General features: G+C 37.5%; 20 protein-coding genes and 1 long non-coding RNA gene across 30 annotated transcripts; 12 read left to right on the top strand and 9 right to left on the bottom strand.

Moving 5' to 3' along the window:
• The first annotated feature begins 75,516 nt into the window (after positions 1-75,516).
• On the top strand, positions 75,517-79,313 carry LOC124638480. The gene is made up of 6 exons (XM_047175451.1): positions 75,517-75,778; positions 75,962-76,283; positions 76,676-76,835; positions 76,908-76,990; positions 77,163-77,248; positions 77,980-79,313. The coding sequence occupies exons 1-6, from the start codon at positions 75,731-75,733 to the stop codon at positions 78,895-78,897; spliced, it is 1,617 nt and encodes a 538-aa protein (XP_047031407.1). The 5' UTR covers positions 75,517-75,730; the 3' UTR covers positions 78,898-79,313.
• Positions 79,314-79,453: 140 nt separating this feature from the next.
• On the top strand, positions 79,454-98,179 carry LOC124637935. The gene is made up of 7 exons (XM_047174674.1): positions 79,454-79,730; positions 80,002-80,356; positions 80,685-80,841; positions 81,078-81,160; positions 81,385-81,470; positions 81,738-82,652; positions 98,039-98,179. Exons 1-6 carry the CDS (start codon positions 79,683-79,685, stop codon positions 82,644-82,646), a joined length of 1,638 nt encoding a protein of 545 aa, XP_047030630.1. The 5' UTR covers positions 79,454-79,682; the 3' UTR covers positions 82,647-82,652; positions 98,039-98,179.
• Positions 90,257-96,339, bottom strand: LOC124637933. The gene is made up of 2 exons (XM_047174670.1): positions 95,561-96,339; positions 90,257-94,856 (listed from the first exon to the last, which is right to left on the bottom strand). Exon 2 carries the CDS (start codon positions 93,977-93,979, stop codon positions 90,479-90,481), a length of 3,501 nt encoding a protein of 1,166 aa, XP_047030626.1. The 5' UTR covers positions 93,980-94,856; positions 95,561-96,339; the 3' UTR covers positions 90,257-90,478.
• Positions 98,180-98,294: 115 nt separating the features above from the next.
• LOC124637934 (CBL-interacting protein kinase 25-like) lies at positions 98,295-107,445 on the top strand. 3 transcript variants are annotated; one of them, XM_047174673.1, is made up of 11 exons: positions 98,295-98,914; positions 99,388-99,516; positions 99,656-99,828; positions 99,970-100,028; positions 100,330-100,459; positions 100,878-101,026; positions 105,135-105,286; positions 105,480-106,225; positions 106,316-106,402; positions 106,634-106,694; positions 106,829-107,445. In XM_047174673.1, the coding sequence occupies exons 1-11, from the start codon at positions 98,780-98,782 to the stop codon at positions 106,928-106,930; spliced, it is 1,923 nt and encodes a 640-aa protein (XP_047030629.1). In that variant the 5' UTR covers positions 98,295-98,779; the 3' UTR covers positions 106,931-107,445. The 3 variants fall into 3 exon arrangements, with proteins under 3 accessions (XP_047030629.1, XP_047030628.1, XP_047030627.1); XM_047174672.1 differs by having other exon boundaries at positions 106,301-106,402; XM_047174671.1 differs by having other exon boundaries at positions 106,298-106,402.
• Positions 101,796-111,081, bottom strand: LOC124637936 (nucleoporin SEH1). The gene is made up of 9 exons (XM_047174675.1): positions 110,850-111,081; positions 110,327-110,483; positions 109,722-109,875; positions 109,522-109,629; positions 109,148-109,264; positions 108,722-108,880; positions 108,245-108,411; positions 107,622-107,776; positions 101,796-101,940 (listed from the first exon to the last, which is right to left on the bottom strand). The coding sequence occupies exons 1-8, from the start codon at positions 110,982-110,984 to the stop codon at positions 107,634-107,636; spliced, it is 1,140 nt and encodes a 379-aa protein (XP_047030631.1). The 5' UTR covers positions 110,985-111,081; the 3' UTR covers positions 101,796-101,940; positions 107,622-107,633.
• A 1,177-nt stretch (positions 111,082-112,258) lies between these two features.
• On the bottom strand, positions 112,259-119,107 carry LOC124638309. The gene is made up of 2 exons (XM_047175243.1): positions 118,831-119,107; positions 112,259-114,474 (listed from the first exon to the last, which is right to left on the bottom strand). The coding sequence occupies exons 1-2, from the start codon at positions 118,963-118,965 to the stop codon at positions 113,002-113,004; spliced, it is 1,608 nt and encodes a 535-aa protein (XP_047031199.1). The 5' UTR covers positions 118,966-119,107; the 3' UTR covers positions 112,259-113,001.
• A 185-nt stretch (positions 119,108-119,292) lies between these two features.
• LOC124638203 (dolichyl-diphosphooligosaccharide--protein glycosyltransferase subunit 4) lies at positions 119,293-120,791 on the top strand. Its single transcript, XM_047175101.1, has 3 exons — positions 119,293-119,434; positions 119,746-119,870; positions 120,705-120,791. Exon 2 carries the CDS (start codon positions 119,761-119,763, stop codon positions 119,863-119,865), a length of 105 nt encoding a protein of 34 aa, XP_047031057.1. The 5' UTR covers positions 119,293-119,434; positions 119,746-119,760; the 3' UTR covers positions 119,866-119,870; positions 120,705-120,791.
• A 2,285-nt stretch (positions 120,792-123,076) lies between these two features.
• LOC124638302 (lipase 3-like) lies at positions 123,077-125,613 on the bottom strand. Its single transcript, XM_047175237.1, has one exon. The coding sequence runs from the start codon at positions 125,611-125,613 to the stop codon at positions 124,204-124,206; it is 1,410 nt and encodes a 469-aa protein (XP_047031193.1). The 3' UTR covers positions 123,077-124,203.
• A 7,049-nt stretch (positions 125,614-132,662) lies between these two features.
• Positions 132,663-134,922, top strand: LOC124638577 (lipase 3-like). Its single transcript, XM_047175595.1, has one exon. It carries the CDS (start codon positions 132,972-132,974, stop codon positions 134,847-134,849), a length of 1,878 nt encoding a protein of 625 aa, XP_047031551.1. The 5' UTR covers positions 132,663-132,971; the 3' UTR covers positions 134,850-134,922.
• Positions 134,923-135,750: 828 nt separating this feature from the next.
• On the top strand, positions 135,751-152,148 carry LOC124637977 (BEL1-like homeodomain protein 9). Of its 3 annotated transcripts, none has more exons than XR_006985313.1 (8): positions 135,751-136,089; positions 143,693-143,964; positions 145,028-145,207; positions 145,789-145,994; positions 146,922-147,084; positions 147,887-147,955; positions 148,071-148,255; positions 148,625-152,148. XR_006985313.1 is itself a non-coding variant. In XM_047174732.1 (7 exons), exons 1-6 carry the CDS (start codon positions 135,942-135,944, stop codon positions 148,013-148,015), a joined length of 1,098 nt encoding a protein of 365 aa, XP_047030688.1. In that variant the 5' UTR covers positions 135,752-135,941; the 3' UTR covers positions 148,016-148,025; positions 148,625-152,148. The 3 variants fall into 3 exon arrangements, 1 of the variants encoding a protein (XP_047030688.1); XR_006985314.1 differs by having other exon boundaries at positions 135,752-136,089; positions 145,789-145,949; XM_047174732.1 differs by lacking the exon at positions 148,071-148,255 and having other exon boundaries at positions 135,752-136,089; positions 147,887-148,025.
• On the bottom strand, positions 151,586-158,548 carry LOC124637974 (formin-like protein 5). 2 transcript variants are annotated; one of them, XM_047174727.1, is made up of 6 exons: positions 158,293-158,548; positions 157,594-157,732; positions 157,184-157,335; positions 156,547-157,050; positions 154,921-155,053; positions 151,586-152,917 (listed from the first exon to the last, which is right to left on the bottom strand). In XM_047174727.1, exons 1-6 carry the CDS (start codon positions 158,338-158,340, stop codon positions 152,724-152,726), a joined length of 1,170 nt encoding a protein of 389 aa, XP_047030683.1. In that variant the 5' UTR covers positions 158,341-158,548; the 3' UTR covers positions 151,586-152,723. The 2 variants fall into 2 exon arrangements, with proteins under 2 accessions (XP_047030683.1, XP_047030682.1); XM_047174726.1 differs by lacking the exons at positions 151,586-152,917; positions 154,921-155,053 and adding an exon at positions 155,266-155,864 and having other exon boundaries at positions 156,094-157,050.
• On the top strand, positions 157,865-184,273 carry LOC124637976 (RNA 3'-terminal phosphate cyclase). Of its 2 annotated transcripts, none has more exons than XM_047174731.1 (9): positions 157,865-158,021; positions 159,878-159,995; positions 166,928-167,057; positions 170,830-171,015; positions 171,671-171,809; positions 172,165-172,283; positions 178,289-178,436; positions 179,985-180,095; positions 183,252-184,273. In XM_047174731.1, exons 3-9 carry the CDS (start codon positions 166,948-166,950, stop codon positions 183,363-183,365), a joined length of 927 nt encoding a protein of 308 aa, XP_047030687.1. In that variant the 5' UTR covers positions 157,865-158,021; positions 159,878-159,995; positions 166,928-166,947; the 3' UTR covers positions 183,366-184,273. The 2 variants fall into 2 exon arrangements, with proteins under 2 accessions (XP_047030687.1, XP_047030686.1); XM_047174730.1 differs by lacking the exon at positions 157,865-158,021 and adding an exon at positions 159,575-159,803.
• Positions 184,274-184,322: 49 nt separating this feature from the next.
• Positions 184,323-192,321, bottom strand: LOC124637975 (minor histocompatibility antigen H13). The gene is made up of 7 exons (XM_047174729.1): positions 192,130-192,321; positions 189,590-189,771; positions 189,029-189,203; positions 188,308-188,491; positions 187,761-187,911; positions 187,067-187,225; positions 184,323-186,473 (listed from the first exon to the last, which is right to left on the bottom strand). The coding sequence occupies exons 1-7, from the start codon at positions 192,319-192,321 to the stop codon at positions 186,404-186,406; spliced, it is 1,113 nt and encodes a 370-aa protein (XP_047030685.1). The 3' UTR covers positions 184,323-186,403.
• On the top strand, positions 191,839-192,399 carry LOC124637978. Its single transcript, XR_006985315.1, has 2 exons — positions 191,839-191,995; positions 192,297-192,399. It is a non-coding gene; the product is annotated as an uncharacterized LOC124637978 (long non-coding RNA).
• Positions 192,400-192,663: 264 nt separating this feature from the next.
• LOC124638296 (WD repeat-containing protein CG11141) lies at positions 192,664-207,325 on the top strand. 2 transcript variants are annotated; one of them, XR_006985350.1, is made up of 10 exons: positions 192,664-193,046; positions 195,530-195,693; positions 197,560-197,683; positions 198,897-199,060; positions 199,628-199,763; positions 200,093-200,289; positions 200,670-200,773; positions 205,098-205,608; positions 205,864-206,448; positions 206,482-207,325. XR_006985350.1 is itself a non-coding variant. In XM_047175230.1 (9 exons), exons 1-9 carry the CDS (start codon positions 192,822-192,824, stop codon positions 206,240-206,242), a joined length of 2,004 nt encoding a protein of 667 aa, XP_047031186.1. In that variant the 5' UTR covers positions 192,664-192,821; the 3' UTR covers positions 206,243-207,325. The 2 variants fall into 2 exon arrangements, 1 of the variants encoding a protein (XP_047031186.1); XM_047175230.1 differs by having other exon boundaries at positions 205,864-207,325.
• Positions 207,326-212,138: 4,813 nt separating this feature from the next.
• LOC124638077 lies at positions 212,139-223,986 on the bottom strand. Its single transcript, XM_047174905.1, has 10 exons — positions 223,807-223,986; positions 223,441-223,723; positions 220,794-221,013; positions 218,824-218,987; positions 218,374-218,450; positions 218,018-218,136; positions 217,536-217,665; positions 217,055-217,167; positions 216,199-216,345; positions 212,139-215,795 (listed from the first exon to the last, which is right to left on the bottom strand). Exons 1-10 carry the CDS (start codon positions 223,867-223,869, stop codon positions 215,297-215,299), a joined length of 1,815 nt encoding a protein of 604 aa, XP_047030861.1. The 5' UTR covers positions 223,870-223,986; the 3' UTR covers positions 212,139-215,296.
• A 306-nt stretch (positions 223,987-224,292) lies between these two features.
• LOC124637973 (ER membrane protein complex subunit 7) lies at positions 224,293-225,200 on the top strand. The gene has a single exon (XM_047174725.1). The coding sequence runs from the start codon at positions 224,428-224,430 to the stop codon at positions 225,103-225,105; it is 678 nt and encodes a 225-aa protein (XP_047030681.1). The 5' UTR covers positions 224,293-224,427; the 3' UTR covers positions 225,106-225,200.
• A 263-nt stretch (positions 225,201-225,463) lies between these two features.
• LOC124637971 (CD109 antigen) lies at positions 225,464-252,740 on the bottom strand. Of its 2 annotated transcripts, XM_047174724.1 has the most exons (34): positions 252,716-252,740; positions 252,530-252,616; positions 251,557-252,023; positions 251,114-251,294; positions 250,553-250,724; positions 250,079-250,191; positions 246,978-247,118; positions 246,444-246,669; positions 245,098-245,327; positions 244,510-244,674; positions 243,952-244,176; positions 243,308-243,485; positions 242,426-242,601; positions 241,964-242,074; positions 241,272-241,412; positions 239,215-239,364; positions 238,650-238,789; positions 238,031-238,194; positions 237,376-237,527; positions 236,637-236,714; positions 236,161-236,337; positions 235,655-235,837; positions 235,028-235,264; positions 234,694-234,878; positions 234,106-234,208; positions 233,020-233,196; positions 232,593-232,694; positions 232,078-232,264; positions 231,526-231,752; positions 230,784-230,945; positions 229,941-230,134; positions 228,981-229,155; positions 228,345-228,450; positions 225,464-228,027 (listed from the first exon to the last, which is right to left on the bottom strand). In XM_047174724.1, the coding sequence occupies exons 3-34, from the start codon at positions 251,997-251,999 to the stop codon at positions 227,822-227,824; spliced, it is 5,607 nt and encodes a 1,868-aa protein (XP_047030680.1). In that variant the 5' UTR covers positions 252,000-252,023; positions 252,530-252,616; positions 252,716-252,740; the 3' UTR covers positions 225,464-227,821. The 2 variants fall into 2 exon arrangements, with proteins under 2 accessions (XP_047030680.1, XP_047030679.1); XM_047174723.1 differs by lacking the exon at positions 252,716-252,740 and having other exon boundaries at positions 252,530-252,709.
• Positions 252,741-255,531: 2,791 nt separating this feature from the next.
• LOC124637983 (CCHC-type zinc finger nucleic acid binding protein) lies at positions 255,532-263,205 on the bottom strand. Of its 2 annotated transcripts, none has more exons than XM_047174740.1 (3): positions 263,045-263,205; positions 257,776-257,957; positions 255,532-256,451 (listed from the first exon to the last, which is right to left on the bottom strand). In XM_047174740.1, the coding sequence occupies exons 2-3, from the start codon at positions 257,952-257,954 to the stop codon at positions 256,199-256,201; spliced, it is 432 nt and encodes a 143-aa protein (XP_047030696.1). In that variant the 5' UTR covers positions 257,955-257,957; positions 263,045-263,205; the 3' UTR covers positions 255,532-256,198. The 2 variants fall into 2 exon arrangements, with proteins under 2 accessions (XP_047030696.1, XP_047030697.1); XM_047174741.1 differs by lacking the exon at positions 263,045-263,205 and adding an exon at positions 262,783-262,951.
• A 417-nt stretch (positions 263,206-263,622) lies between these two features.
• LOC124637982 (peptidylprolyl isomerase domain and WD repeat-containing protein 1) lies at positions 263,623-271,820 on the top strand. The gene is made up of 11 exons (XM_047174739.1): positions 263,623-263,895; positions 263,985-264,145; positions 264,447-264,585; positions 264,956-265,043; positions 265,984-266,311; positions 266,697-266,815; positions 267,501-267,693; positions 268,121-268,355; positions 269,055-269,243; positions 270,535-270,686; positions 271,569-271,820. Exons 1-11 carry the CDS (start codon positions 263,778-263,780, stop codon positions 271,710-271,712), a joined length of 1,866 nt encoding a protein of 621 aa, XP_047030695.1. The 5' UTR covers positions 263,623-263,777; the 3' UTR covers positions 271,713-271,820.
• An 8,066-nt stretch (positions 271,821-279,886) lies between these two features.
• LOC124638169 (transcription factor JunD) lies at positions 279,887-282,384 on the top strand. The gene has a single exon (XM_047175057.1). It carries the CDS (start codon positions 280,005-280,007, stop codon positions 280,737-280,739), a length of 735 nt encoding a protein of 244 aa, XP_047031013.1. The 5' UTR covers positions 279,887-280,004; the 3' UTR covers positions 280,740-282,384.
• Positions 282,385-288,358: the final 5,974 nt, after the last annotated feature.

Raw genomic sequence — 288,358 nt, 5'->3', positions numbered from 1 at the left:
AATTGCAGTCACAGAAACTCAATAGCGTAAGTTAAAAAGTACGACCGTGCCAGAATAGCCATCTTAAAATAATTACCACTTCAACAAAAGCACACTGACCAGCCAACAAAAAGAAAACATCTCCGTCGACAGTTCACAAAGCCACACTCGAATCCATACACCAAAAAAAACTATCACACACACACACATTTACACACCCACACACACATGCCCAAAAAAAAAAAAACATACAAACTCGAAGCAAGTACACACTCCAAGGGGACTTCAAATAAAAACTCGCTCACAAGTAGTCGGGGAGCTTCAAATAAAACTCAGGCAAGTAGTCCGGGAGTCGCATGCAACAGTTAGCGTAGTTGTACGAGGCCTGAAGTGGCCTGGCCCGAGGCAAGAGGCTCGAGGCCTCAAAGGCCCCACACTCGAGGGCCTAGCCTCGTAAAAAGACATCTCGGACTGGCGTTTTGTACCAGTAATTGCTGTTTAATGTGGCTCCGTATTTTTTTGACTTGTTAGTAGAGTACGTACGTCAATAGCCCGAATAAACGTATTTAGGAAAACGTGTTTATAAGATAAAATAAAATGTTTGTGCTCGAGGAAAATTGGAGATAAGAGCTTTGGTGTATTCATTAAAAGTTGGATGGAAAAGTTTTTACAAGAAACGCTATATTTATTTAGATGTTTTACATAAATTCAGTGTCTTTTAATAGGCTCACTATGATACTATAAACTGAAGATTTGATAAACGTCTTATTTAGTTCAACCTATAGCTTATATCCAACTCGTTAAGCTACTTTAAAAAGCACCCGAAAATCTACAAAGCTACTGACAAACACGCTCATTTCTCCAATACCCAAAAACATTATTACTCACGTTTTCTGGTAACTGCAAGGGAATTCGGTACATAACGAGTGCGACTAAATTATTCGAAGCTACATCACTACAGAAAATATTGCAGCAAAACAGCGCATCCTGTTCATAAGTTAACAAAAACGCTCGAAACACGACCTTAATCGAATTTTGTGTACACGAGAATTAAAGCGAGCTGTTCACGGTGCGTTTCGCTGCTGGCATTATGGTAAAAGTTTGTATTTATATGTATCGTGGTGGAGTGTGCTGTTAGAATGCGAGAACGAAATCGCAATGAAAAATGATCTCAGTACTGAATTCTTTATTAGCATTCCATATTTTATACAGGTATGCCGTGTTGAAAATTAAGACTTTTGAATGACAGACATACAGACATATACAGTAACATTTACCATGATAATAAATATACAGTAATTATTTATTATCATGGTAAATGATATAGCGTCGGTAGTCAGGTCAACATCTTTACTGTTTGCTGATGACCTTAAGCTGTCAGCAGTGATTAAAGGTACTGCGGATCGTGACATGCTGCAGCGCGACTTGAATAGTGTCACTGAATGGAGTCACTGTTGGATATTTCGGTAATTAAACGAAGTTACATTGAAATATAAACGGATATTTTATTTTTATAAATATACACAAGCGTACAATAAAAGATCATAGTGAAAAAAAAGGGACGAGTGACAGCTACCACAGATAAACTAGATACAGATAACAGATAACATTAGGTTGCGTTTACACATCTTCAACACTGGCCCTTAAACGCAAGCTGTTCAACTCTAACCTTTACATAACACAAAAATAAACAAGAAAATATGCATAACATTCCTAACGAATTTAACAGTCAACATAAATAAACACACAAACATTTAGGTTACACTATAAACACTAAACCATTCATGTAATAAAATTAAGTTACACAGTTAACAATAAATTCGTGAATTTACAATGCAAATTTTTATTAAGTGGCTTTGTCAATACATCGGCTAACATATTATTTGTTGACATATACTTAACTTCTACAATACCATCATTAACAATTTCTTTTATAAAATGGTGACGTATGTCAATATGTTTTGTCCTAGAATGAAACATAAAATTCTTACAAAGTTTTATTGCAGATTGATTATCATTAAGAACAGTTATTTTAGCCATGACACCAAGCATCTCAAATAAAAACTTTCTAATGAACAGAGCTTCTTTACATGTGTCAGACAAAGCCATGTATTCTGCTTCAGTGCTTGATAAAGCAACAGTACCCTGCTTTTTACTTTCCCAAGAGATGATGGACTTACCCAATAGAAAGACATAGCCTGTATATGATCTACGGTCGATGTTATTAGACGCCCAGTCTGCATCCGCATAAGCTGTAATATCCATCCCACCTTTAGAGAAAACAAGAGATAAATTAATTGTACCTTTTAAGTATCTTAAGACTCTCTTCGCAGCTTTCCAGTGAACCTCTCCAAAACAATTATTAAATTGGCTGAGGTAGCTTACCGCATGGCTGATGTCCGGTCTAGTACAGACTGCTATGTACATAAGCGAACCAACCAGTTCCCTGTAGTTGTAAGTATCATCCTTCTGCGTCTCCTGGGGTAACTTCAGGCCGGTCTCCATTGGAGTACCTGCAGGCTTGCAATCCTCCATTCGAAATCTCTTCAACAATTTTTGAATATAGTTAGACTGATCAAGAGAGAATCCACTATCTTTTCTTGACAGTTTCATACCTAAAATATGTTGAGCTGGCCCTAAATCTGTAATTTCGAATTCTTGTCTCAAACTTTCTTTAATTTTATCTTTCCCTTGAAAGTTTGGAGAAGTAAATATAATCAGATCGTCGACATAGAGTGCAATGAAAATCATTGATTGGTTTTCTGACTTATGGTAAACACATGGTTCTGAAGTAAGACGAATAAAGTTCAACTTATCACACAAAACCTTATTAATTTTATCATTCCAAGATTTTGAAGCTTGTTTAAGTCCATAAATAGCTTTGTTGAGCTTGTATACCATGTCTTCACACCCCTTAACTTCAAAACCCTGTGGTTGTTCCATGAAAACGGTTTCTTTTAGATCACCATTCAAAAATGCAGTTTTAACATCCATATGTTCAATGGTCATGTTATACTCGGCAGCTAAAGCAATGAGTAATCTAAGTGAGGAGTACCTCACTACAGGTGAAAACGTTTCCTGGTAATCAACACCATATTTTTGAGTGAAACCTCTAGCAACTAAACGAGCTTTATGTCTCAACAACTCACCATTTACTCCATACTTTTTCTTGAAGATCCACTTACACTTCACGGGCTTCTGCTCCTGCTGTCGTTTCACCAGAGTCCAGCATTTATTTTTAATAAATGATTCATACTCAACACTCATAGCCTTACGCCAGCACTCTGACTCTGGACCATTAAGAGCTTCCGCTGCAGTCCGAGGCTCGTCAGGATCACTGCAGGCCATAAAAGCTACAAAATTGCTTTGCAAAGGAGATTCTGGAGCATCGTCATAGGAGTAGTCTTCAGAATACTCTGCCTCAGCTAAAGAATCATCTCCTGGAAGGTAAGTTGAATCCAAGGGATCATCTATATCATTATCACTCTCAGAACTATCTATTGTGATTATACTTAAACGCTGTTGATCATTCTGTGATAATACAGTGTCATCAGAATTATCAGCGGTCACAGCAGATGATTCTGATGGTGGAACCCCATTCTGATCTGAACTTAGATCAAGAAACAATAGTTGATCACTACTATCATTATGTGACCTATCTGACACATAAAACTGATCTTCTAAGAAAATTACATCACGAGAATGAATTAAGTTCCCAGGATTATTTGGGTCTATGAGTCTATACCCCTTAGATTCCTCACTATACCCCACAAATATGTATGGTTTACTCTTAGAATCAAGTTTCTTTCTATTTTTAATCATAACATAAGCAATACAACCAAAGATCCTTAAATTGCTAAGATTTACCTTTTGCTCGCTCCATTTTTCTTCCGGCGTAGTGCCAGGAACTGCTTTTGTTGGACTTCGGTTCTTTAAATAGACAGCCGTGTTAGCAGCTTCAGCCCAGTATTTATATCCCAGTCCAGCATCGCGCAGCATGCACCTTACCTTCTCCATGATTGTTCTATTGGAGCGTTCAGCAACACCATTTTGCTGCGGGCAATTAGGCACAGTCTTCTGATGCTTGACACCATGTGCCTTCAAGTAATCCTGAAATTCAGTACTCATGTATTCTCCACCTCTATCACTTCTTAGTATTTTTAACTTCTTTCCAGTCTCATTTTCTACAAGAGCTTTAAATTGTTTAAAATACTTAAAAGTTTCATCTTTAGACTTCAAGAAATAAATGAAATGTTTTCTTGTGTAATCATCTATACAACTCAAGAAATACTTGGCACCACTAAATGATGGAGTCTGTATAGGACCACACAGGTCTGTATGCACTAAACCTAACACCTCAGTAGCTCTAGTATAGGACTTCTTTGGGAACGGCAATCTAGCTTGCTTCCCTTCAATGCAGGGTACACACTGTTTATAATCAGAAACATTATAATTAATACCAGTGGCCATACCTGATTTCAGAAGATGCATACTCCTCGAATTCAGATGTCCTAGACGCCGGTGCCATACCTCCTGGGATGTGCAGTCCGCTACTGCCGCAAGTGACAAGGACTGTTGCTCCATACAGCTATTGTCTGACACAGTGTCGAGTTGATAGACACCATTTACTTGTGTACCAGTGGCTAAAACTTCATCATCATCATAAATTGTACAAGAATGACTATCAAAAGTAACAATATAGCCCTTATTGGTCATAGCACTCACTGATAAGAGATTTGTACTTAAATTAGGTACATAATAGGCATCGCTTATAGTCTTAGTACACCCCTTAAGATTAACTTTCACTTGTCCTACACCTGCAGTCGACAACTTATCCCCATTTGCTATGCTTACGTCCACAGTTGTATTTGGATTAACATCTAACAAAAGCTTATCGTTGTTGCACATATGATTTGTGGCTCCCGAGTCGATATACCAAACATCACTATGAACTTTCACTGAAAGCGCAGCGATCAAAGACTTCTCGTTCGATTTAGCCTTTGACTTGTTTTTGTCTTGACTCTGAGTTTCCTCCTTTTCAGTCGCAGCTTGTTTATCAGGACAATCTCTTGAAAAATGACCCAACCGCTTACACTTGAAACATTTCGGCTGCTTCCGACTGACTAATGCTGTCGCGCTATCCTGCTTGCCTTTCCGTCTACGAGTTTCCTCTAGCAGCTTGCCTGACGTGTGCTCCGTAGTCAACTCAGTACCAGCATTTTCAATCGCCATAATCAACGGGTCAAAGTCTTCAGTAAGACCGCTCAGCATTATCACAGCAACAAATTCGTCGTCCAGGGGGTACTCCATTTCACTCAACTGATGTGAAAATTCCTTAATTTTATTTAGGTAGTTTTCCATTGAGCTGCAATCACTCAACTTAGTGTTGAATAAACTTCTCAGCAGGCCAAGTCTCCTGGACAGTCCACGACCTTCGTACGCCTTCTTCAGATTATTCCATGCTTCGTATGCACTTTTCGCTGATCGAATGTTAGGAATAACATCGGAGTGCACTGAAAGTGCAATTCGTGCCAGCGCCTTTTCTTCCTTCTTTTTGTCGGCACTTTCGGCTTCGGATTTCAATTCTTTTTCGACGAATTCCCAAAGTTCTTCATGTACTAGCAACATCCGCATAGTAAACTTCCACGTAGAATAATTTTCCAACCCTTTGAGTTTTTCTATGGTATTCACGTTTGTGGGCGCCATTGCAAAGTACGATAGTTGCAGAACAAAAGCCGGCCGGTTTTCTTCGAAGTCAGCAAATACAGCAATCCAACCGAAATATCAGCGTATATCAACAACATTAACCACGCTCTGCTACCATGTTGGATATTTCGGTAATTAAACGAAGTTACATTGAAATATAAACGGATATTTTATTTTTATAAATATACACAAGCGTACAATAAAAGATCATAGTGAAAAAAAAGGGACGAGTGACAGCTACCACAGATAAACTAGATACAGATAACATTAGGTTGCGTTTACACATCTTCAACAGTCACAGCAATAAGCTGCACTTCAATGTCTCAAAGTGCGCGGTACTTTCGTTCACCCGCGCACGAAACCAACAACACCACCAGTACACCATGAACGGGGAGCTGCTGCAGCGTGTCACGGAGGTGAAGGACCTAGGCATCCACTTCACCAGCGACTTACAGTTTCGCAAACACGTAGTGAATATTTGTAAGAAGGCGTACAGGAATCTGGGATTTATGCTGCGTCAGGCAAATGACTTCACGAACATCAGTGCATTAAGGGCTTTGTACGAGGCTCTTGTGAAGAGTCATCTGGAATACAATGCGGCCATCTGGAGTCCAAGTGAAATAAAGTATAAAAAAATGATTGAGCGTATACATAACAAATATATACGTTTTATGTATATGAAAATGTATAAGATATATCCGGGATATCCATTACTGTACCCCACCTTATTCTGCCTCGGTATGGTAGGTTACTACAGATTGGAAGTCAGACGTGAAGTGGCGACTTACCTGTTAAGAGTTCTGATAGGTGACATAAAAAATTCGGGTCTTCTAACAGAGGTAGGTTTTTGTGTACCGGACGAGTACGTGGGGCGGTGGCTGCTGGTGGTGCCGCGCGCGCGCACTAACTTGCTGCAGCGCGCACCGCTCACTCGCGCGCTGCGCACTCTCAACACGGTGGCTGAGCACATCGACATATTTAACTGTACACTGAGCGAGTTCACAAGGGCCACTTACTGTGTAGTATGTAAGGATTAGTAGTTATTTTGTACTGTGTAGTTAAGATATAGTTAAGGAAATAATAATTGTAAGTAGGTACTATGTCGCATTAGATTAAGTCTGTAAAGGCATAGTAACTTTGAGATGAATAAATAAATAAATAAAAGTAGTGGTTATACTACTTACATGTATAAAAGGTACTGGATATGTATGGAGTATGAATGGTACTCTTCCAGACCTCGGGACTACAGAGTCCCGGATTTTTGGGAGGCGAACGTGGGGCCGAAGCCAACACGCTGAAGCCCTTTTGAGACAACTTTAATGAAATGGTGACACAAAACCGACGATTATCCCTGTATACACTATAGAAATGTACCCAAGGACAATCCCCGGTCATGTGCTTAACTATTGCTAACTATGGATGAAAACTACTTGGGCTATTGTGATGGGATGCTAATGGACTAGGAATGGGGAAACTACGGGAACTATGGCACCTGCCGATGACAATGTATTAAATACATGTTAAAATGGCAGGTGGAGACTCGCCAACTCACTTACTGGGCCCCCGGGAATCAGTCGCTAAATCGCAACAAGGGGGCAATAGGTACATGAGCGGCTGAAGGGTGAGGATACCTCGGCGGACTTTAAACGCAGATCACGCGCTCCCTGTGGGTCCAGCATCACCGGCCCACTCGCCACTTACCACGAGGCACCTACCCTCCGAGCGGGCTGCTAACCCTACTCTAGCGACTCCACTCTGACCGGCCGGTGAAGGCAAGCCAAGAGGCGGGAGACCTATCCCCCGTCATGCTTCACTCCGGCAGGCCGGAGATGGGGGACAGTATACTCTCCCTGGAGCACTCGGATATATAGCCCCGCGGGGTCGCTACTCCCCGTCATCCGCCTCAGATGCCCTGCGGGGCTGAATGGTACTTATTATTTATTGGTTTTAAACCATAAAATAATTAAGAGTTTTCTTTGTGAACTCCAATCAAATTCAGAAAGGTTATAACAATTAAAGAATAGTAGGAATTAACAATTAAAGAAGGAAATATGAGTTAAAAATAAATTCGACGACCTCTAAGTATCTATATCGACCTATATCTCTCTGCGACGACCTCTATGGCGCAATGGTCAACAAGCCGGACTGCCGAATCTGAGGTCCCGGATTCGGTTCCCGGTTCGGTCGACATTTGTGTGATGAGCATGCTTGTTGGTCGTGGTCTGGGTGTTACAATATGTATTTATAAATATGTATATGTGTAGCTATATGTAGTTTATCAGTTGTGTTAGCACCCATAACACAAGTTAATTAATAACTTACCATGGGGCTAACTAATCGTGTGTGAAAAGGTGTCCCGGCATTATTTATTTATTATTTATTTATTTATTCTTAAATTCATCTTCAAAAGCGTAGTGAACAGTGCGCCTTAAACGCATACGTATACAGGGTGATTAATCGAGCAGACGGCGTATCTACGGGGTGTTTCGTTGTATCCTCACAATGATGGATCACGGCGCAGTCCGCTTGTTTATAATACGTACTTGTTTGTCACTAAGTTAGCGGTGACAGAATGGTCAGTTTTACTTTGTGGGAATTAAATATTAGGAAAATTGAGTTTTTGAATTAGGGAGAAGTGAATGTATTGGATGAAAAATTTTGTGTATGGAATGAGGGTTTTCTAAAAAAGTTTTAGTCTAAGGAAATCTAAAAATTTTGATTAAATATAACGTGCTTGGAATGAGGTTAATACAACCTCCGTTTTTCCTGCGTGTTCAATATTCACAGCGATTATAATGTTACAAACAGACACTCCAATATTATTTATTTGTATACAACCATAAATTGTTTAGTCCCCTACTCTATCACAACAGTATTTTTCACAAAAAAAAAATACACCATCACTAAATCTATGACAAAACCTATTTCTATTAAACGTTACACAAATCTGCACACAAAAAAAAAACATGAAAAAATATATTAAAATCCTATCGTCTGTCGTGTAGCATGCACATAAAATAGAACCTGGTATCTAACATTCAATATTTTTAAAACTCGCGTATGATAGATTGCGCTTTGTGCAACTTACCACGTTATTGGAGATAATAAAAAAACTGGAGCGTGCTGTGATAAATTATTTACATGGATTACTAGATTTATGGTGAACATATAAAATGTTTTAGTGACAACGGTTTTTGACAACAAATTCAAGTGAGAGAGAGTAATACTCGATTTAATGGTTTTATGGAAACAAACAGAATTAGATTAAACATTCACTTGGTTATCGTATTATTAATCTGACCACTAAACTATTGTGTTTTTATCAGCTACGCCAAAAGTCAGACTTATAAACTACTGGTAAATAAATATTAGGTCGGGATTTTTGTACCTGGCGTTTGTTTGAGTCACATCCGAGCCCACGTGCGAAACCAAACTGCCGGTATATGCCCGTGTCACACCATCGATGGAAACGTCTACGAGGACATCATCATCATCATAATTTAGTCAAGTTACCAAAGGCCAAAATCACAAAAAATAATACCTACCATATTCTGAATTACAACAATCCGAACAATTTAAAAACTTTTCACGGCTCCAACAAAACGTATCTTAAATCTCACCTTGCTGGAACTTTAAATCCTTTCCTACTTCAAGAAGACAGGGAATTAAAAAGTAAAATATACCTGGGAAGTGCTATAAATCATAGGCTTAACGTTTTAATTAAAATGATAAATATTGGCCGGCAAGTTCTCGACACGGAAGGAATCTTTGCAAGGCTTCCGTTTGAGGTACGAGACTATATTTTACTAGTGATGTAGTAAGCTTTAAGATTTTTTGTTGCCTGCCAGGTGGTATGCTGGAAAATGTGTTTTGAATACTTAGAACTAATGGGACGTTTTAGAATGATGGTGAAGTAGTTAATTTGTCTGCTTCATAAGCCGGAGTCGCGCATTCAATTCCCGTATACATACATTTGTTTGCATGAAGGTAAAGGTTTTTTTTTAAGTCTTTTGTTGTGAATGTTTCTTTTTACAGGTATCTGTTGGACACTTTTATCTATTAGAAGGAATTATTTGACACATCCAAATGAATCGTAGAAAACATTTTGTAATCCATTATATTCGAATGTGTGTTAGGTAAGTATTTGCTTGATGAAGAACTTAGTAAGATTGGACATAAACTTTCATTATAATGATATTCTTTAAGCAGAGTATTTCGCGACTATAACTCAAGATACGGTAACCACCGTCTCCCGACTGCACGAGAGAGGCGCTTAAGCCATGGTTTCTTAATCACCATTGATATACGGTGCCCATTCACGTATGGCCGTTAATTTGTCAACCTTTACTTAAGGGACTAATGGTTAATTATGTGAGATATACCATAATTTATGGGGTGCCCTTAATAGAGCGGAATTGGTGTGGTTGTGATGGCTCTAAGGTTTGATAACACCCTGTATTACACTATGTGTACTCGTATGATGTATAGTCATGGTAGATAGTGTTTAGTTTCAAAACTGTATATTTAAGGCTTCATAGGCGTAAACGCTTTTCATAGTAAAAATACCCAATCTACGAAAAAGCTGTATCGACAGGTATATCAATTTATTAATTGACAACAATAAAATTGTATGTTCATATAAAGAGAATTGACTAAATTGATAATTCTACGAAATAGCTGTTTCGATAGTTATATCAATTTATTAATGGAGAACCTTTGTATATGTATATAAAGACTACATAATATTAATTCAATAAATAACAATAAAAACATTCATTAATATTAACGAATTTATACGATTAGATTACATAAAAACACATTATATCAAAAACAAAAAAATATACTTTATCCTAACAAAAATCACATTTCCTACTAATATATTAAACGTAACATATTTATAAGTGAGCTAAAGCATTACCAAACAATGTATTATCATAAGGGTGTGCCCACACTGGCCACATCGGCGGCTATAAATCACAAAATGATTTAAGCCGTGTTCACAACAGGCCTATTTTTATTTACCACCGTATGGCTGTGCCTATTTACATATTTGGCCAGTATTTTGGATGTTAGTATTTTGACTTTTTGACATAACCATGTATCAGAAATGACTAAATTTTTTCCAATATCTGTTACTAACTTGCGCATATGGTTTCACCCGTGTCATATGGGAACTACCCCGCGCATCTGCATAAAACGTAACCTATAGCCTGCTTCGGTAAATGGGCTACCTAACACTGAAATATTTTTCACACGCTTATATTAGCTTCTCTTGTAACTAACTTTCCGGTCTTCAATTATATTGAAATTTTGCACACGCTCTGGTTTCTGATGACAATACATGACTAGCGTGTTTTTTAGTTTTTTTTTAACTTTTTTTTCAAATTGGATCAAGTACTTCCTGAGATTAGCGCGGTCCCGAAAGCTTTCCGAAATCAATAGATTTTGGTGAAATTCTCTTTCTAAGTCTTTTTCATAGTATCCTGTTTCGCATCCACTGACCATAACTTTCATTAAGAACTGCATAAAACCTTCATGAAGGCAATCCCACAAAAGAAAGTTCGTCACCAATATCTATGCAATCCGCAGTAACCGTCAGAGACCACGCCCCTTTCAGATCTCTTTATGCAAACATCTAGTTGTGAGACCATAGCGCACTCTATGTAGATCCGGCGCTGAGGTTGGTAAACTTCAATGTAGTTAAGTTATTTTGTGTGAAAAATATAATTATATTGTAACTTAAAATTATGTATGGTAATTCGAATAAGAAGACGTTTTAATTTATTGTGTAAATTACATCTTGTTATCGAGTGCGCTGCAAGTTTAATTACTTAACAAGCCGTGCTGTCGGAGTTTTCTCAAATCCGCCTGACGGCCTCTGACGTGGAAGTGTAAATGACATGAAATATGTATTTATCTATACGAAAGTATTGCATTGAGCAATTCTGAAAGTCTGACTTATTTTTATTTCTATTAAAAAATACCAGTAACACCTTATTACATTGGTACTTATTGTAACTGTTAAAATTACCTTACCTTCCGAGAAAATCAGATAAAATATACATTTTCCTATATAAAATTGTTTAAAACTATTTCATGCTAAAAGTTTTTCGGTAACCGGCGGTCGCTTCAATGACAATTCTGACACGCCGACGGTTTTTCAATATTCACAGACATTTCTGTACTGATTTATTATAGTCTGTGACATCAATATTAATATGAATGAATAACCTATACATATATGTAGTGTGGTGAATACGCTTTTGACTTTGGATAAACTTAACAATTGTAGTTTCATAACATCACACTGTTATGAATGTGAAGGACGTATATACATGTCGCTCTTTCTCGCATAAAACTACTGAGTGTAATTGATGAAACATTTTAATAACAAAGCTTGCATATCAGAGTATCATCATTATAGGTATTTGCTATCCGGATTCGTGTAGTTACCTCGGCGGGCAAGCGAAATTCTCCGTTCTGTTGAAATTATAATTTATAACCACAATTTACAGAAAATAACTTTCAATTCAGTAAACATCGTAAAGTATAAATATTTGTTTGTAAAATAACAGCTCTTTTTCGACTGCATATTAAACAATTCTTACACTTAACACTGCAAAATCGCTTATACACTTCCCAATAAATCAATACACTCGAACAACTTAACCCTCAAACTGCCCAAAGAACATTTAGCCCAATGATCACCGAGCGATTAACCCTTAACCGCTATCCCCCGGGCAAGAGGAAAATTTTAATCAAAGAAAACTTTAAATTAGGAAAATTTCGGGCAAATAGCCGACAGCGGCTGCCAAGTTTGTGTATGAAAACAAATATAAATAGTTGAGTTTTATACGGGTTGTGTTATGGCAGGAACAAACATGGCCGATATGTTTATAACGTCATATTATTAATAGTACGTAAGTACTAAGTATATATTGTGTTATGGTGTATGTTATCATTTGGATAGGAAAGCCATTTTCACCACATGTATCCACCACCTGCAACATCATAGGAGTTTAAAAGGAAAATAGGTATCCACCTAATAAAATGGATAAAAAGTTTTCAAACATATACAACCGGTTAAGCAATTATAGTACGATCAATAAATTGACAAACTAAATCTAAGCATGTGTGCTGGAAGTAGTGTCCTCAGGACGCATTTCAAACTGTAGGAAACGGCTAATTTTACACTAAAACACACACTTCAGTTCGCATAAAACATAATGACACCATACTGGCAATTGACTAATCAAACAATATTCAATAACACAAACAATGTTCCCAGTATTTACACATACTATTTACTATGAATTCAAGTTATTAACAGTGGCACGTCGGGATTTTAAAATTTATGATATGCGTACTGGCATTTCGCGATAATATGCGTAAATATTGCTTGGTACGCCTGCGGTTGATACGTTTAACCTACTTCGGTAATGCTATAAAATAGGTTAACCAAAGTACTGTTTTTTATAAAATACTACCTAACTTTCACCACTGAATTACAAGAAAAAGACATCACACTGATTTCTGACACACGAATATTAGACATTTAAATAAGACTTCTTTTACGGATTTTATCGCGGTTATATTAATATATTTAATCCTGACGTTGTTTCGGTTCCGTTTACAGCATCCATGGTCACGGGTAGACTAAGGTGTTGGTTGTCTTGATATTATAGTTACAAACAGCTTTTTTTTTTTTTTTTTTAGTGACGTAAAATCATCAAATGACCCCTCCCGCTGTGGATTAGCAGCGGTGAGGGAGTGTCAGACTCTTACTGACTAAAATCGTCGTGTTCCGTCATAGACCTTTTATGTACCAGGGCCGCGGTATCTCTTTCGAACAACCCGCAGCCCCGGCAGGCCTTGGCCCTGCTGGGCCCCGCTGGGGTTGCTGACATCTCTTTGAGGAGCGCGTGGAACAACGCGCGCCGTCGACACGGGTCTGTCGTCTAGAAAGACAGAGGGACGATGAGCCACCCGAACTCACCGCCCACAGACCCACGCCTACGGTGGCCGGGAGTCATCTCGCGACACCCGGCGCCCATGGTGTCTACCTGGTCCAGCGCGGCGGCCGGGATGAGAGGTGCGAACTCTCTGGCGTTCCGCCTCCTCCTTCTCGAGCATGACCGCTTCGCAGAAGGAGGCGACGGCATCCCATTCCCTCTCGCCCCGGACCATGGCCTGAACCAGGGCCGGACGCGAGAGGTCGCCACCGCCCAAAGCCTCGACGAGGACCCGGCGGTGCCCTTCCCATGCGGGGCACACCTGGACTGTGTGGTCCACCGTGTCCTCGGGGCTGTCCGCACAATGGTGACACCCGGGAGTTACAAACAGCTACCCTGCATTTTGTTGATTATTGACAATCCGATTCACGAACGAGCTCACTGAAGCTTCGGTCTTACAGTCTTTGGCTGAAAAGGATCCGAAACGTCGTAAATAATATTAATATAACCACGACAAAACCCGTTTATATTACAAATGACAGTATTTCAAATTAAGAACGATTTCTGGCATTCATTTCAGAAATAAGTTCCAATAAGTGCCATTCAAACTTAGAACACCCACCTCAATCTCCCTGTTCCACGAACAAAAATCTAAACTCACACACACACGTGAAAGCTTGCAACCAGGGTGCGTCGGTGTTGCCACTATTTATAGGTCAATTACCGTTCTGTAATTAAGGCTATACTTCAACAAGATCACAGCTTTTGCCAAGATTGCTTAAATAAATTTTAACTTGAGATTTCCAGCTAAGTAAGGGAGACATTACGTTATCGCATCGCGGTCGGTAAACAGAACTGTTATAATAACGTAATTAAAACGTTAAATTGTTTTATTTTACGTTGGATTTGTGTTTTAGATTAGGAGAGGAAGAATGCATTTTAAGAATGACATGGTAAACTTAATTTAAAAAATTAACAGGATGATTTTGTTTTTTAAGAGTTGTTTTAAGTTGGTTTAGTAAGTGTAATTATCCTTCATAACTGTAATTATATAACTTATATAAAAACTAATAATCATGATAAACATTTTCACGCTTACATAAACCGTCAATACTCAATCCAGTAAATACTTTTTACAAACCAACAGAACTTCTGATAAGCTTTAGTAAATAAAAAATAAAACATAATCACAGCGCTCCGATTAAAAATAAATGGAAGATATTAAACTTTTAACGTGCAAAATCTATAAAAGCAACGCTGAGCTATATCGAATTTTAAAAAGGTTATTAAACATTCCCTTTGAATTTATTTCCTTTGAGCTTTGCATATTAAAAAAAAAATGTATGACGTATTTCCTTTTGCAGCGCGCTTTCGAAATTCATTTTTTATCTGTGGTGCTTACAGAAGTTGACTATTATCGGCTTGCTAGCCTTTTAAGTGTATCAGATTAAAAACTTTGATGTTTATTTCATTCAGTTTATTTTATTTTGGCTCTTTATTTATTGATAGGATTTGTTTATGTTGGTAAACAGGCTTACTGTTGGTAAATAAATAGGTATTCATTGTGTCTTGATAGTCGAAAACAGTTCTGAGAACAATCATAAGAGACAAAGCCTAGGAAAGTTTTACACGTGTCTTGTCTATACTTAATAACAAAGTGATCTCTAGGTTATCTCAGTAAAAACATCCTGTCATTATTATATTTCAGTGTAACAAACATCCTCTTTATATAACATAATTATATTTGAACTAAGATAATATTATGGAACAACATAACATCGAATTGTATTACCATGCGTAGACTTTTTTATGAGAAAATAGATGGAAGTGGTTCAGAGACAAATTAAACACATTAAAAATAAAACTTATCCCAAATGATACTCGCTTAATTTGTAGTCAGATGGTGATCACTAATTGGAAAAAATATACTAGTTCAATGGTCTAAAATTGGTCAATAAATTGTTTTGTAATTTGTAGAGGTAAAGTATAGAAAACGCCTTTCCAATTTGAAAAAAATGCCTTTCCTTCATTTTCCAAATGCCTTTCCTTTCCAATACCTAGCAACAATAGTAAATATTAATAAATACAATATTTCAAATAAACAAAATACACACAAAGCAATATTTTTCAGGAACATCGCTGTAAGACGTTAGAGCGGTCGCAACAAATGATAATTGACGGGCTTGCGATTTATAGCCGCGCGGCTAACCGACCACGCTGCACCGCCGATTTATAGCCAGTTGTAGCCAGTTGGCTACTCAACACTATAATGGAATATACACTTTTTGCAGTCCTTTAGTGGTTTGTGCGTATCGAAAACTCCGATATGGGATTTTATAATTTTCATAGTGTTTTGCAAGTCGTGCATACATTCTTATCTAACAGTATCACAGTATAAAGTTCTTATCAATCGGAATACTTAAATAAATCCAAAAAATGCCATAGAATTCAGATCCAATCCAATAATATTTAATTGTCTTTAATCTATAATATATAAAATAATATTTCGTTGCTCTGCTTTAATTGATTTTTAAAGCAATTAAAGCATAATTGATTTTAATGTCTAATTAATTTGAGAGTTATTATTATCTTGTATGTCTCTACCAGACCTCGGGACTATAGAGTCCCGGATTTTTGGGAGGCGAACGTGGGGCCGAAGCCAACACGCTGAAGCCCTTTTGAGACAACTTTAATGAAATGGTGACACAAAACCGACGATTATCCCTGTATACACTATAGAAATGTACCCAAGGACAATCCCCGGTTCTGTGCTAAACTATTGCTAACTATGGATGAAAACTACTTGGGCTATTGTGATGGGATGCTAGTGGACTAGGAATGGGGAAACTACGGGAACTATGGCACCTGCCGATAACAATGTAATAAATACACGTAAAAATGGCAGGTGGAGACTCGCCAACTCACTTACTGGGCCCCCGGGAATCAGTCGCTAAATCGCAACAAGGGGGCAACAGGTACATGAGCGGCTGAAGGGTGAGGATACCTCGGCGGACTTTAAACGCAGATCACGCGCTCCCTGTGGGTCCAGCATCACCGGCCCACTCGCCACTTACCACGAGGCACCTACCCTCCGAGTGGGCTGTTAACCCTGCTCTAGCGACTCCACTCTGACCGGCCGATGAAGGCAAGCCAAGAGGCGGGAGACCTATCCCCCATCATGCTTCACTCCGGCAGGCCGGAGATGGGGGACAGTATACTCTCCCTGGAGCACTCGGATATATAGCCCCGCGGGGTCGCTACTCCCCGTCATCCGCCTCAGATGCCCTGCGGGGCTTATTATTATTATTATTTATTTATTTTTTTTAAATTATTTAATACTAATATGATTATAATGTATAATGTTTAAATTCATAATTTGATATGATTATTGCGCGCCGTATGCCACGGCAAGACATGCTGTACACAATATTTTACTGAACATCTTGTCTCCTACCATGTTTTATGCAAATAAAGGATTTGATTTGATTTGATTTGATTTGATCCCCTCTTAGTGCTAAGTTCTCGTCAATAACTCAATACGAATAAAATAACCCCAAAAACTGAGTATTTTAGTAGTCCTCAATTTCCTAGCTTTCCATACTCTTCGTAGCAATAATAATCAATTTAAATTAAACATAGGTCCACAACTGACAAAGAAATTCATAAACATGCATAAACAACCTTTTTAGGAAGCTGGCTAAAAATACTCATAATGAAACAGTCCTAATTGCGAGTCCAAACTAGCATTTCTGCTTACCCAACTCTTTTTGTCTTTATGTAAACACGCGGTTGGGTTCCGCAGGTAATTAATTAACACCCTGTTTACGCCCCTCGGCTATTTTACACTTTAGGGTTCCTTACACCTGAGGTTTTTATCATTCGTGTGAGTAAACCACTGGTGTGATGACTATCTTTTAAGGAAATCTCCTAGAAAAGGATGTAAATTGTAAGTAAAAGCAAACGTGAGAAAAACATGGATTGAAGGTTTATAAAACTAAACAGTATACAAATCTAGCCACTGTTTCACATACTTCTCGCACCCGAATAAAAAGTATCCTATGTTTTAAGTGGGACCCCAATCTTCGTATGCTTTGCACCTTCAAACATTCACATTCATATATGACCTAATAGGATATTTCATTCCCAAAAAAATAATTATGTACGGAACTCCAATTTCTTATAACCCCAGTACCATTGTTGCTTAGTTCTATTCAAAAACTATATTGTTTTGGTGAGCACTAATGCGCAGTCTAGCAAGTAGTTATTTAGGCTTACAATGGGTAATGTTAGCCTGAACTTAGCCAATAAGTCTACGATAGCCGTTCGAGTGTGTTTAGTTGCCAAATTATCTTGTATGGAAAGTTTGCTTCTAAGGCAAGTGGGTACGGTTTGTTTGTTAATTTCGTATTAATTAGGCTGTTTGGTATGCATAATAATTTGTTCTTAAAGCAAACTTTTAAAGTGTATTGTAGTTAGTACTTATAAAAAGTTTCGTTTAGTCTGTTTATTTTTTTTTGTAATGGCAGTGTTTTTTTATATTTTAAATTTCAGCACATTAACGACATACTATAGTGCAAGAACGACAATATTTCATAGAAACAGTGCCAATCGCTTTACTTCTAAATCTATAGAAAACAAACAATACAATAAGAGAACTTCTGTTTGAAAAAAATATGCAAGTTAGAAACAAGAATTTATAAGTAAGAGTACCATGTCAATCGACGCCAACATTCCAGGAAAAATGATGATTATATCCCATAAAGATAACGTATGATAGGTTTTTTCATAATCCCCATAACGTGGAGTAAATGATGGATAGACAACGCTGTCCGTCGATAAATAACGTCCATCGACAAATCGCCATAGCGCGACGCGCTGCCGTTCGGCCAATATTTTTAATCGCTGTTTTTTTAACACTCGTTAATAGAGTGACATACGGTGCTGTGGAGTGATGAACTTTGTATTTAAATTAGGTAGAGGGATTTGTAGATTTTAAAGACGTAGACTCTTCTGTTTCTAAGTTATTATTTAATTTATAGTCCTTGATTGATGCCATGATTAAATTGCATAGATAATACTAACAAAGAAAGACAGGTAATCAACATCTTTATGTATTATTTGTCTTTCATTTGTATTGGTGAAGGGCGGGCGGTTTGGGGTCTGTCTTTTGTTTTGACGTTCGAAAAGTGCTGATTTTCAGCCTACTTTGAATAAATGACTTTTGATTTTGATTTTGATTCGAATGTGGCATTTAATATGATTTCATATGACAGCTTTAGCAATCTATTGAATCAACTACTTCAGGAATTATATATTTTCATACATAGAATTAAATTATAAAAAATTGAAAGAACCATAAATGATAGTAAAGGTCTGCTTTAACTGCTTATTTTTCAAATGCTAAAAATATTTCTAAAAGCTCGCCAACCTCCCTACCAGTATACCACCAACAAACATAAGTGACATCCTATCACGAGACGATTAATAGAAATAGTATCAGGCGTTAAGTACGACACGCGAAACCGCCATCAGCTGGGCGTCCGGCGCGACCGTGTGTTCATTACTTAGCCTCGCGATTATAATACACGCGACCTCATGTATACGTACTTTAGTTTTTGTAAAATTAGGTACTTACCTACGATTTTTTGCAATGGCTGATTTAGGAGGAATTGGCAAAACTGCTACAGAATTTTTATTTGATAATGGTTTCGTCAAGTTTAATGGAGATTCTGAGGAAGAAATAAACTTAGGTATTGATATAAAATACTTAACACTTACATATACAACATGTAACTTAATTAACGCACATCCTGAAATTAGTTTGTTCAGAATCGTTTACTGAATCGATTTTTATCATTTGTAATATAGGTCATTTTTCCCAAAAATAATTAAAACTACGGAAATTATTGTCATATTAACCCTGTACAGGCAAAACAAATTCAAATAGACCGTAACTCAAAGTAATAAGACTTCGTGTATTGTCGGCTTTTTCCGTAGTTTCGTTATGTTGTGTCGAGTCGAGCGGGGCGCGGCGCGATATTTGCGTGCGTAGTAGTATGACCAAAAAGATCTCCAAGAATTGGTATAACTAATTTAGTAAATAACAATGCATCATCATCATCATCTCAACCATAGCCACGTCCACTGCTGAACATAGGCCTCCCCCTTAGATCTCCACAGATACTGTTGGAGGCGACCTGCATCCAGCGTCTTCCGGCGACCTTTATAAGGTCGTCTGTCCACCTTGTTGGTGGACGTCCTACGCTGCGCTTGCTAGTCCGTGGTCTCCACTCCAGCACTTTTCGGCCCCATCGGCCATCTGCTCTGCGAGCAATATGGCCTGCCCATTGCCACTTCAACTTGCTAATCCTGTGGGCTATATCGGTGACTTTGTTTCGTCTACGGATCTCCTCGTTTCGGATTCGATCACGTAGAGAAACACCGAGCATAGCCCTCTCCATAGCTCGTTGAGCGACTTTGAGCTTTGAGATGACCTCATCTCAAAGCTCAAAGTCGATAGTGAGAGACCACGTTTCGGTGCCGTAAGTCATCACTGGTAACACACACTGGTTGTAGACTTTCGTCTTGAGGCACTGAGGTATGTCGGACGAAAAGATATTGCGTAGATTCCCGAACGCTGCCCAGCCGAGTTGGATTCGGCGGTTGACCTCTTTCTCGAAGTTGGACCGGCCTAATTGGACTACTTGTCCTAGGTAGATATATAAGTCAACAACTTCGAGTACCGAGCTTCCAACAGAGACTGGGGTGGGCTCAACATGGACATTTGACATAATTTTCGTCTTGTCCATGTTCATTTTCAGGCCCACCCGTTGTGAAACTCGGTCGAGGCCATCGAGCATTATACTGAGTTCCTCCATCGACTTTGCCATGACTACGATGTCGTCGGCAAACCAAAGGTGAGTAATGTATTCGCCGTTGATGTTGATGCAAAGTCCTTGCCATTCCAGGAGCTTGAAGGCGTCTTCCATTGCGGCGGTAAACAGTTTCGGGGAGATAACGTCCCCCTGTCTTACGTCGTGCTATGCTCCTGTACTCGGACCGACATGGTGGCGTTTTTATACAAACACTTCAACACCTCGATGTACCGATAGTCAATATGGCATCGTTGGAGTGACTCAAGTACCGCCCATGTTTCCACCGAATCGAAGGCTTTCTCATAGTCCACAAACGCTAAGCATAATGGCAAGTTATACTCCTACTATAATAACAATGCATATACATGTTAAATTAAAAATTCAGTGTATGTATTATGATTATAACATAATATTCTAATTGGGGTGTTTGAGGGTGTGCGTTATTGTATATAAACAAATGGGAATAACTCTTTGAACTGATGACTTCAAATCTAAAAGTCTCGGTAGTACCTACGGGGTATAGAATTCAAAGATGGATTTCCATCTAACGGTTGAATGTAAGCATGTGGGTAGAATCTGGATACTTCCTACAAGACCCAGGAAAAGCGCAAGCTAACAGGACAGTCATGTAAACAACCTTCGCACTAAGTTTATGCAAGACATACATAAACATGTTCACCAACCTGATAACATAAACCAGCTCTTTAAAAACGAAACTCGTACACAACACTTTAATCCCGCTAATGCATCACACTAAATATTTAACCAATAAATCTGTCCAGTCCCGTGAAGGCACAGCACTACGCTACAGATGTCATAAAGAATGCATTAACATCGCGGGATTGCACAGCATTACTCTTTCCCCGGACGAAGGAACTTAAACAAGAGGAAAAAAGCCGGGCAAGTGCGAATCGGACTCGCGCACGAAGGGTTCCGTACTATTATTTATGAAATGAGCAAAAAAATCATGTTTGTTGTATGGGAGCCCCCCAAAATACTTATTTAATTCTAGTTTTAGTATTTGTTGTTATAGCGACAAAAAAAAATAGACCATCTGTGAAAATTTCAGCTCTCTAACTATCACGGTTCATGAGATGCAGCCTGGTGACAGAGGGACGGACGGACAGAGGAGCGAAAACAATAGGGTCCCGTTTTACCCTATGGGTGCGGAACCCTAAAAACAAAATACATTAATGCCCTCCCTATAGAGTAAAAAGAAACAAATGACAGAAAATTTTCGTAACATTTTTCTTTGGTATTGTTGTGAAAGAGAGTATTTTGCCCGCGGGTTTGGCTGTTTTTCTTACATTTACCAAGTAATTATTATGCGTTTATGTTGTGAGGTTTTCCTAAACTTTTTTTGTATGAGGAAATTGTGTTGTGCATGTACAGTTCTAAGAAATCTTATGAAACAATTGTGATTAGAAATATAATATTTATATGGGGATGATGTTGACATTGTAGCATACTTGCCTTTCCCTTAGTAAATTAAAAAGTTATAAATTCAAACATACCTTATTTTAAATTAGATACGTAAAAAACATACCCTTTTGTTAACATTTGAATAAAAAAACCTAACCTTTTTAATTCAAACAACTACTCATACAAACTATTTTTTCCCATTAACCAAACAGCCATCAAAGATGAGCATCAGACCTATTGACCAACGTACAATCGAACGAAAAAGTCCTTTAAATAAAAACGTTCTATTCACATTTTATCTTCCATTCAAAATGATTTTCGTTCAATACGTAATTTTCAGTTCAATCAGACGCGAACCTCCGTCGATTTACCTCTGAATAGGCTAAACAGACATTAAGTTTGAATTCAGGGAACATTAATACTTTTCAGTAATGATTTAGCTTTATTAAGACGGGATTACACTACACAAAACACAATTTGTGTGCAATTAATGTCAATTCACACGACTTGAAAGCGCGGGCTTTGGTAGATTTGGGGCTATGAAAACAGCGGGAATGATGAGTCCAGGTTAGAAAGTTGTGTTGGGTGGTTTGAAAATAAATACTTACCCCATTATTACCACCTGTTACAGTAGCGAGCGCTATAGACTTTTTTGAAAGAAAAGATGTCTATCACTAATCGCTATGGTAATTGTAATATCTTAATGTTAATATCTAAGCCCCAATCAAATACGTTAGGTAATAGATTTTCTAGAAAAAATGTGTCAATTATAAATACATAAGTGTTCTATTATGATTACAAATTAAGATACTTAACGGGAATAAACGAAAACGATAATCACTAAGCACTTTCAAATATTTGTTAGATTTCCATTTCATTTATGGTGGGATGATTTTATTTACTGCGTATCTTTTTCTCTGCAATTTTTAAATACTCTTTCTATAACCTTCAATTTTAGAAAGTGACCTGTTTTTAGAAACTTAGAATTACAGATATTTGTTTTAAATTTTTAACTATTTTTTATAACAACATCCTTACTTCAAGAACAAAAACCGTCATAAAAACCGAAAAACTATTTCTCCATTCTTTTTTCTGCACACAAGCTACATTCCCCGCTGACTTCCTGGCCACACACGACGGCGACGCGTCGCGCCCTCGCGCCGTGTGACAAGGCGCCAATTTGGCCGGATTAAAACTTCTGTTCACTTTGAACTGAAAAGAACTTTATTGAAAATATAAAATACGTGTTTTGTTATTTTATAAAGGCGTCAGGTTTTATTTTTAAAGATTAATTTGGTAGTGTCTTGTTCTTGCAATATAATAGGCACTGGTAAATCTGTTACTTGATTTTTTGACTGCTTGCCTTATATAGTGATGTAAATCACTACTGATATGTTGTTATTAGGATAGAATAGAATAGAATTTATTTCCTTTTTAAAGGAGGCTGTCTAAAAATTATCTCTGTAATTGTTTACGACGAAAAGTTTTATCAAACCGGGAGAACTCCTTCCCGTACCCGGAAAAAACATAGCGTATATGACTTGGGACCAGACTAGGTTTCTTTATAAAAGGGATAGATTAGATTAGATTTTGAAAGAATTTTCAAATCAGTTCAGTAACTTAGTTAAGTATAAATTACAAAGATGAAGTAAATAAGAATAAAATACATAACATCCCTTCTACTCTATTTAAATGTATAAACTCTCAGCAATACATGACACACGAACTTTACAAACAAACAAGCATCCCAGTCAGTGACTAAGTTAATCTTTTAGTACAAAAACATAACATATTATTGTGGAGAAAAAGTTAAAAACCTTCGGTTGCAGTGAATCAATCTCTGAGCGAGACGGGGGTCATGCTATACGGACGAAAGAAACCGGTGTTTGTTACAAATAATATTAATGGATAGAGGAAGAGCTACAGTAAGGAATATAAAGATATAGTAATGGAATAAAATCTGGTTTATTCGTACACTAGGTATTGCCCGCGGTTGCACCTGCGTGCCGAGGTAATTATTTCCCAAACCTGGTTGAAAAAATAGGCGAGGCTAGAGAACTTCTACCATTATCATTATCGTATGTACCAAAAAATTAAATCGGTTCAGTAGTTTCGGCGTGAAAGCGCATCCGACAGATGGAGACATTTTTGTATTTAATATAATAAGAAAATACAAGTATTTTTTATAAAACTTTGTCATATTTTAGTTCAAACCCAAACTTCATGCAGATTATGAATCATAACTTCATCAGCAGATTTTCATTAAAGAATAAATAAAATTATATCACACAAAACCGCAACAAAAACAACATTAACTTCCATTCCGCATAAAACCTCCACTGAAAACTAAAACCAGCAATCAACTGATTAATTGATAACCAAAAGCAGTTCACTAAATAACTTCTCCTTCACAAAAACTTTAAAGCGAGCTCGTGAATCAATCTGCACAGTCTCAGGTGGCGACATCTATGCCGTGTTTGAGAAGTCAGAAGGTAAAAACTCGTAAATAGGGTAAAAAGTAGTGAATAGAGTCGTAACGTATGGGGCCACGGCACGCCAGCTTTCCTATTTGTCAACTGTGATTTATTTGTGTTCTTTTATGTTTTAGTTTTACTATAAAATGTTTTGCTTCAAAGTATTTTAACTTTAACTTGCTTGTGTGACTGGATTTCTTTGTGGTTATACAGCAATGATGGTGGTTTTGGACAACTAAGCAGTTGCTACGGCGTAGGCTGTGACTGCTACGCCTGCTACGGCGTAGTAGGGTTGCTACGAAGTTATTCTCTTGATCAAGTTCATTGCTAGACCTATATTTTATGACGGTTAAAATTAAATATTTTCTTTTGTTATTGGATAACATTTGGTTCCGATAAGTAGATATATAAGTAGGTAATTTAAAATAATAAGGAAATATTTGTAATTTTATTTATTAAGCTAATTTCAACCTTAAATGTCCCACAAATACCTTCGAGATTTCGCCACTGGTACCATATCTACAAAAACACTATTACCCTATTTAACCAACACAAATAATCGAATTCCAACGACCCCATGAAATATATCAGCACTTTACCCCTAACCCAAAACCCCAGAAACAGGTGAATAACAACCTATCAATTCGTAACTGAATCGATAAACGGACTCGAAACACGAATATCGATAATATTTACTCGGTTTCGCGTTACAAGTAACGACTAATATTCCACTTGGCATCGCTCTTATAACTCCAAGCGATCTTACAAAGGTACTACGTCCCTATGCTGTACGAATATGAACTTTATTCTGTTGTACATAAGGTTGGTGGTGTACGCAAAGTTAATTTTGTACGTGAATTGGTCCGCCAGGGAAATTATTAAAATGGATATGAAGACCATAGTTGGCAGCAATTTTAGCAGATAAAGGATATTTGTTTTGTTCAATTGCAGGCCGACGGGTTGCAGGTATCTTTGAAGTTATCTTTATTTAGAGCTCGTTGTGTTGAAGGTTAACCGTCTTACCACAAAAACTTTTTAACGTCAGTTTAAGACTTGTCTAAAAAAATGTCAAATTATGACGTTGACATAAGGTTCATTTTGGAGACACATTTTTTTTAGACAAGTGTAAAACAGTGGTTAAAGTTTTTGTAGTAAGGCCATAAAACTTTTAGTTATGTAAGTAGGAAAAGCTTTTGTGTTTTAGTTAGAATTGTTAGTGAATTCAGTGTTAATTTTTTTCAAACACTCTGTCTAACTGAAGGCCTTTGATTTAATAGGCAATATAACGTGATAATAGATGTTGAAATAACTATGAATATTTTGAAAAAGTACTTATATCTGCACACAATCGGCACGTTAAATGATCAAAGTCATAAAAACAAATAACAATAAAGTTCACATTATTATTTTTAATTCTAAAACTGTACCACTAAAAACTTCAGCTAACTCCACCAATACCAATTCTATTCCATTGGCTATCTTAACAATTCCCCCAATAACTATACACCATTACCATAACCCTTAAACCCATCAAAAATGAAAGAACACCATCATCAAAGTCGGCATGCAAAATAGTGCACACACCGAAACGATTATCGAGTCCATTCGAGTACTCGATTCTGAAATATGCGGACTCGATGTCTGGCTGGTCTCGATTATGACGGGGTTATTGACCTCGGGCGTGATGACACATGGAATTATGTAAAATGGTGTAAAGCTGGGAGAGATAAAACGTGCTTGGTGATTAGGTGATTTTTTAAAAGTCGATTATTATTTATTTACAAAAATACACCGAGTGTATATTAGTATTAGTTAGTGTAGTTTCAATCAATGATTTGCCTTTCTTCCTTCATCTTTCTCTACACAGAAATTAATCGATAATAATAAATCATTTATTTGCGAGAAATATGGTGTTACATTAGATCTTAATATGTGTAAGTTTGTGTACTGAAACATATTTCACCCTTATTAAGGGTATGCAAAATACAAATACTTAAAACTATGCGAAAGCTAATATTTAATACTAAAGGATATTTAAAACTAAAACAATATATTTAAAATAAGTTAAATTAAAATAGCAATTCTTAAATTACGATAACAAAAGAAGAATATGAACAGTACGGCGTTTAGTGGGCACCAAATCGACATTTACTTTTACTTTTGTTGAGGAACTCTTTAACGCTATAAAAACTCTCTTGAATTAGATAACTACATATGTTCTTCAAAAATATAATTTGATAAAGATAAGATCTGTTTATTTGGTTCTTTTCATATGTATTTACCTTGTCATTGTAAAGGAAAAATGTATCAACAAAATAATCACAGGTCAGAAAAAGAGTTTTTTAAATAATGCACAAAAATGTACTCACGAAAACTGCTGTCAGAAGTGTTATATAACATGACGTTACTTTAATATAATAAAAACTTTGTTAGTGTAGAAGACTTAACAAATGTCGACAGCAATGCTTAAACTCTTTTCCACTTTTGCTACACAAACAAGACTCGTTTCTGCATTATATTCATGAAAATAAAACTACCAAATCACGTTCTTTGTTTTATGTTTTTACAATTAATGGCGCATTTCATTTGCATCGCCATATTGTCTTCTAGAAACACGACAGCAATATCAATAAAAAGCTCAAAGTCACTTTTCACAAAATGTAATAAAAATATGAAAATTAACAACAATACATCAAGGAATGAATATTCCGTCGCTTATTATTGAACAACAAACAAAAGTACGTAACTTTACAGCAAGTACCAGTTGTTAGTAAGTACTAAAAGAAAATAAAAGCAGTCTTCATTTATAGTAGGTAACTTCTTTCAAACGCCGGACAGAAGTACGGCGAACTCCTGGACTCGAGAAACGTAGATGAGAATATATTAACCGTAAAGTAATAATGCAGTAAGCATTTAAACCTACCACCATTCGATTGAATTAGATAAAATCATTCCAAAAATCAATGTAAAATGCTCTCTCAAAACGTAAATACTAAAAAAACTTTTCATATTATTATTAGTTACTTTGGTATGACCAAAGTAACTGCTGGTGATATAACTGCTAGTTACATTGCAGGAATTAATAAACACAATACTTTTCTCTTATGCTAACCGATACGGTTGACGGTACGATTAGGTTGTTTTAACCAATAGACAGACGTGTGTTGCTGGAGAATTTGTTGCGCCACTTCTTCTTCCCAGCATAAACACATAGGAAGTGGTGAAGGGTGGGCGTTTTGGGGGGTTGTGAATTTTGACAATTTTTTATCTATATGAAACCTTTTAAAATTTCAAAGGGACCATTTAAATCATTTAAAAAAGTCCTTTATTCTTTCCACAAAGTTTGTTCCTATCCAGCGTTTATATAATCTAGCTGTTGAACTCAAATGGCAAAGAAACACGGTCGGAAGAGGCGACAGGCAATTCATACGAGCGTCTGCGATGGCGACACAACAAGTCGCGTAGTGATGTGACAAACTCGATTGTTTTAATGGCTATTTTATTTTTTAAGTAGCTGTTTATCGTTGTATTTTGGGTGGAAAGCTATGTGCAGCCACGTATAAAGTACGTAGTTTAAACGCCTGATCTTCTGAAGGATCTTTAAATTGACAAGGTCGTACTAAAGTTAGGCAGATAGCTAACTAATTAGTTTAATAAAGCTATCTATTACGATCGAGTTAGCTATCTAAGTACTTGAATTATTTCAAGAATGTAGTACATAAGGCATGTCACTGATTTCATTCCTTAAAGACAAAATATTTCTGCCAATTTGGGACCAGACATCCTATTTTTTTTTTTCAAAATACTCGTTCTACCTATATTCAAAGACTATTAATTTATCCAATAAAGTAAAATAACATAATCCATTTTTTTTCCAAAATCAGGCTGCATTTTTACACCTAAAAGAGTAGATTAATGCCAATTAGTCGTCGACATCGACACTGTCACATCACTAGCCCGTAAGTTTGACGAGTTTCGCCCACCGACGCCGACACCAAACTATTGTCCCGCAAGACTATTTTACTTTTTGTCCTCTAAGAAATGAATTGAAATAAATGAAATGAAACGTACGTAAACATAATGTGTCTGATTTCTTAAAAAAACGGTAACTTTGGCGAAGTAAGAACATTTAGTAGTGTTTCTTTTGTTTTTTTGGAGAAACACGAATATAAATGTTCCTTATTAAAATATTATTTTTAAAGTATTAGGAAGCGTAACAATGAATGCAGAATGCATTTTTAAATATAGGTAGGTATAGCCTCAGAATATCCAACTGTGATCGCGGTCTCTTCTGTATTTCATAGATATCAAATATTGTATATGCGTAGGTATGCAGAAGCGTATTATAAAAAGTTAGTTTTTTTGGTTAGAATGGTCAAAAATCTCTTTCAACTGCCAAAAAAAGTCTCATAATCGCATTAAACCCAGCCTCTATCTTGTTTAATCTGCAGAATTAATATCTGTTTACTAATTACGTCTATCAGCCCCCTCCCCTCTCTTCAGGCAGCACACAGGACGCTATGAGCTTCTCATGCATATTCATAAGGCTGGGTACACACGAAGTAAGGAAAGATGAGTGGAGATACCATAATGAAGGTAGGTCAGGCGCTTTCTTTTAGTTCAAATACGTACGATGGCCTCATGGCCACGTTTTGGTCACGTTTTGGTCATCCAAAACGTGAGTTACGAGTGAATTAACAAGGCGTTCGGGTTCTTTAAGACATATGTCAATGATTTTATGGTATTAAAAAAGATGAACGGGTCCAAAGAAGGCGTGTAAGGGTGAAAACAGCAACTTTCCTCGTCCTCCGCATTTTGGCGCTCTACTTTCGTAGGAGGTTTTCCGTTTGTTGTATTAAGTAAATTTATTATCTGTGGTTTATAAGACTTAATACTGTTTTTGATTGTCTGTGGTTCTCTTGTCCTTGCCCCGTGTGAAAAATGGTGTGCTCCAAATGTGCTCTTTTGATATTAATAAACTAAAAATACAATATTAAATCTTTCAATTCGATCCATCTACCTCAACATGGTAGCAGAGCGTGGTTAAAAAGAAAACTAAAGTGTGAGAGAAGAATAAAGTTCAATGACGATAAAAAATACGACTAAGACTTTGAGGTTATGGTGACAGAAAGCATTGAAAAAGGTGAAGAAGAAATTGTTGTGAAAATACGTAAATCTACAAAAATACATCGTCATTGTCGGCAAAATGGCTAAACAAGCAAAGGTGGAAGATATTATGATACCCATTTTTGATGGTGCAAACTATTCAAGTTGGAAATTAAGATTGTTAACATTGTTGGAATACAAAGAATGCCACGAGGCCGCCATTGTTAAGACGGAAAATCCCGACGCCGCAGGGAAAAAGAAGGATCTCAAAGCAAGAACTATAATAATGAGCACAATCTCAGATAAACAATTAGAGTATATTACTGAATGCAAAACGGCATATGAAATGGTACAAAAGTTTGACAAAATGTATTTAACGCAGTCAACAGCAATGCAAATAATATGTAGAGGAAAAATTGAAGAGATAAAATTAAACAATTACAACACAGTTGAAGAATTTTTTGTTGATTTTGAGAAAACAATAAACGAGTTCAAAAATGCCGGAGGAAAATTAGATGAATCTGAAAAGTTAAGATACCTACTAAGAGCGCTTCCACCAAGCTACAGTTACATTGGAGATTTTCTTGACGTGATTCCAGAACAACAAAGAACAGTTGATTATGTATGTTCTAAAATAAAAGAGAAAAATATGGCTGCTAGTGACTCGGAGAAGAAAAACAATGTGAGTACATTCGCTACCAAATCTGTAACTCAGTGCTTTATCTGTGGAAAAACTGGTCATTTCAAGAAAGACTGCTGGCATGGCCAGAAATATAATAAAGGACATCCGACATTTCGAGGTCATCAAAGAAGTTACAACAGAGGAGGAGCATACAGGGGTCATAGCCGAGGAAGAGGTCAATACAATTTTAGAGGTCATAGCCGTGGTGCAGGTCAAAATCATCTTGGTGGTCAAGGTCAGTCCAGTGGTGAATCAACAAACAACTGCTCATCGGAGTCGTGGATGGCTACAATATGTGATCCGGAAAGTCAGGTATGGGGGTGTATTGAAACAGATGAATGTAATAACAATAACAGTGAAATTAATTGGCTTTTAGATAGTGGGTGTACTGACCATATAATAAATAATGATACATATTTTTATAATTCAGTCGATTTGAAAAGTCCTGTCAATGTAAAACTGCCAGATGGTAAAATGTTAAAAGCTACCAAAGTCGGTACTGTTAAAATTTATTTTAAGAACTATTACAACCAAAAGAATGTAGATTTGAAAAATGTTTATTATGTTGAAGGTATTAAACAAAATTTGTTAAGTCTTTCAAAGATAACTAAAAGTTGCACAATAGTAGCTAAAAATAATTATGCAAAGATTTATAATGGTGTAAGAGAATTAATTGCAGTGGCTAATAAAATAAACAACTTGTATTGCTTAAAAAGTTTTGTCTGTAAAAATGAGATATATACACATTCAGTTAAATTGACTCAAAAAGAGAAATGGCATAGAGCACTCGGTCATGTAAACTTTCAGTATTTAAATAAATTGATAAATAATAAATTAGTACACGGTTTGCCTGATAGGATTGAAGGGATAGACATGAAATGTTCCAATTGTATTCAAAGTAAAATGAGTAATGTCCCTTTTGAAAATAATAGAACAAAAACTACTGAAATCTTAGAATTAATTCATACTGATTTGAACGGTCCACATAACACATCTGGATATGGTGGAGAAAAGTATTTCCTCACATTTATTGATGACTATAGTAAATGCACAAGGATATTTTGTATTAAAAGTAAGTCTGAAGTTGCTAGTTGTTTGATAGAATTTGTAAATTTAGTAGAAAATAAATTTGACAAAAAAGTTAAGAAAATTCAATGCGATAATGGTAAAGAATATTTAAATAAGGAAATTTATAACTTTATTAGGCAGAAGGGTATAGAGTTGTTACCATGTCCACCCTATGTCCATGAATTAAATGGGGTAGCGGAAAGATATAATAGATCTGCTATGGATATAGCTAGGTGTTTAATGAGAGAAGCTAAAATTCACAGAAGATATTGGCCTGAAGCAATAAAGACAGCAGCATATTTAAAAAATCGAACTATTGCAAATACAGTAGAAAATAAAACTCCATATGAGATCTTTTTTAGAATAAAACCAAATGTTGAGCACCTAAAAATTTATGGAAGTAGAGTTTTTGTCAGGGTTCCTGAAGCTTTAAGAAAAACTAAATGGGATGATAAAGCACAAGTAGGAGTTTTAGTGGGTTATAATGAAAATAGTTATCGAGTTCTATTAAATAATAGAATAATTAATGCTAGACATGTTCAGGTAGTTGAAGAAAATACAGAACTGATTTGCTTAGAAAAATTAGATGATGAGAAAGATAAATGTTTAGAAACTCAGAAAACTTCAGACGATACAGCTAAAACTGATGAGGATAGCGATGAAAATTTTGTAGATGTAGACGAGACTTATTCTAATGACGATAGTTCAAATGATAATAAGGAAAAGGATAAAGTAGAATCACATAAAAGAATTAGAAATCCAGTTTTAAGATATGGTAATCCAGTTTCACATTTTATATATGTTAACTACATTGATGTAAGTGTTCCAGACACTTTTGAGGAGGCGATGACCTCAAATGAGTCCAAACAATGGCAAATGGCAATGAACTCTGAAATTAATAGTTTAAATAAAAATAATACTTGGCAACTTGTTGAAAGACCAAAAGATAGAAAGGTTATAGATATTAAGTGGGTTTTTAGAAGGAAAAGCAATAATGTTTATAAAGCTAGATTAGTTGTGAAGGGATTCCAACAAAATGAATGCATTGATAATGCCTATTCACCAGTAGGAAAAATGCAAACTTTGAAAATTCTATTGTCATACAGTTGTAAAAATAATTTATTTGTTGAACAGATGGATGTAGAGACAGCCTTTTTAAATGCAAATGTAAAGTCAGAAGTGTATGTTAATCAACCTGAAGGTTATGAAACTGGTGACAGTAGAGTTTACAAACTTCAAAAGGCACTCTACGGTCTCAAAGAGAGTCCTAGAGTATGGTATGATTGTTTTGATAAATTTATTAGTACACTAAATTTTGTTAGAAGTAACTATGATTACTGTCTTTATGTTAACAGAGCAAGCAAAGATCCAATATACATTTTAATATTTGTCGATGATTTTTTAATTTGTGGTAAAGACAGAGATAAAATAAAAGAAGTAAAAACCAATCTGATGAAAAGATTTGCAATGAAAGACTTAGGGAAAATTAAAACCTATATTGGGATTGATATTGATTATAGCAATGATAAAAGTACTATGACTCTAAACCAAACAAAATATATTGAATCTTTGGCTGCAAAGTATGGTCTGAATAATACTAAGTTATATGATACTCCAATGGAAACAAATTTAAAACTAGAACAAGCTAAAGAAGTAGATGAAAGTATTAAGTACAGAAATATAATAGGTGAATTATTGTATATTAGTACAGGCACAAGGCCAGATGTTGCATACAGTGTAAATTATCTAAGCCGATATCAAAGTTGTTATAACCAAACACATTATAAATATGCGATGAGAATATTAAAGTATTTGTATAAAACTAAAAGTCTAAAGTTAACATACTCTGATAATGTAAACACTGACATCTTAGATTGTATGGTAGATTCTGATTATGCAGGAGATAATGTGGATAGAAAATCTACAACTGGTTTTGTTATTAGATTATATGGAAACTTAATTTTTTGGAAAACTCGTAAACAAAATACAGTAACTAAATGTTCTACTTTTGCAGAGTATACTGCTATGTCAGAGGCAGTGTCAGAAGTGCTTTTTATTAGAAATATGCTAAGTGAATCATTTGATGTAAAGCTAGGTCCAACAAAATTGTATGTAGATAATTCAGGTGCAATTGCAATTGCTAAATATGGTAACTTTACAAAAAACTCAAAGCACATTGAAGTGCAGTATCATTACATAAATGAGAATTATGAAAACAAAATAATTGATATTGTAAAAATTGATTCTAAATTTAATTTGGCAGATATGTTAACTAAAAGTTTGAATAAGACAGCTTTCTTAAGAAATAGATTGGAGTTGAGATTAATTTAGTTGTTGTATGTTAAGATTTAGTTTTGTTAAGATTCTAGTTTTGTTAAATGATATAAGATAATAAATTTAAGGAGGCGTGTTGTATTAAGTAAATTTATTATCTGTGGTTTATAAGACTTAATACTGTTTTTGATTGTCTGTGGTTCTCTTGTCCTTGCCCCGTGTGAAAAATGGTGTGCTCCAAATGTGCTCTTTTGATATTAATAAACTAAAAATACAATATTAAATCTTTCAATTCGATCCATCTACCTCAACAATGGCACCTCCGCTAGTGATTTTGTTCTCCATGCTGGGTACACATTTGCGACCGGCCAGACCTTGCACGAGTCCATAGGACCCCGTGCTATGATGTAGCTTTAATTTCCAATTATGTACATCCTTGTATTGAACTATGAAATGCGACTCTGTGTGTTAGTGTGTCATCATTTTATGTCTTAAGAAAATATTTGTTCTAAGATCTTAAACATTTTGCGGCGATAATACTTAAAATATTTTTTCTCAATTATTTATTCTGATTATTTAGATGTCGTGGTGGCCTAGTGGGTAAAAGGACCAATCTCTCAAGTATGAGGGCGCGGGTTCGATCCCAGGTCAGACAAGTACCAATGCAACTTTTCTAAGTTTGTATGTACTTTCTAAGTATATCTTAGACACCATTGACTGTGTTTCGGATGGCACGTTAAACTGTAGGTCCCGGCTGTCATTGAACATCCTTGGCAGTCGTTACGGGTAGTCAGAAGCCAGTAAGTCTGACACCAGTCTAACCAAGGGGTATCGGGTTGCCCGGGTAACTGGGTTGAGGTCAGATAGGCAGTCGCTTCTTGTAAAGCACTGGTACTCAGCTGAATCCGGTTAGACTGGAAGCCGACCCCAACATGATTGGGAAAAGGCTCGGAGGATGATGATTTGTTCTGATTATTTCATTTGTGACATTACAATAGCATTTGTATGGTCCCTTCTTGTGTTCCTTGTTCAAGACTACTAGAGCCAAATAGTCTATAACGGCTATCTTGGCATAATAATAGGTCATAATAAAGACATTTTCCATTAGGCTCTAGAATAAAATCGCAAAAACTTCAGTGCATGTACTAAATATAATATTACTTATATAATCACTCATGCTTGAGAATCGAGTAAGACAACATCCCAGCCACCTGCTATCTGGTCCTACAATTATCACTACTTCAATATAAAGTATTTGTTATCGTTTACACAAGAAATAACAATTACACACGCGTGGATACCTACGTGGAAAACCAAAGGTTCGTATTAAAATGCCTATAATTACGAAAGCTATTGAGCCGGGCGCGGGAAATTGATAATGACGGCGTATTTAATATGAAAAAACGGGCGTAGGGAATAATTAAAAGATAATCTACAAACGACTGATGCGAGAAAAACGGCCGATCGAATGGGGACTGAAATGTTATAATTTCAGCATCCAGATGAGTATTGTAAAGAGGTCTGTATGCTGTCCGATTGGGAACAAAATTATTTACTGTTTTGCGTAATAGCTCGGGTTTTTTCGTTCAGGATCCCACCTAGCATCCTTATTTGAATATTTTGTGTTCTATAATGGTATTATTCTGTTGCGAAAACATATTTTTAGTTCTTTTATAATTAAATAAAATATTCTGCCTATCGTTTACTTTTCTTATTTAAAACCGCTAAACCTAAGACACCAAGAAATAAACAAAAAATATGAAACCTAGAGTAGGGAATATGGGTAAACGGTATCACCTTAAACGAAATACAATAAGTAGATTACCAGGACTCATTAAACAAAGTCCAAAAAAAAAATCGCTTTCACTCAAACACAAGAAATTCTCAATACTATAGCGCTTAAGATAAATAAAATCAGTATTTAACACATAAACGTGCATAAAACTCATGTAGAAGGTGCTTAACACCGGCCCAAAGCGCCCGGAGGCTCTCATTAAAATTTCAGCTCCTATATGTACAACATTTTGTGGTGAACGCGAATAACTTGCTTTATTAAAGGAATAATCACGTCTAATATTATGTTTCTATGTTTTTTTCTGTGGTTTGGATAGATAGGTGTGATAAGTGTCATTTGAACATCTTTTGCAGTCGTTACGGGTAGTCAGAAGCCAGTAAGGCTGACAAACAGACTTACCTCTCTTATTTCAGTAAATAAATAAATAACCCATTTCAATTAGGAGGAAATCAATTATTTTTATTATTATTTTTAGCCCATAATGTGCCATTGGGCAAAGGCCTCCCCATCTCGCTTCCACACTTCCCGATCTTTCGACCGGGTCCACCAGTCTCGAGAAGAAATCTGTAGGTAACTTTTATCCGAGTGCGCGAAGTATGTAGTTCCCACCAGACAGGTAAAAATGCCAGCAGAAATAAGTATAGAAAAAAAACGTATTCCTCTCTCTGAATTAAGTTACCAATTCAATAAAGTCCACAATCTAGGTGCTATAAAACTACAGTGTGGCCAAAAAACACGCAGCCCCACGGTATGAGTTATAGCTATCATATCCATACACGTAAGAGACAGCCGTTCACGTGGCTCCGGCTTTTTATCGCGAATCACTTAGTGGGGTGCGAAAAATGTGATCGGCACTAGTGGTGGGCTCAGTTTTAGGCCTAGGCCCAAGTCCACCGACAATGTACCTAAACGTCAGTTTTTTTAAACAATTGTCTGGTATGAACTTTTACGTTAAATTTTGAAAATGAACAGTTGTTATAGAAAAACGGGCGATTATATTTTCCTTAGCCATAGTAAAAGCCTAAGCTTTTGTCGATTATAGTTCGGCCATTCAGAGAATGCGTTCCTGACACGTCGCGATTGAACTGACGACGTAACTTTGCAATGGCGTTGCAGTTACGATAAAAATATTTTTGCTGGTTGTTTACCGTTTTAACAATTGAGGAGCATTAAAACAACATTATTATATCAATAATCAATGAATGTTATTACGTCGTCAGTTCAATCGCGACGTGTCAGGAACGCATTCTCTGAATGGCCGAACTATAGTATAGTCAAGTTTTGGACGTTTTAAAGGTGCTTTATTTTTTTATTTCTGTATCTTAATATGCAGTTTATTTCATTACATTTATATACAAACTTACTATTCTACTTCTAATACGATATTTACAAACTAAATAATTACGTACAATCAAGAATAAAAAAGGGAATAGAAAATAACAAAACAAAACCAAAAACCATCTGAGGGTTAGGCGTCGAAGTACTCCTCAGAATCGCTGTCCCCCGGAAACGTGCCCAGAAGACTGGCTGCATTTATTTCATTAGGTACTTAACATTAAATAAGTTTTGCTACCATTTCTTAATCAGTATAGTTTATAATCTTTTCGAGTTGCTTCATTACACAATAAAAAACTGCGATACTTCTTTCATATTTGTACTAGATTTCATATAAGCAAAATTCAAATAAATCATCTTGGAATATGATTTTTATAATTCTATATATATTTTTATAAATAAACCAAATTATCGACAACACCACAGCCCAACACTACCCCATAACGCTGTGCGTATATTTAGGGCTGCGACACTTTTTATAATGTTATCATGATGTTATAGCTGGGTCCACATAACTTATGAATGGCTATCACCATGCTTCACTGGTTTCGGCTGAAAGAAAAACCCGAACATGACTATATCAGTAATCTTGAGTCTTGTTTTTACATATGTGCCAAGTTTTTTTGGACTTACTGGAAATGCCTTATAAATTATAACTCGTCATTTTGTTCTCTATGTGGTACATATATTTTGTAAGTGAAACTGGGATGTTTTGTAAAAAAATATTTTATCAAATTGATCAATTTTGTTATTGTGTAACTATTTCGTTACATACAATATGGTGCCATTATCTATCCCATTGATGACTGAATCAGTCTCTTTTATTTTTTATAGAACTACGTATTCCTGTAAAATCATCTTCAATTTTAGGAAACTACTTCAAACAAGTTCTATTTATTACCCAAGATGTTTTGGGATCGTAAAGCCAGTTTCGATATTACGAGACGTGTAAAGTTATGAAACGTATGTTTAAAATAACAAACAATTTAACTGAAGCAAGAACATATAAAATAAGAATTAATATTTTAGTATATTAAAATTATTATCTGCGGTCTTTTGTCTGTTATTTCATCTTACAAAGTCACAATACAGAGCGTTCTCGTAAAAATAACAACAATAAAGGAAAAACGAGAGAATACCTCAAATAAATCCAATACACAATAATTCAATTCACAAATCAAGGAAAAAGCGCAATATTCCTTAAACGCGCCGTAGCATTCAATCTTTCTATGGAATAGGTGATGGGGCTCACGAGTAGAAGACACTTTCTTATGTTTCAATTATGTTCTAGGTTTGACTTTCTCGACTTTATGTCGGTTTTAAAAGGTATCTCGTTCCTTATAACCCGCGGATAAAAAGACACCTAAGTCTGCCTTAATCTTTTTATTTTTTTAGTTTTTTACACATTCTCTAATGATTACTTAAGTCACCCTTAGTGGCGGAATGTCATACAAATTCTTCACTAAGGAATGGCTTAAGTAACCATTAAATGTCTCTGAGTGGGGAGGATAATATACTACTATGTTAAAATATGTATGTATGTTACAGAAAAGGATATTATAGATGATCAACGTTCTCTCAAATAACTACTCGACCCACGATTAAATAAATACTATTTTAATACTCCTGCTACGCCGTAGCAAATGCTACGTTCGTAGTTTCAGAGTACGATAAGGTCAGATCCTTTTACAGTTAGATCCTTTTACAGTTTCCAAAAAAACGAGACGAAAATAATACTTTAAAAAAATAATTCTCAGTATCCCCCATTTCCAAACCGCGTCTCACCATGGGGAGTAAACGAAAAAACCACAATGGGCCCTTTATCGTTACCAAACCACATGTTTTTATGGCATCCCGGGCCGTTATAAAGTCTACACAAAAGGAGAAAGTTATTTATTTCTTGGAGCACTTTACCAGTTTCCAAGTAGACGGTTGATTCGGAAGAATATCGTCTTATTATGTTCGTAGAACGGGTTGTTGGCATAACTTACGGTGGGGAAATTGGGAAACTGATATTAGGTTATATTTTGCTTTTATTAAGCGAATTCGGGGGTGAGTTATGAGTTTTAAAATTTCGATTATTTTTTTATTTATTTATGCAGCTTTTTTGTCCCTTGTATGTTTTTTCCGTGCAATTTGTTTTATCAATATTTCGACGACACCAACCGTTCTGCGAATATCATAATGCGCAAAACTTTAAAATAATAAAAATAAGACAATTCGTTAATGGTACCCAATAATTTACTAAAAAAAAAACAACAAAATGGCATTGTATTTTTAAATATCATATCTTTCTTTCTCTACCATTTTTAATCCCGAACCCCGGCACCACTATTCTACCTTCCAAGATTTTCTCATCTAACCCCCGTAATATTCTAAAATCTAACCAAGCGAGAATCCCCAAAGTTTCCCCAAAACAGTTTGCGCTAAGGCCGACTCTGGCGCAGTTATTATGAATAGTTTATATCTCGGCATCGCGTTGGCAGACAAGAGCTCACGACTCCCTGAAGAAACAAACAGGTCTTTTCACACGTATACCTGAAAAACTGAAGGATTTTTGGGTATGGAAAATTCTTGGTGCTATCCTGGATTATTCTAAGGGGATCTGGGTCTTAGCAGGTAGATATGATAACTCAAATACGTCTTCCAATTCGATTAAAACAAATAATTCTATGATTTTGATGCTTCGATAACCTAATGTGGCTAATATAAGAACTTCGGGACTGAAAAATAATGAGTTCTATGTACCTACTGGGTCTTGAACGTTATGATTTAAATTTTACAAACTCGATCATGCTAAAAACCTACATTTAATTCCTGTACTTTCCACAATACCAAAGAGTTTCATAATTACTTTCACAGCAATGACAGTTAGCAAGTAATTCCAACAATCTCAGTTACATATGGCCGTGCACTGTCAAAGTTCAGTGTAATGTGTAAACCGTCAAAGCTTAATGAGTACTGCCGTCAGCGAAAAGTTACAAACACCAATATTTGGTTACCGTTTCGTGCATGTTAACAAAGGTGGCATATTATATTAACCGAAACTGAACTTGAGGAAATTTATTACAAAAGCTGCAAACCCATCTTTACTGGGAAACTGGCGACACAAACCCACCCACCCAAACATTTCACATCCATCGCTGGTATAAAAAAAACTCTAAACTTTTCACCTTAACAAAAGCAGCAATGGTTAGTCTACAAGGTGAAGAAGTAGGGTGACAATGATTTTGCGCCGTATTTCGGAATACGCGCTAAGTATGAAGGGGTGCTAACTTTGGACAGCCCGTCGGCTGCAACGTCCCAAGAAGGCACGCGAATGCAAGTTACAACTATGACACATAGTTGCGATATTAGACGTCCCAGGTCTTATTACCTTTGTGTCTTCTGTTCAAAAGGACTTAAGCGTGAACTATATAGATTGGCTAAATTACATTTTGTTATTATTGGTGTGAACGTTTCTGCGTATTATGGAGTGAATTTACAGGTACGGACGTAATTAGTATTGGGAATAATAACTTAATGTTAGCGTAGACTCTTATATGATATTGAAGTTTTCATAAGACGAACACGAATACTGTAGCGTTACTTATAGCTGCCGTGAAATTAAAGTCGTAAAATTTTAAGCCTTAACTAAGTCAGAAACTTCAATATAAAGTAAGGAGTTATAACTGGATTACATTGAACTCCACGTCATGCTAAATAAACTAACGAAGTTAAAGCAAGTAATAAATCATGAACAAACGAAATATACTTCACAAAGCGAGCAAATTCATGAGAAAAATCTATCGAAAAACAACGTTAAGAAAAATATATTCGCCAACATATAACAAAAAGGCTGAAATCAAGTGGAAACCGCTTTACCGTGACCATTAACGTTACAGATTATTTATTGGCCCTAGTTAGGTCACCTTTTTTGGCCACATTGGGGAAATTGCGATAACCTTGCGCGACCATTATTCTGAGAAGAAAAAGTCCTGGTAATAACCCTCGGTAAGTACTGAAATATATGTAGGTTTGGTCGGGTAATTGTGATAGCTCAGTCTTTTATGAAAATAGTATCAGATATTTGGTAAAGTGACTTTGTGTATCGTTATATTGTCTATATTTTTGCAGTGATAATCTTATTCCATTATTATTGTTAAGGCAAATCGTTAAAATTGAGGTACGTAAGTTTCACAACACATTCCAAGATCAACAATGTTTGAAATTCACCATATTTAAATTTCAATCATTTCACCAAAAACATATTTCCTCGCTACATCAAAAATAAAATCCTCTAGCAAAACACCGTAAACACAAAGTCGTAACTCGAAAAAAATAATATCTTACTCAAAAGTAATGAGTTCGTATAAACGTTTAAAAGCTATGAAAGTTAATCGCACATTGCGCAAACAGATTCTCTGTATGAAACTCGCAAAATTATCGTCGACTCTAATTAACATTTAAAATGTACACCATTTTAAAATTCATGTTTTGAAAAAGCGTAGACTTGTAAAAAAATAAGTTAGTTTCCACAGCCGTGTGGAATACAAGAAAAATCTTGCTTTGTTGCCACACTCAGACGGTCTACTGTTTACTAATTAATGTTGCCCGCATGTTCAGAGGTAGGGTTGCCATATTGCTTGATGAAATGCGTTTTGTTTGTGTGCATAATTGTTGTAGCCGAAAATTTTGTGTTCATCGATATTTTAAATATGTGAAGTAAACCATCTTCCCTATGTTACATTTTCTTATTATTTCGGCCAGATGTTAAGAGCTGAAGAATTACTATATTCTCAAATCAAGTATAATAGAGAAAAATAAAATAAGTTGCTTTCACGGCCCCGTAAATAACTGGTGCCAATTTTTTATAACAACTACTTTAATTTCAATTGCTCAAACTTACGCAAATGTAAGTTAAATTGACAATACCACAAGAATCACTGACTTTTCAATTTTTTAAATTTTTGTCCAAATTATTAAAAAAAAACTGTCCCACCAAAAATGATGGTGAGCATAGAATTCCCCGCACGCCGTCTGTAGTTAGCTCAGTTTATTTGTAATTACTTGATGCGTTTCGGATTGGAATAAAATCTGTCTCCGCGCCATGTCCCCTCTAATTGTCGATGTGATGTGGTTAAGGGTTTAAATAGTGGTGTGTTTTCGCTGGTTTTTACTAGATAGCTATTTAAGGTAGTATAAAATTGAAGTGATAGTAAATGTATGCATTTACCTTTCTCTTTACCCATTTTGATTGGTTCAGATACTTTATTGACAAAGCTTAACACACAAGTCAACATTCGTATCAAAACATTAGATTCCATATTTTTTCCGCGATGACTTCCATTGTATATATGTAGTTACGTATATGCATATGATAGCTGTTTCCCATGGATTTGTCTACGTTCAGAACTTTTTCCAACACCAGGATAAAAAGCCTAGCCAATCTCCGGTTACTAGGTGTCATCTATCTCTGTGTCAAACAATCAGGCTGTATTTGGGTGAAAACATAAACACACAAGCTTACTTTCGCAGTAAGGATAGTTATAATAAGTAGGACATACATTATATTGTTAACTTAAAGATCTATAAGTAACCCAAATTCACTATTCCCGAGTGTACAAGGAACAGAACACTTTGTTCTCCTAGTGTTCGGCTATTCGACGCACGATCGTCGATAATTTCACAAGTGAATTCTCTGAAGGCTCGCCTTTCACTTGCGGTCAGTGTAAACTGTACTCTTTTGTGTCACTGAAATATGTATGTTCGTGTTATAAAATTATGTGTATGTGCACTGTAGGCACACTGTACCTAAATAATAGGTAGTAAAGAGTTTCTCTATAGTCTAGTCGATTTCTAAAGACCCCTTTAGATTTCTGAAGACATCTTAGAGAAAGAAAATACTTGAGAAGAGCCCGGGCATCTTCGTATATCTAAATATTTATTAACATGTTTAAAAAACTGCACAAAGGCCTGCCCTAACTTACCCCAATTAGTGCCCAGATTGTATTAAACAGGTTTGGGTCAATTTTGACTAGCTCGTTAATTACAATAATCATAACAATTCATAACAAACAATAGCACTCGAGATCAATACCATTTTGGGCGACCGAAAACTGTACTCAAATTCAAAATTGACGACATCGCTATGGTACTTAACCAGTTGATCAAAAACCAACATGCTTTATAAACACTCATGTTTCTCTGTATGATGCTGTGTTTCCCCGGGGAGTAGTCGAAGCAACACAGATAGACCGGCGATCAGCTAAAAGGCGATATATCCAGCAAATAGTCAAATTAACCCGAACTAGTGCCAACTCACTCAGTCTGTACTAAGCCTTTGTTAAGGGCTAGCTCTTTATTTGAGTGCACTTAATGCAAAGATGTGTTGAATATAAAAGTCTAAAATATTTTAATTAAGTAGAAAAGATGGGTAGAAAAGTTACCTTCTTCTCCTTTGAAAATGATATCGCTACATCGAACTCTAAAAGACCGAAACCCAAATAGTACTGCGAATACTTAACCACTCAAATTGTAAAAGCACCGAAATAAGCAACTAATATGACAAAAACTATTCTAAAACCGCTTCAAATCGGTTCAGCCAAACGAGAAATGATCGCGAGAGACGAACATACATACATACATACATACATACATACATACATACATACACCTCAAACGATCAAACAGTACTACTTAGTCGTATAATGTAAGATGAACATTAAACTCTGTCATTAAATTATACGCAGCCGACCAAGTTAATTAAAAAAGTCCACACAAATTTAATTTTCAGGCAACATATCCCTTAAGTAAGCCTGAAAGTAATAACAGTAACAATATCAGTGGTAGTGAAAACCGCGTCTCGCTCAGCACTCGCTCTAATACTTATTGCTTAAATACAATGTCTTCATGTTCGCCGCTGCGCCCAATTGCAACGCGCACGAGTATTTAAAATGCTTCTTCTTTACTTTCTTGCTTGTTTGTTTATGTGTAAATCTGTGAATGCTTTACTTGAACTGGATGTAATATTTTTTGTAATTTTGTAACTATTTACTTACTAAGTACTATTTTTACAGTGTAATAACTGAAATAGACAAGTTCATTTAATAAATTATTATGTTTACGTACCAAAATCCTATTTATTAACTGCAAGAAACTAACTTGACTTAATAAGAAAATACAGAGATTTCGAAAATAATCTCGCTTAAAATGTAAAAGATAAACTGAAAGCTTTATCTCAAACTGCAACTGAACCAACCACCAGGAAAGGAAAAAGGGGCAAGATGGAATTACATTTCATTTATTGCTAAAAGTTACATTAAGTGGCTATTGAAAATGAAAACCTTATAAAAGGAACGTAACACCACGTTCCTTTTATAAGGTTTTCTTGTCTACACTTATAATTCTAGGAACGCCTCTTATCCTCAGAAAACAATAATAAGTTTATTGTTAGAGTGTATGAAATACCTATAGTCCTCTCCACCACGGGTGTCATACCGATTCATGATGACCTTCATCATAGCCTCAAATTAATTGATCTGAAAGACTCCACCTACATTCTTCTTCAGAAAGCCGCAATTCTCAACACCTGTCGTATCGTCAGAAAGTTCATGCAGTTGGATGAACAAGGCATAACACCTACACACACACAGTAAATACACACTACATTTACTTGGCACCCGCCCGTAAATGTAGTCAAAACTAGCCAAAAGGCTAAGAAGCAGAAAAGTTTATTGTTATTTAATTTTATTTACAACACCTAAGGAACCTATTATGTAAATAGTACACCATTGTGTTAAAATGTTCTTACGTCTATCGAATGAGATCTTCATTCCCATTAATGTCAATATTCCGTCCTCTACATAAGTACATAATGAAGACAATAGGTAGGTATATACATGACGCCTTGGTTCGTTAAATTATTACGGTTCAATCGGTGGTATTGATCCGACCGCGACCAATGTGAAGCCTTCACTTGATAACCTCCAGGGGACTGTAGTATTGTTTTTTATCCCCCTTTTATGCAGGTAAATATGGTACACATTTTGTTGATTAATTTATGCTGAAAATCGTATACAGGATATGTTTCTCGAATTTACTGGTGCACAGAGTGATTTCAAGAGTAAAAGTACCCGCACCTTACAGACTAAATAAAGAAATCGTGAATTTAATCAAAGTTTTTAGTCGGTCTGATACCGGCCAAATACCTGCATGTCGATTCTATAAAATATCACAACTCACTTCGACATCACTCTCACTTCGACTTCGATCTAAAGGTAGAATTCCGTGGACGCGACAATAGTCAACCTTTGAAAATGTATGGCACCGTTGTCGAGGCCCGTGACAGTCGCGCGCGGCCGACGAATTTCGTAAGCTGCTCGCGGCATTGTCAAAAATTTAATTCTGGTTTTACTAAAATTCTATAGATGTTATTAAGCGCTAGACCATGTTGAGAAGCGTACGGCCGCGAGCGGCTCACGAAATTCGTCGTCCGCGCGCGACTGTCGCAGCCCTCGGCAGCGGTGCCATACATTTTCATAGGTTGACTTTTGTCGCGCGCGGCTGCGACAATCGCGACCCACGGAATTCTACCTTAAAGTTTCGTGATTGACATTGTCAAACTACACTAGCGCTTCACTATCGAGCGTGTTGACAAGTTGAACTAAATCAAAGTCGAGATTTTGACAGATTTGTCAAAATCTGTCTATCTATAGGGGAGGTAGGGGAGAGATGGGCAGTTGGGAGACATGATCAAATCAGAATAAAAGGGGGGTCCTTTTATTCTGATTTCTGATCATAGTTTTGTTTTTTTTTAATTGGGTAGTTTACGTTATCGACTGGTAACGGTGTTCATCCATAGACTATCTGTCATTTCTGTGAGTTGTCAAGAACAAACACTCGTAAAAGTACTTAAATATTTTGTTGCGGTTTCGGATCGTTATAAAGAGAAAACTAATGAAAGGTATGTGTATTTTCTATTATTAATTATTGATTGTCAAAATCTCCAGTTACAATTATAGTAAGTCGATGCAATCCACACCTATTATACCTTTAGAAGAGAGTACTACAGCAATAGTTAATGGGCCCCACGTTTTTATTTTAGTCTAATATGACCGGGACCACCTACGTAGGTTGACAGGTAAGTAACTATTTTTTATTTTCTAGTTTTCAGTGCACATAAGATAAAACCGTTTAACTTAAAAGTTTTTTTACCGATTTTTTTTTCATAAACTAAGTCAAAAGTGTCCAATGCTCTCTATGGTAGGGAGGCTTTTCTTCGTCAGTGAAAATTTGTGAGGTTATAAATCTGCGCGAAAAATCCTTTATAGAATCTTGTTTCAGGTACCGTTGCCAACTTGATCTAGAGACTATTATATTTAAAATAGTGTTTAAATAAAGTTCTAAGTGTTTTAAAGTGATTAAGTGCCTACATTTAACGATGGCTAGAATGTTTTTGCTTAAATCTTTATTAGAAGAAGCTCATGCTTTAGATAATTTAGAAAAGCGTCAACAATCTGCTAGAATTCGTAGTTTACCTTTATTAACTCGCGATGATGACTATGTGAGCATATATAGATTGTCAAAGGAGCTAATTGACCAACTGGAGTCTGATTTACTGCCCCTGATAAAGCCCACAAAACGTCGAGGCAAAGGACTTACAACTCGTGTAAAAGTAAGTATTGACACAGTTTATAGTTGAAAAATTGTAATCAAGCACACAATAATAAGAAAAACACTTACCGTGTTACCACAAAAACTTTTTAACGTCAGTTTAAGCCTTGTCTAAAAAAATGTCAAATTATGACGTTGACATATGGTTCATTTTGCAGCCAAAATTTTTTTAGACAAGAGTAAAACAGGGTTTTAAGTTTTTGTAGTAAGGCCATTAGTTCTTAATAAGGAGTATTCCCTTTATGTGGTTTCCCCGCCAGCTGATATGTTTTCAAAAGCCTCTGTACTTCAGTTATAATATTGGTATTCTCTTAAGCATGAAAATAACCAAATTGGTCTCAATTTTGTTTTCACTAAATCCAGATATAGTAGGTATTACATTTTTTATTGATTTATTGTTTCACAGATACTATGTACTTTATCATTCTTGGCTAGTGGCAGTTACCAGAAGGTTATTAAAGAGGGCATCAGAACTTATTTATCGCAACCGTCTGCATCTCGTTGCATAAATGAAGTAGTGGAAGCTCTGAACAATCCGGCCGTAGTAAAAAAATATATAAGGTTTCCTCAAAATCAGCAAGAAAGGCAAATTTTAAAAGAAAGGTTAGTACCTAGATATAATATAATTTTAATATTATTATAATTAAACTGACCCTTTTATTTTTACAGTTGATCATGTTAGTGATTATTGTAAATTACAGGTTCTACAAAAGGTTTGGGTTTCCAGCCACCATAGGCTGTATTGATGGCACTCTGGTGGCGAATTCCATAAAATTATGAATTAAAAAATATCTTACGTTGTCATCATTAGTATTGTATATAGGTTGTGCTTCGGGTGATGGAGACGGCGTATCATTTTCCTGAAACAGGAAGGTAAATTTAATATAAAATTCACTCAACACTAAAAAGGGTCTAATCCACAAAAAATTGGGTGCTGTAAAAACGACAGCAAACCTTGCAGAGTGTTTCTAGTATTACTTACCAATTGCATTTCTGAATTTCTTACCGGAAACGGCTGAATGCCTAAATGTGCATCTCCTGTGGAAAAGCTTTCACCACCACACAAAGCAACAATCCTTTCCTCAACCTCAGTTAGCATCATTTCGTCCTCCACCCCACCACCAGTCCTACGCCTAGCAGCAGAGCGTGCTGCAACTTTTTTTTAATGGCGCTTTTTTTGTCAGTCCAATACTACAATCAAACATTTATTTAAAATTAAAAAGAAAATTAGTTGTCTCCATTTCCACAATATTCTTGGTCAAAAATTGAAAAAGATTACATAAAATCAAAATAAAATATTTATGAATTCAAGGAACACACTTGAAACCAAGACTATCGGCTATCGCATAAGTGGTTTGCTTTAAGGAATGTGAAGTGGTTCTAACATACTGCTGCAAAAAAAAATACTGCTAACCTTGGTCCACTGTTTGTGGGTTTTGATGGTGCCACCTATACTGTTTAAGCGCACGGCTAATTCCTCCCACTGGCTTCGACTTCGCTCTCTGGCATTTTGCGTTCTCACGAAACCCTTCGCCAGGCCAGGGTTTTGCTCCATAAACTCAACCAGAGTTTCAACCTGAGCCGACGAAGGGTGAGACGACCTGTCATTTGGACTGAAATTATTGTTGGATTAATAAAATAAACACTTCTTTAATTAATATTATTTTTAACTTTATAACAAGAAATATAAAATTACTTCATGATTTTATCACAATTACGGCGAAAACCGGCGAAAACAAACAAGCTTAAACACAATATGAAGACAGAAGATACCCGATATATTACTTTCCTCTATGACAGAAGAGAAGAAAATATTGTCCACAGATTAATAATGGTATTGGCGCTGTCAGTATTTTTTTTCGTAGGGTAAGCATAGATTATATTCACAGCACGAATTTAGAGATTTCTGTTTATTTTATACTTAAAAGCTGCCTCAAATTCCTTACAATAACAAATTATAACTAAAACATCATATTTAGCTAAAATTCTGTGTCAAAACTGATAAAATTAAAAACTGATTAATCTCGGTTGACATTTTGTCGAGTGGGGAAGTCACTAGCACAGCATTGGTCGATGTCGAGCTCACTTCACTTCGCAAGTGATTAGGTGATGTTTACAGAATGCAAAATCAAGGTCGTTCTGAATCGAATGCGAAGTGAGAGTGAATAGCGAAGTGAAATGCGAGTTGTTGTTCGAATTTTATAGAATCGACGTGCAGGCAGGCCTTGGCCCTGTTGCGCCCCGCTGGGGTTGCTGACAGTATTCTACTTGTGTAGCCCTTTCATTTGATACCCATATTGAGGGGGCTGTGCCATTTTGTGCCGGCGGCCATATTGGATTTAATTAAAGGTGTATACAAAATTTCAGACCAATCGGTTGACAGGAAGAGGGTGAAATTTGAATTACTAAATTTGATCCAAGAATAAATAATAAAACAAACGGGGTGAGCTAAATAAAACCGTTTAAATATCTCGTAATGTTGAAACTGATTGTAATTTTTAGGAAAGCTCTTTCATTATATCTAGCCGAATATAAGAAATGGCAATAAAAGTTGATAATGATCTGTAAAATCTGATTTTTTATGCAATAAATTGTGAAAAAGTGCCCATCCCTCCCCTACCTCCCCTAAAGTATGAAATGACATTACGAATCGAAGTGAAATGCGAGTTGTTGATCGAGTTTTATAGAATCCCAGTACTGATCTTTGTTTCGTGCATACTACCATTCATTTTTCTACTGATATATAAGCCCGAGCAAGTTGTCGGCCGACTAAAAGTTTGCAAGTTTGCAAACAAAGTCGAAAAGGGCAACTAGTTTTATGTTTATGTTAATTCACAAATGACGAAATGGACATTACTAGTGAATTATAATTTGAGACACGCGTGGACCATATATGGCAGGATCGCCACGAGATGTGGCAACGGGAGAAATAAAGACACGTCCGTTTGTAGATCGATCTGATTTATAATTGCTCACATTAATCACTTACACCAAATACATACTACTAATGCAAATATGCTTCATACACACTTCAGTGTACTCTAAGGTCAACATTAAAATATCCAAACTCGCAAACTTTCACATTTATAATTGTTACAGCAGACTACACCGGCCCAGTCTAGTTTGATATTATATCGAGATTCGCAAATTCATCTATTTACGTAACGTTAGCAAAATAAACAATATCGGTGTATATTTGTTTACGAGTGTTTTGCTGACGGTTTCAAAGTCAGCCATTTTAGGTTTTGTTTAAATAAATAGCAATTCTGTTTGTGTATAAATTTATTTGTGTGACATTTTAGGTTTATTTTGTTAATTTCGCGTGTTTCAAATGGTTTGGAAGGCATTAAATTGTAATTGCTTTTATTAAATAGTTTTAGCTTTACACATACGTTGTTACAAATACTCTAGCTGTTCCCCGCATTTCACTTTCTGCAGCCGTACGTCTCAGCCTCTATGACTACTAGACTCTCATACTCTCAGTCTGTTTACCTTTCATATTATTCGATCCAGTTGTTTTGGCGAGTAAGCCAGACAAGAAGAGTGGCAGAGTTTACGAATATAGTAAAAATATAACAGGTAAATATTTTGCATAACTTCCATAGAAATTACCCTTATAAAACGAAATTACCTTCAAAATTACATTAAAATTCAAGTTTGAAGTGGTTTATAAGCTGTTATGTATATTTTCAATAAAGTCCGCTATGGGTCCTGAAAGTGCGCAAAAACGCTGATTTGATTGCAATGTCGTGCACCGCCGTGCTCCCTGAAGGGACGGATGTGGGTCACCTAAATACAACAGCCCTAGCGTAGGGTAAATGCATCTGTTGGTGTCTTTACTTAAAATAAGGACTTTTTAATTCCTATTTATACAACTACCTTTTTTTTTTTTTTTGTTGTCGCTGGGTAAAAAATGCTATTACGCATGCCCTTCCCGTCGGGGGACGGGAGAGGGGTATGTGGGACTCCCCGGTAACGACGTTCCCGGTATACCCACTAAAAAGGCCCAGCGGCACTCCGACCTCGCCTGAGAGGAGGGGGTCTGGGAATCTATGGCATCCAGTCCCCCACCGGCGATTGCCCGCCTTACGGCAGGCCCCTCATTTCTCCCCCTAGTGGGGAGGGGTCCCTATGATGGCCGGAGCACAAGGGGCGATCCTTGTAATACAGGCGGTGGCACCCCCGCGCCTGTCGCCCGCTGATCACCCCCCGGGGCGGATGGGGACGGACGTTGTGTTCGCCGTCTTCCACCCCTTCTTCGTCTGCGGAGCGGTGCTGCGAGAGGGTCGTTCTCCCGCAAGCGCTCTGCCGCCTCCTTCTGTGACATGACGTCCTCACAGAAGGAGGCTACCGCGTCCCATGCCTCCTCACTTCCCAGCATGGCACCAATCACACTGGGGAGCGAGAGGTCATCCCCGACCACTGCCACCAGGGTGCGGCGGGGTTCAGCCCACGATGGGCACACCTCCAGTGTGTGCTCTGCCGTATCCACCTCGGCTTCACAATGGTGGCACTTTGGGGTCTCCTCCCTCCCAATTCGGTGCAGGTATGCTCCAAAGCAGCCATGCCCGGACAGCACCTGCGCCAGATGCATCGAGAGGCAGCCATGCCGCCGATCGAGCCATCCATCCAGGAAAGGCCCGATGGCATCCAGCGTCCGGCGGCCGAACGTTGACGAGGCAAGGTCCTCGGCCCAGTGTCGAGTGATTGCTTCCCTCGCCTCCTCACGCACTTCTTCCCGTTCGATCGGGTCCGGGTGCCGGTCTAGCGCCCTTTGCGCCGCCGTCCAGTCGTACACTCTGGCGAGCACCCAAGCTTCGAGTTCCCAAGGAGGGGCACCCGCCAGAACGCACGCCGCCGCGAAGCTCACTGTGCGGTATGCCCTCGCCACCCGCTGTGCAATGGCCCTTTGTGGCCTTCGGATGGCAGCGGCGTTCCTCCGACCACACAGTGAGTCTGCCCAGATTGGGGCCCCGTACAGGGCCATACTCTTGAGTATGCCGGCGTATAGACGCCGGCAATGGTCGCCGGGCCTCCCGATGTTCGGGAGGAGCCATGAGAGGGCGCCCGCGGTCCTCATCAAGCGCGTCGACAAGCCACTGAAGTGTGCGTTGAAACGCCACTTGCTATCGAGGACTATGCCCAGATATTTCATCTGGGGCTGTACCCCAATGCGGACACCCTCCACATGTATATGAGCATCGGGCGGTTGGTGCTGCCGAGGCCCATGGAAGAACACGGCTTCGGTCTTTTGCAGCGCCACCGTCAGCCCTAGGCGGGAGATTCTGTCCACCACTAGTGAACCGCCCGCCGAGGCCAAGCTGGCCGCCTCTCCAAAATTTCTCCCCCGGGCAATCAGAAGGGTGTCGTCTGCATAGCAAATGACAGATGTGCCACGGGGGAGGTTGCCCCGCAAAAGCCAGTCGAAACCAATGTTCCACAGGAGCGGCCCTAGAACAGAACCCTGTGGGACACCGGACTCGACGCCGTAACTTCGGAGCTGGCCCGTCTTGTCCACAAGGAGGACTGTGCGGTCCCTCAGGTAGTCCGTCAAAAGTCCCCGCAAATACGGAGGCACCCCGTGGAAGCGGAGGATTTATTTATACAACTACCTACTACTACTACAATTCAATAAATTACAAATTAAATCTACATAATTACAAAAAAATGTTTATTTTAATATTTTTAGGTTTTAGGGAATAATTTGTCAGTTAGGCTCAATTACATCCAAGGTTTTGAATGTTTTTATTATTTACTGAGAGGCACATAGGCTAATTTAAGATTGAATTTCATAGAACAAAACAATAACGGAAGAGTGACATTCTAACAGAGGTTTTTATTTCATGTAGAACTATTACTTCTTCTTTCTACTAACTGTTACTATTGGTTCTTGCGAAACGTGAAAATCAAGTTACACGGTTCTAAGGAGTGGGTCTTATAGAGAAGAACCGGCAAAAAACTCCATATACACTAATTTGAGAACAAAAACATAGTTATTATTACCAGACAAAGAAAAATCGTGTTCCTCTAAAATTAAATTGTGAATATCTGCTAGTAGACCAGTATTAAATCCATGCATTTCTCGTGATTAATCACGTAGGTTATTCTGAAACCGCAAAGGATGCTCTGACTACCAGGCATTATTTTAAACTTAATAAGTTCACACATTTAACAGATATAGTCAGAAGGTCCATTAGCAAATCTTGAATCTGGACCTCGTATAACAGACGCACTGTCGTTCTATCATAAGGTTAAGCAACACTTGGCGAGGTCGGTAAGTGAATGGGGGGCCATCTTCGAGAGATCTTCATGACGAGTTCCTCCGTGTTTCGGAAGGAATATTAAATTGATGGTAAGATTGGTTGTCATTTAAACATCTTTGGGAGACGTCACGGGCAGTCAGAAGCCAGAAAGTTTGACAGCCAGTCTTACCAAGGCAGCATTTTTTTATGTTGTCTCAGTGTGATTATTATATTTTTTTGCGGATTCTTCAGAGCTGTACTTCTGCAAAATTTTCCAAATAATTCTATTTCGGTTCAATGTCGCTGGATGCATTTGAATCAGTCCGAGTTTCATTTTGTTACCATTTATACGTCTCCTGCGTTTGCTAATATACTATCACGCTAGTTCCCTGCGGGGTGAGCAGATTAGCTGCCTTAATCAGCAGATTGCATACAATGAATAATTAGCACTTTAGAATAGTAATTAAGTTTGCATTTTGTTTCTGGATTTATCAATAGAGTTATTAGAGTGGTGCTTTGTTTTCTAAATTAAAGACCATTTGGTACTGTCGACTTAATCCAATGCTTGTTTTTGTCAAATGTTATCTTCATTTAGTTGGTATTCAATCTTTCTTTTCAAGTATTTTACTATGTTTAATTTGGAAGCTATATTCATTCAAACTACACAAATAAAAATAGAAGATTTTGCAATATATTCTATGCCATCATTTGATCCTGTCACCCTACCCCATATAGCGATGTGCGTCGTAACTACTGCAGGGGTTCAAAACTGCGCAATTGCAGGCACCACGTGGACCCAAGTTCATTCACCCCACTTAATCATGCTCCCACAACCTTATACCCTTGTAATAAGGACTATAATCACCCACATTTTTATTACCAACTTATCATGCAACCCTTTCAAACGATTTTGAACTTTATTACGTTGTGACAAGGATTATTTTGAACGTATTTAAAATGTTGCAGTTAAGTAGGCCACGTTTTGTTTTGGTTGTGAATTACTACGCAATAGATGACGTCAGTCATTATTTGTTGAGAGCTTCTGAAGTGGGATTTGAATAGGAATATTATTATTTACGTTGGCACAACTAAGTATTTGGAATGAGTGAGTTACGTGAATTACTGTTAATAGGGTCGCACGTAAGTAATGAAGATCTTATTACTTTGAAACAGGAAGGGAATGCTAAATTGAATGAATTACTACAAGTTACTCGTACTTTGCCTGTCAGAAACATGGTTACCAATCTTTAGAGATTTATCGCAACTTTACAAGAAAGAAAATATCTTACTTTACTTACTCCGAAGCTCCCCCTATTCTCCCTAAAAATCTTTTCATATAACTGCAAACATCTTTCATATATCCTTATCACATCTGCCCACCCTTTGAATTAAAAAAGCGTGAACGAGACTAAAAAAAGCGTCCAAAATGTATCGTCAAAACCTATACAAACACTTTGCTTCAAGGGATCCTTTGTTAAGGTGAGGTCCTGTGAACTAAGATTAATTTTGATGCGATTTAGATACGAAAAGAGGTAAAGCTGATCTCATATTTCATTTACCTCTACTAAATCTGCTGATACCTTTTTCATGAGCATTACCTGACTGATTGAGCAGTTTATTTCTGCTTTGCTGCCACTCGCCACGGTGTTGTGTGATAACTGCCTATGTGTTAATACGCTGACTTTTTAAAATTAAGATATTTTGTATGGGCTCCTTTTCAATCTATAAAAAAATACTGTTCCAAAATACTATTAGTGACTAATATACCCATCTGTGTAGTTACAAGGCATCGACTATCAGGTTTCAGAGACCTATAAATTACATATAGTCATTTGTCAATGACATTCGTAACGATACCTTCACCATGCTTGTTTTCTAAGCTGTTTTAAATCTTAGGAAAATAACAATATTTTTTTCCCATTTTAAATATCGTACATGTTAACTCAAAAGCCTACAAAAAAGTCGCAAATTTTCAAACTGTCTGCTTAGTGAAACCAAACTTTAAGTGTAGCGATGAAATCTCCAGTATTTGCCGTGGCTGCCACGAGCATGTTTGTCGACAACGATTGAAACGCCTTTGATACGAAGCGTCAATGTTTGTCTGTTTGTCTGTGTATTTCTTATTTTCGGGGCATCTTCGCAAATATGAGGCTGCAAGTGCTGCCCGCTATGAAATACGAATCTGGATGTCTTATTTTTCTTTTTATATTTATTTATTTTTCATATCTACTCGCTTGTTTCAGAATTTCAATATTGCTGTGTATGTAAAAATTAACAGTTATTACCAGAGCAAAAGGTATGTTGTGCCCAGAGAAATATTTAAAATATCCGGTGACCAAAGACTGTGATTTTTTATTACATGACCTTTTACACCCTTGTTTAAAATTAAAAAAGAACCTTCTTTCTCGTTTCAAATATAAGTTTTAAGTTTCTTTTGTATATAAATACCTAATATAGATTTAGTTTACTCTAAAATAATGTACAGTTTGTGTAAATAAACAAAGTAAGGATCTATATAACTATATGAACGCTTAGTTTCCTATTCAATAGTTAGTAGTAATAACCTTACACATTAGGTTTAGGCGTCACATAAGGTTTATCACACAGTCCTATCGCATTCATAAACTGCGCTATCTTTGATAACTGTGTACGTAGCTATGGTAACAGATGCGCTCAGGGTTGCCACGCCAAAATAATTTAATTCATTTACATTTACACATCATTATGTTTAAGGTACACACAGGGGCCAGGGGTAACCTTAATCAGACACCATTCTCTAAAAATGCAACTTATATTATAATGAACTTAACATCGTGTTATTGAAGAGAAAATGAAGATTTTTATTATATTACCAGCAGCCTTTTTATCTTTTCATTGCTTTGCACCAGCCTCGACTCACACGGAGAAGGATTGAGCGTTAATTACCACGCTTGCCCAAGGGAATTTCAGATTCACCTTTAAATCAATCATGGAATCCAAGATATATTTGGTAAGTGTACATACAAACTTAGAAAAGTTACATTGGTACTTGCCTGGAATCGAACCCACACCCATTCTTGACTTATCAACCTAAACGAATCATAAGCACGTAGAATATCATTTTTATTGTTAGCAATATTGAAATTTATTCACGTAGCAACCCTGAGCGGTGCGTTCCGTACAGTGCAATGTATAAATCTGTCAGACGCGACAATCCGGCGGTATTCCCACCGAGCGTTCATTTACGAGTCCTGGTTATATATGTACGTACTCTTAAACGCACACGTATGTTGAAATTGCACAAAGAAACCTATACTTCTGTTTGTTTTAACCGACTGCCCAAAAAGAAGAAGGTTGTCATTCCAACCGCGTGTCATTTTTGTGTATGACCAATTAAGCTTCAGTTTCACCATAGTCTTATGGGAATTACTCGGTTCATCTAGATAGAAAGTAATACTGAAAGACTTTTTCAAATCGGTCCAGCAGTTTCTGAGATTAGCGCGTTCAATCAAACTTTCCAGCTTTTGCAATATTAGTATAGGTTAGTACAAATGTAGTGGTTTTCGCAAGAAACTAAAACTACATTTTGAATGTAATATTCAATTTTTTATACAGTTGTTCTTTCAGGACGGTAAACCCGCTGGTAGACGATAATTTGAAACAGAACCGTAATCTCGCGAAAATTCTGACAGACGAACAAATCGCAATTATAATATTCATCGTCACCAATAATCAGTATACCACCAAACACTCACTTCCCTTGAGAGAACAAGCTTCGTAAAGAATACGGTATTATCATAACAAACTGGCAACATATTGTAATTTTTCGCCCTGGCATCCCTACGCGGTGCCGTGCAATGAATAAATCTGTCAGACGCGACAATCCTCCGTTGGTAGCGCACGTTCATTTGTGTGTTTATATCTTTGTCCGGCTATAAATCTGAGCTTAATTGCGTCAATGGTATAGTTCGATAGTAAGCTAAATTGTATTTCGTTACTATTTTTGAGGGTGTGAACTAATGTGTAGGTTAGTCAATGGTTATCATCAGTTGGATTTGGAATAACTCTTGGTACCACGCTATGGCTGAGCTGAGCAGGAAATCAGAAGGTTGTGCTTACATAGGTTGACTTACAACTAAATTAAATTGATAAAGTGATTGTTTCGATCGGCTTTTAATTTAAGCTATACAAAAGCATAAATATGTGAATGACCGTATATACATAAACTATTTTCGCGCTACCTTACTATCAGGTTTCATAATCGAAATCCATACAGCCGTTTTGCATGAAACAGTAACAAACATACAGACGTACAAATAAATTCAATAATAAACTTGTTCAAGACTGCCCGAGGCCGGAACAATATGTATATTTTTTGTAGCGTGTACCTTATTTCTACATGAAATGCGAGAGATACAAGTAATAAGGGCACACATACATCTTTATCCCTAATTAATATCGTACACTTCGTCGAATATATCTCTGGCAGCTTAAAGGAGATGTCACATACAATGCGTAGCTACCTGTGCGAGCGATGCTATGTAAACTTGTATGGCGTACCGGGTTTATAGTAAATCGGAGATGGAGATCACCATAAAAATGATTTAGGAAATTAAAAAATCTTAACTAACAATATAAATGAGAGCGTTTGTAGTAGCTCAACTTGAGTACATCGGCAATGCGACACTCAATCTCGATATACCCGGTCAAAGTCGCAGAGGCAGGCCAAAACTGCGGTGGTTGAGTGTCGTAAAGAAAGACGTGGAAATCTGCGAACTCAAAGAGGAAGATGTCCAGGATAGAGCGAAGTGGAAGAAGAAGATATGGAAAGCGGACCCCGTCACAAGACGGGATAAACGCTAAGAAGAAGAAGAAGTTTGTAGTAGCTCAACTGACTTCCTGATATGCATACAGATACAAAAAAATAGAGACAGATACAGGACTTGATACCCGCTTTCTAACGATGCATTTCACCCAACTAACCCTTGCTGCACTTTAAAAAAATTATAGGACCTATGATTTTTTTTAAAAGAGAGAGAAATGAAATAATGCTTTTGTTCTAGCTACATTTTTATGTTTATCTCTATATTTTTAAGTTCTGTATATCTGCTATCAATATTCTATCTCTCTGCGGATTTACCTACTAAAGATAGAATTTAGATATCAGCCCCATACAAATTATTTCTCTTTCTCTAGAGCTGGATTCTCTAGTAAACAAAAACATAGTAAGATAGAATATTGGGAACGGACGAAAAGCGATATATCGCACGCACAGTAGTGTAGCCTTAACAAACGACGCAACAATAAAATTTGTGGAATTTCAGAGGGGATCAGAAGAATTTTTCGCCTGGAAAATTATGTCAATTTCAGAAGGGATGCTCTTTGTTATCCACGTATAGCTCTCATACTTTGTCTCTTTTTAACGATGGAATCAGGGTTCGTTTGAAATTCGACGGCGTTGACTTTTATGAAAGTTTTTTCGTCCATGCTTGGGCTCAAAGGGTACCAACTATCATGGCTTGCGTCACTTCAATGTATGCGTAACTTGAGTTGTTTGCACTACAATGCGATTGCATTAGACTAGTTGATTCCCGCGGTGTCACTCGAGACTTGAGGCCTTATTCTCGCGTACCCGGATAAAAAGTATCCCATAACAGTCTCCGGGGTTTTCAGTATTGTTATGTAACTGAAAACCCCAAATATATGTAAGACAAGAAGCCAAGCTCAATCCCAACGGGCCCATGCGTTCGTCAGTATGTCACGTTTTTATGGAATCTTGCTTGTAACAATAAAAATGTGACTTGTACACGGAGTAACGTAAGATGAGTGGAGAGGCGCCAAAACGATCAGTTACGAGTGAATTAACGAGGCGTTTGGCTGCCTTGAGACATCTGTTAACGATTTTTGTTGTGACTAAAAATGGTCAGCGTCCAAGGGCGAAGACAGTCACGTTCCTTGTCCTCCGCAGACTCACATTTGGCGCGGTATTTTCTTAGGAGATTTTCCGGTGTGGCACCTCCACTAGTTATTTTGTTCTCTATGGCCTTGTAGGAATAATGGGAGGAAAATAAAAGGTGTACATACATAAAACGTTCAGCATGATTTGCTCGGAGATCGAACCAGTTATTGGCTCTGGCAGCTGAGAGGGATCGGTTCTGATGTCAAGTAATGTATTCTTGTGCGTATGATTTTTGATTTAAACAAATATGCCTTTGTTTTTATGTTAAGTAAAGGCAGGTACTGGAGATGTAGTCATTTAGGGCGGTAATCTTCTTTGCATTTGCTTTGTTGAAGACTGTCACCAAAAAATGTATGCTGAAATCACCAAAAAAAAACGCGACTTTTATCGTCACATAAAAAAAAAATTGATAGAAATTAACTTTTTATGATGCCAAAATATAACAATGTCTTGTCGATGTGGCAAAAAAAAATAATCTTAATTTCCATCTAAACGCAGACATCCTACTAATATTATAAACGCGAAAGTTTGTATGTATGGATGTATGGATGTTTGTTACTCTTTCACGCAAAAACTACTGAATGGATTTTAATGAAACTTTACAATAATATAGCTTATACATCAGAATAACACATAGGCTACAATTTGTAAACATATTGTTCGAAATACTAAACCTGCGCAGACGAAGTCGCGGGCACCAGCTAGTTTAAAATAATTCATTCGTTCAAAATCATACATTCAAAATCGGACCTTTATCCTAATGCACAATATACAGGCTGTTTCTTTTAACACATCTCGTCATTGACAACCCGTGAGTAATGACAACTGGCGTGAACATAAGTGACGTTCGGCTGCAAACGTTTTTATTTCCAAGAAAAAAACATTTCCTTATGGGGATTTAGCAAAAAGGCAAAAGATATATTGTGTTATGACAGTGGGAAAAATAAATGTTACTTGGAGTCAAAAATCAATTGCTGTTTTGATGTATGTTTTTTTATTAAACTTAATGTGGAGCCAGCGAAATTGTTCTCGTTTAAGAGAAAATACCGAGAGCAGCGCCACTTATCGAGTTTATTTTTTTTTTCTAACGGTCTTGGAGTCTATTATAAAAATAAACATGGAAATATATCGTATGAAACAAATCGCTACAACAGTTTTTAAGATATCACACTCCATTATTAAGCTTATTATTTTTTGTACATATTTGCTAGTAATCGCCCAATATTAATAAAAATACCATAATAAATAAACAACTTTCCCACCACATATTAATACAATAAATATCCTATCCAAAACCGTATCTAATAACAAAAACTCCGTAATATTTCACAAAGAAAAAGAAAACCTCATCGTGACCAAACAGAATTCACGAAAAACATATCATTAACTGCTTGGCTACATTAAGCAATAACGCGAAGTTTTTTATCCGTATAATTTGCGTGCGTTCGTTAAACAAACCGACCACACAAAGGTATATATCTAATTTCTCGGTCATTTAACGCTGACAACTTGGGAGGACGTTAGTAAACTCGCTCTTGTGTAGCCTTCGAGTTTATTAGTGTCATAAAATATTTTATGGAGCCCCCTGTAGCGCCGCAGTGGAGGCCAGACAGTAAGGCAAATCGGTGATGATATTGCTGAAAATAAAATAAATATGACTAAAATTCCTGTACAAGGGATAAAATTAACTGAAAAAGCAGATATTTAGTTTATGTATTTGTAAGGCTAGAAATGGTCTGCAGTAGGTCTATAAAAAAATGTTATATTTCGAAAATGATGAAATTCTCCCAGTTTTTTCAACATTTTACAAGTTCCATGTTATTGTTGAAGGATAAACTGAAAATTAAGAAGTAGGTATGAATGAAGTTTAAAAAAGGCTTAGCATAGCTTTAGGTATATGTATCTGGTATATCCTTATCACTGCGTATCATACACCTTATCACTGCAATATCGCCTGAGTACTGAAGAAGTTACTTTGCTTAGCAAGATAACAAAAGAAAACTTTAACATTCTTTCAATTATAACTTAATCGGTTCAGTTGGTTAAACCAAAAACGCACCAAACCAATTCACTTTCCCATTACAATATTAGCAACAATTAACAGTATACATTATACCTCGTGTGTTTCCCCTTATATTTACCCTCTCATGGCCACGCGTCGAAGCCTCCCAGCCAATAAACAAGAATGCCTTAAAGCTCAACTCAAGTTAAATTTGACTTGCTTACTTACGATAGTTTACATTTAACGTAGATATAAGTTAAAGCTGGAAGAGACAGCGAAAAATCAAAACTAACGCGAGACACAATTGATTATCTATTGTTTTATAGTTGCAATTTTTTAAGAGATACGGCTTCCAAAACAAATACTACATAAAAAGAGTACATTCTATGTAGTTTTACAGGGAAGAAAAAAAATATTTAACAGGCAGCTACACCAGTTTAAAATACAGGAGGTTTTTATGATAGGCACAGGTTTGACCACTATTTCACCTGATGTTAAGCGACAATATGGTAATACGAAAAAAAAGACTGGAAGTTTTCCTTGCTTGCTTAAGGAAATGGGTCAACAATGGTGGAAATAAAGTTCAAAAAATATTAATAGCTGTCCCTTCTAGATAAGTTAAAACTACATTGACTTACCGACCCCTGACCGTCAAAGTGAGCTGAGTGAAAATATTCACACATACGTAGACACGCACACTAACGCATAAGGATGATTTGACAACATACAGCATTTTGCATCAAATTAATCCTTACTGCACTTATGTTTCTTTTTATTGAGGTGGACAGACATACAGGTAAATTATGAAATTATTAAGTTTCTGCTACGCCGTAATACGGCAACGCATGCTCGTAGCAGTCGTAGCGGCGTAGGGCTCGCGAACAATTTCATTCTTTTGCTGACAAGCTGACTTTTCGGCATATTAAGTCGTAGAATTAACCAATTTTTGGAACCAATTCGACAAAGTTTTTCCTCTATAAGTTTTACAAATAAACTAAGATAAATTAACAAATCAATCGATTGACGGTGTTAAAGTCTATTTACCAAAAGGTTGATCACCAAAGCAGTAAGCATCATAATGATGGGAACTTTGATCATTCGTTTGGCCAGGCCAATCGTAAACTAACAATAGTGGAATAGCCACATATAAAACGTTGGGCCCTAGTCGATAGAGAGCTAATGTACCGTGCACTCACTGCTACCGCAAATAATAAAATAGGACCGTACTGTCGAGCACAGAAGTGATTCGCAATTTTTTTTGACAAATTTTTGTTTGAGTTTTTTTTTTTGTTGTATAAATTAGTCTATCCTAATACATATTGAGGAAACTTTAGATTATTTGTTTGTTGGTACCCTAAAGGCTTCGAAACTACTGAAGCGATTTGAAAAAATATTTCACTGATGAAAAGCTAGAGCTACACTCTTTCCAAGTAACATAGACTGTATTTATCTCTTTATGGGTAGCAGTTACCACGGGAACTAAGCGGTTGAACCAACGAGAAAACAGCTAGTAAAATTGTCTATCAATACAAAGTGCAGCTTTACATTTATTTTTTCAAATCAATTTTCTTACCATACGAAGCAGAAACACTTTTCTGCGCAACGATACATAATTTTCCGCTCCGCAAATGTCAATAAAGAACCTTAAACGGTTAATTTCCTGCCAAATGTGACTTTGTATTAAGAAAAATATAAGTAAGAAGTACATATAATATATAACAAAAAAAAACTTTTACAATAAATCGAGTCCATATCATCATTGATAGTAAAAAAAGTTTTTTAATCAATCTTTGGCGGAGTTTGACGAAAAAATGTTTACGCGAATTAGTTGCGAAGTAATTTAAAAGATTAGGGTTTGTTGGCCGTCTCGTTTTATGTCAGTATCTGTAAAAACCTGTATTATTGACGAACATTTGTTTTTACAACGTTATGCTTAGAAACTTCGGAGGAAACAGGTATGAAGCAATGTAGTAAACAGCTTTGTTGGTTACGGCTATTCCTAATTCGATCTATCTGTGGATTTGCTTACTAAAGATAGAATTTCGGGAATAGCCGTTAGTGACACTCGATTTTTGGGTTGGTATATACTTTATAGTCTATATGGTTTTCTGTTCTTATTATGTAACAAAGTGGTTGCAATAGAATCTTCCCTAATGTTTCCTGGCAATTGAAAACATTTGGGAAAAAAACCCAACACATTATCTTCTCACTGTTACTGTTACAGCCTTTTTGTCGTCCCACTGCTGGGCACAGACCTCCTCTCACACAGAGAAGGATTGAGCATTAATCACCACGCTTGCTCAATGCGGGTTGGTGATTTCAGACTTTATAGTCCAGGTTTCCTCAAGATGTTTTCCTTCACCTTTTTATCAGCCATTGGTGTCCATGATATACTTAGAAAGTACACATTATCTTAGCTGAAAATAATAATTGTGTGTTCATTATTACGATTACATTTTTAATACTACACCAACATTAACGTCGTTACCGTATTTTACTAAGACTCCCACAAAATACATGTACTGATAGCAAATTAATTGAAACACTGTTCGGAGTAGGTGCAGATTATTTCCTGAAAGGAATAAAAAGTGTCGCCTCCACTCCTTGCTGAAATTTACTGCCGACCGTACAGATTGCTCAATTCCTTACGAATATAAAGATTGCGTACACTTGGTTTGAATGCGATAAAAAGGTATTTTATATTTTAGGGGGAATATAAGGGCAATTTTAAAATATCGCCTTAGATTCTGAAATAGTGAAGGTATTATTGGCCAAGAATCATTCCTTGCCCGATTTCTACTGCACTTTTTCTGTACTGGTAAGTGGTTTACCAAGCTATAACTTAAACGTACTAATGAGCCAAGGCGTACTTCGTTATAAGAATGTGGCAAAGTTATTGTTCATTAAATGATGTCAAAATTATTTTTATAACACCCTAATTCCAAAATGGACGTCCCCAAAACAAAATAGCATTGTATAGCTTCGCTTGCAACTATCAATGTGACAGATACCTTACACATTGACTTCCTCAATGCGGCATGGAAAGTTTATGTCAAATGATTGGATTTTCCGTCCCTTAATCAGACACGTAAGGCTTTTGTACCCTAAAATATGTTCCATGGCCATTTGTCATTGGTACAAGAACCGGGTGTTAGGACCGAAAAACCGAACCAAACGACTTATTTTGGGACCAATGTCCTTATAGCAAGTGAATATTGGTCGTTTTTAGGGGAAAATATATGGGATAGTGTTCTCAGGTCTGAATGGCAATGAGAATGTTCCTGAAAAACGTAATTAAGTAAAAAAAGTATGTATTACCTTTTTTTACATGTTGACTAGGTGTTATACTCGATCTTATGGACATGATTGAGTATTATACTGCGGATTGTAAAAATACGTTAAAGTGTGAGCTTAATGTGAATCAATTGCATTACATATCTTTCTGGGTAAATGGGTGTAAGAAATCGGATAGACATTCATCATCATCATATCAACGAATTGCAGCCCACTGCTGAACGTAAGCAACCGCCAACGAACACCAACCACCCTAGTATATACTATCCCGGATAGCCATTCGTTCTGCAGAAAATACTAGCTTCTTCAGATTATGAAGACAAGAAGCCAACACCAAAAGCCAACGGTCCAGGGCTGCGTTAACTCTTTCGAACAATCCCAAAGCCCGTACTCTCGGAGATTATGAGTGTCTAAGAATATACAAGACCTACCCACATCATACTGATAATCCAAACTATTTATCATACATTACCACTTTTAACTGGCAACCACGAAACTCCGATACACAAATAATAACAGTCTCAATCTGACAGCTACATTATACCGGCACAAATGTTATATCCTTGCGATGGCTGAGTGAAACCGTTCGGTACGCCTACCGTCTCAATTTCGCTACCTCCCTTGCCTTTGCGACTGCTTTCAGTAAAGTAGTGGCCACTGAGTAAGCGGTAGCGGGTAGCTTATTTACAAAGCAAGAGAAAAAACGTAGAGAATATAGAAATATTTATAAAATCTGTAGACCCGTGGGTTGAATGATTTAGGAAGAAGACATAAGAATTTTAATTAGATCTACCAAGCTATCTGTTGAGATCAGTGCTGATTTTAGAAAAAAACGGGAGTTAATAATCAAACGATGTGTTTCAAATCTACAATACTCCTCAAATTACATAATGTTGATCTACTGACTCTTTAAATGTTGTACTAACATTTGACTTGATTATAACATTCTTTTGGATTTATAAAATAAAACCCTTTTTATTTATTTATTTATTACAAGGTTTACCAACAGCTTCTGTGTAGATAAAGCTTAGAGTACAATTTTTGTTATTACTAGGACTTACACAGTCGCCAATTCTAGGTTAACCAACATACGCTAAATAATGATAGAAAATTATACAAAACAAAAAACACTTCTTATTAAAATTAAAATTAAAGTAAAACTAAACTTGTTGCAATACATAACACATAAACTTATGAGAACAATAAAAACTGTCTTAGAAATACTTACAACTTATAAAACTATATTTTGTGAGAACATCATGAGATCAAAACTTAGGGTAACTAAAAATGTAAAAAATATAAATTAAAATAAAAATTCAAATACAAATAGAGCAATAGAATAACATAAAAACATAACATTTTACGTAACATTTTGTCGATGTTGCAATTTTTGGGATTCCAGTAATTGGGCCTTAAAGGTATTAATCGAGACATTGTAAATGTCAAGATCTGGAGCTGATTTAATCACTGAGTTCATCTCTCTGCTGAGTCTGACCAGTGGCGAGTTTACTCCTATATTGGTTCTAGTTGCTGGAGTATGAAACAGGTTGGTTATGGGATGTCTAGGGATATTATATGGTACTTTTAGTCCCACACTTTCCACAAGTTTCATGCAGTCTAATTTATTATTTAATAATTTAAAGAAAAACAAGAGATCTTGCATCAGACGACGGTCACGTAGGGAATTCATTTTATAGCACTGGATACGTTGTTCATATGGACACCGAGGAGATATTTCACCAGATGTATAAGCGAGGTGCTTTGTGAAAGCCCTTTGAATGCTTTCAACTCTTTGCGACTGTACAGCATAGAACGGGTTCCATACCACGCTGGCAAATTCCAGGTTGCTACGAACTAAAGCGTTATATAGGACTATCTTTGTTCTAACCAGTTTAAACCCTCTCGAACTCCTCTTAAGGAATCCAAGTAATCGTGCTGATTTTGTGACAATGCCATCTATATGGCTTCTAAAATTCATGTTGTTGTCCATAATAACGCCCAGATCGCGTACCTCAGTAACGGAGTTCAATACTGCACCTTTGATGTTGTACGATATCAAATTGGACTGCTTCTTCCTGGAAAATCGTATGTGGCTACATTTTTGGACATTAAGCTGCATGTGGTTTAACCTGCACCAGTCCTCTATTCTGTCTAAATCCTTCTGAATCAAGAAAGTATCCTCATGTGAAGAAATAGTTTTATATATCTTAAGATCATCTGCAAACATTAAGTACTTACAGTGGAGGATTTGATGTGTAATATCATTAATGAACAGTGAGAACAGAACTGGTGCAAGATGAGAGCCCTGAGGAACTCCTGAGTCTGCATAGTATGGGTAAGACTCATAGCCATTGACGACTAAAATTTGCGTTCTACGAGCCAAATAGGATGAAAACCAGTTTAGCAGTGAACCATGTATGCCATTATACTCTAGTTTCAATAATAGCAGAGAATGATCAACTTTATCAAATGCACTGCTGAAATCAGTGTACACAGCATCTACTTCCAACCTTTTGTCAAGAGCTAATGTCACATCCGATACAAACTCGACGAGATTCGTTTCTACGCTACGACCAGCTTTAAAACCATGTTGATTGGGTGAGATAATTTTATCTATATGGCGAGTGACAATAGGACAGACAAGGGCTTCAAAGATCTTCGAAAAACATGATAAAATTGAGATAGGACGATAATTTTTAACATTGGCTGGATCTCCTTTTTTAAAAACCGGGACTATTTTTGCTCTTTTCCAAACATCCGGGAAGGTACCGTCAGCAAGAGAAGAATTGTAAATAAGCTGCAATGGTAGAGCAAGTTCTCGACAACAAAATTTAACAAATAAGGGCGGTATGGAATCAGGACCAGGTCCTTTCGAGGTATCTATACATTTGAGTTTACTCAAAACTTGGTTCTCTGTAAATTTAATAGTACTTATAATTGAGTCAATCCCTGAAAATTCATTTGAATATTTATTTACCGTAGTATTGGCTGGTGCACGACTAAAAACAGATACAAATTGATCTGCAAAAAGGTTAGCTATTTCTGGACCACCACTAACTACTCTATCATTCAAAAACATGTCAGCAGGTATGCTGGATTCACCACGACGTTTATCTTTTATAAACCTCCAAAACGTTTTAGGATTCTTTGGAATATCATTCTCAATATTACTTTTGTACTCATTGTAGCACTTATTCATTAATGTATGGCAGCGACTACGAAGTAATTCAAAGGTGAGTCTGTCCCGAGGATTCTTATATTTGCGGTATTTTTGTCTAAATTTCTCCTTTTCAGACAGCGTCCTAATAAGTGCATTGGAAAACCAAGCTGGATATTTTGCTTTTTTCTTCGAATATTTGGGTACAAAATTGTCGATAATAGTTTGAAGCACACTATAGAAAGCTTCAACCTTTTCATTAACATTAATACAGTTATGAAAGGTGCAGTTCCAATCAACATTTTTAAGTTGATTTTTGATCTGCTCATAGTCGGCTTTAAAAAAGTTATAACCAGAACGATAGTTAGTTTTAAGTTGTTTTATATCCGAGAAAGGAATGGATATAAGCAAGTTAGGGTGATGCGAGTCCAATTTACTTAGCAGGTCAGTAGGCTTGGTGACAGTTAGATTAGGTATGTTACTTAACACTAAATCTAAGATCCTACGTTCAGCATTTTCAGTGGAATTAAATTGATGCAGTTGGTTTAGTGACAAAAAGTCAATTAGAGGATAGCCCAGTGAGTTTTCATAATTTGATGGGGAGAGATATACCTCCTCATTATTCCTGTTCCAATTGATGAAACCCAAGTTGAAATCACCAAGAATCAACTTGGGTTTCATCAATTGGAACCCTTTTTTCTAACACGATTTTTTAACATCTAGTAGTACGCGGAAGATTCCCGTTTCAAATCGCTGTCGCTTATGCACGTATCCGCAGCCTAAAGTCTGAGAACGAACAGCGGATATGAGGTAGGAGCGGATATTGCACAGACACTCACAGGTACATTCGGTAACAGTGTAAACTACCCGCATTTGGTTATAAATGTTGTTTGCCGAACGTACACCGCTCGAAGTAAACACTTATATTACAAAAGGTTTTTTCACTCGATTGTACTTGCTTACATATTCTCTGCGTCTAGAATATTCTTGTTCTTAATAAACTTGTTATTAATAAAAGATTCTTAGAATTCTGTTGACGGGTAAACAAGAAAGTAGATTATATTCCTGGTCTGTCCAAATATTGGCTTACAACTAGCATTTAAATAAAACCACACGCGCAGTTAAATCGTTACCTACAAACGTACCAACTATTAAATAAAACACTATTCGCGTTACCTATCAACGCTGTATTCTAACGAGAGAAAAAACCGGCACCTTTACTTTTACAACACCTACTAAAACTTTTTTATGGCTGGCAACACTCGTAAAAGGTATAAATAAAATATAGCTGCTGGCAACACTGACAGCGGGTGAGCGCGGGAAACGTAATAATTTCCACGTTTTGGCGACTCGAGTTGTGGGCTCTTTTCGATTATAATTTATAGCCCCGAATGAGGGCTGGGTTCCGTATCAGGGACACTTTCCCGTGTTTAATGCCATAAATACTATCGTAAAATTGTTTGCTTGCTCCGAACTGTAATCTGATCACGTCCGCTCGCCAATAAAAGCGAAATGTACGAATTTTTACACAAATAATTATATTTTATTTTACGCTGGGCGATTACTGATGAGCTTTATCTAAGACTGTGATTGTTAGTGGAACACTTTTCGCAACTTTTTACTAATTTAGCATTAATATAAAATAATAAAACAGTCGAATTTATTATTAAAACAAGCACTTGAAAAAAAATTCCTGCAGCTGGACAAAGAGTAACAAGCAGCCTTCCTGGATAATGAGCCATCTAACACTGAAATCAGTTTTCGAAACGGACTAGAAGTTCTTGAGATAAGCGCGTGCTTTATAATGTAAAATCATAGATAAAGAATGAAATGATCAGTCTTACCGCACAAACATAACACTTCTAGTGTTTGTTTGCACCCACCACGGAGGTACGATATGTTCACCGTATTAGGAATAATTTAGAAACATCGGGGTGCGTTTTAAAAAGCGGAGTAAGTGAGCTTCGCCATAATAATCAAAAGAACCCTTCTCGCTAAAAGCTCCGGGTAGTTTGGGCCCTCTTTCCATTGGCGTTCCTCATAAGCGATGGGCCGAGTCAATTTTTCCAAGTAAAATAAAGGTACGCCATGTTTCGGTTTTGCCACTCGAACTAAATTAACTGGTTCGTGCAAAATCGTACTGTATAAGTGAATCAAAAAGCTTCGTAAGTTTGGTGTTTTGCCAAAGTGCATTAAAGTTGCAAAAGAACTGTATTTTTTTTAATAAAATGTCATATCAAAATTGTTTATCTATTGTTAGGTTCTTGCTCGAATTTAGTAGGTATAGATACATCCCATGGCATCATTGGAACAAAAAAGTACATACTAACAGCGAGGGATTCTTCACAGATTTCTTTTCAACTTTAAATCGAGCGTTAATTAGTTGGCCTGAGGACTTTGTGCCTTTTTTGCTCGGGCCCAGTGGCTCACGTAATCAATTAAAGTTCTTTTTAATCTCGACTCAACGGTCGCCGCGGCTGGCTGAATGCAGCCATTTTGACTTATACCGTCTTACCACAAAAACTTTTAAACGTCAGTTTATGCCTTGTCTAAAAAAATGTCAAATTATGACGTTGACATATGGTTCATTTTGCTGCCACAATTTTATTAGACAAGTGTAAAACAGGGTTTAAAGTTTTTGTAGTAAGGCCCTTAAAGTTTTCGTTGGGAAACGTATTTTTTCGTAAACTTGTTGTTTATGTTTGCTTGTTTATGATTGACGAATTTAAGATTTTTAAACTAATTTTCATTGGTTTTAGAGTAGGTAAAGGTAAGACAGCATATTTTTCAAATAAGTTAAAGGTTTATTCACCAGCATTTATGGTTTTTGTAACCGCAATCGCTCAGCTTTATAGTAGAGAATATTTGTCTCTCCCAACACCTATCAGTTCGCTGGCAGTCTCCCCGACCCTTCCCGTTTTTCTTTAGCCGACATTTTTAATTGTAGCAAAAAAACGGCCATTAATTACAATTTTATTACAGCCGGCCGCGACTTTACGATTACATTAAATTTGGTTAAGCCGTAAATGATGATTTTTCTGAAGCCTCGTTAAAACATTTTGCTTTATACTAAGTAGGTATATACGAGAGGTTTCAGAATTTTGGGATGATAAAATTTTTGATTTTCGTATAAGAAATTAAATTCCAGATTTACACAAACATAACCTACTTCTTTATTACCGGCACATTGTTCAATATTAGCGAATCCGTTTGGTTGAATTTGACACCTCAATAAACTAAAAAGGTACTCTTTGTAAAATGCTCTAAATCTTACTTAGAAATAGGCATCACCATCTACAGAGAGAGTTTTATCACTAGCTGTACCCCAGAGTTTCACCCGCAGTCTAGGGTAACTACCTCTCACCTTCAAAACCTAATCCGACCTAACCTAACCTACCTATATCCAAGAAGAAGTTAGTTATTCATAAGAAAGAATGTATCTCTGCTTATGATTTTTTTTATAATATCAAAGTAATCAATCATATGCTAACCTACAATATTTTTGGGAAGTGTTGAAAACAGTCCACATCATAGCAGACGAACGGACATACAACGCATTTTATCTATACTAATATTATAAAGCTGAAAAGTTTGTTTGTTTGAACGCGCTAATCTCAGGAACTACTGGTCCGATTTGAAAAATGTTTTCAGTGTTAGATAGCCCATTTATCGAGGAAGGCTTTAGGCTACTTTTTATCGGGCTTTCGGGTTCGTGCAAAGGTTTCCGGGATGCGGGTGAAACCGCTGGCAGAAGCTAGTTTATTATACATAGTTAAAGCTACTATTAGGATTAGGTACGGCAGAATTCCCTTCAAGAGGGAGATATAGTTTGTTGTCAAGTTAAAAACTTAAGAGTTTTTGTAAAATTACTTAATTACTTTTGCGTTCATAGAATTCTTCATGGCAAAAGAACCGCACAGATTGTGATAAAATTAAAAAAAAAGTGTAAAAACAGCGCGGCCGGTGTTCAGTGACGACAAGAAGTTTGAAGACAGAAATATACTACCTACTCTTCGTTAAGTTTATTCTAAACTGCATGGCTTAGATAAAGGAGAAGGAGGAGGATTTCTCCTTAAGTATAAGTTATACTAAAGATACCTACTTTATTTAACGGCCACACCCAATACTCTATCGAAGTATACAGATAATTTGACAATATTTGTATGGGGCTTGTGAAATGATATCTCTATTAAGCCAACCAACAGATAGATCGCATATTGGGCCGTAAATCGCTATCGCTTGTAACTAAGTACTGGTAGTTTGTACGTAGTCTGCGGCAACAGTTTCTGTGGTTTTTGTTCTGAGCAAATATGATTAGGTTCACTTACCGGATTACGCTAATCTAGCCCCGCTGAGCGTTTACGGAATATTTGATCACGTCCCCTTAACGGGGTAAGCAGAATAAAGTGGTGACATAACGCCAAAAATTGAAATGGAACGGTAGATTTTTTTGGAAAACGGTTATTATGTAGCTTAAATAATTTATTTATACTTACGCTATGGTTAACTTTGGATTTTCTTTCTCAAGTTTTTTTCTCTCTGGTCTATGTTTGGTAAAAAATAATTGACACATTAGAGGCAGTGTTATAAAAACGATGAAGTTCTGAATGAGAACCATCAGTGGTTCCAAGATCGAATTCTGCGGCAAATATTCATTTTTTCAATTTTGGAAGTCTATCTGGCTCCATTTTACGTTCCTATTAAAAAGAAACTTTACACCGGCGCAAGGCAGCCAGCTATTCGTTCGCAGTTTAAAAACTTCAAAATTGGGTGCTTTCTGGAGTCCGCGACGGCATCGCACAGTCGTCGCTAATTTCCCATGAGGCATCTCACGGCGAACCGCAAACTGCCGCGATAAACAACCCAGAGGCTACAAGAATTAATAGGCCCTACTCTATATCTTTTTTTCACTCACCAACTTGCTTACTTTTAGGGCTTAGTGCGGAATAAGGGATCCTCAAAACGCCTGAAAAGGAACTTACCTGTCGGCACCATACGACAGACAAACAGATTTGATACACTCTATTCTCACCATTTGACAGACAAACTTTGATACAATTTTGAGAATTTGGTTAGGTTTGGCAATAATTACCTTTTCATGGTAATTTTTTGCGCCGATTTTTCATTCAACAAATACTTTTATCGGTTATACAAATAGCGGTTTTACAAATCTTCTAAAGTATCTACAAACAAAAGCTGTCAAAACATTAAACATTCTTATATGGTGACTGAAAAATTTGCCCTTAATCAAATACCTATTGACCTAATAGGTACACATCTGGTAGTACACGAATAGCTACTTCATTCGTTAAAAACAATTACGTTCGTATCACACGGGTGCATTCGTTTGGACGACCAAAACCTTTTAATTTCTTTAATTCTTTTAGGCGTTGAAAAAACTCCCGGGTACATGAAATAAAAGAAAAAAGATAATAAACAAGTCTGTAGGTTTAATTAAAATGTAAGAAAGCGTGAACCATGTAATTATGTCCTACCTACCTACGTCGAAAGAAATGTAAACTTACAAAAATTCTGCAACGTTTTAGCAACGACCTCTTCATGTCACAGTAAACAGTTATTTAGGAAAAGAAAAAGAAGACTGTTTTACTATTTTATTGTAAGTACAAATAAGTGTTTTTAGTGTTTTACTATGTATGTATTGCGCCATTCAATTGATTACAAAGAACTAAAACTAAGTAATTAACTAAATATTCGTTTCATCATTCATAATTTTTATAAGGTAATGTTAGTATGTAGTTAATGTATAACTACATAAGGTACCTATTTTACTTTTCCACATTCCTATATAAGCTATTATTTTATGAGAACTGTTTATTTCCGAGTTGTACTTTGTACTCTGTCACAGTTTAAATATGCAAATGTAGAGCTGTGCTTCGCAATATTCTAATAGAAACAACATCAGACACTTACTACAATTAACTATTAAGTAATCAGTACTATGGCCTTTAGATGTCTATATCGGTGATAATGACAAAAAAGTCGGTTGAAAAACGTATTACTTTGGTAGGTACCTCATACCTGGATAAAAACTTTAAGCCTTCAAACACAGAAGCTATGTATGTGTTTATAAGTACGTGTGTACATAGAATGTGTACTGTGTAGCACAACAGTGGACGCAGAGATGGTTCTAATTCCATTGGGTCCTACAAATTTGTTCCGGTCTGGTGCAAATAGGTCGAGCCGCCCGTCGCTCTTACAATATGTATTGTATCCTATCTATTTGTACCTACGTACCTACGCAACCATGCCTTTTTACATACATATTACATGAGTAAATTAATACGCTGTCTGTTTTTTTTCTTAAGAGAAAACTTGGAAATACCCTGGTACTCAGTTGCATCCGGTTAGACTAGAAGGTGATGATGTTTTTATTAGACTGCATACACACATCCGCACATAGTAATGATATGTATATGTTTAGGGACCAGAAATCTCTAGCTCTATCATCACCATCATTCCAATATCTAGTGGGCCTAAGTCGTGATCTAAGTACAGTAGCTGTCTACGACGAATATGCAGTAATATAGTGCAATATGTCATTATGGTAACGAACTGTGGGGTAGCAAACGGACACTGCACTCTGATAACCTATAGGTAGGTCCGATGTTTTAATGTGCCAATGGGGCTCGAATCTCCACCCTCTAATACAGCCACAGCGAAAGAAAACAAAAAGGAAATTACAGCATTTGAATTGGCGCCAAAACGTGAATTTTAAGAAAGTACTTAACTGAGTGCTTAGTGCGAGTTTTCGTGAATTTTTTTACGGACTCACATGAGAGCGCGTATACTAAGATTTGTATGGAACAAAAACAGAGTGCTTAGTGCGAGTTTTCGTGAATTTTTTTACGGACTCACATGAGAGCGCGTATACTAAGATTTGTATGGAACAAAAACAGCTCCACCTAGTGTCAAAAATTGGAACCTGTTTTTGTTCCATACAAACAGTGTTGCCAACAGTTGTAGAAGCTTACCACCAGAGTCAACTTTTAAAACCACCAGAAAACCACTAACAAAAATTTATCCCACACTTAAAATCACCAAATTCACCACTAAAAAAATATTGTTTATATTTTATTGTAACCTAAAACAATTTAATCATCCAAAGATGTAACTCGGCAACGATAGAAAATTAAAACAGACAAAGCATTACATCTGTTTAGCAATTCATCCGACCCGATCCGAATCCTTCACAAATTATAATCGGCGTAGTAGTTTCACAAATTGTTTAGTTACGCATTTGACCAATGAATGAGTACTTAATATAATTATATAGTAGTCGTTCACCTTTTTGTTTTGTAGATGCTTTTTTGACATTCCGTGAGACTTCAAATCTCCATAGTAACTCCTTAAAGTTGTACCACAAAACTTACATTTCGCTACTTGACCCGCAGTACTTTCAACATTTCGCCACTAAATAGGGGACTTAAACCACCAGTATTAGTGGAAAATCCACTAAGTTGGCAACACTGCATACAAATCTTAGTATACGCGCTCTCATGTGAGTCCGTAAAAAAATTCACGAAAACTCGCACTAAGCACTCAGCTCCACCTAGTGTCAAAAATTGGAACCTGTTTTTGTTCCATACAAACAGTGTTGCCAACAGTTGTAGAAGCTTACCACCAGAGTCAACTTTTAAAACCACCAGAAAACCACTAACAAAAATTTATCCCACACTTAAAATCACCAAATTCACCACTAAAAAAATATTGTTTATATTTTATTGTAACCTAAAACAATTTAATCATCCAAAGATGTAACTCGGCAACGATAGAAAATTAAAACAGACAAAGCATTACATCTGTTTAGCAATTCATCCGACCCGATCCGAATCCTTCACAAATTATAATCGGCGTAGTAGTTTCACAAATTGTTTAGTTACGCATTTGACCAATGAATGAGTACTTAATATAATTATATAGTAGTCGTTCACCTTTTTGTTTTGTAGATGCTTTTTTGACATTCCGTGAGACTTCAAATCTCCATAGTAACTCCTTAAAGTTGTACCACAAAACTTACATTTCGCTACTTGACCCGCAGTACTTTCAACATTTCGCCACTAAATAGGGGACTTAAACCACCAGTATTAGTGGAAAATCCACTAAGTTGGCAACACTGCATACAAATCTTAGTATACGCGCTCTCATGTGAGTCCGTAAAAAAATTCACGAAAACTCGCACTAAGCACTCAGACCATTCCAGCAGATTATCTCAAATCTGTCACTGTCAAAAATGTCAATGCCATCAGTTTCGCAGGTGTGCGTACTGTTTTCAAAATTTATTTCGAATTTTCGATTTATTTTTTTGTCAGAGTGAGACAATTCCGAATTCTATAGTTCGGCCATTCAGAGAATGCGTTCCTGACACGTCGCGATTGAACTGACGACGTAACTTTGCAATGGCGTTGCAGTTACGATAAAAATATTTTTGCTGGTTGTTTACCGTTTTAACAATTGAGGAGCATTAAAACAACATTATTATATCAATAATCAATGAATGTTATAATTCAGTCAGTTCAATCGCGACGTGTCAGGAACGCATTCTCTGAATGGCCGAACTATAATACATATATTTCACTAATTATAACAAAAGAAAAACGCAAACAACTAGTTGAATTTGTTTCCTTTGATAATTGTGTACTGAATAATTATTTCACATTATTTGTTACAAGTTCTCTTTGCATAATTAAAAGTATTAGTGGGTAATGGTGTATAAAACTGTACAAAAATAATCGTAGCGGGAGGCTAAAATAAAATATGGAACTAAAGTTTAATGAAATTCCCGTGGACACTACGCTCGCAAAGGTAATATGCAAATTATAAATCTCGTTTAAACATAAAATCCGTTCAAGTACCTGTCACAAGTTAACTACCTACCTACCTCTCATAGGTAACACTGGTATGAAACTAATAAAGAACTACCTACTATTTAATAAATTAACTTAAATTAATGAACTACTCAAAACCCATACTTACCTCTAATTTCAGGAATTTATTGAGAAAAATGAGCAGCTGTTAGAATTGTATAATGATTATGATGGCACAGTAAAAAAAAACCCTGTTCTTATATTCAATGGTACACAGTTTCAAAAGCATCAAAGTGTACTATCTTTTTCTCATTTTTTGGATTCCGATCAGATATCAAAAATGTTTCATGATTTATCATCACTCTTGAAACTAAATGCTAAATTATTTGCACAACTTGAATATCACACTAGAAAAATACCTAAAAAAGATACCTGTGCACAGCTAAAATTACTGATACAAAGTCTCCAGTGTGCACCTTTTACTGAGAGCTTTTATGCATCTGGTAAGTAACTATAATGGTAAGTTAACTCTAAAAAAGTTATTCTATTATAAATTAGTTCTAAATAGTAACTCGGCTTCAAGAGGCATAAATTATAATACCATTTGAGTAGGCACTTAACTAAAAGTAAAAAATAAAAATACTTTATTTATTTATCCATTTAATTCAGGCATTGAGGCCCATATCAAAATATTACATATATGTATAACAAAAATGCTTAAAAATTTATATGTGTGTGAAAACATATTAAACAAATAAACTACTGCTTAAAATAATGATTCAATTGATTACATAACTGTAATTATTTAAGTGAGTTAATTTAAAGTGAGTTTTTAAATACAAAGCCTAATCAAGTTTGTTGAGTACGTGGACTAAAACAAAATTTGAATTCCCAGATACTGCCAAGATATTCATGAGCTTTGAAAACCCCCTACTTTCCTTTAGAGATGTAGTAGACAAATTAGACGCTGTTACACGCTCGGTGAAAATTGTGAATCTATGTAAAGAAACGGCTTTTATTTCATACCTCTTTGTCAAACTATGCCATGAAGTTGGGTAAGTTACAATTGCTTGATTAAAAACTTGTCAAAAGGTTCCACCAATTACAAACAAAATTATTCTTGACAGGTTGGACTATATAGAAATAGAATTTCAGCAAGGAAGTAATTTCCCCTCTTATTCTTATGTGAAAGAAAGCCATGGAATAAAAGGTAGGTAAATTATTTTTAATGAAATTCTATTAGGATTAATTTTCATAAATTATCTTACTTTCACCACTGATTAACTCTATAGCCACTGTTATACATATAACCAAGTTGTCATAGGATGTGTTTGATAAAATTGGAACTACCTACCTGTATATCTTTTATTTTCTGATTACAGGGTATAATTCTGGGACATTGGCTGTTATAACTGAGGGTTCTGACATAGATTCTGCTATTGATTCAGTCCTGTCTGTCTCCAAACAGGTATGATTGAACACCTCTATGTACTTCTTTGTCACCTTAATTTACCCTTTTTTTTTGTTGCTGGGATAAAAATGCTATTATGCCCGTCGGGGGACGGCAGAGGGATATGTTGGACTCCCTCGTACAAGAGTTCGGGAGTTCCCCCTATATGCATATTCCCTGTCTTATTCCTTATGTACTTCACACCAGTGGCGGTGTATCTAGATTTAGCATCCGGGCGAATTTCTACTGAGCACCCTCAGAATTAGACGGAATACCGAAAGACACTTTTTGTATTTTAAATTGGCATCACGGAAAGACCGCGTATTCATTTTCGAATCTTAGTAAGAGTTCGCTAGTTGTTTGTGGCGAATTTTCGAGAGTTGCCCTCGATTTCTCAGATCTGATGACAGTGGGATCATTTCAACACTTCTGCGCAGTAACTTTCGTGTGCCCTGTGCAATCTTGTGCCCTTATCAAATGGGATTTTCAGTCTTGGCCGCCCTGGGCACCATGTAGCCGCTCTTTTCGCAACACTCGTCATACAAGAATTTTATTGATTGGCAACGTCGCGAACCTGCCTCATTCGATTTCATTAATAAAATTGTGAAGTCATAAATCGAACATAAGTAATATAAATGCGAGCGAAGCGAGCTCGATTTTGGTTAAATCGAGGACTAGACAGAGAAATCGGTGAACGTACAATGAGCAGTTTAATCGATATTTAATTTCTTAATCTGGAAACATTGCAGGTTCCTTGGCGTCTACGAAAGATCCTGGTTCAAGAAAGTATCTACATACATTTTAAAGACGCTCTCCGCTGGAAATGCAATTTGCACAAAAGTGGAAGCGAGCTTCCCCAATCCAGTGTATTGTGCTCTGAAAGCCTGAGCTACGGCGGCAGGATGTTCCTGATAGACCCCGTGGTGCCGACAGAGGAGCAGCCGGGAGTGGTGCCTGTGGAGGCGTACAGGACCGCGAAGGAGATGATATCCCTCGTGCAGCAGGACCGCACGCGCTACTTGTCGCTCTGGGCAAACGGCGTCGCGGAGGTCAACGAGGTCACTCACGCCACCCGCGCCCCCGTGCTCTGGGTCAACTCCATAGCTGACTTCAGAGGACCCCCGCAAGTGTCCGAAGCTGTATTCGCTTGCACTTATGATGAAGAAATTCTAATAAAGAAATGCAACAAAGTGGCTAAATTGTGCGATGAAGCACAAGTGTGGCTAAAAATGGATATTGAAAGCCGTCGTGACATTCTAAACAATGCTTTAGACAAATACGCATCTGCTGATCCCACCAACAAAATATTTAAAGAAATAAAAAAATCTCTTGAAGACTGTAAAGTAAATTCTTTTGTCGATGTTGGTAAAGATTATGTTTGCATGGGAATCTCGCAACCTAGAGGTATTTTAGGGATAGAAACTTCAGAATCATTTTTTGATAGCATTAATTTTATGTCCCTGTTGCAAGGGAACGCATTTATTTTATACTCTGGAGCACATTATCATGATCAGCCAAAATTAGATATACTTCAACAGGCGGGAGTACCAGTACTCAATATTGGAAAGAGACACTCTGGAAACTTCGTAGTAACTGCTATAAGATTTTATCCCAATACTCGAACTAGAGTCGTTTGGACCAACTCTGGAACAATTTTTGCTAATTAAACGCCGTTTTATAGTACAAACCTTATTCTAAATATGTACTTGTAAGGGCGTAATTTGCTGATATAAAAATGTGATAAGATTTGAACGTGCTAATCTCAAGAAGGTTGTATCGTAAACGCATAATCGTTTATGTGTGAATGATTGAATGTTTTTTCGTATATTTGTCTGCTTTGGTGTTACGCGACTGAAGCGATAATCCGCGATGCATGTTCCGTTAGAAATGAATCTTCCTTAAAGCCAGAGGCTACTCTTGCACAATAGTCCCTACGGAACGGTGGGAAAACTGCTGGCGATAGTTAGTATAAAACTAAATTAATGTACCTGTTACTGCGACTGATTTGTTAAGCCGTAAAATAAGTTTCCATTCCTTTAAATGTTAAAATATTAAGTATTTTCCATATAAAAGTTTTTTTGCACCACATTTCTTTTATTTGTACCCTTCATACACAAAGAAAAATACATCAAATTGCTTTATATGCGTTTTTCACACATGTAACACTTTTTCAAGTGTCAAATCAAACAGTAATGTCATAATGATATCAATTATCACGTAATATGTCAAATTCAACAAGTCAAAACAAAATCCAATCAGGGTTTTGTTTGGTTTGAAATTATTATTCAATATTTTATCGTTACAACAATAGAGTATAGAATTGAAAGCGAAACGTCGACGTTTGACTTTAGTGTTGATAACGACCGATAAACCCTGTATCGCGTGTTATCATCACAGTTACGCCCAGTTCACACCAAGTTTTCGTACTCACCGGCTGAAATAAAAACTTATAATGGAAATTAAATTTTCTGAAATCCCTGAAGACACAAAACTTGCACAGGTTAGTATCTGTATTTCGTTATCAGTGACATTGTGACAAAAGCGTTACGAGCACAATAAACAGAAGGGTCCAAAACTTTTGTATTAAAACTCTTTTCGGCCAGTTGTAACTATTGAGCGAGATAAAGACAATAGTTTATCTTATTATTGGTACTGTCTAACCAAATAATTACTTAACTGTTTTTTGCTTCCCGAAAAGGAGGAGATTCCTAACTATTTCATATAAACACATAATTAGTTTTAGTAAATTGCATATTTATTTTTTCCTATAGGAATATTTACAGAAGAATGAAGAATGGACAGAACTATTAAATAATTTCAATGAGACTGTAAAAAAATATAGTCCATATATCTATGATGGAAAAGCTTTTGACAAAAATTCTAGCAGCTACAGATTTGATGGCAAGCAGTATGATAAAGTAGGAAGCAAAGATGAAACCCCATATAAAAGTGATGAAAATGCTCTGAGAAATTTGGCATCTAGCCTAAAACAAAATGCTTCTTTAATTGCACAACTTGAATATAAAGTTAGAAACAAACCGATAGCAGACACAAATGAGCAATTGAACCTTCTTGTCCAAAACCTCAAGAGTCGGTCACCAGCTGTGATATATAACAAAGATTTAAGTATGCACTTGAGTTTTTTTATTCATATGTATTAAGTAAGATAGAGCATGTAATGATGATGAATGATTAAGCAAGAAGAATGAATGTTTGTATCAATATTATTTTTTCTAAGCACATCTCATCAGCCTCGCCTTTCCCAACTATGTTGGGGTTGACTTCTAGTCTAACCAGATGCAGTTAAGTATCAATGTTTTTCATGGAGTGACTGCCTATCTGGTAATTCTGGTATCCACAACCCAGTTACCCACAATAACTTTTTCTCAGCACCAATATATTTATTTTGTGATAATTTCTTAATTATTCAAAATTATAACAACTTGCTTTTTAGGTAGCCACGTGAGATTTTTGTCCAATGACCCATTGCTTGTATTTGGATGCGTAGTGGATATGATATGCCACTCAGGATACTCAAACACGCTCATTAGCGAGTGTAAGGAAACTGCACCGCTATGCCAACTTTTTGTAAAACTATGCTATGAAGCTGGGTAAGTACCATTTTGTAAATTGAGACATAAAGATATAAAGAATTAATATGCATTAATATATCGATTAAAATTAGTTTTTGTTAGTTTAAAAAAATCTTGAGAGAAAAAGCTTAGGTAATACTGGCTGGTATCCTAAAACATCCTTCTGCATGACAATAACAGATTGGATTTCTTAACATCCAAGTATCCTTTAAAAACCAGTTTTCTAATAGGCCACCTCTCACTATTCTCTTCAGGTTCAAGGACATTATAGTGGTATTTGGAGGTCATCTATTCAGTGAAGTTCCTGAATATTGGTCAAGAAAAAGAGAAATCAGAGGTATATTTGTCAGACAAGTAGTTTAAAAAGTTTTTACTTCTAATGTTGTCAATCAAATTAGGTACATAACTGGGATTTGTTTGGAAAACTTTAAATTTGGAATTTTTTTAAATACCTACTTAGAACAAAAGACATTGTATTCATCAGCACCATTATATAAGTAGCAGCACATTTTCGTTTAGTTCTTGAGATCACTATAGACATAAAGGTTTCCATGTCAACAGGTCTGGACTCTGGTACTTTAGCTGTTGTGGCTGAAGATGCAGACGTGGACTCCGCTGTTGATAAATTTTTGGCAACTTCTAAGGAGGTATGTATTAAACTACGTCATGCTGCAATGTCTTATTGTTAGACCTGCAAATCTAGTCATGTTCCTGAAGTATCAGATTATAACCGGTTACCCTAAATATGTACGGTTGTTATCCTTTTTTTATCTGGGGGGAAATTCTCATGGACATAGAGGCGGAGGGGGAGTTGTCCACTCTCAATGGGCAATGTTTAGCTGACGTGCGAAAAATTTTTACGCAAAATGTTCATACAAAAAATCTAATATATAAAATCTGTGTTTACATTTCAGGCCCCATGGCGGCTCCGAAAGATCCTGGTGCAGGAATCTGTTTACAAGAATTTTAAAGACGCTCTCCGCTGGAAATGCAATTTGCACAAAAGTGGAAGCGAGCCTCCCCAATCCAGTGTATTGTGCTCTGAAAGCCTGAGCTACGGCGGCAGGATGTTCCTGATAGACCCCGTGGTGCCGACAGAGGAGCAGCCGGGAGTGGTGCCTGTGGAGGCGTACAGGACCGCGAAGGAGATGATATCCCTCGTGCAGCAGGACCGCACGCGCTACTTGTCGCTCTGGGCAAACGGCGTCGCGGAGGTCAACGAGGTCACTCACGCCACCCGCGCCCCCGTGCTCTGGGTCAACTCCATAGCTGACTTCAGAGGACCTCCGCAAGTCTCCGAAGCCGTTTATTCGCACATTTTTGACCAAGAGCTATCAGTAAAAAAAGATGCTCAAATCGCTAAACTTATCAATCTTTCACAGTCGTGGTCGAAATTGGACTTAAACAGTCGTCGCGACGTTTTGAATGGAGTCTTGGACATAGTGATCGAGAAATATGATCCGACTAGTTTTACAAAAGATGTAAAGTACGCCCTGACTGACTGCACGATGAAATCTTTCTTTGATGTGGGACAAGATTATGTGTGTATGGGTATATCGCAGGCTGTGGGTATTTTGGGAGTATATTTTGAAGGTAATGCTATCACCTTGGAAAACATGAAGTCACTTCTGAGAGGTAATGCCTTGATCCTTTATGATAGAAGAGCGAATAACGTATCTTTGGAGGAATTTGAAAACGCAGGCGTACCTTACATTTATGTTGGAAAACATGAAGAAGGAGATTTTAAAGTAATAAGATCTAGTTTATCTGACACAAGGACTCGTGTGGTTTGGTCCAACATGGGAACGATTTTTGCAAACTAAATAAGTTTGTATTAGTAGTGTTAAATTGGGCTATCTGGATCACAGGAGATCCAGATAGCCCAATTTAAACTTCTCGAGAAGTGATTTTGAGTTTTTGAGAACTGATTGTTGTTCTTTCAATAACTTGATCTATTCAAACCGTTTTCCTTAGCAACATCTACAGAACTGATTTCGTTTTCTCTAGAACTGAATCATTCAAACATTTTTGTCTCGATCATTCAAATACTTACTAAAAATATCCTCTGAATTATCTATTTGAGAACTGTTTCTAAGTTTTTAATTAGCTGTTTTATACTAGATTTTTAATTATACTCTTTTACTGTTCTTTTTCTATTATATTTATGATAGTGTAGTAATTCTCTTAGCAGTTCCAACAATACTGAGAGTCCAGTTATTCAGAAACACCCAATTTACATCATCATTCATTTTATTCAAAATAATGATCTAGTGACTCCTATGTTTATCTATCTATCCTCAACCAATTTAAAATATTATAGTTCGGCCATTCAGAGAATGCGTTCCTGACACGTCGCGATTGAACTGACGACGTAACTACATTCATTGATTATTGATATAATAATGTTGTTTTAATGCTCCTCAATTGTTAAAACGGTAAACAACCAGCAAAAATATTTTTATCGTAACTGCAACGCCATTGCAAAGTTACGTCGTCAGTTCAATCGCGACGTGTCAGGAACGCATTCTCTGAATGGCCGAACTATATACTTTTGTTTCTTTCAAAAATAGACGTTTTAATTTGTCAACATAATCTGTTCCTTTCACAGCGTTCAAATAATAACATTGAGGAAATTGTATAGCATGTTGCATCCAAGGATCATTGTAAATCTCCCAATCTTCTATAACACCTCCACATGAGAAACATGCTACTTTATCATTTACACCATTTCCACAATAAAATAATCCGGCCTCAGCCATTTCCATCACCAACCTTCTCCCTGAATTAGCCGTTGCCCAATAATGTCTAAACGAAATTTCACGCATTTTATACACATTATACATTTCATAACGAGGGTTACATTTATTTTGAGACATGTTCTGTTCACTCACTGTATAGTTCTTGATACAGGTAATTATAAAGGTGAAATGATATCATACTGTATCTGTACCAGCAATTTATAATGATTAACATTTGATGGGATTGGTAGGGATAGAGGATTTGAAAATTAAACAAGAAAAATATTTATTTCAAAAATTTATTATCTATACACCATTTATATAAAACTATTACATTTTTTAAAGCACATATTTTGTCATGATAAATACAACTATACACATCATGAGAATGTTCATATTTATTATACAAGCTTAATTAATTAGGACAACCTTCATCTTCTAAATTATTTATATTATTATTATTATTCAAAATATTTTTTAACCACAACACTTTTTCTAAACCTTTGGTGTAAACACTTTTATCTCTTAAAATATCTACAATCAAATTCTGATGATTTGAGTAGGGCACAAATCCGTCTCTCCAGTATATCCTTCTATTACGTTCAATCCAACTGACTTGTCGTTTTTCTGGTATCGTCAGATCGTAAAATGGAAATGGTGGCTTAATTAAGAACATATGAATTTTTTTATTCAATAATACAGCAAATTCTTTAATGATAAATTCATTTGTTTCTGTTTTAAAACCTTGAACATCTACAATGGCTGTCATGATAATCTGCGCACTATGTTACTTAAAGGTTTATATTCCACAAGTCGATCGTTAATAATTAAACAGTATCCAGTTGTATTATCTGGTATTGGCGCGGAACATTCAATCTCTAACCGTACATCTACGGGGCCTGTTTTCAAACTATCGTTTTGTCTTGAACAGTCTATAATAAAGAGAGGGGCCTTCTCCTTGAAATCAAACAAATTAAGCAAGGGGTCTGCAGGACAATTGTAATACGACTGACGAAATTTCACGTACATTTCATATAATATATTGTATTTGTTCTCAGAAAAATTTAAGCTTAGAGGCTCGTAAGGATAATACTGCGAATTCAAAAATAATGTTACGTTACTAACCCCACAGTGATCAAACAGAGAACTGTCTTTCGTTTTATTATTTTTTCTGTTGGTTTGCAAGCAAAAAATTACATATCGAGGTTTTTCTAATTGCGATGCAGTCTTAACTGACCAAGAATGTTTTGTAGTTTTAGGGAGCAAAGGATACTCATATAAATCCCAATTTCGAAACGCTATTTGAATAGGTTTATCTCTCTCCAAGTGTTTTAGTAGTGTCAGTCGTTCACGGTCTGACACTTTTATATGTGGTACACGCCATTGCAATCTTTGTATGTCTATTTGAAAATGTGCAATATCATCAGTTGCTAAGATACTGTTTAAGTTAGAGTTACTTCTATTCAAAATAAGTTCATGTTTACAATTTATCACAATTTTATTGTAATCCTCCGCAAAGCCTAAAATCTTATTAAGAGGTACAATAGCACTAAAATGACCATCACTTTTGAATCCATCTAGGTTCCAACCCCATAAAGCAGCAACTTTATTTTCTCCATCATTCATTGAAACATATGACTTTATTGTCGACGTTATTCCAGAATTTTTAATGCGATCTATTTCAATGCCATTTATTTCGTATCTGATATCTTGAAACAAAAACATAATAGGGTTGTTACTGAACGTAATATTTTTCTTAATCGGTTTTCCATCTTTGTCGAAGAACTTTGCTTGACCCTCGACGTAAAGTGAACTGGCTGATGGTAACACGTATATGTCTTGTTGGTGTACGGGAATTCTGATTTCATCGTTTTCTCTAAAGCTATTAGTGTAGGGATTGTATGTGTGGACTTCATAGCTTTCAATTGAACTATCGAAGTGAGGTAATTCAGTAATTTGTAATATATTCATACTTTAAAACCTAGAGCTTTAAGAAAAGCTTTATTTGCTTCACTCAATTTTTTCACTTTTTTCTTACGTCTATGCTCCTTAATGGTCCTGGATGGAATAAGACGTTTGATTTCCACAGGAGTGTTTTTATAATATACTATCATTTTGTTTTTCTTAAATGAAGGCGTAATTGAATATGTTCTTCACCGAAGTTAATACAGTTACCGAGTTGATCAACAATCTTAACAGATATAGATGAAATTAGATTTTTGTTCACTGGAAAGTAAATAACGTTTTGTGGTATTTCTATCAACCGCCGACCTGCAGCAGTATCAGATACAAATTCGTGAATAAAATGTGCTGGTAAGCCATTGCAGTATGAACCGTTTACAAGATCACATTCGATTCTAATTACATTTAGACTGTTGTTGTTGACTGTCACTTCTGGTCTTGAATTTAATACTGAAAAGTATAGCAAACCGCACTCGTATTGGTCAGATAAATGCAGTGGTGGTTGAAAGTAAGAAATCAATTCAGATGTATTTCCAGAGATGGTAACTGTTGTAGTCATACTTGCATACTGAACGCATTTTGAAGATCCTGTTTATTTTATTTCTTGATTAAACCAGAATTTTCGTAAAAAATTTAAGCAGAGATGTCCACAATTGAAGGGGTGATCACGCTGTATATTATCATAATTATATTGAACTTTAGAACCTACATATTTTATGAATTCTTTTGGAGGCTTAAGATTTCCGTAACTATCAAAATACTCAATGTAATCATTATATTTTGCATAGGCTACCCAATGAGAACCAGGATTTTTAGAACAGTCTAAATTAATAACTCCACATTCTTTTTTAAAAGGATATTGAGGGAGTTCATCTCTCATAAATACACCTCTAAAATAAGGAATACTGTCAGCATACTTTAAAATATCAAAGTTAGTTAAGGCTCGTTTGGGTAGCCGATATCTTAGTTTTTTTGTTTCGATACAAAAATTCCGAGCCCATCTTTATGCGGTTTAAGGTGTAATCCTTTCCCAATACATAGAGCTTCCATTTTTTCATTATGTCTTTTCGATTCAATCAACATCTTTTTAGCCATCTTGAATTCATTAATAGTTTTAGCAATACCAGCTGCACCGCCTGCTAAAGCTCCTGCCGCTGATAATCCCGCAAAAATAGGAATTAAAGGTAATACACCACCAGTTTTTGGAATAGGAATCACACGAGGAAGTTTAACAGATGAATTATCAGCTAATTCTCTGGCAGCAGCAATAGCTAATTCTATAGCAATCTTCTTGGTCTTTGGTTTTAATTTTTTCATGTGTTTTTTAGTTTTAGTGATAACATTTTTCAGTTTACTTTTTAATCCTTTTCCATGTGTAGCTTTTAAAGAAGACTTTTTATTGCTTGTTTTTAGGCCAGAACCAGTTTTAATTTTGCTGGACATTGCCTTGCTTACCAAGCGTGCTGCAATTTTTTCGCCTACACTCGCATCAGAAGCAACCACTCGCTCTTTTGCCATTTTTAATAGAATTAAATCAGCCTTGTGCCGATCCTTTAAATTTAATGAATTTTGATAGGCAATGTCGTGATTTTTGCAATATTCGTCTAATTTGTTAATACCGCTATCTCCACGTGTAAGTCTTTTAGTTAATTTCGTACCTGGACCACAATAATTGTAACCAGGTAAATGTAATTCAAATGGTAAATTGTTTATAAGCCAGTTGAGAAGACTACTCTCCCCAAAACACATTACAAGACTGATGAATCTAAATTGTGCATATTAATAAATACTTAAAAGATTCATCCATGATTTTGGTATTAGGTCAATGCTATAGTAATATATTTGATTTATGAATCCAACTATTTTCAGCTGAAGATAAACCTAACCATTTTACTAAAACTCTATTATCTTTTCTTCTAAGAACTTTCTCAACTAGATACACATTGGGATGTTTTGTTTTTTGAAGTTCTTGTGTATAAAATGCGCCTAAAATAGGCTGACCTCTGAGAGTATCTTCAATTAAGTAAGTTATGGGAGTTGTTTTTTGTATTTTACGAATTTTAAATATTTCTGTTGACCAATTGGGAGTATAACCTTTTTCAAATGTTCCTTTGTATTTACTGATACGCACATAATCACCTACTTTGTACTTGCTTTTTAAATTATCAATTTTTAACAACTTTAAATACCTTTCTAATATCATTTTTTTATTAATATTGTCTACATTAGCAGGGATTTCATTAATAGTACGATGGTGAGTGTGATTGTATTTGTAAAGAACATCATTTAGGGTATTATTTATCCAATTGTAATTGCCTTTTAAACTAAATTCTTTATAAACTTTAGATTTGAATGTCCTGATAAATCGTTCAACTATTGAAGCCTTTTTTGTTGAGAAGGTTGAATAATGGTTAATATTATATGATTTCATAAGCTTCTGAAATTTGTTATTATAAAATTCTGCTCCATTATCCGTTTGCAGATTTTTAGGAACACGCCCTTTATCCAACAAAGTTTTGAAAGAGTTACACACATCTTCTTTGGTTTTACTTCTCATAGGAAAGGCCCAAGCATATTTGGAAAATGTATCAATAACGGCAAGAATATATCTGTAATTTTTATTTTCTTTTGAAATTGATTGCATATCAATTAAGTCTGCTTGCCACAAGTCATCTATATCTTTCATGATAACATGTCTTCGTGGATAGTTGACCCTCGCATTTTTATGAATTTCGTTTACCACGTCAGCTTTGCTCATGTTTGCAGTTCAGTATACTTGTCTTGAAATCAGCTATCGTACTGAATAAAACGCTTATTATTATGACTATTTATTCTTTAATTATATCAGCTTCTTTTAATTCTTCGATTATTGATAAAATTTCATTATCATGGTTTGTATTACCGGCATCTCGGGAAGCAATTAATAGTTTCAATCTGTCAACCAGTTCGTTAGGATCATCCCAATATACCAAGTCAGTGTTATTTCTGTATTTCTTTAGCGTTGGTAAGCTTCCTCCAAATTTTGTGACAATATTATTATTTAACGACTCAGAAAACAATGGTTTAATTATGTCTCGATATTTTATACCTTTATCGCCTCTAATTTGTCCATTAGGATTGAAATCTCTCTTATGTGCATTTGTATAATGCAACATATCTTTGTAGACCAATTTATCTTTGCTCGATATCAGTTTCAAATCAGGTTTTCTTCGAAGTAAAAGTTCTTTTAAACCAGCGGTTAAACTGTAGGTTTTATCACCAACTTTAATTAAAATAACATTATCATCATTCACACTATCTATTTTAGAAAATGAAACTATTGAATTGCCCATTAATAATTTTTTGTTTTCACTTCTTATTCCAAATGGTATATTTACCCCTTCATAAATATCATGGATATCATGACCCTCTAATGATATTTCTAAATCTTCCAGTGATTCCGTTTGGGGAGACTTTTTAACGAACTGCACAGAATTCAGTTCTGGAGTGTAGCATTCTTCAAACTTTGTAGATGAGCTAGTATTAATATCACTCAATTCCACATCTTCAAAATTAGAGTGTGTATTTTCTAAATTTTGTATTTTTTCTATTGTTTTATTCGAATCAACTAGGGTTTTGAGGGGATCTGTGACAGGTTTTAACATTTTATCAAGTGCTAAGTTTATAGAGTGTTCCTGGTTTTTCATTTGTTTTATTTTATTCTTTATGGAGTCTACAGATTTCATTAATTCTATTTTAATATTTTTCTCCATATTGTAACTATAATAGGTAACAACTGTGTTCGGCTAAAGAACAAATTATACTGAGTTTGATTGTACATGTTAATTACTTATATGGACATATAAAAAAGTCAGTCAAATTTAAAAAACATATCAAAATTCTGTCTGTATCTTCCATTATTTAATGACGATTCTTTATTAATAAGTAGAAAATTATAAGGTTTACTCCAAACAGTTTGACAAATATTTTTGAACTCTTTCCATTGTAAATCAGAACTAACATGCTCTTCATAAATATGTTTTAAATTTACATCATCTTGTTTGAATATAATAAGAAAATTAACGTTGTCACGTAACAATTGCTTTGGAATTTTAGAATAGGTTTGAGACAAATAGAAACAATCTATTTGTTTATGTCTACCCATACAGAAATAATTGCGGATATTTATTTGATTTTCACAAGCAACATCATCGAAAATAAATACAGAATTTGTTAAAGCTTCACTCGGAGAAATAACATCTTTATCATCATTGAATTCGTAGAAATTAACCTGTGGTACTCTTTTCAACACTTCAGTCAAGAAACGGTATTTAGGTTGAAAAGAAGTTTTCGAGTAAAGATACAGATTTCTGAATTTGAGCCCATTTTCATGCAGCAGTAAACTAATCATAACATTCGTTTTACCACAGTTCGACGGACCACATATTATACAGCGAATGGTATTCGGCAATAAAGTGCTATGCCTGATGTAGTAGGCAGATTCACTTAATCTTATATTATTAATATTTAGGGATATGGGTTGCTTGATCAACTTCATCTCGCCGATTAAATCAAATACTGTTTAGCATTCACATATATACATAATATGATTTAAAAATATAAATAAAATCAAGTATGCCACCTGTGCAAGAATGATGTTATTCTAATCACAGATTAATATATTCTTTTTTTAATTTTATTTTTTTAAGGAAACATAAATAAAAACAGGTTTATAGGTTAAAAGTCATTTATTTAAGTATAATAAAACATGTTGTATATCAAATGTACACTTATATCTATGATTAAACTATAACTATATTTATGTAATCCATTTACAATATAGTAAACAAAATATAAGGTTGTTTATTAATAATAAGTATATTTTTTTTCATTCTTAGTTATTAAAGTACATTTAAATGTAGATTAATTACATTAAAATGTAGTGCAGTTATACATATTATAACATAATCATAAATCTATTTGATAGATTGGTAGTGCCCCCAAGGTAAAGTATATATTTGGTTTGGTAAAATTTGTCTTTTATCATCATTTCTATTTAATGCTACTTTATTAATTTCTTGTGTATACAGAACATGTTTCATCGATTTTATAATCATCATTTTATGTTTATATGTCTTGTCATTCAATAAGGCTGTCTTGTAGTTAGTTGATGATAATTTTCTTGTCACATGTTTCGTAATGCCTTTTGCTTTCTTTATATGTGTTTTAACACTACTTATACAATATAATTTAGCTCTAAGACCAACAAATTCAGAAATTACATCACCTCCTAATTCGTCTTTAAATAAACCAGGAACCTTTGCATTCCTTTTAAAAATTCCATAAGGGTTATCTTCAGAAAAATTGCTAGTATCAAATTGTGAAATATTTTGAGTAATATCAGCATAAAAATCATTAGTATGTATATAATAAAGTAGACTATCGGTATCTGTGTAGCAAAGCATTGTTTGATTTTTATACTTATTTTTAATAAAATCATAGTGAAACTGATATAAATGTTGTTTCGCATATTCTAAAACAGTAAAACCAATATATATTGGCCTATCTAAGGTTACTTTTTCTTGATTCAATTGAATGACTACAAAATTTTCATTTAATATATAGATGCTTTTTAAATTTGGTTTAGAAATTAACTTTTCAGCACCTACATTTTTATTCGTTAAATTTTTCGTGTCTGCCCATTGGGATATTAACCTCACGTCTTTTTGTTTTCGTCTATTTTCAATTGTTTTACCAAAAATAGCATTATTAAGTAATTTAAAAAAGTCTTTTTCGAATGCTGAATTACATGTTTGACGTAACTGAGTATTCAAATCAATGTATTTTTTCAGAAAACAGTCTTGTCGAAAAGCTAATATACGATGGATCTTTTTTAAAATCAATCCATGTTTTAGGCATTGTTTTAAGTTTGTATAGTGAATAACATATTTGGTTTTATCATATAAATTTGCTACTAGTTTATAAGTTTTTCCGCCTGGAGGTATTATTTTTTCGGGTGCAAAAGGTAAATCACTGTGAGAATCGTGCAAGTGCTGTGGATAACATAAATCTACTTCTAAAATATAACCATAATCTGCATCATCTGCAACGTTGAACAGATCAAATTTTGATATTTCATTTTCGTTTAATAAATAAAAGTTTGATATCGGCATCTTTTTGGTCATGGCATGCCCGTACAAATTATTAGCATCGAGATATATCAAAAAAGAAGAAGGTTCAGTTACGTCATAATCTGGTAGGTATTTGTTATTAGATTTAGCATATCGAAGTGAACATTGAGCCAAACCGCCACGTATTCCATTTTCTAATAATTCATATATTTCCAAATCAGAAATCAAATCTAATTGAACTCCTGTGTATAAAAGCATAGCATCCCAACTTAAACCAGGTGAAGATACATAATGAGCTGGGTCTAATTTGTAATATTTCAAGCACATTTGTCTAAATTTTTCAAATATATCACAAAGTAATAATACATCACTCTTTAAATATAAGTCATTATATCTACCAAGAGAATCAATCTTAAAAGCATCCCAAATTTTTTGTGCACGTTGGTATTCAGCATCTGTTATATGCTCCGATGTTAAACTATTAAAAAATGTATATTTAGGTGGAAGCTCCTTCACATCATATTTAGCCCACGAATCAATGTACTCGTAAGGAAAGACACACTTTTCTCTCAGTAAAACGAATTGATCATAATCTCTGAATTCGCTGGCAAGATGTATATTTTCTTCTTTTGTTAAAGATTTTGATAATGTATCTAAACTACAACTTAAAAATTGAAATGAATCTATAAATTTTATTTGTATGTGGCGAGACAATTTTTCATAATAAATGTTTTTCGTTATCGACATATATTTTTCTTTCGATTTAGGTATTACCTTGATGTCACCCTCATAGTTAGTTAATTCTTTTATAAAAATATGACTATCATATCCCGATAAATTGTGAAACACTACTGGAATGAATGGACATACTTTGTAAGTTAAATTACAATGAGTATGCGCTGCGCCGCGATACTCACCAGTAATATGATCGTGATCAAGAACTTTATCTCCCAATAAAGGCTGTTCGCAGATATGACATATATTGGCCATATCATAGTTGTTTCTTTGGTTTTCAGATAATGAAGACAAGGACTTTTTAATTGATAATATCCTACAGATTCGTTTCACATCTCTAATTAAGTTTTTTATAAATATTTCAATACAGTCTGGACCCCTATGCCAAACATATTTATTCAAGCTGGAATCATGAGAACAGCAAACATAATAGCCAAAAGATGACGGTTGATGCAATTTTATGTTAGTTGTATTATTATCACTTGATTTCGTATCACAATCTAACAATATGCTTTCAAAATCTGCGTATACTATAAAATTAATTTTTAATTTTCTTTCATAGTGCTTAAACTTTAATTTACTATTTTCACCTGGTAATATTGCTAAAATTTTAGAACATTTATGCGAATTATATCGAGTCTTACTTGCAAAAAACTGTAAACATGAATCACAAAACTCTAGTTTTCCATTATGTTTAGTGATTTGACGTCTTACTAATCGTGGGAGATCTTTAATAAGACAGTAATGACCCTTTTCTTCTTTTTCTATGTATAATAAATTTATATGATTAACTTTCTTTAAACTACTCAAATATAGAGGCCCAGTAACATTACATTTTTTATCCAGACCATAAACATTGATACTTAAATCAGGATTTTGTTTCTCTAAAAGTTTCAAATCATTAATAGTGGGCGGAAATGCGATCCCTTCAATATTGAGAACTTCTGAAAAATGAGGATAGGATGCAGTTCTACAGACGTTACTTCTAGCAGGATACAGCGAAGCTACAATGCTCCATAACAAACAGTATTTATCATTGTTTTTAATGTTTATGCAACTTTTAGTATTTTTTATAACTGAAGGTAATTCTAAATAACTACCTCCTCTCATAGGTGAATATTTATTTATATTAATTTCTAAATGATTTACTTTAAAAAATGACCAACCGGACTCGCAGTGTTCAAATGCAATCATTTTTTCTACCAAAATATTTATTATTTTAATAATTATACAGTTTATATCTGTACTACTGCATACAATTTCAAATTTGGTATTAAATGACTTAAGCTGTTGTTCATCTGACTTGGGTAAAATGAAATAAGCAAATAGCTCAAAATTTACTTTGATACACTTATGTTTTGCTAACGACAGTTCAATAATTCTATTTATATCATTCTTATAATAGCACAGGAACGCCTCTGGTGTGAGGTGCTCGTCTTCCTGTACTGGACTTAGTCTGTATGTAACTATTCTATTCTTAAATGCAGTGGCAATTATTTTAATACTTTCAAATTCAGTACTCAATAGACAGTTCGACTTATGTAAATTAGATCTGGTATGATTCTTGAATTTTTGTTTTAATATTCTTAAATTGCATTTCTCACATAACATAAAATTAATTTTATCGGGTTCATCCTCATGACGTAGGGTAACTGTGAACAATTAAAAGTTAGAGGTATAAGAATATTTTATTATTTATATTATTAACAAGAAGGATAATATATTATTATGTATGATTATAGGTAGATGTTTATACAATAATATTTATCTAAATGTAATGGGTTCAAAAGAAACCTTAAACTATATCTCTTATATCTAACGAATACATAGTTTTATTTTATAAATCATAAAACTGGTTATATAGTATAATAGTTATATAATGTGCGTAGTTTTAAGCATAGTTACACTACACAGCTATTTATTGAATTAATTATAAGAATTAATAATCATAGAGGGGCAGTTTTTAAATTCTTTACGAATGGCACTCAAATAAGCAGATAAGTGACGCCAACTTTCGGTATCAATATCTGATCTATTCTTTACGGTAACAATCGCATGACGCCACCTATTCATAGGCGACACATTTTCTATTTCATCACATTTGTATATTTTTAACTCAATGAAATGTGTCCCCGGTTTTAATGCATTAGCTTGGCGCGAATATCCATTCGTAACGCGTCTCATTACATAAGAAGTTAAAGGGGGTACTTTTTTACCAATTTCGTTATCAAGAGATGTAGAGTGATCATCTTCACTATCAGAGCCAAAGAGAGCCGCCGCGGTGCTCCTGTTCTCGGTCTTAGCCCGCTTAGTGTCCCGGTCGGAGCGAGCGCTGGCGCCGCCGCCGGCGCCGGTGCGTACGCCACTGCTCGACGGCTCTGAGCGATGAGATCTCTTCTTCGTGCTCTTTTTTTCGAGCGGTTTCTTTTCCGGCTCTTCAGCGGATGACGCCTCGTCCGTTGGGTAAATGTCATCTACAAGTTTCGACCTGTAAAGAAAAAATACATGATAATGTATTCGACAACTGTATATAGATGTAATAAATACCTTTATGATAGTAGAACCTATTCAAATATAGATTTTATCTAAAACATTTTTTTAATTTTAAGTTGATAGAAGTTATCGATCTATGTTTAACATTACAAAAACTACGACAATTGATTTATAAAATAAAATTATAAATATTATTAATAATGTATAATTATTATATTATTATAATTTTCAGTTATTATATCTACTCATTGTTATATTTTTTAATTAAGATATTTAAACTATAATTCTTAAACTGAAATACCAAAAGATGTTATTGGGAATGTAGTCGATAGTTCGAAGGCTAGTAATAAATCTATTCATATGATAAGACATATCACATTTAAATTAATAGTAGTGAGAAACGTATTACAAAAATATTCAGACCAGACAAATATCAACTAGTCTGTGTGGGAATCGAACCCACAAACACTCGGTTTAGATGGTTGAAGAACATGTTATATTGCGTTCAATATTGATGCGCCCAGGTCTTAACCAATAAACCAAACGTGTCGTCAAATATGTAATTAAATAGGGGACCACATCATGCACTTTGTTTTTAGCGTGTATGATACACCCGAATATATATTATATATCATAAACGCTTCAAGCAAAGTGAACATTAGACTTTTAACAAATAAATGAGATTAAAATAATACTTACATAATGAACTGATGACTTTATCGAATAGGTAGTTGTTTCAAAAACTGATACTTCTTGATGAGTATATGTACTGGCACAAACACGTACGTAACTTGAAGTGTTTACTAGCAGCTCTAAGCAGAAAGTATTGAACCATAGAATTTGACATTCCTATTAATAGGCACCAATACTTCATTAGTGTGAACGCATTAGTATTTCATCCCTATACGTGTGTGTAAAAAAATGATGATCAGAAGGAAAATTATGTCAAGTTTGACTACTTATGTGAATGAGGATTCCGTTCACATTAATTCCTTATGATTTATATTAATCAATGTTCGAATAACTTGAGATTAATCATTGCTCAACGAAGATGATATCTCTCCGACGGAATCCTAAAAATATTGCTAAGGTAGCAATAATACACAATGAATATACGACTAGTTTCACGCGGTTTTGCTTTGCATTTAATTTATGAAAAAAGTCGTTCATTACAATACATTACTATGGGTGTACATTCGAACGGCACATATTAATTTATTAGTAGATAAATTTGTAAACACAGACAGGCTCAGATTGCATCCGACGCCTCTCTGACGCTAATAAGTATATACAAAGTCTAAAAAAGGAGAGAGTCTATTCTCGAATCCTAAGTCAATACACGCACAACGACACATCAAGCTACACTTTCCAGTATAAATTGAACCATTATTAGACGGGAAGCATATACAATGCGAGACCATCCTTTATTGGAAATGAGTAGCTTGATGTCTCGGTGTACCTACTGTACAAAGGTGAGTAACAAAGACAAAAAATGTTCCAAAATGAAGCCTAAAACTACAAAGTATTATTATTCATTAAGTAAGTGTTATTCTTTAATAATATTTGATACGTGTAAGTTGTGTGTTACAGAAATTGTTAAATTATGATTTCGGTAAGTATTTAGCAATCAAACATTTATTGTATTTTTCACTAGCTTCCGCCAGCGGCTTCACTCGCGTGGTGTGTTGATAAAAAGTAGCCTATGTGTTAATCCAGGGTATCACCTATCTACATACCAAATTTCAATCAAATCGGTCCAGTCGTTTTTGCGTGATTGACAAACTTTCACATTTATAATATAAGTAGGATATAAGTAGGATATAAGTAGGATATAAGTAGGAAGTAGGATTTGTGTATAAATCATATTTAATAGTTCATGTGATTGGATAACTATATATTTACTTATTAGTTCGGATCAGACATAATTTCATACATTACATAATATAAACTCACGCCTATTTCGCCGAAGGGGTCAGCAGAGGTGTATAAAAATACACCTACATTTCACGAAATGTTTTAAGTCCCGTGTAATATGAAATTTTATCTACATACTTATAAATATTGAGTACACTTTTTTCGAATGTATATAAGTCCCTTCGTACTGTGATAGCTATATTTGTTTCACAATATTTATTATGAAATTACGAACACTGTTTTTTTCTCTCTCGATTCAATTTTGTAGCTGTGTGCGATGCATATCTCATTGTTAAAATATTAATTTTCAGGATTCAGAAGAACCATTATTCAACTTTGTTCCCATGGAAGCAGTACATTCAGATAGAAACAAGGGAAATCAATTGCACCTAAAAAGACCAAATCGTGAAGATAACGGTGTGACTTCGTATACATTTATAAAAAAGCCTGCCCTGGGATTCAAGATTGTACGCATTGAAATATATGATGCCAAAGATTTCATGGACCGAGAAGACACCCTCTGCAAATGTAAAGCGGAGTTGTGTGCACAATATGTCGTAAAACATGTATTATTCGACGATATTTACAAATCCGCAAATGAATTAATTCAAAAGATTCAAAATAATTTAGAGAATTAAAGAAATAAATGTTCAGATATAAATTTTGGTTTTATTTGTTAAAAGATTCACTACAATATCTTGATATGTAAGAATGTATTATTATTATTATATTACCCATAAATAAATAAATATATTTCAATTCTCGATATGATCCGTTCTTATCATACCGATATGATACATTCTTATCATACATACTTTATAGAGTTGCTGCGTGCAAGCTGAGCGAGAGCAACTGATTCAGTAAGTATACCGTATGTTAAAATTAGTATCAATCAGAAACAGACATCAGTTTTCGAGAAGTAAACTTTTTTCTAGTATTGTTAAGTTATTAAAAAAATGGTAAATTATTTGTCATTGGGTATTACGGAAGATTTATGAACATGTCCATTCCGTAGTTCTCAAACAAATGATTAAGAGGATATTTTTAGTAAGTATTTGAATGATCGAGACAAAAATGTTTGAATGATTCAGTTCTAGAGAAAACGAAATCAGTTCTGTAGATGTTGCTAAGGAAAACGGTTTGAATAGATCAAGTTATTGAAAGAACAACAATCAGTTCTCAAAAACTCAAAATCACTTCTCGAGAAGTTTAAATTGGGCTATCTGGATCTCCTGTGATCCAGATAGCCCAATTTAACACTACTTGTATTTATGATATAAATGTTAAAGAATGAATGGAAAGAACAATAGGTATGTAATTATATAAATAATATATTTTTTATATTAAAGAGAGAGATTATTCCTGTATAAGTTCAAATAAATATTTTATCTTTTTTTTATACAATAACTTGATTTTATTTCTGAAGAATATGAATGTGGTTTACCGGTTTTCCATGGTTTCATGTTCCGTTTTCCAAAGGAATGGCTTACCCACCCAGATTTAAAGTAGTCTGTAACTGTCTCCGGCACAGAACAGAAAACTACAGGTCTCCGGAGTCTTGTCCATTATAATCAAAGAACGTAGTAGGCACCTACTTTTTAGTTTAAAAAAAAATCAGTAGCCGGGAACAAATATTTTACCCGACTAGCCCATATTTTGAGTGCAGCGCGCGGTAGTCAGTCGGCCCGTTTGATCACTTTGATTGACAATAAACGCGGAGCTAATTAAGAAACCTATTTTGTGTCGCTGTTCAACGTGCAGGGGCACTGGCGGTTACATTTAGCCGTTAAAAATAGTCCAATCAAATGTCACTCCCGTCAATAAACAGTTCCAATTTCGAAGACCAAACAAAAGATGGTACCCAAGCATTTATTATGACGTTTACAAGTAAATACGATAATAATCGTGTCAGAAAACGTGTGATTTGTATTGTTAGTATAAATACGTTTTTTTCGCGTTTGAAATAATATAATTATGAATCGAAATTAGTGAGTATCGTTTAGTATGAAGACTGCCAATATGACCAGGAATAAGGGACAAGTATATAGTGTTGGAAATTATCTGATGACTGGCAAAGTCCTGGGAAAAGGACACTTTGCTAGAGTTGAAGAGGCGACACATAGGATTATAGGAAAAAAGGTGAGTAGACTGTTTTGCCAAATTGTCCCATCAGACCGACATATGTCGGTCTAGCTGGCATACGTTGATTGTGGCTCACTAATGTGGATAGTAACCCTGAGTGAAAGATTAGATGTCCTTGACTTGGTTCACTAATGAGCTGTCGCGTCATATCTCCACTCGGCTCGTTGGCATAGCCTTTAGCTTGTCACCGGGAGAATTCGAACTAGACTGCTAACTTCAGTGCCCGGTTTTAGAACGCTAAACTGTTAAACCTCTCAAGTATACTAGAATCAAAGGTGATCTACTGTTGGTTCAGAAGTAATAGTTACCACAAAACCTTGCGCTACTGTTAAGCAATGGAGGCATTTGGGCACTTTTTACTCCTAAGAAAATTAGGAAAACATGCGTGTCGTGGGTATCCTATCCCGCGAATTATAGAGAAAAATACGTTTATATTTCCAATCTACATCGTGTGTGTATATTTTTTAAAGGTGGCCATAAAGATCATAGACTTGACGTGTATAAAAGAGGAGTATGCTCGTCGGAACCTACACCGTGAGCCGAGGGTCATGGCCAAGCTACGGCACCCGTGCATCGCGGCACTTTACGAAACTATGATGGTAAGGAAATGACAAATACCAGGAAGTACCTACTGCCAAAAATGCAACGCCACCAAAATTAATATTTTTTTAAACAAAATATAGGTACTTACCCACTTATTTCAAAGTTAATCAAATGAATTATGACGCATTACATTAGCATGGGCCGCGTTTATACGTGGTAATGGAGGCGGCAGGAGGTGGGGACCTGTGTGCTCACGTGCTGGGGGCCCGGGGAGCCGCACGGGGCCTACCCGAGCCTCGCGCGCGGGCCCTGGCTGCGCAGCTCGTCTCCGCCGTCAAGCACATGCATGCACGTGGCGTTGTGCACCGGTAAAATGTTTCACAGCTTTATTTTTATGCACATGCTTGAAGTGGTTTCTTTAACACGCTTATGATGATATCCTAACGGCTCATTAATCTTCAGTTGCTTTTGTTCTCAATGGCATGGTACAGAATCCTTTTGGCTTTCAGGGATTTGAAAATGGAAAACATCATGCTGGACAGTACTAAGCAATTCATTAAAATTGTTGGTAAGGATGCTTTGTGCTCTTGAATTTTTCGCTAAACTAGTAAGATATTGAGGCCCATTTTAACCGTCAGTTTATTACGGTCTTTAACACTCTTATGTTGGCTTAAATTGTAACTATGTAAGAAAATATTGGTATCTTAATTTGACCTACTTCGCGGTCTTCGATTAGGATGAAATTTTGCACATGCTCTGAGTTCTGATGACAATACATGACTAGCGTGTTTTTTAAACTACATTTTTTTAAAGTATAGGTACAGTGGTTTAAAGAAGAGCTTGTGCCTAAAACTGTCCCTGTTCAACAGACTTCGGCCTATCAAATATGTGGAGCGGCGGTGCGGCGCTGCGGACGCCGTGCGGCTCGCTCGAGTACGCGGCGCCCGAGCTCTTCGTGGACGGCCGCCGATATGGACCCGAAGTTGACCTATGGAGCATGTATACCTTCTTGCAGTCCTCAAAGTCAAATCATTTCTTTCATTTAGGCCTTTACAAGCACTTACGAACGTCAAAAATTTTAAATAGGTTTGATTCTAGTTGCCCATTCCAAAAGTAGCTTCCTCGCCACGAGCACGAGTATATTACACCCGGGCCCAACACGAGGGTCGGAGTTCATGCGATTACCTACTTCTTAAGATTATTTATCTTTTTTTATTTAATCAGTATTCATATTTAGGCCTATTTTTGCCGACAACATAGACGTCCGTTTTTCGTTAAACAAAATATTGGAAAGAAAAAATTCATGGCGAAGTTATATTGTTTTAAGAAAACTGACGTATGTTGTTGGTGAATGTGGGCCTTGGTTTCCGTTGGTCCTGTTGTGTAAGGATGGTGGTTACAGTTTTTTTGTTTGCAGAGGAGTGATCGTGTACGGCATGGTGACGGGCGGGCTGCCGTTCACGGGCGCGGAGGGCGGCGAGGGCAAGTCGCGGCCGCAGCTGCGCGCCGCCATCACGCGCGGCTTCACGCGCAAGCAGCGCGCCGCGCTCGCCTGCGTCACGCCCGGTCAGTACAGACACGCCAGACTTGGGTCCGTTCACACCGACCGGCTCGGAGACCCGGAGAACCGGATTCGGCTCCGATCGGCTGCGTGAGCGTTAAATAGCATAGTATAGGGCATACCGGACTGCGAAAAAGTACGCGGTCGGAGCCGGTCAGCTCCTTTTAATATTTCACACCAAGCGCCATCGAGCAGTCTTAATGACAAAAGCAGTGCACATGCAAAATAAACCTTACTACAAATACTTAGTACTTGATTTTCAACATGTCAAGAATTTACTCTCCTCTCCGAGCCGGTCTGTGTGAACGGACCCTTATGGTGCATCTACATGGTGCAAATAGTTGGATCAAGTTAACATTCGCAAGTGACAAGAGCACGCGGGTGGGTATTTTGCTTTGGTCTATGCGCGAGACGTTGGACTGGCACGTTTTAAAAATGCATGTGCCTCAATATGCGTATGCTACTGGCACCGTGTAGATGCACCCATAATGGCGGCCCGCGTCTAATTTTAAAAGCAATACCTTTCGTGTACACCTGCCGGTAATACCAAACCTGATTTTTAAGTGGCAAATTGCGTTATGTTCCGACACTGCAGTTTGCCACGAACTATAACTATTAAAACAATGCCAGTTTAGATGAATGAAACTGCGAAATAAAATATAATGTAGAAATAATGATTTATTTTTTACAATGTTAGGATAATTCGCCAGCACATCACTTGCATTTTAGGCTCGATAATTGTTTTTAAATAATAAAAAATATGAACGCAATACGTTGGATATTTGAGCGTATATTTCGTTAACAAAAATTACAAAACAGCAGGGTTCAACCCTTTTTGGTATTAATTCACCGACAGTCTATGAGTATGCACAAAATGTTCGCGTAACAGTTTCACAGTCCATTACGCCGCATCTTATGTCTGAAACAAGAAAATATTGGTCTTCATTTATTTTACAAACGGAATCATTTACTTACAGACAATTTCTTCATCAAAAGTAAAAGCCAAATTAAAGACCAAAGTAATGTCAAAGTAAAAGTAACGGTCAAATTCGCTTTATCCATTAGTTTTGCTGTTACTTTAGCCTTGAAAAACGAATTTGACCGTTACTTTTACTTTATGACATTACTTTGGCTTTTACTTTTGATGAAGAAACTGGCTGTTACTCATTACGTTTAGCATTTCATTCTAGTCATATTTAGATATTTAAATAAATTAAAATAAAACTACTCTTACTTTTAACCGTCAAATCCGTAGCGGACCCCAATCGGGGTCTGAACATCAATGTCACCGTAAGCTCGGTTTAGACCCCAATTGGGGTCTGCGAATCAGTCATACACTTTCCTAATTATTTACGCTCATATTTATTTTCTTTCCAATCAAACCACATTTGTGAGTACTAAATAAAATAACTAAATAAATTTAAATTATTTTTACGCATTCAAACCTTTCATATTTAGCATCCCGTTAGAAATATACCTTTTTAAAATCCAATCGTAATTACCGGGAATTCTGATCGAACTCGCCATGTTTGTTTACATTAGTTGTTTTTTTAAATTTGAAGACGCATAGACAAGATGGCGACGGTGATAGAAGTTTTGCATCGAATGATCCGATTCGTTAAAATAAAGAATCGATTTAATAATTTTATTAGTTTTTATTAGATTTAGTACTTACCATAATCTGAAAATAAATTAGGAAAAGTAAAATTACTTAATTTATTTTGAAAAAAATGCTAGAAAATCAGTGGTAGAAAATACGTTGTAGCCGGAATTTAAAAAATCTTCGGTTTTTAGGGTTTCTGAAGACGGCAAATGAAGACTTATTTATTTCTTCGGGTGTTTTATGTGCAGGATTCCTATAGACCTGCCAAACTTAATGGCGATTCGTTACTTCCAACTTTTTAACTGAGCGGCAAAGCTATTTGACGAGAGCCGTAGTTAGGTGTAGTTATCGCAAAATTTTATGACGATTTCATTGTTTGAAAGGGCAAATAGTTCGCTGATCATCGAAAGCTGGTCCAAGATGGAAAGATGGCCACCGCCGACTTATTTTTAACCGACTTCCCAAAAAGCGGAGGTTCTCAATTCGACCGTTTTTTTTGTATGTTTGTTACGCGATTACTCAGCCATTTATTTATCGATTTTAATTATTCTTTTTTGTTTGATAGCGTATACTTCCGAGGTGGTCCCGTTATCATCAGGTCAGGATCTGATGATGGAACCTTGAGAAATCGAGGGCGACTTTCGAAAGTTGCAGAAATACATAGGTTGAAATCTTATCAATCAGGTGTTTGCCTGGTAGCACTATTCAACAGTGAAGGTTTTGAGCTGAACTGATGATGGAGACCAGTGAAGTTCGAGGGAACTCGACAACTGAATATTTAAACTTTCTCAAGTTTGTGCTTATATTATTCGTATTTACGAGGCCTCTGCAACAGTGAAGGAGATGGAGACGAGAGAAGTTCGGTTGTCGAGATCCCTCGACCTTCTCTGGTCTCCATCATCAGGTCAGCTCCAAACCTTTACTGTTTCATAGTGTTATCAGACATACATCTGAGTGTCAAGTTATAACCTTATCTATGCTTACAATTTTCGAGAGTTGCCCTCGATTTCTCAAGGTTTCCATCATCAGATCCTGGACCTAATAACAAATATGGGGAATATACCCTTTCGACCAAAAACAAACATCCAAATTGAGAACCACCTCCTTTTTGGGATTCGGTTAAAAATATTTGGTGACTTTAAAATCAATCAATTATTATTATTGTTTCTCATAATCAAATAAGTACATTACTTTGGTAGTTACAAATTGCATTATATTTCAGAACACCAGGCTTACCCTCATCATCATCATCATCATCATCAGCCTATCGCAGTCCACTGCTGGACATAGGCCTCTCCAAGTGCACGCCACTGAGATCGATTGAAGTAGGCTAAATACCTCTATGAGCAGGCTTACCCTCCGCCGAAACAAAAATCTTAGAATTGTTCAGAAATAATATAAGAATAAATTAAAATTCCGTAATAGGTAATAAAAATTCAATTAAAGTTAAAAATTATTACGAATGACGCAACACCAAAATAAATAATACATATAAAAATTTAATGCTAAAAACTTTCACAAAACTTAAATATCTTTTTTCTTAACAACAAAAACAAATTGAACCTATAATTTAAAATTAATAAATAAAATTGAAATAAGTTGCTATTTAAAAAAATATATAAAATTGGTATTCGTTTATTTATAATAAATATCCGATTTAGGTATCGAATGCACACCGATGATTGAAAAAAAAAATAAAACTCTATTCCAAACTCTACTTGTCTGTGACTTTGATCTTGTAAATATTGTTCATTTTTATTGTGTATTTTATGTGCTGATTTTTTAGTTATTGAACATAAATAAGTGCACGAAATGTATTGCAATGGATTGAAAATGTTATAAATATGACGTTTGTGTTGTGTTTGAGAAAGTGATGCGATTATTTATTGGTAAGTTTTCACCAAATTTGAAATGCCTAACTTTTCGATAGACTTAAAAACACCGTAATTATTATATTTTTCTGAATTAACTGACCCCATTTGACCTTTGCACGTTGTTGTCAAATAAGTGAGCTCTAAAGTTATAGGTAAAATACTTCTAATCAGGCATTACGGACTTAGAATTCATGTGTTGAAAGTTAGTACAAATTTTTGACTTCCATGTCGCGATTCAAAATATCCCGCCGAATCAACGGTATAGTCATATGTCAAAATCTTGTCGCGCAGAGGGGTTAAAATATTATTTATATAACCGGTAAAAGAAGTTTTGTTTAAATATCTAATATTCTAATATCGAGGTGGACAGACGACCTTATAAAGGTCGCCGGAAGACGCTGGATGCAGGTCGTCTCCAACAGGTATCTGTGGAGATCAAAGGGGGAGGCCTATGTTCAGCAGTGGACGTCCTATGGCTGAGATGATGATGATGATGATAATGATATAATATTCGCGTAAATGTTAGAAATCAATATGTTATTCTAGTCATATATTAATTTCACCTAACTAACCCCTCTGACCACTGACTAATCTTTTTGAACTAAAAACCAATAATTCGAGCAACAAATCTGTCAGAATGCAAGGCGTTTATCCAGCATCTGTTGGAGCCGAACGTGGAGCTTCGAATGAAGATCGAGGAGGCGTCTCGGCACCGCTGGGTGCGGAGACCCGGCATGAGGATGAAGACGCACCCCTACGGCACCGTGGAGACTGCCGCCAACAGAGAGGTACGCTATACTATATAGTAAGATCATTTACGGGCCGCGCACCTTTCTTACTACTTAGGTACTTCCCTTTTGCTTAACCCGGCACTGGCAAACACGACAAGTTGCAAATTGAAGGGCCTTTTAGAATCTTTCTATATTCTAACCACAACCTTACATAGGTGCCGAGTGTTCTAAAACAAACGTTTGTTCGCAGATATACAGACAAATAGCGGAACTATGTTCATTGCCTGTGATGGACGTGGTGGCCGAAATAAAAGCGGAGCCGTTCGGCCCCGTGGCGGGCATGTACAACATCAAGACGCACTTGCAGCAGGCGCAGGCGGTGGCCGGCACCGACCTGCTGTGGAGCTCCGGCGCCGTGGACCCCAGCCCCCCCTCGCCGCCCCCCTACCGCGCGCAGTACGAGACCCCCGCGCCCCCGCACCCGCACCCCGCGCCGCCCCCGCCCGCCCACGACTCGCACAGCTCGCACAGCACGCGCAGCTCGCTGGCCGCGCCGCCCGCCAAGCTGCAGGTGCAGAAGATCCGCATCCCCAGCACCCCGCCGCCGCGCCCGCTCGACCACAAGTACATCGCCCACGCCGACGCACCCAAACTGACACCCAAACAGACCCTCCCCGCGAAGAAGGCGCAGCTACAGAGCCAAAGCCCGCGGTCGATGAGCCGCCCGGTATGCAGTATGTACGGTATGAAGAAACCCGTGTACAAGGTGTACGACAACGGCGACTGCGGCCTCGACCCGCGCCTGCCCAGCATCGACGAACATTCCAGCGCCGACGTCACTGACGCCAAGAAGATCACCAGGACCAAGAATATTAGGATGCCGTGCGTCAGGAAGGTGAGCTTGGAGGACGAGCGCATCAGACTCAACAGTTGCCCCAACAGGGTCGGCGATAAACGCGCCGAGTTCTATAGGAAGGCAGGGGATGGTCTGCCGAGGTAAGAAAGAAAGACTTAGAGATTTTATTGTATTTGTAATTTGTCTTGTCCAGATGTTAGTATTATTGATAGAAGTGCATTTGGCAACAGTTGGCGAGCGAGCGGCTCGCTGGCGACGCCGCCCGCCAGAATATTACTGCAGAGCAATGCGACAACCATAAAACGAGCCTCGTTAGGGTGAGTCATAAGTTCTATAATTATTATTGAGAATTTGTACCTAACACCTGTGAAAATTGCGGGGTAGCTCGAGGCATTTATAGTCAAAATTCGAAAGAAAAGTTCGAGCATCATTCGGCATAATTCGCGCAAAAGTTTTTGCTGTCACGGAACATTGCCCAAGTGGCTGCGCGGGGAGGAATATTATGCGCGGACTTGTGTATATCTATGAATTTTCTATGTTCTTTGCAGTAACATCGTAAGTCCGCACTCGTCTTCAAACAGTCATTGCAAGAGCGAGAGGGCAATGCCGGTACGTGATAATCAACTTTTTTACACGTATTTGAAATAAGTTGCCAGTGAAACTAAAACAATATCCAAGTAAACAACACAGTTGTATCAAAAATGTCTTTAGAGCCAAAAGTAACGAGTAATATATGGTTACAGAAGCGGCCACTACTCCCTCTGCCGCAGGTGGGCTGGTACTCGACGCGCGTGGCCAAGGAGCCGCACCTGCAGCGCCTGCGCCGCACCGCGCCAATGAAGTGACCTACCAACTGACCACCGCCGGACACGCGCCCGTCACTTACCTGCCACATGTGACCACCATCAAAAAAATTCAAATTTTCTCGTTAAAAAGATCACGTCACTAAGTATCCCAAATTGTGATTACATGTAAATATTGTCCAAATGAATGTCACATGTGAGTGAGAAGTGATCGTCGCGGCGTCCAGCGGCGGCTACTTGTAAGCTTGTTGCCATACCATCGCCCGTTGGCAGCCGCCACACACTGCGATTGTCGCGCAACTAAAACCATGCGATTAGTCGCAAGTGTGCGCCGGAACATAAATTTCGCGTGCCACCCACTATTGTAATGTTAAGCGAATGAAGCAGTTCTACTATTGTACACGATCGACTTCCAAGCAATCGTTTTTGGACTAGTATTTTTTGTTACGTTTATAATGATGAGTTTTACATTTTAAAAACTAAATAATAGAGTGTTATGTTATGCTTGTATGCATGTATTTTATTGAAAGATTAATATAAGATGTGCATTACGTTTATTTAGTTTTTTTTTTTTATTTACAACATTATTAAGGCCCGAGTCACACCAGAATGGCAAACTGAAAACCTTGCGATACTGGTCTTTTAAGTATGTAGTTAAAGTTTATCGCTGCTTCGCTATCGGCCGCTGCTTTCGGTGACTCGGGCCTAATAAATGATATGTGTAGTGGTGTACCGTGGCGTGGTGTCAGTGGAAGGGCATGTGCGAGGGGTTGGCCATGGCGGCCATGCGGATGTAGGTGGTGTGCGGGCGGCACAGCGGCGGCGAGTCGCCCGGCAGCGGCTCGTTCTTGAACACCGCCACGCACTTCCACTGGTTCAGGTATTGCACTGCAAACAGACAAGTTTGTTAAGCTCAAACTCCGTATTTACAGAAAAATTAAATTAGCTTGCAGAACTTAAATTACATATTAGGGTTACGTCAGAATAGCTGTCACTCCTCACCGATCTCCTTGAAATACATATACATAGAGAGTTGCTACCTGATTGCTACCAGCTACCATAGTTGCTCCCAATTGCTACCTTCGGGGTTTTGAAGATATTCTGCATCTAAAGGTATCAGGATGGCTGTCACTTTTCCCAGTGAGAAGAGGCGGCGCAAAAGTATTGAGTTTTTTTTCACTCAGAGTTGCTACCTAATTGCTACCCTCCAGAATTAAATTTTGGACCACATTGATTTCGTAGATAAAAAGATTAAAAAATGAGATTTTACGCCCAGCAAGAATAAATTAGCAATTTTTCTGCTACAAAAATTGGTCACCAATTATATATTAATATAAGTTAGCGTTCAGTACTTACTCTTCCACAGGCGTACAGCGCAGTCGTCCCCGGAGGAGGCCAGCAGGGTGCCGGTGAGGTTCCAGCACACTCGCCACACGCACGAGTAGTGCTCCTCGAAGGCCGCCACCACCTCGCACTTGAACCTCACTTGGGCACTGCCGTTGTTGCCGGTACCCGCCGACTCACTGTTATATGCACATATAGAGATTTTATGTCAAGAAAGTGGGCGTAAATGTGTCACCGGTTAAACTCAGCTGCAAACAATTACAGTGGAAATCATCATCTGAATAGACGTTTCCCAACTGTGCCGAGTATTTTACATGCAGCAACTGCTTATCTGACCTCCTCAACCCAGTTATCTGGACAACCCGCGTACCCCTGGGTAAGACTGGTTGTCAAAGTTTCTGGCTTCTGATTACTTCGATCGATCGCGCGGCTTAACCCAGTTAGAGTGGAACCGACCCGTCGTAAGGGAAAGATAAGATGGCAACTTACGCGATAGGCTCAATCTTGATGATGCGGACATCTTTAGTGGCGACAGCCAGCAAATGGAAGGATCTGCCGAGGTTGGGCGCGAATGCGATGTCGTTCACTGGCTCCTGGACCGACGACAAACAGTCTGTGCGCGTCCAACGACGAGACGATTCGCTGTACCTGGAGTATTGTATTAATGGCAACATTGAGCAGGGACCTTAGATGTGGCAACACTGGTGGAACCTTTTTTCGGTTCAGCAGGAAAATAGGAATATTCGGCGGGATGTTTATATTGATTCTGCTAAAATTATAAAATTCAGAAAATCTGATCTGAGTTTAGATTACCATCATAGAACAAAAAATTTTTAGAGGCCAATGCAAACTTTTGACATGTTAAAAAAACTTTAGGAAAGAGCAGATAGGAAATTTATTTAAAAAACAACTCACTCATATATAAAAACTTTTCCATTGCAAGCAGTAGTCTTGTCTCCTTGTACGCTGGCTGCTGCGTTGGTGGTGTTGGGCTCATCGCTGCCTACTGCCAGCATTGGAGGGTGCACCACTCTGAAGTTACAAATTAATGTTTCATACATTAGTAAACAGATATTTGCAGTTTTTCTAAAGTGTAGAAATTCAGTCTGTAGTCAACATAGGCAAATGTTCTAGTAGGAACAATGTCTTGAAATAAGACCAGATTGATAAGGTTCTTCTAACCTACAGACAGACATGTGTAGCTGGGGAGTTTGTTCCACCACTTCTTCTTCCCAGCAAATAACATATAGGATGTGGTGTTTTACCTATAATTTGTGTTATTTATTTACCTGGATAAAGATGGGTTCCAAGAGAGGCAACTGATAGATACTTTAGTTGGAATCTCATGCTGCAATGTCCACTGTGCTAGATTCATTACATCAGGAGCTTCATATATCCTGGAAAAGACAATCAATCACATAATTAGTTAAAGAAAATAGTTGACTTTTATTTTAAAATGATATTTTGAAGCTGATGAAGGTCACTGTACCTTATAATGCCATCAGCAGAGCATGTGACTAGTAGTAGCCCTAAATGTTTTGGTCCAAACTTTACATCGGTTACTGAGGTCCGTGAGTCTACCAGGTTGGACCTCTTCAGCCAAGTTCTAAGGCCCTTCTCTGATCCAGATGCTGCTGTGTCACCTAAAAATATGAAGACCTTAATATTATTATTTAAACAAAATATGTAAACAACTATATATTGACGCCTTAGAGTGAAAACCTTGTTAGTGCAAGAGATAAATTTTCAGGATAAGGATTAGTATTCGATATTTTTTACGATTATCTTCCAAGAAATGGAATAAAAAAATATTGAGAAAAAAATGCATTTCCAAGGTTTTCATTCTAAGACAACGTTATGCTGATTCATTCTTATATGGTAATTACTGAAAATAATGATTATTGTTATTTGCCTTATATAAACCATGCCACAGAAATATTTGACTTCAGGATTGTTGATGGCCAACCAAAAAACAAATACTTATAATGAAGAAGAGTAATAGAGGATGAGGAACATAGCATCCAGTTTAACAGCAGCAATTTCAGCTTATCACACAAGACTTAATTAATTTGTCTATCTGAATAGAGTACTCACCAACTTCCTCCCATATAGCGGCAGTTCTATCAAAGGAACAAGTGGCAATGACCTGACCAAACTCAGGGTGTGCCCATGTGACCTTCCACACTGACCCATGGTGAGCCTTCCAGCTTGCTGTCAGTCGCCAGCCACCTTGCCCGTCTGAATCCCACACCTTGAAAACAACATTGATAATCCAATAAACAAAAGTTACTCATGACTTTTTAACATTAAATACTTAAAAACATTAAATTAAACAGTTTTTATTTCTTAAAATTTTATTAAAAGTTGCAAATAGGCTGTGGGTGGCTTTATAAACCAGAATAAATACTGCAGCGAAGATTATTGTTATGTGTAAAGCGTATGTTTACAATCTGTTTAGACGCAAGTTGATAATCGTTATTTAGAAGAAAATAATCATGTCAAACATTTTAAAAGTATTCACAGAATATCACATTTATTAATGGAGGATTTATTTTCGTCGTTTCGTCCAATACAATAGGTTACCGCCGTTTTGTTTGCTAACAATAACTCGTCGTACCTTCACATACTGGTCGCTTGAACAAGTAGCCATTCTTTCGCCGTAGAAGTCGTATGCGACATCGTGAATCAAGTCCTTGTGATCAGCGAATATCGTTTGTGATTCGAACAAATTTGTTGCAGTTAATTCACCCATTTTGCAGTACAAAACTTAAAATAAAATTCAAAACTACACTTGCTAACCTACACACAGATTCGCATGACTTTATTAACTGTCAAAATTGCGTTTAATTTATTGGGTGTTGTTGACGGACGGTGTTCACTGTACTTGTTTATTTATTTTCCTTAGCACTTGTAGATCAAGTAAAGAATAAATCACTAAAATCTATAGCGGCTATTTTATTTTAATGCATAAAAAACTGGAAAATTGAATTTTCGAATAAAAACCACTTCAGTGTTAAACCGCTTGAAGTTGAAGTCAGTGTTAAAAACTATAAATAAAGGAAAGAAAAAAGGGGCAAATTAAAGCAAACGAATATTTTACTAATTGATAGACATAAATACTTATTTAAAAGAGTGGAGAGTACGCGAAAGTAGCAGCTACATTTATCTTACGCGTAGACCAGGCACCGGCCATAGGGCCCATAGACTTAGTCTTCCCTGGAAAAAGGGCACATCCATGCGATAAAGGAGTGCATCGGGGAGTACATAAGGAAGTATATAAGGGCTAACATAGTAGTTGTACCTACATAAGGAGACGATAGAAGTAAATTAGAGTTGTGGGTATTCCTATACTCTATCCACCACTGCTAGGCTGGCCACGGCTGCAGCTGATTGTAATAGATACCTATACATACCATTTACCGATTAAGCATATCTCAATTTAGTCACGGGTTTTCAATCTTTACGGATCTAGATTGCGGTAATTCGTGATCATTTAATTATGACACGCTTTAGACGAGTTAGCGTGATTTACATCGATTCCATCAGTCAATCTTACAAAATTATATTTCTCACGCTCACCTTTATGGACGCTAACTGCCTAGAGAAATTATTTTGTTCAACTGTTTTCTACTTGACTAGTTTAAATCGATATGAAGATCAGCGGGCCTAGGAAGAGTATAAAAGAAATAGAATTTAATCGGGGATCAATTAATCACACTAACATTATAAAGCCAAAAGTTTGTGTTTGTATGTTTGTTACTCCTTTACGCGCAAACGGCTGAACGGATTTTGATGAAACTACATGAGAATATCTTACAGGCAACCTTTTTCCGAGTGCAGGAAGTAGTTGCCTCAAGTTGGTTCAGTTGGAGCAAGATCAGAGACAGGCTGAACCGATTTCGACAATATTTATATAGTAGGCAGTTAAAGGGTAACAAGAAGAGAAGCTGAAAGTATATGTACTTCTTTGGGTACAGGTATCAGATATAGAAAATTATTGTAATTCTCTCTGAATAAAAGAGCGACTTGTTAGAAAACGGTTTATTGAATCCACATCTACTTATGTAACTATTAACAATCAAACTAACAACAACGAAATGCACTTTCACAGCATTTGAGTACGAACAAGTTAAATTGTAAATTGATAATTATTATTGTCCACTAATAAAATACTAATGGTACATTGTAAAACGTAACATTTTCTCTAATGGCACAGATTAACTGGTTTACGAAAACAAGCCAGTTTCAAACAAGCAAATTCATTATTATTATTATACAATACAGATTTGGCACTATATACGTATTTTTAGGAATGGTTAATCCTTTTTATCAGTCACTATAACAATTTAAATAATTTTAAATTTGTGATACATTTCATGGCTATCAATAATTTACCTAAGTATTTTTTTTTTTAGATTTAGGATTTATGAATACTTCGAGATTCAACATTATATTTTTTTCGCTAGACAGAGTAGGTACCCCTTTTAGGATATAGAGAGCATAAATAGAGTTTTGAATATTATAGAAGAATTAGGAAGGCATGGGTATAATGCATTTGAACAACAAGAGCGCACCTAATATCTACTTATGCCAGTATTAAATATAGACTCATTCAGTGATATGCAGTTTTTATTGGAATGTTATAACTTTGACTCTATGATGTTAATCCAAACCATTAATTTTTAACCTATCATGAAATTTTAATTCTGCATCACAAAACTGAATAATTCAAACATTTAATACTTTAAATTTTGAATGTTTTTACAAAGTTATAAATAACTCTGTCTAGCTTTTAGCTGATCAATTTCAAATGCGAGTTTTCTATTTGTTTCAACTAAAGCATTTTGAATATGATTCATATTCTGTAATTGCTCAGTCATCCCAGACAGTTGCTTCTCTAAGTACAACTTCTGTTTAGTTAGAGCCATCATAATATGGAGGAAATAGTTCCTGTTATCATCAGCCACATCAGCAAGGGTCAACTTGATGAAATCCTTTAACTCTTCAACTGCCTTTGATTCCACAGCCAAACCTTGGGTTGAGTTAGATGGCTTTAGAAGTGAAAGATTAACATTGGAGCCCCTTCCATCATCCGGAGCCCCGTTCACTATGACAGGTGAAGGAAAAACCAAGTTCTCAGTTGTCCGGCTGTTTATAGGAGTTGATATCTTGCTAATATTTTTTTCTGCATCCAATTGTCGGTACCTCAAATCATGTCTGTCACTCTTCCTCTCAAATTCTGTAGATTTATTAACATCTTCCTCAATCTCATTAGATTTATCAAGACCCATCATGACAAGGAAGGAGTCTGCTTTTGCATCACCACTCTGAGGTGACACATCCAAGTTATTTCTTGGTGGAGAATCAGAGACAAAGAACATATCTGAAGTTCTATGTCGCACCGGAGAACCAAGCTTTTGTGGAGACTGGTTTGTCTCCACTGTATCTTCCCTAAGACTTATATCAGTTGATACCATCCTTCTTCTTATTGGTTGGAATGCTACCTTGTGTACTTCTTCCTCGTGGCCTTTCAATATTTTAGTGGGACACGTGAGGTCTCTGAGATCATACACCAGCACCACACCATTCTTAGTTCCAAGAGCAACTTGGTTATCAGCATTAATCGCTAAAGAGGTTAGAGTGTATGAAGTTCTTATTGTAGATACAACATTCTGTAATCTTACATCATAAACATGCATGATTTTATCATACCCAGTAGACAGCAATACATCTCTATTTATGAGAGAATATGCAATGTCACTGACAGGTGACGCATGGACATTTTCAAAGAAGGCTTTATCTTTGTTGGTGGTAATGTCACGGATGACAATGTGGCCTTCATCAGTGGCTAGACCGAGTAAAGATCGACTCTCATGATGAAACTTCATTGCAGAGATACTTTTAGAGCAGGAAAGCTTCACTGTCAGCACAGGAATGTTTGATACAAGACCGTAGATTACGGTATCTCCATTTTGCATAGAAGCAGCAAGACTGGTGTTCTTGGCATTGTAGCTGACAAAGTTCACACACGATTGTTGGGATGGCGTTGGGAATGTTTTTGTGATATTTTTATTTTTAGTGTCCCATATCATGACATTACCACTTCTGGTGCCGATGGCGATGTTACGGTGGCCCTCTCGGTGGAAGCTGGCCGACCAGGTGTCTTTCAGTGGTATGTGCTGGAGAGTTCTGATGTCATGATCAGCTGGACTTAGTATTTCTACTACACCCTTAGAATTGACCTAAAAAAAAAATACATTGGATATTATATCAACATAAAAAATTTGGATAGGCGAATTGTTTGGTCAGTGGGTCGTCTTTTTAAATATAACATAAAAATCAGAGAAAATGCAATAAAATTTATTATTTCTATTTTTTTATATTGAAGACAGGGAAATGCTTGGTATCAATTTAATAATGGGACTATCCTTTATTCATTATCAATAGTTTTAGTTGCGTAATCTATAAACATGTTCCATTAATAACAACCATTGTGTGCCGTCGAACAATGCAGTACTTGGCACTAGGAGTGGGTAATATAGCTTTTTCACAATATCAAATCGAAACTATATATTGATATTTGATATCGGATTTCGAAACTATATATTTTCTGAAACTATATATTAACAGATACGCGTAATCCGTCTCATGATGTTGTATCATTCCATAAAGCGTATTGTGAGTGAGAACCACCTAGGCATGCGATATTGTAAATATCGTAATACGATGTATCTCTAAGGAGCTAAATTACAAACAACGGTTTTGTCTAGATACTTAGCTGAAGTTTAAACATCACTAATTTCACGTGATGAAAAAGCCTATTACGTAGTTAGAGAAAACATACAATCGTCATCATCAATGAACTGTCCTTCATACTTTTACCAGGCTTAGGACTGGCTGCATTATTGTCTGTTATGAAAAGTTTTATAATAAATTATACCTAAATGTAGGTGCCGAACGATAAAATAATGCAGGCGTATTTAACAGTTCATTTGATGATATATACAAACTTTTTATATTTACACTATTTACATTGTCTTTTTACATTTTCAACTATTTACGTTGTTTGTTCAGCATTTATTTAAATCTGTTTTCATCTAGATTTACGTTCAAAGATACGAGCTGGTTTACTTTTGATGTTGTCAGCCGAGTGCGACGATCATTTATAATTAGTCCCGTTTTGCTAAAGATCCTCTCGCATGGAACTGACGTCGCCATGATGTTTCCATATCTTTTTAATAGTTTCGCCAAGTATGGATATGTAAACTTATGTTTGCGCCACCATTCGAGAGGGCAGTTCCACGTAGTTCCTGTGAAAACTGGCAACAGGTCGTCATTCAAATAGCCATCTATTTCTTTAATGGCTTTTGACACCGGTGTCCCGACATTTTGCTTTTTTCCCACTATTTCGTTTAAAATTGTCCATGGTGAAAACTTATCAGCATTGTGGTCCTCAGATGCCGAGACGGGTGCCTCTTCTCGCGCTCTCTCCTGCGCTATAATACCACTTACTAAGTCCTGGACTCGTTTCTTAGTATTTATAATTTCATTTTCGTCAGAAAAGACAGCCAGTTTGTATCGAGGATCTAAAAATGTACATACCGAAAATGTTCCACTTCTTTCAAGATTGGAGAATCTGGTTATTAGTCCTGTCCTTAACCCTTAACTATCCAGAATGCTTTTGTGACGTAACTGACCAGTAGTGTCCAACAGACACTTTATAAATGTAGGTAAGGTACGACAAAGCAAAATAAAGTTATTTTGAATTAAAAAGACAGTATAATGTATTTCAGTAATGTTTTTTTTACACTTATTCATTTATAGATACTATACATTTTTTTTCTTCAGAATGTTCAGAGCAGACATTGCGATTGCATTTATCATAACACTGTTTAGAAGCCCGAAGAATTTCGAAGGGCAAATATAACAACGCTTCTTGCTTTTCGCAGCAAGTTCAGATGGTTGAGTAGCTACCCGATTTGACCCTGCCACATCTTGCATGGCACCCGACACCATAAGATTATGTATAAATAAATGTAAATAAAAAACAATCTACCTTCACACTTGAATCAAACAAAATGTTACTGTGTCTGTTGGACACTTGTGGGTTGATGAAGTACTATTTTCGTTTATTATCCAAAAATAATAAACTATTCATGTTACAAATATTTTCATTGCACATTTAGATTCGTAAAACATTGGTGATAAATTACATAAAAGGCCGATTCATAAAAATAAATACTTTCGTTTTTATGAAAACATAAACGCAAAAATGTGTCCGCGAGACACTTGTGGGCTGTTAAGGGTTAAAGTGTAAATTAGCTCTTTAGATACATCACAGAATTCTTCGTCCAGGAGTTTATCACATGATGATATTAGACACCGTGTCATGACTATGACTGAACTACCAGTCATATACTTTTCGCCGCTCATCGATTCTGTCGCGTCCTCGAACGGTTTCAATATTTTTGTGACTTCGGCAAGTAGCAACCACTCTTCGTTGGTAATAATGGGAAGGTCTTTTCTGATGACTGCAACTGTAGACCTAATGCAATGTTCCAGTTCCACGAAGCGCCGTATCATGTGAAAGCTGGAGTTCCAGCGCGTCGGAACTTCTTGAATCAAACGTTTTGGTACGCAGTTTGGCTGATCATTAGTTTGTGCTTTTAATAATTTCTCTAAGGCGGTACTGTTTTTTTTAAAAAAGCGCACAATTTTTTTTACTTTATCTAATACGGACTGTAGAGTCTGCTCTCTTGTAATGGCATTCTGTAAAATCAAATTAAGCGTGTGTCCATAGCATCCATAATGCTTCCAACCGATGTTAGTAACCGCTCTTTGAATATTGGCCGCATTATCAGTTACTATAAAATTAATTTTGTTTAATGTTAATTCATATTTACTCATTACATCATTTAACACACTCTGAATGTTTTCACTCGTATGAGAATCTTCGAAATTAGAACAGTCCAGCAAGATGGTCTTTAGCTCGAACTCCTCCGTGATAAAATGACCGGTAACAGCCAAATACGATTCATTGGCTCTTGACGTCCATAAGTCAGCTGTAAGACACAAATGTTCAATGCTACCCAATGTCGTTTTTAAAGTTTCTTCGTTTTTATTGTACAAGGCAGGAATCATGACGTTAGAAATAGTTTTTCTAGTCGGGAGTTGATAGCCAGGGATCCAGCGCATAACTTTTTTAAAAGCTCGTTCCTCTACTAATGTAAAGGGGTGATAACTATCTATGAATAAGTCTAGTACATCATTGTCGATCTTTCTTTTCAAGTCACCTGATATTTTTTTAGTGGCGCCATATCTTTCTATACCTTGTTGTCTTACGTGACGTGGGGGTGAAACTGTTGGATTCGCTGCTGTTGAAGTTGAGGCGATTGGGTTTGCTAACGTAGTTATTGTAGCCGATGTTGACGGTGTTGCAGATGAATCTGCGGCAATAATCTGACTTGCTGAGGCAGTTTGGAAAGTCGTAATATCTTGCTGCCCGGTAGCAACTCTCGTATATGCATCTAAATGCTTTTTTTTTAAATGTGCCTTTAGATTGCCTGTCGTACCTTTATAACTATAACTGTCACCACAAACACGACATTTGGCTTTTTTGTCCACTAAATTTGTTTTGTCAAAATAGTCCCATAAAATACTCGAATTTATACGAGACATTTTTAAAAATAGTTTTTAACACGAGTCACAAAATGTTTCAATATAAGTACCTAACCTACTCTAATTTTTACACTTAAATTTTATTTACACCTTAATACCTACACACATTAATACTCAAGTTAAGAAATTAAACTATTTTAAATACTAAACTAACACAAATTAACAGAAAATCAAATCGTAAGTAAGTAATAATGAGGAACAACAATAATGCGCTCACTCAATAATTGCTAGCACGAAACTAAAAAATAGAATTTTAAAATTTCTTTGCTTTCTAGTTCAAGGCCAGAGGACAACAAGCGTCATGCGCGAAGTTAATAAATCCTTGCAAATTATGTAATGTAATATGCATCATTATTACTTTAAAAGAAAGTTGAAATTCCTTTAACAATCTTGCCAAAATACTAAAACAATTCTTCAAACAGACTTATTGCATTTGAAATAAGGTTCAGAATAGTACCTACGGATTATTAAGCTACGTTCTACGTTGGTTTTATTAATCACGCGCTCCCTCTCTCGGCCGGCTGCTAAGTTATTTCGTCGGTGTAGAGACTAGAGATCGTGTCACATCGTGTATACTCGGTCTTTATTCGGTAAATCGGTTTAATACGATACGTACGACAAGCTCATACTCGCCCTCGGATACGTTTTGGAGCAATATAGTGTTTCGCCCGATATATAGATTCAGATTAAGCCGATATCGGATTTTAGATATTGCACCAATATATAGATTCAATATCTATATACGTTTTGTATCACCCACTCCTACTTGGCACACCCAGACATTATAATTGACCTAACTAATGCTATAGAAACATGCTAAGGAATATTCTGAGAGTTACCTAACATCAATGGGCACCTATTTTTCTTCCAGTATAGATACTAAGGTAGACCTTATAATAACAAAAATTTACGGTACGTACCTGCAACAGATATTTGCTATCATCGCTCCAGGATATATCCCGCAGTATCCCTTCATAACACCAGTAACTTTTTTTCAAATCCCAACTGTTGGTATCGTATAAGAGTAACCGGGAACTTATAGAGGAGAAATACATTCTTATGCTTACAGTAAAAAGCCCGGTTACAGACAGGAGCTTTCCCCTCTAAAATGCTTTAATTGAATATAGCTTTTAAATTAACATAATAAACAAAGTCGCTGAAAACAAATTGAAAACGTAAAATTTTGACAACTTTGACAAAAATTTGCCGATTGTTGCCTACGTAAAAATAATTTTTGGGAATATGTGAAATGGTTACAAGGATTTTTTTTTCTTCGTCCGTTCGTTCGTGTTTTATTTTGAAATAATTAATATTTTCAGTATACGATCAGAATGAATTAAAATGTAAGCGTAATTACTAAAAATTCATGATGATATTAAGTTTCAACTTGTTTTATTATAATTTATTTTAGTGCTCTGCTTTTTCATTGAATATTTTTTATCTGTGTGTCCGACTGACGTGTACTTGTTTTTATTGCGGTGGCCGAAATTCGTGCTAATATTTTAATTAATTCGCTGCAAATATGTAAGTATTTCCAGAATAAGCAGATCCAGTTAATGTACTTACTACTAAAGATTGAATATACAGAACTTCGCTTTTACTTATACAATACAAACTGTACATTGCGCACTTGGCGAAGAGACCCAGGGTGGCGTCAAAGTATCGTATGAAATCGTTTAGGAGCTGTTCATTTTCATTAACCTTAGAAAATGTAGATCCATAATGACCGTTAAAGAAACTAATTTGAACCTTAGCCTAAACCCCTCGTATCCATCCACCTCCACCCATTAAGACAATCTATACAAAAGGTTAACAAAATTACTGTTATTTTTCAGCTACAATCAGTCATCATGATCACCGACATCCAATTGGCCGTGTTCTCCAACATCCTGGGAGTCTCCATTTTCTTACTAGTAATCCTGTACCACTACATTAATGCTAACAGCACTAAGTGAAACAGGTAATAAAATAAGACTGAAAATATCTTCTGAAACATAAAATGCAGTGTCTGTGGAGTTTCTTGCCAGTTCTCCCCCTTAAGACTAGGGCTGCCATCTCTAATTTCGCCAAACCCGGACAATCATTAAAAAAACCTGGACATTTGCCGTAAATCGCATTTTTTCCCCGAACGAGTACAATTTTTTTTAAAACAAAATGATACCTTATTTGTAATCCATTTACTATTAACATACACTTAAATTCAATGAGGTGCTTCCTTAAATGAAAAGTGTCCGGGTTTTCCCTGGACACTTGAAAACATGCCCAGACAGCCCCTGGACGGCCTCCAAACGAGGACAAATCCGGGGAAACCCAGAAGGATGGCAGCCCTACCTAAGACAAACTCTTTGGAACCATGCAGCCTGTATACAACTTATTAAAAATAAAAAAATGAGTTTGGGTTTGGAGTCCTGATTGACCATGCTCATGAACCGCAGTGCCAATGTTTTGCGAAACTATTCTGATGGCTAATGATGTTAATTTATAACACAACAATTAGGCTTGGTTCCTATATAAAGAAATAATTCACTTTGGTTAAGGATAATTTTTTTAATAAGGCTCACATAAAATTCAGAACTTACTGTCCATAAGCAAATCACATTGTTTTTTATATGAACCAGGCCTTAAGCACCTGTCAGCCACTATGGTAACAATATTTGTGAAACTAATAAACCAATATTGATTATGTTTATATCAATCAGATTACTTTCATTTTCTATATTATGAAAGCAAAAAAAAAATTGTATTTCAAGTAGCTGTGAAATATTGTTTAATAAAGATTAATTTTTTGTTTCAGGTAGAACCCATCATATTGGCTAAAGCAATGTTTTAATTATATTCCATCTATGTAATTTTAGGATGTAAATAAATTAAGTACACTATATTCCCCTTTTATTTTTGTCTATTAAACCTAGCCAAACCTAACTTGTTATTGCAAAGTAAGTTTTATATGCATTCACAGTGTTTATGGTGAACTTCTTTCTTAAATATGTCATAAAGACTATCAACAGAGTCTGATGAATACTGGCCTTTGGGAATCATTTATCACCGGCACCCAGATAATAAAGTAGCCTCTGTCCTTTCTCAGGTACTAGTTAGCTAGACTATCTAATTGCAAACTTGTTTTGATTGGTTTCAATGTTTTGATGTGAAAGTCAGACAGACAGTTATTTCTTCGTATTTCTTTGCTTCTTTAATTAGTAAATAAAAGAAACAAGAGATGGCGCTGGGGTCTTCGTTTCAAACACGGGTTTCATAGAAAACGAAAGATTGACCTATCTATTGCACAAAGTAGAATTTTATCAGTAGAATGAAAAATATATGTATAATATATAATATATTCGACGTGTCGCTGCATTTTCCTTGATTTGAGCACCAAATCCCAGTCTTCGTAATATGACTTCAAATCTAGAGGACCTTACGCTATGACTATGTTCCGATGGTAGTGACAAATGTGACAGTGACGGAGCCCATTACCACCATAAAGTTTAATGTACATAATACAAAACAAACAAACTGGCCCACTGATTAAAAAAAAAGCTATTATTTCCATACTTGATTCGGTTTTTTGAACAATTACTGTAATATTTCAATAGATGGCGCTAGGTGGTTTATCGGTGACTGCCCCGAGGATATTGCAAGCTCGACTACCGTGCACGCTACGCGGTGCCAGATTCGATTCCATTCGATTTGATTCCGAGATTTGTGGCGATACTCCTGACTCCTATAGTTAGTGATAGGGGATAGGAAAAAAATAAAATAAAGGAGATGGCTATTTTTTTGCGGCACCGGTTACTTTTACCTCTATGCGACGACTTTTTTATGTAATGTTAAAGGCAAGATGAAGATGACGGATGACGCCGTGCCTTAAAATTGGGGCACGATTCTCCTAATTTTACTTAAGCAACATACGATTCACCTTCGACTGCGATCCAATCCCGACTCGATAACGATTGAAACGTATGTGGCATTCCATTATTTTTTCTTTGAAATAAACGTTTTTATCCTTTTCTGTCATTCAATAATAAATCATTTTGTCTGCAAATTATTAACTATTGCAATATGATTGTAGATCAAACTACCGTATAGACCAAAATCACCAAAATAGCAGACCAATCGCAAACCAATCGAATGTCGTTGGAATACGATTGGTCGTAGCAGAATGCCCGATATGGTTAAAACTGCGATCATATTGCGATTCGATTTCTATTCGATTTTGACATTATTAACTTAAGAGAATCGGGCCCCTGTAAGCTCAATAGTTCATACATTTTGATTTGCTCATCATTGACAATGATAACTGAACGCTGGCATAGCACTTTACTCAATAGGCATTCCGATTAACATAGTTAACTTCATTGTGGGAATCGAACCCACGACACATCTTAGCCAGTCAATCGCTGCACTACAGGCGCAATACATTATGTAGGCCTCAATTACATTTCAAAATTATATTTTTTATGTTTTAGTACCTACCTACTACATTTACAAAAAAAACTGACACCACATACCTATCCCATCAACTCAGAAAAAAATGTAACAATTTTTTTTTGCTTTTTAATTAATGCGTAAAATCTCGATGGGTTTTCGTTACCGCCAGAATCTCTGTCACTCCTCACCCATCCCCTCGAAATACATATAGAGAGTTGCTACCTAATTGCTACCAGCTACCATTAGTTGCTACCAATTGCTACCCTATATGCTATAGGTGAAGGCCATTCTGGGGCCCGATTCTCCTAAGTTAATAATGTCAAAATCGAATAGAAATAGAATCGCAATATGATCGCAATAGCAGTTTTAACCATATCGGGCATTCTGCTACTAATATAAGACCAATCGTATTCCAACGACATTCGATTGGTTTGCGATTGGTCTGCTATTTTGGTGATTTTGGTCTATACGGTAGTTTGCTCTACAATCATATTGCAATAGTTAATCATTTGCAGACAAAATGATTCATTATTGAATGACAGAAAAGGATAAAAACGTTTATTTCAAAGAAAAAATAGCGGAATGCCATATACGTTTCAATCTATTAATCGAGTCGGGATTGGATCGCAGTCGAACGTGAATCGTATGTTGCTTAAGTAAAATTAGGAGAATCGGGCCCCTGATATCAGTGATATCAGAATGGCTGGCAGGAGTTGGAATGAAAAAAAACAGTCCCCCTTTACGTGCACGTTCCCTAATATTTTATTCCACTTTTTATTTTTGCGCTTGGTCGGCGTTATTGATATATATGTTGGCACCACATTTCAGCTTTGTTGTCCTTACGGTCACTGAGATTAAGCGAGGACGGACGGCAAACAGACATGGCGAAACTATAAGGGTTCCTAATTTACTACAGAACCCTAAAAACTTTTAACACGGGTCTTAAAACGAACCAATATCAGCAAATTTTCTGGGTCATGCCAAGTCTAAACAAATTGCAAGTAAACAGTGACAAACAAAACTGTTTGCTAAGCATCCCTGCTGTTATTTGTGCAAATCATTTGTTTAATTTCCTGTCGATGCTATCGTTTCCGTCACGAGTGTCACATCTTCACGGTGTTTTGTGTAAAGGGAACCTATGAAATTGGATGAAATGATATGAAAAGAATTAGCTTGATTCATAAATAGGAATGCGACGGATTTACTTAAGGTCTCATGTTGAATGTAGTAATCTTAAATCTAAGGTGCTACATACAACTTATTTACCTAGGACGATTGCTAGGGAGTAAATACATATTTTTGAACTGTTTTACGCCGCAATAGGATTGAAATATGAATAAATAACGAATATCATCACAACAGTCTTAACGCTCTCTAACGCATAAAAAAATTGGTAGGTCGGTATTGTCGGTTCTCAAATAGGTGTCATAATAGGTTTACAAAATGACGATAGCCACGGGATCAATGGATAACACCGTGTTTTTCGAGCAAGGACTAGAAAGAAATTCTGAAGTGTTTGTTTGTTTGAACGCGCTAATCTCAGGACTCAGGGCTACTAGTCCGATTTGAAATATTATTTCAGTGTCCCATTTATTGAGGAAGGCTATAATAGGTTAGTGCTAGTGCTATATAATTTTTTGACCACAGCAGCTCAACGTTTATCGGTAGCCCAACACGACTGTTGCCGAGCCAGAGAAACCCGTCTGCCTGAAATATGGAAAACTATATTTAATTTACAACCTTTTATTTTGTATTGTGTATTTAAATGAGTTATTTGCAATTTTTACAAAAATGTATAAAATCAGCCTTGCTCTGTGTTGCACAATGGGTCACATCACTATACTTAGCTATCACTCACTCATACTTTAGAATTCTGAAAAATCTTCCAACAACCGTTTATAAGCTAAAGTTTTTACATTTTTAGCATAAATAAAGTCAAAATGGTTGAACTGCTCGTAGGGTATCTTGTATTTGTCAACTACATTGTTCAGCTTCTTACTAAGTAGCTCCACATCCGTGGTGTGTGCGAGCCAGTCTGCGTCACTGTACAACAAACAAACGGGCGCTACTATCTTATCCAATGCATAACTCGGAGGCACTTTAACACCGTATCTCTTCATATTCTCATCACTACCGTAGTCGAATTGCCTAAAATCCCGGGATATAAGTCCTTGGCCGTAATGAGCAAGTTGCTTCACCGATGCTCCGGCTGGCATATGGCCGAATATCACAGGCAAATTGGTAACATTGAGCTGACCAAAATCAAAACCAGCGATTAGGAATAAAACGTTGCTACATAATATCGAAGCTAGGGGGCCAGTGCCGCAGAGTTGCCATTTAACTGTATTAATTGCTTTACTGTCCGGTAAAAATTCATACACCCCAAACGTCTGCGAAGCACCGTGTATGATTGATGTTCCCGGTGCCAACAGTCGGATAACCGGGGAAACCACGTTTGCCATAAAAGCAACGGGGGACAAAGCAACCATAACAGATATCTTTGAGTTATATTCGGGCTTTTCAGAGGTCATCACGAAGAAAGATGTCGTGCCTTGAGAAAAGCCGGCGTATTTCAGAGTTTTTGTATTTCTTTTGGCTAACACATAATCGATCATAGCTGGGAGGTCGTATATTCCTATTTCATGCCAGGAGAAGTCCCAAAATGCTGCACTTGAAGGCTGCAGGCTTATGTGACGTCGCGAATGCTTACTGCCTCTAGCATTGCCCATCCACACGTCGTAACCTTGATCAGCTAGCAGGTACGCGAGGGCGTTGCCGGGGCCCGCCACCACGAAGTCGTCAGCACTACCGAGTAACCCATGCATGAGGAACACCGCGGAGCCGTTGCTGGGGATCCTGAACATGGTCAACAAGAAACCATCTTCTGTTGTAGCTTCATGTCTTTCTACAGAATATCCATACTTGCGAAGGATATCTACAATGCTCATTTCAGCATCTTCATTTGTTTTCCCAGAGTTGAAGTCTGCCATAAATTTATCGACAGAATCTACGACGTTAGTCTTACTGATTTGTGAAGAAAGTTTGATAGGGCCCAGCGCTCTCGACACCGCATAAGGCACTTTTGTTATCAAATTAACACCGGCAGCGAGAGCATTTGATATCGCAAACGTAGCTGAAGTAATTATTGGATGCTTGATGAAGCTTTCTGCGAAGCTCTGTGTTATTTTGGCTATAGATCGTGATATTATTTGGTCTGCCATTAAGCCATTTCTAAAGTTTATGAGAATGAATAATATAACAAACTTCTTCGTCATACCGACGAGTACTCCGAATTTGGACTGAGTGTAAACTGTCCGGATTCCATGATTGACCTTGTCTCTGTGTAGTTTTTGCGATTACATCTTTCCGCTTGTTAGTGGCGTGTAAATGAAGTTTGATCATTGTCAGTAAAGTGGTAAAGTCATGGTTAACTAATAGTTATTAGGTCTACGTGGGTAATTAACGCTGTTTAAGTTGACAAAGCCTCTCCTTTAACTTTGTCTAACATCACAAGTTGACCCTTTATAACTTTTCATGTAGGCACTTTACGTGGTTAATTAAAATCATAATAAACAAACATTATGCTTGTTTCGTTACTTGACTCCCCAACGCAGCAAAACTTTGTCATTGGACCCGTACCTATACTATTATATGTCTAAGAAAGATTTCTTAATAGCCTTCACACCACGAAAAGCCGCTTTTCAACTATGAAACATCCCGATCATTACGATATTGTTGATATGGTAGTAACTATTACCTATAGTAATCTGTCTACTATGGCCTGAATCGGCCTGATAACATCTTCAAAAGATTATTAAAGCTCCGCATCCATCCGTGGGCTGTACACTACCTGAACGTGCCCCAAAGGGTGATAGCCATTAGGCTAATCCGGGGGTACCGCACGATCTTCCGCGAAGCGGCTGGCCTACTTGCTGGACTGCCACCGTGGGATCTGGAGGCGAGGTCCGGCGCGATCTCATGGTGGCCTGGAGGGAGCGACTGTCGCAGCCCAGTGCAGGGCACGCCACCATCGTGGCGGTAAGTCCCCTCTTTGAGGAGTGGCTCGGGAGGAGTCGCGGCGCCCTCACGTACCGCATGACGCAGGTCCTCACCGGACACGGTTGTTTCGGGAGGTACCTGCACCGAATCGGTCGTGAGGAGGCGCCCGGGTGTCACCATTGTGCAGACAGCCCCGAGGACACGGTGGACCACACAGTCCAGGTGTGCCCCGCATGGGAGGGGCACCGCCGGGTCCTCGTCGAGGCTTTGGGCGGCGGCGACCTCTCGCGTCCGGCCCTGGTTCAGGCCATGGTCCAGGGCGAGAGGGAATGGGATGCCGTCGCCTCCTTCTGCGAAGCGGTCATGCTCGAAAAGGAGGAGGCGGAACGCCAGAGAGTTCGCACCTCTCATCCCGGCCGCCGCGCTGGACCAGGTAGACACCATGGGCGCCGGGTGTCGCGAGATGACTCCCGGCCACCGTAGGCGTGGGTCTGTGGGTGGTGAGTTCGGGTGGCTCATCGCCCCTCTGTCTACTTAGACGACAGACCCGTGTCGACGTCGCGCGTTGTTCCACGCGCTCCTCAAAGAGATGTCAGCAACCCCAGCGGGGCCCAGCAGGGCCAAGGCCTGCCGGGGCTGCGGGTTGTTCGAAAGAGATACCGCGGCCCTGGTACACAAAAGGCCTATGACGGAACACGACGGTTTTTAGTCAGTAAGAGTCTGACACTCCCTTTCCGCTGCTAACCCACAGCGGGAGGGGTCATTTGATGATTTTTGACGTCGTTAAAAAAAAAAAAAAAGACGTCATATTGCGATTCGATTTTGACATTATTAACTTAGGAGAATCGGGCCCCTGTTTTTACACGTTGCCGTCGTGGGCAGAAAGTAAAAAATGGTAATAGGTACCTACTCAATACACGAACCACTCTGTTGAGAGTGATAACCACAAGAAAGAAAGAAAGAAAGGTACCTACTCAATAATGTTGTTAACACAGAATCTAAACCTAGTATGTACCTACTTATGAAGTAATACTACCTACTACACTTACTATTAGGTATATATAATAGTCTATGCTCGTACCTAAATACATACAAAAGACATGCAATTACTTGCTACCCATGTATAGAAGTTTAACCAGTTAACCAAATAGGTGCCTTCCTAAAGTAGGATGAAATTACAACCAAATGGTTTTAATTTTACATATTTTTAGTATCTAAATGGCTATCATCTGATAAATCTTGCCATCAGTTATCTACCCAGGCATTAGAAGCTGCGTGCATATTGCAATAATTGTTTATCAGATTTATATTTTTACGGCCGGTTGCGCCCTAATTCAAACCATTAAATACTTTTAGGTATTTTCCGTACCTACGTGTAGTAAAGTAGGTACTTATTGGTCTTTTTTTGGATGGAAAATGTGTTCTGTAGGTAGGTATCTATTAGTGTATCTATATGGACCATATGGTATATTGTATGAAAGTATGGCATAACGTGAATAACAAAATTTATGAGGTGTAGGTCCGTTATTCTATAATTAAGTAGGTATATTACAATAGCTGTTACCAATAGAAAATTAACTTTTTGGAACTGTGTATACGCAATTATAATAGAATCACTATTCGACTATTAAAACTAACGGAAAGTCCTTTTAAAATCAAACTAAATACATTCTTATAAAAACCGACTTCCAAAAACCCTAAAAAGCACAAAAAAATCTATTGTTTTTGGAACTCGGTTTTATTTTTAGCTTTTCAGTGACAAGCAAAGTTGCCACTATCCGCATTAGTGAAAAGTTCTCGTCAAGATTAGGGCTGCCATCCGTCCGGGTTTCCCCGGATTTGTCCTCGTTTGGAGGCCGTCCGGGGGCCGTCCGGGCGGGGATTCAAGAAGTGTCCGGGGAATACCCGGACACTTTTCATGTAAGGAAGCACCTCATTGGATTTAAGTATGTGTTAATAGTAAATGGATTACAAATTAGGTATTATTTTGTTGTAACTCCTTCAGGGAAAAAATGCGATTTACGCCAAATGTCCGGGTTTTTTTAATGTTTGTCCGGGTTTGGTGAAATTCGAGATGGCAGCCCTAGTCAAGATGAATAATTTGAACCCAAACTTTTATTTATTTTTTATTTTAAACACGAAGTAATTAATTAATAAAAAATATAATAAAGTCATAGAAAACAAGGCACCATCAATTTTCATTCAGCTGCTCATAATTTTCCATCTTTGCCGGCGGTTTTTTCTTACAATAAAAAATCTTTATTTTCTCTTCAGTTCAGTACGCAAGTACATTATACAATAATTTTCATTTTTTGAGAATGGTGTCTGGTTAAGGGCCTATGCACACCACGTTTTTTAAACGCGCCGTCGACGCGTGTTTGTAGCGATACAGACACGATACGCACGCAAGACAGACGCAGCCTGTAGACCTTTGCACACCTATACAGACGCGATGCAAACGCGCGCGTGTAGCGATGCAAACGCACGTTTGTATCGATACAGACGCGCCGGTGACGCGCGTTTGCATCGATACAAAGGACAACAAACTGCTCTGCAGGATAAAAACGCGCCGTCGACGCGCGTTTGTAGTGATGCAAACGACAACAAACTGCTCTGCAGGATAAAAACGCGCGTCGACGGCGCGTTTAAAAAACGTGGTGTGCATAGGCCCTTAGACAACTAAGTACCTATCTATGTTATATAGGTACTACTAGCTTTCACCCGCGGTTTCACCTGCATATCGAGGTAACTATTTCCCGCACATGGTTAAAGAGTTAATTAGTTCATAATTAAAAAGATAAAATAATATGCCACACTTGTGCGCATGGTACAAATATCTGCTTTCATAGCAATTTGTAAAATTTGAACTCATGAATGTACAAAGTACAAAACATGTCTTACTAAACAATTATTTACGTGTTTTCCATGTATTGAGCAACTAGCTATTGACAACTGCTTTGCTTGAAATCATTTGAAAAATAAAAACTAATAGAAGTTCAGATAATAGGACTGTAATGGCTGTAATGGTACCATCCCTTGCCTGACAAGGGACTTCAGACTGTTTGTTTCGGTAGTGATATATATACTTTAACTTAAACACATAGGTATACCATATTCGTTAATCATATGGACCATATTCATGTACGTGCATAGTTGATTTTTCAGGTTAGGTTTCCACACCGTTTTTGTACGAATAATAATGATGATGTCCTCCTAGCCGTCAGTCAATTATCGGCCACGGGAGCTGTTTTCAGATAAGGAGATTAGCATCAGCGCAGGACATATTATTATAGTGAACAAGCAAATGCGCAGTTACAGGAGCACTCTCTTTCCTTCATTCTAATAGCCCGTTGGTAAGGTAATCCGACATGACCAGGGGCCCGATTCTCCTAAGTTAATAATGTCAAAATCGAGTAGAAATCGAATCGCAATATGATCGCAATAGCAGTTTTAACCATATCGGGCATTCTGCTACTAATAAAAGACCAATCGTATTCGATTGACATTTGATTGGTGTGCGATTGGTCTGCTATTTTAGTGATTTTGGTCCATACGGTAGTTTGCTGTACAATCATTTTGCAATCGTAAATCATTTGCAGACAAAATGATTCATTATTGAATGACAGAAAAGGATAAAAACGTTTATTTCAAAGAAAAAATAGCGAAATGCCACATACGCTTCAATCGTAATCGAGTCGGGATCGGATCTCAGTCGAATCGAGTCGAATGTCAATCGTATGACGCTTAAGTAAAATTAGGAGAATCGGGGCCCAGAGAGTAATCAAGCGCAGGACCGACATTTATTTACAAGCTCATCCGATGAACGTGTGAATCTATCGCCTACTTCCAGGCTCTAGGCTGCTATGTGAAAGTTTCTAAAACCTACAAAGCGATTTTAGCCCGACCCGGGAATCGAACCCGAGACATCGTGCTCAACAGCCACGCTATACGATAGCTAGACCAACGAGACGAGGAGATGTTAAGTATCGTGGCCAAAGGTTCTAATGTGTGGGTTCGGGGTTCGAATCCTTTCAAGAAATAGCTATCGTATACCTATTATGATTGTTTCAATGTTTTACTTTGTAATTTACATCCCGGTATAATTTTAAAATATCTATCTTCTTGAAAAAATGTTGTTTCTGGGTATTTAAATATAAATAAATATGTAGATACATAAGGCCGCCCTCTCCTTTGCTCTCTGTTACTATCTAGGGATTTTTGTTTTTTCATCTAAAAAGCTTATTTCATTAACCCCAAGCATTTTGGACAGTTACTGCCTTGATTTTGACAAACCTACCTATAACTTGATATTTTAACGTTTCCTAAAAATATTACTCGATGTAAATAAACTTGAAATCTTAATCTGAACGCAATGAGGTGTCTATTTTACTTTGCCTTCTGGATATAAGATTCCCAACAAACAAAAAATCCTCTCATAGTGGCTAAAAATGCCAAAAATAAATTTCTTATAAGAGCCGTATTAACGCTAATAAGGGTGCGTTTGGGCACAAATTACAAGAACAATAACCTCAAACCCCCCTTATATTTGCTTTATTGTCAGCTTATTTTTCTTATATATACTTTATTATAGCAAGCGATAAGGGAGTCAAACTAATAAAAGCTAAAGGATTTGCTCTTAAAAAGCCAACCAACCTTATACATGTTTTATAATGGCGAGCAACAAGGGGGTAAAACTTATAGCAGCAAGACAAATTCTATTTTAAAGCTATTCGCCTTAAAATCAGTGTTTGGATTCTGCAAAAAGTGTTTTGTTGAGTGATTTTTCACAGTTTGGCAGCGTCAACGAATATTTTAAAGAAAACAAGAACCATGATTAATTTCATTTATTTTTCTTAGTGTACCTGAATCCGAGAGTATATTGTGCTTGTTTATTGAGAAAACTTTGTGGGAATTCAAACGTATGATAAAATGTGGTACAAAAAGTGTAATTATATCAACGCGCCCTTGAATTTGAGTAGTTTTGACGTAAAAATGGGAATAATTATTACGGCATGTTTTTTATAACGCTTTTACAAGGGTAATATCATTCTCACAACGTCTATTAGAAGTCTATAAGGTTATAAGCTCTGTAATGGCAACATTTATTCCATCTGCTATCGCCATTTTATCTACCGTTAGGGTTCCTTTCATCATTCCGTAGCTGTATTAATATTAGCTATATTACATTTTAGGTATTATCACAAATTGTTCACAATGGTCGTATTTACGGAGATTTCACTGTTCAAAACAAGAGATGGCCATGGAATTTGACACATTTTATCGTACGAAGAAAATGTTTTCATTGCAAATATCAGACTTTGTCAAACATACCTTCACACTAAACTTTGTGATTGGTCGTGAAAAAATAGAAGTTTTGCTACTATTCACCTTCTTGTTTTGTCAAAATTGTAAAGAGTATTTGATTTATGATCTTTATTGAAGATGAATGTGAAAATTGTAATCCATAATTTTATTACACATTTCTCAGTAGTAATAAAAAATTTCAATACCAAGCAATGGAAAATAATTATTACTAGGTAAATGTAAATAAATAGATATTTTAATAAATAGATTAATAAATAGATTGTAATATTTTTAATAGATCACTCAAAGCCATTGTGAAATATTATTTTTTACTGCCCAGTTTTTGACATCACCACCGATATCCATCGTATTCAACTCAAATTTAGTTGAAAATGTATGTCTTCTTCACTACCACTACCGTTATATTCTTCTTGATTGGTTTCCTGTACTTCATTGTCATCTTCCATATAATCATTGACGGAACCCTCAAGTGATTTGTTGGCATCGGGTTGTCATTTTGTAGTATTATTCTCGAAGCAGTAGAAGTGGTATAAGAATATTTTAATATGACCATCTAGAGAATAAGACCTTTTTAATGACTATGTAAGAGATTATGGATTGCGTTCATTCTTGTAAAGACCATATAAAATGCAGAATATTGTTTGTTGGGTAGACATCTTATGAAATTCTCCTATGAGTTTAAAAGTATCATAGTTAGCTTATGCATTACTATTATAAGAACAGTTAGCCAAATGAAAAGCTTTTATAAGGTTTTGAATATTATAAGGCTTAAAAGCATTGTAAATGCACTTATGAGAATAACACATTTTCAATCCTTATTATAATCATGTAATTTGGACTTGTTATGGTTAACCCAACCAAATTATAAGAGTAAAGGTAATATTAGCCAAATCTTCTTATATTGTGCCATAATAAGGAACATTGACATAATGAAAGCGATTTTAAAGCAACTATAAGAAATTAGACCTTAAATATATAATTTTATAAGAGTAGTTTGTTTGTTGGGTTAAGAACTTCATGATTTTGGTATATGAAACATCTGAAATGCCTTATTTAATCATACCTATCTATAAAGTTCGATAAAATAAATATTATGATTGTAACTTATTATAATTATTGTTACTAAGGCAAAAATATAATCACGAACATCGCGCGCATTGCTTACTCTGCAAATACAGCGCTGCGCTTGCGCCTGTGGCGTTACACACACATACAACCAAATACTCGTAGGAATGTAAAGCTGAATCTGCAAAATATGGTGTATAAATACCGGGCATTTCTCTAGCATCGACACACAACAACCCGCAAGATGAAGGCAGCTTGTGTGTTGGTCTGCCTGGCTCTCGCCCACGGCATCACAGCCAGTATCTTCAAACAGCAGCAGCGTCAGGTGGACGGCCTCGACGTTCAGCAGCTGGACAACATCGACCAATACCAAGTGCTGCAACACGACCAGTCAGTGGAAAACCAGAAGCAGCGAGTCCAGACAACCCAGAACCTGAAGAAACGCGGCCAGAAGGTGCAAAACCAGAAGAACTGGGAACAGCCAGCCCAGCAGTCGTCGGAACAGGAAACACAGCAGAGACAGGAGCAGCTGCCCCAGACCTCCCAGTACCAGCAGACCCAACAGAACCAGCAAGTCTACCGTGAGCAGTACCAACAGGCTGCCACCAACGAATGGCCGCACACGCACCAACACTCCCACTCTCACCGTCGTCAACATGACAAGACCTACCGTCCATCATCCTCCAGCGAAAGCTCTCAAGAGACCTCGGAGACCAGATACTACGGAAGCCAGCCAGCCCTCCGCGGTGACAACTGGAAGTGGAATTCACCTCTTTTCAACACAGTTTTGAACAAGGACAACCAGAATGCCCAGGTTTATGGACAGGTCATTGAATGGGACAATTTGATGGACTGGCTCGCTGTCGAACCTAAAACTGAACTCCAGAAGACCGATGAAATTGAGAAGATCTTCGGTGATGCCCAAGCTGCCATGAAACACATCTCAGAAGAGGAAAGAGTCAAGTACCACCAAGTGTACGAGCTCGCCCAGCAACAGAACAACGAAGACGCTGAACTCAACGCTACGCAACTGGCACAGAAATACCAATACCCCATCGAGGAGTACATCGTCCCCACTGATGATGGTTACGTTCTCACGGTCTTCAGAATCCCTCCCAAGAAGCAGGTCCGTGATGTCCAGAAGAGGCCTGTTGTGTTCCTGATGCACGGCATCCTCGGAAGTGCCGACGACTGGCTGCTGATGGGCCCCGAAAAGTCTCTCGCTTTCATGCTGTCTGATGCTGGCTACGATGTATGGCTCGGTAACGCTCGCGGCAACAAGTACTCCAGACGCCACCTGACCAGGTACCCTGTTATGGCTGACTACTGGCAATTCAGCAACGACGAGATCGCCCTTCACGACTTGCCCGCTATGATTGACTTCGCCTTGGAGACCACCAAGCAGGAGAAACTGTTCTACATCGGCCACGCTCAAGGAACCACGGCCTTCTTTGCACTCACCGCTACCCGCCCCGAGTACAACGACAAGATCATCATGATGTACGCCCTTTCTCCTATGGTCTACATGACAAACGTGCGCAGCCCATTGTTCCGCATGATTGCTCCTACAAGCAAGTACGAGCATCTCAGACACCAGATTGGTAACGAAGCCTTCACACCCAGCAAAGGCCTGATTCAAATCCTTGGCGGAGCCATGTGCCAAAAGGAAATTGGTTGCAAGATGGTCTGCTCTAACATCAACTTCGTGATGTCCGGTGTCGACGTTGACGGCATGGACTACAACATCATCCCTGTGGTACTCGGACATCTGCCAGCTGGTACCTCTGCTAAGGTGATCAAACAATACGCACAAGGAGTTTCTTCGAACGAGTTCAGAAGATACAACTATGGCCCCTACATCAACGAACAGATCTACGGTACAATGGAGGCACCCAAATACAACATTACTCAAGTCCAGGCCCCTGTTACCTTGTACTACAGCGAGGAGGATTGGCTCGCCCACCCTAAGGATGTCGTGAGACTGCAAAACGAGCTTCCTAACGTGAGAGAAGCCTACAAGGTGCCCGAAGAACACTTCAGCCACATGGACTTCCAGTTCTCGAAGAAAGCTCCCGAGATGGTGTACCAGCGACTCATCGCCTCCATGCAGAACCAACAGTAAATTCATCATACGACTGTTAAGATAGTGTATTTTGTATTATAAACGTAAACGTATCGTTCATTGTATTATGTAATTAAGTTATTTTTTTTACTCTGACGCATTAAATAAATCCGTCCATATTTTAATAACTTTGGCTATTTTTTAATAACACCCTTTCTTATTAGAACTAAAACTTTCTTAAAATAGCATTTGAGCTGCTACTTATGCCTATAGCCTCATGAAGACAATCCTACATATCAACACGACTTACTAGTTATTAGTAGGTACATTTTCAATGAAATACCTCGACGAACTAAATAAAAACTAGGTATTTCTCTATCTCACTAAGAGCAAAGAGTCCCTAAATAATACAATAGGTTCTATTGTATAAAGAACCTAGGCGCCATAACTAAACCTAAAGTAGGTATTTTGTTTGTGTTGTAAAAATATTATCACTTTTAGTTATAGTACATAACTACATAAATCTATTAAATGAAAAGCGTAATATTAGCGTCTACTCTGCAAGCAAGCGAATTAGCAACGTAGTAAGAGTTAAGTAATTATGATAGAATGAAAAAGCCCGAAAACAATAAACAATACCTAGGTACGTTAGTGAAGTGATAATATACCGAATCACAACGGTGTTTATTTTCGTATCCTACGGGTAATCTAGACAGCATTACTCAATGAGTTCAGAAGGCGGTGAAAACAGTGTTAAAATATCTCTGTGCCCATTTTTCAACTAATACACTTAATTTTCGATAGATGTCTCTACCTAAAACGGTTGAATGTTTGACATTTAAACAGCCCACGCTTTGTTTTGACATATACACTTGCATCTGTCATCAAATCGTTGTTGAGCGAGTGGGACAGAAATATGCTATTAGCCGAGAATGAAAGAGATAGAGGCGCGGCGGCGCTGTAGCTTCCCGCCGTCCCCCGTCCGACAGTCGCGCTCTGTTCGGTTTGCTGTGCGTAGTTGAGCTGAATTATTTTTGTTTTCTACTTATTCAGTGATATCACCGGACTTATTTCTGGACCTGGACAAAGTTATTATTGTGTACTAGTGACTGAGTGACAAAAGAAGTGTTCGCATGGATTGAGTGAGCAACGATGTTACCTCCCACGGCCGGTCTATCACAAGAACAACGCGACCGGCCCGAAATGGCGTACCAGCAGCGTCAGGACGTTAGAGAGCTCACCAGAGAAATCATCAGAAGTGCCCGAGTAGCAAACAGACAGCATTCAACATCCCCTGGAGGTGAGCCGGTCCAAAATCAAAACGACGCCACGTTTCCGCCATGCTTGTCAAATTGACGTGATACGTCAAGGTGACATTTATATAAAAACATAGCATTTTTCGGGGGAAAATAACAATTAAAACGAATCCCCCAGTCTTTATTAGGCAGAAACCATTAGCGCAGGAATTTATGTGTGTTACGTCACCAAGGAGCCCGATCTTGCGAAAGGAAAATGGCGCCAATGCGCCACATTGCTTATCATTAGCTTGGTACATGTTTCGGTTAGGAGTCATTTTTTGAGTATTTCAGCAGTAGTTATGTTAAACAGTATGTATTTCTTAATAAGTGTTATGTAAGCTAAGAGTCTCTAGTGCTTATTGAATTGGCACGTGCTTGGGTTATTTTTAGACCGTCCATTTGTGACCTACGTAACGTGGTCGCTTCGCGTCAGTCCGATCGATATGATATGTGCATGTTAAGCTGGAACACATCAATATTTTACATATAGATGGGTAAGGATTATCATAAGTGTAAAAGTTTACATTTTGTTTGTTGTTGTTATTGAATTCCCTTTGACTTTTATAAAATGTCGCGGTGACAGTAAATTGACAGCACTCAGCAGTCAAGGCACAAGATGGCTGCGTGCCCGCCATTATTAACCAGTCAATTTTAGTTCAATCACGCGCTACACTAGGCGGCGCCACTGTCGCTTTGTTGATATTTTCAATTTGGTTGTACTTGTAATGAACTAGTAGTGCTATACTATTTTTCATACAGATACATACTACTACAGTAACTTTTGTTTACACGAATAATAGAACAATAAACGAATGCTCTGTCAGTGTGTTGTCTTAAAAAAATTTCCTTATCTCCAGACTATTTTTCCACCAGTTGTAGTCCAGTCAGAATGTGTAAAGAAGTCTTGAATCCTTTGCTACACTCTGACAACATTTTACCTGCATCCACACATTGAAACATTAAATATGTATACTTGAGTGTGATGTCTGTGCAATTGGGGACACTTGGAAGAAATAATACATGACTGACAACAATTTCATATCAGGCACATGATCCTCTTTAAAATATTGGTATCAATAGTGCAGAAGCTCATAATTATCATAATATGACATGTACATAATTATGTGTAATGCCTTGTATAAATCTTTATCAATCATTGACACTTTTGTAAACAGATAAGAGACTGTTGCCCTGTAATTTAATAGTTATTTAAAATGTTTATCTAGGGCTATGTAGTTTTTAAAAATCTCATCATTCAGCATAGTTTTTTTTTAATTCATTCAGGCAGGTGACAGCTGTAAAAAATAAGCCAAAACCTTTTACAGGATGATGATGTTGATTATAGTTTATAGTATAGTATAGTAGTAGTAATATATGTTGTATATAATATAGTTAGCATAGTGCTGTATAATATACAGGGTGGCCCATCCATAGGCATCCAAAAGAAAAATTTAGAAGCTCTGTGCTATGGGGTATCCGAATCACCCCCATGTATGTTTAGCGATTTTTTGTACTTAAGGAGCTAGAATTATTTTTAATTTTTTTCCGTAATTTTCATTTCAACATTGTTTTTTTTTAATCTTTTTTTTCCTAACGTTAACAGATGTTTTTTTTTTTTGTAATTAATCATCATGATAGTAGCTAGCACCTGAAAAAAAGCAGTTTGGCTAAACATTCTAGAACTCATAAAAATCTGATTCATAATCATGAATCATAGTCTGATTTTTATGAATGATATTTATTGTCACAGGTTCGTAGCAGTTTTTAAGAATGCTTAGAAACCTTTGGCACCCCTTATTAATTTTTTTAAGCCCTTAACATTTTTTTGCTACTTTATTTTTTGGCTACTGAACTCCAACAGTAATTTTGAACTTCTGATAAAATTTTATGTAAGTTCTAGAATGTTTACTATCATGATGATCAATTACACAAAAAAAAACATCTGTAAACGTTAGGAAAAAAAGATAAAATAGAAAAAACAATGTTGAAATGAAAATTACAGAAAAAAAAATAAAAATAATTCTAGCTCCTAAAGTACAAAAAATCGCTGAACATACATGGGGGTGATTCGGATACCCCATAGCATAGAGCTTCTAAATTTTTCTTTTGGACGCCTATGGATGGGCCACCCTGTATATGTAGTTTGTAGGCTTTCCCTATTGAGACCCAGTCTGGGTGAGACGCTGCACATCAAATTATCACTACAAAAGTATTAGTGGTCTATCGTACTACACAAATAACATGACATAGGTATGACAAAACAGGAATATTGTTGGTGTACTCCTTCACTCAAAGGAGACCACAGCAAACCATAATACGAGATGTCATCTTCATCCTCATGCTGTTATCCCATTTTTTTGTTTTGGTGTTGGGGCAGCTATTTTCTTCTTCTTCATGTTTTCTTCATGTAGTATAATCTAGAATCTAGATAGATGTGTCTTCCTCTTTCATGCAAAAATTACTGAATGGAATTTGATGAAACTTGGCAATAATAATGTTTTGTCCATGTGACGGAAGTTGTTCCCTCTGGAGGCAGATCACTAATTAATATGTTAATGTTCTCACTTTGGAACAATAATGCAAGTATGCAATTAAATAATTAGTTTGTCATTATCTTGCAATCTCCATGTTGTTAAGCATTCATTTCACCAGAAGCAGCACAGTATCAATTTTTCAGAGGCCAACTTCGTAATGAACGAATGACAGACCTCCAAAATGTGTTAGGCTTTTGGTTTTAGGTTAAGGGTTTAAATCTTTTCTAGATAAATCTTCCAGAGATTATGTGTAATGTACTGCATATAACACATAATATTCTTAAAAGAAATCCCAATGTCTCCTTTTTGAAAGTGTCTGGTACGTAATTTAAAACCTTTTTTGACGAGCCAAAAATACTAAAACCATTTGAGTCTAAGTTAGTAAGTTTAAGTAAAAAATATTAGGAAAATAAGTAAATCAATTTATTTCATTGATTCTCAATTTACTAAAATTACTTAAATAAATAAAAAATGCAAGTGTCATACACAAGTTACATGAAGCTAATTCGGAATATGCTACACTGAACATGAATAACTTAGCACCTTTTCTGCTACATTGCATTAGTGTTCGTTTTTCCCGCGCGAGGCTGCGTCCATCGATCACCACTAATCTCGTTCACCTATTTTACTATGAACCATCAATCATTTTGATGCCCCTTTCTTACGAAACACGACAATAGTTTGAGATTACCGTTTAGCGCCGTTCGGGCTAAAAGTTCACCTATTTGAATAATGCAACCCATTGTGGTTGACCTAAAGATAATTCGTGAATTTAAACTTTGATAAACTCTGTTTTATTTTGGCTCTTTCGTAGGCACTGTTTTGTTTAACATTAATCAAACAACATGGTGCAATCTTCGAAGGTATCCAGGCTTTAGTTTGAGAAAGACAGAGTTTTAGCAGACGAATGGCATTGTTTCTCCCGTTAAATATGACATGATGTAATTCAGCAAGATGAAAAACTGTGACTTAAGATTAGTCAGTACCAGTTAATACCAACTGCACAGCAGCGACAAGCGAATTCGTTGTTAATTGATTGTAAATTCCGCAGGTCAGATTAGCGACGGAGCAATAGGCTTATCGTAATCATAACTTTCTACTATAAAAATAATCTCGCTACTCAAGTCAAAACAAATCGAGTACAAAGCCAGGGCGTAGTAGTACGTAGCTATAATTTAAACAATGATTGCAACACTTTCAACAGGGTATTGCATTACCGATGCAGTTTACGCAACTGGACGGCCCGTGAAACAGGTCTGTGTCAGTCTCTTATCTTGGCTGCTGTCCCGAGCAGATGTTTAGATTGTGTTCCGGTTTTCACGTCGACTCCCGGTCTTTTCTTTCAGCCATTTCTATAGCTATTGTTCTACCGTTTATCTAGTATTCTAGGCTCTTATCTGCTTGTAGATCCCGACAGCTTTGCTCTGACGTAATCTAAAATATAGGACAGAATATGGTTACAAAACACGATATAAATGTATCGGAAGAAGAGATAGCAAACTAAGAATCGACACAATATTTTGACAGTGAATTGCAGAGTTTTGCTTGAATTCCATGACTAAATGCAACTTGAGTCAATCCTTGAGTTCCAGTCCTGTTGTCAAACAAATATCAGTCTTACAGGTTCTTCGAATTTAAAGGTGCCATACTTCCTTGTGGACCTCAAATTCTTGTCCCTAGAGAATCCATATCCAATCTACGTGCATACTCCGAATTTCAAAACAATTGTCAGTCGTCACCGTTCAATCGCAGATGGGCACGTTACGCAAATGCAACGCAACTGTGGACTTTGTGTCGTTCATTGATCCCTCATCGGAATTTTGCGAAATGCAAAATTCCTTGTGAATTCATAAACGTTAAAAACTTCACGGTTTCGTAACATAAGTATACCTACACGACAAAATCGGTAACACTCTTCAAATAGGTCAACGCTTTATTTGCTAATCAAATCACTTATAGCAGTTCAAGAACTTTCGAAGAATTTTTGAATAACTGAATGAAACAAACGTAACTTTTCGCCTCCGATCAAACAAACAATAACTAAGTAGTTTTGCCGTAGGGAAGGTTACGTTGCGAAATTGTTTCCCACCCTAACTAGTTGAGCGGATCAGTTGGGCGATGGGGAATAAGCCTGTGTTTGACTAGCTGTTCCCCGCGGTTTTCCCGTGTACACTACGAGGTACACCAGGATATAAAATGTATGGTAGACTGATGGGTATCTTTATTTCTGTGTAAAGTTTCATCTAAATCAGTTCAATAGTTTTTGCATAAATTATACTGACAGTATCCACGCATCCATCCAATCTCTCACGCTTATAGGCAATACCTTCATCCTCATACTGATTCTATCTTCATTCACGTTGTAAATAGCCATATCAATGTCTACAAGACATAGCACGCAGGTTTACATTACAATAGGTGAACTCGTGCGGGTTTCAGATAACATAAACAGCTACAGTTCAACTGAGCAAGTTCTGCGACCGCTTGTAAAACAATACGGGCAGTACAATGACGGGCTGACGAGAACTTTGCTTTGTCTTCTACTGGGCTTATTTACTGGGACTGTGGCGCGATTGCGTAGTAAGTTCTGTACTAGTTTAGCCTACTGTCTTTACAATACTCTATATGTATCAACCCTTTACTTTTCTTCGAAGTTGATAGAGAAAGTTAATACATGATACCAATATCTTTTTGCAATCTTCTATATTTTCCAGCTAAACTCGCTACATTATGTATCTTAGCTTCTAGTCAACCCCTTTACTTCCATTTGATCCGAGTAATGAATAATTAAGATCGTACACACTTTCTGCCAAAGATCTGACTCAGAAGAGAGCAGGATGTTACATGAAAACCTGTTTTTTTTATTATAAAATATCTTGGGTATTTATGTTCATGGCATTATTATAAGGCAGGAAAATAACGGTAAAGGCTCGAGAGAGCGGAAACTGGCATTTCCTAACATTATCTCACTAAACCTGACATTTACATTCACCACAGTAGTCCACTATGCAAATGCAAACTTTAATAAGGTTACCAAACTAGTGAAGTCTATTGAAGGTACGTATAAAAGAAGCCAGAAATAAAAATGGTGCATTCTATTTTTCTCGTGTTAAAATTGTCAAAACAAGAAGAAGCCAATTACAATAAGGAAATCATAAATCAAATCCGAAATCTACTTAAGTTTTTTTAAAATGGTGCCAATTTCGCGAAATTTCTTGTTAGTAAATAACAAGAGCTCGTTTACGATACAACAGCTAAATGGGTATTTTTAGTCGAATCAAGGTCTCACAACAAGCAATAAGCAAGTTTTGTTGAATCCTGTTGTCGGTAAATACGGCTGTCCTTGGAGGTGTTGCGTCACCCCTCCCTCCCGCGGCCGTTCACCCGCATCGATCGCACCCCGGCCACTTCCGCCGCCTCGCATCAACCTATACATGAGATGACATCCCGCGAAAATTAGCTACGGACCTTGCGGGAACTGTTAGGAACGTCACCAGTCACCATCCTTGCTTTTACGTTAAAGAAAGTAGATTTATTTGTTCCTTACTAATTGTTTGGGTACTAAAATATAGGCTGAAAGTTCGTTGGACTTGTTATAGGTACGTTAGGTCTGTATAAAAGCATTTTATGAACGGCCTTAGGGTAGGGTTATTCCACATCAGCATACTGGCGTATCTGTGTCATTTAGGAGATTGCGTTTTACGTATATTTTTGAACCACTAATCTACTAGAAGGAAACACTAACCCATCATAATTCTCAGAATATTATACAAACAAATGGATGTTTATGAAAAAAGGAAATAAATGTATGCTGTTAAAGCATAATCAAGTTTTCTATTACAATAATAGACACAAAAGTACGTAAATCATCACGTTATTAAAATTGCCGAGCAAACACAAAATAATGTATGCGACTCGCGTATTCACAAAACAAATGTTGACTATCCGTTAGGCTCAGGGCTGTCAAAAGATCGGTTTTGCATCTCATGAATACGTTAATGCTATGCCGTCAATATTTTTACGCGGTTGCCATGCATCATATTAGGGGAATTCGTTTGTGGATACCGTTAAAATATACACTTCATATTAATATTATAAAGGCAAAAGTTTGCGAGTTTGTACGTTTCTTTCATGTTCTCGGGCAAGAACTAATTCTGATGAAACTGCAGTACTTAATATAATTTATAAAGCAGCATAACATTATGTACAAGTTACTTTTTATCCCGGCGCAGGAAGTAGTCCCCTCAAGAGACGGGAGAAACGGTTAACGGAGGGCTAGTACTGCTGCATATAAACATAAGAAAAATAAACAGTTAGACGAGTCATACAATATTCGAATGAATATTTCAATTAATTAAAGCAATTAATAATTGATTGTTTAGGTTTCACCACAATATGAATCCAATTTCACTGGCAGCCCTAGTTAAGAGCCACGTAAATAATTTACCAAAGTCATGAGTTGACAATAGAATCGGGTCACGCGTGTTTTCAAAATACATACGACGTGATTTTTACAGTTTCACTGGAAAGCTGAATATACCTGTAAAATAATAATAATATGAAAAACATACATGACATCACGCTTTTAGGTCTCGAAGAATTTGGAAATAGTTGCTGTTATGAAATACGCATCCGCATAAAATTTGCCTAAGTATATGTTATTCTGATGTATGAGCTATATTACTGCTAAGTTTCATCAAACTCCATTCAGTGATTTTTGCGTTAAAGAGTAACAAATGTGCATACATCTTTACACCCTTGCAAACTTTCGCGTGTATAATATAAGTATTATTGGCTTTTGCAGGGTCAGTGCGTAGGACTGTTTCAATGTTTATTTTTTTACTCTCTACCATGTTTGCAATATGGTTCACAAAACAAGTTTTGTAGAAATGAAAACTAGCTGCGTAAACACTCATCGATCGAGATAATCGCCAAACAAAATCTAAAATAGTGTTTATTTACACTTTAGTTTAGTTGTACTTAAACTAAAGTGTGTTTATATACTGTGATTACAAAGAAACTTATCACCTCCTCTAATCTTTATACTAAATAATCGGGTATATTGTTTCAGTTCGAGACCGTTTCCCGTCGACATCGTCCACGGACGACAATGAGAGCGGCACGGATGGCGAAGCCGACCGTTCCCGCCGCGTCAGCCTCATCCACGGAGGAGTCCCCACCCCGCCCCCAGGGATCGTCTCCATACGCAAGAGACGAGGGAACTTAGCCAAACACTCCGTCAAAATACTGAAGAAATGGTTGTATGATCACCGGTACAATGCGTACCCTAACGATGCTGAGAAGATTGCTTTAAGTCAGGAAGCGAATTTGACGGTTTTGCAGGTTCGTGTTGTTTTTTTTTTTAGAGATGGCGCAGCTAATTGGTTGAAATGACATTTCGGCCAAAGTTTTAGCTGTTTCATTGAACTGCTATTTTAATCTGTTGTCTGTGACATCTATATTACAATTTCGTATATAAGGTAAGGTGCTATACGCACTCGAGGATTAGATAGTTACATTAATACCTCTAATCTTCAAAGTAGAACAGCATCGTACAATTGCTATGGAAGTCCAGAATCTTCCATATGTGGAAACTTTCTTTACAATGAACTCTTCCAAACTGGCAAACAAGAGTACGTGGTTTGTTATTGTTGTCATAATATGTAGTTACCCAAGTTGTTGTTTTAAACTTGGTGAACTAAGTTAATGGAAACAGCTAAATATTATCCTATCCGACTGAATAGCTGCCTACATTTGAAACTTCACTGTCATGCCCTTTTGGCATTGCCTCAATCCTCTTAAAATCTTCAAGGACTTAAAAACATTGCTATACTCCATGTGAGTAGGGACTTCTTCTAAAGACAAACAATCATGATATTACTCTTTATTTATAAACTCAGCTTAAAAATAAAATGCGACTAAAAATCAATTCAAGTACAAAAACAGATAATTTAAACGATCGAATCATTTTAAACACTCATTTATTTGTTTGATATGCATTTGTGCGTAAACCCCTATCAAGATTGTTTACCTTTAGTTAAGTGCCTACTCAAACTGAGTATCTATAGTCGGATAACTCACAAACTTAGAATTTGACCAAATGACCATATGGTTTTGAGCCAGTCACATTGGTACATTCGAGGATTCGAACAAAATTCAGAGACAACCACAACAGTATCAGTACTACTGTTTACCTATTGATTTGCCAATTATAGAATCACTACATATTATAAAACAAAGTCGCTTTTTCTGTCCCTATATCCCTTTGTACGCTTTAATCTTCAAAACTACGCAACAGATTTTCATGAGGTTTTTTTCCATAGATAGAGTAGTAGTGATAGTCATAGTGATCCAAGAGGGTTATATGTATAATAACATAGTCATAAAATAATGACCTATTTCTCAGGTATGCAACTGGTTCATAAACGCCCGTCGCCGCATCCTGCCGGAGATGATTCGGCGGGAAGGCCACGACCCGCTGCACTACACCATCTCGCGGCGCGGGCGCAAGCAGCCCGGGTCTTCCGGCGGCAACGCCAATACGGCTGGCGTGGTCGTCGCATCTTGGGATGGTGTTGAAGTTGAAGTAAGTTACATACTCCTACCTCATAAAATTTTAACGAATTGAGAACCTTTTCGGTAATATTTTACAGAGCTATGTACCTAAATAACAGCCATGTAGTTCAATACTCAGAAAAGGCTTGCATTTAAAAAATGATATAACTTTGGACATCCTATTTGATGCTCCATGTGGACTCGGTTGGTTAGTCCTTTCAAAGTATTTCGAATTTCCACGAATCTCACAAAAATATAATTTAGCCAGTTTAATCAGCTCTTCCGCTCAAACAAACATTTGTTATGATTAAAAAGATAAGGCAAGCTTTATCTATGCGGCAAAGCTGTACGTTCATTGAACCTTCTTTTGAGTAAACGTCATGTACAATCACTATTGATTCATTATACTTTAAAATATCCATGACTTCATTGATATATTAAATTGTGCTGCTAAACACAAAACTGATATAAAATAATTAGAGGAAAAAAACTGATTGTTAACCCCTCATCGAAAAATCGTTCCTTCGTACTTAAAACAATTTCGCAATTTCATATTACAAGCATTGTATATAAAAAAAAAAATAGTTACAAGCAACAAATTTTACCCAACAGAACGACGCGGACCGCAGTACCGAACAAGAGTACAGCGACGGGCTCCTCGTGTACCGCAGCGACGGCGACGACATCGGCGACGGAGAGGAGGGCTACTCCTCTAGCGCCGTCTCCGAGGAGGAGGTCAAGTACGATCCCTCCGTCTGGCAGTCCGTCATACGGTACGGACCAGAGAACCAGGAGCAGGAACATCCTGCCGCCAGAGGGTTGGTTAATGACTTACAAACCGGCCTTTGTGATGACAATAAGGGCTGATTTTTCAATCATCAGTTAACTTCTATCTGAGGAATAAATATGGCGGTTTGACATATTTTATGCTGTCAAAACGTCAAATATATTCCTCAGATAAAGTTATCTGGCGATTGAAAAATCAGCCCTAAGTGGGAATAGTGGTACTTGGTGACTGTTTCAGTACGTTTGAAATAAGGGCGAGTTTATGTTATCTGTTTGGCTATGCAGTAGAATTTTTGCAAAAAAAAGGTCTACTGCACAGTCCATAGGAGTTAATTCTAGACTTTTAAAGTTATTTCAGACGTATTGTGATTGAAAGGCTGGTGCAAGAGAGGTTTTAATAAGTCCATATCAAATCCCATCATAAACAAATTAATCAACTCTCTGAGATTGTTCCAACATTGTTACATTTCTTGTTGTATAACAGCAGTTCCGAACATTCTATATAACTGTTGATTTGCTTGCTTTAGGTAGAAGTTTAGTAGGTAGGAATTTGAAATAGCTTGTATGAAAATAGTTAGTATTTTCATACAAGCTATTTCAAATTCCTATCTTATATCTTGCTGACGAAACAACAGATAGATATAATACAGTGTAAACTCCATGTAATGTCTCTCGATTTAACGACAAGCTCCTTAAAACGTCGAAATCAATTGGCTTTACTTTGTTTAGCTTGTTTTCTATAACATAACCTACCCGGGCAACCCAATACTCCTTGGTGGACTTTTAACGCCAACTCTTTATAACGCTATAAAATGCAGTCCCATCATCGTCATCTCCCTTCCCTTCATTTCATTGTCTTGTTCTTTCAATCCCTTCATTGTCGTTATATAGAGTTTACACTGTATTTGGAACGCTCTATGTGGGTGGTGATATTAACCCTAGTTGTAATGTCTCTTCAGTCGCACGGCGGGCGTGGTGGTGCGCACGGCGGAGGAGGAGGGCGCGGAGGGCGAGGCGGCGGGCGGCGGCGGCGGCGGCGGCGGCGGCGGCGGCGGCGGCGGCTGGCACCCGCAGCTCGCGCACCTGCCGCAGCTGCCGCACCCGCTGCGCAGGCGCACGCAGGTACCTACACTACTTAATAACTTACAAGCAGTATGCGCAAGTAGCCAAAGTTCGTTTCATGAAAAAAGTCCCGCGGAAAATTGTGCAACTTATACAACGTTATTTTTTGTTTGTGCGAAACCTGAATATAGTTTGTTCAGAATCAGTAACTGAATCGATTCCAATAGTTTTTACACCATGTTATATTTTTTCCCAAAATTATCTAAAAAACTTTGAATGTTGGACACCACAAATAGGTATTTATTCTCGCACAACGGCGGTCACGGCGAGTTCATAGCGGGCGCGAGCGCACAGTGCTATCGCGTCGCGCGGCATGTGTGCGTTTTGTGGTGATTATGTATTTTTACGGACAGTCCCGTAACTCAACAAGCTTATAACTTTGTGATTTTTCATGATACGGTTTTGAAATTTCGTACATAAATTCTTTACATAAAAATACTAGATAGGTGTATCAGGTTTCGCATAAACAAAAAATAACTTTGTATTTTTGTACGAATTTACTGTAGGCATAGACACTAGCGCTGCATCTGCGGGGATTCTTTCGTGAAATGGACTTTATATCCCGCGCATTTTCACAACACCTGTAATCACGTCTCCGTGGCCCTTTGTACGCTTAAATCTTCAAAACTATGCAACCGCTTTTCATGCGGTTTCTTTTAATAGGTAGAGTGATTAAAGAGGAACGTTTATATGTATGAAAATATACATTAAGCAGTGAGGAAATACTGCTATCCGAAGCCGGGGCGGGTCGCTAGTAAAACCTAAATGAATGTTATTTGTAATGTATATGCTATGTCCCCAGGTTGTGCCAGTGACTGGCGGCGGCGGTGGGGAGGGTGAACGCGACAAGTTCAAGTGCCTGTACCTGCTGGTGGAGACCGCCGTCGCCGTGCGCCAGCGCGAGAAGGAGCAGGAGGAGGTGCCCGTCTAGTCACTGCCAGGTACCTACACTGTCACTAGCGCTACTCAAGTGCCTGTACCTGCTGGTGGAGACCGCCGTCGCCGTGCGCCAGCGCGAGAAGGAGCAGGAGGAGGTGCCCGTCTAGTCACTGCCAGGTACCTACACTGTCACTAGCGCTACTCAAGTGCCTGTACCTGCTGGTGGAGACCGCCGTCGCCGTGCGCCAGCGCGAGAAGGAGCAGGAGGAGGTGCCCGTCTAGTCACTGCCAGGTACCTACACTGTCACTAGCGCTACTCAAGTGCCTGTACCTGCTGGTGGAGACCGCCGTACTTCAACAAGCATTTAATATCCCCCTTGGACCTCTGTGGTGGTTATACCACTAACATTCAGTCATCAGTCTTTTCCGTTTGCTCATAGGGTGCACCACAGGCAGACGTTGATTTGCCCCCTTACGCAAATCCCCATACTCTCTTAAAACGTTCTAAAAAAGGTATTAGATATGAAAATTCCAAGCAAAACGACTGGAAGCTAGCTGTATTTCTCCCAATTTTTACATAACTAATTACTTGCTATCTTTTCAATGTAAACGATGTCAATTTTTTCTACACAATTCCATTAAAAATTAATTTTATTTCCAGACTGCAGTATGGATTGGACCCGGCAGCGCCGCCAAACGGAATTGTACGTTCACGCGGTATTTAACGTTACAATCTTCCACTAATCTAGAGTCACTCTCACTTCACACCGCTTCGTTACAGCGGACTCCACACTCCTTTACCAATCCTTTTCATTTTAACCGTAGATTATACATTCATTGTATATGAGAAAAAAGTTCTCAAATGCCCAGTTATTGTTTGATCGCTTTTGTTGCGAATATAATTAATATTTTCAGAATTCTGATTGATTTTCGTTTAAAATGTTGTAAAAGCTATGGCTCGATATTTTTTTGTATATTAGTTGACACTTTGATTTACGCTGCAGATTTGACATGAAAATATACCAATCATCGATCGCAAGTCGCCATTTCAAGGGTATTCTGAATTAATAAATAAAACGAATTATTTTTGTCATTATTACCAGGAATGGGGGAAAATAACTAGCTGTTTTGATGTAATAGATCGTAACATTACTCTATATGTACTATTATATCAGTAGCGTGCGGTCATATTTATATACTACTAGACTTGAGTAGTGCACGTTTTATATAATGGATAAAATGCACTTTTACATATGTATATTGTGTAGATTTTTATACATTAACTTCCATTTATATGGCCTATGGTCTGGTCAGTTAAAATAGATTGTAGTGGGTGGAATCTGCTTAAATAACTGATGGTGCCCATTAATTGGTCATCTTTCCCTGGTCTATGCTGAAACCATTATGATATTGGAAGCACAAAAAATACCACAAAGGATGTAAAATTGAGTGGATTTATTATAAACAAAATAGGGTTCATTAACATTTTAATGGTAGATTGAGTACTTGTAGGGTTGATGATTAAAACCTATTTAATAATGTGCGATATTGATAATCGAAATCTTGTCTAGTATTTGTAAAACTGTGCACTATTAAAGTAGAATATAATTTTTTAGGATACACAATATATCAGTAGCCTTCCTATATTTATTATAATTAGAATGACAGACTGGTTAATCCTTATCTATGGAAAATATTTACTCAGCTTGTATTGTTCCTACCTATTATAAAGAAAATAAATAATATAATACAAATTTGAATTATTATAATATAATACATATACATTGAATAGGGGAACTGTATCGTCCCAGTAATATTAAAATTATTGAAAAATATTTCTCATATAATCACGACGTAACTCATTAATCTTGAATAGAAATCTTCGAATACCATCATTACTTAAATTTGGTCCAGTAACTATTAAAAACATGAAAATATATATCTATCTATTGGCGAAAAATTTAGTAGTCCCATTTATATTGGTTAAATCTTTGTCCATTATAGAACACTATAAACATAGTCGTCCATCATGGGTTACCAAGAAGACTGGAAGCGATATATTATCATATATATTAATTATATTTACCCATATCAATCGGATTTATACCCGCCAAAAATACTGTTTGTGCTACGCGCCGCTATCATTTCACTCATAATTGACAACGACTTTGAATGCTTAATATCATTAGAAGTTATAGAAACCAGTTATTTCTTACTCATAAAACAGGCAGTCGGTTTTATATTCAATTAGTATATTTATATGATTGAATATTTTTGTATTGCAATCTCAACCAAGAAGGTTATTATTGCCTAGATGTTAAAATTACGCTTGAAAAATATCGATTGTCAGGGAATTACAATGTAACATGTAGGTACCAACATTATCAAACATGCGTCTATTTACTCCATACAGGGGCTCATTACCTATATTGACGGTGCGCAAATGTATTATCATTTGTTTAATATTCATTCATATTGAATGTCACCTCAAGCACAATTTCTCAGCAACCAACTGTATGGAGTAATATAGCAGTAACTATTCATAAAAATATAACTTGTGTCCTTGTATATAGTTTGTACACATACATAGTGTATGTTAGGTCTAAAGTTTTGTAGCTTCTAGTTATATGTTAGTGCCAACGAGGCAAGGTTTATGTAGCGTACCATCTCGCGGTAATTTCCGTGATAATTTATTTAAGGGTGATACTTTTAGTTGAGCAAATCTTTGATAATACTAGCTGACCCAGCGTACCGCTTTCTTAAATAATAAAGCAACTACTGAATGGATTTTCACGCAGTTTTCTCCATTCATGCAGTAGTTTAAAAGGAAGGATTAGATGTATAATTTGAAGTGCGAAGCTGCGGTGGGTCTCTAGTATCATAGAAGTTTAAACGTAGCTATTTTAGAAGGTTATATTAATATTCGCACTGATATCAAATCACCCTTCTTTTTGTGTGAAAGCAAATTATCGAAGTAATTACCAGATTTAATTTTAGTTTTCTATTAATTCTTATGATGTTCTATCAACTTAAGCAGAAGCTTTAAATGGAAGTAGGGACACGTTTTTAGAATAAAAGTTGAGTCTTAAACATAAATTGATTCTCTAACTATAAAGGTGGCTTCCTGGTTTTGGTGTTGGAGCTATCTTGAACACGAGTCCTAATAAATGTATGAAAACATTTAAATCATCATTATTAATGTTCAACTCCAGTACACTCCATACAATAATCGTCTCGATAGAATTTTGTACCAAATATAGTATAAGAGCTAATATTTTTTGTGTTCATGCATAAACATAATATTTTATAGTATTTTTCCAAGATATACTAAGCCAAGTGTATTGGAGTTGTTTGTAAATTTTTTATATGTATTTATTGGTTGTGAGTTTGGGAAATCGCTGTGTGAAAAGATGTACTTGTTTGTTATATGATTACATTTATTTTGTTTGGTAGACCCATTGGAAGACACTACAAATACTCGATGACGCAGAATACTCGAAAATTTGTCTTTTTCGTCATAAAACGACTTGTTTTCGATCAATTAAATGCATATTGCAATGTGTCTACTAAACTTGAAAATAGGGCAATACGATTGCTGGCGATGAATCAATCACTACACAAGTTTCCAAAAATCATTTTAATATCAAACATCAATTATTTCTATATTACAGTTGGATCAAATATTACTATTTCATACGATATACTATATCCCTTTATGACGCTTAGTTGATATTAAGTTAATGTGTATCGTAAATGGTAAATATAGTTAAAGGTATCACAAGTATTTTAATCTAGCTGGCGTGGATAGTTTGTTCGTCAAATACCTTTCATTTAATCCTACCCACATATTATAAGTACAGGGAATGTATTTAATCGCAATTTACACACTATGTTCTATGAGGACATAAATCATCATTATTTAATTTATTCATATTTGACCTTCTTGATTACAAGACTCCGTCGTCCAGCCAGTTGCACTTACCGTAAGCAGTCAATATTAATTAGCTCTTAAGTCGTTTGTTTTAAGGTGACTTTTCGTTTAACTCTTAATATAAGTAGGGTGTCATTTTCGTTTCTTAATTTACCTGAGTACAATAACTTAGAACTTAGTATTTTTCGTTCGTGTAAATACTCCTGTGTAAGATGCGTAATCTGTTAGTGAATAAAATAAAAATAATTTCAAAATAGTGTTTTATTTATTCAATTATATTTATGTACCTTTATTACTTGGTAATAAAACATACATTTAATTCATTTAAAATTGACGAAGTCAGGTTTTGCTGTTATCTCTACTATTCAATTTATTTCTTGTAATTAAGTATGATAAGCATTTAGTGGCAGGGGACGACCATAGAGAAAATGGATGGATTGTGTGAAAGTCCTCATGGCTAGAAATAATGTTACTTTGTGAGATGACAGCAGATAGAAGAGTATGGAAGAAGAAAACATGCTGCACCAACCCCAAATAAAATTAGGATGTGGGCTGGAGGAGGATTATGATGAAACCTACTTGCTTATGAGTATCCATAAGCAAACAAAATCAAAATACACAACATACATTATACCCAATACGAGAATATAGAAAATTTTAAGACACATCTCCCCAGAAGTGTAAATTGGACAATAATCTCAGAATAGTACCTATTATATAATACTTCTTTATATCTTAATAATTCTTACAATATTAGTCTGACTTTTCATGTAAGACAGTTAAAAAATATCGACAAGTACCTATATAAATATAGTCCTATGTGTAAATACTAATCCGACTTCATAATATCTAACTTGGACTTGCAGCTGTTGCGTCTCTTAGCGGCGCTGGCGCATTCTGGTGTGGGCGACTTCCGTTTCCCTGGTTCCTCGCCAGTGGCCTCGATCATAATGTCCTGAGTCGGTATCTCCATGAGAAGGTGGTCGAAGCTGCTACTGTTCCTACCCAGCTCTTGCTTCTCATCTGCAGATAATATTTTTACTTCATATCTTAATAGATTAATGCTCAATCCTTCTCCGTGTGAGAGGAGGCCGCAGCCCAGCAGTGGGACGATAAAAAAGGCTGTAACATAGGCAAGGCAGTTCAAATATATGTGTTTGTTAAATCTTGTATAATAGATAACCATAGTAGATTAGATCTAGTCATCGCACCAGTGATTTTTTAAAAGGAGGAAGTTCTCAATTCGTCGGAATTCTATTAGTATGGTTTGGTTAGGTTAGGTTATTACTAATGAGTTATTTTATTTATTTATTTATTTATTTATTCCTTTATTTCAGGCAACTAGGGCCCATAAAAATACAAATACACATATATCGTACATTACAATACTTATAAACTAATACATAAAAATTCACCATATCAATATATATATACAATACTATATCTATAAAAACTTAAACATACTATAAATACATAACAAATATTCTTAAAACTAATGCACACGATGTGTCGGCGTCGTGTTACGCTGACTGGTGTCACGTAGCCGGCCACGAAACCGGCGGTACAGAACACCCTTCGGCCAAAAATCTTCCTTGAGGACCTTCTCGAGACCTTGTGTCGGAACACGCACCACGAACGAGTTAAAATTTGTGTTGTGACGCGGTTCCAACCTCACGACCCTCAAGGTCCAGCTGGTCTTCACGCGCAGATATTCCACGACCTCCTCAACCTTCGTGGAATGGTGCAGCCTGGACACGTACAGCTGCGTCGTCGGAATAGCTGGACGCAGCAGCATATTGGGCCCCGCCAGCGCAGTACCGCACTGGTTCCGACAAGGAGGTTTCTTTTTCTTCCTCTTCTCGACCTTGACGAAACCATCCTTGTCGCACGTGTCGACCTTGGGACCCTGCCTTCTCAAAACCTGGTTTGGTTTCGATCGGCTCTTCTTACCCCCTTTTGTGGTTTCCGCTATTTTAACCTGCGAGTTTTGTGGCTCAACAGGCTTCTTAGCGGCTACAATTGCTGCGTAGGCTCGTTTGGGGGTTGACGAACCTACACGAGTCATCGTCTCTACCGATGTTGAGGCAGGGACGGCGGCGGCACATTATAATCTTTGAATCGGGAACTCGTACAAGGGATAGAAGGAAATAAATAATAATTTTAAAATATATGAAAGAAAATCATTTAATAATTAAAACAAAATATAAGAAAGCTGATAAAACAGATACATACACAATATTTTATTATTTCGACATCATCAAAATAAACAAAAAAGAAATTGAACTCAAAAGTTACCAAGGTAAGGAAAGAAAATGAATGCATGTTTTTACCCAACTGGGACAGGAGAGCTATTATTATCTTACCTACCTAACCACTAATACCAGTATTTCTTATCAAATAATATCCAAAATGTAAGATCATCACAAGTTATATATGGAAGTTTTATTTTACATAACAGAGAAAATTTCCAAGAATCACAAGTCAATGGCCCAAGTAGCTGGAACAGCGATCCCTAATTCTCTACATTCAAAGACATGTAAATGTACATACTTGTTGTGCGATATGTAGACCAGATAAATAATAATATCACAATTAGTTACCCTATCTATCTCACAATTATGACACTATTCTTACACTGTTTGCCTTACATGGCAAGACCTTACTTTTACTTATAAAGAGCGATTTTCTAACCACGGATAGTCCCTGGATTTCAAAATATAAACAATTCTCGATCGCTATTAGGCCCGCTATGATACTCCGAGCACAAGAACACAACTTTAGGTTGCTGTACAGCATAAAGACTTCTGCACGTTTGTCCCGTGATGACAAAAACCGTGAGTTGCAGAAAGATCTATCAAAATTAATGCTTCATTAAATCTATTGCTAACACTTATCTTGTTGAGAAAAGTCAGCAATAGATTTAAAGAAGCTTTAACTTTAATGGAGCTTTCTGCAACTGACGGAAAAAGTTTGTCGAGAATTATTCTTATTATTTAGTTTTTATGTAACAATAATGCAAGTCTAACCGATCTGCTGCTTCATGAGCTGTTTGATTCGGAACTCCTCTTGTGCGAGGCGCTGGCGACGTTTCCTCTCGGCCCGCGCTTCCTCCTCGCTCAGCCCCTCAAGTGTGCCCACGCCGGTCTTAGCACACGGCTCCTGTTACACAAGTACCTGGTCATTCTACGGGCTCTATTGGATTGAGTAGGGATTTAATCAAATTAAAAAGGCAATTGATTGATTAAAAAATCAAATTAAAATAAATTGTTTAAAATGGAGAAACAAAAATTTTGTTTAAAAGGTGGTGGTGTGGTACTAACAAAAATGGGATGTTTCTAAATCACACTACAAAAGATCAATCAAACATTGGAAAAATTCAAACATTTTTATTTCAATAAAAACAGTTATCTGGTATAACTACACGGTATTACTACATAATACGTATAACTATGTACATTTGCAATTCCATTCATTATACCTTACTATGTAACATGGTAAAACCCAATTCCTAATCACCCATAAGAGGAAAATATTAAAATATCTTAGTATTAAAACGTCGAGAAAGATTCGTGAGGTAAACAGAAATTTCATTTAAATCTAATAAAACCTTCACACCCATTACATATCAATACGATACCTATAGGTGTACTCGTCTGATGCTAGTCTCGGCAAACACTAGATCAAGATAAAGCAGACATTCGAAACAGTCCCCGAGCCGACTTCTGACAACGAAGCGGCTCGAGAGAAACGCCTCACGTCGACAACACTTACGACTACATACAACAAGGAAAAATTACATAAAAAATAGTTCACCATTTTTGAGATTTCAAACTTACCTATATACCTAACGTACCTATAATATACCTATAATACATCTATTTTCGAAACTACTGCGATACTCGCATGAGCAAGTGGCAAAAAACTTCCACAGTGTGTATAAGAATAACTCGCTGATAAAATACTAATGGCTATAGTTCGGCCATTCAGAGAATGCGTTCCTGACACGTCGCGATTGAACTGACGACGTAACTTTGCAATGGCGTTGCAGTTACGATAAAAATATTTTTGCTGGTTGTTTACCGTTTTAACAATTGAGGAGCATTAAAACAACATTATTATATCAATAATCAATGAATGTAGTTACGTCGTCAGTTCAATCGCGACGTGTCAGGAACGCATTCTCTGAATGGCCGAACTATAGTGCGTCGGCGCCGGCCGCCCGGGCGGGGCTAGGCCTTGTCCGGCGACGCCGACGACGCCGCGCTCGCGTCCTCGGGGAACTGCTTCTCTACCTGCTCCGCCACCCACTTCTTGACCTTCTGCTCCGTCCAGAACCCGTCATAGAAGATCGTGGGCTTGATCCAGCACCCCTGCGCCGGCGGCGGCGGAGCGAACGTCACGTCATCGGGCGGGCGGCAGGCACCGCGCCCGTTCACTACGAGGTTCTTGGGCGGCAGGTTGAAGTTAAGGTTGACGTTGCCGGGAGGACGGTCGTAACTCTCGTAGGCGAAGTGCCAGCCGCCGCCGCCCGGGTACTCGTAGTAAGCGTTGGGGAAGACGTGCGGCGCGGCGGGCGAGCGGCCCGCGCCGTACAGCGGCGGCACCCCGTACCCGCCCAGCGCGCCCACCACCGGCTGCAGCACGAAACTTACGTTAGAGTTGGGCCGCGCGTGTGTAGCATGTGCAGCGTGTGCAGCGTGCGCGGCCGGCGCGGGGCCCGGCGGCGGCCCGGCGGGGCCCGGAGCCCCCCGTCCAGGACCCACAGGCGGCACGCGGTTAGCGGGCGGCATCGCTGCGGCTAGTGCCCGCGCGGCGGCAGCATTCTTGACGGCGGGCGGCGGCGGCAGGGGCCCGTTCTGCACGGGCGGCGCGGGCTGCGCGGGCGGGGGCGCGGGCTGCGCGGGGGGCGGCGCGAGGGGGGAGCGCAGCGCGGGGTGGGGGGTGCTGTCGGTGGAGTCTTTCCGCGCGTTGCGCTCGAGTGTCACGTTTTTAGGCTCGACAAGCTTGTTGGCTACATTCTGGTTGTTCTCAGTGAGCGGCTCGGGCGCATTGGCTGGCGCGTCGAGTCGCTGCGTCTCCAGCAGCTCATTTAGTTCAGTAGCCACACTGCCACCAAAACTCAGCAATGTCTCACGAAGTGCATTTGTCACTGCACACTGTAATCAAATGAAAAAATACATTATTTACTTTCGCACATTATTTGGCTGTACAAACTGATGAATGTATCTTCAACAAAATAAATAAGCTTGTAAGTACTTTAAAAGTCATGTTCAAATTATAGTATCTTACCTTTCTGGACTTGTAAATGGCGAATCCCTTTGAGTTTGCTGTTGAGGTGGCATAGCCGATATTCTCTCTGTGTATGTCAAAGCTCTTCACTGTTATAGAGACAAAGGCAACTACCCCCGCACAGTACTTGCCATTTGTGAAGTCCACAAAATCTGGAATAAATTAACAGTCAATTCAGTGTTTGCTGTCAAAGTTCTAATACGTATAGGTGTTTGAGCCCTAGGACAAAGCTTACCAAAGGAGACCAGAAGCCTAACAACTTGCCTCTGGGTTTATAATTTGGTCCTAACAAAACTTACTCAAACTTTCTGCTTTATCAAAACATTTAGTTGCAGTTAAAATTGTTATTAACAAAAGCAAAGCAAACTTCTTAAAGTTCACCAGGACTATTGTTTCAAGTTTGCTCTTACCCAGATCTTGTTTCGTGACTGCCCAGCTCCAGTTGTTGAAGCCCCACTGTGAGTGGCCGAAGTTGATGAGTTGTTGGCGGCGCTGTTGTTGGTCGCTGTCATCATCGCATAGAGCCTCGGGCATCACTGAGCAGTCCGGCTGAGGAGACACAGTAGATTCTTTATACATAGATTGAACATTTAGTATTTAGTGGACGTGGCTTTTGAACAACTGCATTTAAGACACAAAATATAATATGAGTCTGACTATGACCCAAATATTTTAAACAGAAAAAGTGTAACAGTTGTTGTGGTATGTAGTCAATATTGATTGCTTAACAAGCGCTGTGTGGCCAAACTTGATACAAGTTTATAAAGTGTATGTGTATGTCAGTGGGGCAAACCAGATTATATATGAACAAACTACTACCAGCTGAAGAAGTGTAGAGGTAACAATATTTTGTTTTATCTGATAAAATTATGTACACGAATATTATTCAATAACCCCGTTTTTACCCAAAACATAGTTGTAATATAAGTTTCGTTGTGCATACGCAGCGAACCTAGAAAACCCGCGCTGAAAATGACAGCAAGCTACATCCCAAATCCCTACATAACGATTCATACTGCAGTAAGTACTACAATAACTAGCAAAATTAATTGATAAGAAGGTTTGTTGCACTTCCCAACTAATGTAAAAGCAAAGAGCGGGTCAATTACCATTTTAATGCTGCAGTTAGCCACGGGAAATCCAGGTTTTCTTTGCATTGTAAGTTAGGCGGGCGCGCAATCAAATCAACATGCCATGAAGTATCGTATGCTGGGGTTCAACGTGTAATTGTAAATAAATATAATATCTGTTAAAACAACTTAATATAAGCTGTTCTCGAATAAATTGGCAATTAATTTCCCAACAACATCAATTTATTGACATTTTGCGCGGAACTTCCGCTTGTTAAAAATTCATTCCACACAGATAAAAAATACATACTTTTTAATAAAGGAGACATCACACTTTCTTCGGTGTTCCCATTATTATTTGAACTATATAATTATCTTTAAAATTTTATTAATTTAAGAATCGTATAATATCAATAACCGTACAGTAATCGTAGCAGAAGTAAATCAGTTGTCGAATCGTTGTTAATCAGTTTGAAATGCTCAATAAAACAAAACAAAATGTAATGAAGAAGAAAAAACAGACATCAGTTCATCAAAACCAGTGGAGACAAATAAAACTGAGAGAACTAATTTATTGAGGTGAGTTTGAGCGATTTAATTTACAAGAATAAATTCAGATTATATTCACATGAAAAATTGATTTATTATTTCTATATAATTGTTTGTCAACACGAATGCTATAATTATGTAGTGCTACCACATTTGAATAATTACCTTTACAAGTGGTAAGTGTTTGTGTAAGTAGTTGAGGATTAGAGATTTTTAGATTAATCTATGTCACGTAGGTCATTATAAACGCGCTTGACTTATCACAGTCTTTCAAAAAATAAATGAGACATAAGGAATAAATATCTGATCTATCTATCTCATTACTTTGATCACATAGGTATGCTTAAGGGTAAGTTTTCATCAAACTTGATGATGGCTCGCAAAGTGGCAGTTCTCTATGGTTCGCAATTAATTTCAGAGCAAAATACTCGGTATGGCTTTAGGCATTCCCAAGAAGATCAATAAAATAGCGCAATATATAATTGACCGTGTATCTAGGGTTTAATATTGAAGATTCTGTAATAGTTTTTAGATATAAAAAAATTAATTGAAGAATATTCGGCCGCTGTAGGTACAGCATTTTAGCATTAAACAACCAACACTATTGCCGTGCTTTCTTTAAATTACCTACGTAAAAAAACCAAAAACATCTAAAAAATATAACTTCAAAACATTCGATTTGAAATAAAAGCATGCAACAGTTGGTTTTAAACTAAAGTGGGGAGAATCGGCTACAATCACAAGCAACCCTTTCGGCCAGTCCCTTATCATTTTTATCACTGACATGATATGACATTGACAATTTGATTATCCGGCAACATCCGGCTAGTGCATTTTCGGCACTTTTCGGGCAATCAAGAAATCGCGACTTTACGCATGTTTTTTTTTAATCGTAGGGATTTCTATCAGGGAATACATTGATAAAAGAAGCGTGAATTGTGTAAAGAATAAATATGTCTGAATTTATTTTTACGGAGATCGATGGCAGTGTTTTAGAAGGGGTAAATATCGTGAATTTATTTAATTTGTGCAGTGTTTAATGTTGAATTAAATTGTGAAATAAAAATATTTGCAGGGCGGTCAGATCCTGCGTACTGCGATTTCGTTGAGTGCAATATTGGGGATTCCAGTGCGTGTGACGAACATACGAGCGAAGCGCAGTAAGCCGGGCCTCGCGGCTCAGCACCTCATAGGTAACACGTAACTGTTATTTTATTTTTTTATTATTTATAGATGATATAGCAGGGCGTTACCCAAACAAGGAGGTTTCATTATTTTGTTGCTTTTTGTATTTATTTTTGGGAGAATAGTGCAACTGTTCTAAGATAAAACAGTATTAATTGCTGCATTCAATGTTTTTTTACCCTCAGACACTTACTCACCATATACTCTATTATGTTATACAAGCAACTATTCAGTAAATAATTAGATTAGATTAGATTAGATTACTCGGGCTGGTTTCCGCAACTCCACGACAAAGCGCGTATTTTGCGTGTGAGGGTGATAATGGGTGTTTATTCACTCGATCCACCCCAACTCCTCGAGAAAAGCCAGCAGAGGTTTAATTCTGCTGACTATCTCTTGGATAGTACCTGGGTTACCGAAGTACTTAGCCCTGTATATGGCGGTTTCAGGGCAGTCTAGTAGCACGTGTGCCGCTGTTTCTTCTTCCCCCATGCAGGCTCTGCATAAGGGACTGTCTGTAACTCCTATAACATAGAGGTGTTTATTGAAGGAGCCGTGTCCAGTTAGAACTGCCGTAAACTTACGTAAATTCTGCTTTGATAGGCCCATCAGCTGTTTAGTGAGGCGATCGTTGATGGTCGGGAGGGCCATCTTCGCCTGCCTGCACGCGCTGTGGTTAGTCCAGAGGTGGTTGTGTTTGTGCCTAGTACGCTGTCTTACCAGTGTTCGTAGGTGGCCGAAGGGGAGTGGCAGTATGGGTTCTGGTCCTACTGCTGTTTGGTCTGATCCCCTTCTCGCCAGCTCATCCGCTGCATCGTTGCCTCGGGAGCCACTGTGTCCTTTTATCCATTGAATGGTTATGTTATTTAAACTGCCTACCTTGTTTAACCGTTGGTGGCACTCGTGTATAAGGCCGGAGTTTGCGCAGTGTTTGCTTAGGGCCTGTATTACTGCCATGCTATCTGAGAGTATTCGGATAGAGTGACCGGTTACTTCCCGCTTTATGACTGCTTCGGCCGCTAGGGAGATGCCTATACATTCAGCTTGGAATACTGTATTATGTACTCCTAGGGGTGTGAATATGTGTATGTTTAGGTCTTCTGAGAAGATGCCTGAACCTGTGCCGGTGCTTGTTTTGGATCCGTCGGTGAAAATTCTTAGTTCTTTGGGATTATGTCCCTCGTAACGATGATCCTCAAAAAGTTGGATCCTGTATTTCTTATCGAATATAAAGACTTTGGGTATGCGGTCGTTTATAGCCTGCATAATGGGAAAGTCTGCATAAAGATTGTTTAGTATAGTTGTGTGTTTTGTAGGCAACTTGCTCCAGAGATTAAGGGTTTTGAGTCTTAGAGCCGTCATTGCTGCTTCTTGCTGTGCAAAGAGGTTCAGCGGCGGCAGACCTAGCATGGCTTCCAACGCTGCCGTTGGTGTTGTCCTCATGCCACCTGTGGCTGCCATGCAGGCTTGTCTTTGGACTCGCGCCAGTTTATTTGCGACTGTAGTTTGGTCGGTTTTGGGCCACCAGACTAAGGCGCCGTAAGTGATCATGGGGCGGATCACTGTTTTGTATAGCCATAGTATTATCTTAGGGGATAAGCCCCATTTCTTCCCTATCATTTTCTTACATTGCCAAAAGGTAATGCTGGCTCTGTTTACTTTATTGTCTATATGATTACTCCATTTCAGCTTACTGTCCAGAGTGACGCCAAGGTATTTGACTTCGTTGGATAGTTTGAGTTCTGTATTGAAGAGTTTAGGTAGTTTGTACGGTCCCAACGTTCGTTTGTTTGTGAACATGACTAACTCAGTCTTGGTGGGGTTTACTGAAAGGTCAAATTCCCTGCACCACTGTTCTACGATTCGTAGGGCCTGTTGAGTAAGGTTGCAGATAGTGTCAGTTACCTTGCCTGAGATGAGGATGGCAAGGTCATCCGCATAACCTATTGTGTAGTCGTGGTTTGCGTTTAGTTTTGTGATGAGATCATTAATCACTAGATTCCACAGGAGCGGGGACAGTACCCCTCCCTGTGGACATCCTCTGGCTATTAGTGCTGATTTGTCATCATCTTCAAAGCGTACCACGCGTTTGCTGAGCATGTTTGTGATCCAATCAGTTAGCATCGGGTTAACTCTGTGTCTGAGTAAACTCGTTGTTATGCTAACGAAGTTTGTTTTATCAAAGGCTCCCTCAATGTCTATAAAGGTGCCAAGGCAGATGCCTTTTTGTTCTATTGCCTCCTCTATCCGGCTTACTACCAGATGAAGCGCTGATTCTGTTGATTTCCCCGAGCTATATGCGTGCTGATTCGGATGCAGGGGGTTGTTTCTTAGCGCACCGTCCCTCAGCTCTCGCTCACATAACCTTTCCAGGGTTTTTAGAGCAAAGGATGTCAGGCTGATTGGTCTGTAAGATTTTGCGCTTGTGTAGTCTCCTTTACCTGGCTTTGGGATAAAGACTACTTTGACCTCCCTCCATTTTTTGGGGACATATCGAAAAGCCAGGCATGCTCTCATTAGTCTTAATAGTCTATATGAGATGTATGGTCCTCCCCATTGCAGGAGCGCTGGGAAGATTCCGTCCGGACCTGCTGCTTTGTATGGGTGGAAGCTTTGAATTGCCCAATGGAGTTTTTCCATTGTGACGATTTTTTGTGCGTATGACCAATCTTCTTCAGTTGGTGTTTGTGTTACCTCATGCCATTCTACATTTTGCGTGAAAACGCATCCTGGGAAGTGGGTCTCAATTAGGACGCGCTTCGTTTCTTCCGGCGATGTGGTATGTGTGTTGTCTGGTTTTCGGAGAGTGCCCAGACCAGGTGTGTTTTGTTGTGCTAGGATTTTCCTTACCCTGTTTGCTTGTTGACAGGACTCGATGTTACCACAGAACTTGCGCCATCCCCTGGTACTTCGGAATCTGATGCATTTCTTGTACCTTGATTTGGCCGCCTTATAGTCGTCCCAATCCTCGTCGGCACATGTATTCATTGCTCTGTTTAGAGTTTTTCTCACTTGTTTACGCCTGCGTTCTAGTTCCGCACCCCACCATGGTTGTTTCCCTGGTGTTTTCTGGTATGCAGTTTCGGGGCAGGCTGTTTGATAGCTGTCTATCATTGACTGTGTGAGGTAGCTTACCTGTTCGTCAATTTGTTCTGTGTCCACGTAATTTGTAGGGTCCCCGAGTTGCGCAAGTTTGGTGCTGAGCGTACGGGTGTACGTCGCGCGGTCCGTATTGCGTGGGTTCCGTTTCGGTGGTGTTTCTTGTATACAGACCTGTAGGTCAAAGCGGATCCATCTGTGGTCTGAGCAAGATGCCTCCTTAGAGACATGCCATCCTGTGATTAGCTCCGCTACGCTCTCTGATGCGAGAGTCAGGTCTATAATTGTTTGACTTCGTCTAGTGACGAAAGTTGGTTCTGATCCAGTGTTTATTAGTGATAGGTTGGTTGTGAATAAGTAATCAAATAAGGTCTTACCCCTATCGTTGTGTGTATCCATTCCCCACAAAGGGTGGTGTGCGTTGGAGTCAGTACCGATAATCACTTCCTTCCCTTCTCTCTCGCAGTGATTCACCAGGCGGGCGAGGTCGTAGGGAGGAGGCTCCTCTGCTTCGGGCATGTATACCGAGGCGAGGGTGATCTCCATGTTTAAAGCAGGTTGCTGTATTGAGATGGCAGATTGGTCTCTGCAACAGAAATCTGATAAAAACTGTGTTTTTATGTTTTTTGTTGTATAGATGCACGCCCTGGGATGGTCGTGATGTATGTCTACGTGAATCTTACCTCCAAGATTGGAGAGTCCTCTGATTTGGCCGGCCCTGACCCACGGCTCCTGGATTAGGGCAATGGCCGTGTGTTGAACCTCCAACCATTTGCGCAGCTGAGCCGTCGCGGTTTGGCTGTGGTGGAGGTTTGCTTGGAGGATTTTAATTGTCGACGAAGAAGGGGACGCCATCGCAGATTGCGCCCTCCTCGTCTCCTCCAAGCTGTAGCCCGGCCAGCAGGTCCCCGGACTCGACTTCGTCCCCCTCCAGGTCTGAACCCGTCAGAAGGGCTTCTTCCGGGTCGTCGTCCTGTGAGGGGACGGTTGCGGGTACGGGCACCGCAGGGCCCTCGGTGGGGCCAGCGCCCTCGCTGGTCGTGGTACTTGTGCCAGGCTGTTTCTGGATGGTGAAAGTGGCGGGGTCCCATCCCGGCGGAGTATCGGCAAACTTGCCGTTGTGACCCTGGAATTTCACGTACACCGCACCCAGCCCGAAGGCGAGGCGGCGCCCGGACTTCATCAGGGTCGCGATTTGTTCCTCCGGGATTCCCACCACCACAAAGCTGGCGCCTTGCTGCTTCTCCTGTCTTTGGAGCACCCACCTGTCGACCGCGATCTGCGGGTTCTGGTATGCCAGAATCCGCCCGATGTCTCGCGAGTCGGTGATGGCCCCCTGTTCATTAGGGATCAGGATGCCACACCTGATCCTTCGTGTAATTTCCGACTGGCTCTTGATGATCAGCTGGTGGCCGGTTGAAAGGGCCAAGTCGGCGATGGTTTTTTGAAGCCATGTCAAAGTGTGGTCGTTGGAGCACCACAGCTTCAGGACGCCTTCTGTGTAAACCGGCTTACCATTAAAAGCTGGCCCCGGTTGTTTGTTGTTCGGGGACCATGCCTCCTTTAGGATGGTCTTCTGTATCCCCGTCAGTATCGTGTCCGCTACGTCCTTTGTTAGGATCCCGGTGTGGCCGCATGTAACTGCGATGCACAGGGACTCCTTGGTTGCTTGAGCGTAGCTTACCCGAGGAGTGGCCCGCTTGGACGGGTCCAGGCACTGTCGTTTGCGCTTCCCACGGGGCGAAAGTGTCTCGTTCAGAGCGCGTTTGGCAGCTGTCTGTACCTCACCTGCAGGGCTTATTGTTTCGTCCCCTTCCTTCACCGGCCTGCCGGCCCCCGCGCCCGGCGGACGACCACTCGGTCCAGGTCGGCTTTCGCCTGCCTGGGCCTGTGTACGCCCACCGGCACAGAAGCATGGCTGGCCGGAGGTTGGGGCAGCGGGTAGAGCTGGTGTGTCGGGCGCGGCGTTCGCGTTCATGCGCGCTCGCCTGCGCTGGCGTGGGTTGATCTTCCTCTTCTTGGAGCTCACGCCATGTTGGTTTTGGTTAGGGCGTTGGGGTTGTGGAGTTTGTTTCCCCTTGCCCTTGCGTTTTTGCACCTGCCATGCGGAGGAGAAGTAGTCCTCAGTCCGGGTTACCGTATCCGCGTTGACGGAGGCAGATGGCCCGGAGGTGCCGGCATGTGGAGCAATTTGCTCGGTGTGCTGTGTTATGTGAGGACCGCCGAGGGGGTGAGCCGCCGACGGAACCGTCACGGGGGTGCTTGGGTCGGTACTGGTTTTACCCGTACCTATAACCCTCGCCCTGTTTGTGGAGTCGGTACCAGCTTTACCTGGTCCCTTCCTCCTGCTTTGACGTTTGGTCTTCGGCACGGTTCTCGCCATGCCTGGACCTTTGTCGCATTTGCCCACGGGGGCAGAATGCGCGGTGTTCGCGCAGGTCGTAGGAGTGTCGTCGGCTTTCGCTGACTCCACCCTTACGCCGGTAAAATTTATTTTAGTGTTATCCATATTTTTGATTATTTTAGTTTCATCTACCGAGCTCCCACCCTCCATGGAGCCCGCAACTGGGAGCGCCCTACTGAAGGTAGGCACGCTAGGACTACCCGGTAGATATAGGAACGCGAGGCTGGCTTACAGTGCGACATCGGGCACTCGATCAGGCTGGAGTCTGGAGCAGAAAGTCCCGACTTCCAACCTTCACTTGCACCGTCAGCATGACCTTCACCACCGCTACGGCCGCCCAAGGACGGCTTTCGCGGACCCCACGTCCCTCGCCTGTGGCCCTCTGACGGGACACGATTGGCCATTTCCCTAACCCATGGCTCTAAGGTAGGGCAACCGTTTCGCGTGAAATCCAGACCAAAGGGGGCGTGTTGCCGCACGGACGCATTACCGCCAGCGCCGCTTGGCTCAACCCCCCAGGATTCCTTCATCCCCACTTACGGCGCTCGACTGCGCAGGTCCTAGCGCAGGTGACTGTTTACTCCTACCCGCCATCATCAGAGAATAAGTGATGGACGGGCCCGCAACCACTTAGTCACAAGGATCACGGTAAGGAGTGGAGTTGGATTGTGGAGGGGTTGGGGGAAAAACTGGGAAAGGGTTAGGAGTTTGACTGGGGTTGGAAGTGACTGTATGTGCGAGGGATGGGTATGTGCGCTGTGCACACGACAGGACTTTGAAGGGGTGGGATGGGGGAGAAGCAGCTCTTAGCATAGGCAGGAGGGCGAGACCGAAGTCTTCCCTGCGACCTAAGGTCCCGGGTGACGCCGGTGTTACAGGCTCGAACTGTACCACGCACTTGGAGGCGGCTGGGGAGAACGTCAACCCAAAAGTCAGTAAATAATATTAAGATTATATGAACAAACTAGCAAACCCGGCGAACTCCGTTCCGCCACCAGATGGCTTCGTTTTATGTAACATATTGTTTGGTGATATTTTTTTTTTTGTTTTTCCTGAATTTTCTTTGCTATAAACCTCACGGAGCCCGAGACCTTTCCAACGAATGCAAAACCGTGGAAATCGGTTCGTGCGTTCTGGAGTTATAGCGTCAGGGAGGAAAACCGGACTTATTTTTATATAGTAGAAGATAATTTAGCTATCAAAAATAGAACAACTGGGTAAAACTGAAGTGAACCACTCCACAATTGGGCGAAGAACATTTTGTGTCTAACCCGTCTGATCCTTGAAGTCTTCCCTCAAACCAAACTCAGCTGTCTGTCTTCCGGGGTAACCCCTCTGCAGAGATATCCACTGGATAGTATCAATCAATATTAGTTTGGTAACCCACAATTTAAGTTGTTTTATTAAATGAATTATTATTATCAATATTTGACCCAGGTATAAAGCTAGTAGCAGATATGTGTGGTGCCAAGCTGCGAGGCGACAACATAGGCTCCACCGAGATCCAGTTCATCCCCGGCAAGAGGATCAAGAGAGGTCACTATGTGGCCGACACACGCACCGCCGGGTGAGAAACAACGTTATTTGTCTTTAAAAGGTTATTAATTTGCTATTTAGATTTTTTTTGCTGGATTATTATTTCTTAAGAAATATTAAGAATGAGGAACCTATGAAAAAAATAATATATTTTTTTTTTTCTTCTCTGGGTATATCTGCAATCAGTCGTAGACTATGAGCAAATTTTTTGAGTGCACTGTTTCATGTCGAGTGTATCTCCCAGCGGAGATAGCTCCTCATCGTGATTGACTAGACCTGGTCTACGATGGCCCCAGGATCACACGCCGTTTTAAACGGGTTTCACGCCTGGTACTTATTAGCTGGACTGCTAGATCATTGGGATGATTTTCTAGCCTCTTTTTGTAGCTTTCAGCATTGTGTCGGATCTCCTCTTTTATTGTGCTAATATTCAGGTTCTCATGTATCTTCGCATTCGTAACAAACCATGGAACATTTGCTATTGATCTTAGGATAACGTTTTCAAGTCGTTGTAAGATATTTATGTTGGAGTCACAAGCACTACCCCACAGTTGAATACCATACATCCAGCCTGGTCTCAGTATGCTTTTGTAGATTAGGAGTTTATTATCCACAGAGAGTTTAGAGTTTCTTCCCATTAACCAATACAGATTTTTATGGCGGATGTTAAGCTCGTCTCTTTTACATTTTATGTGTTTCTTCCAAGTTAGTCGGCGGTCTAGATGAATACCGAGATATCGTACGCTATCGTTGTGGGTTAAGATATTATCACCAAGAGTGACTGGTGGACAGACACCGCGTCTCAGGGTGAATGTCGCGTGAACTGATTTGTTGACACTGGCTTTTATTCTCCACTTGCCCAACCAGACATTTATTTCGTCAAGACCCCTCTGTAACGTATCTGATGCAGCAGTAGAGTCCTTGTTTCGGGCTAAAATGGCTGTATCATCAGCATAGGTGGCAGTCATAACTCCTGGTACTTCTGGCAGGTCGGCAGTATACATGGTGTACAATATGGGACCAAGAATAGAATCTTGGGGTACACCCGCTCTAATGACATGGAATGACGATGTGGCATCACCCTCTCTGACTTGGAATAATCTATTGACAGATACGAAGCCAGTAGCAAGTAGTAGCTGTGAGGAATGTTGCATTTGATTTTATAGAGTAATCCACTGTGCCAGACTTTGTCGAATGCTTGCTGAATATCAAGGAACACTGCAGAGCAATATTCTTTCCCTTCAAGTGTGTTCCTTATTACATCACAAACTCGATGCACTTGTTCTACTGTGGAATGCTGTAGTCTAAAGCCAAACTGGTGATCAGGTATTGTATGGTTGCTAGCAAGTATAGGCAAGAGTCGTCTCAGCAATATTTTCTCGAATAGTTTTGAGAGAGTGGGTAACAGACTAATCGGACGGTAAGAGGCAATTTCATGAGCAGGTTTGCCCAATTTGCGATATTTTCCACAGGCGAGGGAAGTATTGTACGCGCAGGATGCCGTTATAAAGTGTCGTCAGAAAAGTTACTGCCTTTTTCGGTAGCTCTTTCAGTACTTCTTTGGTTATCAGATCGAACCCTGGTGCTTTTTTATTCTTGAGTGTCTTTATTACTCCCCACACCTCCCGAGTTGTGGTTGGTTTTGGTGGTAGATCCAGTTGTAGAGTTTGGTTGAGAGTGTCCTCAACAGTTTTATCAAAAGCAACATCACCAGTGTCGTTTGGAGTAAATACTGTAGCAAGATGTTCCGCAAATGCGTTTGCTTTGTCCTGGTTTGTTCTAGCCCAGCCATTTGGAGTTGATCTTATAGGTGGCTTTGGTACTCGAGGTTGGTCCAACGTTTTCGTGAATTTCCAGAGCGAATAGTTTGTAGTTGCTGTGGCTGTGAGTGATTCCAACTTTGACTGTAAGGTTTTTTCGTGAAGGTCGGATATTGCTATCTTGAGGCTTGCAGTAGCTTTGTTCAGAGCAGTTTTATCCATCGGATGTCTTGATTGATGCCAGATTCTTCTTAGACGACGTTTCTCAAGAATTTGTTGCCTTATTTGCGTGGGTTGATTTGCAGGGACGTTACTGTACTTCAGTTCCGGAGTACATTTCCAGCAAGCTTCTTGTATAAGAGACGTTATATATTTGGTTGCTTCTTCGATATCATCTGGTGATTTGAGTGGCAACTTTAGTTTGATATTTGCCTCTATGTATTCGCGGAATGCGTGCCAATCCGTTTGTTTATTGCTAAGTATGTCCGGTGCATCATATTCAATCAAAGTTGTGCTGGCTGTCAAGATGACTGGAGTATGGTCAGAAGAGCTATCAAGACAAGATTCAGCTTTGAAATAATGCCTTGAAAGCCCACCGATGACAAAGAAGTCAAGGAGGTCAGGCACTTTATTTGGATCTGTAGGCCAATAAGTTGGTTCGGAAGCTGACATTGTATGGAGATGATTGCTATCAATGCTGCTCTTCAATTGTCGACCTCTGGTTGTAATTAACCTAGATCCCCAGTGGCTGTGCTTAGCGTTCCAGTCGCCGCCCGCAATAAATCGGGGGCCAAGAGTCGAGAAGAAATTGTCAAACATATGCTGGTCTATTTTGTGCTTGGGTGGGCAGTAAATGGAAGACAAAACATAATATGCTTATCTAATTATAGTTATCGGCACAGATATTCAGCCCTGACCTTAACCTGCGCAGAAGCGATTTATCGGTTTATTGCCTTATGTGTAAAGTGCGCAAAGCGATCCCCACTCTTCCGCCGAGAGCTCAATATCCGTGCCGATAACTATATCGCCAGTTAAAGAGTTTATTCTGAAGCATGATGTAAGTTGTATTATTATATTGAAATTGTTCAAATATTTCGTCATCTGCCGTGACAGCGCAAGTCATGACGCTGTCACAGCGCAAGTCATGACGCCGTCACAGCGTCATTAACCGACATAAAAAAAGAAGGTTCTTTTTGCTCTGTTACTCTTCTGTTGTTGTTGCAATATTTGTACCTACTGCGTGTGCTCTTTGGTGTAAAAAGACCTGATGAATATTTAAGATGTGTGATAATAAAAGAACTTTTCGGAAACTCTCATTTACCAAAATCTTAACTGAAAATACGATTTCAATACATAAGTCTTCCCCAAGACTTTTGAAAGCCTATTGATCATTAGTAGCTTGACTACATCCCACGACACCTTATTATCGGCTTCTATACAATAAATATTTATTAAAAGACTTTTTATAATAACCTAACTAGGTATTATATCGCCCGTGGGATATCTATATTTATCTTGTACAATCGATCTTGAACAACATCTTTGTGTCGCCCACGCGATTGCTTCAATAGTCCTTTCACAATGGGCGTTATAATCAAAGGTATTGCTGTGGAAAATGTATGTATGCTTCATGAAAAGAATTCTGTCCTGTAATGATGTCTGATCCGTTTCAATAGTCGATATTTTCAGTCATTCTCGCTCCTCGTAGGTGATGGAATAAATAATATGGCTCTATATAAACCTACCTAGGTTACATTTTAAGTTATTTTTTTTTCGTATAGAAACTAAATCCGTGATGGTAGGTAGATTTTTTGGCATTCTAAAATTTTTTTTTTTATTAAAATATTTTTTCCTTTCAACCTATCTGCCCTCCTTTAGACTCGTCAGACTTTCTTGGTTATGACTATCCATAACAACTGCCAATGGCAGCCACCATTTTTTAACATGCCTTCCGAAACCACATATTTACCAAACAGTAGCAAGTAGCAATACCAAAACCAGTTGTTTCTTACCAAATTGTACCAACAATTCGTGTTTCCCCAGTTCAATCAGCCTGCTGATGCAAATAGCCTTACCCTGCGCTCTGCTGGCCGACGGGCCAGTGACCCTGGACCTGAAGGGAGGCACCAACGCCGACATGGCTCCTCAGATAGAGTACATGACTGAAGTCTTCAGAAATGTGCTCAAACTGTTCGGAGCTACGTTTGATATGACCGTGCATAGACGGGGGTGAGTTGCTTTTTATGTTGTTATCTAGAAAAATCCTTTTTAGTGCCTCTCTTGTTGTTATCTAGAAAAAAAACATTATGTAGCTAACTGTTGAGATCTCCTTTGATCAATTCTCGGAATAAAAATACTCGGAATTTGTGTGAAAATAACTGCCAATTAAAATATTACGTAAATAAGTAAATCCGCTCTAACCGCCTACGGGCTTTTTAGTGTTAATGCTAAAAAGTCGTACAGTTTAATTAAAGCATCGTCCATATAATGCTAGAAAGAAACTCACATGACAATATTGTCGTGAAAGCCAGCAACAAATTCGCAAAGAGATAAAACATCTGCAAACCTTATACCTATAAAGAGACTTCCCCTTACACACGCTTATAGTTTTATAATTATACTAGCTTCTACCAGCGGTTTCACCCGCATCCCGTGGGAACTACTTCCCGTACCGGGATAAAAAGTAGCCTATAGCCTTCCTCGATAAATGGGCTATCTAACACTGAAAGAAATTTTCAAATCGGACCAGTAGTTCTTAAGATTAGCGCGTTCAAACAAACAAACAAACTCTTCAGCTTTATAATATTAGTATAGAAAAGATCCTGACGCATATTGAGAACCTCCTCCTTATTTTGAAGTCGGCTAAAAATATAATTTGTTCCAGCTACTACCCCAAGGGCGGTGGCTTCGTGACCGTGGATGTGACTCCCGTACAGAAGCTGGTGGCCACCAGGGTCATGGAGCGAGGCTTCATCAGCAAGATCTATGGATGGAGCTTCGTGGCTGGCACTCTGCCTATGAGGGTAAGTCTGTGTTATGTGAGAGGGAATTTGAAACTTATGTCCCACCAACATAAGTTTTAAATTCCCTCAAATAAAGAATATTTTGTCGAATTATTTATGTTATTATAGACTTGTAGTATGTTTCTTTGAAGATCTAAGGATCAGAGCAAGGATCTAAGTCTAAAGGAATATTAAGGAATTAAGCTTTCAATTACAAATAGTACGCGAAGTTATGGAAATTGAACCTTATGTGTATTGAAGTAAGGAACATAATTACAAATAACCATTCTACATGATCTGCAGGGTACGAAAAACTTAACAAACAGACAGAATAAATTTGCTTTCTTCCTGCAAATCGTCCCTTTATATTTTTTAGTTGGCGAACCAGATGAGCGAGGGTTTCAAGGAGAAGATCAGCGACTTGCACCCGCGCACCGACATCACCGTGCTCAAGGAAGATATTAACTTGGCTCCGAACAACTGCAGTGGGATCATGTGAGTTGTACGATAGAATACTTAATAGTTACTTCGTTGTACTTTGTACCTGTAGAATTTTTGATGACAATATTCATTTTTGTCCAGCTTTTTCTAAATGGGTTGAGATTCCGTATAGTTGGTTGGAGGTTGTGGTCCACTGTTTAAAATGGAGCGACTGCCAATCTGATCTCCTCACTCCCGTTAGTTACTCTCTTACCCCTGCACTCAAAGACATTAAATGGTTATTTAAGCCATTCCCTAGTGAAGGACTTCTTTGACAATCTGTCACTAAGGAGTGACTTAAGTAATCATTAAATGTCTGAGTGCGGGCGTTAATAATTATGTACTCCTGAGTGGATTGGAGGACTTGGGACGATCTCGCGGAGAGGTTAGGTTGATTGCGTTACGGATTTGTTCGTTTTGAGGTTTTTCAATTACTCCCTTATATTTTTGTGTGGTGGTGGTTAATTTTAGCTTCGCGTAGGTGAGTGAACCTTGTTCGATTGTTGGCCACTGCGGCCATGGATGGAGACGAGCGCTTGAAGCCCCGGGGGTGGTGTGTACGAATGTGTGATGGAGTCTGAAGGTTCTCAGGCTTCTGCAGCTTCACAAATATCTTCTCGGAAAAGGACGGCTGTCAATGTGGATACCGAGCCAGTGTCCAAGCGTACTATTACTGATCCAGAGAGTGGTCTTGGGTCAGTAAAAAATACAGTGATGAAGACTCTGGCCCTTTTATTGTGCATGTGTCCCGTATTGCTGACTCCCCGAATTCTGGTGTGAGCCTAAAACCAATAAGATTAGGATCGTTTCTGGTGGAAGGTGGTGTTCAAAATGTCAAAAAAGATGGTATCAAAGCAGTAGGTCGTAATAGGTTGTCGGTAGAGTTTAGCTCTGCTAAGGCGGCTAATGACTTTCTAGTCCATGAAATATTAGTCAAACACAAACTTAAAGCTGAAATTCCCTCTTACAATGTTTTTCGATTGGGTTTGGTTCGTGGTGTCCCAACAGAGTGGACAATGGAAGAATTTGTGAGTGCCACGGAATATAAAGATGGATATGGTAAGATAGTGAAAGCTCGACGACTAAATAGAAAGGTAAAAAAAGATGATGGCTCACCTTCTTGGTTACCCACGCAGTCTGTTGTACTAACATTTGAGGGTCAATCCCTTCCCAAGAAAATTTTCGCATTTTATACCTCTTTGGCAGTGGAGATATACCAGCTTCCGACCATTCAGTGTAGGAAATGTCTCAGGTTTGGTCATGTACAAAATGTTTGCCGATCAAATGCCAGATGCTACAAATGTGGACAATCTCATTTAGGAGACAACTGTAACGTTTCCCCTGACCGTGTCAGATGCCTCCTGTGTACAGGAAGTCATCAAGCTACTGACCCGTCCTGTCCTGAATTTGACAGGCAAAAGCGCATTAAAAAAATCATGTCTGAGCAAAGTATATCATATATGGAGGCCTCTGCGCAGGAACCCTCAATAAGACGGGCCTACTCTGACGTTGCAAAAACCCTGTTTGCACAAACTCCACCGCAGCCAGTACAGAACCCATTATCTCCATACTCAACTCCTAGTTCCACCCCTCAAAGGATGTCTTACCGTAAAACAGTTGAAATTCCCCGCCGTGAGAGGACTCCCCTTCCAGAGGGTTATGATCGTCATGTTCATCACGAATTAATTAGAGAACCCACATCATCTCTACCCAATGGTTGTGGACTAAATAGAACTCACACATTGCCCAATGAAAACTTACCAGATCTACTGGTAATGGTCATTACAAATATCATTGCTAAATTCAGCGATGTGTTACCGTACGACGTTGCTCCTTTACTTGTACGACTCGCTGAAATTGTTTCCAATGGCCCCTCCGGACTTCCGAATTCTTCAGTGGAACACTAGAAGTATTGTCCCTAAAAAACCTGATTTATTTAATTTAATTAATACTCATTCTGTATCTGTCGCGGCTATCTCGGAGACATGGTTGAGACCTGGGTCTCGCTTTAGAGTTCCGGGATTCGCCTGTCTGCGGGATTATCGTGGAGATGGCAGACCAGGCTGTGCCTTGTTAATTAGAAGATCTCTCCCGTTTTCCGTTATTCCACTCCCTCCTCACTCCCAAGAAATCAATGCCGTAGCAGCTCGCATAGCCAATATCAATTACGTTTCAATTTATATCCCTGATCCTAAACTCTCTCTGATCCCTGATCTTTCTACACTCTTGTTTTCAGTCCCCCCACCACTTATTATATTAGGAGACTTCAACTCACACCATAACTCCTGGGGCTCATATTATACAAATTCTTTTTCCCCCTGGTTGATGGATCTCTTTAATGATATTAATGTCTGTGTCATAAATGATGGCTCTCCTACTCGTCGTGTATATCCTGGCCAAAACCCTAAATCTGCTGTTGACATTTTTGCTTGCTCGCCAGAACTTTCTTGTTTAATGAACTGGAATGTGTTACCCCACTCCTTTGGCAGCGATCACTTTCCTATTATAATAACAAAACCTTCTTCAGTAATCCCAATCCCTGCTCCTGATCCTCTTTTGAAACATAAAATTCAACAGGCTGATTGGGAAAAATTTTCCTTGCATGTTGAATATAATTTAAATAATTCTATTCAAAATCCTTCTTCTCAAAACTACTTACATTTTCGCAATACATTGATTGAAGCTGCCAACCTATTCATCCCCAGGAAAAAGCCTTATTCCTCTAAACTTTCTTCTCCTCCGTGGTGGGATTCTGAATGCACTTCGTCTGTAAAAGAAAGAAAACGTGCTGAGGACGCTTTTAATGAAACCCTGAATCTTGATGATTTTCAAAGCTTACAAAGAGTGACTGCTCGCACCAAAAGGCTACTCTCCAAAAAGAAGAAAAGTGGATGGAAGAGGTTTTGTGAGAGTTTATCCCCCAGAACTCCCCCATCACTTGTATGGAGAAATATGAAACGGTTTAGAGGTTCATTGAAGCCTGACTCTCTTCACTCTTACGATTCCTCGGTTTGGCTGGAGGACTTTGCAGATAGCCTTGCCCTTCCTTATGTCCCTTGTGATTTCCCTCTTTCTATATCCCCTTCCAATCTAAACTCCTTTGATGAAAAGTTTACTTTTGACGAGTTAAATACGGCACTCACTGGCTTGAGAGATTCCTCTCCAGGTGAAGATGGTATCCCATATAGTTTTATTACCCAATTGAGCACTTCTAGTCTCCAATACCTTTTGGAAAGACTGGAAATGCCAAATTATAATCCCTATTTTGAAGCCAAATAAAGACCCGGAAAAGGCTAACTCATATAGACCGATTGCTCTTTCATCAACCTTAGGTAAAATTCTGGAACATCTTATTAAAAATCGCTTAGAATGGTTCTTGGAAAATAATGCTTCTCTAGCGAAAAGTCAGTTTGGTTTTCGGAAAGGTAAAAGCGCTATGGATAGTCTGAATATACTTACAACTGATATCCGCCTTTCATTATCTAAAAAAGAACACCTTGTGGGATGCTTCCTAGATGTTTCAGCTGCATATGACAGTGTCAATATTCCGGTGCTCCGGGCAAAAATGCTAGAGTTGAGTGTTCCAGCGAGAATTGTACACTATATATGTAATCTTTTAATGGGTAGGACTATTAAAATACGAAACGGTGGCCATCTCCTCCCGCCTAGAACTCTGTGGCGAGGCATTCCGCAAGGGTCGGTATTGAGCCCCCTATTGTACAGCATCTATACTTATGATCTTGAGCAATCGGTCCTTCCCTTCTGTAGTATTCTTCAATACGCAGATGATATCGCCTTATATGCATCCTCTAATTGTATCGATACAGCAACATCTCGTATAAATGAGGCTTTAAGTTACTTGAGTGTCTGGTTGGATGAACATGGCCTCTCACTGTCCCCATCTAAAAGTACAGTTGTTGTGTTTTCCCGTTCAAGGTTCACTCCATTTGCCAAAGTCACATATGAGGGACTACACCATCAGCAACGTTCCCTCTGCAAAATTCCTTGGAGTTTTCCTGGACTCTAAAATGACTGGTGTCCCTCATTTAAATTATATAGTCAATAAGTGTGAAAAAGGTATTAATGTCCTCCGTGCTCTTTCGGGTGTTTGGTGGGGTTCCCATCCATATAATCAAAAATTGTTGTACAATGCACTAATTCGCAGCCATATGGACTATGGATCATTCATTTTGGAACCTTGCAATAAAACAGCCCTTAAAAAATATGATGCCATACAGGCTAAATGCATGCGCATTATCCTTGGTGCAATGAAATCCTCACCAAAAAATGTGTTGCAAGTAGAATGCTTAGATCCTCCATTATCCCTTCGCAGACAATATCTGTCTGACAGATTTATCTTCAAGGTCATGTCATGTTCATCACATCCACTTATTCCTCGCCTGGAGGATCTTTCTGAAGAGGTCTCAAATAGTCAATATTGGTATAATAAGGAAACCCCCAAAATTATTAAGAGTTTTTTAAAGGCTAAAAATCTTCCTGCGCCTGTTTATAGTTGTAATATCAATCCTTTATTTCAAACTGATTATTCTTCTTTAGTGTTTTCCCCTAAGGTTATTTTGAATTTTGGAATTGGTAAAGATGACCCCGTAGCTAACCAAAATTTTATGAGACTCTTGGCTGATTGGCAAGATTGGATACCAATATTCACAGATGCCTCTAAAGTATCCCCCAGCGGTAACGTTGGAGCTGCCGTTTGGATTCCAAAATTCAATGTTACTTTATCCTTTAAATGCCCCTCTCAGGCGTCCGTGTTCACCGGTGAAGCTATTGCCCTTTATGAGGCACTCCTATTCGCTGACACACATAATTTCTCCAAAACTATTATTTTTACAGACTGTAGAAGTTGTTTACAGAAAATTTGTAGTAACCAATTTAAAATGAAAATTAAGCTTCCTATTATTTTTAAGATTAAAGAATTGTTATTTAAGTGTAGTAAAAAAGGCCTAGACATAATCCTTGCTTGGAGCCCTGGGCACTCTGGTATTACAGGTAATGAAATGGTAGATTCTTGGGCTAAGGATGCTACAATAAGCGGAACTGAAAATTACACTGAAGTGTATCATACCGATTTGCTTCCTTTAGCCAACTCGCATTTGAGAAACAACTGGCAGGATTTATGGGACTCATCAAGACTCACTAAAGGGCGTTATTATGGGGATATACAACCCCTGATACCACAGAAACCCTGGTTCTTCCGATTTCGGCAAGGTTGCAAACAAACCACATCCACCATATGTCGCCTTCGTCTGGGTCACGCATGTACACCGGTCTTTCTTACTAAAATTCGAATTCGTGATAGCTCTCTTTGTGAATGTGGTTTGGACGATGGGACGGTAGATCATATCTTTTTCAACTGTCCTAAATTGACATTTAGTTTATATGACATTCTTCCCCCAAATATACCTCGGCCTATCAACTTTCAGTCGCTTCTCACTTATTCTCACTCCCCATTTATAGTTTATTTAATGAAATATATTTCTTTCCACGGGCTTAAGTTTTAAAATCTAAATGGTTTCCCTTTGGTCTTTACTTTAAAAAGCAGGTAGTTGACTATATTTATATACTATATATTTTTTGTATGATATCGTGATTGTCTTGTGTTGTTTATGGCTTCATTTAATGTTATTTGTTAATGGTGTCCTGGATCAAACTCTTGTTTCCCCTCGAATTGCACCGTTACTTTCAATAAAACGTCGTTGTTGGCCAAATACGTCTCACACTCAAGAGACGTGAATGCCATGTAAGGGAAAAAAAAAAAATGTACTCTCCCTTATGTATTCCCCTATACATATACTCCTCATGTATTATCCCTATCTTAATGCTCAATCCTTTTCCGCGTGAGAGGAGGCCTGTGCCCAGCAGTGGGACGATAAAAAGGCTGTAACAGTATTATGCCTATCTAGTCCCTTATGTATTTCTCCTGTGCACCCCTTTATAAACCAATGTTTCCCTTTGCATACGGAGCCTTTCAAAACACTGATTAAACTGCGTATGTCCAGCACGGTGTGCGAGACGTCGTCGGGCTGCCGGCTGGGCGCGGCCGGGCTGGGCCGGCGCGGCGCGGCGCCGCTGGACGTGGGCCGCGCCGCCGCGCTCGCGCTGCGCCACGACATACTCAGCGGCGGCTGTCTCGACACGCATCTGCAGGTAACAATGCATACTTTACTAGTAGTCTAACGGTCGTTCCCAATATTCTATGAAAATCATTAATTCAAACTTGGTTGCAAAACAGCACTTTTCGAATGTCATTTTTTTTGACGTGACAACGTCTTATAAATCGATGGAGCCGGCTGCACGCACGAAAAAACATGACTCATGCGGCGTTACCTCGCTCTGAGGCGTTACCTCGCTCTGAGGCGTTCCATCGCACAATCGGCCTACGCGTTCGGCAGCGTTCGACATCTGTCTCTCTCCCACTTGAGTGAGCGATGCGTCTGCGTAAACAGCTGCTATTCAATAATATATTTACATATTTTCGTCAAGTATGAAGTGCAGTGAAAAGTGAATGTGGTGTAAATTGTTTATAGCAACGATAATTGCGACGATAAAGGTAATGATTCTTTCGATATTTAATATATGTTCAGTGATATATTGTCGAATATTCGTGCTTTCATAATTATAATAAATAGCATCAGTCCGCTAGTGCAGCGATTGTAGGTTATGCTATAACAAAACTATAATAATAAGGTTTACGTAAAGGTTACCGGCACGGAAGTCGAGCCCTGACTTTCACCTGCGCAGAAGTGATTTATTGGGTCCCTTTGGTGGTATGAACGGAGCGCGGGGGCGGCGGTAAAGCGGTGATTGGCCCGCAGCGCATCGCGTCATAGCCGTCACTCGGGATTGGTTCTTAGCTGCGGTTGACGTACGTCAGGACGACGAAACACTTCGGGCCAATTTAATTGACACCAATTTTTATAAAATATATATTTTTTTTTTATTAAAAATGTTTTTCATTTAATTAAAGAATAAATTAAATTCGAGGTAAAAAATGTTAATAAGAAAAGTACCAGTACGAAGTAGTTTTTTCTTGTCAAACCAGAAAATTTAACCTATATTTTAAATTAGAAACACTTTTGATTATCTAATTCCATCCCAACTTCCATTTCTCAATTAAATCAATCAATATATTTTTTTTCTTTAAATCACTGAGCCAGTATGAAATTACTTAGGGAACTTAGGAAAAAATAAATAAATATATTAAAAAAAAAAAAAAAATTGACATAATTGTATTTATGCGTACAAATAAATGTAACTTGATCAGTTCAATTATGATTTCCATTAACCTCCTTCTCTACATCCATACAAAATATCTATCAAACAAATAAAATGAAAATTTTCTTTTGAAAAATGCAACCATTCCATCAGTATTTTCTTATGACGTTGTCACGTTCAACTATCGTCAGTAAACCGACTTTTTTTACAAAAGGCAGATCCAAAACGCCCACCCTTCACCAATTCCTGTGTTTTTTTTTGGGAAGAAGAAGACTCTTTAACTAAGTAACACATGTCGGTTTGTAGGTTAAAAGAACCTTTCAACAATGTTTTATATATAAATTATACTGTCTGTTGATTTGTTAACTAAAGGTTATCGATTTCTGACACTTCTTACTTAGAGATAGGTTGCGCGTTCAAACTTACTTAACTACGAGCACCCTACTGGATCAAATAATGCCAATACACCTTGTACTTCAGGACCAGGTGATAATCTACATGGCGCTAGCGGAGGGCCGGTCGAGCATGCGCGTGGGCGACATCACGCTGCACACCAAGACTGCCATCTACATCGCTGAGCTCATCGCCAATGTATGTTATATTAGTTGTACTTATATGTTTATTTTTATTTTTTAACCCCCGACGCAAAAACGACGGGGTGTTATAAGTTTGACGTGTCTGTGTGTGTGTGTGTGTGTGTGTATGTGGCATCGTAGCTCCCAAACGGATGATCCGATTGTAATGCGTTTTTTTTTGTTTGAAAGGTATGTCATTCGGGAGTGTTCTTAGCTATGTTTGGTAGAAATCGGTTCAGGTCTTCAAGGTCATCAGCTCGTTTGTTAGGTGTGATAGGAATGTTACACGCTCAGTTTACTTGCAAGCATATGTGGGATCAGAAATTTGAAACACTAATGTCTTCTGGAACCACTGAGCTGGTCTGCTGTTAGGACACGAAGATAGGAGACGTAACCCTGAACTGCCTTTTAGTAAACCCATCGAGTTTGGGCTCGTTGAATTTGTCTTGACTAGCTCTCTTCATTTTTCTAATTGACTAGAACCTGATGCAGGAAATAGGATGTGGCGGATGAAACCCTGGAATGCCGGAATGAAACGGATAAACCGATTTATATGTATTTTTGCTGAAAGTCTAAAATTACCAAAGGATAATCTTTATTGTTTCTCAATCTGTGCAATTCTCCCAGAGCCAGTTTGTCATGAGGATTGTTAAACAGCTTCCTTTGGCCGAGATCGCATATAGCGACCACATCTTAAAATAAAAGAAATTAAATGAAAGAAGGAAAAATTAAGTAGCTCCTTCAAAAAGCATGAAATAAAATTAAATTATAAATTTAAAAAAACCCCCGACCCAAAAAAAGCACGCTATTATTATGACAAAAGGTTAAAAACGGTAAACCCTATAAAAAGCAAAAAATAACTTTTAACACTACGTAAGTACCAACTAAAGCATGTCAGATAGGGCATGCAATACCGGTTAACCGGTTTCGTTTTTACCGGTAAATCGCCCATTTTTGCGAGTTTTAAATTACCGGTAAAAATAATATGAAACCGGTAATTTACCGGTTTTTACGTCTTTCTGATAAAATATAGCAATTGTTCATTTAACGTCAAATCTTTGTTATGTAGCCTGAATATAATGTAATGTTGTATACATTACGTATTGTAAGAGTGTTATAGTTGCTGTTTTTTAGAAAAGTAAACTTGTGTGTCCTTAACTATCTCTAGGTTAGATACAAATCTTCTTTCTCATCTTAATTTATAAAATCTAAACAAATTGTATTCATTCGGTTATTCTGTTTTTCCTCATAGCTGTCAGCTCATACAAGGTACAAATGCTTATTGCTTATTTTACCTACTCTATGACCTTACTGAGCAAGGGCTTTTACTTCACCACCATGTGGACAGCTCTGAGGACACGGTGGAGCACACAGTCCAGGTGTGCACTGCCTGGGAAGGGTACCGCGGTGTTGTCGTCGAGGCAATAGGCAGCGGCGACCTTTCGCGTCCTTCCCTGGTTCAAGCCATGGTCCGGAGCTAGAGGGAATGGGAAGCCGTCGCCCCTTCTGCGAAGCAGTCATGCTCGAGAAGGAGACGGCGGAGCGACTGCGAGTAGCACCTCTCATCCCAGCCGCTGTAGTGGACCAGGAAGACACCACGGGCGCCAAGGGTCGAGAGACGACTCCCGGCCACCGTAGGCGTCGGTCTGTGGGCGGTGAGTTCGGGTGGCTCATCGTTCCACCGTCTGCATAGACAACAGACCCGTGTCAGCGGCGCGCGTTGTTCCACAGGCTCCTCAGGGAGATGTCAGCAAACCCAGTGGGGCCCAGCAGGGCCAAGGCCTGCCGGGGCCGCGGGATTGTTCGAAAGAGTTACCGCTACCCTGGTCCATAAAACACCTACTAAAAAACATGGGTTTTAGACAGAAAGAGTCTGTCATTTGATGATTTACCATAAAAAAGGGCTTTCCCTTCAATGAAAAGTATATTTTTTACGGTAATTCTTAGCGGCTTTCCGTATCTTCCTTCTCCAACTTCGCTCTATCCTCCTGAATAGACATCTTCCTCTTCGAGTTCGCAGATTTTCATGTCATTCATTACGACACACAACCACCACGGTTTCGGCCTGCCTTTGCGCCTTTGACCGGGTATATTGAGATTGAGTATCACATTCACACTGCCGATGTCCTCAGGTGTCACTCCTTTTTACATGTCCGTACCATCGCAGCCGTTTTTCTTGCATTTTGTCGGCGACATCGCGTACGGATGTTACTGACATGTTTTTTGTTACGGCCCACGACACAAAAAACGTTTACCACCTTATACTTTGCATATTTATTTAGTTTTTGCTTTAAGACTACCCAATCTTATTGTTATAATATCACATTTTAAAAAAAATACAAAAATTACCGTTTTACCGGTTTACCGGTAAAAATATTTTTATTACCGAATTTTTACCGGTAATTTTTGTTTTACCGAAATTGCACGCCCTAATGTCAGACTAAACTAAATTTTGACGTGTCGGGGGACCGCTTTTTACCTTTAAAAATAGTACATTAATCAAATGATACCTACTTAATTACAACATTCGTATAAAAAAACACGTATCTAAACAAAATTATATAAAAAGTTATAAGAAGTAGTATATAATTACTTCTAACGTTAAGCTAATAAATTAGAGCGGTCCCCCGACACGACAAAATTTAGTTTAGTCTGACATGCTTTAGTTGGTACTTACGTAGTGTTAAAAGTTATTTTTTGCTTTTTATAGGGTTTAGCGTTTTTAACCTTTTGTCATAATAATAGCGTGCTTTTTTTGGGTCGGGGGTTTTTTTAAATTTATAATTTAATTTTTTATTTGCTGTTCTTCGAGGGGAAATATTATATAATGTAAAATATTATGTAGAATGTAGTGTAGCTTCCCAATAGTAAAAGAATTTTTGAAATTGGTTCAGGAGTCTTGGAGATTAGGTACAAACATAAGAAATGTTTTCTCTGCGCTATATTAGTATAGATGTATATAGATAGATTAGGCTGTTCAGCGCGGGATCCTGGGTTCTATTTCCGAATCGATCTAGACTAATCTAGAGTTTTGTGGGTTTTGAGGATTTTCACAAAACAGCCCGGAATTTAAAAGATGGTGTTCTTAGGGGTGTACGAAATAACATCAGCAGCCGGTTTAGCCCACCTGTGACTTAAATTGGGGTCTAAAAAAAACATCTCTTATTTCCAGGTAAGATTCGAAGTAGAGGAAGACGGCTCCCAGAACATAATCCAATGCAACGGCCTACGAGTGTACAACAGACACCACCCGAACCAGGCCGAACTACTACCGAACCGGTACTAAGCTAACAAGGGCCCAACAACTCAACAAGGGCCCAACAACACAACCAGGGCCCACCAACTCAACAAGGGCCCAACAACTCAACAACGCCATAACAACAATGGTCCACAAATGATATGTACTTGCCAAACACTTAAAAGTACTTCTCATTTCAACGGGAGACCAAAAATCTATTTTAGTACTTAGCAGCTGTTTGAAAATGTTCGTGTGGAAGAAATGGCGGTTTTTATAGTGGAAAGAAATGGCAGTCTTATGGAGTCGGTGCAAGAGAGGCAAGGACTGAAGGATAAAGGAAAATATTGAAGGTTTTAAATCCTGGCTACGTTGGATTGCCATCAAGATTCTAGTTTTCCTAAGCCGATCGGCTTTACATGTGCAATTTCCGTGTGATATAAACCTTATACGCATTTTTCTAACGATGGACCATTACGCTTGTAATAGCGGAATATATACTAAATTAAATGAAACGTAGTCTCCTATACATTTAGACTGCGTTGTATTTGTTATTTATACGATGTTTTGTACTCAGGATCGCTGCCGATTCACAAAAGGGTATGAGTTAACTTCATCATATCGATGTATATGTATTTTAGTATCTAATTCAAGTACAGGAATCTTAAATGTCTGATTAACGTGTTTTATTATGAATGTTGTAAGCTTTAACGTGTATTGCGTGATAACGATAATATTCTAAAGAAATATTGCGATCTTATATATTATACGGATTCTCGATTTTTATAATTTGCCACGGCGGTGACAAGACTTGAAAGTTTCGGTGAAAAATCTCATGTTATGTAGTGTAGCGAGTCTCGCCGTGTCTGCCGTACGATATTGTACCATCAATTCCAGTTAATTATTAACTTATTCTAATAAATATTAATCAAATATAAATAAATGTTAATAAAACATTATTGTGCGTTTTATTTTGGCGTTGTGAAGGTAAAAAATTAAAGCCAGTTGACTGATCCGATCATTTTTATTACAGTTCAGTATTCATTACCAACAAACATGTATTATGATACATTCAATGTCCACTAATTATATACGTTATTATTAAAATCATGTTTCATAAAGTCCAGGGTAGTCCACAGTTGTCGCGATTATCGTAGAATATCTTAAATACGATTAGAAACCGAAAAGTTTACATTAAATGCACTATTTTGTGTTCTAATTTACACAAATATTGTTCACTACATAGATAATCAAAGTGATATTTAAATCCTAAGTCGATTTCATATATGATCAGTGTCAGTTTTGAAAGATGCCACCACAACCAAAATAATGGCTACCCATAATAAACATGTATTGGAATCTACCCCTAAGAAGGTATAAAAGTTTTATATACATAATTGCCTATAGGATCTTAAATTCTTGCTAAGGACTTGTCTCCCAATTAACACACATAGACAAATGTAGTAGTGTATCAATGATTTTACTATTTTAGGAGACAGTCCGAATACTCGACGTCATTCAACTAAAAGCACCGCTCATATCTCTTGCCATGTCTGTCACTCTGAGGTGTTCCGTAGCGACAGAAAGACCACTAACTTCAATATATTCTAAGTATAAAGTACATTTTGTACCCATATTTCAGAAATTCGGTCAGTTAAGTTACAAAAATCGAAATAAGGAACTACCAAATAAGGCGAAGGTAAAAATAGCAACATACCACGTTTATATGATATATTTATTGTACTTAACATAACTATGTTATAGAAAACGGATGAAATCTTCAGCGAATACTTTGCATCGGTAACTTTTGACATTGACATAGTAGATGTTAACAAAATATAAAACTTACTATTAAGTTCCACAGAAAACAAAGACATATAAAATGATTTTTTTCCATAAAAAATACCTTAACGAAAAATAGTATAAAAATTATTTAATTCAACATAAAAATATAGAAATTAATTTGGACGCAGTGTTGCTATAATTTAAACAATTTAATAAATATGTTACATCATCCGATCATATCTACAGCTGATGACGATGAGGTCAGGAGGTGTACTGGAATGTTCGATGTTCAATTAGTATCTAAAGTATGGCTGCGGGAGCCCAACACAACGATAAGTTAGCCCTAAAAATATAAGCTCTCAATAAAACCTTTGCGTTTGTTCTTCACATAATTTGGCCTGAAAAAACACATTCGGAGCTAATAATAAATGCAACAATTTATCTCCATACATCTTATATCAACCGTGCATATTTTCAATAGAATTTGTGACACGACATTTACAATAATTACTAGACAAATTCAACCTGACATCATCGCCGGAATATTTTCGACATGTTTAATTTACTACAATGGAAGATACGTCGGAAGTCTAAATTAAAATTACCCTTTCATTTTTTTTTTACAATAGCAACATTTACGTACATTTTTATAGAACATCATATGATGTGGGACCGTTTAGAAATCGAACCGTGTTTTTTTAGTCACATAAAATGTTGATCGACTAGTAATAAAACGTTTCAGGACGAAAAGGAAAATAGCAGTTTAAAAAGGTCATACTGTAAGGAGGTAAGAGAGCAAAGCGAGTCAGCAACAATGCGCGGTTTCTAAACGATCCCTAGAGCTGAGTTTAGATTACGACACCTAACGACAGAGACAATACTTATGCCGATTCCTGTAAATAAAAAAATATAGGAACCGGTCATCAGGGTTTGCTGAATCATGCCCAGTATATCAGAAATAGTATATTTAATCAGACATTTGTGGCCAGTTTCATCGGTTACCGATAAAGTCAGTTATCTGTCAGATAAAGGCTCCTTATAATTTCCGCCAGATATTGCTGTCCGGGACCAGTGAAACCAAGTTACAGTTTATCTGTCAGATAAGGTCCTGACAGGCTATCAGAGACTATCAATAACCGGTGAAACTGGCCATTAATATCGCATTGTCATAGTAATGTAAACGGAGCTCACTACATACATCAAATGAACTGTGACGTCACAACCCACGTCACGTGGTCTACAAGTCAATGTACTTAAACGGTAGCTGTGCTGTATTTGTGCTCTGGACGTGGCCGAATGATCGCCTATTCAGTCTTTTTTGACTTGCTCGTGTCTTCCGCTTCCGCTTCTATTATCGCTGGCTGGTCCTCGTAGCTGTGGATCAAAAATATTGCTTATTATTTCACTTTCGAACATTATTGTTTTTGTAATCAGAGGGCGAGTTCTTTTTATAGGTCGTTTAGGTTTCGCAAATTTTTCGGCCTTTTAATTATTTAAAAACTCGGGCCTGACTAGAGCATTTTGCGTTCCAGGTAGGGAAACGCGTCACTCTTGGAATTTGAGGACACACCAAAACATGCGTTAAACAATATTGAATAGTTGATTAGTGTTTACTGAATGCAAGCAGCATCTTCACGTGATGGGTCCGTATTTTTCAGGACATTTACTTTTCCAGTACCCTTACAATCGCTAGTACTTTTGGATTACTTTTTTATGGGAAATCAGCAAATGACTAAAACCATCATGTTCCTTCTGAAGAACTTTATGTACAAATGCCGCGGTAACTCTTTTTAAACAAAAGGCGTCGTGTTACGCTGAGAGGTGTCGCGTAGCTATCCTCGGAACCTCTGATAGATGACACCCTTTGGCCAAAACTCTTCCTTGAGGAATGTCTCGACGTTTAGCCCTAGTGGGCCCTCTTTTGGATTCCTAATAATTACAGTGAAGTTTTCGTAGTAAATACTGACCTGAACAAGGCGTTGATGTCGCCTCGGAGTAGGGCTAGCGACAGCGGCGTGGCGAGGCAGGCGGGCACGAGGTACAGCAGCGCCGGCTGCGCGTGCTTGAACACGTGCATCACGAAGATCGTAGCCAGGAGGCCTACTACGTACGCCGTGAATGTCGCCCTGAATGATACAAGAGAAGTCAATAACCTTATTCCAAAATAGGATGATAATCAGCACTTTTAGAACCTCAAAAGCAAAAGATAACTACCAAAACGCCCACTCTTAGTAACATTCCTATGTGTTTTTGCTGAGAATAATAAATTGTGTGAAAAAATAAATATATAAAAATAATGTGTCTGATTCAAAACTCCGAAAAAAGTAGGTACAGTTCTCTCAATTCTGAGCCCAAGAATATCCATCCCACACAGCGACATGTAGAATGTTCAGTGAAGACAGAAAATTTGCCGATAACTATACAGCTGTAACTTAGGTCAGTCACACCCATCTGTCATGTAATAACACATTCACAAATTTATTTCAGCCAAATGACTCGAATACCTGGCTTAAAAATGCACCATAATGTTAGGAGTTCATAATTTTCTGTTCAATATTGAGAATACCGACTTCAATAATATACCTAAAACCTCCCAATTCTGTGCGTTTAACAAAACTAAAGTACAGTTTATCAGTTCAAGTTACAAAAGCAATTTCTTACCTGAAGTAAAACTCGCTGTTTCGCTTAAGGCTCTTGTCGAAGCGCAGTAACAGAGCTATGAAGATGCCGGGCACCACGATGTCGCCGAGACCCAACATGGCGAAGTTGCTCGCGTCCAGCCCGTTCACCAGCAAGTCTTGAGGGAATACCACTGTGGAATATTATGGTGTTAGTATTTGTTGTTTATATGCAAATTTAGTTGAATAAGGATGATTCTTAACTATGATTGACGGAAATTCGTTTTATAGATCTTAGCCTGTTTGAATGAATAAAGGAAAAAAATTCATTAATGTCCGGGATTTAATAAAATTTTAAAATTACCTGCACTAGAAATTTAATTAAAAAAATAATTATACTAGATCAGATTTTCTGAACGTCAAAATCAGACAACTCTAGGAGCACACCTTTCAATATTTCCTGAGATATTATTGTAAACATTTAGGTCAAGAGCTTACACAGACAATAATTAAAAGCCTCATATTTCTAGGAAAAAAGGTGTTCCCTAAATCACAAGCAAAGTAACATTCAAACATAAAAACCAACTTACATTTAATAGGCGCTTCGAAGGACTTGGCGACGGTGACCATGACGTTGGTGCCGAAGACCCAGAAGATGTCGTATATGAAGAGGCCGCTGAGCAGGATGCAGCCGGTCACCACGTTGTTCAGGTGCAGGAGTTCCACGCCGTTGACCGCGAATGCGATGCCGAACAGGTTGTTGGCTATCCAGTGCTGTGGGGAGAATGGAATATGAGGTTAAGATAAAATATATTACTTGCAACTACATATTTGCAAGTTTTGAAAGAGCTTTTTTAGGCACTTTTTTCGAAATGAATTCTTTTCGAATAGCCCATCAGGCTAGAGATAGAGAGGGATTTATACAACATACACTTTTGGTGTTCCCATTTATAAATGGAAGGCATTTAATTTCATCTCTCAGTATCAAATACAGAATATAAAGTCTTTCTTTGGAAAATGTGTTGTTTCTTAAAGAACAGTTTTGGTTGGCAATTATTTCCAAAGCTCACACTACATCAATTTGGTTGTTTTAGCTATAGTTATTGAAAATTCATTATCTAGTTCAAAAGTTATGGCCTGGTTGAAGTAAAAACAAAAGAATTGAGATGAGACTTGAGGAACGGCTATGGAAACCACTACAAACTCTTCAGCTATAAACCTACACTACTTCTTCTTCTTCTTCTTTCGTATCGATGATATGTCTTATAGTGAGACTACACTTTGCAACCTACACTAGGAACACATCCTCACCTTCTTGAGCAGGTACCAGCCGCCCATCCCCAGCGAGATGATGAGGCATATGATGTCATACGACGTGAACTTGTAGTTGATGATGTCTGAGCGCGTGCCGGCCTCGCCGCGCGTGAAGTGGATGTGGTACGACACGTTCGGGATCGATGCTGGCACCATGAATGAGATCACTGGACTGTGGGAGAAAGGTTATGGTAAGCAACTGGTTCGGTTTTTCCTAAAACATTTTTCATGGCAAAATTATATGTTTTGTACCTACTTTTCTTTTCGTAAACTATAAAGCTTCCATTCGAATTTATTTCAGACTTTTTTTTAAAGAATATTATTACATTTTAAAAGTTGATTACAAAATGACGTGGCTTTGAAGTTTAAAAACTATTATGTTATTTTGCAATACTTTGAAGTTGTATTAAAGATTCTTCTCGAAATAAGAATATAGAGTAAATGAGTGCTTTACATTTAACTGCTTTTGACAGGTGCAGCACTTTTATTATTTTGTATAGCAAAAGTAGACCAAAGTAAGTAGATAAGCATGATACAATAAACATTCATTTTCCTTACCTAAGCAGATGACTGAGCGCCAGTACTCCTAGGAAGAAGAAGTAGCCAGTGAGCAGCAGATTGATGTACTCCTTGGAGAAGAACTGGAAGAATATGTAGAGGCCGAAGAGTGCGGCGGACGCGATCAGTGGGAACATCAGCGCGTCCTTGTTGGACATCGTCTCTGTGCGCTCGCCTGATTCCTGTGGACAAAGAAATTTATTTTACTCCAACTGGCCTCTTCCCGAGACATCACGAATGTTCTGAGAATATTACATAATTATAAACAAACTGCATAGGTATGTTCTTCCCAAGATTTATTATTTGTCGTATTTTTTAAAGTGTTCAACAGTCATTTCATATTTGATTAGTAAGGACTAGTTGCAGACTACAAAATACATATGTGTATAGTCAAAGGTTTAAGCCTTATTCATATACTTGTATACAAATCCGGGGCTATGTTACTGTAACAATATATTATAGAAAATATAATGTATTAACATGACCTTCTTTAAGTCTCCTGTTCTATTTAGTGACTGACTGATAAATCTGCATACAAAATGCATCAGATCGCCATTTGTGTATTATATTGATATCGCAATTGATTGAAGTAAATTTAGCAGACACGCCGCACTCTGAACACCCTGTTGTGCAAAAATAGGTCAACTAGCTGTTTCCTGTGGATTCAATCGCATCCTGCGAGAAGTTCTTTATGCAATTTTTTTTTATAAACAAACTGTGCATATTTTCAGTCTAAGTCTATGAAAGGATATAAGATGGAAAGTATTGCTATTGAATGGACCATACATAGAAGAAAGTAGTGTCAGTTAGTTACACTATACATAGGTAACTAAAGAATGGTACTTATAATACAGCTTAAAATTGGTGCAGTGACAGTGTAGAACTAGAGAGAGATTTAGGATACTTTTCATCCCCATCTGGGTATAAGACGTAGTTCGTTCTGGTGAAACTGCAGTCGGTAACTAGTTAATAAAATACAATACAATCACATAATCTGATTGACCTACTACTTTTTTACTTTTAACTATATAATAAACAAGTACTAAGGAGCCTTATCAACCAGTAGGGTCAAAGTCTACTCTGACTTAGCAAAAAATATTAGTCATGCTAGTTAATTTGTTTGTACTGTAAGATGTATTTTTACAGTAGCAATGAAATTATACAGAAAATCGATCTCAGTGGCGTGCACTTGGAGAGGCCTATGTCCAGCAGTGGACTGCGATAGGCTGATGATGAAGATGATGATGATGAATGAAATTATACAGTTAACTAAAGACATGTTGCATCATACATTTATAAAAAAAATTACACTGTTTTGCATAATTAAATATTTTTACATAATATGCTATGTTCGTGCTTTAAAGAGTTTGTTTTGACCATTTAAGAGTTTTGGGATATTATTTCCTGTTGTTTGGTGACAAATAGATCATCTCATCTGCCCTGCTTTTTCTCAACTATGTTGGAGTCAGCTTACAGTCTAACCGCTTGCAGCTGAATAGCAGTGTTTTACAAGAAACAATCTAGGGTATCTAGGAGGCCTATCTGACCTCCTCAATCCAGTTACCAGGGCAACTTACTGGCTTCTGACTACCCGTTATGACTACCGGAGATGTTCAAATGACAGCCAGTGCTAATGGTGGCATGTAAACTTTTGAACAAATACTTGAAATCTGGCAGAAATCAAAAACAAAACATACTTTCTACTGCATTATTGATTGTTGATACCTCAAAATAAACCAACTAGTCATCAAAGGATGATGCCACTTCTCTAGATAGAAAAGGTATTTTCACTGTTTAGGTTTATTTCAACACTAGCCGTTTTACCGCGGTTTCACCCGTGTCCCGTGGGAGCTACTGCCCACACCGGGATAAAATATAGCCTATGTTACTCGCAGATAATATAGCTTTCTAATGGTGAAAGAATATTTAAAAACGGTCCAGTAGTTTTTGAGTTAATCAATTACAACCAAACAAACAAAGTTTCTCTTTATAATATTAGTACTTATAGATACAAGTTTTGCCAAATATGTTACTTTTTAATTTTGCTAAGTTTAAAGTTCAATTTCTATTTCTATTTACGAGTCATACAATTATATTTACATGTTTAAATTATTCAAATCAATTCTATCGGACAAGTGATAACATAAACAAAAATGTGATTTCTGAGTAAGTTCTATTTCAAAGTAAATCAGTTAAAGTAGTCTATGAATCAAGGATACAACTAAAGATATAATGGTACAATAAGGAAAACATAATAAATATGATGTGTGAGGAAACTACAAGTGTGTGAGATTGTAGGCATAATCATCTCCAAGTCACAAAATTAATTACAACGTTATCGGCGATTACAGGTGACGGAGACACGCATTGTTAGCGGCAACACATCATGTTTTGAATGTCTTCAAGGTAAAATCTTGAGCATTTGACAGTAACATATGCCACGATGATAAAACGTGTATCAATCCCATTGGGTCCAACTAAACTCAACAAGTATGTGATAAAATTATACCCTAACATAATAAAACTCTGTTCAGTCTCACCTTTTGCTCCTTCAAGTATTTTACAGATCGGAAAGCCCCAAAGAATATAGGTAAAACAGCCATAATCACTAAACTCAGGTATGCAATCGCAATCCCTTCAATACTCGTCGGCGGCTTTTCTGTAACATTTTTCACAGTTTCCCTAACTGCCTCCTCTATGTTTATAGGGATCTCCGTCGCTGATTCTGCCATTTCGTATGAGTTATTTGCCAAAATGCGTGGCGAGATGGATTTCGCACTTCGGAGCAAGTTTGACAAGAAAATGACAAATGTACAGTTGTCAGTTATGTTTGGAAGGTTGGCTACTCACACTACTACACAGACTACATTCCAAAAACCGTAAAATCGATGATGATGACATTTTAACTGTGAAACAATACTGTTTAAACAATGCAGACTATTATTCATAATGTTATAATGTAAGTAAATATTGAGGTATTTTTTATTAAATTGTTTAGTCTTCTAAATACGCTATCAGTTTATATTTTCTATAGGTTGGTACAACATTCCTCGGTATTGGTGTCGGATTGTTGGTTTCCTTTCCATATGTCAAAATAAGTCAAACACGGACACTTTCGCTTTCGCTATAATTTTTCGTAATAAAGTATTTATTCCTTTAAAGTCATGCTTAAGACCTTTACCAGTTGCGTTAAATAAGAAACTTCATAAAGCGAGTAGTTCTAATCAATAAAATGGAAGTGACGGGTGGTGCTGAAGAGGGTTTCGTAAGGGAATGGGCCCCTTGTTCGCATATTTTAAATTTAATTCCGCCGAGGATACAGACTGGTATATTTTCCAACGAGCTGTGTTTAACATGTGTGGACGCGGTGAGCGAGTACATAGCGCTGGGCACGAACGTGGGGCTGGTGTACTGGTATGACCGGAAGAAAGGGAACATACAGAGACTGCGGTGCGAGGTGAGAGCGAGTTCAGGCAGTGTGTCAGGGTCGGGGTTTCCCCACATTACTCATTAATCATGCCCTTGCAGGTAGCAAGTCAGTAACAGGCACAGATCTTAGGATATCAGTAATTTAGTATTATTATACTTTTTTTGTTATTACTGTGCAGGCTAGCTTATACCTACGTAAGTCTCTATTTATTCAACAAATTTACATTCAATATAAGGACTGTACTTCAAGCACAATAATTTGATGAGATATTTTGATCTGCCTGACTGATAACTGACTGGGTCTCAAGATTCATTAAAGCCAAACTTATTTATAGATGTATTATTTGCCTAATGGAATTAAATTGAATACTTTATTATTACTAAAACCCACAAAAAAAAACAATTGTAACCTTATGGTACATTATCATAGGTCTTAGTATTTTTCCTTTACTAAATAAGCAAGTAAACACTGTACAAACATATTATCTTTAATTACCAAACTCATTTCTTTCACTGCAAACCTAGTCTATACATGTTGTGTTAAACATGTAAGATAATGTAAAACAAACCTACTGATAAGATTACTGTGATTTCTTTGTAAATGCACTTCTACAGTAAATATTGTTTGAACTACCTTTTGAATAAAAACAAGAGCAATAAAAATAAAATATTACATGTATTGAATATACAACTTTAAGATGTTCATAGTTTCTAATACAATTGGTAAACAAATACATAATGTAGGGTAGGACAAATATTGAATACAGGATTGCTTCTATTTATTTTCAGACTTTTGATGATGCAACAGATAATTTATTGAATTTAAAATGTTATAAAACAAGAGATTGTTTGTTCAGATGTGGTTCAAATACTGATGTCATTTGAAAAATTCTTAACCCTTATGTGAGTGACGAGGTACCCGGGTACCTTTTGCATTTTCAAATTTAAAGAAAAGTATGTTTTACGCTCTGTAGGTGGCTGTGATTTCCTGAGAGCTCTTAACTATTTATAAATTATATATTTTTTAATCTTTTAACCCAGTCAACTGTTTACAATGTATTGTGGAAACCAAAACATAATATAAACTCATAACAGAGTGACAAGGTACCCGGGTACCTCCTTATAATTTGGTATTATATGTATATGTTTTATTTCTATAAAAGTTACAAATTCTTTGTTTATGCAGAACTTGTACATCTTGGACGAGTTACTGCATGTTCATCACAAACTGGTTTTTTACATTTAGTGCAAGCTTTTCGTGATTTTGTTTTGGCTTGCGTTTGAGTTCTCTAGGCTGCATATGTAGCAACTTCCTACGACTACAACACGCTCTGTAGAATCTCGTCTGGTCCGACTTACAGAAGTTGTAGATCCAGAAGGAATCGAAAGCCTAAGTTCTTGGCCAAGCACCTGCATTGCAGATCTTACATGTAATTTTGATGTCACAATGGATTTTTTTGATCTTTCTTCTATATTTTTACCACACCGTTGTAGACTCAATGATTTCAAAAACTTTCTACGTCTGTCACTCGAGACAAATTGTGTGTTATGTTCCGTGTAAATGATATATGCTGCCAAAGCTATTGCAGTTATTGCTATTGCAGCAGCATATATCATTTTCCAAAGCTGCAATATCAATAATATTGTAAAAAAAAGTGCTAAAGGCCACCAATTCGTTCTGTGTTTCACGGTGTATTCTGCTAACAACTTATCCATATTGTCCTCCACTTTTGGTTTTGTTATATTATAAAATTATTTCTGGCTTGGCAGTTTCCTTATCACTTTCAATAACTGGTGACATGTGCATTGATGACAACATTATTACTGCTTTATTCATTTCGGATACATAGGAGCACAAAGTTGCTTATTTTCTAAAGGCGAAGTTAGAAGCATACTTAAATCACCCTCTCCTTGTGTGCTTGCATATTTGGAGGAAGAAACCGTTTGTTTTTTTTCTTACAGTTCTAACTAGTGTCATGTTCCACGAATTCAAGGAATGAGGCAGTTGAAGAGATATAAAAAAAAATATCCGTAGTTACATTTAGTCCTGAATTGTTATATTTAGCCAAGAGATCTAACACGATGTATTGAATGGATTCAAGTGTTTCTTGTGTTTGTCCGATCGTCAACTGTTTAGCTTAACTAAAATAATAATATTCAAAGTGAGGGTAATTTTAAAACAGACCTTGATTGTTTACATTACGTCTAAACTGTATGAAGGTACCCGGGTACCTCGTCACTCTAATAAAGGTGTTTTATTCGTCACTCACATAAGGGTTAAAGTCCTGGATAGTCCATTTCTTGAGAAAGCTTATAGGGTAGCTATTTGGGTACATGCAGTAATTCTCAAAGCATGAGGGTGAAACCCCTGGTGGAAGCTATAGTAATTAAAATGACATTTGATAAAATCTTATAATTTTGTGAGAAGCGTAGGCTGTAGAGGCAATTACTACTAGCAAGTAGAAAAGGCTATTTTATTTATGGTTTCTAGAGCCTTCTATTTCATTTCAGGCGTCAACGTCCCCAATAACATATGTGAAGATAGTAAGCACAGTAGACTACATGGTCGGAGCCGGCAATGCAGCTGGTCAGGTCACCGTGTTCCAGATACCTAAGGAACACCCAGAGAATGTTCCGGAATCATTCAAGCCTAAAGTGGAACCTAAGGTTGAAAGGTAAGAATAAGTCTTGCTTGTAAATGTCAATATAACTAGTTTGCAAGTAGAATGTACCTGAGTGTATGAATAATAAGAAGTTTATTTGTGTTTATGTTATTATTAATAAGAATTGATAAGTTTCCAAACAATGTGAAGCTCAGTAAATAAAAGAACTATACTGTGAAGGTGAGAATCCTCTGGATGTTTATACGCAGACATGGTAGTAGTGGACTCACGCTGATGTGAACACATTATTGTTCAACACCAAAAAATGGTGGCTAATAAAAATAATGAGCTGTATGTTTCCCACAGTTACAAAAAGAGGATATGATATACTAATGAGATTTGTTCAAGAAAACATAACAAACAACTTATTTATAATAGTGCTTATAATAGAATCATCCATATTGCAGGCCTTAGATATAGTTTAAATAAACTCTGTAGTGGGTTATGTAAATTAATTATATGATGTAACCATGAACCTTTAATTGAATATAAAGTTCTTGTTTATAAACATTTCTATTACATAGTTGAGTACTGATGTATTGAATCTATACTTAATATTATAAGACTGAAGAGTTTGTTTGTTTGCTTGCTTGAACTTAACTAATCTCTGGAATTCCTGAATAGATAGCCAAGTATTGAGGGGGCTACTTTTCATTTGAGTTTGTGAAGTAGTTCCAACGGGAAACTACTTGTTTGATATGGGAAATAATGAATTGTATCCTTCATTATACTTAAAGAAAGACTACGGAGTTCCCACAGGATGCAAAGAACAGCCAGTAAACAAGTGTAGCCTTGTTGATATTATATTCCACTTGATGATCGCGGCCTTCTTTATGTGTTCATTGAAACCACAAACTTAACACTGCTAAACATTGTAATCAATACTGCAATAAGTAGGGGTTTATAAATTGCCCGCGCCGCGTCCTTATTGAACTGCTTACCGCACCCGGACAGATGTACAATAGAATCTTCTTTATTTCCAGCTTAAATATTCATAGCAAGACAATCACAAAGGAATAAAATAAATATGATACCATATCTACATTTCCAGGTATTTCATACACATCACCAAATTGCATCCCAATCGGTTCTACGTTTCAAGTTTTCAGTATTACATAGCGTGGATTTGTACGAGAACATGCGTTTACAAGATCTAGACGCCAAGCGCCAAATACGGAAGACCCGACCAAAGCCCTCCTACAACTATACAGTTAACGTAGATGGCCAGTTATTTTGTGCGCCATGTAGCCGGACCTTTAAATCGAAGTTCGGTTTCGCTAGCCACATTAGAGCCTATCATAACAACGACCCGGGTTAGACATTTAGAAGTCGCCGTCGCCGGATACGGCTTGGACGACATGATGATTATACAAGCTGTTGATTTGCATCCGTGCCATATTCAAGGAGGTAATTATGCTAATGATTCTCGACCTAAATCAATAAAAAAATTGGTACGTAATTTTTGTCTTTAATTTTTTTTCGGAATTCCGTAAATGTCATCTAGCCTTATTTAAACTTGGCGCGTATGTTACTGGCATTAAACCCGTGCTGCACCCTCACACAAACGCAAACACAAAGCATACGCAACGATCACTCATAAATTTCATTCATAAAATGGGATTACTTCGGAAATGCCACGACATTACAATGACAAAAAAAGCAGTGCATATTAGTTATTTCCCATCTACTGTAATTCCAATCGATTATTTACGTATTGTATGTCCTCCTCCTGAACTATGGCACAAATGCAAATCAACACCTTGTATAGCCCATTTATTGAGGAAGATTATAGCCTACTTTTCATCCATTTTGGGGAAGAAGTTCCCTCAAGAAGCGGGTGAAACGGTTGACGATCTACTAATGTCTGTCTGTTTTCAGGTACACGATAGGGGATCTGCACAAGAGTAAAATCACAGCGATAGAGTGGTCGAAGAACGGCATGCGACTGTTCTCCGGCGATAAAAACGGCGTCATCATTATGACTGAAATCGACTTTTATATGGTGAGTGACCACGTTAATATTAGATTATTCTTCTTTCTTCTTTTATTTATCACTGACACTAGATCAAGTCTATTCGCGATAAATTAAAAAACTGCTTAGGGAATTTGAATTACGGGTACCTGGGTTGAGGGGTCGGATAGGGCAGTCGCTTCTTGTAAAGCACTGGTACTCAGCTACATCCGTTTAGACTGGAAGCCGACCCCGACATAGTTGGGAAAAAAGGCTCGGAGGATGTATCAGGGAATTTGAATACAGCTTTCACTCTTAGGTAGAGAGGTTCATGAGGAAGATTTTAATGTGTAAATTAGTGTAATATAACGCGATAAAATCCGTAAAAGTAGTTTTATTTAAATGTATCATTGTGTTTTAGTATGGTAAAATGTAGTTATGTAACCGCGGGAACATGGGACTCCCGTCTATCATCTGTATCGGTCTCACTCACATGCCTACAGTTATATCAGGACATAAGTATTGGCAAACATTAAGGGACCTCCCCGTTTTTATCGAGTCAAGATATTTTCCGCTATATAACAGCTTCGTCTGTTTTTCTGCGAAAATACCGACTTTATGACTATAATTTCGTTTTAAAATTTCCTTAAACCAACAGGGAAGATTCTGACTTCTGAGTAATATGAATATAAAATATATTTTTATCGGTCGGTAACTGTTCGATAATATAATTATATGAAACGGAAACAAGATAAAGATTGTGGCCGTTGAACGAACAAGGTTGATCTGTTTGAGGTCTCGTTTATAGGTCATTGCTGCATGTTTACCTATATCTATGCTATGTTACATGTATTTTGCATTTTATTGTCTTCTTCAAATTAATCAGAAATATATTCATATTGATGATTTACTGCAACATAAGATAAACAAATGAAAAATGAAGTGCCCATATCTGAACTTTTTATGAGTAGGTAGTCGTTGTTTTATCAGAGTTTTAGCAAATCATGGCGAAGGCACCGTAATATCCAATTCTATTTCCCGTGTTCACCCGAAAGGAGCCTTAGGTGTGCCACTTTTAGGAAAATTTAAACGAAAATTCGAATCTACAAAAAAAAATTGAAGGTGGTATAATGCTCTTTTCATTTAGATGTCGAATACTTATAGTGCAGCTAGAGAAATGAATCCTGCTCTTTATCTGAGAGTACCAGTAGGTAACCCCCCATTTCCCTGGTACATGATTTAACTTAAATGCCATTTCTTGCAGCACCTATGCAAATCAATGGAGATTGTGAACGAGGAGCATGAGATAGTTCAGATGAGCTACTACCAGAACACGTTGCTGGTGTCCAGCGTGTACCGCAGCATCGTGTGCCAGCGACGAGACGCGCGCTGGCACGTCAACCAGCTCGGCAAGAAGGAGCGCAAGAGGTCAGTCACACACTCACTATGTAGTCACGTACAGAAAGGTTTTACAGTACACGAGAAAGTATAGTATAAGGGTATACATATGGGAAGTATGTATATACGAAAGTATACAGAACAACATTTACATGCTTGCGATTGTCGAGGCTTGCCAAGGCTTGGCAAGCGTGTAAACGTACCTTTAGGGGAGTACACAGGGCTGCGGGTTGTTCGAAAGAGATACCGCGGCTCTGGTACATAAAAGGCCTATGACGGAACACGACGGTTTTTAGTCAGTAAGAGTCTGACACTCCCTCACCGCTGCTAACCCACAGCGGGAGGGGTCATTTGATGATTTTTAACGTCGGAAAAAAAAAGGGGAGTACACAGGGAAGACACGTAAGAAAGTACGTATATAGGGAGAATTTAAATTATGTGACGTCACAAGTGAATTAGGGTTGTGAGGTTGGGAAGAACTATAGAACGAAACGACTGTGAATACGTTTCTTTTCACTCCCCAGTGGGTGATTTGACTCGTTTTGATAATAATGTTGTGTCCACTAATAATAATAACAAAATATTATTTTTCTTCAGCCTGTGTGCTCTGGGCGCGGTGTTCCAGCACTCGTACGCTCGCGGCGGGCCCGCCAGCGCCTACTGCGCCCGCGCCGGCCTGCGACTGTGGCGGGCCGACGCTCAGGGGAATGTGCTGCAGACCTTACTGTTCAAGGTAATGTAACTGTATGTGCTCCAGCACTCAGCCTGTACGCTCTGTGCGCGGTGTTCCAGCACTGCAAGTAGCCCGGAGCCTGGATGTTGGTGATTGATACACCCGTGCATCGGAGAACGCGTAAACGCGCCTGATCTCTCTCCGCGAGTGTCGGATTGCCGTCCCGTCGGGCGCAGAGAGTGAAGGAATAGTGAGTGCATTTGTGTCTGCACAAATGCTCTTGTACTGCTACCTACTATGTCCGGTGGAGCTGGCTGATCCCTTTATATAAGAACTATGTGAGCGAGAAACAAGATGGTTTTTTCATACACTTACTCATCTGTTCACAGGAGGCGATATCAAACCCATTAACAATAGCGGAACTTCTAAACCCTCGCTCTCACAAGCCGAGTACCCCGATAGAACACAACCTAGGCCCCCTGCACGTGTTCCGGGAACATTTCCTCGTGTCACACAACGACCACGTGCTTTATATCCTTGACCCGAGGTCACTTACTGCTGTCGCCGTCGTCGATGACCTTAGAAGGTAATAATAATACTTTATCCTTAAAAATATAGGAGGTTGAAAAGGGATTTTTGAATAAAAACTTCAGTAGGGAAAAAAATATTTGACCCGTAATATACCATGTTCGCGATGGAATAGAACTTGGCTACTTTAGAGATAAAATAAAGCTCGTTAAGAACTTTCATATGACATAGGGTTAATGATGTAGTTGAGGTACCTTTGTGTTGTCGTTGTGTTAACTACTAATTCATAACCTTCAACTAACAACGTTATTACGTAGTCAAAATCCGAGTCCTATAGTTCGAATTAAATCAGTCAAATCCCAGAAAATCTCTGCCATCTTGTCCTATTATTATTATACCATAAAATAAATAACTTATCATCAACCTATTTGTTGGCAGAATTCTATCAGTATCGGTGAACAAGGACGAGATATTCGTGCTGGAGGGTCCGCGGTCGCTCGTCCGCCTCGCGCACGCGCCCGAGCCCGCCGCCATGCTGCCAGGTCTGTTGCACAAACATCTATAGCTCGTCTATGTTGTATGTAGTTGCGATAATATGTACGTGTAACGAAGAATTCGATAGTGATGTGCTTGAAAAGTATCGATATTGAATAATTCAATTTTATCGCAATTCTATTAATTAAAAAAACCGGCCAAGTGCGAGTCGGACTCGTGCACGAAGGGTTCCGTAAATTACAGTTAAATCAACCTATCTCAAAAACTATAAGAGATACTTTGATCAAACCAAAAATCGTTGAAAGAGTTAATTAGCATGCATCACCTCTATTTTTTTTAGAATTTTATACCCCGTAGTTATAAAAATAGAGGGGGGGGGACATACTTTTTACGACTTTGAGAGCTGATATCTCAAAAACCGTTCACTTTAAGAAAAATGTTTTTTAGAAAACTTTATATCATTTTAAAAGACCTTTCCATTGATACCCCACACGGGTATGTACATCGAAAAAAAAAAATTCATCCCTCAGTTACATGTATGGGGGGCCCCACCCCCAATTCTTTTTTTTACTATTTAGTGTCATATTTTTGTAGCGGTTCATACAACACATATTCCCATCAAATTTCATCACTGTAGTACTTATAGTTTCCGAGTAAATCGGCTGTGACAGACGGACAGACGGACAGACGGACAGACGGACATGACGAAACTATAAGGGTTCCGTTTTTGCCATTTTGGCTACGGAACCCTAAAAATTACATTATTTGAAGCAGATATTAAAGGTGCAGTAGCGTTTGAATATTGGGAATAAAAGCGAAAAATAATAGTCGATAAAATTTTGAGACAGAATATGTCGAATTCACTGTACACAACGTATATATTTTTGCAATTGAATGCACGTTGGAGGAACCATGCCAAACATTAACTTAAGAATTTCAGACTATAGGTTTAGTCTACAATAGTCTGTAATACATAGTTTCTTCAGCGTAAATGCTCGATGTGAATGAATTGTTGTACTGAGCACGTTTTATATCTATCACACTAAATGCAAGGTTTATTTTTGTTCGTTTTTATCGACTTTTAATTTGATTCCACTGACATCAAAGTGACATGACTCTAAGTTGAAAAATATCAAAAATTTATCGATAAAATGCAAGAGATAAACATCGATGAAATGCAAGATACTCTAGCATTTTTTTAAATATATACTTGTCATTTTGATTTACGATATCTTGAAATGCAATACTTAAAATTTGATAGAATAAAGTCAAATTCGAACATCGTTCTAGGATACTATCACCGTAGTCATTATTTTATTCATAGTAGATGTTAAGTTCGATGACTTATTTGCTTGAATATTCAAACGAAATATTTGTGTTGTTTGAGTTTTCAGGCATAACATTATTTTATAATAGAATAGGAAATTTAGCATTTTAGCTGCGTAAAACTCGATTTATATGTACGCTTCTGAAGAATGCATTATTATCAGAACCCGCTTGTATAAATTCTGACAAATATGTATAGCATTTGATTTTTTAACAGACTTGCTGGCACAAATTGATTGTTCAAATACTAATTGTATTATTGACATGTATCAGTATTTTGCTAACAATAAGTAAAGTGTATGTTGATATGCCGATAAGACGTATTTTAGAGAAAGTCAAAATGTTATTTTCTGTACAATGTGTGGCAGTAATAAAATCTCACATAAATAAATAAATAAATCTCTAAATCAAAATTTTGGTTAAATATAAAAGATGAAATTGTAGCCTTATGGTGGTAAACTTAAACCATAGCGATCCTTCCTTCTATTTATATATTTTACACTTACTAACTGTGTAACACATTGTATATTAAATATAAAGATCTACACAAAAAAATACAGTTGACGTTATCTGAGGCAGGTTGTATTTAAAAGGTTGTTATTCTGATCCTACAAGTATTATCAACATTTTCCGTCCTAACAAATAAAAATATACAGAATATAATTAACAGCACAATAAATATTTTTAAGCAGTTTAGTATATTGCACTTCATTAGATAAAATATTTCGTCAATTACAAATGTGCCTTAAATATGTACCTAGTTCTAGTACTTATAATATTCGACATTAATAGCAAAAATAGTGCCATCATATTGAAATTTTAGGTTAATCGTAAAAAACTACTTACTTGAATGAGACACACAAGATGTATAAAAATCAATGCAGAAATTTCGAGCATGACTTTGTACCTTAGGCACTATATGTAAAAGTAATTTTCGTTTATGACTATTTTATATTAATTTTGCATTTTCAAGTACTTAAACTTTCTGTGGTTGTTGGTAAATAAACGTCCAGACGACATGCAATTTATCTTTGAGTGTCCAACATTCAAAAATATATGAAAAAGTTGTGAGATTATAAATGATTTAGTATCTAAGCTTAATTATGTATTAGTGTGTAAGATAGTAATATAAAACTAATTAAAAGTGCCTTAATCATACCAAAACGCGACCAATGTATTTCATACATCTTTACATGTATAGATTTATAATAGCTTAGTGTATATTTGTTAAATTGTTAGAAATAATAGATGATGTAGGTTATTCATTCAGGGATTGGAAATCGTAGACTTAGAAAGTACCAAATAACATAAAAGTAAAAATATTTAAAGGCATATAAGTATTAATGCGAAAAATATGTTTTCAATGCAAAAAATTGTATTTAATTTGACCCGTAAGACGCCAAAATATTTGTAAGTTTGGTGTTCTTTAATAGTGACAATAATTTTGAAATGAAAATGATGATATGATACAATTTTATCAGTTCTAATATTAATTTTGTTTCTTAATAATTGGTAATTGCTACTTATTTCATACCAATAATAATCATACACACAAATTATTGGTATGGTGATATGATCTTAATTTTTAGCCTTAGAAAAGTGTTCTAATATTGAAAAAAGTATTTATTTTAATGTAAACTTTTACTTATGTTTAGTTAAGTAGTCATTGCGTACTTAAACTGACAATATAATGTACTTATACATTCCTGTTGCACTCGTTGTGATGTCATTAATGGCGTCATGAAACCCTGTGTAATGTAAGGTTGTGCACACATGAGCGGTAATGATAATGCTGGCATGTGTTCGCATTCTATTGGTGCTCTTACTTTGCTTTTAGAATTTAATTTAAGTAGGTATAGAAATAAATACTAATAAAAAGCTTTATAAATTTGGCCTTTAATCACACCTTTCCAGTATCAAAATTTTTGATCCAAATATATTTATTTCTGTATCCTTCTTTTGCGATTATTGTAGACTAGAGCTGTCGATATACAGGGTGTATCTTTTGAGCTTGTTTAATTATATGTATTTACAGGGTAGACAGTAGTAGTAGAAATATTGACATCCTGTACGTAGTTACCCGCTGTAGTGAAATGTTTGACAACGATTTTTATTTGTAATCTCTCTTTATTTTTGTTACACTTCCTTGCAAAGATAAACACGAGTTACATAGCATTATAGAAACTACCGAACTTATTATTTTCATGGCATCATTAAAATTGCGATATATCACAAAATGAGTCCCTTATTATGAAGATTTCAGCATAACCATATCCCCAATCTTTCGTTTTTTTTTTGTAATGCAATGCATGTTTTGGTATTTATTTTTGCAAGCAAGTGTATGCGTTGTCGTGATGTCAGCATGGCCATTGACTTATATATAAATATACACATGCACAACTATATACGCATTTTTATTTTGTATCCGAACACCTTCGCTTTGTATTTGTATATTTATGTATTCGAGCAATGGCTCTATTTGCTTGTATCGCTGGAAATAACACTGCTCGTTGTATTTGTGCTTTTTACTATTTAATTAGTGATGCAAAATTAAATTTGTTCGATTATTAAGCTTGAAATCTAGACAGAAGATATGATATACAAAAGTTTTTAAATTAAATAATATGTGACACTAAAATATTGAGGACTAAAAGTACAAGTCAAGATGACCAAGAAATACAAGAAAAGATGAGCCAATAAACAAGTGCTTTAGAATTTTTGACGTATCCAGAAATGGACTGCTGGCTACGTAGATACGATGATGGTTATACTTACGTGAATGTGGGTTCGATTCCTACTAATAAAACTGGGCGAAGTCTATAGTAATTTTGACAATTTGAATATCTTGCGCTCAATATACATTTTGTTTTATGTAAAATGTTTAATAGACGCGTGTCAATATCAAAAAGCTACTGCCTAACTTTTATTTATTTATTCTATTTATTAGAAGCACTATATTTTTTTCAAGCTTAGCATGTTTTTGCATATTTAGCAGATAGCACAATTGCATAAAAGATAAACCAGAATAAACGTTTCTTCCAACAGAGGAGCCGATAAACATGATGACGAAATCCCTAACGACATCTATCCAGCAAGCCGTGAACACTGTCCGAGACTTGACACACCTCGACCAGACCGTGCCCTACATATCCAGTGTGCTCGAACAACCCATCTCCATGTTCACGAAGAACGAGCTCATTGATACCGGAGCCGTCGCCAGCGCCGAAGAGTGCTTCGAACTCCCCCCCATTAAACACCTCCCACTCGATCTCTCAGAGAACGTTCTCGAATCTATCGTCAACGAGTTCCGAGACGTCTCAAGCGACGCCGAAGAGATTAGACGAGTCAAAACAGAAGAATTGCAAAGAAAGTTGAAGCTGTATAATAGTATAATGGAGAAAAAGTATGATGGGGAACTGATACATAGTAGTAGGCGGAGTCGAAGGCGTGAGGGCGGGTCCGGGGGGAGTACCCCGCGGTTGGCCACGCCCGTTCGGAAGGCGCCTGATACTGTCAGCTATACCAGTCCCTGTGTTATGAATATTAGTGTTTACGGGTGAGTTATTATTTATTTACATTATTCTTAAACTTAGAGATTTTTGCGAAGTCCAATCAAATCAAGATTATCATGGTCCATAGTTATATTATGATATCAACTTTACTCTAGATTATTCGGCATAAACGTAAAAAGTTGTCTATTGGAAGCTGTATCCTTCAGCTAAACTCATTAAAATAAACTGAAAATTTCACGTTCTTTATACCTACTTGAGCATCGATGCAATTTCATATCTTACGCTCATTTCATTTTCAGAAACATACCTCAACAGAACGACGAACTCCTGGAGAAGCAGATAGAAGAGAAAGAGAAGATCCTCGCCAAGATGTTGAACCTGGAGTCGCTCTCCATCGACAGCCCGAAGCCCGAGGCGCAGTCCCCGCCGGCCCCCGCGCCCTTATTCCGACAGATCGACATACAACCCGCCGAGGTACCCAAACCTGTTCACAAAGTCACTAAAACCCCTATTAAAGACCCCAATCCCATAGATCTAGTCCCCAAAGTAGTCCAACTACCCAATACCTGGAATTTGGAAAGTATAGAATTGAAATTGGACTCGAAACACAACGGATTCAAAGACAGATCATTGCTCTCTCCCGATGAAAACTTAGACAGCGAGTGGGAAATAATCTGATACAAAATGATGTCCAAATCTGGGTTATTTTATACTTTATGAAGATATCAGATTTTTGTTGTACAATCCTGCTTTGTTATAAGTAACATTGCAATAGTTCTAACCAATATTATTTGTTCCTACAGAGATGGATTGTACAACTGTAAAAGAATCTATGACGTCTTATGATTAGTATTTCTAATTAATATTTGCAAGATACTCTGCTGTTATGATAAAACTTTTCACAAAGAACAACCCTTCAAGTGTCCTGTTATGTTTTCTAAAAAGTTCTTTGAAAAGCCTTGAACTTTTATAGTAAGGCAGATTTAAGGGGTAGTTATAAAATACTCGTATCCATAATCCAGTTAGTTTTCACTACTCATAACAGCGGGAAAATCGATAAACATAAGTATTTAAGCAATGTTTTCTATACTCACATAATTAACACAATTTGTAGCTTTTGTGATTTTTCACCTAAATTAATTAAATTTAATTCGCAATTGGTGCAAATACATCAGTGTGTAATATTGATATTAAAAAAATATACACCTTTAATATATCGTGGATCAAACTTATGAGTAAGTGATAGTTTAAATATGTATTAATGCAAATTCTAGGATATTTGTCGCCATTCAAATATATCGTAAAAAAATCTAAAAGCAACTAAACTTATTGCTATTCAGTTCCTAATTCCCAAATGCTTATTGATATTAACCAACAAATCCGACAATATGTTTGGAGCCACGGCAACTCTTACATCGATACTGGTACAACAATAGTTTACATTTTGTATAAATTAATAATGCATAATAATATAGTTTTCGGTGATTTGAATAGCCTAAATAAAGAGGCAATATTTAGAAAATACCCGCTACAAATGCTGAATAATTTCAGCGTGGTATTGTTAGGCAGACGATAATTTAAACCTTGCCATATCAACAGCTAGAAAAATCGTAATTTATTAAAGGCTTATGTTTATCTGATCACCAGATATAGTAACAAATAGCACACAAAAATAGTAAATGATCACCAAAATGAAACTCGCATTTTAATGTAAAACTATAACCAAAGTTTTAACACTTTGCTATCCTATTTAAGTGAAATTACTCCAAAATAAATCATGCGTAAGCCAAAAATAGTAAATGATCACCAAAATTAAACCACCATTTTAAAGTAAGATTATAACCAAAGTTTTTAAATTCTGCTATCCTATTTAAGCAAAATGAGTCCAAATAAATCATTGTTATCCCAAAAGTAGTAAATGATCATCAAAATTATACCAGCGTTTTAATATAAAATGATAATCAAAGTTTTTACATCTTGCTATACTGTTTAAGTAAATTGACTCCAAAAAAAAAATAAGTTCGGCCTGATAAAATAAATGTAATAACATTATGGGGACCCTTTTCCTGCACTAGAGTGGAAAATTGTCTATTGCATGCCTCTAAACAGTGCGATAAGAGTGTGTTTTCGAGGGAGTGTATTGAGAAACACATTCTTCTTCTTCTTTCTCCTGCCCTGTTCCCAATTTTACTTGGGGTCGTCGCAATATGTCATTTTCTTCCATTTTCCCCTGTCACTCGTCATACTGACACTCACGCATGCATTGCCAGCCGGTCACATAACTTAATATGGCATCATAATACTTTATTTGGTAATAAGCCTACATTTTATGGCAATCACAGTGACTTATTTAGGCAAAAATAATACATTAATTTGGTCGTCAAGAGTTGGTGATCATTTACTAAATTTGGTGGTAGAATACAATTTAAAGTGAAGTCGTGACTAAAATAGCTGGTACTATTACATTTTTAGACTTTATTTTTCTGGTGTTCAGTAGATATTTCTGGTTACAAAACTAAGGGTATCAAAGCATTTTATGGTGGTCATTATATTTGTTCCCTTTATTAAATAACACAACACAAAATAACTAGAGTTTTCGCCAAACTTGATGGCGGTTCGCAACCAATTTCCGAGCATACCTAAGTACGCGCATATGGCTCATACCTAAAAATTATACCTACGTATATGTAAATGGTTCCTGCGCAGCGTATCACACGAGGTTCGGACCCGCCAGAGACTTTGGCAAAATGTTTAACCATGCAGGAATTGTATAAAAAATACCGATAACAATATCAAATCAATAATAGGTTTAGTTGTATTTAATCTGATAGTCATAGTTTTTAATAGACAAGAACAAACATAGAATTAGTTTGGTTTAGACGTTGCATTTAACTAAGAGGCTTAGGTAGGAACAATTATTTTATTAAACGTCCTGTTAAAAATCCTTTACTGTTTTCCAAATAAAATACAATCTATTTGTTTGTAACGACTGCTGAAATTAAATTAGTTCCAAAGACAGATGGAATCCATAGAAGAAAAAACATATGTAGAGGTTTTTTATCCATAGTTGTTTTAAAAAATCAATGCGGGCTATACTAATTTTACTATAACAATTTTGAGCGATGACATACAGGAATGAATTTTATCTAGTGCGCAAACTTTGTCAACTTATAGTTAAATAAGTTTTATAGATACGTATATTTTTATTTTGTAGTGTTTTAGTACAAAAAAGAAAGTTATTGATATCGAAAGATGTTTATTTTGTAACCGATAGCCGACGGTCACAGTCGTCATAGTATGCACGGCGGCAACGCGAAACCGGTTTCATGACGCGAGCTCCGCTCGGCGCGCGTAATAGTAGTTGGTATCCATATTTTGCTGATTTTAGGGCGGACAAAAGAATGAAAAAATTTTTTTTTCTGATGATGCAGATATGTTCTGTTAACGATTCTGGACCACCAGTTTTCTTTTGCGCACTGCTTAAAATTCATTCCTGTATAACGCTTATTGATACCTAAGAGCAATGTCATTGTTTACTTATGTAATTTTCTAAAATTGTTACTTTTACATATTTTATCCAGTTTTCGTGTAAGTTCTGTCAATACCTATTTATTTAATTTGGTGGTTATGATGGTCTTGATTAATATAAGTAAGTAGCATACTGAAAGTGTACTGATAACGCATTTATTTGTATAAGAGAGGAGAAACTAGTGTTATTAATACCCAACATTTTATGTTAGAAAAGCATTAGCAGAATTTCTGTACCGATTCACAAAAATATGATAAAGAAATCGTGATTTGAGGAGTTTTGCGGGAGTCATAAGTTAAGCAGAATGAAAAATATTTGAGTGCATTTATTTTTCTTTCTGTAATTGCATCAACGGTGATACCTAATCAATACATTCCATGAATCAGTGTCAGCTCTCTTACTAAGTTAATTAGCCTCATACTTTACATATTAAGTTTGTTATTATTTGGCATCAACAAAGGTTATTTATTTTTGAGTGATCTAGCAACAAAAACTTAAATGATTTTATGTGAAGGGATTTCGGATGGTTATGGGATAAAATGTATTATATTTTGTAAGGGAAGAGTAGAAAGTTTTATTGGCAGACTAAAAGAAAAAAAAACAGTATTGGTTTAAAAATTAAGTATTAATGTCGAATTATTTAAAATTATGTCTAAATTGTTTTTAGTCATACAATCCCATTGTGCTTGAATTTTATTTTAAGTAATGAAATGTATAAAAGTGCCTGTGAATATACCTTGATCTCTACGCACACGTCACATTTTGTATTATATCATGTTTGTACACATCTATGCACCCCTGTGCAGTTAACATGTAGTTATAAGCCACAACTTTTGGTGTTAATGCAATAGATTATATTAGTTGGTTCTTTGAATAACGTAATTGAAATGTTAAAATATCACACAGTTCAAATGTTTTCACTTATATCAAGTTGTAAAAATATATTAATTATGTATATGTTTGTTGTTTGATCATGATTGGTACAGTTCCTCGCATCACAACATTCATTTATAAGATTTTTACATGAATGCAATGTGAAAATACTGTCTCAGTGCAGTTAATAAAATACGTACTTACTTATTTTCTTATTTTTAAGTGTAAAAGTAATTTTATTTACCTCCAAAATTTATATTTATTTTAAGCTGTATTTTTTTTATTGAAATGTTGTGTTAAAAAATCTCATTACGTTCAACAGCAAAATGGCTGCTGATGATAGGCTGGAAATGTATAAATTGTGATATAATGTATTTTGCTTTTGGCTGAAAATAAAGTATTTGATAAATTTATACGTTGTTTTATTTAAAAGTACATATGTATATTACTCACTGCATAAATCTTCGATACAGAAAAAGCAAAAGTGCATTAAACTTGAAGACAGTTACAAGCCGAGAACTTCAATCCCCTGCATATATGCAGTAAGAAACACAAGGATGCGAAATAAAACACAATATTGCACATACAAACTTTATTTGCATAACACGATGCAATGTTACTTATCGACACTTCGCAGTACAATAAATAAACGCGAAAAAAAAAACAATTTGGTCCGTTACCGAATTCCGAACTAGCTGTTTATTTAACAAATAAAAAAATACTGTCTTTTCCACAGTCAACAATGATTTATACAATTTTTTAGAGCTCTTGAGACTTAACCATTTATTTAATTATAGACAAAATATTGGTTCATCCTCAAGTTTGATTCACAAATCAGCTAATAATATCAATGTTTTATTGAACTTAATATTCAACTCCAAAAATGTAATAATTAGGTATAGTTTACATTGAAACCTAAAGAGAACATAGTCCAAATCAGTAGCAGAGTACTAGTGCTTTAACAAGAGCTCTATCAATCAACCAAAAACAAAATATATATGAAAAAATACAAAAAAAAATGGTAACAAATGTTCAAAGCAAAGCGGAAGAAAATATAATATTCTCATGATATTTATAATTGGCGAAACAGAACAACAAAAATTACAATACTTTTCACTTATAAAAATAAATAAACTCGTATAGGCTTCTTAATTTATTGATATTTAATCAAGAATTTTAAAATGCAATCATTTATCAAACTCTGTCCGTCTTACCACAAAAACTTTTAAACGTCAGTTTAAGACTTGTCTAAAAAAATGTCAAATTATGACGTTGACATATGGTTCATTTTGCAGCCAAAAATTTTTTAGACAAGTGTAAAACAGGGGTTAAAGTTTTTGTAGTAAGGCCATGTGAGTTTTACAAAAATCAATCTTAGGCCAACTTGCACCACTGTTTAGTATTGAATATATTTAGCGGTAAATCAACTGTTTTGCAAAAAAACGAGCACTTACAAGAATCTTGGCTTTAAGGACTCCATGTTTGTTACAATATATTTCAGTCACAAACGCAATTAAACAAAACCTTAAAACTTAGACACAAGTACCAGTTTTTTACCAAAAGAGATTATTTAAGCAAGTGGTGCAAACCATCCTTTCAAACATATTCTAGACCATTTTATAAACCGATAGTATTGGCAGTGTTTTTAGTAAAATCTAATCTAAATCACTAGTTATTTAACCGATTGTTTTTTTCTGTAGTTCAGTCTAATTTATTTTAATAAATTTTAAAGATGTTTCTACCATTGACGTTCATCACCCTGAAAATTATAAGTCGTGCTAGTACTAAAATGTTAGTGTTCGTTTTTTATGAAGTAAGTGTAATGTTTAAGTACTTAACTACGGCTAGATACAAAATTGGTCAGTGCGTGTGTTGATATGGACGCGACCTACTAAACTAGATTAGACTATGGCAAGTCATCCACAATGTTCTGAGTAAATTTTTCTATCTAATTCTCTAACCACCCTGTTGGCCTATTCTCAAGTGACGCGGGTATCATGTCAGTATGACGAAAAATTAAATCGTAGCTTTTAATTAAGATTTTACTATATTAAAATATCAACATCCCAGGAAAATATTATGTGAACTGGCAAAAACAATAGACCATTCACTTCTTAAGACAGAGTGTGAGGCCAGTAATCTATTGAACAGCTAGTTAGCTGAATATCAAAGCTTTGATTGAATCTCTTTTTTCTTCAAAACATAGGAAAAATCTTTCTTTTGACACGCTATAGTATCCGCATTGTTTCCACGTCACCCGAAAATATCGAGATCTGAGCCTTCACCACAAAGTTGACAGATGTTATAAAAACGTTTTGAGAACCAAATGTCTTTTGCTCTCTTTACGTAATATTTGCTCTACTCTAATTTTGTTCAAGCTTCTCAAAACGTGCCAATAACATCCATAAAACTTCGTATCACATCCTAACTTCCCTAAAAACCTAATCCTACGAAACTGTGGATGACGCCAACGAAATAAGCTATACAATTTTAAGCTAAACAGTAATAAGATCAGCTGAATACTGGCTTTTTGACTAAACACACAAACATTGGCGCCGCACATCAAACATTCGGTGGCAACGCGTTCCATAGAAATAGTTATAACCAACAGAAGCCTTCAAGCTTATAGAAACGTTTCAACAAGTTATTTAGCATTAAATATCACAACAACATTAGCAAATTAAGCCGTATACACATAAAAGCGAGACAATTGTTCCACGACTCTCACGGACTGAGTAGGACTTAAACTCTCGTTGGTTAAATAAATTAAAATTAAATAATATCAGTATCACTAAATCAGACAAGAATACTGAGAATTGGTGTTTGTTTTTCTCAATGCTGAGGACGGAATTTGGCAGTTAAATAATTTAAAAATAAATTACTTAGTAGTAAGATGTGCAATTAGTTTGCAATAATCTCAGGATCAGTCAACACGCCAATTTCATAATTCAGAGAGCTCTATCCCATTATCTTTCATGTAAAAGAGAGCCATACCATCAAACACTTTCGAATTTTAACACTAGTAGGAAATTAAAATAAGTTTAAATAAAATTAAATAGTCGACTTAAAACTACGAGTTTTTCGCATGAGTACATAACTCGGTCCGCTGTCGAAGAACACTGTCGTTATTATATCATGACCTCACGCTTGGCAATACTCTTCACCCATAATACTGATCTCACGTAGTAAATTTTCCTCAAAATACACTAGTCTTGTCCCTCAGTCTTACTTTATCGAACGATATTATTGACCTAGCCTTTGTTCCCGCGGCTTGAGACTTTATTTTAAGTAAGATTTCTGATAGTTGTAGCATATTTAGTATAGTTTTTTTTTTCTGGAAATTACTGTAGTCTAGCTGCCTTGTTTTCAAATGCACAACCAACGATTCACTTACACCTACTGTGGCATAGAGGAAATTGTGTCATATGGGCTCTTACAATTTCCTAGTGCCAACACAAAACGCTACTTTTATCCCTGAACAGTACTTGGGTACTTTTGAATGATTAACTACAATATCTCTTAAAGGGAACTTCTCAAGCCGCTCATCTTAACCTAAATTTTTGGCAGTAGTCAACGAACCAACATTTACAAACAATCCAGCTTACGACTATTTTACATTCGCTATGGCGAACTGCAAATTACTACAATACTTTACACCTACATTGTCTTTATCTTTACTAAATCTTTCTTGTTCTAGAGCTCATCTTTCCTTTGAAGTATTATCGAATTTATCTTTGCTATGCATTCTTCTATATGCGCAACAGCAAAGTAACGAACGTGATATTGAAGTACTAGATGTGCTTTAAAAAGACTAAGTGAAATGCACTAAGGTTGGTTTTGACCACCCCACAATCAATAATATTTAGCGCTAAAAATGATGTTTAGTACCTACTAATTTGATATTTTGTCCAAGTCAATACTGGTTTTAAATACAGTTAGCGTCAAATACATTAATTGGGTGGTGGCTCTATGCTTGCTTTAAGATAATTTTGCTGGGTAAAGTGCAATTAATTTAAGACGATAATAATTTAATGATTGAGTTACAAAGTTAATATTAAATACATAAACATTTTCCCAACAAAACTAGGCTGTTTACCTGTTGCTATCAAAAATAGTTACATATCTGTTACGTATTTATTCAGGCCAACGTTTCGGAAGATCTTTTGAGGTAAGCTATTCAATATATGGATATTTTAACAAAGTTGTTAACGTCACTTTTATTTTTAGAAACGAAAAAATGTTTCTGGTCCTTTGATACAATTTATAATACGCTTTTAGAACGAAAAGGCTTAATACATTTACTTGTATTTTCAAAAATATTGTTGTAATTTGTTTCAGTTTTAACAGTTCATAAGTTAGTAAAATAAGTCGATGTAAAAGTTTCTTGCTCTGTGCAAATAAATACTGTAAATAGTTCACCTTTGCGTTCGAAAAATAAATAGGTATTCCAAATAAAATACATTTTTCAAAATATGTTAACTTTTTCGGTTTCGATTTTTATAGAGAGCTTTTATTATTGTACTGTGATTATTGAGTTTTTAAGGCCGTTATTTTGTTTTAATTTTGCTGTTCTATTCTGCATGTGACGACTGTCACAATTCGTCAAGTTATGTTTGAGAACTAACAACGCCCCTGACATATTTGCCAGATGCCTTTTAAGTCTTTTCATGTAACTTTTTAAACTACCTATGATATTCAGATCAAAGAACAGTCTATATAAACACAGCTACCTTAGTTCTTAAAGGCTGACTGCAAAATGCTAAGTGACTCGATATGTCGCACGAATCAGTCCGATAAAATGTATTTTTAACAATCATCGATAAATCTATCGATCATCACTACACTTAGAAAAATTAATTAACTGACGTGCCTTTTACTGGCAAAGTTTATTTGATAGTATTGTGATTTTTTTAGTATTTTCAAGTTTTAAAATACATACGTATAATAAAAAACAGAGACCGCACAAACAATGTCGATAATACAATTTTCAAACCAATTCAATAAATATAGTTAAGTAGGTTTTATCGACATTGCACAAGCGATATCGATATCCAGCAAAGATGGACATACCTAGTCTTTTTGACATTATCACAATTTTGTACACGAAGACGTCTACAGAATTGAGAATAGAAGATTGTTACAATTGTTAAGTAGACGAGATGCATACAAAAATGTAACAACCAGACTGAAATCCAACAAATCTCTTTGAGAATGGTCTTTGGTCAAACCATTAGCGTACACAGTACAAAACATATCCTACGTACATAGAATATATGAGTGCAGTCGTGTGAATGAGCTTAGAGTAACTTACGTTAGCGACTAGGTTCAGTTCATGCGATGTTGGTCCGCGGCGACATGACGATGTAGTGGTGTTCGAGCGGCGGCGGCGGGATGATCGGCGACATCGGCATGTAATCACTCTCCACTTCATCTTTTAGACGAACTTTGCTAATCTGCTCGTGTCCTAATATGAGATCTACGATTTGCTGTGGGATAGAGAGAGCCGCGACGCTGTCTTCCGTGAATTCTATAGAAAGGTCCGCTTCGAAGTCGAAGTCATTCTCGAGACATTCGACGGACTTCGAGCAGCGGTTGGTTTGAACGTGTTCGGTGTCGTCTAAAAACTCGCAGCTTTTCGTCTCGCCTTTAGAGAGGTTTCCGGAAGTGATTTTGAGGTTTTTCATCTTGCGACTGACCTTGAAGCTCTTGAATATGTCCCGCGTGGGCGTGAAGTCGAACTTTTTCTTTTTAGTTTCCACGTCTTTGTTTTCTTTTGATGTTTCTGATTTCTGGGAGCCGGCGACGCGTGAGTCGCTTTTGAGACGTTTTCTAAAAGACAAAAATATCAAATGAATAGCAAGTTTATTTATAGTATAAGATAAGGTCGCTTTTTTTGTCCCTGTATCCCTTTGTATATTTGAAGATTTACGTCAAAACTACGCAACTGATTTTCACTCGGTTTTTTAAATGGATAGAGTGATTAAAGAGGAAATATGTACTGTTATCCCGTGCGAATCTAGAGCGGGTCGCTAGTCATAACATGAATATAAAAGAGAAAGTACTTAGAAGATTATAGTAGTGTATTACTTTCATATTGGCAAAGTTATTAGGTGAGAGCTGCAGTTATAACGAACAACTTAATAATTAGTTGGACCAATTATGTTGCTATTTCTCGAAACAATGATATGGTGTTGTGACTATTCTCAAGATATTATAGTTAGTGTCTATCTACCTGAACACACTGAAGGGTTGCCGCTTGGGCAGCGTGTTGGTGGCGGCATGCGGCGGCAGCGTGCTGGCGCAGCGGGCCGTGGGCAGCGCGCCCAGCGACGAGTGGCGCGTCACGCTGCTCTCGCGGGACCACGAGCCGGCCTTTATACTGGGGGATAGATATTTTAAATTAGAGAAGATAGATATGGTGAATCCTGGAGAGTTTAGACTACCCAGTCCATTTTTTAGACACAAAATAATACATAAGAAAAATACATTAGTCTCGATGTACTTGCGAATATTTTTGCTAGAATCAAAAAAAAATATATGTCTGATTCTCAAACACTGATGTTAATTATACTTCTATTATTTGTGTCTATAGTTCGGCCATTCAGAGAATGCGTTCCTGACACGTCGCGATTGAACTGACGACGTAACTACATTCATTGATTATTGATATAATAATGTTGTTTTAATGCTCCTCAATTGTTAAAACGGTAAACAACCAGCAAAAATATTTTTATCGTAACTGCAACGCCATTGCAAAGTTACGTCGTCAGTTCAATCGCGACGTGTCAGGAACGCATTCTCTGAATGGCCGAACTATAGTTATTTCTTTTAATATAAATGATAAGACTCATAGTTAATGTTTTTTATATTCATCCCATACAAAGAATGTAGAAAGATGGAAAGGTAGACCGAAGAAATGGTTTGATTAGAAGTTGTTCAGAAAGAGGACATGAAGAAAAAAGGAATTTATGGTTTTATGACGTTTAACAGAGAAGAATGGAAGAAAAATACATATTACGCGGGCCCCAAATGACTTGAAAACAGGGCAGGAAAAAGAAGATTCCTTACATAGATCTAACAGTACTCACGGTGCGGGATGTCGCGGCGGCAGCGGCGGCGGGCGGCGGCGGCGCATGGTGGCGTACACGCACTCGCCCACGCACTCGTACGTCGGCTCCTCGCGCAGCCCAGCGCCCAGCGCCTGATCACACCACATACGTTAAAACTGAGTAAAACATTGGACTAAGCTTCTGAGGCGGACAATAATACTGTAATTATTCTGTAAACTACGGATCACTACCACAAAAAGCTCTCACATCTAAGTACGAATACTAACTCTGACGGCTTTTATGAAGTTCAGTCTGAAATTACAACCAGCTTTACATAAAGATTACCAGATCATCCATAAAAAAGTTTCAAATGTCAAATAGGGCAAAATGGGACAAAAAAAAAGAGAAGGATAAATATCGTTTTTTTTTTTGTGGTAAATAAAAAACCACAGGTGCATTGCTTAGACTGGAAGAAAATCCTAATTTAGAAAGAAAAGAGTTAAAATAAACGAAAACATACCTTAAAGACTCCATCAGGCACATCGCACGTGATGCTACACAAGGTGTTTGTGTTGGTGCATTCGGGTAGGTCGGGGATCTCTTCATAGATGCCCGATGCGACCGACAGCAGCGACCGACGGTCTGACACGCTGCCGGACAAACAACAATGTCAAGTAAAGAAAAGCTCGTGGCAACATACATATGTAACGTGCACATGAGACAGTGCCAATCATATTCTTCCTCACATTTTACAAGTGTTTATGAGTGTAGTACCCATGCACATTACATTATGTCGATAGTCTACTAAATGTGCGCATCTCTTCCACAATCTAAGTCTATGAAAACAGTTAACATTATTTTCTTAAAAATAGTGTCCGTGAAGTTTCGTGTCGGCTCTTCTCAATGAAGTGTGCAACTAGTGTGTCATTTCATAAGACCCTGCAAAAGCCTATATGAAATAAAAAAGCTTTTTAAACAGAATTAAAATACATTTGAACTGACCTGTCATCAAACGACGTGACGGAGTGCGTGATGAATGGTTGCGCAAGCACAGCCGTGGACGCCAGCTGTCCCGCGCCGCTGTACCGGGACAACTGACCCGTGGGAATGTGCTTTGATTCCTGAATAACAAGTTAAATGTTTATTAATATTAGATTTTTATGCATTTTTATCCAGGGAAAGAAAGTAGATACATATAGACGCGGGTAAGACTACGGGAAATAACCTACCGTATACGACCCAATAAGACCAGAGTTACGTTAAGCGACCCAGAGTAACTTTTCCACACGATAATTCTAATGATGTAAGATCGTTTTAAGTAATATGACAGTATTAAATGCAAAGAAGTTTATTATTACCTTAGACATGACGAGATCAATATCGTCTAATGACACTTCTGAAGGTCCGCTGTACCAACTGCTGCGGCGAACATCGCCTGGAACATAATTGAACAGAAGTACTAATTGAAACTAGTACCAGCTTGAAGAGTTTATCAAATAGTCTTTTTAGTTAAACTTTGGACATCTTTGCTGTAATAAAGATTAAGCTAACTAACGGCAGCTGTTACATAATACATCAACCTACCCCAATTTGTAAAATTTCTTCAAAGGATTTTCAACCTTATGACAGAAGAAAGTTAACGGTCGATTGGTAAAATTTTACAGACGTTCGGGTTGGTCGACCTGCTGGCGTCTGTACCTACACGCTTATAGGATTCTCAGCTGAGATTGTTCTACACTATGGTAATATATAATCCATATCCTTAGTATATACAACATAGCACTCCCGACAACAGCTACTACACATACCTATATGAGTGTCGGCACGTGGCTGCGCGCGCAGGTCGCCGTCGCTCTTGCTGAGCTGGCGCCGCGCGCGCAGCCCCGCGCCGCACTGCGCCCGCGCCGCCCGCGCCAGCGCGCCCGACACCGGCGACGACAGCTTCAGCAGCCCGCCGCCCTTGTCGAACGACCTGGGGGGACATAGCTGTTGAACATTTTGTGGAACCAAACGGCATATTGTTCCATTTGCAAAGTAAACTAATACTTATTATCTAACAGTTGATGAGACAACAATCAAATACAAAGGCACTGCTTATTTCTTAAGAAATCTCTCCCAACAGGAGGAACTTGGAAAATATAATCTAGAAATCCAATCCCGAATGTTTCTTTCAATGATTAATACCTCGATATCTCTAATGATTTTCGCTAAAGTCTGAGAAAAAAGTTAATACAGGTTTCTTTATCAAAGGAACTTTGACAAAGGGTTTTTAAGCGTTCCCATCTCCACGAGTAATGAACATCACTAATTACCATGGAAACAGATCAACAAATTAAACTATTTTATTTTACTAATAGAGATAAAAACAATTATAAGGCCATTATGTTCACTTGTTTGTATCTAATTCATTAATTCAGGGAAAACCTGGTCTAATGTGTTGTATTTACCTAGAAAACATGTGGTATCGTCAATAACAACAACTTTGACGTCATAGAGTTAACTAAATATGTAACTAAACTATTAAGTATTATTTGTACTGATGAGACATTGTTGGATTCATCACAAAAACATTCGCGGACTTTGTTCTTGATTTAATTTATACTAATATAATAAACAGGAAACATGTTTTTCTTGTTTTGTGTGTTTGTACCCTAAAAGCTCAGAAACTGCTGAACCGATTTGAAAAGTTCTTCCCAAGCCACGTAGGTTATGGTATTTTATCCCGATACGGACAGTACTTACCGCGGGACGTGGGTGAAACCGCGGGATTAATAAACTGACGCCACGAATATATTTCTCATACTATGTATTAAATAGTTGAATGGACTTTAAACACGCAACTGATACATGAAAGCTTTTGATAGATACATTGAAACTTGCCTTTCAAAAATTGCAACATGACGGTTCTGGGAATCAGTTCATTGTGCATTGTTACACTTTCTTGTATGTGTATCGAGCAGTATGTTATTTCATTTTTACAACAAAATAATAGGTAATAGGCAGAACACTATAGTAGATCTTTATAGGTACCAAAAACATGATCATTAGAGACAGAACAGCCGCCTTGGTCAATAAATTCGGCATTATTTTTTATCCATTGTTCAGTTCTGTACTAAGTAGCTCTTTGTAGGAATAGTATATATAGTATAGTAGAATAGTAAAACCTAAGCTATCCATTTCCACCTAGTTGCCTACATTACACATAGGTACATATTATGTTTGTTTTCTAAGCGTGTCACTTTGAATTTCCTCCTTACTATCTTGTTGTTTGTTTATTTACCGCACTACTATAATTGTCATTTAATAAGTACTTAGTGGAAAACTTAGTTCATACTAAATCGTAGAAATAAAATTAAAGGAAAAACGTTGATGTTAAGTTTCTTTAAAAAATGAGCCCATAGTACATGTTAGTAATTTTAGTACATAAACAGTAACATGATTCTGAAATCAATTTTATGGATATGAACAAATGGACCCTAAGATTTGGAGCCTATATAATGGACGATTATGATAAAGCAGCCTACTGAAATAACCCAGATTATAGTTGACGCCAGAATTAGACTATATAATTCGCAATGTAATATACTTAAAAGGGGAAGCCCTTTTTATCTGTCTACTGCCAAGCAAAAAGAAGGATTCTATTCTAATTTGTTGGCAATTCTGACATCAACTTTCATCCAATACCGTCCCACTAGTTGGGACTGGTATTTTCTCGTACCAAGAAGGCACCTATGTATCTTGAAAAGTTTCTATACTTTTTTACCATAAAAGCACCAACCTATCAACAACAAGCACACATATTCTGTTTGCATCTTCGTCTTCGAGCCTCACGTCGGAGATGTGCTTCCAGTCTATGAAGGCTGCGAGGTGCGCCCGTGCCACGATCACGCCGCCCGGGGACAGCGTCACCACGGTGTCGGCACTCAGGCCGCACTTCCGAGACAGCTCGGTGGCTATCACGCTGACAGAGTACGAGTCTTTGAGCAATGGCTCGCTGTCTGCAAGTGATGAAGCATGATTTGAGAGGGGTTCTTGCATTGGACAAGGTGTAAATAGGTAAAAGTTTAAAATAAGCTGACATGGCAGCTGTAGGTAGTGCATTCTTTCAAATGAAGTGCAAAAGCATGCAAACTACTTATGTGATGATTTCATCACTTAGCTGAGTTGTAAGAAAACAACTGTGACTAAAAATAAAATAGACAAAATCTGAATGCAGTTTGTAGCTTGCATTTATTAGGACTTAAATTACTGCCAATGCAAAAATACTCTCAATAACATTAAACAATCAGCCAAATGAGATGTTCAGTTACACAATGTTGTCATGTACTATTCAATGTTATATGATCGAGCTTACGACATTGTCGTACTACTCCAATTATGTCACAAAACAATGATACAATATGTAGTACATCACCCGGGTGTTATCAACTCTGTCGCATAATGGTTAATGTCAATAATACCCAGCCAATATTGACATTGAACATGCGGTCAATGACTCATTCCGACAATAAGTTAAATGTATGTTTACGAAAATAAAGTTAAATCTGTTGGAATAACATGGGTGTTTAATTTTAATTATTATATGAATTGAAGTATTGATAAAACAGCCAGTCAAAATCTTTATGCATTTCTGAATACTCTTACAGTACAGATCTTTCAACAATTTGAAGTCAAAAACACATTTTAACATTTATAAATTTGAAGTGACAAAACTGTAAATAAAAAAAGTTTTGTAAATCTGTCTAGAATTATATCTTTCTAAATATAAGCAAGCTGTTTTCAGAAAGCAAAGCCTTGACATATATTTAGTTGCACAAAGCTTACTACAGCGCATTCCTTACAAAGTGCATATGTGTGCAATATTGGTACACAATAGAACTTAATAGATCATTGTTTATTACAATTTGAAATGGGTTTTGTGCGTATTTGCATTCAATGTAGTGACGTCAATGGTGTTCATGCAAATTTCAGGCCATGGGCGGACAAATATATGTGATATGAATTTTCGACTGCATGAAACTGGCTCATGTTAAATGATAATAATGAAGAATTACGAATATTAGTTTAATTTAATTATAAAATGGTTGTTTTGGTATAATATTTTTTAATCTTTGGAGGCAGTATTTTATGACCTTTTCATCCCATTATGAAATCCCTCGGTAAAGTTTAATTTATTGCACAGGAATATTTTGGAGTATTGCCAAGAAATTTTAATAAACAAGCTTGTTCAAGTTGTCCTTAAATTGGAATGTGTTTTCATTTCAGTGTCTTTTTCTTTTTATCTACAAAAACAGATGAGTGTTTTCCCAGAATTGAATAATTTTGTCTCAAGTGGGGTGCACAACCTTGTTCTCATCTGCATACAATACAGAAATCTCGGTACAATTCCTTCCATTGTGATTCCATGACTAAGGGTTTGTTGACTTGTAATAAAAAAGTGTAGAGGCTATTCCAAATAAAGATTTATTTAATATCTGATGATAATGATGCTGAGATTAATGAAAAGTGAAGATTTATCAGCCTGTCGCTGACAATTTCATGAAAAAATTATATTCATATTTTGATTTATTGTATTAACAATTCAGTCTGGTTGGGAGGAAGAAATTTTTCGAGACTATTTTCGTTTTGTTTACAAGTTTTTTTTTTTTCATTTCTTTAGCATTAAATATTGTAAATACAGCAATATGTAGTTATCAAATGAGTTATAGGAACTTAATGGCAAGAGTGGGAAAGTTTACATTTGAACTACTTGATAGTATTCAGTTAGAAGTGAGTAGTAACCAGTTGTATAGCTTACATAAACAACTAGTTGGTTACATATAAACCTTTTGCAGGTTTCCTCAATAAACTGTGTATCTATGTCACATGTGGAATTAGGACTTGCTTCGTAAGAATTTCATGATTCAGCCGACTTAAGTGTATTAGTCAGTCACTCATTTTTAGTACATAGATTTGTATTTTTAGAACTTGTCTGTATCTTATTTTTTTATTATTATATAATTATTAATAATCAATAATACTTTAATTTTGAATATTTTTTCTTGTGAAAAAGTTTGTTTGACTATAATGTATTTCTATAGAAGTTGTTCCTACTGACATTTAAAATAGTAAAAAGGGATTATGTTTCATTTTGTGAAGTTTGTGCAATGAGTCACTTCTAAGAGAGACATTTTGAGATAAAACTATAGCTTTCACACAGTTAAAAGAATAAAAATAAGATTAAGACAATCAGATACATTATCATTTAAAATTAATTTTTAATATTCCATTATCTTCATGCATTGAAAACTATTTTTTTTTTCAAGAGTCATTGAACACACATGCATTTACTGTTGTATCAGATTATACAGGAAATAAAAAAAGTTGCATTCTGTTTGGACTTTGACCACATGGTCAAATGTGCAAAATAATGAAGGTAGACTTACCAAGTATTTTGCTCCCGTTTAACAAAGCCCGGATTTTTTCCATCCAAACTTGTGTGTCATGAAGAGATTGAGCTGCAAGCAAAACGCGCGGTTTTCGCGGCTCGTCAACAGAGAACACGGCGAAGGCATGTGGCCGCGTGCGAGACTTGGCTCTCTTCACCACGCAGCCCGACGGCAGCTCCACCGACCCAGCCGAAGCACCTGCCTCGCTGCAGTACACCGCCAGAGAAGCCCCCGAGCACGTCGGACTCGGTCTCAGAATACACCATTGTCTTTTCCACGACTGCCAATTACAAAATAATCAATGCCACAATGTTGTGTTGTGATACATCCCGATGAATAAATAATACACTTCACAAAACTTACCTTGAAAGGATTTAAGCCCAAATTAGATTTAAACGGATACTTAATCTCCAAGTATCCGGACATTGCGAGTTTTCCGTTTTTACAATGTAAAAAACATGTCTAATTTAAATAAACTTAAATAATAAACACGAGATGCACATGTTCAATCAAACAATATTGTTTACAAAAAATCATAGACAAACAACAAAAATAGGGATTGGTCGTTTATTTAAAATCGATATTTTAAAACCGGTTTTTCCCGACAAGATGGCTTAGTTTATGGTAATACACCTCACGCTCTTTGATAGAAGAAAAAATCTAAAAGTTTTTTAAAGCAAATATAAGCAAGAATTTAGAAAACTTTGTGTGCTTTAAATTTATACGGGAATATTTTGTTTGAAGCCACTTCTTATCAAAGCGCCCAGAGTTCTCAGCTTTTAAAAACTCTGTTATTTTGACAATGATAATGATTTGTCATGTCATTATGTCAATTGTGTCAACTGTCAAAGTCTTCCATTCCAATATTCCGACGAGATTATTTTGTGCGTTGAAATCGATCGTGACTGTTTAATTTGTGCGGAATTAAATTAAAATCCAAGAACACCAGTGATATCTACTACACAGAAATCAGAACCATATAAAATGAAGCAACTAACTTCATTACTTTTTACAGTATGTATATTTTCCTATGTACAATCTGCTATCAATCTTCCTGAAGAAGATGTTGGCAACGGCAGATATTCTATTGAAGGAAAAGTATTTCCACCAGAAGAACAAGACCTAGGGCCTTGGCAAGTTGATACACGTATCCATGTAAATGGTGGCGAATACATTGGCTTCATAAGAGATGATGGCTCATTCGTCATACACAATGTGCCATCGGGCTCATACGTTGTTGAAATCTTGCACCCTGACTACATATACGAACCAATCAGAGTAGAGATCAACTCTAAGGGGAAGTACAGAGCCAGGAAAGTTAACTACATACAAACATCACAGGTTATCCAAGTGCCTTACCCACTGAGACTCAAAGCTTTGTCAAAATTCAGGTATTTCCAAGTTAGAGAGCAATGGCGATTGACTGACTTCCTGTTCAACCCTATGGTTATTATGATGGTGCTGCCACTGCTGTTCATCATGATTTTACCTAAAATGATGAATGACCCTGAGACCAAGGAGGACTTGAAGCAAATAAGCAACTTAGCAAAGATGTCGGAGATGCCTGAAATGTCAGAGATGTTCACTTCATTGTTCAGTGGTGGTGCTGCGGCCAAGGCTTCTTCAACTTCTAAAGCCAAACAAATAAAGAAAAGGCAGTAGCATTATTCTAGTTCAATATTATTGATAAGTATTTATGGTCAATAAGTTTATTGATATGTATAGTGATGTAAAAATTAAATAAATTGATAAATGAACTGTGTTTGTAAATATGTATTCCTACCTACTCATTGTTTTAGAGTGATGGAATGCTTTTGTCACTGTGGAGCTATTGAGTTCAATATTTACACAATAATTCCAATTTTGCAATGTTAGAAAAGGAGAATAGATGATTTCTACTAGATATTTTTTTGGTGTCAAATTGTTTATCTCCTATCTTATCAGGCCACAATGTTAAAATTATCATATAAGAATCTTCTTAAACACTATGGTATTGGGTACATAAGGAAAACACATGACATTTTTATTAGATTTTATTTGGAAATAAATCTATGACAATAAACCACTCTCCTACACTACAGAGAAGCTTTGTAACAACTTAGGAAGATATTACACACAAATACATAAAGTATAAAATCAGTCATTGGTAATTTGGACGGAAACTACTTAAGTAACATGCTCACATTGACATCCAGACATGAGATTCACAATATTAATTATTTAATATATTATATTTTTTCCTCTGTTATAATTTTGGACGGGACATTTTTGTACACAATGTCAAATATCTAATTTATTGAATATACGTGATGAATGTGGCACTGTAATACATAGAACTAAATAGGTACTCTCAGCTACCACAATTATACAAAACTTATTCTAATCATTAATTAATCCATATAATTACAAATCAAAGTATATTTTCCATTACAATTACTATTTCAAATAAATTTTAATATTGTCCTTATCAATAAGGCATTACGATTGTCATTTTTGATATTTTATTGCTTGATCAATTAATTGTAAATAATGTACAGTAGTTATCAATTACATACCACCTATTCAACACCTGAGATTTAATTCATATCAGATGGCATTACATTACCTACTGCACACCATAAAATAATTCTTTTCAAATACTATAAAGACTTAAACTACAATATTTACATACAATTCTTGCATGTTGCCTTCCTATAAAAATATTCGAATCAAGGCAAGGACGCATTTTATGCTATTTAATCATCACAAAATTTTCTCTCTTTCCAATTGATCCAAATTAGTTGTAGATATCGATATGTAAGGTATATTCGATCTATAGATTATGGGTTAGTTTGTACAAGATATAAAACTAAAATCAGGTAAAATAATAGAATAGAAATAAAATAAAAGTAGATTAAAAATGCTGTCAGCACCCGGGAATGCAAGCAACATTGAGATTTCATTATGTCACCAATAACTCTTACTATGAGTTAATTAACGCTATATAAATGGATTGTCCTTGGGCGAAAATATAAACAACATTACAACATGATTTAGCTAAATCATACAATAAAAATGTTTTATGTGTACAGTAAAAAAAGTGGATTTGTCGAATTTAGACGTGAATTGCGTTGCTACATTGAATGTGTGATAACTTAACGACGTAGTTAAAGAATTATAATTTTTCTCTAAGGCAACAACGCAACTGACGCCTAGATTAATTCTTAAACTACGAGATGAACACATCTAACTAACACTAAATATTGGAATGGAAAAGGAATCGTGGTTGAGGAGTCCCCTAAAAGATACGTCACGGAATGGGCGGGATACCAAATGTTTATAATCGGCACGTCAGGCAGAAATATATTGAAGGAGATCGAAAATTATCAAACTGAGGCATCCGTGTCAATTGGTTCAAATTGTAATTTCTACTGTTTGGCAAACAGAATTATTTACTCTTCGAATTGAAGGCCTAACTTAACTTTCTGTGTAATTTATCTATCAATTTCATCAATGATTGAGGCGAATGACAAACTCAGTGATTTAGCTAAGGATTGAGAATTGGACCTATTGGTAACGAATCTTACAAATACATATATCAATAGCTGCAAAGGAAATAGAGTAATTATTTGTTTTTCCTTGTATAAAATGTAAAAATTCAGCAGGTTTTCCTTCATTAACTATGAGGCAGTTCTTAGATTTCAAGCAGGTTAGTTTAAATGTCTTTGTAAATGTTAGTTCTGTCTTCATTCACTAATTGCTAAACGGTGGTTAGTAAGATTCATAATTAGCTGCAATTCACTATGACACTAGACAGTGAATCATAGATATTTAAACAAAAGCTTACAGCTGTACAAAACATTAAAGGCCGATTTTTCAATAGCCAGAAAACTTATCTGAAAATCGGACCATGAAAGATCTATCATTTTCTGATTCAATCACGATTGGGTTGATAAAGTATTTCATTACTTTGAAGACCTCACCAAATATGGTATATAAAATAAACATAAATTCTGTATAATATAGAAAATAACTGTTTTGATTAAATCAACTATAGCCAATGAATACTGGGATGAATGACATCGGTCATTATTACATAACCCTTTTATCAATAAATACATTTAAATATTAAAAAAAAAACATATAAAAAAAATATCAGTTTTTAGCTGTTCATGAGAATCAGATACATACTATCTACATAACTATAGATAGTTACTTGCAATCATAAAATGGCTTATTTACAGATTGACTCATAGATTATTGAGAACTTGACTTCACATTGAAATATTATTCTTATAAAGAACCTGCAATATAAACACTGAAATATTCTTAACAAGTCATTCTGTAAATAAGTCACAAACTTTTGGTATTAAATGTTCACATTTCCTTACATACATACTTATGAGATTCCATACAAGTCATGGTAGGGTCGCAAGTACCGCGTGAGTGTCACAATGACTGCCACAAGTAAAAGAGGAGTGGCGAGGGCGGTACGTAATGCGTTGTTGTATATCGCGCAGTATGGACATTGGGAAGAGCCACATACTTCACAAATGTTGAGGAGGTATGTTGGAAGAGCGTCGAAGATGCTTTCGTTGAAGCGTTCTGTGGACAAAAATATGATAGTTATGCTATGATTGAGATATGTTCCAATGGTAGTACTGGACTGCCTTATTTTTCTGGTAGCTGTGAAAGACATTGCTGAGCACTAGTAGCTGGATTTGATTCACGCATCAGACATAATGTCAAAAAATTTTCCCATTCGGAAGTTCTCAGTAGGATTGCATATTTTTAGCTTGCCTAATACTTTACATAGTTACTGTCAAAATGTAGGTGAACAACAATCTTGCCTAATCTTTCAAAAAAAACAATCACTATGGGAAGCGAAGAGTTAACTAGGTTTAGTCGAAATATGTACTTACCGGGAGCGTAGTAATCGTAAACGCGCATCGGTAGATATCTGGACATGTTAGCGACGGGGAACCAGCGCTCGATCGTGAAGTTCACGCAGGTCTGCTCTTCAGATAACTGTGAAACGAGTATTAAGAATGTTTTATCCTAGAAGAAGCGTATAGGGCGTATGATTGACGGCATAGTAGTTTTGTCAAGAACAAAATTGACCACTGCACTGCTAATCGACTAAACTCGCACTAGCCAAGGTACGACGGCACCTTGTCACCCTTATGTATCCTCTGTTCACTGCCTAATGAAGTCTCTTATGTAATCCCTCTTTGTAATCCTTATGTTCTCTCTTACGTAATCCCTTATGTACAGCATGTATAAACTCGAATATGTACCACTCCTATGTACTCTCTCGCTTTCGCTTTCCAAGACGAGCATCAGGGTATTTCGGGGCTGCGGGATTGCTCGAAAGAGTTATCGCGGCCCAAGTACATAAGAGGCCTACAACGGAACACGACGGTGTTTAGTCAGTAAGAGTCTGACACTCCCTCACCGCTGCTAACCCCAGCGGGAGGAAACCTTAGATGATTTATGACGTCGTTAAAAAAAGACGAGCATTAGGGATGGGTTGATGAAGTTTATCGTGGATAACTTACATAGTCGAAGTAGAAGAGCACTTTGGTGGGTGTATACTTGGCTCGCTGCAGCGTGGGCACGCGCCGCGACAGCACGTACGCGTCCAGCCGCTGCTGCTGCAGCATGTAGCCTGTCGGCACTCCCACCTCCAGCACCGCCATGCCCGAGCGAGGAGACTCTTCTAGCATTGTCCAGCTGAAGGAATATGTATAGATTGAAGTTATAGGACGGCTTTTGGCTTTAACCCCCGTTATTCCTTAGTGGCGCAAAGTCAATGAAATAGTTTATTAAGGAATGACTCGAGTAACCATTAAGACTGAGTGCGGGGGTATGTCTGTTTTTGGTGTATGAAAATGACGTCCTCATGATGTTTTAAGATTCAGGACCAGGACCTTTGCAACTTTAAAAACCCAGACGGGGCTGCAGGATATTTGGAAATGTTTCCTCAGCTTTATTTTGTTAAGATTGAAAGCCGACCCAAAATAGTTGAAGGGTGAAAGCCGACCCAAGACCCAAGATGATGATATCATTCGATTATATGAGTATAGCACTGATAGGCGTGTATAAAATAAAATTCCAGAGTTGCAGAAAAGTGGAATCTTAAAACTCAAATGTAGGCATATTTAAAAAAAAAAACTGTACGGGAGTAGCGTGAAGCGCGGATATGTTCACTAGCAAGAGATGCGCGAGCGCGACGTATAAATATGACGGGCTTTGCGCGCCAGACTAGACGAGCGGCCGCCGTCGCGGCCTGGATATGTCCGGATGTCTTAGTGTCTTGCAGCTACATTAGTATCACTTTGGAGCGTGCGTGGGATGCGAATGCACCGTGGACAACAGCCTGTCGTTCGTAGTCGGACCGGTGGTGGTCACCGCACTCCTAGTATAAAAGGCCGCGCTTATGTATATGTCGTCGTCTCCTGGCTTCAGAACTCTGACATAGGCAATGGTTTGATTCACCGCATAGTAGTTGTGTGTACCTGGCACAGGCCTGCACGTGTATGTGCGACTGGTTCCTGCCGTAGTAGTGGTGCGAGGCGAGCAGCGAGAAGCAGCGCGCGGGCGGCGGCGTCTGGAAGCGCGGCGTGTCCACGTTGTACTGCACCGACAGCTGCAGGATGGCGTAGCCGGCGCCGCGGGCCGTTACCTTCACTGTGCCCCACGCTGAAGGGATCTGGGGAACGAAAAACAGTATAACTGCCTTAATGCCGCTACATAGAAATCAACAGAAAATCAATTGTGCCTGCGTAGATCTGCGCACCCGGCATACAAGAGGTTAAGATGTAAAAACAGTGGGTCTGTGAGGGTCGTGGTACGCGTGGTGTCGCTAACAGAGCGGATCGCGGACTCCAGGTCTTTGAAATAATCTAACTCGACACTCGGTGACGGCTCGCGGGGAGCGGGGGGCGATACCTATGCTATAGTTATGGCTTGTTGCATCACTAGATATATTCGTTCACCGTGACTGTGGCGCTAGTGTCTACGTGTACGTGTGTATCCCACAGTGATTTCGCAAAATAGCACGTAAATGTCAGTCCTGCATGTGATCTCTCTCTCCGGTCGTGTTGGATTGCCGTCCTATAAGGCTATGAGAGTGAAGGAATAGTGAGCTTGTGCACTATAATATGTCCTGCGCAATTGGCTAAGCTCTTTACACGACAACAGCCGCCGTAGCCGATAATCGGCTAGGAGAATATCATCACGTACCAGGGCCGCGGTAACTCTTTCGAACAATCCTGCAGCCCCGGCAGGCTTCGGCCCTGCTTGGCCCCACTGATGTTTGTGACTGTGGTGATAGTATCTGTATGTATGTATATACTCACGTCCACAAACTGCATGACGGCAAGGTTGTCGTTCCGCACGTGCAGCGTCCGCGTGTCGCCCGCCAGCGCCACGGCGTCCACCGCCACCGACAGCGACGACACGTCGCGCAGACGCTTGCGGTTCGTGTACTCGATCAGAGCTCGGAGAGCTATGTATGTGTCCTGGGGAAATGTAAAGGGTATTTGGTGATATATCGGTAAACTTTAAAAACATCTTTAGCCGATGCTAATGTGAAAAGGAACGCGGCCAAAGACCAGCGTGAGGACAGCGAGCGCATCGCGTCAGTTGACAAAAATTACTGCGTCAATGTCTGCGGTACCGATCGAACGCAAGCACCATGAGACAGTCCACTATAACCATCTCCAGTGTTTTCTCTGCTAACCACATTTCATTTTAGGAATGCGTTTAAATGTGATAAATGACTCAGTTATAAAATACTCTATAAAAAAACTTTATAAATACATAGTTGAGTAAAAATATCTCGAAATTGGACCTTTTTCTGATTTTAAACAGTTTCGCACAATAAAACACATCAACAACCACATCGATAAACCTGTGTACTTTTAGATCAATATCATCTTATCTGCGTAAATTGAATTCGAAACTTATGTGACAATGAAATCAAGAACATATCATAAAATAAGTAAATGATAATACAAATCTAACAAAAACATACTATTTACGCCAGGAGCTGAGACCACCTGTGGGGTCGGGAGGAAAAAACCTGTCTAAATCACATACCTGCGTGGAAGCCCATCCGCCATCCTGCAGGCGCTGCGAGTTGAGCCACATGACGATAGGCTCGTTATTATCCTGATGGTCCATGCAGGCGAGTAGCGCGTACGCAGTGGCCGCGATGTTGTTCGAGTCGTACTTGTACGGCAGCCGCGGGAGGAGGAACGGCTTCTGGTTCTCCATCTTGTACGGGGGTTGAGGCACTGGTTCTTGACCCCAGTAGCTGAGACCACCTGGGGATTGGGTTGTATTTTAATTTACTTGCACCCATTTGGGAGTAACATATACACAGATATGTGTAACTTATTACATCTCGTTGTTTATTCGTTGGGGGTTTAAAATATGCTTGTACTATGAGACAGTTTGGATTTGCATCATGGGTATTTTCGTCTCATCGCATCAAATGCGTTATTTTGAATCTTATTTGAAATCAAGAAATCGTTGTGTCGCCTAAACTTTTTAAAATTTTAGGTTTTTTTGTAATTGAAATTGTATATGTAACTATTATTCAACGGGAACAGTATTTTGGTGACTTCGAAGTCAGAGAAAGCTACGTACCTTCGTATCTCTGCCTCCGCTTCAGCAGGCGGAAGGCATGCTCGGAGCTGGGCGCCTTGGCGTGCGTGAGCGCATGCGCCACCAGCGCCAGCGCGTACGGGGAGCCACACTCGTCCAGCAGGCGTAGATGACGCTCTAACCAGCGGATGCCGCGTTGTTGAGCTGATGATACGCGAGCACTCAGACCCTGAGGGAGGACATACATAGTAATGAAAATAGGTAACGTTTCTTGAACATTCACCTCTGCCTACACACTTCTTGGAACCATGCACTTAGGTTTTGATGTATTGTAAAAACCTATGATATATCTTTATCATAGGTTTTTGATGAATATGAAATAAAAACCATTAACTTTGTATAAGCTAAACCTAACTTCCTACTTTTCTTCGAGAACTATATAAAAAAAACCTCTAAATCATCTATAAAAAATTGTCTCAAACAGCCTAATGTATAAATACAGTAACATAATGACTCAATATTTTTTTATCAATTCAATTACAGTAAAACTGACTTACCTCTCGCACTCCAATATCCTTGAGATTCTTGACAGTTTCCAATGTGATGACGACTTGTGCAGTCAATGTGATGTTCCGTTGCATTATTATAGAATTATTTACCTGGAGGCAAAAAAATACAGTTGTTTTATATATTAGCAACAATACACAAAAAATCTAACCAGTACCTTTACTGTTACACAATCAAAACAATAGAATATTAACATTATTTAAATTCTATCGAAAGTTAATTTGAAAATCAATTTATCACATAGGATAGAACTCTTCTATGATTGTAAATTGAACCGATACAACATACGGATTAAATTTATTTGATCAAAAAACCACCTTATATACGTAAAACTACAAGTAACAAAAACTATAGTAAAACATAATCATTTATACGATAATTTTAAACCAATCAAAAGAAGTACATATAAAAACTCACTTCAACAGCACTCGGATCGCTCCATCCCGCATGTCCAAATGCCTCTCTATACAACGTACTGTTCTTGGGCACGACGATGGTAGAGTTATCATTCCTGTTGGGCATCCACGTCACCTCGTAGAACGCACCGTCTGGCGTCTGGTGGTCCAGCACCCAGGATACTGCCATGGATATCACCTGAGTGGAGGAAATGATGATGATGATGATGTCCTCCTAGCCGATTATCGACTACGGCGGCTGTTCTCATGTAAGGAGATTAGCCAACTACGCAGGACATATTATAGTGCACGAGCATTTGCGCAGACACAGGTGCACTCACTATTCCTTAACTCTCATAGCCCGATGGGACGGTAATCCGACACGACCGGAGAGAGATCAGGCGCAGGACCGACATTTACGTGCTCTCCGATGCACGGGTGTATCAATCACCAGCTTCCAGGCTCCGGGCTGCTTTGTGAAAGTCTTCTAAAACCCACAAAGCGATTTCGGCCCGACTCGGGAATCGAACCCGAGACCTCGTGCTCAGCAGTCGCACTTGCGACAGCTAGACCAACGAGGCAATATATAAGAGTGAAAAAAGTAATATATAAGTGATAATATAATATAAGTAATATACGTAATATAAGTATCACTTATATATAAGTAATATATAAGTGATAATAAGTGATATATAAGTGTGAGTGAAGGTGGAGGAAATATAGAAGATATAATATATGCAAAATACTTCATACTAAGTGTGGCTTTTTGGAGATACACAGTATTCTGTAAATAGAAACTCATGCGTGGTTTTTAGAGATCATAATAAAAATATTAAATGTAATAATATAAAAAGATAAGTGTGTATCAGATTTGGAATTTACCAGTCGGCAAGGCATAGTGTGTTTTTCATCATTACATAGTATAAAACAAGTCGCTTTCTCTGTCCCTATATCCCTTCGTTTTTTTAATAGAGAGAGTGATTGTAGAGGAAGGTTTATATGTTTAATAACATCCATTAAATAGAGGAGCATTGCGCCTGTGCGAAGCCGAGGCGGGTCGCTAGTAATTAATAAATTAATGTTATGTGTGTGTAATGTGTGCCTTTACCTCAGGGTCTATGTAGATGAAGTTCTCCCACTCGTTGAAAGATGCATCTTGGAATATCTTAGCGCAGAATGATGTCAACCACACGCTGGATGCTGATTGGTTCCTATTAAGTAAAACAAATAACATAAGTTATATTTTTTTTCGGTGTATGTAATTCAATACTCAAATAAACACAGTTTTGTATTCTTCAGTCTATTCGCGATCGATTTCGTATTATTTGGTAAATTTGTAGCAAGCACACTAGATTGCGTCTCTTTATCCAATATGGTGTCTTTTCGTCCTCTCCCCTACGAACCTATTTCACTTCCTGGGGAGAGGAGGGTTGCAAGTCTCCTAGTAGGCGTTCGTGGTGCGAGTGCCGACGTGTTTCCTGCACCTCGTGTTGGACGAAAACTTCTGGCCACAGGACGTGGTGTTCCGTCGCTTCCGCGGACAAGTGCCACAGGACCGCACAGTGACATAGTGCATAAGTGAAGTGCTACTAACATAGTTTTAAGTTTTTATTTACTAACAATTTTGTATAACATATGTATGCTAGTTTTAAGGTATTTAAATTATAGTGATGTCTATTTGAGAGTCCTAACTTACCAGTCGCTGCGGAACAAACTGAAGGAGCCATCGGGCTTCATGAAGGACAGCTGCCTCTGGTACAGTATGTTCATGTGGTAGAACGCTTCCTTCTCCAGAGTGCGATTGCGCTGGTTGATCAGACGCATGTACAGTGTCAGGTACATGTTTGCCGCAAAACTGAACATGTTCTGTTCTGCTGAGTCCTGGGGATTTTTTTTTTTTGGTATTAGTGCTAGATATTAAAAATGTTGAAGTTTATGAGACTACTTCTTTTTTGGAAGTCGGATAAAACAAAAAATGGTTACGTTTACCGACATAATGGGACATATGATGAAATATTTATATAACTTACCATGGGTAGATGTAGTAAGCTGGTGGCATTGACCGGCATGGTCGGGAACAGTGGTCCTACAACGTCTCCGACAATGGATATCCTCGCCCGGTTGGAGCCGAACACGTAGTATCGGTCCACTTCGTACGGGATGATGGGCGTTTCAGTAACGTTGACGTGCATGTATTGGAACACGTATGCTCTGTTTGAAAGGTCGAGGAGAACTGATTGATGACGGTATTGTGGTAGGCCGTCCGGCTGTTGGGAAGAAAATATTTGCTTTGAATGATTATAGAGATCTAAACTAAATTTTAACTATTTAATAACAGGGTTACTATTTCAAGATTAAATTACAAAAACATGATGACGCAAACTGTTTTTGGAACTCTTTTTCTTAGTATTTGTGTCTTGTTCGGTTCAAACCATCTCATGTGACTCATGTGTCTCATGTTTCCAAAATTAGTTTTATCATAATTTGTCATACGAATCTTATAAAAATGTCACCATCGATTGTATCGGATTACTTTAGCATTGAGTTGTTGGATGCACAATGTTTTGGCGGGATGTTTTCAAGTTGCAATTTTCTATTTTATTTGTTTAACATATCGAAGCTAACGCATCACGAAATTATTAAAATATACTACATACCTCAACAGTAATCTTCTTAACATAGTGGTGCTGTCCCATGAGAGTAGACGCATGCAGCCGGACGTGTATGTCTCCGAGGCGGGTGGGCACGACGGGCACGTAGACGGTGGCGGCGTCGCCCGACGTGATGTACACGAAGAACTGGTGCTCGCCGAATGACGTGCGCGGGTTGTACGAGCGGACCTGGCAGGAATGCGTGTATATTAGTCGGTGATTTGGAAAATTCATTCTCCAATAAGATGGGTTTTTTAAACCCAATTACCATCGGTGGGCGTGGAAATTTAATTTAGTTCAGGGATAAAACGCTTCGTTTTTATTTCCCTTTATTATCCAGTCCAAATCAATGCATGCTAGCCCTGACAACTGAGCAATCAGCTAGCAGCCATTACACAGATAATAGAATTAACATCACAAAATAAGACTTATGGCCAGTTTCATCAGTTACAGAAATTATAAGCAGACACTTCTCGGTAAGCAATAAAACTGGGACTAATTTCAATACTCACAATGCCATTCTCCTCAACATGCACGAACTTATAATCAGGCGAAGCTGCCAACACGACGACCGCTTCGATGTCTTGCGGCTGATAGTTGAACACCACTACTCGAAGCCCGACCTGTTCACCCTGACGACACTGCTCGGGACCTTCCACTTTGATGAAGAATGGGAGTACGCCTATGTACTGTGGATGAGAGGTAGTTATTAAAAACAAAGTTAAAAAAATATATAAAGATAACACCTTCAAGACTTCATATCTATATATAGAACAAATATATCATTGAATTATATGCAATAGTGGAGTTCGAAAGTTTGTATTAGTTTCGCAAAAAAATAAGGATAATGCAATAGATAATAATGTCATTGCAGACAATATTCGAACAATTTACTGTGTAAGTAAATACAAAGTGTAATGAATGTAGTGTATTAAGTATTAAACACAGTAGTGTGGACAATATAACAGTTTAGGAGATCACAACTTACCCTTTTAGGTTCCGTTAACATGCCAAGACCAAGACTAGGCGACATACTGAATGCAGACACTATCCAGTGGGCAGGTATCTAAAACAAAAATATAAATATTGTAATCAAAGTCAAAGCGAAATTATTTTATTTAAATTAGAACTTTTTCACGTCAAATTACATACGACAGCATCCCCAAAAACGACCCTCTTTCATTGCTTCCTAGTTTTAGGACTAAGAAGAAGAAACGACGATGAACAAACTTACCAGCAACATAGCTGTCTCATTTAAATGATTAAACTATAATGTTATGCATTCCAATGTATAAACATAGTATTGTAATAATAATAATGGCGTCCACGGCCGATTTCGGCCATGGCGGCTGTTTTCATGTAAGGAGATCAGCACGCTGCGCAGGACATATTATAGTGCACGAGCATTTGCTTGGACACAGGTGCACTCACTATTCCTTCACTCTCATGGCGCGATGGGACGGCAATCCGACACCACCGGAGAGAGATCACAAGCAGGACCGACATTTACGTGCTCTCCAATGCACGGGTGAATCAATCACCAACTTCCAGACTACGGGCTGCTTTGTGAAAGTTTAAGAAAACCCACAAAGCGATTTCGGTCCGACCCGGGAATCGAACCCGAGACCTCGAGCACAGCAGCCGCGCTTGCGACCACTAGATCAACGAAGCAGTCACATAGTACTGTACTTGTTATTTATGTATGGAATGATGATTGAATGAATTACCTGCGGCACATCGACAGTGAAGACGTAGCGGCCGTGCGGGCCGATGTTGACGTCCCGCCACAGCCACACGTTGTCGTACTGTCGCTGCACGCGGTTGAACCGGAACTTGCGGAAGTGAGTCAGCTCGAATGACTTGTTTATGTCCGTTTCACCTGTACATAGTTGATATTGATATTTTAAATGTGTGTCAATAAAGTAAAGTAATGAGACAAAAAAGGCAAATTAATGGAATAAACTGGTTTTAATTGGTACATTCTGAGGATTAAACTGCCCATCGTATCACCTCAAGTTTTAATATTTTAGAATTTTATTGTAATTTACATTGGTGTACATATTAAAGAACCTATGTATCTATTTTTCTTATGGTGGCACATAAGATAGGACATTATTTATGCAATGAACTCTGCACAAATCCAGGCCGATAACCACTGAAATTAAATGCAAAGAAACAATGTTCGATCAGGGAACAAAATATATGCTTGGTTTATATCCTCAAACCAAGAGTCAATTTAACAAAACTTTAAGACCTACTCTATTTTACCAACTTACTTTGTCCTCTGTTCTATACTGGCTAATGTTTAATTATAAACTCATAGTAACTCTACTTAAAAGTAAATTACATTAAACTTGCTTATTTCCAAGTTACAAAACTCACAATTAGACTCATCAGTATGATCGGGACAGTCATACACGCCGTCACACTGCTTGGCCAGCGGGAAGCAGCCGCCCTCCAGGCACTCGCCGAAGCCTTGCGACACGTTGCACGTCGTGTAGCGACGCGTTACCGGCACATCGCTGAACACTATGAGGCCTGCGTACCTGGGGGATAGTGTTTAGTTATTTGAGAAAACCAATATAAGAAAATAGGATCAAAATTCGGCCATGCTTTGTTGTGGTATGGCTCAGCCCTCACAAAATTAGCGAAATTAATATAACATTTCGTGAAAGCAGGATAGATAATCACCACCCAAAAAATTGTCTTCAATCTTATGTTGTTTGATTTAATTTAAAATTACTTTCTAAAATAGGAGGAGATTCACAACTCGAAGGTTTATTTTTTTGTCTTAGCTATTCGATTTCATAGAGACGCTTAGACCGATTTGGAAAATTCTATCTTTTCCCACTTATTTATTTATACTTCACGTAGAAAACTTCACGGACTTAATGCCACAAGGCATTGTCTACCAGTCAATCATGTTTTTATAATTAAATGAAATTTTATCAGTAAAAGCTTACAGAAGGCTTATCAATGCCTATAGATAAAAGTCACTTACTCAAAAGTCCTGTTAGCATCAATACCGAAGGTAGATGAAGGGAAGTAGACGAGATCGTCCGCGTCGCCGAAGTGAGAGCGCCACGTGTACGCGAACGTGCCGTTTGTCGACTCGCCGAAATGAGACATCTTTGATATCACCTGGTTAAGAAATTATGTGGATTATTAGTCGGAAATATTCAACAAAAAAGAATACCAATAAAGTACATTTAAAATAATTTGCAAAGCGCCTGCTATGGGCTCAATTTGATCATGTTTAACGACATCATCAAAAAATTGTAATGGTGGTGATGGCTGTAACTTTAGTACAAATTAACGACAATATGAGTAGTTCACAATGCTTCTCTTAATCGGAATAACAGTAAGTGACCTGTTGATTACAGATGAAAGAAAAAATGGTCAACAAACGACTGAAATAGAAAAATCATCAAGGTATCTTGATCAGTCAGGCTAGTTACTGTTTTTTACATTGGGGCAATACCGTCGTCACAATGGGGCACTACATAGGCCACTATATCAACAAACCAGAAAAAATCTAATAGTTGTCTATAAATAACTGTGTTTACCTTAGCATAGGTGAGCTCGTTCCCGGCCTGCATGGTGTAGAAGGTGTTGTCGATGCCGGACAGCCCCACGTAGGCGCCGGGCTCGCCGTAGATGGCCACTTCCACCCGCTCGCCCGTGCGGTGCTTGCGGTTGTTTATGAATACCGTGAACTGTTGGAATACAGTACATAATTAAATGTGGCAGAAAAGCTGGGTATTTATGTGCGATATTGCTGTGGCTGACTGGCGGTGTGGGCGTTGTACTAGCGACAAGTCTATGCGGGCGGCACGAAGCCACTTTTCGTCTTATCCCGACAATAGACTGCGTCTCATAACTTGTCGATTAATATTCGTAATTACATATTTATTATTCCAGTATATTTACTTGCTTCGGCTTAGTTATCTACCACTGCGTATATAGGGAAAGAATGTTTTTTTGTAAGATATATTTTAAATGGGATCAAAACTTAACACAATGAAAATGTTCATTTTTGTTTTTTCCAATACATTCAGTTTCTACAGTACTTTAATAACAAAAATGTAGTAATACTAACTACCAGTGGCGAAGGGTGGATTAATGAAATAGGGAAGCCGCAGCAAAAAAAAAACTGGGGGGGGGGAGTACTCAGGGATGAGGGGGGGAGAGGTAATGGAGGTAATTTCTCAGTCCACCTTTTAGCACTGACTGAGAGACTGATAGTTTGAACATGTTTTCTCGAGGAATTCGGCAGATTATTAATATCTATAAAACTTTATTATCTTTAGTTAGGTATATTAACTAGGTACTAGAATCTGAGAAAACTTGGCACTAGAAACAATACATTTTAAGTATTTAATTTACAACGGCCTGTTAGCCATTGATATTTATCGTAGGTATTTATCCGTCAGGACGTTATATAGTAATTTTAATATAGACGTAATATTGGTAGGTAATTCACCCGAGCGGCGTGCCCGAGTTTTATAACACGTTTTTATTCTCAAAACTTAACCTTGAAAAATAAGTTCCTTCCTAAAGTAAACAATCTGTCGGATCGGAAAACAGTCTAATGCGATAAATGCTATAGGTACATTAAAAAGAAACCTGATGCCAACTGTCTACGTATCAAAATACATCATTTCAACGTAGATATCTCTATTTTCACTAGGTACACACACTGTAGTACTGTACTTGTACTGAGTACCAGGTCACACAGTGCGATCGCGGGAATTAGTAGGGAGTAATGATACTGCCAACTATTTAATCAAAGTTATCAAAATTATATACTTGGTGAATTCATAAAAATAAATAAATTCCCAACTAGGGTCATTAAATCGCGGAGAATCTTAACACCGCGATTCAGGATTTGCATAAAAATGCACAACGCCATCTATGTTGACATAATGTAACTAAAACACACACACGAACTATGTTATTTCCAAATGATACACACACTATATAATAAATTCAATTAAGTAATACAAAGAACAAATTGATAATGGTATTATCTAAAACAAAATAAGAACAATGAGAGTGAATTTGTCTGATTTGTTTGTTTACATATTTGAGAAAGCGCTGTCACTCGCGCGTAGACAGATATAGCTACTCTACTCTTGACGCGTTCTTTCTCGTTCACTCGCGAGTTTTGATTGGTGGAAGCCGCTCCGTGAGCCGGCTTACCGCTCGCCCTTATTTTGCGAACATCGCGCGGCGCGGCGTGGATGACGTCACGCAAGCGTAGTTTTGTATGGAGGAGGAAGCCGCGGCTTATTTAGTAGGAGCAAAATGTTTCAAGTAATTTATAGACAATTTTTTTTACGGTGGTAGGCGTTTTGTTATACCTACATATTTAAATTGTGTGGTTTAAATGATTATATTAATTATACCTATACCTATATTATAACTTATACCTATGCTTCTTTCTTGAAATTCGAAAGGGAAGCCGATGGGAATCGGCTTATAAGGACGCCTCGCCACTGCTAACTACACAAAGTGTAGGTCAAAAGCTGTCTGCCTTGTTTTCTAGTTAACTTCTTCTTATCCACTGAGTTACAGGTTTAATTACCACCAGTAGATTAGTTGATTAATATGGTGTACGTACATTGTTCCTGGAGATGCCGTTGACGGGGAAGGTGAGCGAGTCGGCCAGCACCGTGGCGCGGCGCGGCGCCGCCCACACCAGCACCGTGGCCACCGGCGCCATCTCCGCGGACACCGTCACCGCGAACGTGCACACTCCCTCCTGTACAACACAACATCAGTTAAATAATACATTACACACTTTAAAAAAAAGAAACAACATTGACACGACTTTGAATAAAACAACACGAAGACACAATAAGTTCCCGAGACATTACGCACGTCGTTGCAAAGAGCGCACGAGTCCTGCCGCCGAAAAGCTGGTCATTGTTCAATGAAGTTTTTGAAGATCGATACCTAACTATTGTTTAAATTGGAATACATTTCAAAATAATAAAAAAAAAACATAAGAAAAAAATATTTTTCTGATAGTCATTGGATCCCTTGGTTAAAAATGTGCCTGTATAAGATTTTTAGCACAAATCACTGACGAAATTTACTTTTACATAAACAAAAAATACTGCTGTATGTGTGTCAATTTCAGTAGCTTTTTATCAGATGTGTTCCGGGAAAAAAATAATTTCTGTATACAGGTCAAATATTACAACACCATATTATACTGTCGTGCCATGTTGAGAGAAGTGTAGTGGTCAAGTCACTAGAACAGGTCCAGTACAGTATACAATAGATTAATTTCGGAACCAATATAGTTACCTGCATGATCTCGAGTCCGCTGGTGAGGATGATGCCCTTGGACATGACAACGTAGTTGAACGACTCCATGTAGAAGTTGCTCTGCACGTGGAAGATTATGTACTCGCCCACCTGTGCCGATTTCAAACATTTTTGTTATTATTAAAATTGCGTTGTGTGTGTTATATCGTCAGTGGACCAACAAGAATCGCTGCGGCACGGCTCCTATGGAGCCAAACATCAAAATTCGTGCCGCCAAGCCGAACACACCGAAGTACATCTCCCGCCTACAATACACCACTAAGGCGGAGGACATCGTGGAGTACGTGCGTCAGAAGCTGAAGTACGCCCCGAGAGTGCAGCTGCTGGAGTCGCGCCATAACGCCAACTGTAAGGCGTTCGTGGTGCGAGTGCCGACGTGTTTCCTGCACCTCGTGTTGGAGGAGAACTTCTGGCCTTGTATAGTCCTAAATCTCCACTTACCCTAGCATCAGTGGTGCTGGTAGAGATGCGTATATGCTGGTTGTTGGCGCTGTAGTGCGCCACGAAGTGCACGTCGGCGGTCGCGTGCGAGCCCACCGCGTCCACCAGCTGAGCGCTGAGGCGGACGCCCGTTATACTGTTTAGTACTTCACGGTAATTCGGGTCGTTTTGTAGTCCTGGGGAAGAAAGTTGTGGGTTACAATAGGATTATATTCACGCATCAACCGCGTAATGTTGTCGGCGGACGACGGCGGCGGCTGAGGCGCGGGCGTGGGGTAGACAGCCGGCGAGCGGCGGCGGACGCTTCACTTCGCATTCGGTCGACACGAAGGACTCCACGAAACTAACGCTTAGACCTACCTACTACTTATTGTACATGTTTGAAGATTACACAGTAATTAACCAAAATACAGTCCACTCATTAACTATAAACCAACCTGAGCTCCCGAACAATTATTAGAGTTGTTTATGTCGTTTTTGTGCTATCCACGTGTTTTAGATCAAATAAGCATGCTAAATCATTTTGTTGGGAGTAAAAATGTAACGTAAATGCTATGAGTTACTGAGACTTTAGATGGTTCTGGTTATAGAATATAGACCTGATGACAGAGAACATTACTTAACTATACAAGCCAGTATCTAGCTAGATGGTGAAATGATATTCGTAGACAGTGATTACAAAAAAGAGTAGGATGACTGACCGTAACCATACATCGCCTAAGCTGGATTTGGGCGAAACCTCTTTCATTATTTTTCCGCCATTTGATCACGCAATATGCTTTTTTATAATTTGTTATAAGTTCCGATACACCTATAGTTATACGTACACTGAGCTTGATCGTCTAACTAGATGATCAAACTATATGGTATTCAAATACTTACTGAGCAACTTATAGAGATCCAACTTGAGATGCCACACAGCATCACTGCCAGGAACCAAAGCAGGTTGCTGTGGGTCTACAGCACCACCCCGACCTTCCACCTGTACGTGCACTTGCAGCGACACGCCGCGGGCCTGCCACGCGGGGAGCGGGGACCCGTCGTGGTACGATACTACCATCTGCGGGGAGAAGTAAGGTTACATTTTGGGATCTTAAGTACAAGCTCACCAACAATATGAACGTCCGTTTTTCTTAAAACCACTGTTTACTTTAGCAATTGAACATGAAAATTCAAAGTGTTTTAAGCAAACTGACGTTTATTTCGTCGGTGAGCTTAGGTCTTAATTGGCGGCAACTTGACGGCTGGTTATCCGTACATGGTGCAACCCAACCTCAGATGTTTGGGCTGTAACGAATACTAGATTGAAATAAGTGATAATTCTAATATAGGCTATGCAAAAATTCATTAAGTGGTCAGCCACAGCAAGAAGTACGTAGATAAATACATACGTTATGCTACATCACGGACGTAAAATCTTTACTAGACTAATACTTTCTATGCTTACATTTTTTGTACCATATCAACATCAATTTAATATTTTTAACAATTTTTGCCTAATATAAAATGTTATAAACAAAACTCACATAAACATCAAAAGGCATAGCTGGCTTGAAAACTTGTGGGGTTCCTCCCAAGAAGGTGACTTGCAATGACGAATTAAATATCCTAGCGATGCTATACCCCTCAATGACTTCGTCGAGGAAGGGGTCACCCACTGACGCCGTGATGATGACCTCGACTCCGTCTAAGGTCGGTACCAGCTGGGATAGTTCCGACATGGGGTACTTGAAGTCGTAAGTGCCGTTAAACTGTGGAGAAATACATACAAGGCAAGTTAAATAAAAGCTTTTAACATTGGAAATGGTGATTGTGCTGATAAATTTTAATAATGTTACTTTGGAAAAGGAAAAAATGATATTGGAAACTTAGTATGTACATACAATAAAGTATTTACTTGAAGAATTGAAGCAGTATTTTATTGGTTTCATTTCAACTTGAATGTATATTTTCATAATTGTTTTTTTGTTAAAACATCAAATACCTCCTTCTGCTGTCTTTTAAATTATATGTTGATTCGGGGACCCTTTGCCACTTCCCTATTTACTTATGATCTACACATAATAACTCATTTAAATACTCACAAATCTGAGATACGGCAGTTGATCATAATACGGATTGGAATAATAATTGTTGTATGAAGAAGTAGTGGTATATGTATTGTAGTTAGGATTGTTGACGTTCGAGTTGTGGTCGATCGCGTACTGCGTCGGGTCCGGCTTCGGCATCCAAAACGGGTATTTTTCATCCTGACAAACAGAAATAAGTTAATATGTAGTTTAACTGTCTTGAAATTATAGTGTAAAATATCATGCGCTGTAAAAACGGTGTACCTTCAATTTTTTACTTAAGGTTAGCTATAGATATTTGCTCTAACTACAACAAGATTTATGAACCAAAATAATCGAAGATCTTATTACTACGTATTGCTGATGAAGCTTCCCAAATCAAGCTCATACAAAAAAAAGTTTTCATGAAAATTCCAGCTTTTTAGAAAGTTGTCATTTACAGATTATATAAACTACCGTCGTCTGTGAAATAGGTCATATCATGTCAAGCCTATTTGACTTTTAAATTCTCGAATATATTGAATCCTCTATAATATTGAAACATAAAACTTTAACGCCAATTTACACACATTCCAATTATTTATATTTAATTGATATACTTACAAAATTAAACATCCTAGTAACGACCTTCTGCTGATCATACCACCAGTCGGGCTGCTCCAACTGATTGGGCTGTCCCGGCAGATACCTGGTCTCCGTGTTCACAGGCCGACCGAACTCGTCCACCATGGTCTGTCCGTAGTTGTCGTACTGTTGCTGCTGGTAGTTCTTGTCGTATTGCTGTTGGTAGCTGTCGTTGTAGTTGTTGTTGTAGTTGTATGGGTTTTGACGGACTGCGGGAGAATTGGTTTGTTAAACTCTAACTCAACAATTTATTTCAAATAGGTATACAAAAGTTTTTTGGAGATTTTAAGCTACTTGCACGGTTCTGAGGAGTGGGTCAAATGGGAGAAGGCTAGGTAACAAACGCCGTAGACACTCTTGGTTAAGGGTGAAATGGTTCTTAAGGTTATGAAATCACATTTTTTTTCCTTGTAAGCGGCGTACTTTAGCTTTTATTTAAAACATTAAACATTACCACAGTATTACATGCACAAGTATGCTGAAAAAATCTGTGGGTATTAGAAGAAATTTAATGGGGGCAAGTCTTCTGCTGTGTCCGTCTGCTCGTGACCAACTGCCACTACTTAATCTTACCAAAAAAGTTCTACCAACGCACCTCTAGTATACTGAGGAGTTCCATATTCACTGGCTACACCAAACTGTCCCCTATTGTTGAACTGTCCCTGCGTATAGTACCGCGGTCGATACTGCGGGATGGACCGTATGGCCGCCTTGAGCGTCAGGTTGCCGCGGACGGGGGCGCCGGAGGTGTAGTTCACCATAACACGACCTTGGATCGATGTATTGGGTTGCCCCGGTAACTGGGTTGAGGAGGTCAGATAGGCAGTAGCTCCTTGTAAAACATTGGTACTCAGCTGAATCCAGTTAGACTGGAAGCCGACCCTAACATAGTTGGGAAAAGGCTCGGAGGATGACGATGACGTCCTTGGATAAATGGAAAAGATTCTTCAAGTAACTCACCTCTAGTATACTGATTAGTCCCATATCCACTGGCTACGCCAAACTGTCCCCTATTGTTAAACTGTCCCTGCGTATAGTACCGCGGTCGGTACTGCGGTATAGGCCGTATGGTCGCCTTGAGCGTCAGGTTGCCGCGGACGGGGGCGCCGGAGGTGTAGTTAGCCATTATACGCCCGTGGATAGGGGTATCGGGTTGCAAAGGTAACTGGGTTGAGGAGGTCAGATAAGCAGTCGCTCCTTGTAAAACATTGGTACTCAGCTGCATCCGGTTAGACTGGAAGCCGACCCTAACATAGTTGGGAAACAGCTTGGAGTATGATGATGACGTCCTTGGATAAACGGAAAAAAAATGTACTACAACTCACCTCTAGTATACTGATTGGTCCCATATCCACTGGCTACGCCAAACTGTCCTCTATTGTTGAACTGTCCCTGCGTATAGTACCGCGGTCGGTACTGCGGTATAGGCCGTATGGTCGCCTTGAGCGTCAGGTTGCCGCGGACGGGGGCGCCGGACGTGTAGTTGGCCATTATACGCCCGTGGATGAAGGGCTCCGTGTTGAAGAAGAATGCTGGCATTGTTACGTTCACCTGGTGATTAAGATTTGTTTGATAAAATTTTAATATAAAACATAATTGTTGATAAATTAACACGAAAATATGGAGTTATATAATACGAGTCTGAAATTCTAGTTGGGTGGAGAAGCTATTTAGGAATTTTGTGTGATGCCAAACACAAATTGAATATGAAAAACATGCAATGCAAAAAAAAAACAATTTCCTAACTTTACATAACTTACATTATTTATTAAACAGTTCATGTACACAGTTATACACAGAACACAGACAAGAAGACAGATATAACAAACAAATTATTCTTTTTTTTGTCCTGCACATACCTCATATCTGGTCTGATAGTACTCCTCGACCAGGAACTGCGTCTCCTCGATCTGGCCGAGAGCTTCCACGCGGATGTACCACTCGCCGAACAGCGGCTGGTCTGACATCTGGTACTGCAGACTTACTGTGCCGAAGTTACTCTGCAGATGAAATTGTTGTTAGACTTGGAACTTTGGTAAAGTAGGGTGGAAAGATATTAATAAGGGTGAGATCATCAGGCGAATACTAGGTACTGCTCATGTAGCTTTTGTTTTGTTTTTAGAATTCCGCAATCGTTTTCCCACTAATATTCTAGATGATTTGTTACTCTTTCACGTTGAATTTTGCATATTATACGAATGGACTTTGATAAAACTTACTCGTAATAGTTTGTCGGAATGCGGGCAGAAGCTAGTAAAAAAGTTCTCACACAAACATACAAAACTTAACTTTTATTTTACTAAAATACACCAATCGTGAAACATACACCTCTTAGTTTATAAATATAACTAGCCGTTTTCCCGCGGTTTCACCCGCGTCCCGTGGTAACTACTGCCCGCTCCGGGATAAAATATAGCCTATGTTACTCGTGGATAATGTAGCTTTCGAATGGTGAAAGAATTTTTAAAAACTGTCCAGTAGTTTTTGAGCCTATTCATTACAACCAAACAAACAAACAAAGTTTTCCTCATTATAATATTAGTATAGATAGTATAGATATAAAGTGCCTACTAGTGCATCTTTACGTATGCACCTAAATTAACATGTAATAAAAGAATGAACTCTTGCCTGACCCATAGTGTAAACATTTGATCATGGTAATTTAAGTACCTATGCAAACAAATAAAAAGTACTGTTGGAAATACCTTTACTGGTTTTATTCTCTGTACCTATTCATTTACTAAACTTATTGTTACATTTTTAAATATTGTTACTGACTGTGTCTGATATTATTATGAGGTAATAAGATTCATGTGAAATGGTTACCACCAGTGGCGAAGGGTGGTTTAATGAAATAGGGAAGCCGCAGCAAAAAAAAAAAACTGGGGGGGGGAGTACTCAGGGATGGGGGGGGGAGAGGTAATGGAGGTAATTTCTCAGTCCACCTTTTAGCACTGACTGAGAGACTGATAGTTTGAACATGTTTTCTCGAGGAATTCGGCAGATTATTAATATCTATAAAACTTTATTATATCTTTAGTTAGGTATATTAACTAGGTACTATAATCTGAGAAAACTTGGCACTAGAAACAATACATTTTAAGTATTTAATTTACAACGGCCTGTTAGCCATTGATATTTATCGTAGGTATTTATCCGTCAGGACGTTAGTAATTTTAATATAGACGTAATATTGGTAGGTAATTCACCCGAGCGGCGTGCCCGAGTTTTATTTAAACACGTTTTTATTCTCAAAACTTAACCTTGAAAAATAAGTTCCTTCCTAAAGTAAACAATCTGTCGGATCGGAAAACAGTCTAATGCGATAAATGCTATAGGTACATTAAAAAGAAACCTGATGCCAACTGTCTACGTATCAAAATACATCATTTCAACGCAGATAACTCTATTTTCACTAGGTACACACACTGTAGTATTGTACTTGTACTGAGTACCAGATCACACAGTGCGATCGCGGGAATTAGTAGGGAGTAATGATACTGACAACTATTTAATCAAAATTATATACTTGGTGAATTCATAAAAATAAATAAATTCCCAACTAGGGTCATTAAATCGCGGAGAATCTTAACACCGCGATTCAGGATTTGCATAAAAATGCACAACGCCATCTATGTTGACATAATGTAACTAAAACACACACACGAACTATGTTATTTCCAAATGATACACACACTAATAAATTCAATTAAGTAATACAAAGAACAAATTGTTAATGGTATTATCTAAAACAAAATAAGAACAATGAGAGTGAATTTGTCTGATTTGTTTGTTTACATATTTGAGAAAGCGCTGTCACTCGCGCGTAGACAGATATAGCTACTCTACTCTTGACGCGTTCTTTCTCGTTCACTCGCGAGTTTTGATTGGTGGAAGCCGCTCCGTGAGCCGGCTTACCGCTCGCCCTTATTTTGCGAACATCGCGCGGCGCGGCGTGGATGACGTCACGCAAGCGTAGTTTTGTATGGAGGAGGAAGCCGCGGCTTATTTAGTAGGAGCAAAATGTTTCAAGTAAATAGACAATTTTTTTTTACGGTGGTAGGCGTTTTGTTATACCTACATATTTAAATTGTGTGGTTGAAAAGATTATATTAATTATACCTAATATACCTATATTATAACTTATACCTATGCTTCTTTCTTGAAATTCGAAAGGGAAGCCGATGGGAATCGGCTTATAAGGACGCCTCGCCACTGGTTACCACTGTATACTTTTCAGACATACGGACCGGTAGTTTTTGACATTATCATGGACATAACATACAAAAATGCCTTTAATAAATTACTAGAGAATTTTCCAGTTGGATATAAAGTATGTTTGCTATATGTGTTACAATTATGTGAGTATGGTAACAAAACTCAAGCTATCCAGTAACACTGGAGCATACTTTGCGCGAACAATAGTCTATCCAAGTGGACTAACTGGACTATCCGATCGGGTGGCACAATGCGACATTATTCACTTATTGTGATACCATCAATCTTGTTACCGACAAGACGGAGTGGTTACAATGTGGTAATATGTGTCTCTGAATGATATGACGTGTACTTTGCGGTTAACTTCTATCTTTCTTGAGACATGTAATAAATCTTCATCTATACTCATATTATTAAGCTGAAGAGTTCTCTGATTAAACACACTAATCTCAGGAACCACTGGGCCGATTTGAAAATTATTTCAGTGTCAGATAGCCCACGCTAGTTTACTATTTTTCACTGTCGGCAAGCAGCATCTAATTTCGAGACATTTGGAAGAGAGCGTAATTTTTTTTTTGATCAACTAAAATTCTAGTCTTACTTTATTCATACATACTTTAATTGATTCTTTGATATATGGCTTTATATAGAACGAAGACCTCCTTTCTGAAACCTGAATTAGCTCCCCCAGGTATCTTTTTGCCCTATTTTTATACAAAGATGTAGACAAAGATTAGCATACCTGTCTAGAGAGCCACCTCTTCATAATACGACGGTTGGGGTCCAGGATGAACACGTCGATAGCGCGGCCGAACGCCTTCAGCTCCGTGTTGATCGGTATCACGCGGAAACGGACTGAAATTCAGTACTGGTGTTAGTGATGAGGTTTTTTTTGTTTGTTAGATGATCTATAGAACTTCTGGACCAATTTTATTTTTTAATTATGTCAGTGTCAGATAGCCCATTTAGCTACAGGCTTATTTTTATCAGGGTTCGTGAACACGGATGAAACCTAGGAAGCTAGTTGAATATTTTTCTCTGTAAATCCAGTATTTTCTCATTAGTATTTTTGTGAAAAATTCTAACATTTCTGAGTTTCATATGATGACTGGAAAGATAGACTTATAATTAGCAAAGCTATAAAATCCTTATTGACTTCAATGCTAGTTTTTGTTTTTTTTTAATTATAGAATGTATTTTGCCAATATAAACTCACCAGTCTGTCCCTGCATATAAACAGGCTTGTCCATCTGTATGAATATGGTCATGAATCGCCTGGAGAAGGTGAGCTGCGACTCGTTGATGAAGGCGCGGCCTCCGAACGGCGTGTCCAGGTACAACCCTTCTACTCGGAGCTTGTAGTCTCCTGGGACTGTTGTTGGCGGTACCTGGGGTATATTAATAGTAATTGTACTTAGTTGTTAGAGGTGAAAATTGTCCAGTGCTGGACAAAGGCCCCGCGTAAACTGGGGAGATTTACCCATACTCATCTCACTGGGCAAGTGTGCAATAGTTGTATTGTACATACTAAATTATAAAGGTGTTATATGTTAGTTTATTAAACGAAATTCAGAAAGGTTTAGCCTGAATTTTGTTTAAAAACTACTTTAAATTTTATTTTGATGAGTTATGAGCTCGGCAACATGTTTTGAAATAGAGCTGTGTGCATGAAAATGGCGAATGAAAAAACACTTGAATTTTCAATGTATGATCAAATTGAACAGTCTGCCTTCTAGAATCTTCTAGAATATAACATACATAAACAAAAGAAACTTACTCTCATATTCAATATTTCAGGCACACCCTCCTTCACTCTCTGGTTGACATCAGTAATTTCAACTCCATTGCAGGAGATTGAGGCCCTGATAGTCATCTGCATGCGGGCTTGCAGTATGTTCGCTGATATCTTGTAGATCTGACCTGGCCTCACCATCCTAGATGCCACTATGAAGTAGGTCCTGGGAAATTAATAACCAATGTTGTACTAAATGTTATTAACGTTATATTATTATGAAATTGCTTGTTTTATAATGAAAGTATGATATAAGCTACAATGTTCAGAAGATATAATTCTTGTTCTTAGCAGAAGTTTGCGAGATATTTTAATATAATTACTAAATATTTTCATATAATTTTTTTTCTAAACAGGCTTAATTGCTCACAAAATAAACTTTTAGATGCTCTTAGTAATTTACTTTATAAAGTGTCAATGGTACTTACGCTTCATTGATAATGACACTCTCATGTTCCAAAGGAGCACCTTTAAAGGATGTGCTGTATGTCCTGCTTGAGTCCCACGGTCTAGGAGTATTATCAGGAGTATACTGGTTGGAGTTGTAGTTCACATCTTGATTGTACCTCCTGTCTGCTTCATATTGATTCCGGTTGGTGTCATATTGACTCCGACTTGGGTCATATTGGCTTCGGTTTGGATCATACGGACGGTTCGGATCATATTGTTGGGTTGGATCGTTCTGATTACGATTCTGATACCTCCTATTGGGGTCGTATGGGTTGTCATACTTTGGGTCCGGGTTGAGGTAATCATTTGTTGGGTTTGTCTGACTTATATCCGGATTGTATGTTGGAGATGCATAGTCTTGTGATGAACATAGCTTTAATACTGTTGTAGATAGTATGTATGTTAAAAATAAGAGATTCATAATTCAGTCTTTGATTTTGTTTGCCTGTAATATAAGGCAAAACTTAAGGTTACAAAATTAATAACTAAGTAAGCTTGTACTTTGCTGCTATTAAGGAATTCGTCCTTTAGGTTTAATTTGAGTAATATTCTTATTAATAAAATGTGAACAACAGATATTGTTGTGTTTAATTTAACAATAGGGCTAGGTGACCGACAGCTATACGATACGTGAATATACTACTTTATTAAACTATGATTTTAATCAAATATCTTTTTAAAACAAGTGGCACATAAAGTTGTAATAGCTGCATGTAAGATCTATGTAAAACCAAACGTATTTGATAGTTAATGAAGATGTTTAAATTAACATTCGAATTTGCGACAATCGTTGGCCAACGTAAACAACAACTATTGTCAGTTAAAAGTTCAGTTAATTATGTAACACCGATCACACATACCAAATTATAGCTAAATATATAAACACTGAACGAGTTTAATACTCGATTAACCTTAATTTTAATTTAATAATAAAATTAACAATCTCTTAACCTGAAGTTAACGCCCATGGATACTCTCCGACTTTATATTTTGAAGAAAGTAAACAAACACATTTGCACTAAAACTTCACTATACTACCTATAAACATAGAAAATCACAAAATTTAAAAGAAAATCATTTAAAATAAGTTTAATTCAAATAAATAAACAAGAACGTTAACAACGTCCCATTACTCACTTCATTCAAGAAAATGCGATTGTCGCGCAGCCGCACTTCACCACGCCCGGCTAGTGAAAAAACCGGTAAGTTCCGTTAAGGTAACAACTTAATCGTAAATTGATAATTCCTGATCGTAGCATTTAAAATACCCTTTATGTATTTTAAATAGTAGTGAATCTGTCGCTGCATCTCAGATATTGAGTTTTTTTAAAGTTAATGCGCTTGGGACTCGCAATATAATTTCGTTTTTTTAAATGCTATCTTGTCTATGGAACAAACGGATTTTTTTGAACTGGTTCCGTCTCCGTTCGTCGAACAACGACTTGTAATTGTAACTCCAATGGATTAAACATATTTCCGTATCTAGCAATATTTTGTTTTAAGCATTTAAACGTTTTGTAACGTAAGGTTGCATTAGTTACATTATGGGGCATTCGGTTAGACGCGGGGTTCAGTCAGTAAGTGTAGTGCTGCTTTCTATCCATTGTTATTAAATATGTAAGCTCAATCTGGGTTGTTTTTACCTCATAAACTTACTTTTTAAAGTATATACATGTACATTTCTGCCTCGAGGGTGAAGAGAAGTGCACACCACATAAACCCTAAAATGGAAAAGAAAAAGAAACAAATTCCTTAATTCAAGCATTTTTTTTTTCTAATAACCTAAGACGACCCACTGACCAATAACTGTCCGACAGCAGCATCTTTATGCTTAATTCTCCAGTGGACAGCGCACTTACGGCAGTAATGCTATCTCCAAAACTGAAGGCAAATACCAACTCACAGAGGACCTACAGACTGGCAGAATATAAAAAATGCGGCATGCCGTTTAGCTTTGATGGATTCCCCTTATTACAACCCGCTCAAGGTTCCAGCAGGCGGGATTATTGATCTGGCGGTTTTGCTTTTGCCCACGTTGGTAGCTTTTCGAATTCAATGTTTATCCATGAGTAGGTACTTACTTATACAACATTCAGTGTACCTACCTAAAGTGCCTGAGCAGCCGAGCGAAATCACCTTAACATGCTTATTTTCGCTGTTCAATCTAGATAGTCGACAAGTCTTTTCTTGGGCTTAAGAAACGCTTTGCCTAATCAAATCTGTCAGGCACTGATTCAACAATAGGCGAGAAGACAGGGTTAACAAAATAGTGATTTTATTAGGCCGCTTTATACATTAGCAAAACTATTGAACACGTATTTTTTCATTTTAAGTGAGATTGAGTGGGAATTCGTGACGTCACGTCTATGTAGTACTTAAAAGTGACGTAACACGAAATACAATGTTTTTAATATAATGTCAATGATGTTTTTGTATCTTTGTTATTTGTTTGTGAGAGAAAAAGGAAAAAATAGTTACGTGTCCATTATTTTAGGGTAATCTAAAAGACGGACTAATTTGTTTTTTTAATTCGCCGTGCCATAGGCATATTCCTTGTTCATGCAATAGTTTCAGCAATTCATCATCCATTTCAACATAGGTTCAGGCACATAGAAGGTTCCTACATTTAGTTGCTTATTTTAGAGTCTTAAATAAAACTGGTGTCTTCTTATGGTACTCGGATATAGTAATAATTATTTTGTGCAATGTTGGAAGAGACCGTATTATGTAAAAAACACTAAAAAGCAAAAAAAAACTATTTTTAGGTGCATCGGCCTAGAAGTCGGTGTCTAATGGATGTTACTAAGTTAATTTTGCCACCGACTTCTAGGCCGATGCACCTAAAAATAGTTTTTTTTTGCTTTTTAGTGTTTTGGGAAGTCGGTTTAATTTTTTTGTAAAAAAGTTTTTTATTTAAAGCTTTTCAGTGATACGAATAGTTGTCACTATCCATACAAGTGAGAAGTTCTCATCAATACAAAGAATATAAGTCCAAATACGAGGTATTTTACATATTCAGTTGTCGAGTTCCCTCGACTTACTTTCTCTGGTCTCCATCATCAGGTCAGCTCCAAACCTTCACTGTTGCAAAGGTCTTGTCAATACAAATAATTTAAGCCCAAACACGAGGTAGTTTACATATTCAGTTGTCGAGTTCCCTCGACCCTCTCTGGTTTCCATCATCAGATCAGCTCCAAAGCTTCACAGTTGAATAGTGCTTTTAGGCGTACACCTGAGTGTCAAGTTTTTACCCTGTGTATGCCTACAACTTTCGAAGGTTGCCCTCGATTTCTCAAGGTTTCCATCATCAGATCCTGACCTGATGACTATGGGACCAACTGGCAGCTATTCCGAGTCGAACAAAAAAAGAATCACGTAAATCGGTCTATAAACCTCGGAGTAATCGATGTACATACATAGAAAAAAAAAAAAAAAAAAAAAAACATACCGGCCGAATTGATAACCTCCTCCTTTTTGGGAAGTCGGTTAAAAATATGGCAAAAAAATCATCATTGCCGTCACTTGGGAATGCGTCCAAGAGACTGGCAACATTGAGCATAGCCACGTTTTGTGGCAATAAAATGTGTCTATCAGGTCTTCCAGTGTTGAACAAAAAAAACATGTGGTGTACGAGTTTTGTATGAATGTTAGGGTTGGTTGTAGGATAGGTAATGCCCTCTTGTTCAGTCAGTTGACATAATCTCAGTGATGTGATTAATTCTAAGTGATTAGACTTGGGAGACTAAAATAGCTGTTGTGTGTCCAAGTTGCGAGCACATAGTACAAGTTTGAAATAAATATGTATGATACTAAAAGCAAAGAGCAAGATGAAAACTTGTGAAATAATAAGGCAAGATTTTATTAATGAATCATCTCCCACTGTTATTTGAGTAATCATTATACATTATGTATTACAGAGAGGCACATTGACAGGGATAACAAAATAAAAAATGTTTTGATTGATGAAATTCTAATTAACCACTGAATTCTCCACAAGTTAGCAGGATCTCATAAACAAAGGAATTGATCAATAAAAATAAATCACGCGAAGTGATAGGATGTAAGATTGAGACTCGTCGGATCGCAGTACGATCGCGTAAGAACAACGATTACTGTATAACAAGACGAACAAGAGAGTCCAGAAGGGGTACGGGTCGCTCCGGGGCCTCCACTCTTCACATTGAAAACGCATTATACGCCAGCATCCAATTTATCTTTTGTCAAAAAAATCTGTACAAAATATATTAAATATATACTCTGTAATGCTAAAAACTGTAACGCTACCTCCTCAATAGTTCAATCACGATTATTAAATGATTTAAAACACAATAACTCGTTCACGTCGTGCAAGAACAAACATTAACGTATCGACGAGCGCCGCCGGCGCTCGCGCGGCGGGGAGACCTATATACAAGTCAACATTTTAAAAATCATACACCTCAGTCTGTCACGAGAATACCGCTGCTGCATCCTGATTTATAATTCCGTTGCATTAATTTAATACAGTCGTGTGGTCTTACGATCTAGTGTCGCGTATCGCGTCCTTTGCTTATCGTCCGTGCGTGGCATCATAATATACATAGTTTATTTTATATATAGGCAATCGCGACGAGGCGTGTGTTAGTTCCGCTCCTCATCGCAGTCGCGGGAGATGTGTCCGGGCTTTCCGCACACATAGCAAGTCTTGGTGCCGTCGGGGCAGTTGCGTGAGATGTGGCCGGACTTGTTGCAGTTGTAGCAGGTCTGGTTGGAGCTATCGCGCCCGCCCTCGGGGCAGTTCCGTGCGATGTGCCCGGTCTTGTTGCAGTTGTAACACGACGGCTCGTCCGGACTCTGCGCGCACTCGCGCGCTATGTGTCCCGTGCCGTTACATCTGCGTCATACAAATAAACACCACTATTATAGTTCGGCCATTCAGAGAATGCGTTCCTGACACGTCGCGATTGAACTGACGACGTAACTACATTCATTGATTATTGATATAATAATGTTGTTTTAATGCTCCTCAATTGTTAAAACGGTAAACAACCAGCAAAAATATTTTTATCGTAACTGCAACGCCATTGCAAAGTTACGTCGTCAGTTCAATCGCGACGTGTCAGGAACGCATTCTCTGAATGGCCGAACTATAAGTATGCACTCAACACCAATACACCTAGAAAAATAACATCCATCTACAATTTAAATAAGGTCGTTGACAAGTTAATTGGTCACGTGTGAAGCCAAGGTCAATGCCAACGGTTCCACGTGACATTTGAACACCACACTTTCTCTACGACCTCCTTAGCTGGGGACAATTATACCTACATTAAATCGGTTATTGATGTCTCCAGATATATTGTGGTATATTATCTTGAGAACTTCGGACTATGATCAAATAGCAAAGAAACATCAAAGACGATTCTTCTTTTTATCTAAACTGGTTTTTAGATATGATTTAACGATAAAGGCCGTGACTCGGATAAGAATCATCGTGTGCTAACGTTTACTCAATATCATGAGTAGAAACACACCCAGTTCAAAAAAGTCGATGTGTTGGTTAGGCGTAACTTAAGCGAGCTTGGCTTCGAGCAAACTAGTTTATCTAGCAAGAATATTGATTTTGTTACTAGTATGAATAGAAATCTGAAATTGTATGTATGTAATACAATACTGTATCACTTTATAAGAGTCGTAGCGTGGCACTTGTTTCGTGGTGGGTAAATGCTAGTCGATAGAATGCGTGTAAGTGGAAGCGCTCAAACGTGATCACTCATGCGTAACGAGCCAATAGAGATACCTCATGTCTACACGAACAACCGTGTATCGTTTGAAATGTCGTTAACCTGTTGCAACGATAGAATAAGAAGCTTGATTGATCGCCTCTATCGCGTCACCGAGCAGCTGAACGGTTGAGCAATGGGTCACCGTCGCCATCTTATGTTAGCCCTTATCTGTCTTTGCAGGCCATTTACTATGAAAGGATACCAACAAACTTACAATTCATTCGGACCATTATAAGTAGACTTCTTATCGGTTGGCGAATATGAAATTGTCTCGTTATTCTTCTGTTAATACAATTCAGAAATGCTTTGACGATTCAACACGGGATAAAAAACTACAAATTCTTCGACAAAGGACTGGAAAGGGTGGCTCTTCTATTTCTCGAGGTAGATTTGTCTGGAAGTGTTAGTAAAGATAGAAGGTGGTATATTAACCTGTAGCAACGGTCAGCCTCCTCCTTGCAGTCTCGCGCGAAGTGTCCGGCGCGGTTGCACTTGAAGCACTTTTCGCGCTGGCGGTTGAAGCCAGAGTCGCGAGCAGTGACGCCGCCCTGGGTACACTCGCGGGCGAAGTGCCCCGTCCGGTTGCACTTGTAGCATACGCTCGAACTCATTGTCTGGAACAATAGGATGCACTTCGCTGACTACATTCTTATCACTAACGCATAATAACGGTACTTCTACTAGGACTTAAGACCGCACCGCGGATTTTTTGATTTTAGATAGCTCCGCCCACTACACTTCCGCGTCTATCGCGTCGCGCAAGCTATACTCTTCACTCAATGTGTAAAATTTGAATTTCGCGCCAATCGCACACGCCGAGGTCAGCGCGGGGTCAGGAGAACCGAACAGGGAAGATAGGGAGCCGCAACTTACCTAAGTTTTTTATTTTTTGATCGGATTTTTTTTTGTTGTACTTACAAAAATTATTTGCAATGAAAACTTTTTATGAAGAGTAATATGATAATTTGGACGCGTATGGTTGTGTGTATGTATGTGTGGTGTGTCGTGTATGTGTGTTTGTATATCCAGAACGGATGAATCGATATGTATTTAGGTTTTTTTGTTTGAAATGAAATTAATCGGGAGTGTTCCTAGCTTTATTTGGTGAATATCGGCCCAAGATGGCCGCCGCCACAAAATGGCGAATAACATATTTTTTTTACAATTCCTTCAGTATGGATATCAAATTAAAGGGCTTGATTAGTATGTAGAATCATGTATAATATTATTTAAAGTCCAATATAGCCACCGCCAGAAAATGCTGAATTGCATTGTTTTTTTATAGCTCTCTCAATATGGGTATCAAATGAAAGCGTTTGACCAGTGTTAAATAATTTATACTAATGTTATAAAGAGGGAAGATTTGATTGTTTGTTTCTGTGGATTGTATAAGCTCTGAAACTGCTTAACTGATTTGATTTGCTTTCACAATTAGAGATTTACACTATCCCCAGTGAATGTAGGCCATATTTTATCCGGGCACAGGAAGAAGTTTCCCGGGAATGCGGCTAAAATCGCGTTTAACAGCTAGTAAAAATTAAGTGGTTAAGGAATAAAAGCGTCGCAGATCTTGTGTGTTATGTATGCTATAAATGTATGTAGTGAAGCTGTAAGGTATCAAAGAAGTAATGAAGCTAAGTAATTCATTTTTAAACATATTTATTAAAACTGAAATATAAATAATAATATAATGTAAAAAAAAAGAATTTATAGTATAACACGGTCTCCATAGATTTTTTGTTCTCAGAGTGCTTATAGTAAGTTCAACTCAGTCTTGCGCGCGGTTATGTGTGGGTAACCCTTGTACATATACAGTGACTTTGTGTGCGTGACAAGAGGTACAGTCGGGTACAAATACAGTTATTTAGGGGTTACGGCTGTTTAAGGAAAAACAGTTATTACGTAATTTAATGTTTATTTATCTGTGTAAATATCTATTGAAATTATTAAGTTAGTTTTTGATTTGTTTAATACCCAATAAAAATATTTATTTATTTATAATGATTCTGAATCGCTACTTGAAAAATCAAGTCCACACTTTTATTTATTGTCCTCGTACCCCGAGCTAGAAAATATGTAAGGAGTATTTAATTCATCTTAGATATTTCACCTTATTTATTTCTTAGATACTGTCAATGTCAATTTGAAAAAACTTATGAAAAAATAATGAAAAACTGTAAGGTGTAATAATAAAAAGCTTTGGATGTTGTTTCATTTTTTGAAACGCTACCTGACTCCTTAAACATTTTCTTCGTGAACAACTAGACATTTTTGTAAACGACTGTACCCATAACAAAAAGCGATAAGAACACGTCATGCTCGGACGACGTCACTGTCACACGAGCGAAAGTTGTATATTTACAAGCCGACGCACACATAGGGCCGCGCGCAAATCTGAGTTATCGTCACAAATTATTATACCTACGGCCGGAGCGACAACATGCGCAGGTCCGACCTCGACGAGGGCTATCGCCGGACTGGCTCGTCTCCGTACACATTGTGTATCAATCGCTAGAGCACGGACATAAGGTTCAGAATTGCGTAGCGTCTATCATGATCGCTGCCGCTCAAAAAATCCAATATCTTAAAACTTTAATTAAAAATGTTTGGTAATAGTTATGGAAAAATGACTTTGACAGAACGTTAATATTGATGTTAAGAATATATTAGAGTAATTTTGAAACATAAAGATAGTGTAACTTCCTTGTAATTTCAAAAATAGTACTTTTTTAGACGTGTTTTCGGAATTAATTATGATCGAGTAAAATTATCAGTATCGTGTTTTCGTTCTGGCAGAATCTAGATAAAGATATCAATTTACCTATATCAAAATTTCAGATCCATTGGTAAGCGGGTAGTCCTATAATTTGGCATGGCAAACGGCTATCAAAATCACGGTGGCGTCTTAATGTACTATAATCTACGCAGCATTTATTGTAGAAAAGTTGGGTTTTAAAAGAGGCGAAGATACGATAGACGATTTGGGGTGAAAATGTTATTCTGTGGACGTAATTTTCTGACCTTGTAATAATGACCTTTATAAAATACGGTCATTCGCCTTGTCTATCTCTTTCTTATCCCTGTTCGGAGCGATAAGTGTAAGAGAGAAGTTTAATTATTTGCACAGAAGTTCCGCTGACGTGATGACCTTGAGGTTGATAACGCGTTCCATGTGCCAAGATCACGGCAAATTACGTACGATTGTCACCAATTGACTCGCGGCAAACATTTAGATCGAGACGTTATAGGGAGGCCCGATACGATGCAAAACAATTGACGACTTGAACGCCGCGCATTCCGAAAGGTCTGTTGACTTCAGTATTTTAACAGCATCTTGTGCCAGATTTTAGTGACGGGACAATTACAATGAAGAAGCTCTACGAGAGAAGAGTTACTTTGATGACTAACCATGACTACATTAGTTGCTGTTGTTATCATTACGTGACTACGAAAAGTGATAGATTATAATCTAGCTACGATTTGAATTCGACATGCACTAAAGTAGGTCAGATATAAAATATGTAGCTACATTATGTAATTGCTAGAGAACATACAATGGTTTGATACAACATGTAGCACTGATGAAGTATTATTTATCGACAATAAGGCACAATCAATGACACTTATTGAAACAGATGTTAGAGGACTTGTGTATTTCAGTCAAACAGTAATTTAATAGAAATCATAGAATTAGAAACACAAGTTTTGTATTCGACCTCGACATGGCGACACCTTTCTTTGGCCTCTAAACTATTGATCAACATAATACCAAGACATTATTGGGTAGGTACACGACTTTATTTGCATAACCAATAAACCTTTGTAATTTAAATGTTACATAGGCTGGTTTTAATAACATTTTTATGTCCAAAATGATCTTGATCAATGTTCAACTGATGTTTCTATACAAAAGGTCAACTACACTGCATGGTGATAAAACATGAGCTAAATGTAGGGGGGATAGTGAAAGCTGCAAGTGGGAAAGTCATTAACTTAGAGCAATTATGATAACTAGTGCACATACTGTCACAATGTAAATAACCAGCTCACATTTATGTACTAACTTGTTATAGTGGTTCTCAGGAGACTTAACACTTGTTTGGTTAAGTGTCCATTAAGTAAATTGACTTTTTTTTACAAAGTAATTGTATGCCTATTTAGTAACATGAAGCTTTTGATTAGAAAACAGACATTTCAGTAAAACAATGTTTAATTACTCAGGGTTACACACAAGTACTCATTGTGAACATGTTTAATCAACATAAAACGTTTACCAGTAATCTTGAATATGAAATAACAGTATAATGTTGAGCAATGTCTTACTTTCTAACTTGTGATAAAATAATCAGAAACTTACCTATACAATAAAGATTTCAAAGTTATCTCAAACCAAATACAAGACAATATAAAACAAATAATTACTTTGGAAAAGGCCCATCAAAATAAAAATCCTACATGAATTTTAGTATGAAATCTAGCTGGCCGTGGTGTAAATACAGAAAGTGAATTACTTTCTAAATGCAACTGATATAGGGTCAATAACTTGAAAGTTCTAACTGTACATTATAAAGTGTAACAAACCTTTTTTGACTTATTGGTAGTTGTTTATGGTGCTTTTTTAAATTGTTGTACTATATAGACAACCAGCATTGCTTGTGTTAGTATTACCAACCCGATTGAAATAAACTGGGTTTAATATAGAATTTTGTTATACTAAAACCTTTTCAGTGTTGATACATTTTTTTAAGCAATTATGTTCTCAATTACCTTGTATTTTAATGCTACTACAATCAATGATAGGTGAAACTAATATTGAAGAATTTAAATGCTTAGAAAGTGTATAATTGGAATTGTTCGCTAACTTCAGTCACTTTCATACTGAGAAATGCTACAAAAGGTAATTACTTTAACAACAATATGGCATGGGAAATATTCCCAAATCTTGGCAGAATAAATTGACCTTGAATATTATTAGAACAAGGGTAAATTTGATGGAAAAATACACATGCACAATGTGGTATAATCAATTATCATTAACCAATATAGATAGCAATATCCCTACTACATACAGTAAAGTCAATGAATTTGTAAGTACATTAACCGATAATACAGTTAATATACTCTTTAGATGTCCATGAGTCCTTTGTGTGAGCATGTAACAGGTAGACAGCTTAACACATGCTCAAAACTAGACTTGTGAGGTTCCTATAGGCATTATACATATTAGTACTTTCCCACATGCTGTTCATAGCGTAGCGATGCGTCATTGTCTTATACTAACAGAGGAAAAAAAAGAAAGCTACATACAAGAGAAGGCATGACAAATGCTTGGAAGATGTACAGATCGCAGGGTGATGACGGAGCAAGTTTTATGATCGTTGCAGCTGCATTTCACTAAATACAAATACATTTCGATAACAAATTCGAATATAAAATTACCTCAACAGCAGCTATATGTGTCAGCAACGAGTCACCGTTTGTCAAACTAACCACGTTCAATAAACAACCTAACTATGATGCGTTGACATGAAATTAACAGATTTTCACTTGGAAACACTTGGCGAATTTGCGTCGTGGCTATATTCGCTGATAATTATAAGAAAACACATCTGTAATATACGTACGCCGTATAGTAGCCTAACCACGTGTAGAGGTACCGGTAGCGCGCGGTTTCACAATCAATGTTGCACTTTACACTTACCGATTAGATGTGAAACTTCTTGAGCACTTAAATCACTATAGATTCGATCGTTTCACGATCAAATTTTTAATAAGATTTACAAATAAGGTGTAATTTACGACGCTTCGTTTGCAAGGAAGCCAGCCACCATCACTACGAATTCGTAAAAGACATTTTAATCATAGACAATGTAGCTAAAAAGTTTTCAACGCTCCTTCAACGTGATTTTGTGATGATTTTTACTAAACATAAAAAATACATCTAGGTATGGAGGTTATCCAGAATTATGTGAAAACTTCTGCAAATGTGCGCTATAAAATGCTTAAAAATGTTTTTTCATTATTTCTTTTAAATAAAGATTTTTTTGTATTGGGTCTATCAAGATCTAAGTGTCTATGGATAATGGTATCATATGGACCAATAACGGGTGGTTCGATATTATCGCAGCCAATCAAAAAAAGTGTCAAAAAATTTATTACCAATGGAATCCTTTCATTTTGTTTGGGACCACAAACCAATATCCATCTTTTTAGGCTGTATGCATCACCAGCACCACTGCACAGTATAATGCAGCCAATTTGAGAAGATCGCGTTTTCCTCGCACAACATACCTAAATTACAAAGTCTACAATTGGTTGCATTACTTTACTATTGTATTGTCAACTTTGTCACGGCAGACGGTGTTTACAAAACTAACGAAATACTGAAATTCGTGAGATAAAAAGGAAGCTGTGAAAGGTTTTACGGCGCAAAAATGTCCGCAGAGAAAAGGCGCAGCAGCATTGATAACAATGAAGAGGCTGAAGAAAGCGACGGCTGGATAGGACCTATGCCCGCAGAGGCATCAAAACCTAAACCTAAAAAGAGGAAAGGTAGAATCACGTTACTATTTGTATAATTTTGGAAATAGACCTTAAATTGTATAATTTGCAGGCTTTATACAGTATTTGTTGTTTTCTAGTGTTGGAGTTTGAATCTCTGTACATTGAGAACCTGCCGACGTCTGAGACCTATGAGTTCAGTTACATGCATCGCGATGTGGTCACGCATGTTGTGGTCACTAAGACCGACTTCGTGATCACCGCCAGCCAGGATGGACACTTGAAGTTTTGGAAGAAACAGGTATGTTAAGACTAGCTATTATAGATGTTGATTGCTAGTCGGTAATGTAATTCCTATATATTTTTTAAATTAAATACTACTAAAGTCTAATTGTGTTTTGTCCTGAAAACTATGTAGCTTGGCGAATTTCTTACAACATATCCCATACCTTCAATAAGAGCCAATTTTCTATAGTTTGTTAAAGTTTTAATTCACAATTTAGTTCTACTTTTCTGTATTTTTTTTTTTATAGATATCCAAACTCTTTAAAGAAGTATGTATATACGTTTTTATTAACTATCATTTTTATATCCATTTCTAGGAGGAAGGCATAGAATTTGTGAAGCATTTCCGTTGCCACCTAGCTCCTATCAGTCATGTGGCTGCAAACACCACGGGCACGCTGCTCTGCACTGCCTCACTGGAGAAGACTATCAAGGTCTTTGATGTTGTTAACTTTGGTAAGAAATATATTTATGCTGCGTCATTATGTTAACCTCATGACTGACACATACATAAGACAGTAGAATTTGGAACTTGGGCCCCAGTTATCTGAAATAAAGGTATAATAAAAAAAAATCTCTAATCATATTCTAGGATGATTCTGGCATACAAATAGTAAAGCAAACAGTAAATGATGCTAATAAAAGGTATAAAGGTATTTATTTAATAAAAGTGTAATGCATTATACTTAGTAAAGTTGCTGTGACAGCTATGACCAGTTTACCTGATCCAATAATAGCATAAGTTTCATATAAACACTTACTGCTGACAAACATAATTTTTAAGTAGACATGAATATGTTAATGTCATTCATAATTTGTATTTCAGATATGATCAACATGATATCCATAGAATTTGAGCCGTATGTTGCTGAATGGGTACACTCGGCGGGGGATCCTATATCTGCACTTGCTATGTAAGTATTACTAGTTTCCATATGCAATTTCACCTGCACAAATTCTGTGTGCAAACAAATAAAGAGCTTTCATTAGGGTGCATCTACATGGTGCATGTAGCTTGCGTATGTTGAGGCACATGCGCAGGTTACATGCATTTTATTTGCGCATGTACCAAAGCAAATTACCCAACTGCATGATCTTGTCATTTGTCACTTGCACATGTCAACTTGTTCCAGCTACATGCACCATGTAAACGCACTCTTAATGAATGGACTGAAAGAATTTTTCAAACAGATTTAGTACTACCTGAAAATTACTGAGTTTAAGTAAACATCCTCTTCAGCTTCATAATATTAGTATAGATTCATCTATTTGCTCCATATGTTTGTTATTAAAGGTCACTGCAAAGGTTGTTATTAATAGTAATTCTGTTATCTATTTTCTTGTAAGGTCATCTTCTATTGACTAGACTACACCTATACCTAGACTGAGAATGTAATTATATGAATTCCATACACACCTATTAACCTATGTAATATGTGTAGTTAGTACATATTCAAAAGTTGTAGAAATCAGTATTTTTGTGAAATGGAGTTAACATGCATAATGATAAAATATCAATCCAGTCACTAGAATGGATTAAGTATTGCAGGCATGTTTATTTGAAATCTAGTCAGTATTCTATAAGTAGTATACAAGTGCCACAGAACCGCACGGAGCGACATAGTGCGTAGTGAAGTGTTACTAACATAGATTTAAGTTTTTTATATACTAACAATGTTTGTATAATATAATATGTATGTTAGTCTTTAAGGTATATATCTATGGGCCTAAGCAGCCTGAAATAAAGAGATTTGTTTTGATCTGATTTGATTCTCATCAGCAAGTCTTTATCACTTTTTTAATTTTTTTTATGACAATAAAACAATCACTATACATTTGTACCTTATTCTTCAGCTCAGAAAAAGCCAGCAACAAGATCCACATATTCGACGGCACACAAACATCAAGTACACCACTTTACACCTTCGAGACCCTCCACCAAGCTACAGTGACCACAATAAAATACAACCCAGTCTACGAAACCGCAGTATCAGTTGACAAAGCCGGTATCATCGAATACTGGACGGGACCAAAACATGAGTACAAGTTCCCGAAGACAGTGAACTTCGGTTCTAAGTTAGACACAGATTTGTATGACTTTGTGAAGAATAAGACTTATCCCACTGCGCTTGCATTCTCGCCGGATGGGAAGAAGATGGCGTCTATCAGTTTGGATAGGAAGGTAAGATGATTTAGCGCTAATTTCATACTAGTATGTTACTTTCTGGGATTCAGAAGTTGATTATAAGCCTGATATTTTTATAAGTCTTTATTGCAATAGATACTCATTAGCTTTGTCTCTATTTGCAAGTTGTTACTTTATTTACCATACAAAAAATTGATTATAAATTCGTATTTCTTGGATGAGATCCCTATGCTTAAGGGAAGCCTCTTTAGAACTGTTTTAGTAGCTAGATAAAAAGTCTCAAATAAACAATATGTTTTGCATGAAGTACCTAATATAAATAATTACCTCTGGAAACAAAGTCCTAACCCATGTGCCCATTAGCAACCCGCAACCCCAGTATACATATAACGTGTAGGATGTTTGTCTGTTGATGTAATAGGTGCGTGTGTTCCATTTCCTGTCAGGCAAGCTCCACAAGGTGCTGGACGAGAGCCTGCAGCGCTTCCAGGAGCTGCAGCATCAGACGCAGCAGCTGCCCAACATGGAGTTTGGGAGACGGTAATGTTACACACATTGTTTTATTTAGTACTAGCTTCCGCCAGCGGCTTCGCCCGCATGGTGTGTTGTAGCCTATGTGTTAATCCAGGGTATCACCTATCTACATACCAAATTTCAATCAAATCGGTCCAGCCGTTTTTGCGTGATTGAATAACAAACATACATCCATACATTCTCACAAACTTTCACATTTATAATATAAGTAGGATGTAGTACAGTATGTATGTATACTTTGAATTTCTGAAGTAAGCTGTTTAACAGATTTTTGTCAAGAATCTAGTATTGACTTCACAATAGTAAAAAAGAAAATACAAAATGCTATTTTATAATAAGTGTGAGTGAAAGATGGCTAATAGCAAAAATGAAAAGTTATTTTGCGATCTGTAAAAATGTTTTGATAGTAAAAGGCTTGACACCTATTTACACCACCATGCTATATATTTGCTGTTCGTGTAAGCAGCTGTAACATGTAAAAGACTTAATCGTAAACTCATTTTGAATATTTTAATTGAGTTTATAAATAAATCTTCATCCTTATCCTCCTGCCCTTACCCCAAATTGATCTCGGGTCGGCGCAGCATGAATTCTCCTTCGGTTCTCTTCTATTGCCTCCATCTTATTAATCAATTTTATTTTAACTTAAATTTTTCACCAACAAGTACCTAACATTACATTCCCAACCCAGAATGGCAGCCGAACGCGACCTCGAGAAGTCCGACTCAGTTCACCTCGCCAACGTGCTGTTCGACACTTCGGGCCACTTCGTCATCTACGCGACCATGCTCGGCGTGAAGGTGGTCAACCTGGTCACCAACAGATGCGTCGCCATGCTGGGGAAACCGGAGAATCTGAGGCCTCTGCATCTGGCACTGTTCCAGGTAAGGATAGACTGACTATGTCAACCGTAATTTTTTATATCATCATCATATTATTATCTGTCAATTGCCGTTCACTGCTGATCCCGGTCTTTAGCAATCCTCAATTTTTGGTGTAGTCACTCATTTCGAATCTAATCAACTTATAAGCTAACTAGCAGCTTTTGGTAACTTATAAAGCTGAAGGGTTTGTTTATCGCGTTAATCTCATAAATCTGAACTATTAAAAAAAATCAGTTAAATAGCCCATGTATTGAGGAAGTCTATATATAGAATACTCTTAATCCGGGTGCGCCGATAATTTACGTATGACGACGTTAAAACCGCTGGCAGATGATAAGCATTACATAAAACTGAAATAACTGATCTAGTGAAACTTGGGAGTTTAAGATTCATAAAACAGATACCAACCCTTTCCATATACTTCCAGGGTCGAACGAACCAGTCAAAAGTAGCGACAACTCTCGAGATGGAAGGCTCGGAGAACCCCACACTGCTCAACGTGAAGATAGACCCGACCCTCTTCTGCACGGCCTACAAGAAGAACCGGTTCTACATGTTCTCCAGAAGAAGTCCCGATGACATCAAGAGCCCTGATGCTGACAGAGATATCTTTAATGAGAAACCTTCGAAGGAGGATATTATTTCCGCTACAGAAGGACAAGGTAAGGATGCTATTACTGTGGCGTGTCTGTTTTCATTGGTAACTTCTGGTGATACTATTTCAATTTTTTTTGTCTTTTTTAATTGGTAAAAAGTAGCTTTTAATATGTTACTGTGATATATAATCCACATTACTACATAGTTTCATCAAAATCCATGTAGTAATTTTAGCGTAAAAGAGAAACCGTCATACCCCATAGGATAAGCAGGTATGTGACTGATTAAGGCAGAGGGTTATAGATTAACCCCCGTTACTTATAAAAATCTCTAATCACCTTCTAAGCAACATTTTAACTAACCACTACTTAAAGTCTTAAGTAGTTATTAAATGTTAGTTTAGACATGCTTAAGCAAGTTTATAAGTAAGAATTTTCTTAAACAGCCCTTAAGTATTACTTATTATTTAATTTACGTTTATAAGTAACGCAGCAAGTCTCTTTGTAATTTTTTAAGTATAGAAATAACAAGCAACAATTACCTATTGCAAAACAGCATATAATCATAATTATCATCTCCCTGGCCTCTTTTTCAACTAGGTTTGGGTTGGCTTAGTCTTACTGGATGCAGCTAAGCACCATATTTTACAAGGAGCAACTGCCTATCTGACCTTCTCAACCCAGTTACCCGGGCAATCTTTAAGATTAGTTGAGCTGACCCCTTTTTAAGACTTTTTGTCACCACACTAACCTTACTTTTCCCAGGAGTACAACGTCTGTACGAGCAGGCGATCCTCCACACGTCTCTAGGCGACGTACACATCCGTATCTTCGGCAAGGACGTGCCTCGCACCGCAGAGAACTTCTGCGTTCACTCGCGGAATGGATACTATAATGGACACGTCTTCCATAGAGTTATTAAGGGCTTTATGGTGCAGACTGGAGATCCTACCGGTGAGATTGATATATAAACTACATTATTTAGACCCAAATTTACTGACAATGTTAATATAGTTTCATCATCATCATCTCAGCCATAGGACGTCCACTGCTGAACATAGGCCTCCCCCTTAGATCTCCACAGATACCTGTTAGAGGCGACCTGCATCCCATAATATAGTATAATATAATATAGTTTGTTTGTTGAATTTTGCACGTTCTACTTTTGAAGGAGTGAATATGTTTGGTAGAAAGTATTGTGCGAGCTTGTGAACTTAGTACAGGAGTGAGTATAAGGGTCAATTCTCACTGAAAGAGCAGCGGCCGGCAGCGGCCGTAAGAGCACGGACAATGTAAGAGCGCTCGCGCTCCATCACTTGCATTTACGGCCGCTGCCGGCCGCTGCTCTTTCAGTGGGGATTGACCCTAAAAGAGAGTTTGTGTACTCAGTACATAAGAAGATATCGTTTGGTCTATCATTTTAATTGGAACTGAGTTTTTTTTTTGTTATTCATGTACTACATAGGTTGTGATGTGGCAGTACTCTTTTAAATAAGTAAATACACTTATTTGCCACATTAATAAATAAGATTGAATTTTTTGTAGGTCTATTGGTGAGTTAAAGTTGTTAAATCTCATACAGAAGCGAAAGCAAAACTAAAATGATTACTTAATTAATAGTTAAAGAAATTAAGTTTTTTTATCAGACCTCTAGTAGTAAATTATTTTAATGTGATCGAAATATTTGCCAATTAAGTAATACCCATAATCTCTATTATTGACACGTTTTAGCGACACGTTTCGCATTCACGTGGAACTTATCGTCGCGTGATAACACAAATTTGTACCAACTGGTTCTGAAGGACGCGATATCAAAGTTGATAATAAGCATATTGATTATCGTTACTAAGTTGAGAAAACTTTCAAGTTCCTACTTGAATAAAAATCGGATGTGCTAAATACAAAGAAAAAAACCTAGTTTATTTGTTTATTGAACCCATATATGACAGTAGCTTCTGCCAGCAGTTTCTCCCGTTTCTCGCGGGAACTACTTCCCGCATTCGGAAGTAGTCTATAGTCTATATGTTATGCTGATTATATTGTATAAGCTATAGAACGGTGAATTTTTACAATAATCCATCCAGCAGTTTTTGCGTGAAAGAGGAACAAACGTCCATACATACAAACTTTCGCATTTATTAGTGAGATTGTACTGATATTATTTGAAACAATATAAAAAGGGCTCAAACCTAAACCTGTTTATAAAAGAAATATGTATCTCAAAGTTTTACTTCCATTATCCCAGGTACGGGTACTGGCGGTGAGAGCATATGGGGCGGCGAGTTCGCGGACGAGTTCAAGCCGCACTTGAAGCACGACCGGCCCTACACCGTGAGCATGGCCAACGCTGGGCCCAACAGCAATGGCAGCCAGTTCTTCATCACGCTGGCGCCTACGGTATGTACTTATATCAAGAAGTTGATAATTTATAGCTAAGGAAATTGTATGTCTCTGTTCAGCCTTATACCAAATAATAATCTATAACTTATAATCAATGGCATTATATTTCTTATAGACTATAATAAATATAATGCCATTGATTACGTGATCGGGTATAATCGGGTGCAGATGAGTTCTTGTACCTACTTTTTTTTTGTATGAAAATAAGTAACTAGTCCAACGTTTAAATTACAATGAAACTACTGTGGGTTCACATTTCTCCTGAAAACTGATAATGAAGATATAAAGTGTGTTGTTTATGAGTTAAGTTGCATTTTCAATAGTGAGAGACTTTGGCAATTTACATTTCAATGAAAATAAAAAGCTCGCCTCCTACCCGGCACTTAAAATAAACGGGTAGGTGTAGCGCCATATATAATTTTCATTTATGCAATACTTTTAATTATTTCTCAATACAAGGTGTTGATTTTCATTTGTGCCATACGTCAGGAGGAGGACATTTAATACGTAAATAATCGATTGGAATTACAGTAGACGGAAATAGCTAATATACACTGCTTTTTTTGTCATTGTAATGTCGTAGTATTTCAGAAGTAATCCAATTTATGAATAATCGTTGCGTATGCTTTGTGTTTGCGTTTGTGTGAGGGCGCAGCACGGTTTTAAGGCCAGTAACACACGCGCCAGGTTTAAATACGGCTAGATGACATTGACGGAATCCAGAAAAAAAAAAAAAATGTCGTACCAATTTTTTGTTGATTTGGGTCGAGAATCATTAGCATAATTACGTCCTTGAATATGGCACGGATGCAAATCAACAGCTTGTATTAACGCTATACTTAAAATTATAACAATAATAAACAAAACATTTTTCCGCAGCCATGGTTAGACAACAAACACACAGTCTTCGGTCGCGTGGTACGCGGGATGGAAGTCGTACAAAACATCGGAAGCGTGAAGACCAACCCCAAGACAGACAAGCCCTACGAAGACGTTCGAATCATATCAGTGACAGTCAAATAACGATATTTTATAGAAAAATCTATATTTTAAGTTATATTTAAGGAAATTGATGATGTGATGTACAAAATGAACTGTTGCAATAAAATAGATCGATGTTGTAATATTTTAGTTATGTGTTTTATTGTATGCTCCTTGTTTTATTTTCCTAAAAAAGTTATCGAACACTAAAGTCACCTCAGTGTATGTAGGCGAGAGTACATCGACAAATATGTTATGTACTATGTCAAATAAGAATAATTATACACAGTTGTGTTCTACATTGGATTACGATACGTCCGTAAGATGAATAACGCATTATGTAACTTGTACTACAATCCCGTGGAGGTCAATGAACTAACGTAATTTAGTGTCTCCACGTGGATGAGTAGATAAGAAGTCTACATTGCAAGATAAAAATAATCAAAATCTGGTCTAACTTGAATTACAGAATAATAACGAATATCCTATCGGACGAAAATAAGTACATTTCGTTTGCCACTCGTCCAACAATTTGGTGTAAATATTCAATGCGCCATCTATTGTCGAGTACTCAAAGTTTAAAAAGCTGTTTGTTGCGCCATCTAGTATTGAGTAGCAAAACTACGCGAAGTTCATAAAATTAATAACAGATGGCAGTACCAGTACTCATTGTTTAGTTAAAAATCGGCTTACCGGACAGTAAATATAAACAAAGATTATACCGGTGCACATTTGCTTTGTGTTGTATTTTATCTTTATATTTATTTGTAGGCATTAAGTAACATTGTGTGTTACCTACCTATGTTTATTGTGTTTACTTGCCATAATTTTCCCATCCATGACTTTCCTCTTGTAGTAGTTATCAGCAATATCCTGGTATTTTGCGGTGATGGCCTTTTTGTAGGTCAGAATAACAAACTAACATTTCCTTCATTCATCATTTAAATCAATAACTACCTACATTAATTAAGAGTTTTTAAAAATCATATTATGATTCTTAATCCAAACGGCTCCTTGTAAATGACTCTGTAATACCACAACCCTCTCTAGCGCAGTCGGGTAACAAACTCTACAGTGTTCTTCAGTACTCAAGACGAATTATTTCGTAGACCTTCAACTTGTATATATAATAATAATAATAATAAGCCCCGCAGGGCATCTGAGGCGGATGACGGGGAGTAGCGACCCCGCGGGGCTATATATCCGAGTGCTCCAGGGAGAGTATACTGTCCCCCACCTCCGGCTTGCCGGAGTGAAGCATGACGGGGGATAGGTCTCCCGCCTCTTGGCTTGCCTTCATCGGCCGGTCAGAGTGGAGTCGCTAGAGCAAGGTTAGTCCTGCTCGGAGGGTAGGTGCCTCGTGGTAAGTGGCGAGTGGGCCGGTGATGCTGGACCCACAGGGAGCGCGTGATCTGCGTTTAAAGTCCGCCGAGGTATCCTCACCCTTCTCAGCCGCTCATGTCCCTGTTGCCCTCTTGTTGCTTTTCAGTGACAGATTCCCGGGGGCCCAGTAAGTGAGTTGGCGAGTCTCCACCTGCCATTTTAACATGTATTTAATACATTGTCATCGGCAGGTGCCATAGCTCCCGTAGTTTCCCCATTCCTAGTCCATTAGCATCCCATCACAATAGCCTAAGTAGTTTTCATCTATAGTTAGCAATAGTTTAGCACAGAACCGGGGATTGTCCTTGGGTACATTTCTATAGTGTATACAGGGATAATCGTCGGTTTTGTGTCACCATTTCATTAAAGTTGTCTCAAAAGGGCTTCAGCGTGTTGGCTTCGGCCCCATGTTCGCCTCCCAAAAATCCGGGACTCTATAGTCCCGAGGTCTGGAAGAGACATACATTTATAATAATAATAAGCCTTTATTTGTTTCCTTGACTTAATCCTATTACATAAGTATTTTAAAATATATAAAAAAAAGTTTGACTTATGCGTAATATAAAAAGTTAAAAAAAAGTAATAATGCTAAATTTAATATTAAGTCATGGCCCCTCTCGGGTATAGGCCTCCTCCAACTGTTTCCAATGTACTCTATCTCTTGCTGTATCCATCCAGTTGTCTCCTGCTACCTTTCGTAGATCATCAGTCCAACGGTCTATAGGTCTGCCTCTAGCTCTCTTGCCTGTTGGACCTTTCCATATTGTGACGAGTTTCGTCCATCGTTCACCCTTCGTTCGTATCATGTGGCCAGCCCATTTCCACTTCAACCGCATTGCATGCGTTACCGCATTTATAACTTTGGTTTTGCGCCTTATAACGCTGCTTCTTTGTTTATCTTTGAGCTTTAGGCCTAGAATGCTTCTCTCCATAGAGCGCTGGCATGTGCGTATTTTTGTTTTCGTGTATTTATTGTAGATCCAGGTCTGTGCTCCGTATGTCAGGCATGGTAGTATACATGAGTCCATGACTTTTTTCTTAAGATATAATGGAAGTTTTGATTTTAATGTTTCTTTCAGGCTCCAGAACTTTTTCCAAGCCATATTAATTCTTCTGTCTAGTTCATCTTTATGCCGTGTGTTTTTAAATGAAATGAGCTTTCCTAGATATATATAGCTATCGACATATTCGATTGGTGTTTGGTTTACTATAATGGGGGTTTGTATACTGTTTGTAGCTACTTTAGTCTTAGAGGTGTTTAGTTGTAGACCAATGGTATTGCTAGAGTCACTTAAATCTGTAAGCATTTTTTCAAGTTGTTTTGATGACGTCGAGAAAAGGACTATATCGTCGGCAAATCTTAAGTTGCTGAGGAACTTGCCGTTTATATCTATTCCTTTTCCTTCCCACTGTAAACCCTTCATTATATTTTGTAGGACTGCAATAAACAGTTTGGGTGAGAGTGGATCTCCTTGTTTCACACCTCTGCGTATATAAATTGTTGGTCCTAGTCTATCGAGCTTCACACGACTTGTGCTTTTTGCATATATGTTTTTGATTATATTTATGTATATATTCGGAATGTTTTGATGTTTCAGTGCCTGCCAAATGCTCTCGTGTGATATGGAGTCAAATGCTTTCGCATAATCTACATACGCTAGGTAGAGCGGGGTCTTAAATTCTTGATATTTTTCCACTATTTGCTCTAGCGTATGGATATGGTCAATAGTTGAGAACCCTGGTCTGAATCCTGCCTGTTCTTTCGTTTGGTGTTTCTCTATATCTACTTCTATCCTTTTTTCTAGACACATTGCGAATAATTTATACATTGTTGGGAGTAGACTTATTGGGCGGTAGTTGCCAATATCCGTTGGATCACCTTTCTTGTATAATAGAGTTATTCTTGATTCCGCCCATTTTTGGGGGATCTTTTGTGCTTCCAATATTTTATTGAACAATATGATTAGGTGCGGAGTTAATATATGTTTTCCAATTTTTAAGGCTTCGTTAGGAATATTGTCGAATCCTGGGCTTTTCTCGTTCTTTAAATTGTCAATAGTTTTTATTATTTCAGTAGCGTTAAAAAGTTGAATAGGACTATTTATTTCCCAGTTATAACTCTGGCTCTCTTCTTGCAACAATGCTTGTTCGTGGTTGTAGTTTTTATCGTGGTACAAGTTTTTGTAGAAATCGGAGGCTATTTTAACTAGATCCTCACGTGTTTGTAAAGGTTTTGTAGTTTTATTTGACTGTAGGCTTGATATCCACTTTTTATCTTGGTTTAACTGTTTGTGTGCTTTCTTCTGACTTCCTGTTTTTAGGAGGTTTTTCTCTATTATTTTTAGCTTATAATCCTGGTAATCTTGTTTCAATTGTTTATTTGTAGTTTTAAAGAGTGTAGATAGTTCCTTTCTTTGTTTCTGTGTCTTACGTGATACATGTAGTAGTTCTGAGCGTTTTTTGATAAGTTCTTTCGTTTCGTTTGATATTATATGTTGTTTCGGTTTTTCTGTAGTAATTTCGTTGTAACTTTGGTGTATACAAGTTTCTAATTTTGAGTAGAATGTCTCTATATTGTCAACATCTTCCCAATATACATTTTCTATTTTATTCTTTAGATTTGATAAGTACTTTGTTTGGTTTTGTAGGTTTGATAAGTAGGATGTGGCTCTACCAAAATTTGTTCTGCATTTCTTTTGCTTTATATTAATTTGTATTGTGGCTCTTACAAGTCGATGATCGCTTGCAAAAGTGTTGTTATTTAAGATTTCTATATTTTGGAAAAGCTTTGGGTAGGTACTCATAATATAATCTATTTGGTTTCTTGTTTGTTTGTCTGGTGTGATCCACGTCCATAGGTTATTAATCTTCTTTTTGAATATAGAGTTGATTATAGTAAAGTTATTTTCAATTGCATATTGCACCAATCTGTCGCCTCTTTGGTTTCTAATGCCGTGGCAAAAGGGCCCGATGATAGAGTTTTCTTCATTTTTTCTTTGACCTATTTTGGCATTAAGATCACCCATAATTATTTCTTTGCCATTTGTAAGGCTTCTAGCATGATTTATTTGGTCATAGAAGGTATTTATCTCCTCTTCTGTTGCGTCTTGAGTGGGAGCGTAAACTTGTATGATGGCTATTTTTATGTTTTCAAATTTAAGATTTAGAAGGCAAACTCTCTCGGATATTCCTATGTAATTGTCTATATTCATTTTGTATTGTTTTTTAATTAAAAATCCAACTCCGTGTTGTCCTTTTGGTTTGCCTGTATAGCAAAATATATAATTTTCATCTTCTATGATATCGTTTCCGCTTCTTCTTACTTCAGAGAGTCCAATGATGTCATGCTTGATATTAGTAAGGGAGTATTTTAATAGTTCCATTTGTATAGGTTTAAGTAGAGATCTAACGTTGTAAGTACATATATATATATTTTGGTTTGTTGGAGGGTTGTAGTCTTTGTCTCCCGCGGTGACAAGCCGTGTTGGGAGGCTGAGAGAGGGAGGCGTTAGTTGCTACTTCTCTTGATTTTGATTGTCGCCTTGCATTGTGGATTGATCTTTCTTTTGGTAGGAGAGAACAGGAGCTTTTATAAGATAGTTGTTCATATTGTTAGTTTTATTAATTTTATTTGGTTGGTTTGTACTTTGTTCTTTGTGTTTTAGAGTTTTCGTTGTAGTTTCCGGTGATTCAGATAAGTTTCTCTTTTTATTTTGATATTCTTGTGGTACTTTGTGTTCATCTTGTTTTTTATCGTTATCATTATTTATTATAATAAGTTTATCGTATTTGAGGAACGCTTTTCTCCCTTTTTTTCTCTCCTTCTCGGCTTCTAATTGTAATTCTTTTCGTTTTTTTAGGACATCCAGGGGGTAATCTTCTTTAATATAGTAGGGTGTTGATTCTAGTAGTTTCTTATTTTGCTGTATTTTTATTTTTAATCCCATCGTTTGTAAAGTTACAATAATTGGTCTTATCTTTTCCCCTTTTTTTCCTAGCCTTCTTACATGTTCTATACAGTTGTTGTCACACTGTATTTTTAAAGTATTTCTTATTATATCTAGAATGGTTTTCTCTAGGTTATGGTAGCTTTTTTCGTTTTCTTCAACTCCAAAAAATATTAAGTTTTTCCTTCTATTGAATCTTTCCAAATTGTCTATGGCAGCTTTTTGGTTTTCTAAATTTTGTTCTATTTGTTCATTTTTTATTTCCAATTGTGTGATTTTGTCATTGACTGTGTTAATTATGGTATTTTTTAATTCTTCTTTCATGTTTTGCATGTCAACCTTCTGCTGTCTGACTTCTTCTTGTAGACTGATAAGTATGTTCTTGATGTCCTCCATATTTCACAGCAATAACAGTAGTAGCGCCCTCTTTGGGTGGTCTGTGGAGAGTTATCGATTGCTAGTAAGGTTTTCTCTTATCTATCAGGTTCTTAGTATTTAGTTCTTCGTTAGTCTGATAGATGGCGTGAGTAGTTAAAATGGATGGATACTGAACTAGATGGCGTTTTTATACAGACTGGTCGATGACAAATACGTACGATGATTGTGCATATATTTTGAGGTTATTATGTGTTACTTTTTTCTTAAGTTCCACTGAAATTCCACTAAAGTTTGTGCTATCACGGTTATTTAACAGCTTTTTAGTAATTAATTGTTCAGGGTTATTCTAATTTGTCCGTAATAGGCACTTCACCAGTTCATGAAATATTTTGTTGTTGTGGTCTTTTTCACTATTTTTTCCAGACACTTCACTTTAGATTGTTCACTTGTTATTTCCACAGATTGTATATATATCAACTTGTATATACTTAATGGTAAATACAGGACCTTCAAACTAGATAGATACCCAGATGTGCACTTGACCCTAAATTACTGCGTAGGTTAGGCTCATCATCTTTGTAGATAGCTATACATGGAGTTACTCACGTAGCTACCTAGATATAGAATTTTATTAATGCATTGGTACAAATAAAATTATAGGGACCTACTTCCTACCTACTACCTACGACAAGTTTTCATTTTTTGAAAGTTCTGGAGCCCGCCCGATTGTAAGGTCGATCCCTTGGGTAAAATAGTAGGTAAATGGTATTGTACCTGTGTACCAATTACCTATGCCTTTTTGTATCTTTCACTACTCCTAACCTACTGTTTTCTACCTAATGGATCTGTAGGTAATCAATAAGTACCCTATATGTTTATTTTACTTATCAATATTGCGTAACGAATACTTAGGTATTTATATTTCTTGTTAATTAGTGGTAGGTAGGCAATCAATCACGAGACTTGCCCCTTTCAATCATATCAACGCTAAATCCCAGAAAGTTCTCTCTGAATTTCCTTTTACGTCTGCTATGCTTGATATTAAGTAGGTACTTGTTCGTGGCTTGATATGATAAAACATGTAGGTTCTAAATACCTACGGCCCTCCGTTATTAGTGTCAGAGTCATTACAGTTTTATGTGACCATAAAAATATTGTTATTAATTTAATGATGCTTAATAACCATAAAGAGTTCTCGCAGCCGTTGGCAGTTGCTGTAGTACCTACTAGCAGTGGTACTTAGGTACTACCTACTCAATGATCATATCTAGAGGATTCTACAGCCCGTGCTGCGATTATAGCTTAAAAAAATGAAGGTCAACTTTACAATAACAATTCAAATGTGAGTCCACAATAATATAGGAATTTTAGATGCATTTTATTTTCCTTTTTGCTCCGTTGTTGAGTTATCTCTGGTGTGAGTGCGACGGGAGCGTTTTGTCCCGGTCTGGCGCGTACAACTATCGGCCGAGCCCCCCGCGCGCCGCACTGTATTTTCTTGCACCGCGCGGCTACCCCGCCTCCGTGCCTCACCCAAATTCGTTCGTTTCCATTGTCACACTTTGCCTCTCGTTGGATGTTTATTTTAGCTTGTTTTTGAGCTTTTGACTGTTCACTACGACACAATTTTTTTGTAGAAACAGATGTCTGAAACATAGATTTGTGTTAAAGTCAAAACTCAGACAATATTTTTCCATTAGGTTTAGGTATTATTTTTTTAATTACAATTTTAGTCGAAATTGTAATTACAGGAATTAACGATTATTATTTGAAGAAGCAATGTGATCTAATGCTAAAATATAATTTCTTTGTTAAAATAAAATAAAAATGAGGTGACCATATTTTGGTACATAAAATCAGGACAGTTGAGTTTATAGTCTTCTATTGTCATATTGTGTTTGTTTAAAAAGTTAAGGCAAGTGTTTGGTTTGGTCCCATGCTCACCAAAGTATTAATTCAGATCCTATCATCATAAAAACAACATTTATGAAATGTAAAAAAAAAACTTTTTTAAATATATTGTTTTTTTTTTTTTTTTTTTTTTTTTTAATCAGATGTGATAAATATACATTCTCAAATGTTTAGTTCTTTCAATTTCTGTCAATTAGTGAAATACGTTTGGATTAGATATACCTACAAATAATTTTGGTTTACATAGATATACTATGAATATACCTAACCTAATGTTTATCGATTGAAAAAAATCTCATATTGTTAAAATGCACGAAATGTGGTTTTAAAGTAAATTTGGTAAACAACTATTAATTTAGTTCCACGATTCGTGGTACGATATAATCGTTATAATGGACATGCTCCTCCTGATTCTCGGTAATCGTACGAAGTCGTAAACAGCCCGCCGCGGCCTCGCGCTGCGCTACGATGCCAATCACCAATCACACGCAAGCGTTGCTTGGTATCGCGCGATATTCGACCAATGAGCGGCCGTCTGTATCACGCTATTTCTAAAAATAGCTTATCTGAGTCACTCAATAAAAGCAGTGGTTGTTTCTTAACAATGTTTAGAAACAAGTGGAACGTTGGGCGAGTCGGACGTGCGTTGCCGCATGAAAAAGTTTTGATATTCGCGCAGTGAGTTTAGTGATACCGAGTCGTTCGGTGCAAACACATGGTTCGACGCTTCCAACACGGCATGGAGACCACTTTCTATGACGAGCAGTATCCCCTTAGTGGACCAGTGGAGAACCTCAAGAGACCACTCACCTTGGACGTGGGGCGGGGCATAAAACGGGCGCGGATTGGTGGTGCGCCGGTCCTCTCCTCACCAGACCTTCAGATGCTGAAGCTCGGCTCCCCGGAGCTTGAGAAGCTGATCATCCAGAACGGTATGATAACAACGGCAACTCCAACACCCGGGGCGCCAGTGTTATTCCCGGCTAGCATACCGCCGACGGAAGAGCAAGAAATGTACGCGCGGCCGTTCGTCGAGGCGCTGGACAAGTTACACCACTCGGACCCCACGCCTCAGATCGGACGCGTCGACAGGCGAGTGTACGCCGACCTGGACAGGCCGCTTGACCGCTACCCCACACCGGTGGTCAAAGACGAGCCCCAAACAGTGCCTAGTGCTGCTAGTTCACCTCCTCTGTCGCCCATCGACATGGACACGCAAGAGAGAATCAAATTGGAACGCAAACGGCAGAGGAACCGAGTGGCTGCATCCAAGTGCAGACGGCGCAAGCTGGAGCGCATCTCCAAGCTGGAGGACAAAGTTAAGATCCTGAAGGGCGAGAACGCGGAGCTCGCGCAGATGGTGGTGAAGCTGAAGGAGCACGTGCACCGGCTCAAGGAGCAGGTGCTGGAGCACGCCAACAACGGCTGCCACATCGACTCGCACTTCTGATTGTGCCGTCGCCGCCGCTCCGCCACATTCCATGCTAGTCGCGCCCGGTAGGACGCAGCATACAAAGCGATTTGTGATCTTAATTTTACTGTGTAATATATAGTTAATGAACACTAGTGTATAAGGTGTTGACGCTACGTTAAGGATGCTGTGGATGTTAAGTTTGAGAGATTAGGTTGCCAGTGATGTGTGCAGGCAGAACCTCCGCTCGGGAGAGCTGATTCCAGGACGTTTGTTGTTTGTGAAACGGTTACGTTATGGTTCACTTAGCGAGGGATGTACTTAGAGCGAGTCACAACTGCAAAAGCTAAAGCTTCCATTGTAAGTTGCAGAGTTAATGTTTTCCTTAAATCAGTATTGCGTTGTCTCATTTAGAATAGTGTAGAAACTAGAAAGGATAATCGTGCGACGTCATTCGTTTGCAGACTGACTGAACGAGGTTGAAGCGGCGTTGCCAGTTTTACGGCGAATTTCCCGTTTCAGCGATGTTGCCGCACTTGCCTCGCTGAATCGGGGATTTCCATTGTTCATTGTGTCCCGGCCATTGTGTATATTTTTTCTGTCCAGTAGAATCTTATTATAATAATTAGTTTACATTTCGGACGTTATTTATTGCGATTTAGACGGAGACGCAAGTCGCCGCTGTGTTGTGACAGGTACGAAACGCAGCCGGTGGGAAAGAGATAGTGTAGAGTAGAGTGGCAACGGCGCATCAAGCCGAGTCACGAGCGGATGTTCTGCTAATTAAAATTCCGCCTGCGCCGCCCTCGCGGAATGGCGGCCATGTGTTCAACAGTCGGACGTTCCGAATCACGTTTAGTTACACAAGGTTAACTTTTAACGCGACAACAGCGTTGTAACGCCGCCGCCGTGGACTGGAACGTCTTTGTTCGCTTCGCTTGATTGTTTCGAGACAAATGAAGTGCTTGTGTGGGAGACTGATCGAATGCAAGTTTGGAGTGCCTTGTACGTTTGAGCGAGAGCGTGGAACGCGCAAATTATTTTCTCCGTTTAAAAAGATGATTCTCGGAACTGACCCGGTGCTCTTTAGAGGACGTGACTTTTGTAATGTGAAGCCGTCCGATTTAAAATATTAGTTGTGGACGAATGCGAGTATATCGTACAGAACGAACGTTTGACATGCGAACGGCGAGTGAATGCGAGAGGGATGTATTTATTTGTGAGAATGGTTATCTTATAGGATGAAGTAGCAATCTCGAGTGCCTACGCTTTGTAAACTAAAGCCTATACCTATGTTTTAAATTGTTTTTGTTACCATTAATGTGCTACAGTAAATTGTTCTGTACCATTGTCTTCTGTAGGTTATTGTAAGTAATTATAATACCAATTAACAAGTTGAATTGTTATATAGACTATATAAGGCGAACGGGTGGCGTGGTAGCGAGAACTCAAAGAAAGTTGTTTCTGCGATGAACGCGCCCAAAGCCTATTTGTATTATTTTTATACAAAAGAATTCGTCAGAATGTTAACAGTAATTTGTAAGTTTATAAAAGATATGGAAACAGTTATACTAAAATAATATATTTCTATGAATTTAACAAAGAATATTGTTTTATACGGAATATCATATTGTATGATAAACATGAAAGAGAAAATAAATTATGAAGATTATTATACCATTTATGCCTGGATTTCATTTCTATACCCTGAGATAATCTCTAATCTCTTAATTGCAATAAAAATTGATCTGAGATGAAAACACCTTGTATATCAGTAGTTTGCAGTCTAAAATAGACTCACTACAAAGCTGCATCACGCTGCAATATACAAAGAAAATGCAAAACAACAACAATAACACTGCAGTTAATAATGATGTAAATAATGACAAAGACATAGGGCCAGGCCACAACAGTGCGTTGCGGCGTCGCATCGCAAAAACAACATTGCACAGCTATGCGATTAATATGATATGCGTCGTTGATTTTTGCGATGCGACGCCGCAACGCACTGTTGTGGCCTGGCCCATACATAACAAAGTAGCGAATCGTCTGTAATGTGCAAACGAATCAGGAAAAGTCATACACTGCAAATGTACAATATGACATTGAAGAATGAGATTACCAGCTGTTGCTTACTACATGATGGAACATGTTTTGTTATGAAGTAGCAAATCATCCGTCGCATGTATATCTGTTTATCTAATCAGTAAACGGATCTTTGATAAAACTACGCTTGCCAGCTGCTATGATCATTTTTGCAATTTTACCTCTGCCAGATAGTCATTGTAAACATCTGCCGACCATGATTCTTTAGAAACTGATCCTCCTGATCTGCTTTAAATCACGCAGTGCAAATATTTTGTCACTAAAATACTGTTTGTACAGATCAACAGTAATTTGCTAAATGTAAACAAGTGATAAGCTCGCATAAGTGTAATTTTATGTCAAAATGAATACACATTGATAACTGTGTACGAACACTGTGCATGTTTGTTGCTAACCTAAGGCAGCATGTGAACGAAAAGATACGTTATTCAGTAGTCAATGAGTCGACATTCGTGTTATGAAACAAACGAAGGTCAAACGAATCGATGCCAGCGGTATCTCGGTGGCCGGATGTCCGATTTTTGCGGCAAAAACAGCAAAAAAACTTGGGACAATCTTTTTAGCCAAAACAAATAAAATATGATTTTCAAAACAGCCTGTGTCGTCAGCACCACGTTGGGACGAGCAGTGGGCGGCATTTGTCTATATAATCTTGCATAGAAAAATGAGCTATGTATGAACCTGATAACTACATGTTAAAGCTGGAGAGAGAGATGTATTGTTTCATAACCCTCTGCAATCTGCATAAAATGGAAATTTGCACGATATCGCTCACATGCAATGTTTACGGGTGTGTCCAGATTACTCCCAGTTCTCCGAATTAGCGGCACGGAATATTACGTCCATTTCCGGGGGCGGCAAATCACGGCCACTCATTATATGGGTCAGTATGCTGTTAACGTGAACATTAGCCACCGAAGCCTACGCATTGTTCTCGTTAAAACATCGCAGTATTTACTAACACCACCGTGTTTATTCTGACTGTTGTTAAAACACTTATATATTTATGATTCGATGTTTTTCATACGGCGACCATGTTGACTGATTGCGCTGCGCTTGCCTATTCATTTCGTTCGCCCAAAATAACACGCGAGCGTGTTGAAACGTCAATATTTTATGTTCAGTTAATATCAACAAAAATGCTCGTGTCGCTGAAGTATTTATTATACCACTGCATGAGCTGGTAAAGAGGACAGTATTGGTCGCTGCATTTCGATTATGTTCAGTTTCACTTTTGTCTTCAATTTCAAGTTCTGAATGAGCGAAAGTTAGAAACTATGCTCTATTGTGTACCTAAGGACTTCGGTTGAACTGAGATAAAGGAACTAGTCAATTACTCAAACATTTAATGATTCCATAACCAGAAACAAAGCTGGTAGATCTAGCGGTCGTAACTTAGACATATTATGACATTTCATTAAAATTCATAGCTCTTGGAAGACATTCTTGATGATGATTATAATAAAATTATATTATATCCAGACATTGTTAAGCCACTTAATGTGGACCTATATTAGTTGAGATCTCCTGAGCTTAAACTGTTAACCCCAGCACTATGATCCATTTCAGTAAGCAGCATGATAATTTAAAAAGCATCATTTCTATGAACTAAATAAATATCGATTTTATTTTCAAAGCTTTTAAAATTGGAAAATTTCCAAAGAAAACACCGTGTGCGGTCATTTGCCCTCGGCAAAGTTTCTGACTCACGTAAAAGAAAAGAAAATAGTAAAAAACTATTGTGTACGTTACAAGGATATTAAAGTTACAACGGGGACAATGTCACCTAAGAAATACAATTTGTTGAGTTCCAAGAAATGAGGTTGTTCAATGCTTTAAAGTGGCAGCGAGCTATTGTGTGGTTCACTTGGAAACGATTAACTAAAATATCTAAATGACTTGGGAAAATGGGAATGTTCTCAAACAATTTATCGGTACGCAAGCTATTCGTTTCTTGGAAATTATGTATTGAATTTAATGTGACAGCAAAAGGCTACATTGGTGCCAATTCACGCGACCTTTTATATATTTATCAAGAAGCCGATTGCATTCGTAGCAGCAATTAAAGGAAATTCGGTATTTGGCGGGCGGTGAAGACAATTTCTGCGAAAGACCCCGTTGGCTTTTAATTTTAACCCGCGGGTCACCTTCAACTCGGCGACATGTAGTGCGCGCAGGTGCGCCCTCTGCTGGGCTAATATTCGATTCAGTTCGGAAATCGGTTGGCGAGCCTCCAAGCACCGCACGTGCCGGGTTGCGTGCAGCACCATGCATGAATGTTTTGTGGGCTTATCGTGATATTATAGGAGAAAGCTGATAAAACACAATAACCAATTTGAGGTTACAATCGTCTGTCATTTGATCTTATCTCGCACACTCCGGTGAACATGTAAAGCTGTAATTTCACTGACATAATATCCCCCTCTGAATCAGAGCCGTGATGGTCGTAATCTATCCTTGGCCCACTGACATCCTGTCCTGCTATTGATAAAACTACAAACTAGAATCTGTGTTTATAAAATATGCACTGCATTTACCTACATTCAATTAAACAAACGAATCTTGGTTTTAAATAGTAAAATAAATTAAAAAAAAACAGTATATTGTGTCCGTACATACGTATCTAAAGAAATAAATACTTTTTATTAAAAAATAAAGGAAAAGTCCCGTAAAATGAAAAACGATGGTCTCCCTACCAGCGGCTCGCACAGATAATAAATCAGGTAGATTCATTGCACCATTGTGTCGCGTCTCCAAACTGTCTAATAATAAATAGATTATGCAATTTCATAGATTTACAACCAACACTAATCTATTTCAGTTACAGAAAAATACAAATAACTGGGATTTTTGAGAGTTAACAGCCAAAGAATGTCTTTGAAGTTTCCAACTGGAATATTCTCTAACATTAAATACTTACCCTTTGTATGACATTTACTTTTAGGGTAAGTTAATTAAAACTAATAATAAGTAAGTACATAATTATTAGCTTCTACGAAATAGTATAAATCAGTTTAAAAGCTGCTACTTACCTGACACGACTTATTTTTTTGTATTTAATTTAATAACGTGCCATAAATTGAAATAAAAGCCATATTAATGTCAATTATTTAATATCTATTTAGCTGCTTTAACGAACACACCATTTACAGCCTGGTTCAAAATTAACCTAATTAATTAACAGTGACGGCTGCTGTTAATTAGGTAATTTAAACAGTGACAATTTGAACAGTTTAACGCCAATATTATTTTTTCGGCTAATTATAGTTTTTGTGTGAGTGAATATTGATTGGTACATGCTAGTAATAATGGTTAGCAATTAGACAACGTTTTAGTACCTACATTGGAAATTTCTGCTCACGACATTTCGTTTTATTGACACTTTATTGACACTTCCATTTGACATTTTATTGACACTTTCATTGTCTTGAAATAAAGCAGCTTCATTTGTAAATAACTTTCATAAATCATAATATATTAATTAATATTTAAATAAAGATGGCTAGTCAAATAATTATTTTAAAACTGATATAATCAAAGAAATATCCTACTCATATTATGATGGTTAGATTTCCCGCATGCTTTTTGTTTTATATCGTAAATAAAAAATACATTTTATTTACCTACAGGCTAGGTCGCGGTAAAATAAAAAGTTAATTACATTTATTTATTAACTGAATTATTGATACACATATTTCATCAGATACCTATCTGTATAATTACGTATAACTAAAACAGGTAAATAAGTACTGTTTTATTACTAGGGTAGTAAAAATGTAAAGGAAAAATGGTACGAACTACTCGTGGGTTTTCCATTATGAAATTCTCGGTAGTGACCGGGACGCGGAATTGGGACTATTTATTTTCAATGGACTATATACTAAGTCGAAGTCAAATCATTTTATTTCATTTATGCCTTTACAAGCATTTATGAACGTCAAAATCTACTAAGAATATTATGAAGCTGAACAGTTTGTTTGTAGGTTACGTTTTCTCCCGATGGGCCTAGTTGTACCCACGGGACACGGGCGGAACTATGGGAAACAGCTAGTGGGCATACCTATGTATGTTTTATACCTAAATCTGAAAATGGATGCTTGATGAAGTTAAGTAAATGACGTAGGTAAGTTTATTAGTTTTGTTTTGATTCCTTTGTCACCGGCTTGTAATAGAAATTCATTCAGAATGTGGGTGAAACCACAGGAAGGAGCTGGGGGACGTGGTACAAAGGTTATACGTAACTGTGCATTTTCCTTTGAGGAATAAATACAGTGTATATGTAGTGTGGTATTACAAAAAAGTTTTTAACAGACTCGTTAAAATCTGTTTAACTTTTATAATTATAAATGTTCGCAATATGATTCGTCCGTGGGCGAAATTACGGTTAGCTAAACATTTCAGATATTTTGATAGAAAGCTGTTTAGTATTGAAAGATTATGTATAGCAGAAACATCTAGTAATGCAGTCCAACAAGTCCTACGCAGAAATTGCACCCAACAGGGCTACCAGGCCCGCCGTAAGCGGGCGTGCAGCGCGTGCACAGCACGCGGGCGGCACGTCCTAGGGGGCGGCAAATCTAGCGAGTTATCACGTAATATTTAAAAAATACAATATCTTTTTACTTATGATTTGATTTCAATATTTCCGAACACAGCAATAGCGCTAAGAACTTACTTACACTGCCAGTTTCAGTTAGGTACATCTGTTAAAAGGACATTTTCAAAATAAAAGATTCTTAACCAGTGGCGTAGCGCGCGGCAAATGCTATTTAGGGGGCGGCAAAATTAAACCAATAAAATTTCGGAAAAAGCCGCCCTAGCTTTGGTCGTCTCCTATCAATTTTGACTGTTTCACCCTTTGCATCCCCAAAAAAATTCGCGCTCGCTGCGCTCGCGGCTCCATGTCAGATTTCGCATTTTATCATAGTTTAATTGTTGAGGCATTCAATTCCGAAAAAATATTTTTCGCGCACGTCCGTTATGGCTTTTTATGATATGTTTACTTCAAGAAAACTCTAAGGAAAAAATCGCGCTCGCTTCGCTCGCGGCTTTTGCACTTCACTTCTGTGCATGTCTTACTTTTTGACTTTGCTTTGTTAATTTACAGTGGTTTTTATTTGTTTTTGTGTCCTTAGACTAAAAAATTTTCGCGCTCGCTCCGCTCGCGCTTCCTTACATATGGCATGTGTCTTATAAGTTGACTTTTCAACGGGAAACCCACCAAATAGCATATTTTACTGAATTTAAACATTGTTATAGATATTTAAGTGCGTTAGTTTAAGTTAATCACAATCTTTCATTACATAGAGGCCACTTGGGTAATGATTGCACTGCATTGATGCCCTAAGCAATTGCTTAGTTTGCTTATGGGATAACCCAGGACTGCTTAGGTTACCTACTCTGAACATTTCAAGTACTTAAATAAAAAGTTATGTGTAATGTATGTTATGTATTGCAATAGTTATTTATCCAAAAGTAGGTGGGTTTTCTGCAATCAGAGCGGTGCATGTACATATTTTTTTCTGTTGGACTGTAACATGGATATGAATGGG

This window comes from Helicoverpa zea, chromosome 17, assembly GCF_022581195.2.
Source record: "Helicoverpa zea isolate HzStark_Cry1AcR chromosome 17, ilHelZeax1.1, whole genome shotgun sequence".
NCBI classification, from domain to species: domain Eukaryota; kingdom Metazoa; phylum Arthropoda; class Insecta; order Lepidoptera; family Noctuidae; genus Helicoverpa; species Helicoverpa zea.
Note: the sequence above shows the minus strand (reverse complement) of the source record. Positions and strands in the feature narration are given on the sequence as shown.

Bases quoted from the DNA above. Each gene is read 5' to 3' on its own strand.
- LOC124638480 (XM_047175451.1), top strand. From the start codon at position 75,731: ATGGAACTAAAGTTTAATGAAATTCCCGTGGACACTACGCTCGCAAAG. The intron at 76,991-77,162 runs GTAGGTAAATTA...TTCTGATTACAG, and splicing joins AGAAAGCCATGGAATAAAAG to GGTATAATTCTGGGACATTG. The intron at 77,249-77,979 runs GTATGATTGAAC...GAAACATTGCAG, and splicing joins TCCTGTCTGTCTCCAAACAG to GTTCCTTGGCGTCTACGAAA.
- LOC124637971 (XM_047174724.1), bottom strand. From the start codon at position 251,999: ATGAATCTCTTATTTTTAACATACATACTATCTACAACAGTATTAAAG. The intron at 250,192-250,552 runs GTGAGTTTATAT...ACTGAATTTCAG, and splicing joins TTATATGCAGGGACAGACTG to TCCGTTTCCGCGTGATACCG. The intron at 228,451-228,980 runs GTAAGTTATCCA...CTCGTTTCACAG, and splicing joins TGCTCTTCTACTTCGACTAT to TTATCTGAAGAGCAGACCTG.
- LOC124637977 (XM_047174732.1), top strand. From the start codon at position 135,942: ATGTTACCTCCCACGGCCGGTCTATCACAAGAACAACGCGACCGGCCC. The intron at 136,090-143,692 runs GTGAGCCGGTCC...ATATTGTTTCAG, and splicing joins GCATTCAACATCCCCTGGAG to TTCGAGACCGTTTCCCGTCG. The intron at 143,965-145,027 runs GTTCGTGTTGTT...CCTATTTCTCAG, and splicing joins CGAATTTGACGGTTTTGCAG to GTATGCAACTGGTTCATAAA.
- LOC124637974 (XM_047174726.1), bottom strand. From the start codon at position 158,340: ATGCAAAGAAAACCTGGATTTCCCGTGGCTAACTGCAGCATTAAAATG. The intron at 157,733-158,292 runs GTAATTGACCCG...GTGTCTCCTCAG, and splicing joins CTAACTGCAGCATTAAAATG to CCGGACTGCTCAGTGATGCC. The intron at 157,336-157,593 runs GTAAGAGCAAAC...AATTTATTCCAG, and splicing joins AGTCACGAAACAAGATCTGG to ATTTTGTGGACTTCACAAAT.
- LOC124637982 (XM_047174739.1), top strand. From the start codon at position 263,778: ATGTCCGCAGAGAAAAGGCGCAGCAGCATTGATAACAATGAAGAGGCT. The intron at 266,816-267,500 runs GTAATGTTACAC...TTCCCAACCCAG, and splicing joins AACATGGAGTTTGGGAGACG to AATGGCAGCCGAACGCGACC. The intron at 270,687-271,568 runs GTATGTACTTAT...ATTTTTCCGCAG, and splicing joins TCATCACGCTGGCGCCTACG to CCATGGTTAGACAACAAACA.
- LOC124638169 (XM_047175057.1), top strand. From the start codon at position 280,005: ATGGTTCGACGCTTCCAACACGGCATGGAGACCACTTTCTATGACGAG.
- LOC124637975 (XM_047174729.1), bottom strand. From the start codon at position 192,321: ATGGCAGAATCAGCGACGGAGATCCCTATAAACATAGAGGAGGCAGTT. The intron at 189,204-189,589 runs GTAAGGAAAATG...TTTCTCCCACAG, and splicing joins GCGCTCAGTCATCTGCTTAG to TCCAGTGATCTCATTCATGG. The intron at 186,474-187,066 runs GTCAGTATTTAC...TTTGATCCACAG, and splicing joins GACATCAACGCCTTGTTCAG to CTACGAGGACCAGCCAGCGA.
- LOC124637935 (XM_047174674.1), top strand. From the start codon at position 79,683: ATGGAAATTAAATTTTCTGAAATCCCTGAAGACACAAAACTTGCACAG. The intron at 79,731-80,001 runs GTTAGTATCTGT...TTTTTCCTATAG, and splicing joins AAGACACAAAACTTGCACAG to GAATATTTACAGAAGAATGA. The intron at 80,357-80,684 runs GTATGCACTTGA...CTTGCTTTTTAG, and splicing joins GATATATAACAAAGATTTAA to GTAGCCACGTGAGATTTTTG.
- LOC124637976 (XM_047174730.1), top strand. From the start codon at position 159,756: ATGTCTGAATTTATTTTTACGGAGATCGATGGCAGTGTTTTAGAAGGG. The intron at 167,058-170,829 runs GTGAGAAACAAC...GTGTTTCCCCAG, and splicing joins GCCGACACACGCACCGCCGG to TTCAATCAGCCTGCTGATGC. The intron at 171,810-172,164 runs GTAAGTCTGTGT...TATATTTTTTAG, and splicing joins CTGGCACTCTGCCTATGAGG to TTGGCGAACCAGATGAGCGA.
- LOC124638309 (XM_047175243.1), bottom strand. From the start codon at position 118,965: ATGTATTTCTCCTCTATAAGTTCCCGGTTACTCTTATACGATACCAAC. The intron at 114,475-118,830 runs GTACGTACCGTA...TTTTTTTTTTAG, and splicing joins ATAGCAAATATCTGTTGCAG to GTCAATTCTAAGGGTGTAGT.
- LOC124637973 (XM_047174725.1), top strand. From the start codon at position 224,428: ATGAAGCAACTAACTTCATTACTTTTTACAGTATGTATATTTTCCTAT.
- LOC124637933 (XM_047174670.1), bottom strand. From the start codon at position 93,979: ATGTTATGTGAGAAATGCAATTTAAGAATATTAAAACAAAAATTCAAG.
- LOC124637936 (XM_047174675.1), bottom strand. From the start codon at position 110,984: ATGGGTGAATTAACTGCAACAAATTTGTTCGAATCACAAACGATATTC. The intron at 110,484-110,849 runs GTACGACGAGTT...GTTGTTTTCAAG, and splicing joins CAAGCGACCAGTATGTGAAG to GTGTGGGATTCAGACGGGCA. The intron at 109,876-110,326 runs GTGAGTACTCTA...TCATATTTTTAG, and splicing joins CGCTATATGGGAGGAAGTTG to GTGACACAGCAGCATCTGGA.
- LOC124638577 (XM_047175595.1), top strand. From the start codon at position 132,972: ATGAAGGCAGCTTGTGTGTTGGTCTGCCTGGCTCTCGCCCACGGCATC.
- LOC124637983 (XM_047174740.1), bottom strand. From the start codon at position 257,954: ATGAGTTCGAGCGTATGCTACAAGTGCAACCGGACGGGGCACTTCGCC. The intron at 256,452-257,775 runs GTTAATATACCA...TGTATGACGCAG, and splicing joins GAGGCTGACCGTTGCTACAG to ATGTAACGGCACGGGACACA.
- LOC124638203 (XM_047175101.1), top strand. From the start codon at position 119,761: ATGATCACCGACATCCAATTGGCCGTGTTCTCCAACATCCTGGGAGTC.
- LOC124638302 (XM_047175237.1), bottom strand. From the start codon at position 125,613: ATGACGAAGAAGTTTGTTATATTATTCATTCTCATAAACTTTAGAAAT.
- LOC124638296 (XM_047175230.1), top strand. From the start codon at position 192,822: ATGGAAGTGACGGGTGGTGCTGAAGAGGGTTTCGTAAGGGAATGGGCC. The intron at 197,684-198,896 runs GTGAGTGACCAC...CATTTCTTGCAG, and splicing joins CTGAAATCGACTTTTATATG to CACCTATGCAAATCAATGGA. The intron at 199,061-199,627 runs GTCAGTCACACA...ATTTTTCTTCAG, and splicing joins GGCAAGAAGGAGCGCAAGAG to CCTGTGTGCTCTGGGCGCGG.
- LOC124638077 (XM_047174905.1), bottom strand. From the start codon at position 223,869: ATGTCCGGATACTTGGAGATTAAGTATCCGTTTAAATCTAATTTGGGC. The intron at 216,346-217,054 runs GTGAGTACTGTT...TCTATCCCCCAG, and splicing joins CCGCCGCGACATCCCGCACC to TATAAAGGCCGGCTCGTGGT. The intron at 215,796-216,198 runs GTAGATAGACAC...TTTGTCTTTTAG, and splicing joins CAACCCTTCAGTGTGTTCAG to AAAACGTCTCAAAAGCGACT.
- LOC124637934 (XM_047174671.1), top strand. From the start codon at position 98,780: ATGAAGACTGCCAATATGACCAGGAATAAGGGACAAGTATATAGTGTT. The intron at 99,517-99,655 runs GTAAGGAAATGA...GCATTACATTAG, and splicing joins CACTTTACGAAACTATGATG to CATGGGCCGCGTTTATACGT. The intron at 100,029-100,329 runs GTAAGGATGCTT...CCTGTTCAACAG, and splicing joins GCAATTCATTAAAATTGTTG to ACTTCGGCCTATCAAATATG.